The sequence below is a fragment of the Uloborus diversus genome, chromosome 1 (genome assembly GCF_026930045.1).
Source record: "Uloborus diversus isolate 005 chromosome 1, Udiv.v.3.1, whole genome shotgun sequence".
Lineage (NCBI taxonomy): Eukaryota > Metazoa > Arthropoda > Arachnida > Araneae > Uloboridae > Uloborus > Uloborus diversus.
In genome coordinates, this window is record NC_072731.1 from 63,308,288 (window position 1) to 63,513,518 (window position 205,231).

At 33.2% G+C, this 205,231-nt stretch overlaps 4 protein-coding genes across 4 annotated transcripts in view; 2 read left to right on the forward strand and 2 right to left on the reverse strand.

Annotated features, from left to right (window-relative positions):
- LOC129229992 (glutamate receptor ionotropic, kainate 2-like) overlaps positions 1-9,098 on the forward strand; it is a 155,987-nt gene extending 146,889 nt beyond the window's left edge. Inside the window, exons 14-15 of the mRNA XM_054864388.1 lie at positions 7,326-7,597; positions 8,655-9,098. Coding sequence (XP_054720363.1) covers positions 7,326-7,597; positions 8,655-8,804 — 422 coding nt within the window. The 3' untranslated portion in view covers positions 8,805-9,098. The remainder of the gene's footprint in view (positions 1-7,325; positions 7,598-8,654) is intronic.
- Positions 9,099-11,641: 2,543 nt separating this feature from the next.
- LOC129234615 (protein RER1-like) lies at positions 11,642-44,655 on the reverse strand. Its single transcript, XM_054868648.1, has 7 exons — positions 44,518-44,655; positions 33,969-34,052; positions 28,073-28,177; positions 18,239-18,335; positions 14,525-14,603; positions 14,304-14,439; positions 11,642-13,053 (listed from the first exon to the last, which is right to left on the reverse strand). Exons 1-7 carry the CDS (start codon positions 44,530-44,532, stop codon positions 12,964-12,966), a joined length of 606 nt encoding a protein of 201 aa, XP_054724623.1. The 5' UTR covers positions 44,533-44,655; the 3' UTR covers positions 11,642-12,963.
- A 23,965-nt stretch (positions 44,656-68,620) lies between these two features.
- LOC129222733 (dynein axonemal assembly factor 11-like) lies at positions 68,621-109,556 on the forward strand. Its single transcript, XM_054857300.1, has 14 exons — positions 68,621-68,723; positions 70,145-70,238; positions 70,490-70,563; positions 70,697-70,774; positions 76,041-76,137; positions 77,830-77,905; positions 81,073-81,123; positions 89,100-89,182; positions 95,827-95,913; positions 100,405-100,479; positions 101,682-101,747; positions 102,923-103,088; positions 105,903-106,000; positions 109,366-109,556. The coding sequence occupies exons 1-14, from the start codon at positions 68,621-68,623 to the stop codon at positions 109,526-109,528; spliced, it is 1,311 nt and encodes a 436-aa protein (XP_054713275.1). The 3' UTR covers positions 109,529-109,556.
- Positions 109,557-114,138: 4,582 nt separating this feature from the next.
- LOC129230020 (elongation factor G, mitochondrial-like) lies at positions 114,139-191,722 on the reverse strand. The gene is made up of 18 exons (XM_054864408.1): positions 191,587-191,722; positions 175,823-175,852; positions 161,066-161,185; positions 158,985-159,322; positions 151,260-151,376; positions 147,470-147,543; positions 146,783-146,859; positions 145,460-145,614; positions 140,738-140,816; positions 139,000-139,239; positions 133,017-133,163; positions 132,504-132,551; positions 132,266-132,418; positions 131,227-131,319; positions 127,178-127,253; positions 117,860-117,928; positions 115,934-116,094; positions 114,139-114,577 (listed from the first exon to the last, which is right to left on the reverse strand). Exons 1-18 carry the CDS (start codon positions 191,644-191,646, stop codon positions 114,407-114,409), a joined length of 2,208 nt encoding a protein of 735 aa, XP_054720383.1. The 5' UTR covers positions 191,647-191,722; the 3' UTR covers positions 114,139-114,406.
- Between the last annotated feature and the right edge of the window lie 13,509 nt (positions 191,723-205,231).

A 205,231-nucleotide genomic window follows, 5' to 3' on the forward strand; every position in this document is an offset into this window, starting at 1 on the left:
GCATACACGAGTTAATGCGTGTATATACGAGTAAGTACGTGTATATACGAGTATGTGCATGTATACACGTATGTAAACGTGTTAATCCGAGTGATATACGTTTACACACTAATTTTATATTTGCCACGTATATGTACATCAAAGTACGTGCAAACACAAGTAAATACGTGTATATACGAGTATATAAGTGTAACTTGTTATCCCGAGTATATTGGTGTACAGATGTATATTTTTATGTCCAAGTGTATGTCAATTGCAGATACAAAGAGGGGTCATGAAGGTCATGACCCGCTCCCCCCCCCCCCCCGCGGGGAAAATTTCGAACGTTTGCTTGAAAAATACAAAAAAATATCGAAACCATGAGAAAATGTAATAATCTTTTTGATTTTTTTTTTTTGGTGGTGGCGGGGGGGGGGGGGGGGCATTACAGTAGAACCTCGATAATTTGAATTAATTGGAATCCGACCCAATCCGGAATATCGAAAATCCGGAGAATGAAAAAAACAAAACAAAATAAAACATACTCACTGAAAATCACCTTAAAAGGAAACACATAGAATTACAAATAAACAGTAAACATGTCTACTTTGTTATTACAAAGTCTGTAATCTTCTCCTGTGACAGTTCAATTTTTTGCCCTATCGAGTAAAACAAATTGATTCAAAAGTTGCATTGCGAAGAAAATGGAACTCAATCAACGACATAACACGGTCTTGCCGTGAGAGGGTTAAATAAATAATTATTATGGAATTTTTACGATCGCTCTTTAAATGTAAAGGGAAATCGGTCAAATCGATCGAGCCGGATTATCCGGTGATCCAGACTAACGGGGTCCGTGGCGCCGACTTCAAATTTGTAAGGTTTGTTTTTGAAAAATTTTCGTGTTTTAATAGGTTTTTTCAAGGTGGGGGAGCCCCCCAGAATATGAGGGGACTTTCTTATTTAAGGAGGGGTATCCCCTTACGTAAGTTACTCAGAAACAGACCATGCATCAGCCATCTGGATTTAAAAAATTCAAGCATTTTATTCCAATAAAACCAGAAGCAGTCGTGGTCTACGGGGGGGTGGGGGGGGCGTGGTCAGTGGAGAGGTTGGTTCAAACTTAAAATTTTAAGCGCTTGTTTTTGAAAAAAATTTGTACTTATGTTTTTTTTGGGGGGGGGAGCCCCCTTCCCCCGTAATTTTGAGAGGGGTTCAATCTAAGGGGGGTATCCCCTTAAGTAAGTTACTTGAAACAGAACAAGCATCGGCCATCTGGATAAAAAAATTCAAGCATTTTATTCCGAATAAGATCAGAAGTGGTGTGGCCTACAGGGGGAGGGGGGAATTAGTGGGGCGGGTGGCGCAGACTTCAAAATTTTAAGGTTTGTTTTTGGAAAATTTTCGCGTTTTTTAACCACCCCCCATAATTTGAGTGGAGTGAAGTTTCTTTTTGAGAGGGGGGCATCCCTTCATATAAGTAACTGCAATAGGGAATAGGCACCGGCTATCTGGATATGAAAAAAATTAAGCCTTTATTCCAGTACTAGTGGTACCCGCACGGCTTTGCCCGTAATAGAAAATTAAAAGGTCTTTTGGTCCGCCTGTATAGTTTACAAATAATGTATGGTGAATTTTATCGCCATTTGGCTTATGCCCATGTTATGGTTCCACGTTATGGTAATTTCGTCCATCTTATGATAATTTTGTTCCTAAAATCGAAATAGAAAAAGAACTACATCGAATTTTCGAAAAATCGCTTCGAGGTGCACACCCCCATGATACAAACTAACTTTGCCAAATTTCATGAAAATCGGGCCGAACAGTCTAAGCGCTATGCGCGTCACAGAGATTCAGACATCCAGACATCCTCCAGACAGAGAGACTTTCAGCTTTGTTATTAGTAAAAATTCTGTGAAAAAGGGGCTTAAAATTTTAATAGAAAATTAATAAAATCGAATTTTTGAAAAATCGTTTCGAGGTGCACACCCCCATGCTTCAAACTAATTGTGTGTCAAATTTCATTGAAAATCGGGCTGAACGGTCTAGGCGCTATGCGCGTCACAGAGATCCAAACATCCATACAGAGAGACTTTCAGGTTTGTTATTTAAAAAGAAAGGAAAAGGAGAAACATAAAGAAGTAAAGAAAAGAAAGATAAAGAAAGATAATTTTCAGAACAAATTCTTTCCCATTTTATTAAATTTCTGTGAAAAATGGGCTTAAAATTGGAATAGAAAAAGAACAAAATCGAATTTTCGAAAAATCGCTTCAAAGTGCACACCACTATGCAACAACTAACTGTGTGCCAAATTTCATGAAAATCGGCCAAACGGTCTAGGCGCTATGCGCGTCACAAAGATCCAGACATCCAGATATCCTCCGGACAGAGAGAATTTCAGCTTTATTATTATTAAAGATAGTTGAAAAAGGGCTTAAAATTTTAATAGAAAATAAATAAAATTTAATTTTCAAAAAATCGCTTCGAGGTGCACACCCCCATGTTTCAAACTAATTGTGTGTCAAATTTCATGAAAATCGGCTGAACGGTCTAGGCGCTATGCGCGTCACAGAGATCCAAACATCCATACAGAGAGACTTTCAGGTTTGTTATTTAAAAAGAAAAGAAAAGGAGAAAGATAAAGAAAGATAATTTTCAGAACAAATTCTTTCCCATTTTATAAAATTTCTGTGAAAAATGGGCTTAAAATTGGAATAGAAAAAGAACAAAATCGAATTTTCGAAAAATCGCTTCGAGAGTGCACACCACTATGCCAACAAACTAACTTTGTGCCAAATTTCATGAAAATCGGGCCGAACGGTCTAGGCGCTATGCGCGTCACAGAGATCCAGACATCCTACAGACATCCTCCGAACAGAGAGAATTTCAGCTTTATTATTATTAAATCTTATGTGAAAAAGAACTTAAAATTTTAATAGAAAATTCATAAAATCGAATTTTCGAAAAATCGCTTTGAGGTGCACGCCACTATGCAACAAACTAACTTTGTGCCAAATTTCATGAAAATCGGCTCCGAACGGTCTAGGCGCTATGCGCGTCACAGAGATCCAGACATCCTCCCGACAGAGAGACTTTCAGCTTTATTATTAGTAAAGATAAAGAAGATAAAAGATAAAGTAGACCAAAAGCAGTATTGTATACCAAATGGGGGCGGGGGGGGGGGGGGTAGTGTGGGTCATGTTGCAAACTGCGTCACTCCAAAGGGGATGTTATTAAAAATTATTGATTTTTTAAGGTCTTAAATCGGTAAGGGGGGCAGCCCCCCAACCCCCAATGTCCCCCCCCGTAACACATTAGGAGCTACTTAATATTCATTGGGGGGGGGGAGAAGAGAAAGGAACCCCTTAAAGAATCCAAACGCAATCTGTAGTTTTAACAGTGTAGATTTATTTCAATCTGATTAGATTTAGTTTAAATTTTAATCTGACGAAATTTAATCTGATTACTTTAGTTGACTAAATCAATCTGATTAAATTAGTTTGACTAAATTCAATCTGATTAATTTAATCTGAACTAAATCAATCTGAACTAAATTAGTTTTTTTAGTCAACTAACGAGTTAGTTTAAACTAACGTTAATCTTCGTCTGCAATTGAATTAAATTTTTAAAATATTAGTCTGAACTAAATGGGAGTCAGATTACTTTAGTCGATATAGGATTTAGTTGATTAATGCCCAACACTGACTCATTTAATGGGGAAAGTACATGAAATTTACTGTTTTCGATCATAACTTTTTTAAACTAAGTTTTTTAGGAATAAATTGTAGCCTAAGTTGCTCCCTGATAATGTAGTTATCAATGTGGAAAAAATGCTTGAAATTCGTCAGTAGTTTTGAAGTTACCACGGACATCCAGACAGAAGTAGCCTTTTATATATAAAGATAACTGTCATTCTTTCTCCAGAGAGGCCTTGATTCAAAAATTACATTATGATTACATTTGTTGTTGCTGTTGTTAGGCAACGAATTTTCGAAACAATGGGTTTAATCTTAAATCATTTGATGTGGAAATTACATGACATTTACTTTTTCCGATCACGACGTTTTTAAGCTAAGTTTTTTAGGAATAAATTATAGCCGAAGTTGCTCCCTGATAATGTAGCTATCTATGTGGGAAAAATGGTTAAAATCCGTCCAGTAGTTTTAAAGTTTACCCCGGACATCCGGACAGAGATTAGCCCTTTATGTATAAAGATGAGGATACAACTCCTAAGAAAGCAATAAATGTCATGCTTGTCCAGAGAAGCCTTGATTAACAATATTAAGAGTGATTACTTTTAATATTGCTGTTGTTAGGCAACGAATTTTCCTAACAATGGTTTTTATATTTAATCATTGAATAGAGAAATTACATGAAATTTAATGTTTTCCACCATAACTTTTTAAAACTAAGTTCTTTAGCAATAAATTATAGCCTAAGTTGTTCCCCGATTATGTAGCTATCTATGGTAAAAAAAAAATGGTTGAAATTCGGCCTGTAGTTTTGAAGTTTACCCCGGACATCCGGACAGAGATTAGCCCTTTATGTATAAAGATTGTTGCATTGAATGCTTGAACTTGTTGCAAATTTAAACAAGGAAAACATTAGCATGAAAAATGAGCTATCAGTAAAATTTCAAACTTGGGTGTATTTTAAAATAGTGTGTTCGAGACTACATTATACATTAAAATTTCATATTGCAGTCAATAAATATATTTTGACTGAATTTATGAAATGCCACTGAGTCATTCCATGTCAACTGACCTAAACTTTCATATCGCCCCCACTCGACCATCTCCGATTTGGATGAAATTTTATAGAGGTGTAGAGATGCTTTTAAAACTAACCAATGCAAATTTTCAGCTTCCTAGATCCAAATCTTGAGGATCTAAGATCTCCAAAAAATGTGATCCAAAATGGCAGATCAGCTTTTTGTGCCAAATTGCCAATATAAGAGCAAGTTTACAGAAAATTTTATTACACTGGAAGCCTGAAATTTTAGGTGCTCAAAGTACGTTTAGCCGTTAATATATTCAAGTATTTTTGTGAATTTGAGCCCGTTAGATTATGTGTAGCATGCGCGTGAACTAATAGCTCAAGTTTGTCTCCTCGCATCTTCTTTTCGCTAAAACCATTATAAAGAACAGATTTTTTCCATTCAAAATAAGTTTTTTTCTTCGAAGGTGTTCTTTCGTTTAAGGATAAAAAAAGGAGCTTACACACTGGAAGCCTGAAATTTTTTGTGGCTTAAAGTACTTTTAGTTGTCAATACATTCTAGTATTTTTATGAATTTGAGTTCATTAACTTTTATGTAGCACGCGTGCAAAGTCGCAAGAAAAACGCAGTGGAGAAACTTTTCCTGGGTTTTAAAGTGTCATAAATTCTGAACAAAAATCATTCAAAAGCTCGTACTTCGTAATTCTATTGTCAATATAGATGTTTTTAACAATAATAGTTGCAGAACGTAAATATTGATTTTGTAAAACATATTGGCCTCCAAAGTGACTGTCAAACTGGTTCACATGAAAAATAGCCCATTATTAATGCGCTCTAGGTCAAGTTTGTAATCTTGCATCTTCTTTTCCTTGGTACCATTAGAAAGAACATATTTTTTCGAAAAAAAATTGTTTCGCTTTACGGTGGTGCCCTTTCAAATAAACGTAAAAAAAATGAGCTTGAAATACTATTTGTCGTTAGCGAGAAAATCTTGTTCTACAATAAATAAAGAATGGTGAATGCCATAGAAACTAACTAATAGTGTTTTGTTTTTTTTTCAACTGTTATAAATCAGAAATTGTGTTTTTTATTTATCCTTTAAAAAAATACTTTGCAAATGAAATTTGATAGAAAACGAAAATTAGATTGTTCACTCTGATATATCCGTCTGCTTCCAGAACAGGATGTTTTTTCTATTTCTAATACATTTAATTTGCAAAAGAACTTTTAAGATAAGAATTAAAAACCTATTTCTGACTAATAACAATTGCAAACTCCGAAAGAACACCATCGTAAAGAAAAACTATTTTTATAGGAAAAAATATGTTCTTTCTAATGGTGCCAATGAAAGAAGATGCAAGGTGACAAACTTGTTCTACAGTGCATTAAAAATAGGCTTTTTTTTTCATGTGAGCGATTTTGACAGCCACTCTGGATGATCATATCTTTTAGAGAATCAATATTTATGCTCTGCAACTATAAACCATTAAAAACATGCATGATGAACAATAGAATTAAAAAGTACGAGATTTTGAATCATTTTTGTTCAAAATTTTCGGACATTCTAAAATCCAGGGAAAAGTTTCTCCACTGCGTTTTTCTTGCGGCATTTTCATGCGTGCTACATAACAGTTAAGAACTCAAATTCATAAAAAATACTAGAACGTTTTTAACAACTAAAAGTACTTTAAGCCCCGAAAAAGTTCAGGCTTACAGTATGTAACCTCATTTTTTATCCTTAAACGAAAGAACATGTTCCTAGAAAAAACTTATTTTGAATAGAAAAATTCTGTTTTTTTAATGGTTTTAACGAAAAGAAGATGCAAGGTGATAAACTTGAGCTATAGCGCTTTGATAATAGGCTATTTTTCACTTGAACGGGTCTTGATCGCCACTTTGTATATGTCAATATCTTTTAGAAAATAAGATATTTTAGCTCTGCAACTGTAACCCATTGAAAACAAGTATTTTTACAATGGAATCACGAAGCATGAGCTTTTGAATACTTTTTGTTCATATTTTATGACAACTTAAAACATAGTAAAAATTTTCCCCATCGCGCTTTTTCATGCGCATGCTCGACAAAATCTAACGGGCTCAAATTCACAAAAATATTTGAATATATTAACTGCCAAACGTACTTTAAGCGCCTAAAATTTTAGGTTTCCAGTGTAATAAAATTTTCTGTAAACTTACTCTAAACTTGGCTATTTGGCACAAAAAGCTGATCTGCCATTTTGAATCACATTTTTCGGAGATCCTAGATCCTCAGGATTTGGATCAAGGAAGCTGAAAATTTGCTTAGGTTAGTTTCAAAAGCATCTCTACACTTCCATAGAATTTCATCCAAATCGGAGATGGTCGAGTGGAGACCACTAGGTCACTTGAAATGGAATGACTCAAATATGGTGCATAATACATTGGCCGCCGCTAAAATGAATCGCGTTTGTTCTGAACAGTTTTGGTTTTATTCAATAAAGAGGCTAATTCAATAAAGATGAATTTTGATGTGTTTGATGATTTGATTCATTAAAGCGGTTGATTAAATTAACCGGCACCACTGTATTTTGAATTAATAGGTAATTTACAAAAAAAAAAAAAAAAAGTAAGTATAAGATTAATTTTTTAGGAAGTCACAAGCTACGAAACTGGCTGAGCGGTGGTATTTTGCAACTTCAAGAGGAAGGCCTGCTTCATACCTTTAAGGAACGCTGGTGGAAGCAAAAGAAGGGCGGAGGCAGCTGCAGCGAAGCTAGTAAAACTTCTGGCAGCGTCAACGAACTTGGACTTGGTAACGTCGGAGGTGTGTTTGTAGTGATGGTCATCGGAATCTGTTTGTCAGCCTGCGTTGGCGTTTTCGAGTTTCTTTGGTTCCAGAGAAAGCTCACAAGGGATCCAGAGGTACGTTTATCGAAAATATGGAGCATAATGAATTAGTTTGAAATATTGCAGCCACTTTCTTAAAACAGCTCTGCAGTCGAAGTTACTATTTGCCTTTTACTAGATAAATGCTGTTACACACTTCAAGGGACCACAAATTTTGCTCGTATGTAATGTAATCCAAGCAATGTAACTAACTAATGGGGGGGACTAAAAGTTCATTTCGTTGAAAAAGAAATTTTGTTGTGTTGGTATTCGTTGGAAAGGGATTTCACTATTTATTAACAGTCAAATAGTAATATAATTCGCGGATTATCTGCTAAAAAAGTGTACATTTAATGAAATGCGGAAAAAACGCTGCCGCAGATAATCTGTTATTTTTTTCTCAATAATAACACATTGAACTTCAATATTTACAGTAGGAATTACAAAGAGATCGTTACCACTGCCTGTACATTGTTTATTTTACATAGCTTGAGTGTCTTTCGCTGCTTATAGGTTGTTTCTTCTTTTTTTTTTACATAGCTTGAATTCAAGCCAAGTAAAATAAACAACATACAGTTACGAACGAAGCCTTCATTTGCAAAAGATTAGAATGTTTGCTCCTTTGTTTTTAAGTAATTAGGGTACTATAAACACAATTTCAAGAAGAAATCATTATTCTTTAGATAAATTTTGATTATACTTTAAAAGTTATTACTTCTTCACGTTTTTCATTTAGTAGCTAAAATTGTACGCTAAATCAAAATTTCATTTTTTTACATTGTCTTATCCGCGGATTATATGCAGATTTTTTATTCTTCGGGGCGATTTTAGGACCTGCGGATAATAACGCCACCACGGATAACACACAGAAAAACACGTTAATAACAACTCATTCAAAAAAACTAGGGGGGAAGGAGAGATTAGGTATAGATCAGTCCTTCTAGAAAATAGGAATTAGCGAAAGTTTTTTTAAAATAGCATAAAACAAAATGTAAAGTTAAAAATCTGTACAAAGCTCATTTTTACAATATTTTTCTTTCTGTTTTATTGTATTATTCACTGACACTGACTGTAGTTCTGTGCATATTTTCAGATGTCTCTGTTCAAACTACTAATGAGAGAAATCAAATATGCTGTCACATGTGGAAGTTCTTCAAAACCAGCACCGAAACTAAAGACATCCAATGCGAAAGAAAGCGAAGAAAACACTAAAGCACTACCAGGATACAGCTCATTTTACTAACGAAACATACACATGAGCATGGAAGACTGAGAACACATTTTTGAGTCGACAGTTGCCACCTGCTGTGAAAAAAACTTTTATTATTTTCAGTTTTATTGAAAAGTGAACCTTTTTTAATTCATTTTTTCAAAAAAAGTTTGGACGAGTACAGACAGCTCAAAATTGTTCAGACTGCTAATATTTTTTATAATCTTGAGTTTTGACAATGTTCCTGTCCCACAAGCAATGTCTCATTTATTGTATAAAGTTTGTTTGCGGAAGGAAATAAAATATATTCTGATTTACAGAGATGATGTGACATAAATGTTTCTATCAATTTTGAAAAATGTTCCATGTTTTTTTAAATCCTTTCTATAATCATAACACATACACACATAACCTTTAAAAATTATCAAAGAATGTATGCTAGAGATTAAAGACTATGTCACTGCTAATAAAGTATGTCACCTTTTTTAGTAATGGATAATGGAGATGACCTGGAGCTCAGCTCCTAGTCTGGATTTCAAAAAAAAAAAAAAAAAAAATCAAAACATTCTTTAAGGCTTCATTCAACAGGTTTAGTCTTCTATTTAGAGTTCAAGTCTTACTGAACAGACTATCGTGGCCACCTAAGATACAACCGTAGAAATCATACTATCTTACTTAGAGCACCAGAATGGCCACTGTTGTAGAAACACGGCACAACTAACGCCCCAACCTTAGCTTAGATAGCGACATGTCCACCATCTTAGGGATGAACACCACTTTCTTCCTATGTCTGCTATGATCAGGGCAGCACCGTCCCTATGTGCGAGGTGGTATGGCGCACGACGGCGCTCGAGTCAAATAGGTGTGTAGCTCTACCAATCAAAAATGCTCTATCAATGGGGGAAATCTCTCGAAAAATAAATAGATAAACAAAATAAAATTGAACTTAGCATTACATCCATGGCCCAATCAAACCAAAGTAATGCACATGTCCTGGAAAAATTTGGTGTCTCTCTCACATGAAAATTGCATATTTTTCATGTGGAAGTTTTCAAAAAGGGAAGAAATAAAGAAATTCACCCCATTTGGGTGATGCTAAAATTGTGTTGCCCTCCAGGTCCATGTCATCAGGCTCTATGTCTAATGGCGGCAGTGAAATTACACTACTCATTGAAACAAGCAATCCTCTCGCTGCCTATATAAAAGAAAAAATATCGCTTCGTTGAGTCTAAATATACTATTCAAAAGCGAAATCTTTTACAATGAAAAAACGTGATGCTAATTAATGCATGAACTAGTATTTTTCCTCCCAATGTGGAGCCGTGAATGCTATTTCGGTATGTCTAAAGTACACAAGGCCGAGGAGCATGTTGAGGTGCAAGAAATTTTCTATTCCTATTTTTTTCTGAAAGAGCATGGCCAAAAACATGGGGTAAGTTACTTTTTTTCTAAATTCTGTCTTATTTTCTCTCTTAAGAATAATCTTAAATGACATTCAGCCATTGTTTTCATTTTTGCTGCTGATGTCACAAGTGAAGAAATCGCTAGGGATACCAGAATAAAGCTTCAGGACAGTGTCAAACTTTGCTTAATGAATATTTTATTTAAATTACAATTCTCATTCCGATATTAAATTGTTCAGTGAAAACATTATTAAATGGCGATATCTAGTCAGAAAAGACAACCACGCACTCCGATTCAAGACTGCTTTCATAACTTATGACATCACATGATGAATCACTTTAGTTTAAAAATAAGACATTTCAAAACATTAATTAAAAATTAAAGCTTAAATATATAAATAAGAAAATAGAAGTATTCTGGATCTATATTCTTCTTTTTGCTTATTCTACCAGTGACCAAAAGTAATATATTTAACCATGGGCTCACATATGCAAAATTTTAAGGGAGGACTCAGATGATTTTTCCATGGTTAAGCAAGATGTTTTCCCCGTGGAAAACGATTTCAGTACAGATTAGAGTTATTAAAATTAGAAATTTTTAATTATTAAAATTAGACATTTTTAATAATTTATTCATTAATGGCTGGAGAAGAAATCTTTTTACATTTTTGTAAAGAAAAAAAGTACTAAAAGCAAGAAAGTTCTACTTTCTAGGGAAGGGGGGGGGGGGCTTGAGCCCTCACTTGGCCCACTATATGGGCGCCCATGCTTTTGACTGAAGGAAACAACCCCATTAAGATGCAAAACACATTTTTTCACCATAGCAGATACAGGGAAAAAGCATTATTTAGCCCTAAGACGGCAGATGTGTCACAACTCTGTTCTACAATTTGAGGCTTACAAATTACAGACATATCATGAAAAGAAAAGAGTTAATGTAAAGTCAATACTGTGTCTTTCTGCAAAGACAAAATTTAACATTAATTATATACAAAAGGTTAAATTAAAGATCTGCTTCTGTATTTTTTTTAAATTAAAATTCTAAATTCTTTCAAATTCTTTCAACTTGTACCAGGATTAGTAATCTCGGGTACTTACTTCTGCTTGCTTTATTTTCATGCAGTTTTGTTGCTAAGTTAGTTCAGTTTTGAATGAAAACACAATATTTGCTTCACTCACAGAATGTTTGATACTAGAAGAAAAAGTTCAAAATACTTTTTAAATTTGAGGTGAATTTTTTCTCATTTCAACAGGGGAAAACTGGCTAAACAAAACTCAGAAAAGCTCTTTTAAAAAGTTAATATTTCAATTCTCTAATCAAATGAATTTTTCTTACAACACTGAAACCATATATCCTAAAGTTGTGCTTACTCTACAGTACAAAATATCCCCTCCCTCCCCTTCTCTATTTGTCTGTGTTGTGTGAAAGTTGCAGCGAATGTTAAAAGAAAGAAAGAACTGAAGAAATCTGATCACATATTTTATAAACACAAATTAACATCATTACAAAACTGCATGCAAATAGCATGAAATGCAAAAGAAAAATGATTTTACCAACATATTTTAGAATTACATCTTTATGATAAAAGTCAAAGTAACAACATATAATGCTTCACATTATTTTATTTTGCTTTTTTTTTTAATTTCGTCTGATAAAATGTCTGCATTAAGATTTCATAGCAATGGTGGAAAAAAGGTCATACTTAAATAACTAAAGTTACAATACTGCCACTTCTAAGCCAAATTTTTTACAAAATATTTTCACAATAATTTAATATGAACAAATATTAATTTTAAAGTATTCTCATAATTAAAGTTGTGGCAAAAGTTGTGTTTAAAAAAAAGCAGCAACGGAAAGAAGTAATTCCTTTCAAATAAAATGGAGGGATAAATAGCATACAAATAGAATCAACTGAGAAAACATGATGAACTCACGAAATAAACATTGAATAAACCAGTTAGCCTTGTTTTGCAAGAAAAAAAAAAGCACTACATGTAGGACATTCCACAGAAACTTTTCTTTAGATGATAATCATTAGTTCCAAGATGTCATTGAAGAGTTGCAGACAAAAGCTTTTAAGCAATTTGCAGCGTATTCGAATTTGATCATTTATTTCACTTCATGTTTTATTTCTCTTGGGGGGGGGGGACTTTAAAAACACATACAGCTTTAAAATACCTTTTCAAGAAAAATTTTCCTAACATTAATAGACGAAAACAAAACTAATAAATAGAGATATTGCTCAGGCAATTTTTTTAAAAAAATGTAGATTAATATCTACAAATTCCTTTTATTTATTGTTTTTATTTTACTTTAATCACTAGACACCCATATTATGTACAAATGTAACTAAAAGTCTGTAGATGAATAGTACTTAGGTAAAAAATTGAATTGCAACTGCTCAATAAAAATACCTTAAGTAGCTTTATAAAACTTTTAAACTGCAAAGCATTTTACAGAATGTATCTACGTATACAAAAAGAAAATAAATCTGCAGATGAGTTTTAGTTTTAAAACAAGCAATATTCAAGCACCATTTCTCTTTTTCTTTTCAGACAAAATACTTATAGTAATGTGCTTTAAAAACTAAATAAACATTTTTTTAATAAATAAACTAAATTTATGAAAAAAAAATTGAATACTAAAAAAAGTAGTTTTTATTTAATAACTGCTTTTGTAGATAAATTGTTCCAGCAATTAAATAAATTTATAAAGCATCCAAATGTTATTTTATGTTTAATAACACTATCTTAAAATAAGTATGACAAAGCATATAAATGTATTTTGATCATGTGGTGACTATTTTGCCTGAATCTTCTTTTCCCCTGTAAGTTACTTTGCCATGTGTCCATGGTAAGTATCTATATGTGATCATATGCTAAAAAAGAAAATTGAACACACAATTAAGAAAGGCGAAACATAATATACATCATTTGTAGCTAACAAAATACTATTTCAATCAGGGTAAAATTTGCTCTTTTTTCAGCAAATATAGAATTGAGGAAATAAAAACTAGCACTGAAAAAAATAAATAAAATGCAGAAAAAAAAATTCTGGCGATTTGAACCAAGTTTTATTAAGATTTTATTTTGGATTGGCACTTACAAGGCCTGTTGAAAAAATATATAGGCTAAGACTGTTAGGAAGGCACGCGCCAGGTTAATCCCAGTTGAATCTAGCTAAGTTTTAGCAGATCAGCTGATTTAAAGCAGTTTCTTGATTGCAAATTAACTATACGATAGTTTGTATAGTGTGTTTTATTTGCTTAGCGTATTTTAGAATGAGCAATTAGAACAGGCAAAGAGCTACTGTGAAGTTTTGCATTAAATTCAGCAAATCTGCCAGTGAAACTTTTGATATGTTTAAAACCAACATGTCAAGATCAATGTGGAATCAATGACATGCTCATTTTGTCTGTAACAATCACTTTGCTGCTCTCGCAGTGGTGTTGTTTTGTGAAATCTTATGCACACTTTCTGTTTATTGCATGTTTTAAGGCTCAAGGGACTCCACAAGCCAACAGCAATAACGAGAAGACGATATTTTCCTGGGGAAATTCTCTTCCATTTTAACTAATGAATCCATATGTAAAAAAAGCAGTTGAAAACGTTGTACAATGAAATGAGTAAAAATAAAACAACATGTATACATATACGAATAAAAGAAATTAAAAAGGGTTATAAGACTCTGCGAACAGCTGTTTTGGGGTTATAAAATCAAACTCCTTCATCAGTGCATAAAAGAACGATGGAACACAAAGTCAAACGATGGACAAGTGAATGAGAAAAAGTAAGACGAATATGAGTAAATAGACGGGGAAGTGGCTAGAATGGGAAACGTTACCAAATCTATGATTTTATTCCATTTGGCACAGTGGCAAATGCTTAGGGGGGCCCCTGATAAATCAGAAGAAAGTAATAAAACGATTTGAAAATTAAGGGCTGAAATTTTTTCAGGAACAAAATTTAAAAATTAAAATTTGAAAATAAACTGAAACATTTTGTTACATTGATTATAGAAGAATTCATTACAACTTGAAATAAAGAAAATATAGCCATTTTTCTTCTATACAATAAGAAACTAGAAATAGAAAAAACAAAATAGTTAAATAATAATAGTTTTCCTTACCATTATTTGCCTCTTCAATGTAACAAATGTTAAAAGAATGAAATACAGAAGCAAAATTGGCCAAAATACAGGTATGTTGAAAAAGTCAAAAAATGTGCAAAACATGGCCACAAATATAGCTCTGGTTGCAGAATACCTATTCATGAGAAATATTTATAAGTTGCATTTATAAGTACATCAAATAAAAAAAAAAAAACTAAAATTACAAAAGCAATTCTCACCAAAATTTAAATTCTGGAAGTCTGCGTATAAAAGGCTTAAATTCTTTATTTACAGTCATGGGCAATTCAAGACCATCATCTATGAAAGATAATAAATTAAAATACAGTTGGAACTTAAAGCACAAAAACATAATTGAAGTTTATGAACATTAAAGATTTTTCTCACAATTATATGTTATTAAATACAAATAAAACATAAAGGTAAAGTTAAAAATTAATTATGGTCACTCACAGGGGCGTGCACAAGGGGGGAGAAGGGACACCTGTTGGCCTGAGCCTGACCCTGAAAGGGGGCCCAATATTTTTTAAACTGGGGTAAAATATAGGGGTAAACAATATGGAGGGTGGCCCAGAAAAGTTATTCATGACAAGCTCCAAAATTTCTGTGCATGCACCTGGTCACTCATCACTAAGCAATTAAATGTCAACATGTGAGGATGAAAGAATTTGCTGTCAGTCATTACTTTAGTCACCACCCTTTCAGCATTTTTTAACAATATATTTATGGTTCCCAAGTTCTTTTCCCAGCATAATATATCTTTTGCTCCAGATAAAAAAATAAAAAATAAACCTATTAATGTGTGCTTTTCAAAACAGAACTTTATTTATTTATTTATTTCATTTTATTTATTTATTTATTTTTGATAATAAATATTATTTGCTAAATTATACTTATTTTTAGTTTTAATAAACTAAATCATTCAATTTTTATAAAATTCCACTAGTGGATTACCAATGACAATTAAAAAAAAGTGGCCATTAACACCCTTGCGGGTGGCCAGTCCCAGAATTACATGTTAAATGGACGAGATATCTCGTCATTAACTGCAAGGTGGTTAAGAAAATGGGCACTATCTGCAATTGGCAGTAAAACAAGTTTTAACTACAGCTCTTATAAGATAAATACCTTGATGCTGAACAGTAGAGTAAGAAATAAATGTCAGAAAAGCACAAGTTCGCAAATTACTGCAGACACATGTTTCAGCGTTACAGGGAATGCCTTTTTCACTGCAAAAAGTAATGAGCTTATGGATGAAAAGACATCCGACAAAAACCAAGAGCAGATAAGCATACAGCTTAAAAGATAAAAATAGCGGATTAGCCACACATCAATGAAAATTATTATAAACCAGTAAGGAACCAATATGAATGCAAACAGAGGCCAGGAGCTCTCTCTGAGGTACAGTAAGACTGAAAGAAAGAATTCAATTGGACAAAGATTAAGCCAAAGCTTAAACAAAAAGAAAATGTCAGTAACTGTGAACTGCAAGAAAGGAAAAGCAGAATGGAAGGGGGAGGGGGGGAACACCAAGAAATGAAATGAACCAATTTTTTTTCTTTAATCTCTTCTATCGTCTGAAATCGCTGTCCTTTCATCAGGTACTTCAGCTTGGGGAACAGCCAGAAGTCACAGGGGGCCAGATCAGGTGAATAGGGGGGCTAGGGAAGGGTTGTCATGTTGTTTTTGGCCAAAAAATCACGGATGAGGAGGGCGGTGTGACAGGGTGCGTTGTCATGGTGGAGAAACCACTTGCCTGTCGCCCACAATTCAGGCCTCTTCTGCCTAATTTTTTGATGCAAAGTTCTCAGGGTGTCAAGGTAGCGAAATCTGTTGACTGTTTCACCTTGTGCGAGGAATTCATGATGGATCACACCTGTCGAATCAAAGAAAACAGTGATCATCACTTTGACGTTTGATCTCACCTGACGAGCTTTTTTGGGTCTTGGTGAGCCTTTTGACTTCCACTGGGATGACTGCACCTTCGTTTCCATGTCGTAGCCATAAACCCAACTCTCGTCACCTGTGATGATGGTTTTCAAGAAGTTTTCGTCGGAACTGGCCATTTGCAAGAGCTCCTGACAAATCTCCAGGCGGTGCACTTTTTGATCCTCTGTCATCAGACGTGGAACAAATTTGGCTGCAACCCTTCTCATCTCCAATTTTTCGGTCAGGATCTCTTGACATGACCCAAATGAAATGTGGCACTCCTCTGCCATCTCTCGAATTGTTAAACGTTGATTGGAACGCACTAGGGCATTCACTTTGGCCACTTGAGCATTGTCAGTTGAAGTTGAAGGCCTTCCTGAACGAGGGTCATCTGTCGTTGAAGTTCTGCCATCCTTGAACCGTTTGAACCACTCATGACACCGTGAACGACTCATCACTTCATCACCGAAAGCGTCCTGAAGCATTTGGAAAGTTTTCATGAATTATTTGCCCAATTTCACGCAAAATTTGACGCAAACGCGCTGCTCTACTTTCCTGTCCATTACGAAAAAGCTAGAAACAAAGAAGTGGCTTCAGTAAAACAGCTTAACTTCCGTTTGGAGAAGGTTATCAATATTATGAAACAACAGCTGTGCTCGGGAAGACTTACTCTAAACAATGCTGCCAACCGGAAGTCTCTAGCACTCTCTGTTCCCGCGCAATTTCAAAAGTCCTGCAACTTTTCGATCAGACCTCGTATTTCATCACGTATCAAAACAGTCTGAGAACTCTTGCTACTCTATACTTAGAGTAACCTTTAATGCTCGACCTTTCAGAGAATTTTAGGATATATTCAGTTTATTTTACTATCAAGTAAAATTTTCCTATATATTTGCTTTGTTTGACTGAATCAAGTGAATTTAAAATACGAGATAACAACATTTTATTTGCATAAAATTTGCATATTACAAAAAATTTACAGTAATCTGCAAATTTTGTATGACATAATGTTGTTATATCTTATTTTACTTTTCAAGTACAAAGGTATTTATTAAATTCTTACATATGAAATGCTAAAACAACTGACTTAATCAATTTTATTGTTCAACTAATGCTTTTAAAATGCCAAAACTATTTCATGCGATACATACTGTTTTTCGGATAAGGCAATCCCCGGTTAAGACAAATTAAATTTAAAGGTCTCTATAGGTTTGTCTTAACCAGGTTTGACTGTATTAACAATTTCAGGGTTCTTAGTCCTAGCAGATAATGTTCTTAGGGGGGAAAGGGACCTTCATGCCAAAAAATAAAAAGGATTTTAGCTAAACTTTAAAAGGAAAAAACTAGGAATATCCTGATTAACAGGCAGTAATCAGCCGCTTTGATGATTTTCTATAATTGGCAAATTTTCACAGATTAATCCGCTTTAAAAAAAATTTTATGAAAATACTTTTGCCTAGAACAAGAAACGATGTTGAACGAACTTATTGCTTTCAACTAAGCTGTGGTGCCCTATTTGAATCAAAACTTACAATTTATTGTGGCAAAGGTGTGAACAACACAATGTTTTTAGCAAAAAAAAAATGTAAATGAATAAAAGAGATTTCAGGGAAAATTCAAAATAAAATTGAATGTTTCAAAAAAAGCGGGAGGGAGGGGGGGGGGGGGAGGACCAGGTATTGAAAAATGGATTTTTAAAAACCTCAAATTTGGAAAAGGGATTATTATGTGGAAAAGAAAACAGTTTTGAGCCTCAGGAATTTTAATGAAGGCATCATAATAAAACTTACAGTAAGTATTCTAGGCCTAGATTGAAAAGTCTAGGTTACCATTTTTAACATGTTTTTATTTAAGTTACCCCAATGTAGTTGTGAAACTTTAATAACATGCATAATGTTCACTTTACATGAACTTCTAAGCAGACTTGACTAAGCATAAGTCCACATTAAAATAGAAAATTAGACCAGAAAAATTGACTACAATAAATATAAAAATTAAATAATTACCATAACCTTCATGAGCAGGATCAATTTTGGGAGAAAGGAATGCAATGAATAAACTAAGATGATAAATACCCAAGGCATATGTTATAATGAACCACCCCTAAAACATACAAAATAATACGTTATTAAACTTGATTCAAAATATAAGTCATTTATTACAAAAACAAATGTGAGGAAAAAGAATGTTTTTAATAGAGATTTTATTTTTAAAATAATGAAAAAACTTAATCATATGGTTTTACGACATCAAAAACTTCTAACAATAGTACACACATATAATGTAAAAGCATTGCCAAATAAAACCTTGTTATGAACGATATATATGACAAAATAACTGCTCGGAGATCTTCAGTCAATTTAATATTCAAAAAAGAATATTATTCAATAAGAAAAATATGTATGTCTTTCATATTCCCCCCCCCCCCCTCAATAGGCAGTTTATGCACATGTAATTATTTTACATTTAATAATTCTTTTGCATAAAATACAAAATCAGTTTTATGATTATGATCAATACTTCAATATTTCTTGAATTAATAATGATTCTATTATTTTGATAAGGAGACATCTACTTCAATGCATAATGAAAAATTTAACATGGGCTTTCAAGTGGTTTTTCTTCAAAAGAGTTAAATGTTGAAAAGATTATTGCCACATAAAAATTCATAAATCCATCATATCAAAAACTAATTCACAAAAACAGGGGTAGAAGTGACCGACTTGTCACATATAGGACATTTTCCACAAAAAATATAGGACAAATATAGGACACATTATATTAATAATTTTGCTACGAAAAAAGAAATAATACATATCATATATTATTCAGTTATTCTTATTAATGATTTTGTTTAAAAAAATCTCAAACAAAATATTTTACATCTATAACGATTTTTCTGTAGTTGAAAGAAATTTTTTTGAAAAAAGTGTACTTTATAGACTAAATAACTAAACAAAATTTGAAGAAAGATAATTTTTATTTTTTCTTCCTCACTCATGACCCAAGTACTAATTCCACTGCTCTTAGATTTTGTATCTAAACTGAACCCTTTACGACTTGTATTAAGAACAAACAGAGCTTGAGAAGGATCCTTCTGATGTTTTTCAGAGTTTTCTTTATGCTTGAATGTTTTAGCATGCTGCCTCAATTGCGAAAATCCACTATTGCTTGCCCAACTGGCACTGAACAGTTGCAAAAATGGCAAAAAGCGATGAAATCATCTTTTCCTTTAGTGCACCATGCACCAAAATTTGTAGAATTAATGTCCTCCTGGTTCAACAACTCCACACGAAATGTTGTTAAGCGATGCGATTTCGCTATTATAATTCCACTTATTACAACAAACTACGTTTCAACTTCATAAGGAACTAACCATTCCACGATTCCAAAATTCTACAAAAAGAAAAGATTGCAAAAAGAAAATTAGAACATTCCGATCAGAAAAGGCATTGAACGCAAAAATATACCACAGAAAACCATGATGGTAAACAAAACAAACCGGCTGTTGCCTCCCCCCCCCCCCCCAAATGCAAAATTCTAAAACCAACTTCAGCATTAGTTCTCGAAACTCCACCCACTATAGAGTGACGTCACATTGCTGTAGCCAATGAGAGAAGATGCCTGTCGCAGAATTTAGTCAGTTGAGGTTTTTAATTTGAAATTCGTTTGGGCACGTACTTTCAGCGAAAAATCCGATGTCCGAAAGTTTATTTACCGTTCTTTTTAAAAGATATATATGGCATAAAACGGAAATATAGGAAATATAGGACATTTTTGAAAAATATAGGAAATATAGGACGATTTTGATGCTTTTTTTGAAAATATAGGAAATATAGGATATATAGGACTACTTCGACCCCTGCAAAAAAGAAAAAATAAATAAAGAAAAGAGAAAAAAAAAACATATTGAAGCAAATTTAATATTTTTTGAAACATTAACTTTTCAAATTGAGGAATTTTAAGCAGAAAACTAATTTTTTCAAGCAATTTTGAAAAGATTGTATTAAACATAATGCAAAAAAGAAAATTTTCCACAATGCCAATCATTTTACAAAAATATTTTTAATGAGTTTTTTGCCTGAAAAATTGACATATTTATGTAAACCTGACAAAGGACCCATATTTACATTGGTGTTGTTATAGGTACTTAAGGTGGTATTCTGGCCTAGACACTCAAAAAACTAAATTTTTTCCCCCTGCATGTTCCCAAACTTTAGACCTTTAAGAATAAGTTTTAAGAGGATTTATGGAAATTCAAATTATTTATGGAGATACAGTTAATTTTATTAAAATAAACTCTTTTGCTGAAATGAGACTGCAAACTTTAAACGCATTTTTCTCGAAACTAGTTTTTTTTAATATGGTTAACAAGATATCTCAAGTTCTAACGCACTGATTTACTTAAAATTTGGTAGACTTTCTTAGTACTATCAAAATTGTCTCCACATAGGGTTTTTGTAATTTTTTATGTTTATTATTTTTAAAAAAATACCAAAGTTTAAAAAAGGAGCCAAAAAATGAACTTTTTTTTTCAAAAAGCCGCCTTTTTGTGGAAAAAAAAATATTTTCAAGTCGGCTACGTCCAGACAATTCTACATCCTTGTTTAGCAAGAATTAACCTTAAATTTATATTTCAGATCACCTGGAGAATTGGAATCACATCAATCAGGGGATTCCCTTTTTTTTTAGAGTCCCCCACCCTGCCAGCCTCAACCAACTATATATTTTGAATTTTTTTTCAACTATTGTGCATTTTTAAACTTTTAAAGTATGAATAAAAAACAGATAGAAATGGATAGTAAATTCAGCTACAGTTTTTTTAGCCTACTTTCCCAGTAAAAGTCAGAAAAAGAAGAAAAAAGCATGAAAGAAGGTTTAATGCATCTTAAAAATATTGCGAAAGACAAAAAAAAGTCATAAATAAATAAAATAATTAAATAAATATCGAAAAATTAAAAATTGGAAAGTAGGGTATTGAGATGGGGGAAAATGTCTGTCGGTCTGTCCCCCCCCCCCCCCCAATAACTTTTTAAATGAACAGTCCGATTCAAAAAAACTTTTTTTTGTTCGAAAGATCTCAGCGAGGACACCTCATTCCCATATTTCACGTTTTGATTTGAACTATTTTTTATTCAATTTTGAACAGTTCAAAAAAAAACTTAACATTAGCGCCTACGGGGAAACTGAAAGTCAATGTAGATTCCGTACTTGAAGGCGGATTTACTTCAAACAAATTTTGTTGGAAATAGCTCTTGACGCCAAACTCCAGACTCCGAGAATTTAGGGGCACCTGACTCCAACTCCCTGACTTCGACTCTGACTTCGTAGCTTTGGCAAAAATTTATACACGGAGGACAAATGACTGACTCTTGGATATTCGACTCCGACTCCTTTATCTCAAAATGAGATTGACTCCGACTCCGAAGCTATGGTCAACTATGAAATACTTATTGTTGATATGACTTGTTTTTATTTTAATGCTAAATTTTTAATTTAGGTACCCAGTTTTCGCAGAATAAACTCGAAGTTATTTATGTTTCTACATAAAGACATGCGCAGACAATTTTTTTTATTTTTTTTTTTTTGATTATGAAAATTATTTAAGTTGACATTTTATTGTTTTTATTTATTTTGGTAACTGCATTAATTCATTTAAAAAATTAGTACCTGGACGACCAAGACTCGCTCGGTTTTAAAAGAATTATTTTTTGTCAGCTCGTGTTTTTCTAAGGTTCAATACTTTTCCAAATATGCTTGAAAAGCTTCACATTAACGAAATATTAAGCACTTGACCTTATAACACTAAAGTACCAAACAAAGAAGATTCTGAATGTAATTAAATCAACATTTTTCTTTTAACTATCTGTCACATTTGTTTCCACAATACAATTTTCTTGTCAGTAATTAAAATATTGTGACCTTGGAGCCAGTTTTGCTGTGGTGAAAACGGTTTTTTAACGGATTACTTCCTTTCATACTATGATGCGTTTCGCTATTTTATCCCAATCGAGATTTTCTTTTTGAATAAGTACTTTTAGTGTAGTTGGTCCAGTGGCACCGACTCCATGGGGCCTGAGGGGGCCCGAGGCCCCTTAAAAAAATTTTTGAGGGGGCAGAGCCCCCCCAATATTTTAAGAAAATTATTAGTTATTTAATAATACTTTCTAAACTCGCAAATTTGTCCCAGTATTTTTTGTTTTCCTTCTTTGAGGATAGTTACCTTGTAAAATACATTCAGTAATGAGTTACAACAAATAATTTTTACGATAAAAAGTATGTCAACTGAAAACGAGTGGTGTGAATAATAATAGTGTTACGGTGCTGCGAGCACTTAGAATTTGTCCCAGTGTGCGAACCTGCGGATAGTCTGTCCGATTAACAATGGGGCAGAAGCGATTGAACAACTGGGCTGTTCTTAACCACCGAGATATTTTGGATGAATTGGATATTCGACCAGTCGTCGACGACTTCAAATTCGGTAATCTAGTCAGGCGGTCGACATTTGACACCTCTAATATTGGTATTTAAAGCAATCTTAAAAATCTCAGTAAAATAGAGAATTAACTACATACAGAATGTTAGATTTAAAATTTCAAAATAGTAGTACTATTTTATTACTGTATTACTATAGTACTGCATTAGTTATTTTCAAATACTTAAATATTTTTAGTGTATAAGACCCTATAAAAACCTGCTATTTACATATTATATTAACTTTATTAAACAAATTAACTGTGGGATATTATTTTTATTTAATGAACTCTGAGCCTTATTAAAAGCAAGTTTAAATTAGCTATTTCACTTATTAATCAAAGTGCGACAGCAATCTTATGCTTTATTTTTTTAATGATCGTTTAAGATTTATTTTAATATAATTTCAATCTTTATATATATATATATATATATATATATATATATATATATATATATATATATATATATATATATATATATATATATATATATATTCACTATTCTGTAATAGTCTAAAAACAAAATTATTATACTATAAATTAAATTAACTTTTTACGAAAATACCGTACATGAGGGGTTTTTTTTTGTGTGTGTGTTTTAAAGTCAAAACATGTGTCGAGTTAGCGAGAGTAGAGTTTTCGGGGTTCTAATGTTGATAATACATTACTCTAAAATGCTTAAAAAACTGTAAAACTTACTTTTTCCATCTCCAATTTAGAAAATTACCCAGGGTTAAACCCGCGGTATGTCCCCCACCCTCCCAATATTTTTTTGCATTTAAGCGCACTGGGAGTGCCCTTCCATGCAAGTCAAGCTCTACCTTATATCAATGCCTAGTCACAGAACTGCACAACTTTCCCCAAAATAGAACTGTAAAAATGTCCCACATTGAAGACAAGTGACATGATCTAATGGAACCAGAAAATTTGTATACAAAATCTAAGATTGACTTTGAAAACGCCATGTCACATATTGTTTGTTTGTATAAATCATATACACCAGAAAATATGTAAATTGGCATTTTCAAGGTTCAAAAAATCTGAATGGATCACCGGTGCAATCTAGCCCCCTCAATAATTTTTGCAAGTCGGCGCCCCTGAGTTGGTCACTTTATGCCAGAAAATGCTACATACAGCATGATATCCATCAAAACTGATGATCCACAAACCATTCCAACAAATGATAACAACTGTCTTAACAAAACATAAACAGTCTCAAGTTATACGTTTCTTCGAAATAAAATTTAGATGCGTGATTTAAAAAACATGTTAAACTATTTGAAGTGTAGAAAGAAAATAAATAAATAAAATAAAGTAGGATGGTCAAGCAATAGTTTCACTTAAAAAAGAAAAAAGCCTTACATCGACTTACAAAATGCTTTTGAATTTGTTTTCAGCCAAGTGTGTTTGAAATTAGCCAAAGTGGCCAATATCAGCCAAGCCTCCCAACCCTAAGCAAGTTTAAAACTTTAAAGCGAGAAGAAACAAATTTTCACTGTTATGGTTGCAAATTGTCTGCCTGATGTGTCAATTCACAGTTTACTTCAAGGCTTAACTCAATTAGACTTTGTATTAAAAAAACCTTTTTTTGTAAAAAATTGCATTTTTACAGAAAAAACACTGATGTAGATCAACTTAGAATGCTAATTTACAATTAAATCCAAAATTTCATCAAAACCGTTAGAACGGTTTTCGAGATACGAAATATATACATACCCACAAGAATTGCTCGTTTAAATATATAAGATTTTTGGCAACAGGGGAAAAAGAAACGATTTTTTTGTTTTTGTTGATATGGTGTATTTATTCAGGGGTCTGGCCAGAGGATATTTGGGTCCGTTAACGGAACCTTTACAAAAATCCAATCAACCAAAACGGACCTATCACAAAATCCCAATCAAACAAAACGGACCTTTCACAAAATCCCGATCAAACAAAACGGACCCTTCACAAAATTCTGATAAACAAGATCGGATCTTTCACAAATTGTTAATTGAAAGAGCAAATCTGAAAGCAAAACAATGCATATTTCTGTGTATTAAACCGATAATTTTTGGAACCTTTTTTGAAGTCATATTAGAGGGATCAGCTTATACAAAATCGGCTAATTTTGAAAGAAAAAAATCGGCACTCTTGCGATGCTCCTGCAAGCGATAAATAATTGCTACCCGCCAAATAAATATAATGGTTGTTTGTTTGTTTTATCACAGCTAATTAGCAGCGGTGTTGTTGTAAACTTTTCTGAAAAGGCATTGGTAAGCACTTTTCTCCCCACTCATGATTTAATAAACAATAATAATATATATCTGCAAAATGAACTTAGAACTGCAAAAGCATAGTAAGGGTGGGGAAAAAATATGATCGCTTCAGATAGGGTTACCAACTTCAAAATTATCACCACTTAGCATCTGGCGTTGAACCTTTATAATGACTTGATTAGAAAATATTCTCATTTTACTAGCTTGTCAATATTTGCGTTTTTACAGTGCAGTGCGATGTTTAATTGTTATTTCGGGAGAAAATTATATGGGTTTTGATTTTTCGATGCTAACAAGGATGATTAATTTTAAATAAACTCTTTTAATTACCGTTTTTTTTCTTTAGATGTCTACATTTTGAAAAATGCAATCCTTTAAATCTGATATAAGAGTCATATTTTGTTCTTTTTTCGAGCTAACTTCGCTTTATTAGGATGCAAATAAATGAAAAGTCTCTTTATTTCTGTTAGAACTCTCATTTAAAGTTTTTAAAGCAAAATTCCATTTTCTGTTGTGAGTCAAAAATTAAAATGCGGAATAGAGGGTTTATTTTATTTCATTTATTTATTTATTTTTTTTTTTTTTTTTGCTTCAACTGGGTCCACAGATGTTAATGAAATGTTTATTATAGGACTCTAAAATGCAATTTTAAAATAATTTTATCAAAAATATTTCTTTTACAAGTCCTTTTTATACTTTTGATGCCTTCACTTTGAGAATTGCGATCTCTTTGCATCCGCTATCGGAATCCGATTTTTCGAATTTTGGATGTTTATTACGCTTTGTTAAGAGGTAAACAATTAAAATGACTTTTTATTTTTGTTAAAATCACGGAATTTATACGTTTTAAACGAAATTCTGTGCTTTTTAAGAGTGTCTTGAGTTACAAAGTTAAATGCTGAACCATATTCTGAATTTTATTTATTAATGTTTTTTTTGTTACAATTATTTCAAATACTGGATAGAAATATTTGTAGTATAATTTAACAAAATGTAGAATGGTAGATAAATATTGATACTTGAGAGAGCGATGACCCCCCCCCCCCCCCGCCAAATATCAGAAAAACACTCCAGAATGATATTCTCGACATAGAAGAGGAAAACACTCAACTTTAAGTTTAATTGATGCAGTTTGTGCCATCTCTAAATTATAAAATTTTGTTTTGACAATTTTTTTTTTTTTTTTTTTTTTTTTTTGCGAAATTAATTATTTTTCACAAAATTTATTCATTTTTCACAAAATTATTTAATTTTTCACAAAAAACGGACCCTGTGAAAAATCTTGGACAGACCCCTGTTATTTTAATAAGCTTATTAATTTTAATTATTATTTTTTCGTTTTTAAATCTGTGAAAGAATTTTTTTTAGTGGAAAAAGTGTATTAGCTGCTTTGTTTAAAAGGTGCTGCTATTTTATTTGTTCGTTTTTTTTTTTTTTTTTTTTTTTAATAGATGAGTGAGGAATATTTTATTCCTAGAAATCAGCTTAAGATATTAAAAAAACATGTTTGAAACAATTTGCGATTTTAGCTATTTTTGAGAATATTGATCAGGTACTGGAAAGTAGTATGGGTATACGGGAAAGTAGGCTCGTTTAGTTCTAGACGGAACTTCTTGTTTTTTATTACGCCCATAAAATCACCTTAAAATCAAGCCTTTAGACTAGAATACAGTCGTTCCTTGCTACTTCGCGCTTCAACTATCGAGGTTTCACTACAATGCAGTTTTTTCTCTTTTTTTTCAATTATAGCAATGAGCCTTTTTTATGCTCTCGTGTAAACTTTTTTTTCAAGAGAATAAAAAATTATGTCTTTTAAGTAAGGTAAGCTCTTCTGAGGGACTGTAGTTGAGGGAGTGGAGGTTTAAAATCACGGAAGAAAGTTTATCTCAATTTAACCTTAAACACTAACTGCAAAGTATAAATCACTGTATTATTACTAGGGGATAAATACATCTGTAAATGGTGTTCAACGACGTACTAGCTTTTTAAACTGTATGAGTAATACCTTTGATGAGGATAAATGTAGAGAAAGAAAGCGGGGTACATACGGTCACTAACTGGAAGTTAATTCATTATTGAACAAGTTGAGCTATTTTCATAGGTTAGTAGTAGCGTGTAAGAACTGCATGTGTGTGTCTGTGTACTTTATTTCCCAATAATCAACAATGTGGTATCGATAATGTATAATATATTTCGTTTTCTAATATTTTGTGCAATAATAGGTTTTTAACATAGTTGGCTCTAACTATGTTAAAATAAAAACCTATTTTAATTGTCGTCAGTAAGTTTTATGCCCTCTAACTAGGAAAATAACCGGTTTATAAATATAGAATCCTACTTCGCGGAAATTCAGTTATTGCGGTGAAGTCTGGAACGAATTAACCGCGATAAATGAGGGTTAACTGTACCCCCTTTAAGGAATTTGCAAACACTGCATCGCTGAGTTGGAGTCTATCTCTCTCAACAGGGCAATCAACACATGGGATGCCTCATGATTTTTGAATGAAATGTTTAGTTTCAATTGGCACTATTAATCAAATGTTTCCTTCAAAAAACGGTACTGCACATCTTTTTTTTTTCCAAAGGTTTATGGTCCAAAAAATATCTGAATGACAGAACTTCAAGTGTGAACAGAAAAATATCCTAAAACTCATTTTTAAGCATTTGATTATAATCTCCCATCTTGCTTACATTGGGAATTTATTTATGGTGTTTCATCTTTTTTGGTTTTGTTTTTCCTTTTTTAATGTGAAAATGCAAAATATAATATTGGCTAAAAAATATGAAACAATACATAAGAATCTGGATATAAAAGACACAAATTTTCAAATCTCTAGAAATAAAGTTTCATAGATGTTTAATGGACATCAATTTCCCCAAGACTGTACACTGAAAAATATGAAAAAAAAATTCAGAAAAGAATGGAATCAAAATTTATGAACGTTAATTATTAATGATCTTGGCAATGATTTGTGCTTTAGGAATCTTACAACCAGCTTTATAGAAGAAATATCTACCATAATCTAGGAATACTTCATAATGTAAAATGTAATGTGGGTTTTTTTCCCTGTATTTTTATAACTTGTATCTTGAAATTAAAATTTACCTTTAAATAAAAAACTCTTATCAAGTAGATAATTAACACCAGAGCAGTAGTTGTCCACCTTGAAAATATAAACGGCGTCCAAGTATCCAGCATATGCTGATGTAGCTGAAAGGATAGAAGATAAGTATAATAACTGCTTTTCTGATGAAAAACAGCAAGTAGTACATTAGTACTATTAAAAAGTTAAAAAAATTAATGAAATACTTTTTTCCTAACTATTTAATGGTTAATACTTTAGATAAGAGATGTAGACTGCCTCCTTGCGGTGCACCCTGAAAACGCTTCCGTGGCTGAAGGGTCAAGGTTCCAGCTTGCTCTGTCCAAAATGCTATCAAGATACATTCTGCATTCCTACAACAGCTGAGCTAATGTGAGAAAAATACTCTTTCGAAGTTTTTTAACATGGTTTGGAACTCTGACAATGATTCCTCCCTACAGAGAAGAGTTACTGTTGTTGAAGATTTTATAATAAAGCTACAGACCCATCTCTAACTAACACAATGGGAAAAATCAGGGAATGAATTCTTACAAAAAAAACTCAACTGGAACTATAAAATTAACAATTGCCTTGCAGAAGAACAGACTGGTTTCAAGCAATACAGATCTACCAATCAACAGGTTAGTCATTCCACATCAACTGACCTAAATTTTTCATATCGTCCCTACTCGACCATCTCCAATTTCGATGAAATTGTATAGAGGCATAGAGATGCCTTTGAATCTAACCTATGCTAGTTTTCAGCTCCCTAGTCCAAACCCTGAGGATCTAGGATCTCCAGAAAATGTAATCCAAAATGGCAGATCAGCTTTTTGTGCCACATTGCCATATTTAGACAAAGCTTACAAAAAATTTTATTACACTGGAAGCCTGAAATTTAAGGTGCTCAAAGTACGTTTAGTATGTTTGTATAAGTATGTTTGGTTGTTAGTGGATAAACTTTTTCCTGGATTTTAGAATGTCATAAATTCTGAACAAAATGAATCAAAAGCTCGTATTTTGAAAATTCTATTGTCAATATACATGGTTTTAATAGATTATAGTTGCAGAGCGTAAATATTGATTTTCTAAAAGATATTGGCAACCAAAGTGGCTGTGAAAATCATTCACAAGAAAAATAGCCTATTTTCGATGCGCTGTAGGTCACGTTTGTCACTTTGCATCTCCTTTTCATTGGCATCATTAGAGAAAAACATATTTTTTCCTATAAAAATGGGTTTTTTTATTACGATGGTGTTCTTTCAGATAAGCGTAAAAAAATGAGCTTGAAATACTTTTTGTCGTTTGCAAGAAAGTCTCGCTCTACAATAAATAAAAACAATGGTGAATGCCCTGAACGCAGACTAATAGGGATTTTGGGGAACTGTTATTAGTCAGAAATAGGTTTTTAATTATCTTTTAAAAAGTTATTTTGCAAATTAAATATGATAAAAAAAGAAAAGTATCTTGTTCTGTCTGATATATCAGTCTGCTTGCAGAACAGAATATTTTTCTGTTGGCATTTTCTTGCCTGTTGGCACAAAAAGCTAATCCACCTTTTTGGATCATATTTTTCGGAGATCCTAGTTACTCAGGTTTTGGATCTAGGAAGCTGAAAATTTGCATAGGTTAGTTTCAAAGGCATCTCTATGGCTCTATAAAATTTCATTCAAATCAGAGATGGTCGAGTGGGGACTTTTAGGTCACTTGACATGAAATAACTCAGGTAACACTTTGTCAGGCTATCAAATATGTCTTCGATAAAAGCCATGTATCGACTGTGGATTTCATTAATTTGAAATCCGCATATGACACTGTCTGGGTGGATAATCTATTACTAAAACTTAACAAACTTGGCACTGAGGATAACCTGCTCCAAATGTTCAGTGATTTTCTCTGTCAATGTATCTGTAAGGTTAGGTACGGAAATGACTTTTCTAAATCGATTTAAGACTTGATTGCCTCCGGGTTCAGTATCTACCTACAAACCTTTTCATATCTAGATTAACTTGCATCTCAGTTTAAATTAATCTCTGGGGTAAAGTGTCAATATGCAGATGGTCTAGTGATTTGGACCAAATCCCCAACAGACAAGCAGTACAAAATATCAGACTTGCCCTGAATCTAACTTTGAGCTAATTTTAGAGTTTGAAGAAATGGTGTGATTCCAATTGAGAGTTAATCTGGATGAAGCTGTTTTAGTTTCCTTCTCCCTCGGACACCAACTTTTCATTTGGAAGACAGTCCATGGAACTGGTAGGTTTGTCTATCTCGGTGTGTAACCTTTAATAGGAATTTATGCTGAAAGTCTCACTTAGAGAACATTTTAGAACATGCATCTAGCAGAATGTCTTTTCTAAAACAATTGGCTGGCTCAAGATTAGCCTGTTTTAATCTCTCTAATTTTGTGATGCAACAAATATTTAGGCTAGTCGCAGAATACATGGATTACTATTTAGCCTCGGCCGAATACTGTGCAAACAATGTATTCTATTTTCATGCATTGAAAGTTTTACACAATAATACTTATCTTGTTTGATGGGTATTTTAACTGTAATCTTATTAAACCATAGTGCATTGACATTTTTAAGGTTATTCACTAATCATGAATGGAAACTAAAAACGTCTGAGTTGAAAATCTCGACCATTTATTTATACATAAAATAAACTTATGATATGACATTATATTTTAAATAATATTTTTCAATGTTAACATTTCATCTAGTGATGTGCCGGATCGTTAAAAATGTAGATCCGCAGATCCGGATCATTAGTGTCAAGATCCGCGGATATGGATACGGATCTCAAAATTTTTTTTTACCCAATTCAATTATCAAAGTAAAATTTGTTACGGAAGGTATTCCCGTCAGAATAATTGCAGTTTCTTCAAAAAATGTCAACTGCGGCAAAAATATAATCAAGACTATGATTTACTCTTTAAAGAAATCTCTGTTAAAATTGAGGGAGAGTTGAAAGAAACGAGTCACCGCTGCATTAATGCTTAGATGGAATGTGAAAAATTATCTCTACTCGGTAGATATAGGATACAGGAGCAAGAGTGTAAAGCTGCTACTGGATAGGCTAGAAATACTTTTTCCCAATTTATTTCAGCATAAATGTAGCGCTGACCCGTTCCACCGAACTTCTCCGACCGACGAAATACAGAGCCCGGAACATTTTTACAAACGGTAAATAGATAATTAGTCTCACTTTTAATAACAGAAACCCCAAATCAATAACAAAAACTAATATTAAATTAAAAATTAAAAAACAAAACATGTCCCAGAGAGCCAGGGTTGGCCGAATTGGACCCAATGGGTTTTTTTGAAAAAACCCATTTAAAAAAAACCATTATTTAGCCCACTTTTGGGTTTTTTTAAATTTTCTGAGAAGTTTAAAAAAAATTAATTTAAATACTTTCATAATTTAAATTTCTTTTTTATTTGTTCTTCATCACAGACAATGAACACAAAAAATGACTTTTGAACTTTAATAGTATTTCTTAACACTTAACAGCATTTAAAAAATACTTCAAAGATTTTAAATAAATATTTTTAACTTTTTTCTTTAACTGGTCAATAAATAACTCAAATTATCTTGACTGAGTCCTGTCTCGTCTGATTTTCTCAATATTTGTAGATTGTACAGAGGAAACTACTCTAGTTAAAAGGCTTTCAGGTGAATTATTTTCTGCAAACCAACATGTCACAAATCTCGAATAAACACAAGGTATATTTTTAGAAATTAACAGGTTTTTTAAACGGTCAACAGAAAACAGAACAGGATGTACAGTATTTTCATTATCTTCGAAAAAGTTTAATATTTCTTACTCTGTACACAGAACACAGAAGTAGAAAAACAGGCAACATTAAATTCAAAGAAATGTGTTGATTAAGCTGGAATTCAGTAAAAACTGATTTAAACTACTTGAGGTTCTACAGTAGTTTTGCATAACAAAATTATATACAATGAAGTAAACTGCGAAAAAAAAATGTAGTAATTAAAAACGAACAATAGATTTTATCACTCGAGAAGTAACTTTGCCTTAACTGTTGGTAATAATGAAAACTAAAAAAAATCTGAAACTTCACCATTCTTGGGTTTTGTAGTCTTTTATACTTTTCTTCAGAATATGCTGAATTTTAACTAGTTTTCCAGCTTTTTTTACCCGAAGACAATTTTTGCACTTACCGAAGACAATCTATACACTTAGGCTACAATATGCTACAAGTACCCCCACATTTTCCTTAAAAAAAGACAAAAAAAACCCACATTTCTTTTAAAAAACCCAACTTTAGTTGGGTTTTTTTTTTGGGTTTTATTTAAAAAAACCCAAAAAAACCCTGGGTCCATGGGCTTTTTTAAAAAAACCCAGGTTTTTGCCAACCCTGCAGAGAGCCGACCTCATATTAAGATGAATTTCGTGGGTCAGAACACACATTTTTTAACAAATATGAACTGACAGCAGGTAAAAATTTTAAATCATTGAGCTTTTTCTCCTTATCTTCCGACTATGAAATCGCTACTAATCACGCGTATAAAGGCTTAGAATTGCATTTAAAATTTACTTAACATGGTAATAGCTCCTACTGTATATAAGTTGGAAGTTTCAAATAAATATCAAACGCAGAAAACTTCGTTCTTTCAATTAGGGTCAATATTTTTAACGTATGGGTAAATTTTTACTACCATAACTGTGAAAAATGTTAAATCGGTTTTTAATTAATATCTCCGGTAATTAAAGTTCCACAAAAACGAGGCCAAGCTAAGAACACTTTCGATCAAGTCACCTTTTGAACGAAAATGAACTATCAAAATCGGTTCATCTGTTTAGGAGCTACGAAGCTACGATGCCACAAAAAGACACAAAGATACACACTTTTAAAACTTATTTCCCCTTCCTTTTTGCAACAGGGGGGGGGGAGTATAAATTGGCTTCTGAAATACCTTATAATTTAAATAGGGAATAAAACCTATTTAAATGGAATTTAAGAATCTTTTATTCAAATATTTAAAATCTTTTAGAATAGAAATGATCCGTTTAAGATCCGTAAAAAAAGTAACGGACACGGATACAGATCTTTATTTTCCCTCAGATATCCGCGGATACAGATACGGATATCCGGAACATCACTAATTTCATCCCATTGCCCAATAAAGTTACTACAAAAATTATGACAATCATATCAAGTACCAAATACCATTAAATGTGAAAGCAGACTTAGACCCATTTTAATACATTTCCAATTCAAAGCCTACATAAAAGCTCAAATTATTATCATTGTTTCTAAGAAAGATTGATAGTATTCTCCATGTTAAGTTTTTTTACATTGTTAAAAATTGCAATTGAAAATTAAAATGCAAGATAAACTCTATTTTAAGATTGATACTTGCTCTATTCTACTACGTGTTCATTTTGCATTCTATATATTGTACATACAACATTTATTCTGCCCATATATAGTACAATATTCATTTTGCCCATAATATTTCTGAGAGATTCTAATGATTTGCAGTGTAAAAAGTTTAGAAATAAAAAATGTTAACTAGATATAGGGATCATCTGTAGATATAGGATAAGGAGAAAATATTTAGATTTTGTTAGGTATGTGAGTAAAATCCTGTCAATATATCTGGTAAAAACAGGGCTGCAGAGCGGGAGGGAAAATGACTTACTCCGATTCCTGGAGTTTTAGAGCTTTTGACTCTAATCCTTCACCCCAAAATTAATCTGACTCCTACTCTACCACTCCAATTCTTACTCAGTAGCCCTGGCCGAGTTGCCGACGAAATGACCGACTTAGACTCTTGAAATTTAAAGCAGTTATCCCCCGACTCCTTTATTCCAAAATCAGTCTCACCTCCACGATTCTGACTCTGCAACCCTAGGTAAGACAATTGTCTATTTGCTTAGCATACCTGGGAAAGCCATTGACAAAACTTTATAATTGATGATTTGTCTGAAGTTTCTTCAACTGAAATATCTTCAGTTTTAATTTCAATCTGAAAAGAATACCTCTCATTAATGCCAAAGATACAATGTCCAGAAATTTATAGCAAAGAAACTTCAAAGAGCAGGATTTAATAGGGAAAACTCAAACTTTCAACAAAAGAGGAATAGTAAAAGGCACAATAGGGTTATGACTTTTTAAAAAATGTTTAGCCTGCAGTAAAATGCAATGAACTTTTTGATACAATAAAAAAATAAAAATCCTTTTGTTCAACTACTAAAAAATATTACCCACCAATGACATTGAAAATTCTTAAAATTTAACATTTCAAGCAGTCAAAATATTACTAGTTGAAATAAGCTTAAGATTCAAATATTTATATATTTCTGATACACAGTTCTCTTTTTTTTTTTTTTTTTTTTTTTTCACACTTCACACAAGAAAAGTACTAGGCCTTTATCTATTAAAACAATTGTAATAATACATCTTAAAAATAGAGTTCATGGTTGTAATTTCAAAATACCATCCATCAAAATCAGGCTTCCTGCCGTGTTTGAGATGAAAGCACACAGTATTTACAGTAGGTACTATTGTACATTTAGGAATGAAGGTGTACAAAATGAGATCATATACAGCATGGGAATTCCATTAAACATTGCAAAAGATAAAATATTTCCCAATTTTGTAATGGAGTATGCTCACTCAGGTTTCTTGAAGAAAATCTAATGTTGAACATAGCTTGTACAAGAATATAAACTAATCTCACCAATAGCATCTTAACCCATTCATAATAATATCCTATTATATGAACTAGCATTGCTTAGACACTTATCTTTAATCGAATTTTGACATCTTTAATTCAAATTTTGTTCTTTTGCATGAGTTCTGATAGGACGGTACGCCATACTTGTTGGGTTTCTTGCTCTTACAAATGGAACCTATCCGTCTGAATCAACATTATTTACATCAGACTTTCTTGACTCTACACAATCCTTTTCAGATAGAAACAATATCCAGCACACAACATACCGTGAGCAATTATTCCAGAGTATGTACCTTAGGGTGGGTCGAAAAACACATTTTTTTTTCTAATCAACTTCTAATAGCGTGGAAAACTTGCACATTAGCATCCTAACAATGGGGAAAATAATTTAAGAATTATTTTTAAAAAATTGAAACCGCACAAGAGCCCTTAAGTTGAGAGAGAATTGAAAAGAAAAAAAACAGCAATTTTTAAAGACGTATATATTTTTCAAATAATTTACTTCATCTTTAATAGTATAAAAAATTACTTTATAGTTACCGAAATGTATAGAAAAAAACTTGGGGGCACATTGTTGATCATTTGAATTTGTGCAGAAAGCCTTAAAATACCATTTATTATTAGTTCTATTATTTCAAAAACTCTTAAGCTGATAAAAAGCTATAACAACAAACTACTAAACATCCATTTTAATGTCTTACATACATCTCTCTTATGCTGAAATGGCTCCTCGGGACATGCAGGATCGTCAAATTCAAACTTTTCCGGGTTGGGGTGTAAGGGGGTCAGGGGATGCAAATTCAATGGAAGTTGCAACAGCAAAGCAGCAAAAATCACGCCCTCCCTAATGTAAATACAGATTTATTTCTCAGAGCCATGGGGGGGGGACCCCCCTCCACCTCTTCTTGACCCTTTAAATGACGGACCTGATCAGAGTGGGATAGCAGCAAGTGGTGTCCAGTTCACTACCCTACCAAATCAATCAACATCAAATACTCAATATCAAATATTCAAGTTATGGCAAGGGCAATTCCATGAAAAGTGAAACCAGTAGGTCAAAATTTCATATTGCAGTTATTTTGCTATATTATACATCATTGTAAAGCTTGAAATGTGTATTTTCAGAATATTGCATTGCTTTTTTAATAAAAATTAAATAATAAATTTTTTTCCTAGTTGGAAGTATGATAGTCGGGTCTTCAAAACAATCAGAAAAAAATACCCCATTTTCAAACGCTTATTTCTAATAGCAAAATAAAAATAAACAAAATTAATTGCAGTACAGCTTAAACTATTAACATAATACTATAATAACATGCATTTATTTTTTTTTTTTTTTACAAAATAAAATTAGGCAATTTAAATTTTAAAAAAATGAAGTTTAATGTTACGTCCGTAACAAAAATTTAGCAAAAGTTGTTACTTCTTAAAAAATCAAAATTAAAAGAAATCCTTTTTTGTCCTTTTAGCATTTCATCAGAGTAATTGCTTACCATAGTTTAAAACATTAGAATTTCTTTGGTTTTTAAAAAAATGGCGTTTCAGACGTAACATTTTATGTTACGGTCGTAACAAAAAGCAGTACGTTACGTCCATAACACATGTATATTTCCAATTAAAAAGAAAAAAAGTACACGATGGGCAATGAAAATATAGGGTATGACATGTAATATGATATAACAAAACTTCTGATACTGTGATTTTCAAAATTTTATAAATATTAGTGGATATTTAATTTCATTTTTTAAAATTATTGAAATATACACATCGTTGCCTCAGAGCAACATTAAGACATCTAATCCTAGGAATAACACTAAGATATCCTACTGTTGCTCTGAGGTGTTCCTCTCAATGTAAGATTTTTTGTCCTCCAAATCATGCAATAAATTCAATTGGTGTTAATAATTCTAGATTAGCAATTAACGCTTAATAACCTGCATAAAAATATTCTAGAGGGTTCCTTAATTTCTCAAACTTTGCTTCATCAATGCACTATGACACAAAAAATTAGTTTTCCAAGTAGATTTTTTGTGAAAATTACTTGATCATTTAACGAGATGAAATCTGAAGCATTTTGTGTGTAATTTTCAAATAGTTTTTTTTTTTTTTCAAAAACATTTATATTACAGATATTAATTATAGGTTTTTCTCTTCAAACTTCTATGATTCTGAAAGCATACCAAATTGATTTTACTTTTTATTTGAAAACTAACTTAGAGACAAAAATTTGTCCTGTTTAATAGTTTAAAACCAAAGTTACTGAGTTACTTTTTATTGCTTTTTAGGCTCTACAAAAAAAATAAAACTTAGATTGCTGTTTCATTCATGCGTTGAATATTTTATAGTTTTAAAAATTAAATTAAAAAGCATAATTAGATTAGAGTTAAAAGTACTAAATATTAAACTAGCTACATCTGATCCTCAGATAAAGCACATTTAGTTTTGAAGCAAGATTTAGGTTACTTAGGCAAATGTTGGCCAAAATGCATTTTTCCGAAGTCAGTTTCGAACACTTTTTTCCACCTTTGGCAAAAACGTGCCAATTCTATTAAAAAACGATCAAAAACAAAGGTTAACTTTAAAAGAAATTTGGCAGTTAATATGTTTGTTGAGAGATAGAGAAAATCATAAAAAATTCTCAAACTGTTAAAGTACACCCTTGTAGAAGCCCCCCCCCCCCCTCTCCCTCCATGTTAAAAAATTTAACTGAATAATTCCACTTTTGTTTTGCTTAATTTCCCCTTGGATAATTTTACTTTTTATGACGCACCAATTTATATTTTATATTTGTTTACATGGCGGCATATGCACGAGGGCTGCTCATTACTTCCCCAAATCTTTAAAAACTATTAAAGTATAACTTAAAGGGTCAAAACAATGTGTTAATCTAGACCATTACACTTTCTTAACGAAAATTATTAGTATACATAAGCTTTTATTTACTTTGTGCAATTAGCATATCAGACATGTTACGTCCGTAACAAATATATAAATTTCTATCATAAATTTTACAAACAATATCCATGAAAACTTTATGGTTTTAGAAAGCTTGAAATCTCTAAAACAAGTATTTCAAAGAAAATTTTAGAAATCTATGAATAATTCACAGGAATATTGGCAATTGTATGACAATGTATACATTTTGCTGTTTTCTGAGTTACGTCCATAACAGGCAGTTTTTAATTTTTGTTACATTTTGTTATAAAGCAATCTGCACCCAAATTTTTGATAGCATTAATAACACCAAACTATGCAACAGAAAAAGAAATTGTAGCTTTTTATGAAACCAAATTGAAATTATAAGTGTTTTAAGTCTGTGATTGTTACGTCCGTAACGGTGGAATTGCCCTATCAAGTTATGGCAAGGCTTTGACTTTCAATAACGTCCAAAGTCTTTTATTGCCATATTTGACAGCAATGGTAGCGATATCAGCTTACGCTTGAGTCGGTCAATAAGTTCAGGATAATCAGGGCTTGAAAATTAATCGAAGAAAGCTTGAAAAATCTAACGTGACGTACTACTGGTGGCTCATTTCACTTTCAGTATTCTCCTGTTGCCTAATTCTCCAATGTGCTGTGCATAGTCCAATATCATGCCCACATCATATTCGCTGGATGAAAAAAGAGTGAATTTCTATGAATGACGGGATCAAGGATTTTTTTTTATGTTATTCGGAAAATGTCTTATTGTTTGAATGACCTTTAGTATATGCTTCGGACCATCTTTCACGGTGTAATGCATCTTAATACCAAACCAAACAGGAGCTACAGTTTTTCTAGTGTTTGTTTTATGCTTGTCGGACTAATTTGGGAAACATGAAGTCCTATCACCCAGTTAGCACAGTTAACAGTATGGAATAATTGAGAACTCAGGAATTCTTAACAGCTAATTCTGGATCACTTGTTGAAATTTTTCTGTGCTCAAGGTATGGAAGTTTCAACGAAAATATGAAATTTCCTTCAACAGAAAAATCACACACAAATTGGGTAGGCTTTAGAGGGGGAGAGAACTCGACTTGCTGCTACCTACACACAGTGAGTTCTGAGTTTTTTTAACATAATGGAAAAATTGGTAAAGCATTAAAACAGATGTTTAACATGCTTTGAAAGCCAATGTCCAGCCACAACTCGAGTATTTGATATCACACTCAATCGGTAGAGAGATGAGCAAAACTTGTGAGCCGCCAGTAGTATATCACATTAGATTCTTCAAGCTTTCATTAATCAATTTTTCAGTCACAGACTACTATCATTGTCAATTATGCGAAGAGAAGGGATTGAACTTCATTGAAAGTCAAAGCTCTGCCATAATTTGAATATTTGATACCACACTCAATCGGTAAAGAAATGTGGAAAACTTGTGACAGAGGCTGCAAGAAACTATTGCCAGCATGAAAACTCAGAAGGTTTTCATAGCAAAAACAATCAGATCAAGAATATTTGATATAAAGTCAGAATTTAAAGACCTTCAGCATAATGAATCACACCCAAATTGGTTCGTTGATTGGGTAGAGTGGTGAGTTGTACTCGATTTGCTGCCACTGCCGCCTGACTTGGCCCGTCATTTAGGGGGTCAGGGTGGTTCATCCCCCCCCTCCCCATCACGGCTTTGAGAAATAATTGTATTTACATTTAAGGTGGGTCTAATTTGGCTGTTTTCTGTTGAAACTTCCATTGAATTTGCACCCTTTGTCCCCCCCCCCCCAGAGAAACTTGTTTATCCTCAAAATTCCCAATGTTTCTCCAAGTTCTGTGGTTCAATCACTGCACTAAGACCCAGCCACACTGAGAAATATTACAGAGAACAGGGGATTGAAGATTTCTTCCCCAGGTTCTCACGCATAATTTTAAGTAAAGATCATCAAATTTGATTTTTCTTTTATCAGGAATGATAATGAGGTCCAACTTTTTTAGCAGCTCCTTGCTACAGCATCTTATAATCTTATCATCTTTTAATGACAAGTACAATATCAGTTTTTTAAGAATCAAGACAAAGGTTCATGAATTGCAACCACAGGAACAAATACTTTTTAAGTCATAACCCTAAGGCGCGAGCACTTACCATAGTAGAATCACACACATAGAAAACTAATTACAATAGAATAGAAATACACTGAAATAAAGAAAGCCCAAGGCAGTACAGGAAAGACACTAAGAAAGATTTTAATTCCAATTTTTATTGGAAATTATATTTTGCATTAAATATAGTTTACACTTTTGAAAATTATTTATTTATTGCTTAGGATAGAGGAGGTAACCTCCTACATCAAATGCAAGTTTTTGGAAAGGTACAAGGCCAAAATAAGGAGAGGGGAAGACAAACGTTTAAACTAAAAAAACCTCGGCCTCTACCAATCCTAAATTAGACAACTATATTAAGAAGAAACATTTTTAGGTGATATTTTTTACTTGAACATATTTTTACTTAATATGCCTGTAATATAATACTTGTTTACGCTATTTGGCAATACTGATTTTAACTAAATTAATTGGCAACAATAGCTTTTGTTCTTTTGTCATTTTATGTTTAAAGAAAGCTTAGTTAATTTATCTAGCTTGGTTTTCAGTAAATAAAAGCTTTATTCTTTAAGCCATACTTACGTTGTAATGATTATTTATAACAATTTTATTTACTGATAACATTTGAGCAAGCAACTAAATGGAGCAATTACTAAAACCGGAAAGGTTTGACGTGGATCCCACAAGCGTTGGCGCAGAGGCAAAGTGGAAGCACTGGTGCCAAACCTTTTCTAACTTCATTTCGCAAATTAAGGACATCCAAGACGGTAACAAGCTTTCCCTATTATGCAATTATGTCTCTGCAACAGTTTATATGTATATCAATGATTGCACAAAGTATACAGATGCCATAGCAGTCTTAGATGCTTTGTACATAACAAAGCGCAATGAAATTTTTGCGAGACACTGCCTGGCATCAAGAGCTCAGCAGAGTGGTGAGTCAGTACAGGAATACCTTCAAGCACTCAAGCAACTTAGCAAGGACTGTAGTTTCAAAGCTGTCAATGCAGAACAGAACAAAAGCGAGTATGTCAGAGATGCCTTCATTCGTGGCCTCAAGAACTCGCGCATTCGCGAAAGACTGCTGGAGAACTCCATTGTCACCCTGGAGAATGCGTTTGATCAAGCCAGAGCTCTGGAGCTGGCTGAGCATCACTCAGCTTCTTACCTCTTACAAAACCCTTGTACAACTGGGGCAACTACGGAGAGCTCTAAAGATGACGATGCTCATCAGCTTGCAGCAGTTACCCCAAATCGCTCAAAGAGGTGTTATTTCTGTGGGAATGACTATCACCCTCGGAGTGCTTGCCCAGCAAAGGATTCGATATGTCGAAATTGTGGAAAAAAAGGACATTTCCAGAGATCATGTAAGTCCTCCCCATTTCAACAAGGCAAATCACCACAATCCAGTGCTTCGTCCTACCTCCTCGCTTCTGCTTCTGTCTTCCCCCATTGCCTTCAAAAATCGGTCACTCAAGTGGAAATTAATGGAGTGAAGCTAAATGCACTGATAGACACTGGGAGCTCTTTAAGTTTTATCAATGCGTTGCATGTTCAGAGATGCCGCGCAGAAGTGAATCCTTACTATGGAAAAATAACCATGGCGAATTCGTCGTTGACCACGGAAGTTTCTGGTTGTTGTACTGTTTCAGTCAAAATGCAAGGTCATAAATACAACAATGTGGAGGCATTAGTCATGCGAAACTTGTGTGTAGACTTTTTAGTAGGTCACAACGTATTAAGTGATCATTCGTCGGTAGAGATTGACTTTAGAGGAGAGAGACCTCCTTTACGTATATGCTCCCTGGCCGTAGCCTTAGTCCCACCTGTTTCGTTGTTTTCAAACCTTACACCCGACTGTAAACCTATCGCTACTAAGCCCAGGAGGCAAACCAATGAAGACAAGCAGTTCATTGCTTCTGAAATAATTAAGCTCATGAGCGAAGGCGTTATAGAACCCAGTAACTCCCCTTGGCGAGCTCAAGCATTTGTTGTCAAAGGAGACACTCATAAGAATCGCATGGTAATAGACTACTCACAAACCATAAATAAGTTTACCCTTCTGGACGCTTACCCTCTCCCAAGGATTGAAGAATTAATTTCCGAAATCTCTAAATATGAAATCTTCAGCACAATAGATCTGAGGAGCGCCTACCATCAGGTACCAATCAAGGACTCTGAGAAGCAGTATACTGCCTTCGAAGCGAGTGGGAAACTCTATCAATTCTTGCGTGTTCCTTTTGGGGTCACTAATGGTGTAGCCAGTTTTCAGAGGACAATTGATATGATTATCGCAAATGAAAAACTAGACGGTGTTTACCCCTATTTAGATGATGTAACGGTCTGTGGTAAAACTCAAACTGAACATGATAACAACCTACAGAGATTTTTAGCTGCAGTAAAGAAGTACAACTTAACCCTAAATGAAGAAAAGTCCCAATACTCGGTGAAATGTATCAAGTTACTAGGTTATACCATTTGCAATAAGGAGATTAAACCTGATCGTGATAGATTGGCTCCCTTAATGGATATGCCTGTGCCCAGAGACACGGCCTCTTTACAGCGAGCTCTAGGGATGTTCGCTCATTACTCTCGCTGGATCGCCAGCTTCTCAGAAAAAATACGCCCTCTCTTGAGCAATGGACCTTTTCCTTTATCCAAGGAAGCTGTGACAGCTTTCAACTCTCTAAAATCTGATATTACCAATGCCTCACTAGCTGCAATCGAGGATAAAATTCCGTTCAGAGTTGAAACAGATGCCTCTGAATTCGCAATCTCGGCTACACTTAGTCAAGCAAATCGACCTATTGCATTCTTCTCCAGAACCCTCAGCCCATCAGAAAGAAAGCATGCCATCATTGAAAAGGAGGCATATGCTATTGTAGAGTCTTTGAGAACATGGCGACATTACCTGATCGGTAGACACTTCGAGATTTTTACTGATCAGAAATCAGTTGCTTTTATTTTTGATCAGCATCATAATAGTAAGATAAAAAATGAAAAGATTATGCGTTGGAGACTGGAACTGGGATGTTTTAAATATGACATCATCTATCGACCTGGTAACAAAAATGCAACAGCCGACGCTCTTTCGCGAGTAAGTGGTGCCTCTGTTCCTCAAGTAGATTTGAATATGTTGCATGACTCTTTGTGCCATCCTGGCATTACGAGAATGTACCATTGGGTGCGAGCAAAGAACTTACCTTTTTCTCTAGAAGACATCAAAAGAGTTATAAACTCATGCAAATGTTGTAATGAAGTAAAGCCTCGTTTTTGCAGGGACGAAGGCAAGTTGATAAAAGCAACTTCTCCTTTTGAAAGGTTAAATATTGATTTCAAAGGACCTTTACCAGCTGTATCAAGGAACCGTTTCCTCCTTACGGTTGTGGATGAGTTCACCAGGTTTCCTTTTGCGTTTCCATGTTCGGATGTATCTGCTGCCACAGTTATTTCACATCTCCAGAACCTTTTCTCGGTTTTCGGAATGCCTGCCTATATACATACGGATAGAGGGTCATCATTTATGTCCAGTGAACTGAAAAGCTTCTTGACCTCGCTTGGTATTGCTACAAGCCGTACTACGGCATACAACCCTCAAGGTAATGGTCAAGTTGAAAGGTACAATGGTATAATTTGGAAAACCATACAACTTGCTGTTAAATCAAAAAAATATTGCAATAGAACGTTGGGAGGAGGTATTGCAGCAAGCACTACATTCAATTCGCTCTCTGCTGTGCACTGCCACCAACTCAACACCTCACGAACGTCTTTTCATTCATGCCCGAAGATCATTCAACGGTCGGTCTTTGCCTACTTGGCTCTCCCGCCCTGGTCCTGTTCTTTTGAAAAACCATGCAAGAGCCAACAAGTATGAGCCAGTTGTGCAAGAAGTCCAGCTTATTGAAGCAAATCCTGAGTACGCTCATGTAAAATATCCTGACGGACGCGAAACCACTGTTTCTTTAAGACACTTAGCTCCAAGAGGGGATGAGGACTCTACTTGCGACGATGAGTCGAATCATCTTTCCCCACTTCGTCAGAATATCAAACCGACTGATGATCTACCAGAAGAGGCGACCCAACATACTACATTGGAAAAATCTTCATTATCGCTCAGCTCTCCAGAATATCATAAAGGAACGCCACACAACAGTTTCGCAGAATCAATGAATGATGAAGTTGTCTTTCGCTCTACCAGAGAAAGGCGCCAACCATCCTATCTGGCCGACTATGTAACAGGCTGAGAGCTACAATCTTGTTACAGACTGTAAAAATTAATTAGGAGGGGGTGAATGTAATATAATACTTGTTTACGCTATTTGGCAATACTGATTTTAACTAAATTAATTGGCAACAATAGCTTTTGTTCTTTTGTCATTTTATGTTTAAAGAAAGCTTAGTTAATTTATCTAGCTTGGTTTTCAGTAAATAAAAGCTTTATTCTTTAAGCCATACTTACGTTGTAATGATTATTTATAACAATGCCGGAAAACGTATGTAAAAAGAATTCATTAAAATAAAAAAAAAATCATGCACTTTACACAAGTCATTTTTTCAAAACGAAGTTAGTAACAAATATCGGTAAAGAAGAAAATGGAGAAACTGTTTTCACAATCAAATGAAAAAAAAAATATTTTTTGAAATAACTAAATATAAGCCACAGGAATCATAAGCAATAATGAAATTTGAAATGATACAACAATAAAGCAATGAAACAACGATTTCTACTACTTACAGGAGGGGCAGCCATTTATTAAAAAATTAGTAATAACTTAAACTACATATTTATCTTAATTTTACCATTATGAACACATTTACGTGTCAAAATATTAGTAGCACGAAATGTAAATAACGAAGCGACATCCACTTTTAGTTACAGTTACAGTTTTGATTACGAGACCGGTTTAAATCGGCTCTGAGTTTTTTATAAGTTGGAGAAGAAACTTTTGGAGGTTTTAAAACAGGCGCGGACTGGCCCGTCTTTTTTCTTTTTTTTTTCTTGCGCCGTCAAACTCGCGTGACTTTGTTTATTTTATTTGCACCGTCGACCCAGTGCGCTTTTTTTTTTTCACATTTGAATGTGTGCGCTTTTGTATTTCTTTTCTTTTCTTTTTCTTTTGTGCTCACAAACCTTTTGGATCGTTGTTTGTCAAAAAAAAAAAGATTTATTTGTTGCGCGCTCAAAACTGTACACCTTCTGTTTTTTTGCAAACCTAGTGGCGCTTCAGTTTTGGAAAGGGGGGGGGGCATCCTGTATGCGTGCGAATTTTCTATTTGTTTCATCACCCCCTCCCCCCACTTGATGCTTCTAATACTTTTGTCGAAAGGAGTTCCATTTCGAGCATTTTCCGCTGAAAAGTCCCATATAGCCTTTTATGTGCGTTCGGCTGTGAGACATAATATGATCATGAACTCGCCCTCATCCCCTTTCATGGATAGTTGTAAATCCCTTCGGGGGCCCTGACGTCGTACGGCCCCCTCGCCATTGCGACATGGTAAATCTGATGCGGAACCCTAGATGCTAAAAAGAAGAGGGTTATAAACTTGACGCGTCTGCAAGGCCCAATTGAAAATTTTTGAAATAATCCCGATCCGATATGTTTGCATATGAGGGGATGAGGGCTTTAATTGTACGAGGGGTTTCAAACTGGGTGCCGCGACATCCTGCAGGATGTCGCGGCACCTGGGGGGGGGGGGATGTCTCCAGAAAGAGGAAAAAAGTTTTTTTTTTTTTTTTAAAGTAATTCACAAAAAAAGAAGAAGAAGAAGAAAAAGCGCCTCCTCGGGGAGCCATAAAACCTCTACAAGGGCGCCGCCAAATTTTTCCAATACTGTCGCAAATAATTGGGTTCTTAAAGAATGAAACCTTTCAATGCTTCGCGGCGGCCCTTGATGGCAAAATCTTGCACCGGAGAATCTTGGCTCCATATCACTGCCTTCAAAAGAATGTTCCCAGGCAAAAGTACTACTGTGACCGCTTGTGGACGCATTAATGTATATTAGGGGCGTATTTTAGTAAGGTTACAGGTAATAATTTCCAGTATGTGCCCCTCTTCGGCAAGCCATGAAGCCTCTACAGGCGACCGCGAAATTTTGCAGTAAGGTCACAATCGCAAATAAATAGGACTTTTACAATAACGTCTCTAATAATTAGGGATTAAATAATAATGTAATGTTTCAATATTTCACGAAATCGTGCCTTAGATAATCGGCTTTGAATCACTATATAAAGAGTGTTCCAATGCGAAACAACAGCTGCTAGCGGTTTTGGGCGTATTATGCATTAGGGACGAATGTTTAAGGTTCCAGGCAAATATTCCCCAAATGTGCACCTCCTAGAGGAGCCATGAAGCCTCTACAGGGGCGCCGAGAAATTTTGAAATAACGTCGCAAATAATCAGGGACTTATTAATAATGAAGCTTTTCAATATTTTGCTGAGCACCAAATGGGAAAATCTCGCATCAAAGAATCGGCTCTAATCACTGTATTTGAAAAAATGTTCAAGAACTTCCCTGGAAAAATTCATCCCATATCTGTGAGCATTTTGGGATACATCATGCGTTAGGGGCGTGATTCAGTAGGGGCCCGGACTCCGGGCAGAAGGTTCAAAACTAAAAGGTCCGCGGATAGAATATCCACGTACGTCCAAAAGCTCCGACGGACATAAAGATCAGCGGACATAAGATGCAGCGGATATAAGTTCCACGGACAGAAGGTCCCGATTTTGGACAGCTGGGACATAACGTCTAGTTTTCTAAGCAGATTGGGCATAAGGTCCGGATTTTGAAGTCCAACTTTTGCCTCTAACTAGTTTTGTTAAATTTTAAATTGAATTAAAATTGATTTAATGAGACCCGAAAGGCAATCTTCCCCAAGATGTTTGCCCCGGAGAGCCATACTTTATCTACAGGGACGCCGCACAGTGGTTCGAAACGACATAAAAGCGGAAAAAATTCAATAACTTTGAATATTCTCAAAAAATGCTTTGGAAAATTGTTAAAATTGTTGCATGGTAATATTTATCTTCACGCTTGCTGATCGTATTCATTGCGAAACCCCGATTTTACGTCCCTCGAATCTACGTTTTCCCCACATTTTACGTTTATTATCATCAGGTCCCAGTTTTTCCGTACACTAATAATATTAATTTAGCCCGGATGGAAAGTTTGTTATTTATGAATTTCCCGCATTTTACGTTTTCCCTTGGACATTAAAAAAAGGAGAAAAAATGTTTTAAAATTAAGAAAAGTGTTCCCCTCTGTGCATTTAAAACATAATCCACTCAGTTGAAAGTTAATCCATGAAAACAGAAACGCTTCTGCTCCATGCGTAGCTGACCTTATGGACTTTTTCGGCCGCCAATGAAGGTGAACAAGAAGAAGAGGAAACACAACTCGTCTCTTCTTTCAATACTGCATTTAAGAGCTTAATAATAGTGAAAAACTATTTTCATTATCATAAAGACCTGGAAAAAACTTTGCAAAGTGTTCCAATCCTGGAAGATGAAGTATTTACTTTGGATTCAATGACTCATTATTACTGACTATTTTCAACCTAAATGCCCGAATTCGTTATTTAATGTGTTAGAATGATCTAAACTGGTGTGTACAATAACGTTCTTTTCGTAAAATATCGCATTTTTACATTTTATAAGCGTCATCGTAGAAACCTTTATTATTATTTTTGTTTCCTTATCTGATTTTTGCTTTTTATACATTTCCCGTATTTTACGTTTTCCCATATTTTATGTTTTTGGATTTGAATTGACGTTTTCCCATAGTTTATGTATTTTATATTTGATTCAGGCCTCTGAGAAACGTGAAATCGGGATTTCTCTGTAGTTCAAATCATTTCCGTTTTTAGTGAAAAATATAAATTAAATCAGTCGCATGCCACGCGAAAGGTTCATTTTTTGCAATTGATAACCTCGAACAATATTTTCTGGCAATGTTGACAAACTGAGAACAGCTTTATACTAGAATGATTTCGAAAAGGAAATCAGAAATTTCAAACGTTTAATGATTTTCTAATTTCATTGTTTTACGAACAGAATGGTAATTTAACTTTTTATACATAATTCCGTTTGAGTTTTAAAAATTTCTTTCTCATATATCTCCTTTAAAGCCAAACGGGGACGTAAATTGTTATTTTCAGGTTACTGCATTGCATGGAGAATAATGCTCCCGCATTAAGCCATAACAACGTAAATCTGTTTTTAAAAAAATCCTCTATATTTATTGATGAATGTTTCAAAAGCCCCAACTTTCGGAAACAGTAAACAAACGTTTTTCGGCTCTCCTGCAAAGTTGTGGAACTGTGACATACGTTAGTCTGGAGCATGTCAAATTTGATGACCAATTTCTTTGATGAAAAAGCAATTTACCCCCGTCATACCGTTATGAGTTATTTTCTAACTTACAATATTGGTATTCGTAAATAGCGAAGATCAAACAAAAACATCTGCCACGACTGCAGTCGCAGGTGGTCGCAGCTAAAATGTTGTTGTTTATTTACAGGAAGAATTAAACTACTGATATATGTAAATTTTAGCCCACCGGAAGCCGCCGATAAAAGTATATCTCACAATACTTTTCATTATATTTTTAAGAAAATAATGTTTTTTTATTTCAGGTAGTTTTCAATCTTGATGATTTTTTAATTTTTAACTACAATGTAATATGCATCCTATAAGTGTGAAAAACCAATCAGAAATGACTTTTATTAAATTTTAGTCCTCCTTATTGAACGAATGAATTAAAACTGAAGTATAAGGCGTACGTTTGAAAAAAGTAAAAACATAATTGTTCAACAATCTCGGCTTATTTTTGTAAAAAACGAATTTTTTTTCAAAAAACTCTTATGGAGTAAGTTACTACAACTCAAGGGCTAAGTAATTATGGCATGAAATATTTTTTTATCTTAAAACTTAAAAATGGCTATTTTTTCCGCCCTTGAACCACTGTGCGCCGTGGGATATTGCAATAGCAAGTTAAAATTATTAACGACGTTTCAAATAACTATACATTTTTTGCGGTTCCGTTTTTGACCTTCTGTGTCTGGACTTGGATCGCGCAGCACTGAATATAACATCTTTTCAAAAACATTCCTATTATTAAAGAGAAGAAATGAACGCTTCTTGGGAAAACGAAGCAATTTAATAGGAAAAAATACAGAATATTGTGAAAAAAAACTCTTTTTTTTTTAACAATCTTTTAAAAAAGAACCTTAAAATTAAATATTTCGATAGTTACAGATTATTGCTCAGTTAATCACGTCCCACTCCTCCTATTTTTCATCCCTCACCCCTCCCACCCGTTTTTTATTTATTTATTTTTTTCCTGAACAGTCGAAAAGTAAGAAAATCCTCAAAATGGTTCGCTTTGGAAGTCAAAATCATTAAGGAGCGTCACAAATCTCGTTTCCAGGGGTTCAATTTTGTAACATTTCCAGGGGAAGAACTACAAACACCTCGCCTCCTAACAACATCGAAAATCGTTTAAGACTGCTTTTTTGGAGCTGCAATTTTGAAAATGGAGTTCTAAATTTTTGAGTCCCGAACGTTACCTTTAAGCCCTCAACCTAATATCACTGAATATCGCTTAAAAATTTGTTTTGGAACTTCAATGTCGTAACATTGGGGTGAGGGTGATCAATTTCACTCTATTTCCAAAAAAAAAAAAAAAAATCAATCGAAGGCAGCGCTGAAGTTCCTTCCCTAACTCTAACGCCTAAACCGTCTAAAACTCCGTTCTTACACTGTAACAAATTTCGGAAACGTTTCTGGGTATATCGGAAACGTTTCCGAAATAATAAGAATCCTTCATCCAATAGCGAATTCCTCATTATTCAGAAAGCTTTTTGTTATTTCAAAAAATCTAGAAGCGGAAGTGAGGCGTAGTGCTTCGAAATGTATTTTATCCTTCCAACACTGCCGCCAGTGAGTCGGAAATAACGAGAGCTTATTTTTTTCCTTATCTATGGTTGCTGCAGTCAGCAACTGTTTAGCATTGAATTGCTTGTTATTTCATGTCTAGAGAATAGTAAATTGTGTCGAAAATAATTTTACGCTTTTGCATTTTGGGCTGCCCTTGATTTTTTAGACGATGTACGCAGCTATTAAGTTAGTTAATAACGATTTGCTTCTTTACAATTTCCGGTGCGACTATGATTACATATATATTGTGTGTTCAAGCGTGAATAGTTTCAACACCTGTTTTTATCAGGGCTGTGGAGTCGGAGTCGGAGTCGGAGTCGAAGAGTCGGAGTCGGACTGATTTTGGGATAAAGGAGTCGGAGTCGGAGTCGTTAGAAAACATGCCGACTCCGACTCCGACTCCGGGCTTCTTTTTTTCTTTCCTTTTCACTGACTCTCCTTGCATTTTTTAAAAACTGATTACCAATTGGTTCGATTACATATATAAAAAGATACTAATGAGAAAATAACTGCCATTATGGCAATTAGCTAGCTTGAATGCTTACCGAACTTTCTGTAGTCGTCCCCTAGTTTGCTTGCTTTTTAACTTAACTAATAGCAACTGTCAGCAAACGGTTTTGTTGCCTAACATTTTCAAGTAATCACTTTCAAATAAAAATGAAATATAGTGTTTTGTTCGATCTCACTTATAAAATAGAAAAATAAACGTAACAAATTAGTAAGTCGACACCCGTAGCTAAGGTTGAAACGTTTAAGTGTGATCGGCAAATTCAAAGAAGTTCTGGCGCGAAAGCACGAATCCAAAAGATTCGATGAAATAATCTAATGTTTTTTTTTATTAAGACTATTTCTGTAAGCTTGATTCTCACTAAAAAGTATGGAACAAAATAAGTAAATGATTTCTTGATTACAACACTCAAGAATTGCAGTTAATCTTAAAATCTTCATATTTAGGTTAATTCTAAAGCAGCCAATAAAATTTAAATTAAAAATTTAGCGAAGAAGAAATATAGGTATAGTAAAAGTTATTCGTACAAATTTGTATACCGCCGCGTTTTATAAAAAATTAGCTCCTGACGTATATGTGCCCTATTTTCGTTGAAATTTTTTTGATGAAATATAATTTAAAATATATTCGTGAAAATTTTCAGAATTAAAGTATTTATATTTTTTTATAAACACTGAAATTAAATTTGGGTGTCATCTACCAGATGGGTGTCACCCGGGGCAAACCACCCCCTCTCAAGAACTTGGATTTAGAAAAAAAAAAGGTTTTTTTTTCTCTCAAGTTATAGCTTTCAAAAATTGAAAGCACACGATTTGATCAATATCTATTTGTTAAACATTAAAGGGGGGGAAATTACAGATAATCCTTTTTAAAATTTTTAAAAGGGATTTTTAAGTCATCTCACTTTTTAACTCGTAACTATTGGAAAGTTTGATTTTTAAATTGAATTTCTAACGTTGTATGGCGTCTTGGGTTTACAATAAAACACAAAATGCGAAATTTTCATAAAAAGGAATTAATATTTCAATCTGTGTTAAGAGGTTTTCCCCCTTCCCTTGAATGGAGAGAGGGAATTGAAAAAATACAATTAAAAAAAATAAAAAAAAATCGGAGTCGGAGTCGGAGTTGGAGTCGGAGTCGGGCGTTTCAAAACCCAGGAGTCGGAGTCGGGGTCGGAGTCGGCCATTTTCTTTCCGACTCCGCAGCCCTGGTTTTTATACTTAATGAAACGAAACCCTTTGGATTACTTATCCAGTTGTAATGGAGGTACTTAGATTTTCTTCCGCTCATGTTCACTTGTAAGTATTAATGAATATTTTAAAACATGTTGTTATATACATTTATATTTTTGTTGATTTGCATTTGATGAGGCTCCAGTTGTAACTGTTTTTGGGTTTATCGAATTAATTTAAAGTTATCCTACATACCTATGTGGGCAGTGTACTATTTGTTGTAATCAATTGAAACTGATTAATTACGCAAAAGAAATAAGATTTATATTTGAAAAGCAATCACAGAAAAGTTATTTCGAAATACTTGGATATGCATACATTGGTTCAAAAAAAAATCAATTGTTTAATTCATTAAAAATATGGTAAATGCAAATGTTTTTTAGTATTGTAATATGCTTCACAAAAAATGTGCCAGTATTATTTATCTTTTTTTATTATAATTTATTCATTTATTTAAAAACATTTATACCATTAGAAAATGGCCCAGTTATCTATTAGTAAGCAACATAGTTATGCAATTAGTTCATGTGCTTATTCATTTTGTTAAATGTGGTTGACAATCAAAAATTCCTTGAAATTAGTTGTTCGGTAAATAACATTTCCTTCGTGGATATACTAGTTTAATATAGGACAGTCAGAAGGAATGAGTCAGTGGCAAAAATGAAACAGCTGCATTTACAAGCCGAAATAAAAAGAAGTATTATTTCATGTCATTGTTTTAAAAGTGATCATTTTTTAAATACTATGTTATTAATGTTACAATGTATGTTTGTAATGTTACTATGTTACAATGTACATATGGGGAGAAGACGAGGGGCGTTCACCACGCAGACTGCCATTGACATTTTCAGGAATTGCTTTTTTTAAAGGGGGAGGGGGAGCTTTATAGCATTTTATGGGTTCACCATAATTCTTATGGTGTGGGGGGGGGGGAATCTCGTATATATGAAATGGAGTAATCATGCAATAGAATTCAACGTTTTAATAAATAAAATATATAATGCATTTTGCGCACATTGTAAAAATAAAATCAGTAACCTATTTTGATTAAGTATTTATATTTGTGATGAACTGGAAAATGGCAAGAACAGAAGAATCAACCCGTAGGGTTCCAACAGGAGGACTTGGTGTCATATTTAACTTCCCCAATTTCTCTGTTGGCACTTTTCGGTACGCTTTGTTCGTCAGAGAAATAGACTTGACGCGAAGGGAAGGTAAGTTCTGTCAAATTTTATCCGAAAATAAAAGCTATCAAGTTTGATACAAGATATGTTTTTAAGTTCTGCATTAAAAATGCAATATGTTGATAATTTTGTCTTGAAAATATTGAGAGAAAAACTGAAGTTTAAGATTGTTTAACAAACAATCCCACTTTTGAGAAAGTACCCCCCTCCCCTCCCCTGACGATTTTGTGATTAGGAATGAAACTACTATATTATTTCATAAATTTTCAAAAATTTATAACTGTGCATATGTTATGCTGTTAACCATGCTATTTGTCATTAGAAATTCAGAAAAAAAAAAAAAAATCCACGAATGATTCTAAAATTGCTTGTTTTATTGCTGTTAGATATGAAAGAACTGAAACTGATATGGTATGCAATACTAGAGTAAAAAATTACATTTTAGAAAAAATCATGGAAAAAGGATTCTGAAATTCTCGGAAACGTTTTTGAAAATTGTTTGGAGAGTTCCAAAATACTCGGAAAGGTTTTCGAAACTTTCATGAACCACAGCTGCACAGAATACTCGGAAACATCTGGAAATTACGGAAAGAGGACCCCGAAATACTCAGAAACGTTTCTGAAAATTACAGAAAAAGTATTCCAAAATACTCAGAAACATTGAAAGAGGATTCCGAAATACTCAGACACGTTTCTGGACAGTACAGAAAGAGAATTCCGAAATACTCGGAAACGTTTTTGAAACTTTCATGAACCGCAGCTGCACGATATACTCAGAAACGTTTCCGGATTTTTTTTTTTTACAGTGTAGGACCACAATTTCAAAAGTTTTACCGGGGGAGATCCCCTGGACCCCCAGCAGGTGGAGAAAATTTTAAACTAAAAATAATAAATAAAAAATGTCTGGTTGCCACTGTCGGACACGGTAGGAAGCTGTAGCCGAACTTAGGACCGATGGATTGACAAATAGGCGAAGACAACGACAAAATAACTGCTTTCAGTAATTGCCTTCGCCCCACATCTAGCAGCTCCAACCAGGCAATTGGAAGAAGATTACAAATTTCCGCTAGGCATAGGAATTGCTTCTTTTTCTATTCCGATGAATGAACAAGACACAATGTTTTTCAAATGCTATGAGCAGTTGTGTTCCCATATACGCCGCATACTCTCAAATATTTTTAGACACATAGCGTATACCCTCAAGCTTCAAAAATTTTCATATTATGACACATTGTGTGTATGATCACATACACATATCATATCATGCGTAATGGGTTCCTGGGAGTATCAGAAAAACTGATGGAAACATCACTAGCTCTGACTTTACTGCAGTTGATGCAATTGTTGAATTTTTATTTCACTAACAAATAAGACAATTGCTTAAAATTCCTTTTTAGCTTGAAAAACAGTTACTTAGTATTCTTTTTTCTACTTCTTTTTTTTCCCTGTATGACATCGATTTTACATTGCGTTTTTTGTACAGTCGGACCTCCATATATCGAAGTAGCAAATTGCCGGGAAAAAATTCGATATATGGAAATTTCGATATATAGAAACAACCTGTTTTTATCATAAAAAATCTCCTAAAACATTAAAATTGAAGCTAGTTTTCTCGTATGAAACCCAATTTCTAATTTATTTGAGCATCGGATTAAACGAAAGTTAAGAATTAAAAAAATAACAGAAATTACACCTTTGCGCCTTCATACATCTTCATTCTTCGGCAATTCAACTTGATCCGCAACATTAGGGTATTTTCGTTTTGACAATGTAATCGACAAAAAAGTAAAAAACCAATCTACTTAACCTGAATGATTTTTACTGAATCTAAAAGACTAATAAAAATGATAATCAAACTTGAAACTGATTTTACAGTGTTACTGGTTACAACTAAGATTTGAAATGAACTTGACGGAATTTAAGAACTCCAGAACGGAACAACGACCTTTCTTCACACCCCTCAATCCCAGATTCCTTATGAGTTTCATAGCAGCCTTAGTGAGCATAATTTTCTCCCTAACCTTCATTTTTCATGAGACAAACAGTCTAAAGTGGAAAAAAAAAATCTACGAATGTCTCAAGAAAAATTTCGATATATAGAGATTTTTTCGATATATAGAAACAAATTTTCTATGTAATGAACATGGAAATGTGCTACGATTTCGATATATAGAAAATTTCGATATATGGAAGTTCGATATATGGAGGTCCGACTGTACTTGAAATTCATTTTAAATTCATGTTCAAAATTCAAATAGAAGTTAACAAAATAAATTCTAATAGATGACTCCTTTTTACTTCCTTTTACAAAAAAGGAAGTATAGTATTCGCGAAAAAAATTTCACTCAAAAATCGATCTTAATTTCCATTTTGCTCTCCCTCGAATTTGCCCCCCCCCCCCCCCCCCCCCCCCCCATCGTTGAGTTTTTTTTTTTTTTTCGACCCGACCACACGTGCATATATATACCTAAGAACGTATAGACACCCGAAATATCCATTTTGACGTTTCCCGTGTTAATTACAACGAGTTTTCTCGTGACGTCTGTATGTATGTGCACGTATGTGCATACGTATGTCGCATAATACAAATACAAATGTGACGACCAGCAACAGGCTCTGGGCCCAGCTAGACTGGTCCTAGTCAATTTACAATCCCCAGTAAAGATCAATGGCCCTCTTAAAACTATCTACTCCCTTGCTCATTACCACCTCTTCCGGTAAACTGTTCCAAGGTTCCACTACCCTGCTAAAATAATAATTTTTCCTAACATCCATGTTAGCCTGAGATCTAAATAGCTTAAAACAATGACCCCTTGTCCTGTTTTCAGTGCTAAACTTCAGCCCCGTAACATCTTTCATTTTAATAAATTTAAACAACTGAATCATGTCCCCTCGGTCTCTCTTTGCTCAAGACTGCACATTTTTAGTTTTCTAAGCCTGAAATCATAGTCTAAGTGAGAAAGTCCATTTATTAGCCTAGTAGCTCGCCTTTGAACCCTTTCCAATACATTAATGTCTTTCTTAAGATAAGGAGACCAAAACTGAACAGCATACTCCAAACTGAACAGCATATAAGGGCAGAAGAACTTCTTTAGATTTGTTTGAAATAGATCTATTGATGAACCCAAGCATCTTATAGACCTTGTTACTAGCAATGCAGCACTGTTTGCTAAACTTTAAATCCTTACTTATTAAGACCCCCAGATCAGTAACTTTGTCTGCCTGACTAATGACTGAACCTTGCAAATAATAACTTGTACACTTATTTCCATGCCTTAAATGTAGCACTTGACATTTCCCAACATTAACAGCCATACCCCATTTATCAGCCCACACCGTAATATGATCAAGATCCTTTTGCAGCTGTTTTGCTTGTTCTTCATTTTCTAGTCCCCATAACTTTGACATCATCAGCAAAACAATTCATGTTCCCAGAAATATTTTTGTGAATATCGTTCATAAAAACAATGAACAAAACAGGCCCTAACACTGATCCTTGAGAAACCCCGCTTAAAACCTCACTCCAATTAGAATAATTTCTCCTTACAACTACCCTTTGTTTCCTTCCGGTCAGCCAGTTTTTTACCCAAATGAAAGTTTTCCCTCCTATTCTTATCAGCTAATTTGCTAAGTAGAGCAACATGCGGTACCTTATCGAAAGCTTTTTGAAAATCAATGTAAACAACATCTACAGGCTTCTTATTGTCCAAAGTCATGGTAACTTTGTCATAGAAATGTAATAAATTAGTTGCACAAGATTTACCTTTCCTAAAACCGTACTGAAAACTAGTCAAGAGATTATTAGTCTCTGAAAATTTACTATCTTAATTTTTATCAATGTTTCAAAAATTTTGCAAACCACCGAAGTTAGACTCACAGGTCTATAATTTCCCGCACTCCCTTTAGACCCTTTCTTGAAGAGCGGTGTAATGTTAGCCAGCTTCCAGTCCTCTGGCACTGTCCCCGAGTTATAAGAAGCATTGAAAATATTTACGATTACATCTGCTAATTCCTCCGCACATTCAACTAAAATTTTTGGATAAATATTATCAGGTCCCGGAGCCTTAGTCTCCTTAATTTTTTTCAAATGAAGTAAAACGTCATCCCTGGAAAATACAAAGTCCTCAAGCTGTACTATAGCTTGTGTCTTGTTGGTGTCAACTGCTGAGATACAGTTATCGTTAAAAACACTCGAAAAAAAGTTATTAAGAACATTAGCAATATCACTATCGTCCTGAATAAAAATTCCGTGCTCATCAACCAGTGGCCCAATATGACTATTTCCAACTTTTCCCGAATTAGCGTATGCAAAAAACCTCTTGGGATTCCTGTTTATGTTATCTGCCAGTCTTTTGCTCCAACTCTCTTTTCTGAATCCGTACCAAATACTTAAATTTACGCCTTGCCTTACAATATTGGAGCCTATGCACTGCGACCAGTTTCTCTAAACCTATGAAAAGCAGCTTGCTTGTAATTTAGAGCGTCTTTAGTTTCCCTGGAGAACCACATTGGCCAAATTTTAGTGTTGACACCCTTTCTCCTAAAAGAAACATGATCCCCAACCGTTTTCGCTAGCTTTTCCTTAAACTCTGCCCACTGAAGATTCACATCGCTACTGTCCAATCCAGAAGAAAAAACTGTTTTCAAACTCTGCTTAAGTTCCACAAAATCAGTATTTCTGAAGTTGGGCACAAACCTAAAATTCTCTACTTTGTGCGTATCAAATTTAATCCCAAACCTAATACTGTTGAGGTCACTGTCTCCAATGTGTTCCCCTACACATAACCCCCTGAACAGAACCTTCCATATCACAGAAAACTAGATCCAAAATCACGTCCTGTCGAGAACCCTGAGTTACAATTTGATCTAAAAAAACAGTCACCAATTACTTTCAAAAATTCCTCTTATCTGCTATTACTATGGTAAAAATTATTCCAATCAATTCCTGGAAAATCAAAATCTCCCATTATAATGACTGACCCCTTGCTTGAAATGTCACTAATAATACTAAACATCTGTTCGTCTTGACCCTGGCTTAAGTTGGGTGCCTATAAATGTTCCCTAAACGTAGTTTATTGCCCTTATTGCTCATCAACTCCAGCCAAATCATATCAATATCATTAGGTTTATCATTAATTACCAATTCATTGCAAGTTAAAGTGTCTGACATAAAATAAAACTCCACCACCTCTTTTACCTACACCTTATCTTGTCTAAACAAATTATACCCAGCAATAGATAATAAATCATCATCACTTTCGGTAGCCCATGTCTCGGTAACTCCAATAATATCCAACCTCTCGTCTATTGTTATGCTTTTCAATTCTTCCATCTTGTTCCTAATACTACGAGCATTTGTATAAAAAACCTTAAGTAAGCCCATCTTACCTTTATTTAATGCTGCGCGATTATTTGAATCCCAACTGCGAAAATCTTTTCAATTATTAGCCACCCTATTTCCGTTTCTACTAAAATCCCAATAGTTAGTACCAATTCGAATTCTGCTCCTTAAAGCATGCCCCCCATTCCAACTTAGTTTTTTGATTCTGAATCCTCTAAAACCAAACCACTAACCATTTTGACCCCCGTCGAGCTCAGATGCAGGCCTCCCTAGCAATCCAATCGCGTTTACATTTACTCCACACATCAATAAACTTGATACTACGCTTAACGCAAATTTCCTTGAGTACCAGGTTCATACACCTAGCCCGTTGGTTTAACCAACTCCTATGCACTCCATATCTGGGAAGCAAACCAACCACTTGGACATTTGCCGAACAGTTGGTTGCTTTGTCCAACAGGGAATCCCGTTTCCTTAGTAAACTCATTGTTGTTACTATGGCCTACATCGTTAGTTCCCACCCACAAGGTAAACTACATCCTCTTTATTAAATATCCCCTTCTTTTCAGCAACCCTATTTACATCTCCCACCCGAGCCCCTGACAAACAACATCTAGCCACATTACGTCTAACTCTGCCTATTGAGTTTCCCACCTCACGCACCATTGAATCTCCCAAAATTATACCCTTTTTTTCCCAGACTGTTGCCTCAGCAATAACTTTCCCCTTTACCTCTGGAATATTCCCACTATCTAACACACAGCTAATGCCCACCTCCTTTTTACTAACTTCCTCCTTTACCTCTGGAATATTCCCACTATCTAACACACAGCTGATGCCCACCTCCTTTTTACTAACTTCCCCCTTTTCCTCTGGAGTGTTTACCCCATCCACACTCCTACAGCCTAATACTAACTCACCCTCCAAAGTAAGCATCCTAACTCTGATTTCTGAGAGTTCAAACCAGTTAGTGCAAATGAAATCCTTCTCAGACTCATCCTTCCCCTTAAACAAGCAGAACATCTGACATAGGTCACAAGAAATCCACTTGTTCCCTTTACCACTTTTAACCTCCTTCATTATGCATATAACCCCCATTCTAGCTCAAAATGATACACTTAAAAGTCAATACAAAAATGCAAAATTGAAGAAATAAAACTAATTATTAGAATTAGAAAGCATTGGAGGTAAAAGGTACAAAAATTACAAAATCCTAAGACAAGCAGTAAATTAAAATAAACAAGTTACACACTTAACCGAGCACTCAGGCTTAACACCAAGAAATCAACACATTTTAGGCTTAGCTACAAAGAATAGAAAAACACTTTAAGAAAGCAAATAAATCAAAAATAAGACTTAAAAGCACAAAAATACTTAATTATATGATAAAATACAATAAAAAAACTGAAATTAAAGCAGTAAAATCAACAATTACAGTAAAAAATCACTTAACTCACATCACTCATCACATAACCTCAAGAACGGTATATCCTAGAAAGTTGAAATTTGTTACATAGACTCCTAGTGGGGTCTAGTTGTGCACCTCCCCTGTTGGTTACATTCGGGTGTTTCTAAAGGGGTCTTTTGCAATTTTTTTGGGGAAGTCATTGTTAATTTCAATGCAAACTGAAGTAGTGTTATAATTTGGCGGACAATTGGCGATATATTGCCAGTCTTTTGGTCGCTAACTTGGCGAGAAATTTGCGGGGGGGGGGGGGTCTGGTTTCAATTTTTACACTATTGGCGATATTTAAAGAGTTAACCATTAAATCTCATCAAAATTACCAATATTGGGAAAATTAATCTGAATGAAGCGGGTTTTTTTTTTTGCTTTGGTTTGCAACAAAACTTGGGGTGAAAATATGTAAAGTGTTGATTTGCTTACTCCAAGTCCAAGGCACTATTACCATTGAGTTAGCATAAAAGGAAGTCATGTGATGCCTACCTCAGCGGTTTTTTTTATCCACTCCAAAAAACGTTTTAAAATTAGATTTTGGTGTAAGCATTTCAAACAATACAAGAACCAACTTGCTACTTGTATTGTCCGAAATGCTTGGTACTACCAAGTTTCGGTGCTTGTTCATCTGCGGCAGAAAGGGGCTCCAGAGTTCTCCATGTGGGACACTAACACCTTATGCTACAGGCGGAAACCATCCCAAAAATGCATATGAAAAAGCTTTTTTTTTAAAAAAAAAATAAAGCTTTATTTTTTTAAAATATATATAAATATAAATATATCCATATATATAAAAATGGAGTTTGGTAAATTTGTTCCCTAAGATCTCAGAAACTACCCGGCAGATTTGGCCTGAAACTTTCACCGTTTGTTCAGTTTGGTACTGGGAAGGTTTATAGACCAGTTCGAAAAAAAACCAATTGATAGTTCCCTTTTTATTCCAATTTTAGTCCCAATTTTCGCATAAATGTCCCAATATGGGGGTGGAAAAAAACGTGCATATATTAATATTATATGTCCATCGAAAGCGCCAATTTTTCTGCTGAAGATAGCATCTGTTCGAAGTTTATAAGTTGTATAAAAAACGAGTTATGAGCTTTTTTGTTCCCTGTTCGATGGCTTTCATCAACCCAAGTCATTATTTAGTGTGTCATCTCAACTCCCAAGAATTGTTGTATTGTTGAATATTTTTGCGTTTCGTCTGACTTTTTGAGACTTTTCTCAAGTCAAATCTTAAAGTAACGTTTTTTCCACAAGATTGGCTAAAAATAAATGGATTTGGCTGATCATTTTACTTTCAAACGGAACTCATGTAATTAATGGTTTATTGTTTATTATTTATGCTGATTGGACACTTGCTCACTATATCTAAACAACCAGTAGAAATATCGCCCGAATTTTTTCACAAAGATTTCAGTAGCTGATGCATTTGGCAGTTTTTTCCACTGTCGCTGTTTTTGAGCCCAAAGACTACGTAATAATGTTTCTCAGCTTTCACCATATAAACAAAATATCGCCAATTGAAGATACTTAAAAAAAAAATACTGTGTAAAAATAATTCAACAACTAAATTAGGCAAATCCATAAACCGCACAAAAACTTCCATTAATTTTTCGTTTTGCACGATTTCAAACAATCGCCAAATTTTACTACTTATTTTGGAAGCATTTCGGATGAAACTGTTTAGCGCCATTTTATTTTTACCAAAAGTATCTCAGCATCTGGCAACAATATTTCTATAATAAAAATTAGTAAGTAGGGGGAGTAATTATCGAAAGTGTCCCAAAATGATTCTCGCAAATTTGGTAAGATTTTAAACCGCACCAAGTGCCCACAAAAATTGAAATTTCCCAAAATAACTAAAGCAAGTGTAAGTGGAACACTGGCGGCTACATATTTTAAAACAGTTCGTACATCAATCCATACAGAGAAGGTTTTTAGATTTAAAAAAAAAAAAAAGTACTAACAGATAAATCTTTTTAAACATGTAAAGTTTAATTTCATGTTTCGGAAATTCTTCAAATTTGTATATGCTTAAATGTTGTGCTTTAATTGAATACTATTTTGTTCTTTATACTTATTGCTATTTTAGTTTAATGAGTAAGGAAGAAGCTCGATTTTTCACGTCAAAAAGGTTTGTTTTAAATTCTTTCGCTTAAAACAGAAAACAAATGCAAGTAACGATTGTTTCTCATAATTATTACTGACCCAGACAACGCGGGTATTTTTGCTAGTATATATATATATATATATATATATTTGGCTTTTTAGAAACGGTGCGCCCTTGGATTGCTTGTCCACCATCCTTTTAGGGGTCCCAGTTCGTCCCTGGTCCTTTAACCGTTTAACCGCCGAACTATTGACGGAAGATCAAATTTGAGTAATTTTTTTGAAATTATATCTATTTATGTCTAGTAAATACAGAAATAAAACAAAATTTTCAGAAAAAAATTTTTTACTATGTTTTTCAGTGTGTTTCCATTTTTGGAACATTGGCGCTTTGCATGAAGTTTTTTTTTTCAGAGATTTTTTTTTTAAAACTGAGAGGTTTGAATACGGTTTTTATCTTAGCATACTTTATTGTGGAAAAAATAATATTTTAAATTGCATTTATGTACATACCAGAATTCAGAAAATCCAATACAGAAATATCTAATGCCCATGATATGAAAGGAAGCATTGCTGGTGAAGTCGTTTGTCGCAATGAAAACATTTCTTAGTCGTATTTTTTTTTGCACACCGCACAACGTCCTTCGGATGCATATACAATATAATGTCCGTCAGACATTCTTGATTGTTTATGTAAATGACAACGAGGCCCTGGAAGACTTTCCACTCGTACTTTTCTTCTTAGGAGGTGAGTTGTTATTTCTCTTCGGAACTCTAAATGCTTTATCTTGACTTTGTGTAACTCACAATGAAGTAACCAACTAGCTACAACTGAAATATTCAGAGCATTACTAAAAAGATTCCACCACCATTTTTTACTCCTCAAATGAGGTCTGTAGTTCCCTAAAAGTTTATCCAAGACGTCCACACCCCCCATTCCTTCATTGTATCTCTTGATAAGATGAGGTTGTGGCACATCTATCTTGCATTTCTGTGCATTTGAGTAACGTTTTTACAGATGCAAGTGGCTCATATGTATAACAATTAGATGCTACTGTAACCACTGCATTGTCATTCCAGCTGCACATGTACACTGATCCATCAGATCGATAGTCAAAATTTCCTCGATCTTCTCTAGAAAGGGCTTTTTTGGATTTCAGTGGACAATGGCCAGTTCGGTTTTCACAAATTGTTCCTGTTGCTCGTACACCTTTTTTTGATAGCTGAGAAATTAAGTCATATGATGTAAAAAAGTTATCAAAGTATACTTCATGCTTAGACATGTCAGTCAAAACTGATAATAGATCATTTACAACTCTGGATCCTAATTGTACATCAGGGGATCCTTCTTTTTTGCCTGAATAAATCTCCATGGAATATGGGTATCCACTTGAAGAGCACAGCATCCAAATTTTGAAGCCGAATCTTATTGGTTTTCCTCTAATAAACATTTTACATGAATGCCGACCGTAGTAGGGAACCATAGATTCATCTATGCTCAATTTTTCATGAAATACACCAAATTGTTGAAGGTTTATACACAATTCTTCGTAAATAGGGTATACTTTTCCAGTTTGTCATTTTGTTTTAATTCATGGTTGTCCGTCAAATGAAAGTTGTTTTTCATTTTTCGAAAACGATTTCGAGGCATAACTGTTGGTACAATTGGCACAGATGTATCTTCTGCACTGCTCCAATACATATCTTCAGAAGGAACGGAATGGTACCCACTCAATAGGCAGCAAACCAAAAAATTGTAGGATTTCATCTCTGTCAAAATCTATTGATTCTCCTTTTTGCAATGCATACAAGTTTGTCATATTTGCTAAGTGTTCAACATACTGCAAAGTTAAAATTTTAAAAAATAAATCAATTGGAGATAAATCAACTATACTTGGAAATGCGTGTCGAAGCGGTTCAATACTTTCTGACGAAATCAGATTCTGAAAATTAGCTTTCTTCTCCCAAGTTAAATCCATTTTCATTTTTTTTTCTACTTTTATTTCCTGAAAATTCCAACTTTTTCATTTTTTCCGTTTTCATTCGCTTTTTACTTTTATTATCTAATGATTTCAGACTTTGTTCTTCCTCGGATTTTTTTTTGTTAAATTTTCACGAGAGTTGGCGGAAAAAATGTCCACCTGTCCACATACATCAATTGGTGTAATAGGTTGTAACTCGTCTTCTAGAATGTCTTCTTCCTCAGTGATATTGCCTGGTTCATCAGGGGGTAATTGGCATATATCTACATCTGACAAATCCAAATCTGACAATGTCTCTAAATAAGCCAAAGCTTGTTCTACAGTAAGAAATCTTGTAGACATTTTGACATTTATGAACAGTTGGTATACGTCAAACAGAATTTCGTTTCGCTCGAAAACAAAGCTAGCGAATTATTGAACTGCATTTAAATATGAAGAATAAAAAGCTCACTAATATTATTTTTTATTATCACGTGACAATGCATCTGTCCGAGCAGGTGTGGATTTGGAGCCATATAGTCCGTCAAACAGTAGACTGTTATTACTTTCTTTGCTAACATCCTTTCAAAATATAAACTTACTTGATTTTGCCAACATCTACATCGGAGTACATTCAAAATGAGAAGAAAAAAGAAACATATATTATGAAAAGAGAAAATTCCCCTTTGAAGTCGAACGATTTACTTCTTGAAATTTGACTCCCTAAAAGCGCCAATGTTCCAAAATTGGAACATGCTATTTTGAAGGGGTACACCTTTTGAAAATATCATTGTACATTTCTACAAACATTTTAAAATCATACATTGAAGTATTTTTCACAACTATAATAAATATCATCACATTTCTGAAAAAGCCAATTTTTGGTAAATTTTATAAGAAAAAGTTGCAAAAAGCTAAAAAAACACTCATCTTTGAAAAATCGCAAAAAATAATTGAAAATATATAAACAATCAAGCAGGAAATCAAAAAATACTTTGAAATAAGACTAAACTGTGTTAAAAAAAACTTGTTCATTTTAACGTTATTTCTTGGGAAAATTTTCAGTTAAATATGATGTTCCATTTTTGGAACATTGGCGGGTAAACGGTTAATAAAGGGCATCCGTGACTAAGCTTCCTTTCTTTCTTTTTCTTTTTTCCATTTCATGTTGTAACATTGAACACTTTAAATGAATCCACTTTCCCGTTACCAACATCAATTTTCCAGCAACTGAATCTCTCGGTTAGCAAAATGTGCGAATTATGATGGAATAAATACGTAAAAATTGATAAACGAACAAATAAAGTAGTAGCACCTTTTAAATAATGTAGTGAACAATTTTTTTTTTCGTGAAAACTTTCTTAAATCGTTTTTAAAATAAATAAATAAATAAATAATGAAAAGAACATTAAAATAAACACGTTTTATCAAAGAAAAAAATATCGCTTGCTGTTCTTTCTTTTGGGTAAAAATAAAGCTCCTCGGTTTTTATTTTCCCCCGTCGCCAAAGTTAGAAAGAAAAAGAACTTCTTAGAAAATAAATAAATTTATACATATAAATAACACGGAGAACATATATATGTATATATATGTATATTCCTTTTTCTGTACTTTTGGGCCCGAGATCCAGAGAAGGGTCGTAGGAGGTTTTCGAAAGACAAAAAAAAAGTACCGAACCGTTCGAATTTTAATTTTAGGGATCAAAAATAGCTTGAAATGGCTCTTTGTACCCGAGATAATTTCCTATCGTCTCTGTTTTAGTTACATTCCTGAGTCCGAGAAAAGTACTCCGTAGAAGATTTTTTCCCTTTGGGTTTGAAACCAACCAGGGCCTAAATTCACCAGGAAGCGATGTATCTCCAAGGGGTCGCCAAATTATAATATCACTTAAGTTTGCATTGAAATTAAAACTTGACCACAGAAAGATGACGAATGACCTTGGAGCAGAAACATAATTTGTATCATTTGTAATTGGTAGAATCAGCCAGAAAGCGCAGAGTAGTAAGAGGCGCGTTCTCGCTGATCCTATCCGTTAGAAAATAATAACAAACAACCTATTACAAATGATACAAATGGTGTTTCCGCTTCAAGGTCATCGGTCATCTCTCCGTGGTCAAGCTTTAGCACATATTTGCATCAACAAACGTGTAAAAGGTCCCTTTTGGAGCGTTCGAATGCAAAGAAAAGGGGAGGAACACAACTAGACCCCACTCAGACTCTGCACACGAAATTTCAACCTTCTACGGAGTGTCGTTTCAAAGTTATGCGAGATGCATACATACATACACGTAAACATATACGCCATTCAGGTGTCACGAAAAAACTCATGATAATTAACTCGGAGATCGTCAAAACGCATATTTCGGGCGTCCATATGTTCTTGGGTACCTTTACACGTGCGGACGGGTCGAGAAAACCATTCAATATTCATTCGGGGATGAGCAAAATGGAAATTTAGGGTAGTATTTGAGAAAATTTTTTTTGTCACAATTACAATACTTCCTTTACTATGCAAAAGAAAGTAAAAGACACATGTACGTAGTTTTTTTTTTCCTTCGAAGTAACGCTTTCCTGCATTTAAGTCTCCTTAATTTGTCTTTGATAGGCAGCAATAGCATTCCATAAGTCATTAAAGCAGCAATCGATGACACCAAAAAGTTTTTTTCTAAGCTGAAATACGCCTAATACCGAAAATGCAAAATGCTTCTTCCTTTTTCAAAATTCGCAAAAGAGTGATATTTTGGGAATTTTCATGACAAAAAGTTTCATTTTCATAGAGGGCAGCAAATACATTTTGCATTGCACGCACTTCCTCTTCTAGCATGACGATGCACGATGTTGTTTCCAACATCGGGAAAAGTTTGATTAGAATTAGAACGAAAAAATACATGAACTATTGCAGACCTAGGTGAGATTTAAGAAGAAACCATCGCATTAAGCCGAAGAAATTTCCCAAGACAAACATTGAAACAATGAAACAAAACTTTGAGAATGAAGAACTGAATAAGTCATAACAATTATAATATTCATCAGGAGATCACATAAAGCTTTTTTATTGTGTTTGCGTGGAATAAGAGTAGAAGTTTGAAGTTGCTGCTTTCCTTCTTCCATGCATTGTGAAATATCATCAACAAGAGAGCTGCAGAAGATGAAAAATGCAAAATTGTACCAATCTGCAAACAACTAAATATTCCAGGCTAAGAGAAATTACCGTGGCAGGCATTGGGAAAGGAGAGCTAAATCCGTACGTACACACCGTACGAACACGTAAATACACACATCCGTACGAACACATAAATCTTCGTTTGGAGGAATCGAGATCGTCAGCACAGATGATCACCATTTTTTTTCTGCTAGTTCTAGTTGATTCTTTTTGAATTCTTGTAACTCGTTAATAATATCTGGAATTTCAGGAGGCCTGAAGATCAATAAAATTCGGATAATTATTGGAAATAAATCTAGAGTTATTATCATTATCATTCCCAGGGTTCGATGGTTTAACAAAATTATAACTCCAACGCAATAGTAGACGGAAAGAATGCAAGAAAATATATGTAAAATTCTAGAGAATCAAATTTTCCAGTTTGAAAATAAAGTGCTTTTTTTCAAGCGCATTCAAATGTTTCAAAATTCTAGTTCCTAGTTGGATTTCAGAATCGCTGGTAATCAATTTCTTTTCTAAAAGCAATTGTTTTCTAGTCAAAGAAAAATGCATTTTTAAATTTCCTTTTTTTTTTCAATTTTTCTTTCTTTAAATTTTTAATACATATGTATTTTGTCATGCAGTTCAAATCAGTCAGTCATCAGTATTTTTTTATAACAAATCTATTTCGTTCTTATGTAGCAGAAAATATCAGGAAAAAAATGGTTGAAATATACGAAGCTTAGACAAAAATGCATTTTGGTTCCAATCAAATATTATTGTTTTGCTACTGTGTGACTCCCATATTATATCATGGAATTGGAATACGAAAAAGTTCTAAAACAGAACTTAATAACTAGAAGCAATAACGAACACAATTGTTACCACAGTAATTGCGGGAAACAGATTAGCTATCTTTAATTGCTGATTATAATGCTATCTGGCTATTTTGCATGAGCTTATTCAGAACCGAACACAGATTTTCTTTTCTTTTCTTTTCTCAAATTGATGGGATAATTGAAACCTTTCATCTGAAAAATTAACCGGAATAAGTTTATACTGCATTAATCGTCTCCTTTATGTATAAAAATTTTAAGAAACTGAAAATAAATTCAAAAGTTTTATTCTTTTTCTTCTTATTAATTCTCATTTCAAGACTGATTCTGACAATGAATAAGTAAAATCTGACTGTGAAAAGTAGGCCCCTTGGCTCCGCCTAGTTTCAGAATTGTAAGAGTTGTGAAGTTTTCGTGAAGAGGTGATAATGAGACGAAAGTTGGAACGAAATTTGCAAGTTTATTACGTTCTAGAGATTGAATACGTCACATCGGAATTTAAGAAATCAGCCAAAGAGGTAAAACATTTCAATTTTGTACTGTCAAAGCAGTTATCTCATTAGACAGGCCACATCCTACGTAAGTGGGTGGGTCTTGGATTTACTTCTTTCAGCAGCCATTGATCAGAGATAACAACGCTTCCTTTAACTATTTTTATTTGAAAATTGACGAGAGTAGGGTTGCAATAAAGAATTCAAAGCTTGTCTTTTTTACTTTTTCGCCAACTTGATGCAGTTATTGCTACAACTTAACCTTTCAGGTCTAAATATTCTCATAATAAAAATATAAGCAAGAGTACATTTTTTTTTCATACCGGCAAAATGTCCCTTTTCTCGAAAATATGGCACGCGTTCTTTCTTCCTTCTCTACCTATTTTAAAGAATGGACTCGTTTTCTCAAATGATTGACAAGGGTCATTTGTTCGCTGTCGGACTATAGTAAGTTTTTGTGTGTTTATAATATCATATTATTTTCAATACCCCAATTTAGAATTTACATTAACAAACTTTTCTCTATTTCACGTACGGTTCTGTATTACTAGTACTTGAATCAAAAGTTGTAATTCAGCTAATTACTTACGAAGAAAATTTTGTTGTAAGTAGATATTAAAAGGGGGAAAAAATCCGGCGTGCTATGCCTAGCAACCAGGAGTCGTCCTTAATTGTCCACAACGACGATTCTTCCATGGCAACCGAGTTTTCAGTAATTCTCGAACGAATGCAAGAAATGGCTACAAGTAAGTTACTGTATTTTAATCTATTGATGTATGGAATATACTTTATCGTCTTTTCATTAAAAACTGCACTTCAATCGTTTGTTACTCGTTCCTCATGCTGAAACTTTTAGAAATATTTTATTTTACGTGAAACTTCCATTCCTTTTTGCAACTTTTCGGTTCTTGCATTCAAAATGTATCATTTTAACTCAGAACATTAGATTCCGTAAGATTCGTTACAATGATTTTTGGTGTATGTAGTTTTAATGAACGAACTAAAAATCAACTTTGAAATTAGTGCAATTCCATAAAAACTCTACATCTTTTATCGAGAAAGAATTCAAATTCGCGGACTGTCGAGCAGCATATGATAGACTTGATATTCTCTACTGTCGGGGAAAACCTAACCTGGCAGTTGGCAGCGTCGAAATGCTGTGATAAGGGTCTGCATAGCCTTTCCAATGCTACCAGGTTATGCCTGCCCTGCCCCAACTGAAGTTCTTTTCTTCTTCAATCTAAGACTTATCACAAATAATTTTTTGAAAAAAAGCTTCTTTATTAATCCCGTTTGGCTTTATTCACAACTCCAGAGCTCGAATACGCTACCTTGCGGTGATTAACAATACTACCGAAAAAGGTAAAACATTCAATTCCACGTGTTTTCTTTGGGGTAAATTACAGGCTTCAGACAGTTTGTGATGTAATGTAATTTCAGAAGAATGGAAAAGAAAGCTTCCCACAAACACGATGAAAAATTACTGTCATTCACTAAGCGTCAAAGCAAGTTAAAAGTTACGGAATGTTCGTTTTACGTTTTTCATCCGCCATTAGGCAATGAATGCAGCACACCTTATAGTTTATTGAAGTTGCGAATAGGTATTGTTAACACAAGTATAAAAAACAAATTAAAAAAAAATAACTATTAAATTTCAAGTATCTTTTTGAAATGGCTCTCCGGCCGTTTAGATAGTTTACCAAATGTAACAAGATAACTTTTAAAAAATAATAATAAAAACTTCGGTTGTAAATCTACAACCGAATACAAAATAATATCTATAGCTATTGTACTTCAACATATCGATCATTGAACCACAATACAAGAAACTGTAATGATTCCTGCCCATGACTGCATTGATGTTCGTAGAAAATTACTTTTTTCCGCTTGTGATAACTAAGTTTGTTAAAAAATAAAAGTATAAATATCTAGTTGCAAAAGCATTAATTATCTAAAAAATGATACAACGTCGGCGTTTTGTAAGTGATCATCATAACTACTTATTTATTAATCAGTTCTACTTTTACATCATTCATATTGCTTTTGAGCTTTAGATGATTGATTTTTCATACTCGTGAGGAATGTGATTAATTTTTGAAAAATATTACAGCTTTTTAAAACATATAGATATAAAAGCTTTTGATAATTTGGTTGTATTTCATTGCAGTTACAGAAGAGCTTGTTCGAAAGTGTGCAGAACACAATGAAAGAGAAATATTTAGCTTAGAAGAGTTATCTTTGCACCAAAGGAATATAATTAAGTAAGGTGCTCTAAATTATTTGAAAAAAAAAAAAAACTTGTCAGTTCTGATCGTCAGACACATTTTGCATTTACTTTAATCTGTATCGATACTGTATTTGCATTTATTCAATCTTAAAAAGATTAGTATTTCATTAAAATAATTATTTTGATGGATAAATGTGTATATGAGGCACTTCTGTTTTTAGTTTTGAAAGTATGCAACACTTAAATATCAGTTTTAAATTCGAATATAAATTTACACTTTTACAGAATACAAAACATCGATAGATGGTGTCGGGACCTGAAAATCCTTTACTTGCACAGTAACTTAATATCGAAAATTGGTAAGCTGCATTTTTAAAACGAAATGATAAATGCAAATAAATAAAAGAAAAGAAAATAACGAGTAATAGTTTCACATTTTTAATGCATATCTCTTTCAGATAAGTAATATTTTCTTCTGTATTTTCCTTACAGAAAATCTCAGTCGATTGAAGAAATTAGAATATGCGAATTTTACTCTGAACAATATTACAAAGATTGAAAACTTGGAAGGTAAGACTTAGTAAAAAGGTAAATTTTTAGGGCTCTGAAGTGGCTATGTAAGAAAAAAAGATTGAAAGCAACTTGCCTTCTACTAACTTTTCTCCAACACTTAGCACATTGGAAAGAATTCAAAGATTTTTTTCTGAAAAATAGCCTTGAATTTAACTAACTCTTTGAGGCATGAAGGTTTTTTTGAACCCCGACAATTTTTATTATTTATTTATTTATTTTCAGCCAACTGATACAGTGGATTCAAGAATGTTGTTGTTTCCTTCAGTTAAAAGTAGTACTTTTAGACACTGAAATTGATAGAATAGCAAAAAAATAAAAATGACATGGACCCAGAAAATTCTTTCAATTCCCAACAGTTATTTTTTAATTAATTTTTTTAAATGTCCGATTTTTCAAACTAGGCGTGGTCTTGATGACGTCACAAATGATGCGTTTTGGCGCATCTTTGTACCGCGTTTCCACGTTATGATAATCAAGAAGCGAATTAAAATTGCGCTCTGAGCTTGCTGTCCACCATATCGTTGCCAATACACGTGAGTAAAGATGTGAATTAAATATTTTGCTCTGTGAATGGCAACACAGAATGGCATTTCATCATTTGTGATGTCATCGGCAAGAAATGTAAACAATGAAAGATCACCGATTTAAGTCATTTTTTAAAAATATTAAACAAAAACAAATTATTTAAAAAATGGTTAGATCCTATATTTTTAAGAATGTTCTTTCAGAAAAAAAAATACTTTTAAAAGATTGGAAACGAGCTCATTAGCTAGAAAAAAATGGTGCCTTCAAATGAAGACGCTGTACATCAAAGGGTTGATCGGAACTTCGGAACGAACTTGGTGTGTGTCTAAACGATTCGAAGCGATTGACAAGAGGAGCTTGGAGGCGTAAACCTCCCCAAACATTATATTTTAAGCCATATTTCCAATCTCAGTATTGTAATGTGTGCGAACTTAACAGCTGTTATGATTGTCATGACTGCCCCTCCTCCTCCCGGCATAAGAGAATTCTGGCTGCTCTATAGTTGGGGCAAACCTATCCTGACAGCGTCGTAATGCTGTTATTTCGATCTGCGTAGCATTCACAATGCTGCCAGGTTTGGTTAGCCCTAAGTGTAGCTCTACAGTCGAAGCATAGATAAGAGGCAACGTTTGGGCGTCAACATGAAAGCCTTTCATTCAGACCCTAACAACTTGACTGTTTGTCGAGCTGAACACCAAACGTTCATCAATGGCGTCAATCACACATACAGTTGAACACAAGCAATTAAATCCCAGCGTGTGTGTGTGTGTGTGTGTGAGAGAGAGAGAGAGAGAGATGTGGATTTTTTTTTTTAAAGCAACAGTAAAACACTTAGCAAATTTTTTGACCATATTTTTTCTTTATCGTCCTGAGTTAGTCGGTGTTTTACTTTGCGTTTAACTTGTCGCACAGTCTATTTTAATGTTTGATCTGAGTACTTTTTACGGTTGTCGTTAGTCAAAACATTACGGCCACAAAAAGGTTTTCTTGGAACTTCGCCACAACGTTGACAAAATAGTGGATTGATATTTTGCTCCAAGCCTCCGAGGGATTAGTATAACTTCCTAAGATCAAGCGTGGATATGATCAACACAATATCCCTTGTGACCATTGGCGCTCATATGCAAAATTGTAAGGAGGGGCCCAGATATTTTCCTCATAGTTTGGCAGGATATTTTCCCCATGGAAACCGATTTCGGTGCAGATTAGAGTTATCAAAATTTGACATTTTTAACAACTTTTTCATTAATGGCTGGAGAAGAAATATTTTAGCTTTTTGCAAAGAAAAAGAAACTAAAAGCAAGGAAATTCTCATTTCTAAGAGGGCGGGGGGCTTTAGGCCCACTTACCCCCCTATATTCTGCCCATACTTTCGAGAATAGGAAGATATAAAACAGTTGCGTGAGCCTGCGGCACCCGGAACATAAATTTTTGGAGAGGGGAAATTCTGAATCAGTTTTGCCGAATGATAAAATCTGTACTTCAGAGCCAGACTTGTCGTAAGTCGTATTATCACTACTTTATAGGAGAGAGGGAAACGTTTGCCATGTGCATATGAAGGATGAGGCTCGTGCTCTTTTAACACTGGTAAATAGATAAGATAAGATAAGATTTTATTAACAAAACACACATACATAACAGTAAGCAAAATAAAATAAAGTTAAAACATACAAATTATAAAACATAAATTACAAACATCATAACAAAACATTAATAAAATTTTGACTATAGTTCAACATAAGTTAGTAGTAAATTCAGCACTAAAGAGCGCCAAAGGCACTGTCCGCAGTGTTATTTAATTGGTTTAATATGGAGTACAAACACAAATATGTATTAAAGAGTATAATATTTACAAATTAATTTTACACAAGTAATAAATATTTCACACAGAAGAATAATTCGACTGCTTGACTCCAGAAAAAAAAAAAAAAAAAAAAAACACAATAACTCGTATTGAAACATTCTATAGTATAAAAAATACAATACAAAATCCCCCCAATCCCCGGCTGGCAAGTCAGTATATATTATCAGCTAAAAGTTAATTATTGATAGAATGTCGTTATTTTGTATATATTCATTGACCCATTGTTTATATTTTTTGAAATTCTTCTCATTCCTAACATCTTCCGTTAGTTCATTAAACAGCCGCGGTGCCAAGAAAAAGAATTGCTTTTTAATAATCGTTTCATTTGGTTTTATAACTTTACATTGTTTACCTGAAATTTGAGTGTTATATTGTTTTTCATTAATTTCAAACCAGTTGTTGTTGTTATGTAAAAAATACAATATTCTCTGTGCATATATTTCTCTGATATTATAGATTTTCCCTGACTCTTGTAAAATAGTATCGTTTTTATTAAATTCTTGTTTAGATCCATAAATTATTTTCAAAATTTTTGCATAAGTTCTATTTAAATTGGTAAGATTTGTTTCATAATCACCTCCCCATGCACAAATACCATACGTAATTATTGAGTTTATCCAAGCATAAAATAAACATCTAAGAAACTTTTTCCCAACTATATTTCTCAATAGATAAAGCCAATGTATTCTACCTCTTAATTTATTCACAAGTTTATCAGTATGACATTTCCATTTTTAATTTTCACTAAAAGTTATACCCAAATAATTCATATTTTCGACTCTTTCTAGATAGGGCAGTTACAGTTATTTCTGCAGTTACATGTTGGTTCGTGATATTTTATGCCTAAATCAATTTTATTAATTTCTTTCATTTTTAAATCAAACTTTATATATTTTGTTTTATTTATATTAAGAGATAACATATTGTCAGTTAACTATTTATTTATGTCAGTTAAATCAAGCTCTATTTGGTTTTTTATATTATCAATGCTCCTTGCACAATATGTTAATGCTGTATCATCTGCATATAGAGTAATTGTACCGTATAATTTAATGTGTGACATGTCATTAATATATATTTAAAAAAGTAACGGACCTAAAATTACTCCCTGAGGGACTCCCATTTTTGTTTTATATTTGCTTATAAAGTTATTTAGTTTTGTTGCTTGTTTTCTATCCCTGAGATAGGATAATATCCATTTGTAAGGTATTCCTCTTATTCCAACATTGTATAACTTTTTTACCAAATTCTGTATGCTCACACTGTCAAATGCATTGCGTAAGTCCAAGAATATTGCTGAAGTTTCATAGTTTTCGTTAATGCCCGCATAAATTTCACCTGCTAATTTTAATACAGCTTTTTCAGTATTTCTGTTTTGCCTAAATCCGTATTGTGCGTTATGGAAAAAGTCATATTTTTCTAAGAAATTCATCAACTGAGGGCTATAACATTTTTCCAATAATTTTGAAAAAAATTAGCTACAAAGGAATTAATTTTTTCGAATTACGTTCACGTGACTGGATGAGGAGACCTTGGCAATGTCTATTTCTTTTTCGGGTAGTACAGACCATGAACTAATAATAAGGCTCTTATTATTAGTCTATGGTAAAGACGGGAAATTGGCGCTGATTTGAGCAGGGTTACTTTCGTAGTAGTTTTGCTAAAGTATACCTACTCAAATCCGCTCCAATAACACTTTTCTTTTTCACTGAACTCCCCAAAAGTAGGTAAACATTATCAAGGTAATAACTCAAATAACCAGAGCTACACTATACTTTGGCGCATCAAACTATTTTAATGTGATTATAACTGTACAAACATGCTCATGCGCTCCTACTACTGTCCAACCACGAATTGCATGGAATTTTCATGACAATAGATAAGACGAATCAATGTGAATAAAGGGGAAAAATAAAAATTTGATTCGCGTATTCCGTTCATTTGAATGAGACTCTGCTTTTGCTAAAGCTGACATCGGTAAAAAATAATAGATTCATCCATTTCCGGCTGTGAAATGGATGTTTGTCTTTCCATACAATCCGGACAGTACTTTTGTAGCTTAAAATTTTGTAGTTTTTATTTTGCAAAGCAACTGTAGTTGGGGCAAACCTAATCTGGCAACGTTGTGATAAGGATCTGCATAGCCTTCACAATGCTGCCAGGTAAGATTTGCCCCAAGTACAGAATATTTTTATAAATATGAGACATTCTACGGAAAAACGGAACTTTTTTCCCGCTCGTGATAGTTCATATACTTCATTAAAAATAATAACTTAAAAGGGTAATGCAAAACTTTGTTGCTTAAAGAATCCCAAACGTGTGAGTAACTTCCAAACGTGATCCCAAATGTGTGAGCAAAAATTTTCTTCATTACCTGTTTAAAATTATCACTTTTGAAAGAAGCATATGAGCTGTCACGCTTTTGACAAAACGGCGGGTTTTCCTTGGAATGGAACCGATATTCGTATACGTACACTTGGATGAATGAAGAGTTTTTCTTTTGAGTAGAAGAAAATGTCATATAATGAGCCGATACCAGCATACGCTGTTAAAGCTGCAAGTTGAATACGCGGCACCTTTTAGGATGAAACGTTGTAGCACCAGAGGCACTAACATAAGGGTGACATTTTCCCACCTGCCTCACCCTTAAAGGTACCAGTGGTAGCCAAATGACGCCCTGTGAGGTACAATAGGGTACCATACGAAACCGAACCAAATGGCACCTTTAGGGGTGCCATTGGGGTGTAATAGGGAGCCAAATGGCATTCCTAAGGGGTACTGCTTGTGTTACAGAGTTTCACCCTAAGAAGTACCATACGCAACCTGCAGTTTTTCCGTGTAGGTTGATGAACTAATACTTCTTCATATTTCCAGGTTGTGAATCGTTAAGGAAGTTGGATTTTACTGCTAATTTTATTGGGGAACTCACATCAGTAGAAGGTTTGAGTGACAATTTTAATTTGGAAGAACTGTAAGTATAATATATTGAAAAAAAAATCCAAAATAAGATTCAGACCTTCATTAATATATGAGAGAGCCCATGAAAAATCTTCCAGTCATGTTAAATTCGTTCCAATACTGTTGTAGTCCAGTAACCATATACATCGGACCCTGCGTCAAATCGAGTAGTTCTGATTTCTTTGCTTTTGATATTGGTCTTTCCATTAAATAATCCAAGGTTATGACCTCGAGCGTCGAACGCAACCTAGTTGAAAATCGAAAAAACCGTGAAATTTCGAACTTAACTGTAGTTTTTTGACAATTTTAACCCTAAACGACTAGTTTTTCAGCAATATCTTCTGCAAACGTTTTTTAAGTAGACTAAATTTGCTGCAATATGAATCCAGAGCCATCTTTTTAGACCAAATAGTTTTCGAGATATTGCTTCTAAAAGTTTATTATTGTTTTCGAACCTTGCAATTTTTTGCAATATTTCTCAGAATTTTTCGCAATCTTTCACAACATTTCTTGCGGATGATTTCTTACGGCGGCCAGAAAGGTTGTAGGAATGATTGCAGCTGCAGGAAAGCGGGGATGAAATGCTCATTCGTTTGCAGGTATTGCAGTGGAGCACCCCGTGACAACGTAAAAGAAATTGAAATAGAAACAGATTTCGATTCCTCAGAAAGCGACGAGCTTCCGGTTTTCAGCATGGAAAATGTCTTGCGGGCACAAAACATCGACGATAGATCGCCAATTCTCGAGAAGGATATGCCATTGCAATATGACGAGTCAGATACGGACGAATCTGAATTGAAGTCTTCCAAGCGGGCTAAATTAACTTAATGATTACATTGAATAACTCAACTGAATAATTGATTAAAAAATTATATCGCCAATACCTCTCCCCCTCACCATCTGCGGTGGCTCAATGCCGCCTTCGACGGGTGAAAAATGAATGTTTTTGACGCCTGAATGTCCTCGGGACATCCTGGATGTCCGGCCCCTTAACTTTTAGAGGAGTGAGGCAGAGTGGAATGGCTTCCCCTGGATGTCTTGTATCCAGCGGTACCAGTATAGACTTGGTAGACATTGGCAGTCTAGAGGATATGGGATTACAAATGCACAGATAGCCGCACATGTTTTAATAGCATAGATATCTAACACCTAGTTAGCTTCTTTTGAGTAATCTCAGGCTGCAAATGTGTCTTTCTGTGAACTTTCTTTTATACAATTTCTGAATTTCTTGTAACATATACTATATACTGTACCGTAGCTAAAGGTAAGGACAAGTCGCTGCCCAAACTTTATTAAGTCTGCTGTCTTCAAATCGTTTTAAAACTTGTTCTTCAAAGGTAAGGTCGAACCGCAGTTAAGCAATGAATGCTGGTTGATGATTTTTAAGCAATAAAGCATCATTAAGAAATAAGAAGTCTTTCTCTGAACACGCTAAAGATATACTATATATGTTAATGTATGAGTTGCAAATCAAAGTTATTATCTTTCCTAAAAAATTTCTGAGGAAAAATAGCTTCTCTAATTTTTTAGTTTTTTAGGTCAAATGCCACCAACCTTTTTGACTCGCAGTTTAAAAACGCATTAATATTTTTTTACATATACAAATTGAGAGGGCAGCAAGTATTGCTTTGACCCTAAATTTTGCAGTGCTTATTAAACTTTTTTAAAACCAGATTTAGTGATTTATACGATCTCGTATCTTTAGATATCTTACCGGAAATCCTTGTACAGAGTTTGAAGGGTACCGACAGTATGTTATAGCAGCGTTACCACAACTCACGGTAAGCAACTTTTTGATCCATCCATAAGTTCTTATTTATGCTATCATACTCAAAGAAAAGCTTTTAGATTTTGCTGATGAAAAATAACAGAAAATAAACATAGGAGGGCCTACATGAGCAGAGCAGTGCTATATGCACTAGGGATGGACCAATAAGCAAATTGGCCGATTATGATTAAAGTGAAAAACCAACGTAAATAAACCACAAATTTTGAAGAAAATACAGCATATAGCAATTTCAAGACTACAATGGAGCCTCTTCGTCAGTGCAAAAAGCTCACCAACGCAACTGAAAGTCGCGAGAGAACTAACAACAACCAAGTAGACACCGGTATTTATACCAAAGAGGGCCAACCAATAGGAATTCAGGACACAAGACAGCAAATAACCAATCAGAGAACAGCATTTTCAGAGCGAGGGGGAGAGACAACCAATCAGAAGCCTGGAGACAAAAAGAATGAGAGACAACGAAGAAACAGAAAAGGCAATTATAGAAATTGCTTCCAAATATCATGAAAAAATGGAGTGCTGGAGAAATCATTGACAAGAGAATGAGAATTTTTCCAAATATAGTAAGCTTCCCAGAAATCGAGGTCATAAACCGAAGAACATTTACAAATAATCTTTGCAGATGAAAAATCAAAACAGTGACCAGAAGTCCAACAATGCTGAGCGATTGAAGAACGATGTTTTCTTTATGTTTAACATAATTTTCGTGCTCTTTCAGACGGTGCTCAAGAGCACGTTTAGTCTGTCAAACGTAACCAAGTCCACACTTTCAGGAGATGCTATAAATACCCCAGTTGCTATGACAATCAATGGGGTCCTTTAAGTTTGTAAATTTTATCTTATTAACTGGAGAAAAAGCTAAATCGGAACCAAATTTCTTCAAAATCTGTGAAAACTTGATGACTAACTTTTGGAAAATAAGGCAAAAAAATATTATGGGAATCATTAGAAGCAGAAACCTTATCAGAATGAGAGGAGTTAATTAACTTACTATAAATTGAATCAATAAAATGCTAGGAGAATAACCACGATCGAAAGCCACTGCTTTAAGATAAGAAAGCTCAGCATTTAAAGAATAGGAGGAAGAACAGATGTTCAAAGCACGAAACACAAAAGAATTGAATGAGGCCAACTTTTGGTTTGAAGGATGAGAAGAACATTTGTGAGGAGGTAGTGTGACAGCAAAAGGCTTATACGAAACACCGAAGACAGAAATTCATCATTACTTTTAGCAATATAGACGTCCAAAAAAGAAAGAGAACTATCGGTTTCCATTTCAATAGTGAATTGGATGCAAGGATCAATATAATTTAGAGTAGAAAGTAAAAGTTCATTTTTGACATGGTTTTGACCAAGAAAAACAAAGCAATCATCAACGTAACGAACATAGAACGGAAACGTTATGGTTTCAAAAAGTTTAGCCACAAAGTAGTGCATATAAATGTCACTTAAAATAGGACTCAAAGGATTACCCATTGCTAAACCTTCAGACATGCGAAAGTAAGTACCATTGAACACAAAAGTATTCTGCTCAAGACAAACACGAGTAAGGGAAACAAGTTCATCAATCTCAAAACTAGAAAAATGATGCTCTTGGAGTCTCAATTTAAGACAATCCAACGCCCCAATAACCGGTACTTTAGTGAAAAGGGATTTCACGTCAAACGAAGCCATCGTTAAACCATGAGGCTTAAAATAACGTAACTTCTGAACAAAATTTCTGACAGTAAATGAGTTGCTAATCAAAAGAGAAGAGAAGATGGAAACTAAATACTTACCTAGTTTATATGAAGCGGTACCAATGTTTGGGGGTTTTTCATCTCGCAAAAACCAATGGGCAGCTAGAGATGCGGACTGGCCAACCGGCCCATCGGTGAGCCCACACCTGTGCACCTTCGGGTTTGTTTGTTTTTTTTCGTTTTCGAACCTGTGTGACTTCATGTTTTTTGAGCAATTACATTGCTTATTGTTCTCATTTGACTGTTTTGAATTCCTATGATTTTATTTTCCTCCCGCCTCCTTCTGCAGCACCACCGTCGACCAGCCGTCTAATGCTGCTCCTCTAGTGAAAACCGTCTCTAGGTTGCGTGCATATCCTACACACACACGCATACATACACACCTACACACACACACACACACACATGCACACATATACACCTACACATACACACACATTCCCACACAATCATGCCTGCACACAGGCACACACACACTCGTGATTGCGGAAAAATATCATTTGAATTCCAGATGTCAAAATTCAATTTTTTTTTTGAGCAATCACATTGCTTATTGTTCTCACTGACTGTTTTGAACTCCTATGATTTTATTTCCCCCCTGCCTCCCTCTGCAGAACTACCGTCGACCAGCCTCCCGATGCTACTCCTCTAACGAAAACCGTCTTCAGGTTGCGTCCATGTCCTACACACACGCACATACATGCATATACACACACAACTACACACACCTACACACACACACCTACACACACACACACCATTACACACACCTACATACACACAAATACCCACACACTCGTGCCTGCACCCAGACACAAACACACAGGCCTACATACGCACGCACACTCGTGATTGCGAAAAACATAATTTGAATTCCAGATGTCAAAATTAAAATTAATTTTTATTTTATTTATTTGTTTATTTTTATTTTATTTTATTATTCATTTATTTATTTTTTTCGCCCTCGAATCTGTGCAGCTTCTGTTCCCCCCCCCCCAATTGTGCCGTCAAATCTGTGCGCCTGCGTAGGTTTTTTTTTAAATTTATTTATTTGCTTCCACCCACGAACCTGTGCACTTTCGGATTTTTTTATTTTGCTCCCTCAAACCTGTGCGCCTTCGCTTTCTTTCTTTTTGGCCCATGAACATGTGCCCCTCCGGGTTTTTTATTTCCGCTCTCGAACTTATGCGCTCTTTGGGAATCATGATTGGCGCCCTCTAAGGCTGCTTTGTTCAGTTCAAAACTTGTCAAATCTTTAGAAATCATGAAAAACACGTTGATTAATTTCTTAAATTTCCTACAGTTAAACAAGTATCAATAGAGTGAAATCTTTTAGTATTTAGCTATGGGGATTTCTACGTATTAATTGAATACGATCATACACACATAAAATTTAATATTTTCCTTTTTCCTTTTTCAGAGGTTGGATGGACAAAAAATAAAGAAATCAGAAAGAATCCTAGCAATGCAGGTAACCCCTTTTTCTAAATTTAAAAATAAAGACATTACAAATCCTCACTTTTTTTTTAAAAAAGAAATTACTAAAGAAATATTTAACCTTCTTTAAAAGTATTCATTTAACTTCTTAAAATGAATGAATAAACTTTCTATTTTCTTTCATACTTTTTGGTATTTTTTAAGGCGTCGTTAATTATTTTATACTTGTTATCTTAAATGTAAAAAAAAAACCTATGTTTTTCTCCATTAATATTTGTAGAAGTACAACAGAATACGATCTGAAATCCTAGAACAACAGAAGCAGTACATGCAAAAAGTAAGAAATTTTTTCGCTTTTTATGAACTCGTTCATCAAAATGAACATCTGGATTAATGTTGATAATATTTGATGAAATATATTGAATTTCTAATTATTTTTTCCCTCTAAACCACCGTTTCTCAACCGGTGGTTCGCGAACCCCTTGGGGTTCGCGAGCGATGTTAAGGAGGTTCGCGAAAATAATATTCTAATGGCGTAATTTTATAATTCAAGCGTTTTTTTTGTTCATCATTTATTCATTTGTCTCTTGCAAGGCGTGAATTTTTATCTCTTCATAGAGTGCCGAAGAAGTTCAACTTTTGGATACCAAGTAGATGAAAATGAAGGTTTTCTCAATAGCTTTTGATCGGAAAATTCTATTAAACTTGATGGAAACATTACATGGAGTATATGCAAACGCCTGTTTTACCATTAAAATGCGACAAAGAGCAACAGCGCTCTTATGGTGTGCCACAAAGGAATGGTTGAAAAACCAAAAATACTTTCGGGTTTGTGAAAAAATATTTTTACTTAAGAAAATTTCCCTGGGTGAAGTTTGCTACAGTGTGAATCAGGGGCGCCGACTTGGAAAAATTATTGAGGGGGCCGGATGTCACTGGGGTTTAAGGAGTATGTTAAAGCACGGAGCCCCCCCCCCCCCCAAAAAAATTCAGATTTTTGTGCCTTGAAAATACCAACTTACATATTTTCTGGTGTGTATAATTTATACAAACAAACCTATGTGACAGGGCGTTTTCAAAGTAAAACAATCTAAAAATTGGTGCACAAATTTTCTGCTTCAATTAGATCATGTCACTTGCCTTAAGTGAGGGATAATTTTACAGTTCCATTTTGTGGGGAGACGTGCAGTACCATAGCTAGGCTACGGCACTATACAAGGTAGTGCACTTGTTGCATGGAAAGGCACTCCCAGTGGCACCGATTCAAAGCAACTATTGGGGAGAGGGTACCATAACGGGGGCCTTGCCAGTTGAAATTTTCTAAATTTGAGATAAAAAATAGTGAGTTTTATAGTTTTTTAAGCATTTTAGAGTCACATGATCAACATTAGAACCCCAAAAACTCGACTCTCGGTAAATCGACATTCTGAGAAAATCGACAAGACGACACATTTTTTGGCTTTGAAAAAAAAAAGAAAAAATGGTATTTTTATGAAAAGCTAATTTAATTTACAGTAATAATTATACTTTTAGTCTATTAGCAGTGAATATATAGCTCTGAAAAGATTGAAATGATATTTAAATAAATCTAAACTATCATTAAAAGAATAAAGCATAAAAGATTGATGTCGCACTTTGATTACTAAAAGTGAAATAACTAATTTAAGCTTGCTTTGAATAAGGCTCAGAGTTCATTAAATAAAAATAATGTCTCAAAATTAATGCTTTAATAGAGTTAAAAAAGTTAATAAACAGATAACTTCATTAACTCTAATAATTGAAGAAAACTATCACGCCTTCCATTAAATGTACAAATCAAACCCTGATATATTTTTTCCAGATCAGCAACACTTATTTAGATGGGATAGCCGCCGACGACAGACTTCATCCGAAGGTTTGCGCACTGGGACAAATTCTATGAGTGCTCTCAGCACCGTAACACTATCCTTATTCACACCACTCGTTTTCAATTAACCTGCTTACTACAGCAATAGTTATTTGTTTTAATTCATTACTGAATGTATTTTACAATGTAACTATCTTCAAACAAGGAAAGTAAAAAATACCAACATAATTTTGTGATTTTAGAAACCACAATATGACAAATAATATTCTTAAATTATTGAGGGGGCTCTGCCCCCCAAAACAAACTATTGAGGGGGCTCGGGCCCCCTCAAGCCCCATGGAGTCGGCGCCACTGGTGTGAATTAAAAAGAGTTAAATAAATCAAAAAAATTAAACCAGTGGTTCCCAACCTTTTTCACGTCGCGACCCCCTTTTCACCAACTAAATAACCCGCGACCCCTCTAAGTGCCCCGTGTTAAGATCGGAAAAATTTGCGGAATTCTTATTTTGCGGTAAAATCAGAATCTCCTGCTTTAAGCATCGTTTTTTGAACTATGGTGCAGAAATTAAAGCGAGTTTATCCTGTGATTATTACAAAGTAAGTTCATGACTTTTTTGAACATCCATAAAGGCGATCGTTCAGTCTTTTTCATGCGCAATGTAAAAATTTTCGGCAGCGATCAGAAATTCGGCAAAGTCCGTGGTTGTTGGATTTAGGGTAATTAACTATCAATAAGTAGTTAAGATTTTATTTTATTATTATTTTTCTTTTTGAAGTATTTAATCTGTTTAAATTGCGTTCCAGATATCTTCAAAAAAAAAAAAAAAAAAGCTAACAGAAACTACTTTTCTTTCACATTGTTTGTTAAACTGAATGCGCGGCGCTTACGCCGGGTGCGGTGCAAACTTCCGCACGGCAAGTGCGAATAGGTGGAAAACTAGAACATTACTCACGATTATGGCGGGATGCGCATCTCCGCAATGAATATATCCGCAAAGCAGCAGATATTTTCTTACAGCAGCGAATGTATCTGCGTCCGTCTATATTATCTAGCTATAGTTACTTTAGAAGTAAAGAAGGAGAACCTGAATGATTGTCGCGAGATACGCGTGCTCGCAACGAACGTATCTCCACAGCAGTGAATATATTTGTATTCGAGATTGCAGGATGATATTTAGCGGGATTAATCCCGCGGTATCGAGAGCAAAATCCCGCGGGATTTCCGATCCTGCAAAAATTTTGCATGCAAGCGTTTCAAAATTTTTGTCTTCCATAAAACGAATATTTTTACAAGTTCGTCCGAAATTGTAATCATCTTCCTGTCTATTTGCAAGAAGAGCAATTAAAACTGTATGTCTTATTATGATGAAAAGTAGATTTACCATTCAAGATAACATTAAAAATAAAGTATATTTTTTCTGAGAATAAATTGGTATTCGCATTCAGAGGCTTCAGTGTTCATGCGTTCAGCATTCGCGAAAATGCGCAAAAATTATCAGCTTTTTCGAAAACCATCACTAAATACTGAAACCCAGAAAATTGAGCTTCAAAAGAAATTGAGAAAATGTATTACAGAATGCAAACTCCGCTGGAGTAGCCTGAATACAATGTTGGAACACTTCTGTAAGCTTAGGAATGCACTCGAAACCTTTAACTAAAAGTACTTTTTTCCGAAGAAGAAATCAATGAAAAAAACCTGACATTTTTTACTTATGCTCTCTAACCTGCAGAATATGTCTGTCTATGTCTTTGTTATCGAGAAACTAATAATATAAATGTGGGTGGTACCTGGAAAAAATTATGCTAGATGGCTTAGCTGTGCAATCTTCAGCATTCGGCACGACTCTAAAAGAGGTGACAAGAAGCAGTTCAGTACGTTAAGCTGCTCAAGTTTTTGATAGTCTCTTTAAAGTGAGAGGTAAAATTAGCGAAATTACTCAAAGACTTTTATTGAAATTGAGAATCCAGTCAGCGTTCACCCTCTGCAGTAACGAATCAAATGCACTGATGTAATAACCAACGTTAATGAAGCAACAAGGCAAGGTAAATTAGATAGAGTAATACATAAATCAAGTAAATATCGTTTTGGTCCGAAATTTTGAAGTTCATAAGCAAAATGCTTAACATGACCTCCTACAAGAAAAGAAAAGTATATTTTAGAAGGTGGTGAAGCTTATGGGGATCTTTAGTTAAATGTCTACAATTACTTGATCTCAGTAAACGAACTGCAGGGAGCCACATCACCCGTTTTCATCAAGCCCGTTATTTTTTTTGAAAAAATCTTTTCCCACCCCATACGAGCGATGCTTTGTTAAAACTCATTGGACTTTTTTCAAGTACACTTTTGCGTACTAAACGATAGTCGCTATTTGAGATGTCACAGCACTCTACAAGTGGTGTACGGAATTCGAGATAAAGACTAATTCATGTAACAAAAGCAGTCCTTCCTAAAAAGCACAACTTTTTCTTTTTGACATAAAAATTTAAATTTTTGAAGAATTAAGTCAATCTCGCGGGATCCCGCGGGATTGCCTCCACACAGGGACGCGCCGTCCCTATGTGCAAGGTCGTGCGGAGCACGACGGCGCCAGAGCCCAAAGGACGTCGAGCTCTACCGATCAAAAATGCTTCAAAGTAAAGGAAAATGAACTCTTACCAAAAAGTAAAATGGAATTCTTCATAATATCTAATGGAGGCAGTGAAATTATACTGTTCATTGAAACAATTAATCCGTCTCAATGAGACCCTAAAAGGAAAAATTGACTTGTTGTCTCTAAGCATACTATTCAAAAGCGCTATCTTTTACACTGAAAACAAGTAACTTTAATTAATGCATACATTAGCATTTTCCTTCTTAATGTGGAGCCATGAATGCTATTTCAGTATGTCTTTATTACACAAGGTTGAGCATACGAGGAGCAAGAAATTTACTTATCCCCATTTCGGTTCTTGAGATGAATATCTTGTATTATAATTTGTGCAAACATAGTATTTTTGTGCTTTTTAATTAGTTGTAATTCCACTGCTTCATGTTATACATTGAAAGAAAAAAAACGGTAAGCACTTGCATATTACTTAGAAGTGTGTAATATTTATACATTGTAGACAATAATTTAGGTAAGTTTTTAGTTCCGAAAAATGTTGACCATAATTACTTGATTCTCCTTCCCCCTTTATCTTTTTAACTATTTGCGCATCAAATTAAAAAAAAAAAAAAAAAAAAAAAAAAAAACTTTGGAGAGACTATGTATTTGTTTTGGATCTTATGTTTTGGATTCAATGCCTTTTGTAACGGTTCCGTATTTTAAAATTTTTTGATTTTTACCGGAAATGATTTGAATTTCAGCAGAGCAACAGTAAAACATCTAATCCCAGTAATAACACTAAATATCCTACTGTTGCTCTGAGGCGACGATATGCTGTACTTCAATTTGAAATCTATTCAGTAATTTGTTGACATATTTTGACCGGCATAACACTTTCAATATTTATTAATTGGAGAGATATATTAGAGCGGTGTTAACTTTCATGTTTAAAATATTTTCTTTTCCCAAAAACGGGTTTGTCAAACCGGGTCCAGCCTGACAAAAAAAAAAAAAAAAAAAAAAAACACGCTATCTCGGTAAAGTATGTTTTTCAGAATTTTCTATCTTTGGAAATTCTCTTCAGAAACAAACTAAATACCGATAAAGTCCAGAAATAGACATCTTGCTTTCTGGACAGTATATCAAATATTAGAAATTTAAGCTGCATACTAGCAAGCATATTATCTCGATCACATTCTAAGATTTTTTCTTTAATTGTTGGAGCAAAATGCTTTGATTAACTGAAACTGGCCATCTCTTTTTTAACGGCAGCTCAATGCAAGGTTTCCAAAAGGAATAGTGAATTTCAATCGCTCGTCCCTTACATCCGCCCAACTCGAAATAACTTAGAGATATGAAGTAAACACTTGTTCCAAAATTGAAAATTTACAGATTGTTTTTATTTTAATAAATTAAATGCCAAAGGTAATTTTCTCTATATTGCATTTGTCTACAAAACCTGACACCAGGTGTTAACTATATTTTGCTCGAACGTCACTGCATAAAGGCGTTCAAAAGACATTTGCACGACGGCGCCGATCAGGCTTGGCGCGGCCCTGGCTCCACACAATCCCGAAATCCTGCGGGACTGAGATTGGCGCGGGATTGGACACCCTACAATGTTTCCACCTTACGCGCTTCCGTATATACTATCTATTTATAACTTTTACAAATTTAATTAAATAATATCAGTTTAAACCAAATTAAAAGTAAGCAGTAAGAATTTGAACGATTATCGCGAGATGCACGTGCCCGCAGCGAATGTATCCGCACAGCAGCGAAAACGCGCGCGGGTGTATATACTATCTTGTAATTATTTTTACAATCAAAATAAATAATATCAATATCAATTTAAAATGAATTAGAAGTAAAGATACTATCTTTACTTCTTATTCGTTTCAAATTGATCTTCAATTGATCTTCTCTCTATCCTTTATTTAAGAACTTTTACGATTATCGGACGACATGCAACTCCGCGGCGAATGTGTCCGCACGTCAGTGGATGTATCCGCGCACGGCGTACGCACGTGCGTCTACATTATCTAGCTCTGGTGACATTACGAATGAATGAATAAGAATTTTAAGTCCTCAGAAAAAATAACTCGTTAAAATAAAATAATTTCCTGATGGGATAATTAATTTTTGGGTATCCAACTAACAATAATACCATTAATTAATTATGTTAACCTTTATTTTACCTTCTACTTTTTATGTGTCAATAGCAATTCAAAAGTTAATTTGTTGTTCAGATACTTTTTTCGGTTTGCAAAAAAAAAAAAAAAAAAGTGGCTCCTAGGGAGAAAAAAAAAGAATGACGATAAAAACGTTTGCTTCTACTTGCTACTGAGATCAAAAAAAAAATTCTGATGTTGATCTTTTAATCAAAAGCAGTTTTATACCGTAGAAAAAATACTAGATTATTCAAGTTAAAAAAATTATTCCATATTAAAAAAGCAATAAAACGCCATGTTTCATTTTAGGTCGCAAAAATTAGATCCAACAAACTAGAAAATAAAAGAGTGGCATCCTCATGCTACAGAAATAATTTTGTTTCTGTTACAACTTCCATTAATAGCAGTGTAGAGTGAAGATGAGCAAGGAAAAGCAACGATGTGTACGCGAGGGGTGTTTTTCAGATTCATACAGCTCCTTAAAGACGAAACAGCTACATTGACATAGATATAAAGAAGAATTAATTTAATCACAAAATTATTATGAATTGCATAAAGTCGAACACTGTGAATGGGGTCGTTTCCGAAATTTTAAATTTTTTTTTTCTGTAAGCGCATGCTTGAAAACACAGGATTTGACCATTTTTAAAATAGTTTGACAAAGTTTAGTATTTTTTAACAATTATTTTAATCGGGGTGCACAGATTCAATTTCCTTTTTTACTCTTCTGCATATGACATCACAAGTGATGTCATATGCCATTCACTGATGTCATTAGCGCAGAGCAAAATATTTAATTCGCTTCTTTACTCACATGTACTGGCAACGAGATGGTTGATAGCAAACGTAGAGCGCAATATTTAATTCGCTTCTGAATTATTATAAGCTGGAAACGCGGTAGACAGCAAGCGTAAACATTCAACGCACCAGTGGAATGCGCGCCAAAGTACATCACTTGTAATGTCATAAAGACCACGCATTGTTTAAAAAATTGGACGTTTAAAAAAATTAATGAAAAATTAAATGTTAGGAAAATGAAAGTATTTTCTGAGTCCACATTATTTCTTTTTTTTCTTCTTCTTTTTTTGCTCATTCTATCGAATTCAGTGACTAAAAGTAGTACTTTTGACTGAAGGAAACAACCCCATTCCTTTAATATGAACAAACACAGCGGCTTTGTGCAAGAGTTACGTTTTCATATTTGTAATTTTCAAATACATTTGAAATCGACTTTTCAAATTTCTTCGTCCCTCCAAATATTGCGAATGGTAAGATTGCAAATGAAAAACAGGACGGAAGGATATTTTGTGTCGGCAAAACGGCGGGTGCACCATTCACAACTTCTTTTCTAAAAGTAATGCATAATAAATTTAAGTTTACCGTGAACAGAATTATTTTTCATGTTTAGGTAGGGATAAATATCGAAACTTCAAGTCATTTTAGTGAAGATTCTGCAGATGAAGAAGTACTAAACTTAGAAAATGAAAAGAGGTATTGTTTTTCTGTTTTCTATATTGTTAGTTACAATGTTTCTTTCTTTAATTTTTTTCTTTTTCTTTTTAATGTTTTTCCAGGTTTACAAATCAACAAATATTAAACTTATATAAAGTGCACTAGATATACCTTGAACTGAAAACATTATTTTTGGCAAAAAAGACATTGTTTATTCAGTCATTCCGCTGATGGGCGATTCCACGAAAAGTGTTCCTGACACACTGAAATACACTCTACACTCTAAAAGAAATTTCACCGTTAGAATACGGTCAGTGACCGGCAGAAAGTGGTCCGGTCACTGCCCGTAAAAATAATATTCTGCCCGTAATCTTTAAAACTTTCGGTTTGATTGCGATTCAGATTACCTTTCAACAACTTTAAAAAATGCCTCGCCGAATGGTTCGTGCTCATTACGTGCAACTGTCAGAGTTTAAACGAGGTCATATCATTGGATTGAAAGAGGCCGGTCGGTCAAATTTGAGAATCGCTCGTTATTTGAGTCGAAGCAATGCGGCGATTCGAAGATGTTGGCAAGGATGGGTGGAAAATGGCAGAGTTCAGCGTCAGGATGGTAGGGGTCACAACAGATCGTGATAACAGAGTGATTGTCCGATCAGCTGTCACAGCGCTTTCTTCATCTCTATGAACCAACAGACGTTCAACCCAAACATTACTGTCCATAATGAACATTTACAGACGGTTGGGACAACGAAATCTACGCTCGCGCCGACCGTTACGCCACCTGCCACTGACGCCTACACACTGCAGAGCCAGATTACAGTGGTGCATGGCTCGAGCAGGTTGAAATGGTGCCAACTGGGGATGTATAGTCTTTAGCGACGAATCCCGCTTTCAACTGTGTCATGACGATCATCGAAGACGTGTTTGGAGACACCCAGGGCAAAGGAGGGATCCTGGTTTCACTTTTGCACACCACACTGGCCCTCCACAAGGCATGGTCGGGGGTGCCATTTCCTTTGATAACTGGACCCCTTTGGTCATAATTAGAGGAACACTTACTGCACAGTGATACGTCGACGACATCCTAAGACTGTTTTGTTGCCGTTCCTTTTGCAGTAACCTCGGCTGGTTTTCAGCAGGACAATGCCAGATAACATACGGCACGTGTTGCTATGAACTGTCTGCAAGCTTGTCAAACTCTTCCGTGTCCTGCCAGATCACCGGATCTCTCTTCCATCGAGTATGTCTGGGATATGATGGGATGGCGATTGCATCTGGCAAGGAATGTTGATAACCTCGTCCGACATTTGGAGTGAATTTGGCCAGAAATACCACAGGACACCCTCCGGGAGCTTTATCGGTGTTTCCCACGTCGTGCTTCAGCTTGTATCTAGGCTAGAGGCGGGTCAATACCTTATTAAACTTGTTACTGTAACTCTGACATAAATTGTTCCATTGTTCTGAGAATTTTATCGTTTACTATTCTGTACATTGTCTTCCTATCCACCAATTTTTGTCTCAATCGGATCACTCCTTCTTGGTACGTCGATTTTTTTTGTTATACAGTGTTTTTTTTTCACATAAATTGAAAACAAATCTTTTTTTAGATAAAAAAAAAATCTACTGAATAAAAATATTGAATAAAAATACGATTAGGATGCACAAAAGCAACGGGAGAGAATGGCATAAAATGAAACAGTACGTACGTTACCTATAGTATGTAGCAATAATAAAATGCAGCACAACAATAGTACTATTGTACAGTAGATACAGTAATTTTATTCTACAAAGCACATCGAAACTCTGTGCATTTTTACTTTCTTCTATATGTAATATATAGAAGAAAGTATTGGATTCGTGCAAATTTTCGAATTTCGAATTTTGACGGATTCGAACGTTTTGAGGTGTGCTGAATCCATTTCGACTATTTTTGGAAAATGTCTGTCTGTCTGTGTGTATGTGTGTGTGTATGTGTGTGTGTGTATGTGTGTGTGTGTATGTGTGTGTGTATGTGTGTGTGTGTATGTGTGTGTGTGTGTGTGTGTGTGTGTGCTGTGTGTCACGTCTGTGTGTGACCAGTTTTTTGTGGCTGCTCTACAGCAAAAACTACCGCATGAAATCGAACGAAACTTGGTACACATATGTGCCCCTATGTGAACTTGTGCCCATTGGTTTTTGGCGCGAATTCCTCCAAGGGGGGTGGAGCAATGGGACGTTTTTTGAGTTACGCGTGATTGCTATTCCTCAGGAAGTAACTGGCGGAATCAAAAAAATTTGGTCCATATGTTGCCATTAACAGGAACAGGTGCTGATTCAATTTTGGTGTCAATAACTCAAACGGGGGTTGAGCTATAGAACGCTTTTTGTCGTCAATTGTGACTGCTGTATCTCAAGAAATAATGAACGGAATGAAAGAAAAATTTATCGGCAAGTAGCCCTTAGTAGGTATAAGAGCTGATTTTGTTTTGGTGTTAACAGCTAAAAAGGGGGTAGCGCAATCGCCCGTTCTTTTTTTCCATTGTGAGTGCCCTATCTCAAGAAGTAATGCTACGTTCTGGTTGAAATTTGGAATATATGTGAATCCATATGTAAACAGGCTTTGGTTCAATTTTGGCGCCAATCGCGCCAAGAGGTGCTGATTTATTTTTATTATCATTATTTTTTAGCGAATAAAAATAGTTTTATTAATGCAACAATAAGAAAGATAAATCGTAATAGATTGTCGTCTGCGTATTTCTCGTGATTTTAATTGTATGGAAATGATCGGAAATATTATCTCAGTGATTTAAAACTTTTAACTGTTGCCATCTTATGTTTGTTAACAAATAAAATATTTGTAATTAATTAAAGCAAGGCTTTTAAAATAACTTTCAATTTTCGCTCTTTGCTTTGCTTTTCATTCAGACATTGGGATGGTGGTCAAGTTTTTGCATGTGTAATTTCGTTTTTGTTGGGAATATTGCTTCCTCGTCAAGCATGGGGAGGGATCAGAAAAAAAAAGAAAAATATAGAAGAAAGTTTCGTGATGGCCACAACATACTAGTTTCTTTTGTCAGAAATTTTTTGTTTTCCACTCCATTTTCAAACTTTAGATAAACAGCACGCTTATGTGAAATTATGTTTCATCAACTTCATATTTAGAACGAAAAAGATGCGGGGCGGCGATTTGTACGTAAACAATCCGTATCCGATGTTTCTACTAGTACGGTGCAGGGAATTTTGGCTGTCAATGATGCTAAAGGGAAATTCCATTCACGAAACTAACATTTAGTACCCAAGAAAGAAGGTGATATAAGCCCTGCGCTTCCGCTAAGAAAACTTTCGTGTTGCGGGTGAAGAATTCGCGTCAGCTGCAAAATTCGTTTCTTGAGTAAAACTCGCTATAGCCATTTCGCGTTAGTCGAATTGCTTTGTATCCCGAGTCCACTGTTGTTAAAAATTGCACCTTGAAGTAAAATAAGCACTTTTAGCAATGTTTCATGTTTCGGATAGTTAGTAGTACAGTTTGGGATATTTTTCCTATTTGTTTATTTTTTCTCTTTTACTGATTGAGTGTTGATATACACTGGTGTGCAAAAATTAAGGACGAAGTCGAAAAATTAGCATATCAGCTGAACGAAGAGGCAGAGCGGACAGAAAGACCAATCAGGAGATTAAGTAAGGTGATGTACGGTAGCACATGCGCAGATATGCAGGCAGACGTAATGGGGGAGTGTCTGAGTAGTATAAAGCATGTTGTCGGTGTAAGATCAGTGTTTCTGGCAAAGAGATTGCACGCCGTATAACAGTTAAAATCACACCGAGTTGCTGCCTCAGCGAGAAATGGCGAATAATCAATCTGTTAGGCGACATCTGGATGCTTTTACCCGAGGTCGAATCATTGAGAAGTTGGAGGAAGGCCGCAGTGTGACAAGTGTGACTGCAGAGTTCGGAATTGCTCACAGCATCGTTTCACGACTTTGGAGACAATTTCAAACTACGGGAACAGCAACCCGGGGGTTCAGTAGTGGTCGTCCACGAGGAACCACACCCGTAGATGACCGGTATATTGTCTTAAGGCCAGAAGAAACAGGCGGCAGACAGCGGGAGACACACGACACAGGCGACTGTACGACCGATATCGCGTTTTACCGTGGCCAGAAGACTGCACGGTGGTGGTCTGTTTGCAAGAAGCCCTATACGTGTGTACCTCTAACGCCTGCCCATCGGAGAAGGCGTTCTCTGTGGTGCCGGGAACACCGGAATTGGAGAGACAATGAATGGGGACGAGTACTTTTTACAGATGAGAGCAGATTCAGTCTGAGTAGCGATTCTCATCGCATACTCATCTGGAGAGAGCGGGGAAGCCGCAATCATCCCTCGAACATCATTGAAAGGGACAGGTATGGAGGTCGCGGTGTTCTTGTTTGGGGAGGCATCATGCTTGGTAGTCGTACAGACCTTCACATCTTCGACGCAGGTTCAGCCAACGGGACCCGTTATTGTAACGAGATTCTTCTTCCATATGTGCGTCTTTTTAGAGGCGCTATGGGTCCGCAGTTCCTTTTCGTGGACGACAATGCACCATGTCATCGCACAGTAGCTGCCGAACAGCTCTTAGAGAGTGAGGATATTGAACATATGGATTGGCCGGCACGATCTCCGGATCTCAATCCCATCGAGCATGTATGGGATTTTCTAGGCAGACACTTGGCAGCTCGTACCTTACCACCAGTAACGATTCGGGAGCTTCGATTGGCGCTGCAAGACGAATGGGCAGCAATGCCTCAACAACTCATTGACACCCTCATTCTCAGCATGGGCAGACGCTGTGAAACCTGCCTAGCAGTCGGGGTAGATCATATTCCCTACTAAAGACCGGATGTTTCTTGCTGGACACCCGTCACAGGGATGTTTCGGCCTTCAGTCGCATTGCGCTCCATGCTACTTTTTCAATAAAGCTTCTTTTTATCCCTCTGATTTCTCTTTTAGTAAGTGTTGCTTACATTACACATGTCCTTACGTATTGGGGATCTTACGGTATTAAATGTGTTGATTTGGAAAGCTTTTGTACAAAGTTATATTGAAAAAACAGTCTCGTCCTTAATTTTTCCACACCAGTGTATCAACATATTAAACGTCAATTATTAAATGTTTTGAGTTTTTAAAGTTATTCAGTAAAATTGAAAAATGCTTTTATTTCATTTTATCAGAGCCGTAAGAAAAGAGATGGCGTCCAGGTCCACCCCCCCCCCCCCCCCCAGCTTGAGGCTCAAAAGCAATTAATTCCTACGAAATATAAGTTCCTTTAAAATTAACTCATATAATGAAAATTAAAGTTTTTCTCTTTTGTTTAAAAGATGCTTTTCATCATCTAAATCAATTTTATGTATATGTATGTCTATGTAAAATTTAAATGAAATTATGACTGGATTTATCTCAGTTTCAAGTAGCCGAGTTACACTTCTTGAATAGAATATTTTCTACCTGGAAAAGATTAAAAATTTGAAGGTTGAATTCCTTCCACTTTTAAACCCTTTCTTGCAGGAAATATTCTTGCAAATCGTAAAAAATGTTTGGATTGACGAATCGTTTCAATGAAGGAAAGAAAAAATAAATAATTTATAGTAATATTCTATATCTAAAAAAGCCTATATATCAATCTAAACAATTTTTTAAAGTTTTGTTATTCGTTTGAATTTTATTATTTATTTATTTTTTAAAAAGTAGCGAAGTAGCGACTACATTTCAAAAGTAGTTTGTAGTTGCTACAGCTTGAAAAAAGTAGTTGTAGTTGTAATTAACTACATTTGTGCTAAAGTAGTTGTAGTTGTAGTTCGCTACAAAAAAAAATGTAGTTTTTCCAACTACTGCTATCAACCATATCGTTGGCAATACATGTGAGTGAAGATGCGAATTAAATATTTTGGATCGTGAAAATGGCAACACTGAATGGCATTCGGGGTGTCATCGGCAGAAGCGTTAAACGAAGAAACAGCCCCGATTTCACTTTTTTTTTTTAATATTAAACTTAAAGAAATTATTTAAAAAATGGTCTAATTCTATGTTTTTAAACATGCTCTTTCAGAAAAAAATACTTTTAAAATTTTGGAAACGACCCATTGCCATTATCAAAACATATTATACTACATTTGAATAAATATGATTAAAGTGAAAAACCAATGTAAATAAAGCACAAATTCTCAAGAAAAAAGTTCTTGAGATTCTTCTTTTTTAGTTTTCAGTTTAATAAAGACTAGTGGCATCCGCACGGCTTTGCCCGTAGTAGAAAATTAAAAGGTCTTTTGGTTCGGATGAATTTCTCGCCAATTGTTTTTTGCCCATGTTACGGTTCCACGTTATGATAACTTGGTAATTTACTCGTCCATCTTATGATAATTTTGCTTGGGAAAATGTTCTTAAAATTGGAATAGAAAATGAACAAATAGAACTTTCGAAAAATCGCTTCGAGACGCACACCCCCATGCTACAAACTAATTCTGTACCAAATTTCATGAAAATCGGCCGAACGGTCTAGGTGCTATGCGCGTCACTGCGATCCTGACAGACAGAGAGATTTTCAGCTTTGTTATTAGTAAAAAGAAAAGAAAAGCAGAAAGCGTTTTTCTTTCATGTCAATCAACTCATTTTTATCCGTTTCAAATACTCTTGTCGAGAACATTTTTGTTGTCATCATACAGGTTCTGGAAAGAGAAAACCAGCCACACACCGCAGACCCGCATAGATATATACAAGCAAATAGAAAAGTCAAAAAGAAAAGACAGCGTGTAAGTAAATTTTATTCATTGCTTGAGTAAGACATTTTCTGTAAAATCTTTGAACCTATTTTTCCTTTGAATTCTACTGCATTAACTTAATTGGATATACTGAACATGATTTCTAAGCAAGAAAAAAAAAAACGCATGTCATTTAAGAATTCATTGATCTCTGCATGCTGTTAAACATTTTGTATATTTTTATGTTTTATATGCTTAGTTTGTTGTAGAGACTTGATAAGTTTCGCAATTTTTACACAAGTACCTTGATACTCTCTTCGTATGTGGGTTTTTCCTGCTTTGCACCATTTAGTATCGTGTCAATGAGTTTGGTGAGAAATTAAAGGGATATCGCCAAGTTAGTGAATTGTACAAAAATGCAAAGCTTTCGTAATGTAACTACTGTTAATCCAATTGAATAGAAACGCTTTTTTTTTTTTTTTTTTTGAAAGCGTAAAATACTTCTTTTTAACTGTGCCGTGATCCAATGCAGAAAAGACAGTTTTACAGAGATTGTCAGGAGAAATTTCGACATTCACATTAGGGTGGGCCGAAAAAACTTTTTTTGGAAATCTGTTTTTGGATAATGCGGAAAAGTTGCTATATGGACCATTATTACCCATAAAAAATTTCGCTAAATTTGTTTAATATTTAGCCGGCGCTATTTGACCTTGAAAAACTGAAAAAAAGGACAAAAATGCACTTTTTTCAAAAAAAAAAAAAAAAAAAAGAGGGGGGGGGGGGCAAAAATAAAAGTTTTAAGCTAGTTTCAACAAACATTAGAAGTATCTGTCTGTGCATTAGTTGAAATCCTCAAAGATTTTTATACATTTCGTAGAATATTTAGCTACGCTCCTTTAAGACTGAAACATTGGAAAAATGAAAAAAAAAAAAAAATTAAAAGTAGTTTTGAAATAAGTACTGAAATGTTACGCAATACGTTACCTAGAAAAAACAGTGAAAATTCAATCAATTTTATGCGACATTTGTACGCCAATTTTAAAAAATGCACACACTCAAATAAAAAATAGTTACATAAGATGCTAATTTTTTAATCTTTGGTTCCAGTAGTTTTTTCGGGATAATAAACGGCGCTCAACTACTTCTATTATTCCTAAGATTATTTTATAACTATTTTATATATATTTGACAAATAGAGCCCTTGAGTATTAAAAAAATGTGAATCCTCTGAAGTCCTTTAAACTGGTTAATGAATTGAACGCAAGTATTCTTCTTTAAGAAATGCTGTAATTCTACACCTCCACAGCTGGGAGTTAAGCCATTAAAGGGGTCCTCTCTTGCGTCCAATGTCCACAATGAGTTGCCACTGAGGCATCTTATACTGGAATTGGACGGTTGCACAAAGTGGCCACATTCATATTCTGAAGCTATCGAACAACTTCTTAGAGATTGTAAAAAAATCCGGTGGTCAAATTTGATAAAATTGACTGCAATCTTCTGGTTTTGGATATGGAAGATATAAAAAATTTAAATATTGAACAACAATATTTGTATAGAATCTGTCTTGCCGTAAAAGATGGTCAGTTGTCCTTCAAGCGTGGCTGACAGTAGCCCAGGCAAACTCAGTCATGCACAATGGCTGACAACAGCAAACCATTTGTTACGCTTGTATATAGACACTCCAACTCCATCAGAAAATCTTACAATACTTGTAAAGTATGTAATGTTAGTTTATGCTCCAATGTGGTTTGAAATAAAAATAAAACCGAACTGCCAGTACGGCGCCCAACGTTTTTGGAAAATGATTTCTCTTGGAAGGCAGTTTCCAGACAACGTTAAGGAGATAATTTTCAAAGTTCTCTCAAGTAATGCATATTTCGCTCATCCTGAACAGCTACTGTTGACAATGTTGTTTGACTCAAGAAAATACATTCGGGAGTTAGCTGTTAGGCGCATTCTGAACTCTAGAAATAAGAAGACGAAGAGCTCGGATGGTGTACGATTTTTTGAGCGTCCTAAACTCAATTTTGAAGCCGTTGATTATGTTGATTTAGTTGATTGGGCAAACTGTGTTGTAACAGAGCCAACTCTTACAATGCATCTAAAAGACCAACAATGGAAAGAAATGTGCAAAGAACATTCTATAGAGTTTGCTTTCGAGAAATTTCCCTAACACATGCAAGCTCTGAAACGTTGTGTGAAACTAATAACCGAAGCTGAAATAAAAGTTCGTGGTGAAACTGCACGAGATGGATACATTCGTGCAAAACTTCATGCAAGGAAAGAACTTCCATCATTTGATAACAAGGGACAATATTATTCCAAAAAATAATATTCATTATGCATGAGGTTATTATGAATCAAATTTGAAGATTTCTTTTTTAAAATTTTATTATCTATACATGTAATTCTAGAAAATGTATGATACTATTGCGTGATAATAATAACTATGATTAATAGTGCTATTTAATTAATTAGTCTATGATTTAATTTTGAAAAATAATTTTCACACTGGTTTTTAAAGAAATTCAATATTTTTTCATTTTTCTCCAATTTTTGATGTCGGAAAGGAGCGGTTAAATGCTCATTAAAATCAATGAAACATTTTATGGGCTCAAACTGGCTCATTATATAACATTTTCGGTGCATTCCAGCAAAATATTTGGAATTTAGTTTTTTAAAAAAAATTTCGACAAAAATTCATTTTTCTCTTTTTTTACTGTTTTTCAATGTCAAATAGCGCCGGCTAGATATTGTTTAATATCCAAGAAATTTTTTGTGAGTGCTAACTAGCTCACTACGCAACTTTTGCGCGCTATCCAAAAATTGATTTCGAAAAAAAAAAAAAAATTCGGCTCATTTCGGCGCACCCTAATTCACATGAGATGTATGCAGGGGGCCGCAGAGAGCCAAGGCGGGACCTTAGTCAGTTTCGTATCCACGGGGGCCCTCAATACAATCCCCCCCCCCAAAAAAAAAGAAAAAGAGGAAAGAAAAAAAAAAGAAGAAGAAAGGAAAAAAAGAGGGGGGATCGAAACTGCTTTCTAGGAAACAATTAACTCTATTTTAAGTGCCGCAACAATAAATACCACCAAGAGTAAATTCTACAGACAATCATAATTTTAATTCAGGGATATTGCTTGCTAGTTAATTAAAAAAGAAAAAGAAAATATGACACAGAAATTCACATCAAAACCAAATTTTCATACATTGAAACTATGCACATGCACAATATTGAACTTATTTCAAAGCAACGTTCCTTGCTTTTTTATTTGCGATGAACGAAGATTCATAACTTCGTAGTTTGTTCTTCAGTGCTAAAACTCCGATACTAGTTGCCCGTTGCAATGTGCTTTAGAAGCGCTATTTGACAATCAATCTCAAAATAAGAGTTTAATGAACAGGTAGTAGTTTAGTAGTTTATCAATAATAAATCTTCGTTCATCATGTCAGATGAAAAACTAAGCTTTAAAATAAGATGTCTTTTTACAATGGTATCTATGGCTAACGTCTGCGAAAACAATCCTTTGGAGAATCTTCGATCTTGCTTTCTTTTATTAACGATATAAGTTATGAAAAGTTCATTTTTAAAAGTACTGCTGTTTGTTTTAGAGTGATAGACCGGGAGATGAGCAAAAATACATTAATAGGTTCCCCAATTAGTGTAAACATGCCCCTGACGTCAGTAGTACTATTCGTAATTCTCAATTCAACACGCTCTCATGATTTCTTATGATCGTTCAATTTTGGCGAGGGTTGGGGGAAGGGGGCGAATCTATCTAAACATGTAATACAAAAGGTTTTAATACACGGAACGATCGGCGTTTATTTCACCACACACTTTCACCCTCTCTATCATTAGTGAGAACAGAACATTTGTTTATTCGCGAACACTCAGGCAAAAGGAAAATTTTATTATTTTCTTTTTCACTCATTCAGAAGTTATTATTGTTATTATTATTATTTTTTTATTTGCTTGTTTCCTCCCCCTCCCCTTTTTCTTCTTTTTTTTTGTGTGTGTGTCGGCGTCGCCGGGCCCCTAGTTTCCGACTGGGCTGGCATGGCCTCTCGTCGGGTCTGGCTGTATGGGAAACTTGCCAAATGTATCCAATATCTCGGAACTGACACTTTAATGTGTGTTCTAAAGTCAAATAAATAGCCAGCTTTATTTGCGTCACCAATCATCTTATTGGTGATAAGTATCTCCAAAGTAATGATGCTTTTTAGTTGTCACCAGTTTGTAAAAGTACTATTACATTGGTGAAAATCACCAGCGCAAAAAGATGGTTTCAACTAAATTTTGCGAAATTTAAACCAATTTCTTGGTGAATCATTGAATTTATTTTTAACAGTGTAATTCGTGCAAGTATAAACATTACTTAGTATAAAGACAAATTATAAAATTTGTGAAAATACTGATTTTAGTCAAATCAAAGTACAAATACTTGAAATATTTTTCTCTTTAAAAAAATGTTTTGAACAAGTGAAAAGCGATATCTTTGCCAATTACTGTTATCTTTTGCTAATATTTCTCTTTTCTAGAAAGGAGAAAAATGAGAAGCCCTCTACAAGGTTTACGACAGATGATGGTCGTATTTTAAATATGAATGAACCAAAGTAAGTTTCTACATGATCATTATTCTTTAGATTAAGAACATAACTGCCTCTACTTATACCAGTAAAAGAGTTCGGTAGTTGAAGACACGTAAAAGATAAGATTTCATTTTGTCATTTTTCTTGGCTGAATATTTGAAAAATAGCATAAATGCACAATATCTTTATCAATAAGAAAAACCGCTCTTCTCACTTCCATTTTACAAATACAATCGTTTTTGAGCCTCAGCTGACCAGAAGTCAACTCATTAGAGCCAGACAAAAGCTGGCGTTACATGATGAAGAATTTGCAACAAGATCTAAAAAATTTTATTAAATGACCCTGATGGCCAAACTCATATTAAGATGAATCTCGCGTGTCAGAATACATATAAAACTTAAATACATACATTAAAATGTTTTGATAGCGTGTGAAAACACGTAAAAGGAATTACAACTACTAAACTTTGCTGGTCGCAAAAGAAAAACCAAATTGAACTTTCTTTCTTTGTCTGGCAATAATTAAATCGTTAGCAATAGCGTGAGTAAACTTTCAGAAATGTATTTAAAAATTTACTAAAAAAGGGTTATAATCCCAGTTTTTACTACATTGGAAGTTTTAAACAAATTCCATCTGACGAAGAAAAATTTGTTGTTTTGATTTTTTTTTTTTTTTTTTTTTGGCCACTAAAGGGCGCTTGTGATGCAGGGAGTTTTATTGCTGCAAATTAGATGCGCAATTCAACTCTCAGACTTAAGACTTCAGATGGCCACAACATACTAGTTTCTATGTGAAAAGAAATGTGCTTTTACAAAAATTCGCTAAAATTAACTTCACGATACTATAGGGAAGAGTTTTTTTTTTCCCAACTAAAACACTTTTTACTTTTATTTATTTTAATATTGAAAAATATATTGGGAACACTTGTGTATTTTTATTACTATGTCATCGGTATATTCATTAAAAAAAAAAGAAAGAAAGAAAACCCTTTCCAAGTTGTCTTTTCAAGCACATACGTTTCAGTCTGTGTAGGAAATTAAATTCTCTTTTCTTTATTCTGTAATAAAATTGCTAATTGCTTAAAAAGAGAAAAAATATTTCTTACCAATAAACTTAATATTATCAAATTTCAAATAGCACATCTGTTAACTTATTCCAATTTTCTGTACCTATTTATTTTACAACTAGCTCATCCTTTACTTATACCGATGCTTAATTTAAATAGGATTGATTTTGATTTCATCGATGATGAAGAAAACAATTGCTATAGGCTGGATCTAGCAATTTACAGGTAATGCAAAATATGTTTCGTTGTTTCATAAAAATGCATTTAAATAATAAGAACTAGTCTTCTCAAATAGTTAAGAAGTTAAGATCAGAATGGTTCTGGGCAAAAATATAAGCTTTTATTAGCAAACAAGCAAATACATTGAAAGCAAAATATTTATGCTTCGCAGAATGAGTAGACAATGTATAAAGGGGTAAAAATACTAAAATGTTGAAGCGATGTGCTTGAACATTTTCACAAGGCATAAAAATTAAATGGGAGAAAAGAGACTTTTCAAAAAAATAAATAGTAATAAAATAACTAAAATATGCATTGAATTCATGAGATATAAAATAAGTTTTGTTCTTCGTGCCTTGTCTCGTCACAAAGAGGTATCAAACAAAGAGATATGATGGAAAATAAATTTAAAGTACGCTCTTAGACGCACCGTTTGAATTCATATGTGTTTTTAATTCAACTGTTGCCCATTGCGTTTAAGTCAATGACTTATTAACATTTTGGAAGAGTTAGGTTTCTTCCACCCAGACTCTTCCAATCACTTCAAGCATTGGTATTTCCTCTAACAAAATAAAAATATATCTTATCCATTTTATCTCCGTTTATAAGATAAACTTAGATAATTTAAAACAAATGATTTGTTTTAGTCAAAAATAATAATAGTAATAACATATGAACTCCATGGCAAAACTTCCTGATTACGCCCTTCATTATGTGCTCTAAGAAAAAAAGGTTTGAAAACAGGCCTAGTTTCAACAGGGGGCAAATGCAGGGAGTGGAACAAAATCTGTAGAGACCCTCCCAGCCAGTGTATATTTGCAACATTAAGTCCTTGCGAGTTTTATTTTTGTTCGGCACTTAAGGAGGTGCCCCCCCCCCTATTGCGGGAACGCAGAACCTTGCCTGCTTAAAAGTCACATTTTTTTTAAAGAGAATTTTTCTCTTACCTTCCATTTGCTTGCAAAATAATAATAATAATAATAATAATAATAATAATAATAATAATAATAAATAAATAAATTTTACCTTAGTTGAAAATTTCTGTTCCTCGTTACACAGGTTTTACTTCTGGTTCGAATGCAGATCAATTCTTTTAAAAATTATTAATGTAATGACTTCAATTTCTATCCTTTAACTATGCGAGTCAAGCCAACATATGAAGCAGTTTTCACACATTGTAGGTACTTGGATACATCTTTACTAGAAGTTGATGTCCAACCCAATTACGTTCGTGTTAAAGTTAAAGGCAAATACTTCCAATTACTGTTGCCGCAAGAGGTTCATCCAGATATCAGCACTTCTTTGAGGTCCCAGACAACAGGCCACTTACTCATCACCATGCCCAAAGTAAATATTGAAGAATGTTTTCAATAAGTATTGAACATGACTTCTCATACGAAACTAAATTTTGACAGTTCCAAGCGGAAATATTTTATACGTAAAACCAAATGGAACTATGACGTTTCATTGAACGTATATATCAGTATAAAAGGCTCAAATTTTAAGCGAGCGCCAAGCTCAGACTTAATGACTCAGGCCGCCCTGAACTAAGGCTTAATTTGCATGGGAGCTCACAAAGCTCAGCTCCTGCACTTCTTTCTTTGCAGTGACTTTTTACAGACTAGCTGACACGTATGAAGCGTTCGCGCTCGATAGCAAGAATTCAAAAATCTTTTTTTTTTCGGAGTGTACTTTTTTAAATAACAGCCAAAAAAAAAAAAACTTGTTAGTTCATTTTTTGCTGATAGCAAAGAAAAAAAAACCTTTAAAATGATGTTTTACTTGTAAAGTGTTTTGGAAGTTATGGCATACTGGCATGGGCATACCCACAAAAAAAAGTCTTTCACGAACGACATTTTCAGGCATATGTGGGGATCGAATTTACCAACTTTGAGTTATTAACACGACGTTCTAATCAATTGAACTATAAGAACAAACTCAAACTCCCCAGAAATGTATTAAAAGGAAGTTTTAAGTACTACATTTTATTTTGTAGTAAGTTACCGCCCTAAAGCCAGGGCTTAGGCAGAAATACTTAAAATGCACCGCCAGTTCAGTTATTCCATCCGAGGACTGCAGTTTCGTGCTTTTTAGCACTCATCAGCCCGGAATAGGAAATTTATGGAATATTCTGTATAATATATTCTGCATTAGCTACCAGTTTGTTTGGCTCTCTTAAGAGATTTTTCGCCTCCAGCTCATGTGATTCCTATTCCGGGCTGATGAGTGCTAAAAAGCACGAAACTGCAGTCCTCGATGGAATAACTGAGCTGGCGGGGTATTTTAAGTACTACATTTTAGTTGAGGGAAATGGATTTAGTAATCTGTCTCGAAAATGTTTCATAATTGAAATTTTTGAAAATCAGGGTACTCAAAATGCATTTCAGGCAATTTTTGATGATGTAAGAAGAAAGTTCAGGGTTCGGATGCTGACCCAAAATACTTTCTAAAAGTGAAGCTTAGAAACCAAAATACTCTGCCATTATATGTTGAGAAATTGGGAGAAAACGTGGGTTTTCTCTCCCACACGCTCTTCTACTGTCAAGCTTAAAAATGCCCCTTTAGGCAATGTTTGCTGACATTAAAGGGAGAGTGAGAGTGCTTGGAATTTCCCCCCTTCTTGGAAATATTTTGGAGGCTCTAAACATCTAATTTTAAGCTACTTTTAGACATTAAAAAAAGGAATGGAGGAAAACCTCATTTTTAAGCTGTCATTACGATATTAACCTCAATGTGTCCCATCAAAAAATTGTTTATAATTAACCCTCTCCCCCAAACAGGTCATTTAAGCAATTTTTTGGCAAGTTAACGGATAAGAGGGCTGGATAAACTAATTTCTGATGAAATAAGTTTTCCCTAATTGAAGTCCTAAAGGCAATTTTTGGGTACCTTTAGGAGCATTTGTGAAGGAGCATGAGAAAAGGGGGTTCTTTCCCAGTTTCGAAATAGAGGCCATAAAAACGCAAATTTAGGCTCTCTTTGGTCTTGTCAGCAATAGGTGCACTCTGAGGACAGCAGCATTAAGAGATCGTCCAAGAGTCTGAATTTGGATCACAAAATTATATAAACAGTGGAGGAAGTTTTAGGAAACTGAAGTTATGTTTTGAGGAGAGGGATATAATTTCTCTCCCAATTAAGACCTAAATTTCATTTAAAATAAAACATATGAGTTAAATTTTGTTACCTTCTCATAATATTTTCATTCTTTTTTTTTTCTTAAAAAAATTCCTACAATCACAAAGTTTTGGGAGGGGCCGTGGTCCCGCCCCTGTCCTAAATCACGGGTTGCTGTACATTAATGCCACATCAATGCACATTTGAAAACAGATGCATGTACACCAATGCATATTTAAAAACAAAATAAGTTTTTTTTTTAGTTTTTTGTGAAAAACGGCGACAATGTGAGTTGTAACAAATAACAAAGGTGTTCTTTGTAACACCAAAACACGTGTCTGCTGTAATTGGCATTTTTTGTGCTTCAAAACGTTGGATAACTAATTACTTTAATGTGAGTTGTGTATATTTTTCGCCGAAAGCAACGAAAAAAAAATCTTTAAATCAAAATTATGTCTTACTTATGCAGTTTGATAAATTATTAAGGGATTAATGGCGTTCCAAAAAAGGTGGCCTACAAAGAAGCACCTTTGTGAATTAATGTATCCATGGGAAGTATTCGTGCTCGACAGAAGAAATCCAAAAATCCGCGTTTTTTAAGCGTAATTTTTTGAATTACGGAAAAAATTTGACTAGTTTATTTTTCGCTGATAGCGGTGTTTTTTTTTTTTTTTAATTTGAAGTTTGATGAAATATTAAGGAAGTTACGGCGTATGTACAAAAAAAAAAAAAAAAAAAAAAATCACTATTTAAAACTACTTAATGTAACAGATTAAGTTCCAAGACTAGGGAATGAAACCAACAGTGCAGAATATTAATTTTCATAAAACAAAATTATCGAAATATATAAATTTGGGACATTTAATATGTTATTTCATTCATTTCTCAATTCTTAAGATTCTAACATGTCCTCCGATTTTATTTATTTATTACATCGGAGCAGTCATGCTTCCTATGTCAAGCACTTTAGCATCTCACTTTTAAAGATTTCGAAATTTTAAGCCTTGAACACTCTCAACATTTGTACTTAAAGATGTTCTTTTGCAGGCAAATAAAGTTTTGAAAAAGAGAGAAAACAAAGAACGTTCAAAATGTTTTCCAAATAAACTTGATTCTGAACTTGAGGTTAAAAAAGAGGAAGGAAAGTAAGTAGATATTAAACAGGTTTTTATTTAAATTTTGAAAATGTAGTTTTAATGAAAAAATATTGATGCGTCAGAAAGGTAAACAATGTCTCCGCAATTAAAATGTTGTTTTGACACCATAACATTATGAACATGCAATGTACAACAACAAAGTACATATTATGAGAATTAGCAAACCATATGTAGTTCACTGTTTTGATTGAATTTGTGCTGCTTTTCAAATACAGTAGAACCTTGTCAATTCGAACTCCGCTTGCACGAAATTCCGGCTAATCCAAACCGAATAGCCATCTAGCGAATGTAAGCACCGTTATCAACAAATTTTTGCTATCTGATGTGCAACTTTTAATCCTGGGTCTGTAAAAATATTTTGCTGGTGTGCCAGTGGCGGATCCACAGGGGGGGGGGCGATTGCGGCAATCGCCCCCCCCCACAGACTTCGTGGGGTTTTTTTTTTTTTTTTTTACTATTAGGTTGCATACCAAAATAAATCGTTTTTGTTTGAACACTTTCTGAAGAATAATCTAATTTTTTTCAAATTCAAAATTTATACATTAAATTTTTTTCATTTATGCTCAAAATTTAAATGATAAATGTTAAAAATTGAAAGCGTATTTCCTTCTCAGCGTTTGTTTTATATCGTTCGAAGGTGTAATCATTCCTGCATATTTATAACTGGTACCATACATACGTTTTATTTTTGCTCCAGGGGGGGGGGGGTATTACATATTCCCTTAATTTGCGGTTTTTTAGTTGATTGATATGAAAATACGGGGTTTTTTTCTCCTTTATCTATTTGATAAATTTAATTATTTTATATATAAATGTGAGTTGATGAAGTCAGTAGCATTGCTACGGTGGCGCGGATGGGTTTGCCCCAGGTGGCACCCGAAATTGATCTTCAACTTTTTTTGAAAAATTTAAATGCTTCAATTCTAAAAAAAAAATTCCCCAACATTTCAATTTATATTAAAAATTATTTTGCAGGGCGGGGCTAAGCCGGGTGACACCCCCTAGAGTGTGACACTAAAATGAATATGAGAAATTTCGATGTTTCAATTCTGAATTTTATTTCCAACATGAAAAAAAAAAAAAAAATTCTATCAAACATATTGGTCTCACTGAAGGACATTTCAGGCGGCTGGTACTCATATGGAGTGGGGCGGGGGGGGGGGGGCGGAGACACCCAAAACGCATGTAAGAGTTCCGGAAAAATGTAAATACCAACAGAAATTCGCATATGTTTTATAATCTCTCAAATGCATTGGTATCAATACGAGGGAAACGTTTATTTCGGATGATATCCCTCTCGGGGGGGGGGGGGGGACACAATTTCGTTTTGTTTATGAATATTGTATGGACTTCGTTTCTTTCATCGAACATTGAATAAGGTTTTTTTTTCGCCTTCGGTTGATGGGGAGGGGTGAAGGGTGATAGCCCAGATTACCACCCCGGTTGACATTCAAGTTTGCTACGCCACTGATTAAGTGTAATTTAACAATGTTGTAACAGAATATGGTTTTTTAACAGATCAATTTTTTTTAATTGTTAAAAGATCTTTTCTGTCTCTTGTATTTCGCATTTCCTAGTAAAATCTTATTCAAACAAAAGTAAACTACACTTAAAACGTTTTATTTTGATCCTAAATTTATTTTAATACTGGTTAAATAGTGGAAAATTATGTTTTGTATAACGAAAATTAACCGCTTTAATTGCTTCTGGTTCTATCATAAAAGCAATTTTTGTTACAAGATTTATTTCGATATATCTTTATTTAAACTTTTGTTTCGCGTTTTTTACTGCCACTATTTGTAGTTATAGTGAACTTTGGTAGTTGCTTGTTTTCATTTTTTCTGCAATCATTAGACATTATTTTTATTCAAAAATGTATTACCGAGGAGATTCATAGAAATGCTTCATAAATCCATGTCATATCGATCTCTGAAAATCCCACGTTACATTAGAATGGTATTTTTTTTCATTCCTAATAGGATGAGAGAAAATATATAAAAAATGGCGATATAAGGGAATGTATTTCCTTTATTTGTAAGACTCAATTTAAAAGCTCATGAATGATCTTCGCAACGAAATAGCTTTTGTGCGTCCGATACTTTTGAGCGCATGTGAGAACGGATGGAATCATAGGCGGCTCGTGGGGGCAACTGTTCCTCCTTTTCAAAAACAAAGGGGCACTGCCCCTCCGTTTTTCTAACTTCAAAGTTATAGATCGACTGGAAAATGCTGGTGCTGATCGATTCACGTGTTTAAAGAAAGAAGAATTGACTTAATAAGGGTACTTTAAATGTTTGTCACGTTTTTTGATGAAGATTAAATTGGAGCTTTGAATCGAAAGAAGGAAGTCTACTGTTGATATTTGTCTCGAGATTTCAGGTCGTGTCCCTAGGTTTTTTTTTTTTTTTTTTTTTTTTGAGACGATCATTTAACCAACAACAAAAATACCATAGCCCAATTTTATAAAATTTAAAATAAAATAATAAATAAATAAATAAGGGCGCTGCCCACATCCCCCCTCCCGTGACTTCTCTGACCCCCCCCCCCCAAAAAAAAAATTTATGGACCAGTCGCCAATGGATAAAATCGCCCCCCCCCCCCCCCAAAACAGGCCTCTGGATCCGCCACTGTGGTGTGCTAAACTAACTTTAGCAACCAGTTTGTTGGTAATCTCAGCTTCAATAAGCATGTGTCTCCAACTCGGTTATTATCTGTTAAATAACAAGGACGAAATTCCAGTCCTAGGCTGAAGGGCAGGAGCTTACAGCTTAAAAATTGCTTGGTTTTGGAGATAAATATCTGGAGACAGCATTTTAAATTCAGCAAAATCTTTCAATTTTTTTTGTCCTATAAAATTTGCTCTATAGATCGGGGAAAATGGAAATCAGATGATGCATGTGAGCGAGTACTTTCCAGTAATTGTCAACCAAAAAGAAGTCAGTCTGAAATATGATTATTCAAGACTAAACTGCTTAAAAAGCTGCACTGTAAAAAAACAGGAATTACGAAGAATTGTCCCAACCACCTTGCTTGCCTGACGTTGCACCAGCTGATTTCTCTTTATTCTTATCACTATGAGATAAAATAATTTTAAAATTTGGTTGATATCCAAAATGACATTTCAGATATTTTGCACCCAAAAAAATTGCAAAAAGGTTTTGACAACAAGAGTAATTAAGTCATTCGATTAAAACTGAAAACTTGGTTAAATTATTTGCTGGAAAAAATGACAATACTCACCTCCCCCCCTATATGCATGTAAAATTAAAAAAAAAAAAAAAAATCAGGAAAAATATTCCCTCAGTGCTTTTTTTTTGTAAATTCAAATTAATAATTTGATGCTTTCATTTCAGCAATACCTTGGAAGTCACCCCAACCATAATCGACACAATTCATGAAATAGCTCATCATACTAGCGATAAGAATGACAAAACCTCTTGTGTTTCTGAAACAGAACCATTACCAAACGAGGACAAAGAATTCATTGACAACCCTGATGTACCACCTTTAATATGACTGACCATCTTCAATGCACGACTCTCAATGTACCACCTTTAATTTGGCTCTGACACTGGAATCATTCTGAAGTGAATTCTATGTATCAATTACCATACTAGTCTTTGAAATAATGATAAAGAAACAATGATTTAATTACAGCACTGTATCTACAATTTTTCCAAACCGGTGCAAATCTTGAAACTAACGTCCTTACCCATTTTTTTCAAGTTTTCATATTGAGTTTCAACGAAAAGAACATCAAAGTAGGGTGAATTTGGCGACCCTCAGAAGCTGCCATCCAGGGAGAAGGACTTCAGTTTGCTAACCCTAGATCCGGCAACTTAATTAAGAGTCATTTTTTTTAAAAGCTGGACAAAGTGAATGGGGACCTGATAGTTGACACCTTCAATTTTCCTGAAACTTTCAGGATATTTTGCTAGTATTGTGGTAAGAAAAAGTGAAGCTTCTTTCCTCTCTCATTTGACTTGTTCAAAGTTTAGGGCCGTGAGAAAAAAGAGCTAAATGTATGATTGTTTTGCTTCAAAAGCAATGAGTGAACCGATCCAATTCTTTTAAATAAGGATACTACTTGGTACTAGGTACATTCTAGTATAAATATTTTGGTGACTCACTCATGGATTTGAGGGCAAAGGTCAATTGAAAATGCAATTTTTAAAACTTTTTTTGCCTTGTTTGGGCCCGGATATCTGCTAAAGCCGTCAGTAACCATCGGAAATAAGTATATGATTAATTTCTCACCACAGTATAGTACTGAGAAAAATATTAAAGAGATTTCATTTCTCTTGGCTTTAGTAGTTAAACGGTATCAAAGTCGATGATTTTTTAAAAATGAACTTTGATCGCGACAGGTCAACAACTTTGGGACACAGCTGTAGTTATAGTCTGAGTGATGAAGATTAAGGTCCAGGCTAGAAACCCATGGCAACTAATCAACTTTTTTAATTACACGGTCTCAAAGTTGATAATTTGAAACAACAAGAATCAAAGTTTTGGGTCAGTTTCTCTATAAAGCCTGAGTCAATTACTTTGAGCAGGAGCTGTAATTATGCTCTACGTGGTGTAGTTTAATACTCATGTCAGAAAACCATGAGATCTAATCAGCTTACTTAATTAAACGGCCTCAAAAATGATGATTTCAGTATAAAAGGGCGTTTTTTCATGAGTTTATATGAGTGTTACTCAAAATCTTATGAGCTCTAACTTGCATAAATACTAGAGCGAATCAACAGTCAAATGTACTTTAAGCTCCCAGAATTTCATGCTTCCAGTGTAATAAAATTTTCTGCAACCTTGACCACAACATGGCAGTTCTTCTCACAAAGCTGATCCGCCATTTTAGAGATCCTAGATCCACAGGATTCTAATCTCGGAAGCTGAAAATTTGCATAGGTTAGTTTCAAAGACTACACCTCTCAAAATCTCTACACCTCTATAAAATTTCAACCTATTCGAGGATGATAGAGCAGGGACAATTTAAAAAATTTAGGTCAGTTGACATGGAATCACTCTGATATAACATTGTGACAATTCACATGCATCTTTGGTTATTTTTGAATTTATAATGATCCCAAATCAATGCTATATTTCAGGAAGAGGATTTCAATTGGGTAAGAGCTTGAGTTCATAATTACAGTGGAATTTGCATATACGGTACTTAGTAATAAACTTTTATAAATAAACAAATTTATTAAATATGGCTCAAAAGTAAAAACATAAATATCAAGTCAAAAAAAAAAAAAAAAAACACAGGTTTGTTAGACAATAATAAAAGCTGCAGGTGAAATGTGTGTAATGTTTATATCAGTGATCCCACGTCAACTGACCTGATTTTTCAAAATATCCCCGCTCGATCATCTCGAATGGGATGAAATTTTATAGGGGGCGTAGTGATGTCTTTGAAGCTAATCTGATGCTAATTTTCAGCTTTTGAGATCCGAATCAGGAGGATCTAAGATCTCCAAAAAATAGTGCTCCAAAATGGCGGATCAGCTTTGTGAGAAGAATTGCCATTTTGTGTTCAAGGTTACAGAAAACTTGATTACACTGGAAGCATGAAATTTTCGGAGCTTAAAGTACATTTGGCTGTTGATTCGTTCTAGTATTTATGTGAGTTTGAGTTCATAAGATTTTGAGTTGCACGCATATAAACTCATGAAAAAACGCTCTTTTATACTGAAATCATCATTTTTAAGACCGTTTAATTAAGTAAGATGATTAGATCTCATGGTTTTCTGAGATGAGTCTGAAACTACACCACGTAGAGCATAATTACAGCTCCTGCTCAAAGGTATCGACTCAAGCTTTATAGAGAAATTGACCTAAAACTTTGATTCTTGTTGTTTCAAATTATGAACTTTGAGACCGCGCAATTAAAAAAGTTGATTAGTTGCCATGGGTTTCTAGCCTGGCCCTTAACCTTCACCACTCAGACTATAACTACAGCTGTGTCCCAAAGTTGTTGACCTCTCGGGATCAAAGTTATTGACTTCTAAACTTGGCCATTTTAAAAAAATCATCGACTTAGAGACCATTTAACTACTAAAGTCAAGAGAAATGAAAGCTATTTTATATTTTCCTTACTACTATACTGTGGTGAGAAGTTAATCATATACTTATTTCCTAGAGTTACTCACGGCTTTAGCAGATATCCAGGCCCAAACAAGGCAAAAAAAATTTTTTTAAATGCATTTTCAATTGACCTTTGCCCTCAAAACTATGATTGAATCACTAATATATTTATACTAGAATCTACCTTTCATCAAGTAGAATCCTTATTTAAAATAATTGGCTTGGTTCACTCATTGCTTTTGAAGCAAAGCAATCATATATTTAGCTTTTTTTCTTACATGACCTTAAACTTTGAACCCTACTCAAGGACAAACAAATCAGTTTTTAAAAAAAAGAAACTTCACTTTTTCTTATCATAGTACCACCAACACATCCTGACATTTTTACGAAAATTGAAGACATCAACTATTAAAAGTGTCTAGCTTTAAAAAAAAATGACTCTTAAGCAATAAGTTACCAGTCTAAGCGAAGGCTAAGGCAGAACTAAAGGCATTAGACCGACAGCTCACTGGATGTCATAATCAAGCTGTCAGTATATTGCACATAATGATTTAATTATTTCATCAAATATTAAATTCCTTGTTTCATGAGTGTCTGCAGAAAATTCGACTTTATTTTTGGAAAGAAAAATAGTAAGCATATTTAATCTAAGAATTAAATGTAGATGAAATATAGTCTCTTTCTATACCAAAATATTCCCAAGTACAACCCCCCCCCCAACTTGTCTATTGTAAAATCAAATATTTGCCAATACCTTTTAACTGCTATGAATGACTTCATAATTCAATGAAAGAAATTATTACATATTTAGCGGAGAGAAATAGCAGAAATATTATTAATACGAGATTTAATGGCAAAAGAACTCAGAATTTCCAGGTAACATAGAGAAGCATCAGAATTTCAGTTTACATTGTTTCCTCATTTTTCATTTTACAAGTTAAATTTCAAACTGGGTTGGGAGCAAAAAAGAAAAAAATGTACACATACTAATGCACACCAGCCACTATTTTTAAACATTATTATAAATCAGGGGTTTACAACCTGCGGGACGAATGATACTACTTTTTCTCGTGTTGGGGAAAAAGTAGAATCATTTTAGAGTAGCATCAATACTTGACGGCAGTGTCCAATCCAAGAGGAGGGCTATGGGGTTGCAGCAGCCCCCCCCCTCTCCTCATACCAGAAACCAGAGAACCTGATCCCTCAAAGTCCTTCAAGATTATTTTGAATTCTCGTTTAGGCACTTCCATCCCTACAAATTTCCGCCAAAGAGTCCCGAATTCACCTTCCACTAACATCATTTAAAATTGTCTAAAATATTGTTATTGGAACTTTGATTTCGAAGTCAGATTCTCTAAAGTCTAAACCCCATTTCTTATCCTGAAAGATGTCCTGTAATTGCGTTTTTAGGCCTTAATTTTAGAAATATTCCCAGAAAGAGTCCTGAAATCCATCCCGTCCTCTAACTTCATCAAAAATAGCCAAGAAATGAGTTTTTTGGATTTTAATTTCAGAGAACTTACTGTCCCATTCATATAGTAAAAGATGGTATGAATTTTCGTTTTTAAAACTTAAATGTCGGAAAAGTTCCGGATAAGTCTCCAAACATTTCGCCTTGTCATCAAAGATTATCTACCTTTTTTTTGGGGGGGGGGGAGGTGGGATTTTAATTTCCAAAAATTTTCTTGGGAGTACCCCAGTCCTATCTCCTCCCACATCATTAAAACTCGTCTAAAATTTCGTTTTTGGAACTTCAATTCGAAAACAATTCCAGGGGAGAGGGTTCCGAGTTCAAAATGTTTGCAAAGAGGGCTTATTGCGTTTTTAGGACTTCAAATTCAAAACTTCTCCTGGGATGGTGAAGTCAGAAAGAGAGAACACAGAAAAAGGCAGAAAATATGCAAGAGAAACAGCTTTTCAAATATTCCTCTTACACTTTTACTAGTACTTATAACTACATTATGTTACTTAACTTCTCATATTTTAGTAAAAAGTATTCAAAGATTGTTACAAACATTTTATTTTGTGTAACTTACTTCTCAAGCTTCTTGTTATTGGATGCAGTACATGTGGAGTTTCATTTTGTTTAAGTAAAAAACATCTCTACTCAAACATAATGTTTAATAAAACCATCTACAACTTTGATTTAAAACTTTTTTTAAATGATACTGATTTATATACAAAAACTTTTGTACAAGTATTTTAATGAGAAATGTCAATTATTGGTAATAAATAGAGATTTTATCTCTACGTATTACAACCAATAATGCTGAATTCTTTGGATTGATGTAAAAGTGCCATAAAGTTTTAATTTTTCTTTCTTTCTTTCCCTCTTTCTTCTTCATACTGTTGAATAAGCTCTTCTTGGACGGTACCTGCAGCAGGAGAGTAACGAGAATATTCCATGGTATACTCTCCTTTGCCTTGCGTACTAGACCGTAGCTCTGACGAATAGCCAAACATATTATTCAATGGAACCTGTTAAAAAAGTAAATTGATATTTGAAATGAAATAAAAAATATTCAGATGCATATTATTATTTCAGAACAAACCAATGTCTACAGTAGTGCTGAAAATGATGTTGTTTTTATAAAGTACATTTTGTCGGTTCTCTTTGAATTCTTGAATTCATGCTATTGTTCATTTCAATTTGATTATTCAGATAGACTTTTGTTATGATAAAAGGTACCTGGATTTGGTTATTTTTGGCTTACTTTTTGCATTCGAGAAATTATGTATTCTAATTAATATCTAAATTTGTCTGCTTCTAATTACTTATTCAATCTGATACTTATTACTTACTCAGTCAACAACCTGTGGGATCGCCATTGCTCAGTTTTAGTTGTTCATTTGTAAGTAGTGTTTGAATGTTTTTTCTTGTGTAACGTGTAAATGTTTGAAGTGTGACTTTGAAGCATCACTTCCAAACAGGTAAGAATTATTATGCATTAACTAGCATGTCATCCCCTCAGAGCAACATTAAGGTATCTAATCATAGAAATGACACTAAGATACCTTACTGTTGCTATGAGGCGACGATGTAGTCGATAAAAAGAATTGACTGATTATGTGCTTCAAAAACAGTTTGTAACACTTCATAACTGATGAAACCAAGTTATCAATGCATTTGTCCCTGTGCATTCCTTCCTTTTAATGAGCTCTCTGTATTATCCAGCCATATATTTGTAAAAAACATATAATTACATAATGAAAATGAGCATGCATCATTTTAGTGGCAGAGAAGTATCTTTTGTCTGTACAATTTTCAAAACCACAGTAAAAAGACTATGTTTGGATGAACAACCCTTCACAACAGACAGAAAGAAAATAAAATTCCTCAACATATCTTCATTTTCTAGTTCTTCGATGCATAAACATAAATAAACAAAATGTCTGCCATAATTTTGTTTTACTTTTTACATTGCTGACGAAAAATGTTCCGTAAACGAAGGAGTCTTAATTAGGTGCACTTAAAAAAAAACATCATTTTCTCCCTTTTTACTGAAGTAAAAAAAATGACAAATTTTTTACATAGCACTAAGGGGGATCTCCAATTTGAAGAAGAATGTTATCATTGGACAAAATTTTTAAAAATATAAAAATTTGGAAAAAAAAAAAATTGGAGGGGGGGGGGTTACTTATCTATTTATGTTAAAAATCTTAGCTCTTTAATCTCTATAAGTCCCAAAAATAACATTGCAAAAAAAAAAAAAAAAAAAAAAACTTTTAAGAAATTTAGCGCAATTAATGTCTCATGAAGCACATGAAAAAAGCATTTGAAAATGAATTGAGCAGAAACATCAAACTTTGAATTAAAGTATGTATAAGTGATACCTCTGCTGTAACTATGGTCCAACTGTCCATTCCATCCATACTAATTACAACTCCAGATCGCCTGTTAAGTTGGTTAATTACAGTTCCTTGATACTCAGCTGGAGCAATAACCTCAACATGCATTACAGGCTCTAATATGTGCCAACTTCCAAAGTCAAACACTGGAAGGAAAGAGAACAGATAACTAATTACATACATGCAATCTTTCCAGAAAATACTGAAAGTTGATAAAAACAAATGCAGAAGCAATAGGTAAAAGTGTTGAATATTTTACAACAAAGCATTCTGTAACAATAAAACTAAAACAATTATGTAACTAATGAAATGAATTTTAAAAGTACTATTTATACTTATTTCTTGAGCATGAATTGTATGCACAACAAACCATCAAAATATAAATGCAAATATGCACTGACATTCCTAAAAAATGCTAGGAGCTAAAAAAACTGTTGTTACAAAGTTAAATATAATATACACAACTTGAAGGGAATTAAAGGTATTACGCTATAACCACAAATTTGCTATATACGGCTTTACTATAAACATGAGCGACTGCATACATACATACAGGGTGCCCACAAATAAATGACGGCAAAATTCATTTGTGCATAATTGGCGTTCAAGATGTTCTTTAGTTTTGGCAACACTTAATAGTTTCAGTTTAATTCTATGAGCAATAGCACAGACGATTTTTTGAATTAAAATCTGTTTCATTCTCTGCATTATCAAGATAAAGGCTAAACAACGTTTAATTCTCAAATTACATTTAAAAGGTAAGCGGAATTGTGAAATTTTTAAAAAATTGAAGAATTAAAATGTGTCAAAGAGATTAATTGAAGTAACTTCCAAAGGATTTAAAGAAACAGGTAGTGAATAAGTAAGGCATAGTGGTGGAAGAAAACACAGTGTACAAACAAAAAATAATAAAATGTATCCGTGAAAAGATTCGAAGAAATTCTGCACAATCTGCCAGAAAATGTCATGAGACCAAAATTTATCAAAAATATGGCTGGAATCATCACAATACAGGATTTAAAATTAAAAGCTTACAAGAAAATAGCAGTCCGTGGATTAACAGAGAAAAATTAAGTTGAAAGACTAAGAAAGTGCTGCTAAAAAGACATGCTGCTAATGAGATAATCTTTTCGGATGAGAAATTATTTTTGCAACATGCATTTTATAATGGTCAAAATAACAAGATTTATGCAACATCAATGCAGAATATCAGTTCAACTAAAAGAATTGTTCAGAGGTTCCAGAAAACCATTTTCAGTAATGGTTTGAGGTGCTATAAGCAAGAGAGGAAAACTACCTCTTATTTTTATTGAAAAAGGTATGAAAACTGACAAAAATTATTTACAAAAAGGATTGAAATCTCACATGATTAAAGAAGCTCAAAAATTATTTAAAAATGATTCATTTACATTTCAGCAAGATTCGGCACCCGCCCATAAAGCAAGGATTGTGCAACAATGGTGCAAACAGAATTGTTTATCCATTATTTCCACAGAAGAATGGCCAGCATCCAGTCATGATCTCAATCCACTGGACTATTGCATATGGGGATATAAGGAGAATAAATTGAAAAATCTAAAACCAATGTTCACAATTAAATTTTAAAATTTATCACTAAAGGTATGGAATGAAATTCCATTCTCTGTAGTGCATGCCGCAGCAGAAGCTTTTCCAAAAAGATTATCATCTTGTGGTTACATTTAAAGGCGCAAAAATAGAAGCCATTGCTTAAACATTGATCAACAATGATGTTACTTTCAGTTAACATTTATTTTATCATTATAGAAAAACTTGCATTATAGTAATAAAATTTTTTTGAACCGTCAGTTATTTGTAGGCACCCTGTTTAGTTAAATCAACTCACTAATGAAACACAGAAAATGAGCACGAAATAAAAATGATTCATATCACCTTGTCTTACAGCACCACAAGCAGCCATAATAAATGCAATTTCATTAGAATCAACAATGTGATGAGATCCTAAAATAGAAAACAACTTTATATAAACAAAACAAACTGTATGTATGTTCCACACATATCAAACAGTTTGTAAATAAGTGCACATTTAAATTTACAAATCACAAAAATTAATCTATGTGTTTGCCACGAAATCGTAAAGACTACTGAACCAATTTTCTTGAAACCGAGAGAGTATTCAACAAAATTTATTATTAGTAGCATAAAGTGGGTACTAATACTTAAAAAAAAAGGGTGACTTAAAACTGTCAATTGGGCACTGGGGCTCCTGAATAAAATTTGAACTTTCAGGTCTACCACTTGGTCCTGCCCCTACCATCTCTTACACTATGATCCTGGTGGCAAACCCACTGTATTGACATGAACAGTCTGACAGGGAATTGGAGATGTGAACAAGACTTCATAGCACTAATTTAAATCAAATTAAATGGAATTCTTTTTTTTAAATAAAAATGGCATAAAATAATCTGTGTTTCAGGATATTTAGGAAAAAGTTCAAAATGTTAGGATCTTTTAGGAGAGTCTTAAAAAGATTAGGATCTTTAGGAAAGTTTGGACAACAACCGCTGTGAGTGTACGAAAAAACTTTTGACAGTTTCTCAAAACTCTTGAAATACCAAATACTCCACAATGAATAAAATAAAATGAGATCTGTAGACAGTATTTTTTAAACTTCACTATAAAGCATTCCAAAAAAGTTAATTTATAATTCACAAAAAATCAAAAAAAAAAAAAAAAAAAAAGAAAAGAAAAGAAAAGCCTGAACTTGTTACTTACAAATTCAAGTCAGAATTTTTTGAAATCAAGGCCTTGAAATACCTTTCAAGGCCTTGATTTCATATATGATAGAAACCTTTCAAAACCTTTCAAAGAAACAAAAACAACCTCTTAAGGAATAGTAAAAATATGCACTATGATATTACCCTCACTCTAAATGCACTTAAATAAATATAGCAAAAAAGCATAACTAAGGTTTTGAAAATAAGGAAAATGAAATAAAATACCATCAGAATAAGGACAGAAATGTACAAAAATTGCAGTGGGTAATAACATATGCAAAAGACAAAAAGAATCACAGTCTTACTGAAAGTACAAAAAAAAAAATAATTAATTTTAACTTTCTATATGTTCCAATGCAAAATCCATTAATAATAATAATTTTTAAAAAATAATAAAAAACAAAGGGGGAGTGATAGGAAAAATTAGTGCAAAAGATTTATTATCAGTAAAAGAAAATAACACTGGTCAACAAAGTTTCTGTTCCTCATTAAGTGGTGACTTTTATATTTTAGGGGCTGCTGTAAAAGAATATGACAATAAAAATATTTCATCACCCACAGATTCTTGAAAAATCCAAAATCTTTAAAATCTCAATTCAATGACATTTATTCAATACATATACAGTCGGACCTCCATATATCGAAATAGCAAATTGCCGGGAAAAAATTCGATATATGGAAATTTCGATATATAGAAACAACCTGTTTTTATCATAAAAAATCTCCTAAAACATTAAAATTAAAGCTAATTTTCTTGTATGAAACCCAATTTCTAATTTATTTGAGCATCGGATTAAACGAAAGTTAAGAATTAAAAAAATAACAGAAATTACACCTTTGCGCCTTCATACATCTTCATTCTTCGGCAATTCAACTTGATCCGCAACATTAGGGTATTTTCGTTTTGACAATGTAATCGACAAAAAAGTAAAAAACCAATCTACTTAACCTGAATGATTTTTACTGAAGCTAAAAGACTAATAAAAATGATAATCAAACTTGAAACTGATTTTACAGTGTTACTGGTTACAACTAAGATTTGAAATGAACTTGACGGAATTTAAGAACTCCAGAACGGAACAACGACCTTTCTTCACACCCCTCAACCCCAGATTCCTTATGAGTTTCATAGCAACCTTAGTGAGCATAATTTTTTCCCTAACCTTCATTTTTCATGAGACAAACAGTCTAAAGTGGAAAAAAAAATCTACGAATGTCTCAAGAAAAATTTCGATATATAGAGATTTTTTCGATATATAGAAACAAATTTTCTATGTAATGAACATGGAAATGTGCTAGGATTTCGATATATAGAAAATTTCGATATATGGAAGTTCGATATATGGAGGTCCGACTGTACAATATTTTTGCCATTTACCATTATATAAACAATTGCAACTAGTATAAAACACAAAAAATATATAGTGTTTAAAAAGTTGTAGAATAATGGAAGAGATTTTTGATGAAAAAAATAATAATACTTGTAAAAAAAATCCTAAATTTCATACTTTATGTAGCTGTAAATGCCTTAACTAGCGATGCTTTATTATTGGCACTAACAGAAACTTAAATAAGATATAACATTCTAATAAGATTTCAACAGTAATTCCGAGCATATTAGGAGTAAACCATCTGTGATATCCCGCTTAAACTGCAGAAATATCCTGGTGCAAGCTCCTCCCATGCTCGTCGCTCACATCTCCCATTCTTTCAGCGGAAAAAATTCAGTGACATTGAACATCCTAATTTTCCGTAACTTTTTAAGTCTTAAATTAATTTTTCATAATTACGACTTTTATTATTGCCTAAGAACTGTGTGACAACATTTTTTAAATCAATCTATGCTGTTTTCCTAAATCACTTAAATTAGCTTCAAAATATTGGCCCTTCATAAGCTTTTTTATCTGTGGTTCAGTAAAAATACCCTCCTTAATTTTGCATAAGTGAGTGATGGGAACTGTTCCTAGAAATATTGAAATCCAAATCCTTTTTATCCCTTGGTTTAACAAAATTCTTCATCAATCATAACTTAATGGGTAAAGATGGGGGGAATATTTTTTAAATTGATTAGAGGAACGTTTTGCTTTTTTTTTTTTTCACCAGCAATATATTGGTTGTGCTCTGGCCATTTCTTTTTCGATATAATGTTCTGCTGATCCACTCACACAGAAAATAGCATTATATTATATAATAAAGTTACAGACCAATGAAAACGGTAAATACTTTAAAACAAACTACCCATATGCTCCAATTAAGATGTGAATAGTCAATTTCATGAATCAATATCTTCATATTTTGGCAGGATTCTTTCACTATGCAAGAATAAGCTATGGGAACCAATGACAGTGCATTTCCACATGCCGAAAAACAACTTTAACTACCGTGCTCTTGCGTGAAACTGAAATGATACGGAGAGCCTAGCTCCATCTGCTCAAGGTCGCATATATAAAACTTAACACAGTGAATTTGGTTTCTACTCTCTTGTTACATGTTCTATCGCTGTAATGAGTTAAAAAATATGTGTCTATGGATCAAATGCATCTAAAAGAAAAATATAGTAAACTTCAAATTTCTATAAGAGAGCATATATAATCCAAAACTCATAAATGAAATTTCTTAAAATTGAAGGGTAATAGAAAATTTTTGCAAATATATTCTTTTTCAGCACCTTGAAATACATAAGAAACACCTAAAATACATTGAGGAACAGAAAATTCGTTAAAATTTATTTTTAGGTGTAATTAATAAATGAATAAATAAATAGGAAATCCGCAAGTTCTGAATAAAAAGAAAAAAAAAAGAATATAAGTAAAAAAGCAATGATTCACTATACACTGACAATGTAAACCAGGGGTTCCCAACCTGTGGGTGCGACCCCCAAGGGGGTTGCGAAGCATTTCTTAGGGGTCCCGACATTATCCCTATCATATTGCATAGTTGAAAAATTGAAACACATAGGGGGGAAATAGCATCATTTTAGAGTAGCATCAGTCCTTGAGTTCAATGGTGAATCCAAAAAAGGCTATGGGGCTACAGCTACCCCCTCCCCACACTTGAGAACCTGATCCTCTAACATCCTCTAAGATTATCTTAAGCTTTGGTTTGGGACAATCTCCACAAATTTCTGCGAAAAGAGTTCCGAAGTCACTCTTTGGAACTCTTTAACATCATCCAAAATCGTTTTTGGAACTTCAATTTCAAATAATTTCTGTGAGAGATTCTCTAAACCCTAATCCTTATCCTGAAAGATGTTCTGTAGTTTCCTTTTTAAAACTTGACTTTTGATATACAGTAAACGCCATTAATAAAAACACTGGATTATAAAATGAGTCGATTTTTAAAATAAAATCTGGAAGAACAGAATCATTGCAATACCAAAACATGTTAAGACCATCTTTTAATAAAATCACTATCACAGTTTTATAAAATCAAACTTTTGGACATCATCCGTAAAATGTTTTTAAAGAAGCAGCAAGAAGTGAAGGAATCTGTTTTAAAAGATGAGGAAATCTCAGAGTCAAATTTGCCTCTTTATTTTCAACTAGTGGTACCCGTACGGCTTTGCCCGTAATAGAAAAATTAAAAGGTCTTTTGGTTCACCTGTATATTTACAAATAATGTATAGTGAATTTTCTCACCAATTGGCATGTACCTATGTTACGGTTCTACGTTATGATACTTTCGTAATTTACTCATCCATCTTATGATAATTTTGTTCTTAAAATTGGAACAAGAAAAGAACCACATCGAATTTTCGAAAAATCGCCTTGAGGTGCACACCCCTATGCTACAAACTAACTTTGTGCCAAATTTCATGAAAATCGACCGAACGGTCTAGGCGCTATGCGCGTCACAGAGATCCAGACAGAGAGACTTTCAGCTTTATTATTAGTGAAGATAGATGTCAGAAAAGCATTGTAAACTCACAAACTATATTGAATCTTGGCTCTCCCAATTCTGCTAAGTAAACAACAATACAGCTACATTTTAAGACCCTTCTGCAAATAATTGTAAAAAAATGTACCTCATGTTTAGTTAAAATAACTGTATTTTGAAATACTTAAAACAGGAATAAGTAAAATAATTCAATTCATTTTCAGAGTATTTAAATTTCATTTTTTTGAATGCCAGATAAAAAAATCAGCCGCTTTATGAAATCAAATGTCCCCTGAACGAATGTGATTTTAATAAGCGGCAGGCACAAAGAACAGTTTTGAACCCTATCCTCTCTCTTGACTTCATCAAAAAAAGCATTTTAACTTTGAAAAAAATTCCAGGAGAGTGCATGCTGTTCCCCTTCACATAAAAAGTCATATAAAATTTCAAAAAAAAAAAAAAAACAGGAAGAGGGTCTCCGAACATATCCACTTCTCATAAAAGATAACCCACTATTCAATTTATTTGGACTTAAATTTAGAAAAATTTCCTTGTGAGAACACGAAATCCTCTCTGCCCCCACATTATTAAACTCGTCTAAAATTTTGTTTTTGGAACTTGAATTTCAAAAAAAAACCCCGGGGAGGGGAGGATCTAAATCCAAACCTTTTCCTTACTGATTACAAATATGGCCTATAATTGCATTTTTAGAATCGCAAATTCAAAGTTTTTCCGGAGGATAGGTGGCCCAAACTCCTTTTCTTCTCTTAACTGTAACAAAGGTAGCAAAAAACTAAGTTTATTCAGGACATATAATTTTCATAGCATCTCCAATCCATCTACCCTCTTCCTCGTCGTTAAAAAGTCTAAAACTTCATTTTTAGGACTTCAACTTCAAGAAATTTCAAAGACCGTCTTTGAGCTACGACCGTTCATAAAAACCTCTGAACCTCTCTTCCTCCAATATCACCAGAGATAATGTAAACTGCAATTTTAGCACTACAATTTCAAACAATTTTCGAGGGAGGACCACTGCGAATGTTACACATACTGTAGATTCTTATTGTAAATTCTCTTTCTCTGCTTAAATAATGCAATTCTCTTAATTTGATTACTCATATGCTACTAATGACACCTCCCCCTCTCCACCTTCAAGATCCGTTAATAAATCTGGACTCTCTCGCAATATATCCGTTTGAAAGAAAAATGAGAGTCTTCCAAACACCCTCCTCTCAATTTTTTGGTCTTGCTCAGGGGCGGCAAATAGGGGGGTCAAGAGGGGGCGGTCGCACCCCCAAATTTTCTGAGCAGAATGATAGAAAATTATTGAATTCAATTTTTGTAAGTCGGAAATCAATGTTAATTTTTTTTAAAAAATCTCGCTGGTTCTCAGTAACTATTTGATAAAACTGGACATGTTCCTCATATAGGCTAAATATTTTATACTTGTGTGCCAAGTATAACGATGGTATGTTTAATATAAGATGCCCGTGCAAAGTGGTGTGGCAGCATGGTTTTCACAAGAAAATTCCTTGATATTTTACATTCACTTTTACACTCTTTTTTAAGTGTATGTTTATTTAATAAGTGTTCATCACTTTCTTCTGCTGGAAACACGTTTCAACTGCTCAATGCATTATTTGCTTTCATAGAAAATTCTTAAAAATGCATGTGATTATTGAATGTTTAAAAACATAACAAATACCTTCTATGGGGCTCTAAAATTATGCAACCTCGGAGTGACACAAGATGTTCTTCAAGAGTTAAAACCATAAAATTATTTCTCTATCTTCAAAGCAGTGATTTGACAAGTGGAAGAATTATTGCCAAACGATTCTTTCAATGTTGAAAAAGCTCATGCCCTTTAGCGTATATGCCTTCGTTTGAATTTTTATTCAATTTGTTTTTACTAAGGAAAGTTTTTGAAAAATGAAATTCTTACTCAATCAAAACATCTTCGATCCGCTACCCTTAATTTTGATACTATCCAAGCCACAAATCAATCTACAATTGATCTGTGCACCATACTACAATAGTTCAATCAACAATTGAAACTGAAAATAGATTTTACATAGATGTATATTTCAATCACTCGGGAAACTTGTCGAAAAAATTCTTCCTTCGAGATAATTTAAAAAAAACGCAAAAAAAAAAAAAAAGTGACAAAAATCCACCTGATGATGTGTAGTCAAACATCGATTTTTTAATATTTTGTATGAAGTACTAATAGATTCAGTTTCGAATGAAATTAACACAATATTTGATGATAATTATTCTTCTGTATGGTTGGCTCTATATTATCTGGATTGAATTTTGAAAAGGAAAAATAAAATGTTTCAATGATGAGTAAAAATTTTTAGCATGAGACAAGAAAAATTACAAGCAATATACCAACAGACTAGTTATCACCTCAAGAGACTGCAGTTTCGTCCTTGTTATGGACTCATCAGTCTAGAATAGTGAATAACAGAGCTGGAGGCTGATGCCATCTCATTGAAACTGAGAGGTTCGACGAGACTAGATTATTCAATGATGAAAAATTTTGAAGTTGCCTGGGTGATTTTGAAGAGTAATATATAAAAAGTGTTTTCATACATAACTTGGGAACTTCAATTATGTTTTACCTATTCCAATTAGCTTAGGTAGAAGAGAAAGATTTTTTTATGTCTCAGGAGGTTAGATAATTATTTTCGAAGCACAATGGACAAAAAAAAAAACTTTTATTCTTAGCTGTAGTGAGAAAACAGCACCACACTCGGCACTGATAGATTAGTAACACGATTCCCTGCTCTTCCGAATTCCAAAAATCATGCATTAAAACTTTTCCAAAGGGCATAAAAACTTTAGTATCAAGACATTTTGTATGATAACTTATTAGAAAATAAATCAAAATTTTAATTGCTTCCAAACACTACTTTTTATTCATATTAAATCGATTTTATGTCCACTTCCTATTACCTAATATGTGTTTGGTACCGCAGTGTGGTAATTAATACATATTTAAGAAACTCGACCCCCCAAATGAAATACCGAAATGCCGCCCCTGGTCTTGCTATGGCCTTGTTAAAAGAAAATGCATTAATTCTCTTCAATGAAAGTAGGAGAAAAAACAAATCCTGCATTTGCCACTGCTAGGACGAATGAATTTTGAAAGCACAAAAATATATTTTCCACTATCGAGATTGTATTTTTTTTTTCTGCAATTATGGTTGAAATTTTTAAAAAAAAAAAAACATTAAGCTTAAATAAAATATATCAAGCCCCTTGAGCTTTTATGTTAAACTAGCTGCATTGCCAGGCTTTTCCCGATCTACCGTGAAAATAAAAATTGTGTCAAGTGACGTATATTCAACAATCCGGCGTAAAAAATAAATTAAAAAAACATCATGATTTTCCTTCCAAACAATGACGACAGATATTAAAATACTTTTAAGAAATTAAATCCAGAAAGATGGATTTAAAATGCGTAACCATGGAAACAAAATAAAATAAGTTTAAGGAATTAAAATGCGAAAGAAAATGGTTCACAATTTGAATGGAATCGAGATTTCTTAAACTTGATTTAAAAATTTCTGTAACTTTTTTCCCTTTCGAGATAAAAGATTATTTTTTCGACCATAGGTCGAGTTAGATCTGGAGTAAAAAAGGTCGCTTTTTCCAATGGCGTCAAAAAGAAAGCTGTGGGACAATTCCTTCACTTTTTATTGATTTATTTAATGAAGAAAGTAGTGCCTAAATTTCAGCTAAGCCTAAAATAATTCGAGCTAAAAACGCAAATAACTCCCGCCGTAATAAAGTTAGAGCATTAAAACAAATTGCGTAGAACGCGGAAAATTCTACCCTTTCTAATGATATGTAATGTTAATATGTGCAAGTAATTTTTCACCATCATATTTGAGAATTTATATGTAAATTGGACGTAAATTGGAATAAAAAAAGAACTATTCATTGAATTTTATTCGAACTGGTCTGTAAACCTTTTCAGGACTTAAAGGAACAAATTGTGAAAAATTCAGCGCAATTAGGCGGGTAGTTCTTGAGTTTTGCGAGTTCAAACACACAGACGCTTTTTGGGGACTTCATATTGTACTATGTAGAGATATGCTCAATGTCTGTGCAGAAGCAGAAACACACACACACACACATATATATATATATATATATATATATTATATATATATATATAGGGTAATATATATATATATATATATATATATATAGGGGATACAAAGAGGGGTCGCAGGATGTTTAGTTATTGAAAAGGAAGTCGCGAAGTGAAAAAGGTTGGGAGCCACTGATGTAGACCATCAGAAAGAAGGAGACATCAAGTCACAGAAAAGTAAAATTAATAAAGATTGCTCCACAAAACAAAAAAAAAGAAAAAAAAAACTACACACATAACAAATTGCTTTAAAAAAGTGTTTCTGTATTTTAAATACTACCTTTGCTTCAAATATTTACATCATACACATTACCCAGAAATCGCTCTATTTCATAGAAATCAGCAATTTATATCTTGTGTAAATACAAAATCTTGGAATCCCCTTTTCTTTTAAGGCATATAATACAATAAAGTTTAAGCTTTCTTTTAACATACCATCCATAAGAATGAATTCAACTCCAGCAACTCTGTGACCTGTCAGCCCACCTCTCTCGCATGTCATTCTAAATCCCTAAAACAACAAGTTAAAGAATGTAGGTACATGATACATTCTTCATGAAGTTTTGAAGCAAACAGAAATAAATATCTTTATTACTATTCACACATTTATGTACACCCAAGCTATTAGAATTTCAATTACAGTGAAATCTGCGTCTTTTGACTTTTAGTGGTGTTGTAATTTAGTAGTCAACTTATAAAGGGCGAAAAAAAGAAATTTTGTTTGTTTGTTACAAAAGCAGTCAACTTTGACAGGTGGTCAACTTACAGGATGTAGTTCCAAATTACTGGTTAAATGATGTATATATATGTCAGGTCCAATGTAGGAAATTTGACAATCTATAGAATGTCTAAAATGAGATCTCATTTTATAGAATGTCTGGCTCAGGTATAATATAGACAGGGCGAACGAGAGGCTATGTCAACCTAGTCGAAAATTAGGGGCCAGTCTCTTGAGGAAGTCTGGCTTGGAATCAGTGTAGTAGGAAGTTGAAAAGTTTTATGGGGATTGGGGCTCCGGGGCTAAACTGACAAAGGGCACGTCTTGGTTCTCAGCAGCCCTGAGTATAGAATGTCAAGTTTCATAGATTGTGGGCAACATATGCACTAAATTTCAGTAAAAAGTCATACCTCAATCATTATTTTTTTTTTTTTTTTGCTTTTTCTCTCTTTAAAACCAAATTTAAATGAGAGGTCATTATTATTCTTTATTATTTTTTTTTGCTACATCATGTTCTTACACATTCTTAAAACAGAATCACAAGATTAATTTAACTGTGTGCCTAAATAGTTTCAGTCTAACTGCAGCAAATTTAACATTGATATCAGGTTTAAACTGCTGGATTTCTTTACTCATAACTCAGATATCAAGCCAGTAAATCATTTTCATACATTTTATGCAGATTTCATTTATTCTAGCTATACAGGGGCAGCAACTGGATTACTTTTCTTTCAGGGTTATCCCACTGCCCTTAAGTCATTTTGCTAATTTCAGTATGTCAATATGTATACATGTATATACATAGAATTAATCAGAAGGGGGCACGGAGGGGGAGAGGTCGAGCCAGGATTTGCTCAGACTCGAGAAAAATGGTAGATGCGGCAGTTTCTTAATGACCCCATTTCCTCATGCATCATTGTCAACAATCAAAGAAATTTTATGAAAGTCAAAATTTGAAGAAGCAAAATAGATCACTGATTGGACACTGAAAGGAACATTCAATTAATTTCAAACAACAAATATAGTAGTCTTACATCCAAGCAGAAATTTTTACAAAACACTGAAACCTTCCCTAAACCCCAAAAAATTGTATACATGTTAATTGCCCCAATGTAACATTTCTTATTGGATTCTTTTAAACTTTAAATATTTATACTTAGATATTTATACAGGGTGGCGACAGGAACTGTGAAAAAAAGTTCCCTGACTTTTCCCTGATTTCCCTGATTAAGTTTACCAAATTTCCCTGATTTACGTTACCAGTGATAATGGTTTTCTTTCTTTGCTTTACTTGAAATCCATTGTATGTTTGTATAAAATGCAGTATTTTAAACGTTCTAAGTTATGTATAGTTGTTGAATTAAAGATATGTTTTAAAAAGATGCTACTTTTTTTAATAAAATGGTTAAAAAAAACAAGACTATTCTTTGGGGGGGAGGGGAATAACCTACAAAACAGTATATTAAATTTTTATACAATGGAAAGATTATAGAAAATTAAAAAAAAAAAAAAAAAACTTTACATCCAGAAACCACTTAGCATAAGAATTTTAAGAAACTATTAAAATTACTTTTAAAAACATATGTATTTATGATAGAACTAAAAAGTAATTGAAATTATTTTGACCTAAGTTTTCAAACAGTATAGTAATTGTTGCAAGATTAACAAGTAATAGTGAAAGAATAGAAGTAATGCAGTTATTCTTATATAACTAATTGACATATTTATGCAAAACAAATGAAACCATTTGACAAACATTCATAGGGAGCTTTTCTCTAATCAAGAACATAGGTTTTTTAAAGGACGAATACAGCATTTTAACAATAAAAAAAAATAAAGATATTTACTTAAGTACACAAGTTAACTCTATTTCAAATGATTTCAGTATGTAACGAGAAAAAATCTTCGATTGCTTTTGTAACAAACAACTTTGAAATGCAAGGGGGAAAAAATGAAAAAAAAAGCAATTAGTTAATTTCAAAATATATAAAAGAAGAATACAACTTGGTTATAAAGTTAAAGAATCACTAAAGTCTGAAGAAAAGAAAACCTTTATAATCTGCGGTGACAACAAATAGTATAACGGCAAAAACAAAGTTTTTTAATTGAAAGTTCAATTTTAGCAATTAAATTAAAAACGCGAAAAAGTAATAACTTTCAAGCTTTTATCAGTATTAATTCAAAAACCAAAGATTTCTTTTTGAAATCGTGATTACAGTAAACTAATTACTTCGAGACAATGGAATAAAGGCAAACGAGCAAAGGCATAATTGAAGGCTTCCTCTTTGCCTGTATGGTTGTTTATTTTACGTAGCATTGAAAGCGTAAAAGGAAATTTCAAGCTATGTAAAATAAACAACCTAACAGACACAAAGGCAATCTTAGGAAGTTCATCCTGTGGTTAATAAGTAAGATTCAATACTGTGACGTTGAGGAAAAAAGATGCACAAATATGCGGCAATATAATCGCACCTCATTAATTTTACTTTTTTTTTTTTGAACAGATAATTGGCGGAAAATGCGTAGGGAATTAAGAGTACTTAACTTTGTAAAGCAAAAAACAAAAAATTTTTCTTCAAAAAATCAATTTTCCCTGATTTTTTGTTATTTTTTCAAAATTCCCTGATATTTCCCTGACTTTTCCCTGATTAATAAAGTTCCCTGACTTTTCCCTGATCTCCCTGATTTCCCTGATCTGTCGCCACCCTGTTATACCTGAAATTCAAACTTCTTTTAAATTTTGACATAAAAATTACAATTTGCAAATATTTAAAATAAAATTGCAATTGTTCCCCTATGTTTAGTACTGACCTGTGTGAAGCAATTGTCCTCGACAGCGGTAATTCAAAAGTCTGAATTTTATTAAAGGAGATCAATCAAAAAACATGATTTTTTTTTTTGGTGATGGCAATGAAAAAAAAAAGGAGAGTTTTAAAAATTGCCTTATTTTTGTACTTTTATGAAGTGTTACAGAAGCACCCCACAGGGGAAAAAAAGTCAAAGAAATATTATTTATGATACTGTGATTTACCATGTTGCAATATAAGTTTTCTTTTTGGATTTTAATGCAACAGGACAACAGCGGTTCAAAATTCTGGAATAAGTTTAGATTATATATTGATGGAAATTTAAAACAGAATTCACTGGTGAAAAAAATAGTCTAACAAAAATAGCATTTACTGACCCCTAAGAGGATCAAACCCACAACCTTTGACTAATTAGAACTATGCTTTAACCAACTGAGCTAATAAGACCTCCTTCACAGAGTGGTATAAGTTAAAACAATGATTAATTTAAAAAAAAAAAAAATGATTTTTTTTTTTTTTTTTGAAAATCCACCACAACGTGGATTTTTATTAAAAGCAGTGAAAAACAACTTTTAAATAAAGCCTTACTTCTGAAGTTAAAGGAATTATTGAGGAAGTTACGGCATTCCCACAAAAAACACTTCTGAGAAATAATATGTATGATGATATTAATAAACATTACCAGAGTTTCAGAAAATACTTACTCCAAAATAATAATTTTTAAAACACAAAATAGCATAACGCAGTTACAATACTGTACAAAATCAAAATAGACAGTTTTAATTTTACTTCAACTACTTCAGACAAAACTAAAACTAAGCATATAATTAAAAGCTTAAATTTTTAAGTGTAGTGAAAGATTGCATTTTTTTATTTGAAAAATTGCTAACACTAATTAATATTAAAATTCTAGATTTTTTTTTCTGATTTAAGAGAAAAGCAATGAATAAAGATCAAACCTTTTCAATTGCAGGTAGAAATTGCCTAGGAACATTTGGACCACTGGTAGCGTCTGTGAAGATTATCTGCGTGTTTTTCTCAGGTGGTAAAGGCTATGCATTAAAAAGAAAATTTCGTGAGACAAATTGCTTAAGAATAAACTCAACACGCCATTTTTCAGCATTTTTTGCTGTTTATTATATAAATTTTTAATAACACTCTTACAACAAATTAAATTTGTAAAAATTATGCAATGTTTAAATAAGCCAAATACAGTGCTAATGTATTTGTAAATTTGTTGATCTCAAAAACATCTTTCCATTTAAATATTAAACTCCAAAAGCTGTTCTATATTTTATTAGTGTAATTACAACTTTTAAACAGTATACAAAATATAATCAAGGAGATTTTTTTTCTTTTCTTGTTTCCCCTTGATTTTTTTTTTTTTTGTGATTTTCAAATATTTGATGTATTTTAAAATTTACAGCTTTTTTTTGACATAAGGTTTTTAACAACACAGATGATAAATTATTGGTTTTGAAACAAACTTAAATCCCTGATAAAAACTCTGTAGCTATAAAGGCCTAGACTACATGTAATTCTTTTTGAAAAGCATTATAACTTGCCTCATGCACATAATCTATTTTGTTTTTCATAAAAAGGCTTTAGAACTTTAAAAGATATAAATACATAGCTCAATAAAAATTCTGTAAGCACATTTAAAAAATTTGGGAAATTTGCAATTTAATTCTATGGTGTAAATTTGTTTTTGCTCAGTTAAAAAAGCACTTCATTTGTCTAAGCAATTGAAATTTGGCTTCAACTCAAACAGATCCTTTATTAGATGAATTCAAAAGTGTTGTTAAAGAGACAAAAATTAGTTTTTATGCCACAGCCTGCGTAATATAGGTGGAATGACTAGTTTAGGAACATCACCAGTAGCCCACCAAAAGCAATATTGACCTGTTATCATATTAGTTACTTTAGCTAATGAATTGTTTTATTTCTTGTTTTATCTATCATTTCATCAAAATATATGCCACTGCTACAACAACTTACTCGCATTTTCCCTATGACACCACCATACTGACCAGCTCCTCCTGATTGTTTTTTATGCAAGTAGTTGAAATCACAAGGTTCAATTAAACATTCACGGAATGAAACTTTTGGCTTTCCCATCACAACGGGACAGTTGTATTCTCTTTCCATCCTCTAAAAGTAGAGACAATCTGAATTTATCAAAAATTGAAACATAGCTAAGTCAACCAGGAAAAAATTAATAGTGAATGATTCTTACTTGAGCATAGATTTCCAAATGCAGCTCACCCATACCAGAAACTACACTCTGTAAAACAGATACAATACAGTAAGATAAAATATGTAACATTTTTGTATATTGTCATGAAAAACAAACAGCTCATTGTCAAAGACTTTGTTCATTAACACCTTGATATTTCTCTCTCTCCTCCCCCCCCCCCGACTTTCCCTTATGGATTCGGCATAACTAACTGCTGCATTACAAAACAATAAAATTAAAACAAGATAAAAAATAAAAGAAAAAATAATAATTTCTGTAGAAAAGAAATTTCTTGTCAATTTTCATAAAGTATTGATGCCATTGGTAGGGTACATAGGTAACTATTAAGTACAACATTTTTAATGTTTTTATTATTGAGCAAATGATATGTTCTGCTGAAATTATGATAACCATAAGGAGAAGCGCAGAAAATATATTCTTGATTTTTATTATTTTATACAAATGACAATCTATTATCTAAAATTACCAATATTTTGTTTATAAAATACTTACCTCTCTACTTTCAGTGTCAAACCGCATATGAAATGTTGGGTCTTCTCTCGTGAATCGGTTCATAGCTTTAGCAAAATTTTCTAAGGACTTTCTATCCTTTGGCTTAATAGACATGGAAATGACAGGATCAGGAATATACATAGATTCCTGTAAAATGAATGAAAAATTAATTTTAAAGCTAAAAGGAGGAAAACAGGTATTCTAATAAAATAAGATATATTTTCACAAGAAACATTTCTTAACTTACAAACACAAAATCAGGAAAAACATTCTTAAGCAAAGAAAATTTTTCCTATGACATGTTTGAGTATATGGTTTATATGAGCTAATTCACTTTTCTACTTTAGCTGAGTCACAAATTTAAAACAGAGTTGACAGATCAGGGCCGGGTTTGAAAGTGTGGAGGCCCCTAATCAGGGTTCGAAACGATCATCATATTTTCGAAAATATCTTGATACTTTGATATATATCCGAATATTTTGATATATATGTATATATCCGATATTTTCAACCCATGAAAGTTTCGATATTTTTTAAAAATTTTATTGTGGGGGGCCCCTTTGTTGTGGAGGCCCCGGGGCAGTAGCCCTGCCTACCCTCCCCTAAATCTGGCCCTGGATTTGATGTACAGAAACATTGACTTTACTAAAAAAAAAAGTTCCAAAACTCATTTTCTTTGGGCATAAATACATTAATGATTATTATTGTTTAAACCTCAAAACAATTAATAAGAGCAAAGAAAAAAAATGTCCTAGCATTTATTAGCCATAGAGAACATAAATAGGACAATTACAGCAATCAACTTATAATGAGCTGATACCTTAATCTATAATTCTCAGCTCATCATCATGGTGATTGCTTAACACCTGTACTAACTTACTTAGCATTATTTTCTGAAGAAAAAACACACCTGTTGTCACACTAACATAAATCATAAATAATATTCTACTATCTGTATATATAAGACAGACATCTTTCTTTTCAGACTTATTTTTGTTTCTTTCTTTCCTTGTTTCTTGGCCAGAAAACCCCATAGCACCTACAGCTCTGAAACTTGGCCCAAAAATCAAACGTACCTCCAGAGCGTGCACCTTGGAGCCGAAATTTTAAATTCCTAATTAGTTTTTTCTTAATTAAATGTTTTATGTTATTTATAGCCCTTTTTTGTGTTCAATTCATCACAGATCCCCAACCCAGGGTTCATACACTTGTAGTTAAAAAAAATTCCCTGACTTTTCCAGGTTTTCCAGGTTGTTTTTTAGAAAATATTCCAGGTTACTCGCTTTATTAAAAATTAAGTTTAAAAAGCAATATTTTAAAAACAACTAAAACTGTTTAAAGTAGCCAATGATGAAGAACTTAAACTTTTCCCCCTTAGATTTAAAAAAAAAACCTAGATTTTCTTTTTCTTTTTTTTCTCTAAATTTTAAGTTTTTTTTTATCTAACACTTCGTTTAAAATTGTTTCAATTGGTTTACTGCTTGTAGAAAACAAAGCACTTTCAACTTATTTTAGCGTTTCTTTGATGTCACGTGTCATGCGTAATATTAGCGTTTAGCTGTAGTCGCACAGCAATCTTTTAGCATCCACATTTTTAAAATACTTGGCTTACAATACTTCATTTTATTTTCTTATTAGAAAAAACACAAAAAATATTCCGCAAAATACAAATCATTTTTTCAGTATAAATATGATTAATTTGTTGCATTGATTGGCATACCATATAATGCAAAATAACAAAAATCAACATCCGCCAATCATCTTTTTTTTTCTTTTGCATATTAAAGGATGGTTAAATTAAAAATTAAAAATTTTCTTCTTTAGAAAATAGTCAATTTTTAAAAATTCATAATTTGTTACACATTTTATGTTACTTTCAATTGTTTACATTGAGATAAACATCCAATTGTTTTTGGAAGTTTACGTCTACTTCCATCGTGCAAACGACCAAGTATGGCGACTAAGTGAAAAATTTAAGATAATAAGTAGATTTTTGAATTTGTAGCATAAAAGTAGTTATAAAAAATAAAAAACCCTTAAAAAATTACAATTAAAAAAATAATCAGTTTTTAGCACAATGCGTCTAAATCAATTAGAATAAAAAATGTTCTGAAGATAAAATTTTGCATTTTTCCAGAAAATAATTATGAACTATCCGGAAAAAGAGGCAAATTGTGGGGTTTTTTTTCAATAGTTTGCACTGCAATAAACATCCAATGCCCTTTTGGGAAATTAGGCACTTAAAAAGTCTTGTGTACTTTTATCTTGGAAATGACCAAATATGAGGGCTACGCCCAAAAATAAGAAATATTTTTTTTAAAAAATAGATAGCATGAAAACAAACTTTTCAAAAAAATAAATCTTCATGAAACTACAATTCAATTGAAGAGATTTTAGCGCATTTGCGTCCCAAGCAATAAGGGTAAGATTAAGTTTTGAGAACAAAATTTTTCATTTCTCAAGAAAATTATTTAAAATAATAATAATAAAATTAGTTTTAAAAAAAAAAACAAATTTTAGCACATCTTACGTTATTTTCATTAGTTTGCAATTAAAAAAACATCCCATTATTCTTTGATTTTGGAAACTTAGGCATTTAAGGATCGTGTCTACTTCCATCTTGTGAATGACCAAAGATGGCGACTACGTTTCACACGCAGCCTTTCCGATTAAAAAAAAACGATTTTCCCCCGATAGACGCTACCATCTTTACTATCTTCAGGCTTGTGCTCCCGAAGCATTAAATTATCTTTTTCCCTATTGAGTTTGTGCATAATTCCTGTTCACCCGAGGAATAGTTTTCGTGAGAACTATTGAGAGTCGAAAATGGCGGCTGCGGAAGTTTTTTAGGGTAGCTACTTTTTTTATTGCTAGCGTCATTTTGCTTCAAAATTTTTACCATTTTTTTGGAACCATCGATAAAATTGAAGATTAGATCTCATGAAACAAAATTCCCTAGGAAAATAATGGAAAATTCCCTGACTTTTCCCTGACATTTTGACCTGTGTCATTTTCCCTGACAATTCCAGGTTTTCCCTGTTTTCCCGGAGCGTACGAACCCTGCCAACCAATTGCGCCAGGAAAATATTTTTTGTACTAAAATGTAGGGAATTTAATTTCAAATATGATGACCGAAAAACTTTTTAAAATTGACCAATTTTTGAATATTGAATGAATTTTTGAAAAAACCTTTATTTTGCATTTTTTCCTGGGTTTAACTTTTTTCTAAACCTATCTCACCAAAAGTATGAGAAATTTCTTCCTGAAACTTTAGTATGCAGTAGGCAAAACATTTCACTCTTCAGATTTTTTTTTTTATTTTTCAAAAATATGCAATTTAATTTTTTTACAATTTTTTAAATTCAGAGTGGCACATTTTATCTATGGTTTTTCCGATCAGGGGGGAAAAGCTTTCTTCATTTGAATGTCATGAAAAGGCGTTCCCAACTGTTGCGACATCATACCTGGATTTTTTCGTCATGGATGACGTCAAGCCTGTAAAAATTTGCTTCTTTTTTTTTTGGCTATTGCTAACAGTAGCACTTGCTTTTTTCTTTATTTTTTTATTTAGGAATTCTTTCTTCTTTCAATCCCCCCTCCCCTGCTGGACCTTTCGCTGTATCTATTTTACGTTACATATTTGCGTACTTAATTTAACTAAAATAGCGAGTTTTTTTTTTTTGCAAACACTACTTTTTGCAAACTACGGGGAACAAGGAGAGAGCTTTTTTTTTTTTTTTTGCTGTTTAATTTGATGAACAAAGAGCAGTTTTTTGAATGATCTTCGTTTAGATTAGAAAATGGCCGAGGAGGTGAAAATAAATAGAGATGGACAAAAAATAAAAATTAGAGATAGATTGTATAGGTAGATAGCTCCCAAAGGCGGCAATTTATGGTGTAAAAAGGTGAATGACATAAAACACAAATGAAAATAGGTACAGAAAATACGAAAAAGATAGATAGACATTAATTAATACCAAACTTATTTAAACAGCCGCTGTAGGCGGTGAACTTGGCATAAAAACAAGGAGCTACTTTTTGCACACTACGGGGAACAAGGAGAGAGCGTTTTTTTTTTTTTTTTTTTGAGCTACTTAATTAAAAGAATAAAGGGCACAGTGTTTTGAAAACTGGAGATAGACCTAGAAAATATTTTATTCAAATTAAGTATAGATTGTTTAATAATGCAGCCAAATTTATTTAAGCAGCCGCCAAAGGTGGCAATCTTGCCATAAAAAGGTGAATGATAATATCAATATAGAAATATATAGATTCATTTATACCCTCACCAAATTTATTCAAGCCTAACACGCAAGCTTAACTCCTTGTAACTCTAAAAAATAGAGCACACTCAACAGGTTAGCAGATGCCTTTGTTTCATGTCTGAAAGTTTCTTCGAAGATTGTAGTAACAGAAGTCACTTAAAACTAACTTCAATTTATTGAACTACATAATAAATAACAACTGTAAATCATATATAACTTCTGTAAATAGTAAAATAATCATAACATGTTTCAACAGCATTCGACTAACTATAAAGTTTCCTTAACATGTTTCAAAAGTAATTTAATTCCCTAGCACTCATGTTCTAATTATGTTTCAAAAAATTTTAAGTCCCTAACACTCATGGAGAAAAACTAACAGCTATCTCCTATGCCGAGTTTAGGACGCCGCTTCAATAAGCGAGCGATCCTCAAAAGAACGATTATCCTCAGCCGAAGGTATGAGAAATGGGAGCAGAAGTGATTTCCCTCTCAATTACTTCTGCTTACATCCTACCCCGCACGATGCAGCACGTCATGCCGGAAATGCGTACCTAAGAACCGCCTGGAAGCCTCTGGAACATTCTATCTACCACGAGTCATCGGGAGATTATGTCATCCATCCGCTCATGCACTTACCTCACATCCTTTGAATCATTCATTCTCCGATGTGTACACATCGTAGCTTTCTGATCCGCAATTCGTAACAAGCGTCCGTAACGGGACAAGAAAAACTGCTCATTCATTAATGAAGAAACAAGTAAGTAAATACATTTTACACTTAGCTTTTAAAATGAATTGGTGAGAATAAATCCTGAAACGACATTTTGTGGCTATCAAGCCGCAGAAGGCGGCAACCTTGGCATACAAAGGCGAACCAGCTGGTCGCCGCAGACGGCTAGTTACTAACAAAAGGCAAAATCTGCAGAATTGGAGGTACATGAAATAAAATTGCTGAACACCACTATTGCATTCACATCAGGGTTTAAGCTGGGTTCAAAAGTTCTTTAGCATAAAAGCTAAAATTGTGGAAAAAGTTTTAGCAAAATACTAAAATGTAACGTATTCACATATTTCTAAATGTCTCAATGTGTTTCATCTTCAGTTGAAAATAAAATTCATATTTCATCTCTATGGCATCCTTAAAGAAATAAGCACAGCAGCTGTTTTTTTAACGTAAAATGAAAAAAAAAAACCTTCATATTTGGTTTTTAGAATGTTGCACTCTCTTCCTCCTAATAATGCAGTTTTTGAGCGTTAATTACTATCTATGCTATTGATAAGGGCATAATGTGAGAAGACTAAGTATTGGTGACTTAATAGTAATTTTAAAATCTTACGTTAGCTTAAGATTTAAAAAGGTTTAAGTTGACTATCGTCATGCTTGCTTCCTCTCTTGGATTATACATTGTTTCTTTTTTTTTTAAATAATTTCTTTTTTGCTTGAGCAAAAAAAAACAAAAATGCTTTCCTTTGTTTGCGCAATTGAGATAGTGTTTTCGCATTTTGCGAAAAATGCGACCGTAGCGGAAACCCTGATTCACATTTGTTTCACTGAAGGTGGTGAAATTATTCACTTTAAAACATGCAAATGTAGAACGCAAGAAAGTAAAAGTAAAACATACATTTGATTGGGTTACATCTATTACTTTTTTAACTTAAACAATTTTAAAATAAAAAATCAGTTATTCAGTCTAATTTCAAAATAGCATGGAACTTACCATAGAAAGCCTTAAATTTTTATCGGTAACAAATGAATCACCACTGGCACAATCTAAGCCAAATGCACCAACAATGTCCCCGGCAAAAGCTTCTTCTACATCTTCTATTTCATCAGAATGCATACGAACTATACGAGAAGCTTTATGTCTTTTTCCAGTTCTAGAATTGTAAAGATATTCACCTTTTTTAACAGAGCCTTGGTAAATTCTCAAGTACGTTACTTGTCCAAATTTTCCAGCCTAAGAATTAAAAAAAAAAAAAGGAATATTCAGTTAGGATGCATTAGTACGGAGAAATTGTTAACCAATTAAAGATTAAGTGGATGGAAGTTGAAAACCTTATTATTAGATTTTAAATACTGCTTTCAAATATACTTTGGTCATAATCAAGAAAATCCTATTCCCCATTTAATGTTCTTGCTGCAAAACTATTGTTTTGAGTAATTACTGTAAATGAATAATAATTTACTAGTTGAACTGTGCAAAGCATTCCCACTTGAAATTTGTAGTACAGACACCATGTAAAAATACACCATGAAAAAATTAACATACTCACCAGGTAGAAAATTACCAGACTCAATTACTCCAGAAATATCCAAGATAATGACTTGAAAGTACGCAATCTTTCGAAGTTCCGAGTGTTTAATGGGTGTATTAAGTTTCAAAAAGTTATCTGCATTCATTTATATACAATATTAAATACAATATAATGCTGACATTTTTTCTCTTTTGAAAGAAACCATCTTTAGATACAAAGTAACAACAATAATAATAATTTAAGAAAGATATCAAAAGACATAACAACATTAAATATAACTACTTGTACATTAGCAGCAAGCAGAGGTGAGAACGGTCAACATCTTAAGTACGGAAACTTCATGCTTGTCACCCATCTTCTGAGAATTGTGCCACTTATAATACTAAATTTTTGACTCGATTAAAAAAAAAAAAACTACCGCCTTTAAAAGTCAATCACGGTACAGTAGAATTTATCAAAGCAGTAAACTTTTTGAGTCTCTTCATCAGCACATAAGAGGCCATTCATTAATTAGGTAAGGATGATTTTGGCAATTTTTAACCCCTCCCTTCCCACATTTAAGGGTAAGTAAGATTTTTCAACTCTCCCCTCTCCTATCTTATGTAAGATTCCATTTTGTTTTTCAAAATAATAAAATAATGAATTTTACATCGCTGGAACCGTTATTAAAATCATTATTATTAATTCTGTTATTAAACCTTTTTGTGTAACAAAACATTTACTAAAAAGAATCTAGACTCAATGTTTGTTCAACAAATATTTTTTGTATATGATGCGATACTAATTAAAAATAAGACATGCATACACAATGTGATTCTTTTATTATATTTTACACAATTCGTTCTTTGAAAAAAAAACTAAAAAACAGCTCATCCTAATACGTTTTTACCTTCCAGAAACAAATGAAATAGGATCCCTACCAAATCACTTGACTGCGCGATTTCTAACTCGGAAAATATTACTTAAGAATGGGTATGACCCCCCACCGATTGATGATTGACCATATGTGCAGACTGTTCCAAGCCCCCCTCTCCTTCAGGACGCTTATGTAATTAATGAACGGCCCCTAAACACATGACCTTATTATGTAAAAACACACAAACAGGAAGGGGGAAAGTTTGAAAATTCTCAAAAGGGTAAAAAATTTTAGAGAGGATTCTCACCTCTGACTATAAATAATAATGTATTTTAAAATATTACCTCAATCTTGAAGGCTAAACATATGAATGGCTTCAAACCATCTCTAGCTGGATCCATAAGTAATTTATTAGGATTTTCACTACAACATAAACATAAAGAAAAAAACATGAACATAATCATATACTTTACAAATTTTGTTCTGTTCCATATAAAATCATTTGTCTACTTTAATAAAGGTGAAAATAGTTGTCTGCCACTCTCCACGTGTTGAATAAATGTCAATATGTGGGAATTAAAAAAAATACAAGCAAAATGCAGTAAAATATATACAGTCGAAACCTTGTTATCAAGTCACCCAAGGGACTGTTTACAAAGTGTCATCATAGCCATAGTGACATCTTAACTGGAGTGGTTTAAAACACCTTATTACACCATGTTTTCACAAAATTACAAAAATAATAAATTAATTAAGAGTTTGGTGTTAATAATTAGTTGTAACCAACATAATTTTGAATAATCAAGGGACAAGGCAAAAATCATAAGAAAAAAATTTAAAAAAAAAATTCATTTACTTTTTATATTTCACTTTAAAATACTTTCCAAAAAGGGTTTATTTACTTTTTGAATAGCACTGCAAACAATCGTACTAACTACAAAGTTGGTGTTTAAGTGGGAAAAAAAGGGTTTCCTGTTGTTAGCAAGGAGAAGGAGAAACCACACAATTGAAGAACTCTTCACTTTAAACAGACCACACCCAACCTGGTTAGATCTTCACTGCTAATTCCTACCTTTCAAACAAGGAAGAAAGCTTTCTAGTCTTTTTTCTACATTTCAAGGTTATGTGTTCCTTATCAATCTAATAAAGGGTTTAATAATGTTATCTTTCTAATGTGGAAGAAGCTTGCTAGTACTAACTTCAACTGTAGGTAGCTATGGTCTTTCTCTTATCTTGCTATTTCCTTAATACAATTCTAAAATACATCTGCTTTACATTCTTTTCTATAGTCCTTCATGTCAAAGGTTAAAATCTATCTGTTTGAAAACCTATGTACACTCCCCGCCGTTCTTTGGGTGGCATATGTATTCACTATGATAACCATGGGCAGATACAGATTGCCATTTCAAGTGGGGGGGGGGGGGGGCATGCTGAAAAATATAGTGTTTTGAATATGAAAAGTTTCTAGAATTACTTGGGTGTCAATAAAATGCACCAAATTGGTCAGAAATAAGGCCCCTAGAAGGGCAGAAGGGCATAAACATTAATACAATCCATTAGCAATGAAAGGAAGTACTATTATAAATATTTACTTTTTGAAAAAATAAATGAATTTAAAAAAAAATACTGCAATTGTTTACATTTATAAAGTACTAGCAAAAATACCCGGCGTTGCCTGGGTCAGTAATAATTATGAGCAACAATCGTTACTTGCCCTTGTTTTCTGTTTTAAGCGAAAGAATTTAAAACAAACCTTTTTGAAGTAATTAAAAATCGAGCTTCTTCCTTACTCATTAAACTAAAATAGCAATAAGTATAAAGAACAAAATAGTATTCTATTAGAAACGAAAGCACGACATTTAAGCATATACAAATTTGAAGAATTTCCGAAATATGAAGTTAAACTTTACATGTTTAAAAAGATTTATCTGTCAGTACTTTTTTTTTTTAATCTAAAACCTTCTCTGTATGGCTATTGATGTACGAACTGTTTTAAAAAATGTAGCCTCCCGTGTTCCCCTTACACTTGCTTTAGTTATTTTGGGAAATTTCAATTTTTGTGAGCACTTGATGTGGTTTAAAATCTTACAAAATTTGCGAGAATCATTTTGGGACACTTTCGATAATACTCCCCCTCCTTACTAATTTTTATTATAGAAATATTGTTGCCAGATGCTGAGATACTTTTTGTCAAAAAAAAAAAAAAAAAAAGGCGCTAAACGGTTTCATCCGAAATGTTTCAAAAATAAGAAGTAAAATTTGGCGATTGTTTGAAATCGTGCAAAAAGAAAAATTAATGGAAGTTTTTGTGCGGCTTATGGATTTGCCTAATTTAGTTGTTGAATTATTTTACACAGTATTTTTTTTTTTAAGTATCTTTGATTGGCGATATTTTGTTTATATGGTGAAAGCTGAGAAACATTATTACGTAGTCTTTGGGCTCAAAAACTGCGACAGTGGAAAAAACTGCCAAATGCATCAGCTGCTGAAATCTTTCTGAAAAAATTCTGGCGATATTTCTGCTGGTTGGTTGGATATAGTGAGCAAGTGTCGAATCAGCATAAATAATAATAATAAACCATAAGCTACATAAGTTCCGTTTAAAAGTAAAATGATCAGCCAAATCCATTTATTTTTAGCCAATCATGTGGAAAAACGTTTCTTTAAGATTTGACTTGAGAAAAGCCTCAAAAAGTCAGACGAAACGCAAAAATATTCAACAATACAACAATGCTTGGGAGTTGAGATGACACACTAAATAATGACTTGGGTTGATGAAAGCCTTCGAACAGGGAACAAAAAAGCTCATAACTCGTTTTTTATACAACTTAGAAACTTCGAACAGATGCTATCTTCAGCAGAAAAATTGGCGCTTTCGATGGACATATAATGTTAATATGTGCACGTTTTTTTCCACCCCCATATTGGGGCATTTATGCGAAAATTGGGACTAAAATTGGAATAAAAAGGGAACTATCAATCCGATTTTTTTCGAACTGGTCTATAAACCTTCCCAGTACCAAACTGAACAAATGGTGAAAGTTTCAGCCAAATCTGCCGGGTAGTTTCTGAGATCTTAGGGAACAAATTTACCAAACTCCATTTTTATATATTAAGATTTGAGCACAATGGATGGACAATATTATCAACAGTGTGGGGGGGATCATGACACCCATGACTCTCCCCCTGCATCTGCCCCTGATAGTAACACAGGTTTCTTATTGCTTGTCAGAAGTTCCAGGAATAAACTTTTCCAGATATTTTCATTTCACTAAAAATATTTCTGTTGTAAAGAAAAATTTGATACGATCTAAGTGCCACAAAAAACCGTAGTTTTACAATAAAACTGTCATGAAATTCAAAGCCTTAAACTTAAGGGTTTCATGCCATAAGTTCTGGACCTATTAATAAGTGACGTAACGTCTGGAGTATTGTGAAATCCAGATGTCGCGATAAGGAAGTTTGACTGTAGTTCCTTACACACAAAATTATATTAATAACAAAATATGTTTAATAGTTTACCATAAATCTTCATTTCATTTGTAACTACAGTACATTTTATTATCGTCTTAATATATATATTTCTTCTGTGCAGGCATTTGTCACCATAAGGCTTTTAAACGGCTGGACCGATTTTGATCAAATTTTTTTGTGTAATTAAGTTGTATCAAGCGTGGTTTATATATAGAGGTGCGATGGATGGAATTGGAAACGTTTTTGTTAATTAATTTAAACATTGGATGGTTATGTATCCCAAATGATTAATATTTCATTTTAACCTATTGTTGAGAAAGAACTGAAATATTTTACCCATTGCCTAAGGACAATAATAAAGCCAGCTCTCCTTTTTTTAATGAAATTTCTGACAGTGATATGTCAATTGAGAATAGATAAAACGTAAAGAGAGAGAGAGTGAAGTCTTCATTTCTTGAAATTAATGATTTTTGGTCCTGTGATATATTTTAAAGTAAAGTACTGGAAGGTTAACGCAAAACGTGTGTTCTGTCATCATAGTTAAACCATGTGACCATTAGGTTTTCCTAACCAAATGAACAGAAAGTACTGTACCTAGCAACATTTGTTTCTCAGCTCAAATCCATCTGAGTTTTGACACCAATGTCAAGAATACTTTAAGGATTATCAAACTAATCAGTACATTATTAAAGGAAAAGATGATGGAATTTAAAGACGAAAGAGTTTTTATTTTCGTCCAACAAGGTAGTTCTGTACACAAAAGATCAGTGCAGCGGAAGATCTTTATCTTTGGTGGAAAGAGTAAATTAGGCAATATATGCAGTTATAAAAGTTTTCGTTCAAAAGATCGGACCGCTAATCGGTCGGAGTTGGCTTCGCTCACTGATGGGCTGGATTACAGTAACTTGGTGGCTTGGCGACTTTGGCTATAAACAATAAAGATGCGTTATTTACATTTTAAAGCTACACTGTTAATGTAATTTACTGTATTTTTTGGTTATTTGGCAAAATATTTCAAATTGCAAAGAATTGTTTTTCATTTTTAAAGAGTTTTCAGTCATTTTAGTTGAAGAATGTGTTTATTTTACATCGGAAATGGAAGGATGAGTGATTTTCGTTAATTCAAAGAACTGTTTTTACATTTATCATTTTTTTAATGCGATATCCTTTTGATTGTTTTATTCTTTTTCATATGGGGGGCTGTTGCAGCAGGATTTCCCATTTGTTCTAAATGGGTAGTTAGTTTTTTACACTTAATATCTGAGGACGCTTTTTATCCTTTGAGTATGGCTGAAGGAACAAACCATCAAGTATGGAAGAAAAAATAGTTAATAAAACAACTGCTCAGTGGGCATTATATAAATCAAGTTGTAATAAATATAAGCATTTTGACACCAAGCAGCTTAAAATATTTTCTTTTTACTTATGTTTTTCAATAAAACGGTTCGATCACTTGGTAGTTTATTGAAAATTTTTAACTTTTCAATTTACAAAGTTTGAACAGAACGTCTGTCGGGTCCTCTAGTTATTAAAATATCTATATGTGAGCTTATGAAAACTGTAAGTGAATATAAGTGTCATAAAAAGCTTACCCTTCCCCTTCGAGAGCATAGTTTTTTACTTCAGAGGGATTTGGCAGATATGAAACAACTGCATCCAGCAAAGGTTGTACACCTTTGTTTTTCAGAGCAGAGCCAAGAAACACTGGTGTAAATTTCCTTTCTAGGCAAGATCTTCTCATTGCAGCCTATAAAGAAATTAATGCTTGATTAAGTTCAAAAGCATAAAATACTTTTTAATATGGTAAATTATAGCTAGTTTCCAAATGAAAGAGAATGAAACAAAGTTGATAGGCACAAGATTTAAAGAAAATTTACATAAACCAAAAAGCCTTTTGTCAGACGTCTTTTCATCCCCCTCACTTTTTGCTTTGAAAAAGGGACTCCATGTAAATCTGAAATACATATTGCAATTTCCTCTAAATTTATGCCTATTAAAGTTGTTTGGTTTTTAGGGAATAATTAGGAACAATTAGGTTTCTATAAGTTGCAATTAAAGTTGGCAATATATTTCATTAGGAAATGTTAAAAAAAAAAAAAAAAAACGTCAAAGGGCGGTACTATTCAAGCAAAGGGTTTTAATTTATTAACCTAAGTTAGCAAATATAATAAACTATAGTACTTCAATAAAATGTGTTAGTTCTAAAATATGAAATTTTATTTCATTAGATTTTAATTGCTATTGAGTAAGTTTTTGAACTTATTTTTCTTCTCTTATATTTTTACTAATTTCTGGAACTTTTGTAGAGGAATATAGGGGAGTCATTCCATGTCAACTAACCTAATTTTTCACATCGTCCCGACTCGACCATCTCCAATTTCAATGAAATTTTATAGAGGTGTAGAGATGTTTTTGAAACTAACCTATGCAAAATTTCAGCTTCCTAGATCCAAATCCTGAGGATCTAGGATCTCCAAAAAATGTGATCCAAAATGGCGCATCAGCTTATTGTGCCAAATTACCATATTTGGACTAAGTTTACAGAAAATTTTATTACACTAGTAGTCTGAAATTTTAGGAGCATAAAGTATGTTTGGTCGTTAATATATTCAAGCATTTTTGTGAATTTGAGCTCATTAGAATTCGTGTAGCATGAGCGTAAACTTCTGAAAGATCCTGATGGGGAAAATTTTTCCTGAATTTTAAACTAATTCATTAAAAAGGGATGTTTATATTGCTAATTGAAATAACTTTAGCATCAAATACAGCCAAAAAAATTCAAATTGAATTTTACATACTTGTATACTTTAAATTTTAAATGCAGTGATGCATTAATACATTTAAAAATACTACTGCCAATAATGATAATAACATTTGTATTGTAAAAACTTCCACAAATATAATATTGTACTCACATATATATCATCTTCGCTAATGGGCTTTTCTTCTAAAAATAATTCGCCAAAAATATCATCAGCATTTGATAGATGCTCTGGGAATATAAAACATAAAATGAATTGCTTAAAATCTTTTCTATAAGATTTATTGAACTGAAGAAGAAAAACTCATTTTAAGAAACTTTAAAAGTAATTTAATGATAATGATTAAAAACATAAACGTTTACAAGGAAATTGATAATTGAGAAGATATAAGATAAAAATCATAAACTCTAAAGACATAAAATTAACATTAAGAAATAAACCATCAAGAAGCTACTGTAGATAGATATAGTGTTAAAAAGATTCTTGATTTGAAAACTTTTATGTAGCACAGGTAGTGGTGGTGCAGTTATTTTTAATTTTAAACATAAAGAGTTTTGAGAAATATCTAAAACTTATTCACTGTCTTGTGTAAAGCGTTTCTTTTCTCTTCACTTATATCATCTCACAATGATTATTAGTTACCTTGCTGTTGTAAAAAATGCTCTTTTAATTTATTTGGGAAAAAAAAATACAATTTTACCAAGAATTCCTTAGGGTGTTCAAAACTAAATACTTTCAATAAATAGGCCTTCGAAGATATAAGCACTACAAATGAATTTGAATATTTTCTACCATAACAAAAATACATGGACAAGACAAGATATAAAACCGTAAATTTACCGATAAGTTCTTGTCGTCGTGCTGTAATTTCTCCCTCTAAGTTTGAAGGTGGATCTGCTTCTCTTACTGTTTCACTAAGAGAATTAGAAGAGAAATGTTGCATTTAGTCTCAATTTTTTTGTTTAGGTAGAATTCTAAAGTAGTATGTCAAAATAATAAAATTCTAAGGAGAACACTATTCAAAAAAAAAAAAAAAAAAATTATAATAAATAAATATATAATTCAAAGAAATGTCACTTTGCTAAAAAGTAGCAGTTTTCTAACATACACCACATTTTAAAATGAAAAACGAAAGAATAAATTCTGGGCAGAAAACAATTTATACTTGCTTTTGCCTAGGGATTGCAATACGGGTATACCAGTATACTGAATACCGGTATTTCGAGCAATTTTGTAATACCGATATTTGCAGTGGATAATACCGGTATTTTCGGTATTAGCTAAAAATAATAAATAGTTTTAATTCAAGAATTTTCAATTTAACTTAAATATCTACTTATATTTTAAATGTACATTTATTTTCCCCATGATACAGAACCGAAATCAATCTATTGATGAAAAAATTTAGCTTCAAAAGCATCAACAAATAGAATATCATTAAACAAAAGTATATTGTGCCACTATGCATTTATTTTTACCATTTCCCTGACCGCTCATTTTCCCTTTTGGAAAAGTTAATTTTGAGTGTAATTTTGAATGCCCCGCCCCTTTTGCCCGATGAACAATTTATTCAAATTATCAATTGCAGGAATACTTTATGATTTTTTTCCTGAAATATTTGTCTCAACTGTACTAAATTTTGACAAAAACTGTTTCTTGTTAGCATTACAAATGGCAATTTGTTGGCATCAGTATTGATTTGTTGTGCTGTCTCGCTATTTAGTTTCATACTTGGCAAAATAATATTTAAAAGTTATACATTGCTTTGAAAATTTGCATAGAGGAAAAGCATTAATATGTTCCACGAATTCAAAGATATTTTCAGGTATTTACATAATTAATTGCAAAGAATTTTGAAAAGAAAGCTAAAACGAATAAGAGAAACCAACAAGATCAAATTTAGTCAAGTTTATTGTAAATTTCAAACCAAAGGGTTAATAAAAAGGAAACACAAACCCCTCCTGTTCAAGAGAAAATGATGTTAATATGGGAAAAGTATCGTCTTTCAGGAAAGAAATTTCCACTAGCTTTAAATTTAAAAAATAATGGAAATACAAACAATATGAAAGAAACAAACACACACACATACACAAAAGGGTTTATCGAAAAATAACATGCAACAGATTGAATTTTTTTGGAGATAGAATACTTTTAGGCAATTAAATTAGAGGAGGTGTATCATGCATTGTTAACAGTACCACTGACCTGCGTGAACTCAGAAAGAGTAGTTTCAACTGTAGGAAAGTTGTGTACTAAAATGAGTTCCAGGCTTAGAGACAATTCAATAGAAGCATTATGTTTTTTACTAGTATTGATTTTTTTTATGACATTTGTTCCTTCATTTTATATTTGTTCACAATACGCTTTTGTAATAATGCAATTTTCGTACAAAATTATGAAATGTGGCAACTAAACAATATATTTTCAAGCAATTTTCGAGAAATTTCAAATACCGGTATTCCGGTATCACATTTTCAAAATACCAAACACTGGTATTAAATTTTTGGTCCAGTATTGCAATCCCTACTTTTGACTTATTTTGAAGCCCAATGGCTTAGTGGTAGCGCTTCGTGCTTTCTCCCCTCAGACTTGGGTTTGATCCTCAGGTTTGGCACGGTCGACAAAGCCTTTCAACCCTTTAGTGGGTCAATAAAATATGTACCAAGTGTGCTTGGGAACAAGACACTGGGGGGGTTCATGTTCCACTGACCGGAAAACGGGAACATCTGCCCTTGCCCCCAGAGCCCTCATTCACGAAAACTCAGATGGGCACAGTAGGCGTCGGTCCTTATGAGCTGTTCCCCCAACGAGTTTTTGACTGCTTTCCATATGGATGTTAAAAATATTACATTATTTCAGTAATTTTAAAAATATTATTTCAGACTGTTAAATAATTTCAGTAATAAAAAAGCAAATGGGCAATTCCAAGCCAATATTATTTTTCCAGTCATTTTCTTTTTTACTTTATGCAAGTTGAATTTTTTTTTTCTCTGACGTTAATAAAACTATACTTAGAATGTATGGATTTATAAGAATTGAAGTTGTAATCATTTAAGTTGTGGTCTTAACTTGATTGTACTTGTGTGCTTCATAAAGCAAGTTTTCAAACAGCCTTATGAAATAATTCATCAGCTACTGAAAAAAAGTAAACAAGTTTTTCCTGAGTTAAGTCACCATTTTTCCAAAACTCTTCAATCTGAAAGGAACTCTGGACTATTTAACAACACTGAGGGTTTTTAATCCAAGAAGGAAAGACCAAGAAAAGTTGAAGGCTATTGGTTAGCATTACTGGGTTGCTCTAAACCACTTATTGTTCAACCCTCTCAAAAAAAAAAAAAAAAAAAAAGAAAGAAAGAAAAGAAAAAAAATAAAGAAAAAACCCATAAAGAATTAAGTTTTTTTGGGAGGAAAAAAAAGTTACATATGTCAATAATATTGTTTCTCATCCCATGTATGAAATAGAGGAGTCCAGGATTAGTTGTGTCAGAGCCAACTGTGCCATTTAGCATCCTGACTCAGTCGACAGTTTACAGCACCTGTTGCAGCCGCGTCTTTTGAGTGAACAGGTTGATTGTTTCAGTGTACCATGTATGTTTGAAAGTAAAGCATTGGTCTGTTTTCAAGATAAAAATATTTATCTTGTTTTGTGTTGCACTACAAAAGTAAACTTTGTGACATACATTGGAATTGTCATCACCACCAAAGATATTGAGTTACATAAATTTTTCTAAGGTTTTTTAAATATTTAAAGCTGTTATTCTATATATTTCATGTGTTAATCACGACAACATTTCAAAAACTAAGGAATAAAATTTAAAATGGCGTAATGCGGTACTAGTGATGAAATCACAGAGACACATTGTGAGTGTCACTACTTGCACAGGCATAATTTTTAACAGAGGTTTTTACATTTCAGGGAATAAGGTGCACAATTACAAGAGGCATACTGAAAGAGCAAAAACTACTTTAGCTGACTATGAGAGGGCAGCAGTAGAAGTAAATTCCAGAAGGTGCGACTTGAGGAAGTCCCAAGAACTGTTCAACGTAAACCTAATATCCCTTCCTATGTATATGAGTATTAAGAAGAGAACTAATATGGAAGGAAGTATAGAAATGAAATCTAAAAAAACATGTAGGATATTCACACCTAAACAGGTTATGGAGTTGTAGAACATGCTAAACAATCAGCAAATATGTTTTATGGAATTAGTCCTACCGAACTGCAAATTTAGAAAAGTTTGAATCATCAACATTAAAAAGTACCTACTTTCAAGAAAACAAGAAAAACGTGAAATTTATTTTTCAAGTATGGGTTTCAATCTGTGTTTTTATGTATATCTGAACACTGTATCGTAAAACACTTAAAATGACATAGCGATATTAGTTTAATGACAAGAAAGAACTAGATTAGCTACTATATCCTTGTCATGCTTGTAAGAATTTTGGTACATTTCAGAAAAATGTTATGTAAATACCCTTCAAAAGCCTTTTAAACATGTCATAATTATGAAAGAGAAAACAATGAAAAGAACTAAATTGCATGCATAGTAATCTTATTATTTTGTACAAATTTAAAAATTTTAAGAACATTTCTTTTTTTTTTTTGAATCTTAACATAAATCAAACATACCCACATTCACCTTCAAAATAAAGTGCTTTACGTTTGATAATATCCACAACACCAGAAAATTCACTTTCTAAACCAATTGGTATATGTATTAGAGCACAGTGTTTATCAAGTTTTGATCTGAAATGTAACAAATATATAAAAGTAAAAATTGTTGAATACTAGTTAAAATAAAAAATTCATAGAACAACAATGTCATAGTAAAACTTTCCATTTCTTGCTTTATTTTATCTTTGTAGAATAGTGCATTCTTTGTATCATCTTTTTGTCACCATATCAGGTGTTTGGGACAATGACGACGCTTCATTATTGTTTTATCTCTATTTACAAAAATTACCGGTAAACTGTATTTGCTTTATACAGTTATATTACAATATATAGAATTCATTTCAGCTTAGCCATTTCTGGCTCGTAAACTCCCAGAGTACCAGCTTTTTAAAACCACTTTAGGTGAAGTCTCATGCTAGAATGTCTCTGGAATGTTCTCCCAGTTACCGTGCATCCAGCACTTCCTGTCCATTAACAGGTTACACATGCTGTGCACCTGTAACATCTGTTTTTAGTTTGGTCAAGTTCAACCATCACTACCTACAAGAAGACCGCTTCAGTGGTTACCTTAAATGATCAATGACGTAGTAGAAACCCGCTGACTCAAAAATCCTTATTTGGCGGTTTAACGCTCTCAGCACTAGCCAACGCAAATGCCAATTTCAAACTAAGTTTCGAATTCTAAGCCATTTTTTTTCCCACTGACAGTAGAGTTCACTCTGGATTTAGTAAAACTCCTTTCTATAATAAAATTAATTATGCAAACATAAAACCATTTTTGAACTTTTACACTGTAATGAAGAATAAAAAAGAAATGAAAATCTTAGAACTTCAATAATCTATAATGGATATAATTTACAACATAAAAACAGGTAAGATATTTTGTTTTCTTTTTCAAGCCATCAATGGCTCGGTCTTTCTCACAAATTGCATTTTTGCAATCAAAGAAATATTTAAAGAACTTTAACATTTCAGATTTCTTTTTACATTTTGCATAAAAGAAATTCTGATCGCTAAATTTTTTGTCATCATTTCAATAATTTTAATAGAATGCAGCTACCAGCTTCACAAAAATTTGTAAGAATTCATTTGATTACTTTATGTTATAGATAGTGATGCATGACTTACATAATTCCCATGCATATTTTCATATTTATGCAGAATGCATTTCATATTCAATTATACATCTTTTTAGAATACTTTATTGTGATAGTGATTGCATTACTAAATACGTGAATGTTTCTAAGATAGTGGACGGGAAAATTAAAAATATGTCATTCTTGTCTAAATATGAGTCTATGATAATGTTAAAATTTAAATTTTTCATTTATGTTTACTTTGTTATGATATTGATAATTCAGACATTATTTTTTGAACCTAATACGAGTCTTTAAAATTCATGTGGATATGATACAATGTATTGAAAATTTTGGTTACTGTAATCTTGTTATTCCTTACGTTCTCTCTTATATATTCGCTCGATTTGAAGGGAAAAAAAGCGTTAACTTGGAAAATAAACTTTTGATTTATTCTTTTACCAATGTTAATATGTTTGGTGAACTACTGTTATCAAAATAATAGCTTTAGTACGCTAAGAGACATAAATTAAAACGATTTTCATAGGGAAATTTCCTCTGAGTCAGCCTTTTTCGGTCAAGTGATGAAACCAGTGATTGGGCTTTCTATGTAGGAGATGGTGGTTCAACCCGGAGGTTGACAGTCATTGAATTAGAAAGTGATTTTTTTTTCAAGAATGAAAAAAAGCAAAAAAAAAAAAAAAAAGTCTCAAGTACAGAGGCACATTAATGGGGATAATCAGCCCTGTGAAACTTTGGTTTTAAGTTTGTTTATAAAAAACATTCATATTGCCAAAATGTTGCCAAGCTCATAAATATGGCATACGTCCTTTCTTCCTTCTCTACCTCTTTTAAGGAATTTATTGGCTTTTTCAAATCACTGACAGGTGCTTTATGTTTGCGGTGATCGGAAAATATCAGCTGCGTACACACAACAGGGGGTAGTTTGCTGGACCAACAGCTAGAATCCTTGTGTTAGAGAACATGAGATATTCAATTGTTACAGTACAGTGCAGCAACAGTATTGGTATATTAAGGGCACTTTTTAAAAAATATAAGATTTATTAACAAAACAAAATACACATACATAACAGTAAGCAAAATAAAATAAAGTAAAGTTAAAAAACTTACAAATTATAAAACATAAATTACAAACGTCATAATAAAACATTAAGAAAATCTTGACTATAGTTCAACATGAGTTAGTAGTAAATTAAACACTAAAGAGCGCCAAAGGCACTGTCCGGAGTGTTTTTTAATTGGTTTAGTATGGAGTACAAACACAAATATGTATTAACAGTAATATTTACAAATTAATTTTACACAAGTAGTAAAAATTTTACACAGAACAATTATTGGACTGTTTGACTCCAGAAAAAAAAAACACACACAATAACTCGCATTGAAACATTCAATAGTATAAAAAATACAATACAAAATCCCCCCCCCCCCAGTTGGCAAGTTAGTATATTTTATCAGCTAAAAGTTAATTATTGTGATAGAATGTCGTTATTTTGTATATATTCATTGACCCCTTGTTTATATTTTTTGAAGTTCTTCTCATTCCTAACATCTTCCGTTACTTCATTAAACAGCCGCGGTGCCATGTAAAAGAATTGCTTTTTAATAATCGTTTTATTTGGTTTTATAACTTTATATTGTTTACCTGAAATTTGAGTATTATATTGTTTTTCATTAATTTCAAACCAGTTATTGTTGTTATGCAAAAAATACAATATTCTCTGTGCATATATTTCTCTGATATTATAGATTTTCTCTGACTTTTGTAAAATAGTATCGTTTTTATTAAGTTCTTGTTTAGATTCATAAATTATTTTTCAAAATTTTTGCATAAGTTCTATTTAAATTGGTAAGATTTGTTTCATAATCACCTCCCCATGCACAAATACCATACGTAATTATTGAGTTTATCCAAGCATAAAATAAACATCTAAGAAACTTTTTCCCAACTATATTTCTCAATAAATAAGACCAATGTATTCTACCTCTTAATTTCTTCACAAGTTTATCAGTGTGGCATTTCCATTTTAAATTTTCACTAAAAGTTATACCTAAATAATTTATATTTTCGACTCTTTCTATTGTAGGGCAGTTACAGTTATTTGTGCAGTCACATGTTGGTTCGTGATATTTTATGCCTAAATCAATTTTATTAATTCCTTTCTTTTTTAAATCAAACTTTATATATTTTGTGTTATTTATATTAAGAGATAACATATTGTCAGTTAACCATTTATTTATAGCAGTTAAATCAAGTTCTATTTGGTTTTTTATACCATTAATGCTCCTTGCAGAATATGTTAATGCTGTATCATCTGCGTATAGAGTAATTGTACCATATAATTTAATGTATGACATGTCATTAATATATATTAAAAAAAGTAAAGGACCTAAAATTGATCCCTGAGGGACTCCCGTTTTTGTTGTTTTATATTTGCTTATACAGTTATCATAGGCGGATTTAAGACTGAGTTCCTGGGGGGCAGGGTTTTTTTTAGCAACATTTTTATTACCCCCCACGCTCATGTTTTTGTCTGTTTCCTGTGATGCATAAGTCCATGCTTTACTTTTTTGTGTGTCGTTTTCATTAATGCATGTTTTCATGCTGTCCTTTTTGAATTGACCTTAAAAGAGGGAGCTGGTATCAAGAGAGTGACGCGGGGCTCCAATTTTAGGGAACCGGGGGTTTCTCCCCCGGAGGAAATTTTGTAAAATGGATATAAAATTTTGCATTTTGAAGCCTTATAAAGGTTAATTGTACAGACATAGAAATTGATAACCAGATTATACAGTATTGTTCAAATTTTGTAAGAAACAGCCATTTTAAGCTTGAAAGAAAAAATAAACTATAGATTTCTCATTACAGCACCTTTTTTTAATTTTAAGTAGTGCAAAAAACTAAAAGGAATAGAGGTAGTGTCTATTTTTTTTCTTGGCTAAACAGATTAACAATATGCAGTAGAAGTAATTGGAGCTTACTTTGCTTAGGATTTTCAAAGACTTATCTAATTATTTTCAAGGACTGTAGAATAAATAAAATTATTTAACGCACTTCATTTGTACTCTCCAGTCTCTGATATTTTAATATTTGAGTGTAAATTTTTACAGTCCTCTTCTAACTTTGTGAGAAATAGCTATTTTAAAATTAAAAGAAAAAAAACTATAGATTTCTCATTACAACAACTTCTATTCAGTTGCAAGTGGGACAGAAAACAAAGAGGAATAGAAGTAGAGTGTAATTTTATTTTTGTGCTAAACAGATTGACAATATGCATAAGTTAGATAAAAGCAAGCAACACCAAAAGAATTTCCAAAATTTTGCATTTGGGATTGAATAAATAGCAAGATATGAAACATGCGAGTCACAAAAATTTATTTCAAATAATGTTACAAACGTGAGAACCATGATTTTTACATTTTTGATACAGGATGTGGCAAGGAGCTGAGTTTGACACATTTCGGCATTCCTTCCCCTCTACCATTTGTTCGAAATTTTAAAATTTAAGGTTTATAGCCACACTTTTCCAAATGTTCAAGGTTTTCAAGCACTTAAAAATGAAATTAAATTTTTCAAGCAATTTCCATTTTTTAAGGAACAAATCATGAATTTTTTTGGGGGGAGTTAGGGACCCACTTCAAAGCAGGGGCCCTAAGCAATAGGTTGTTTACCTTATAGGCAAATTCGGCCCTGTTTGTAATTTTTACGAAAATTCGTCAGTTTTTACGGTTGAAAGATTTTTACGATTTTACTAATCTTTGTTAGGTTTTTATAGACTTTTATAAAATTTCAGTAAAGTTTTTCCAAAACTTTTGATGACTCAATTATTTAGATTTCAATAATGACAAGGTCTGAATCAATTAGACTTAGATGATTATGACTTACCTTACTTTTTAAACAGTATTTATAAAGTAAGTAAAATTGTACTCAGTAAAATTGTACTCTCCCTCTAAGTAAAAAGATTCATTTAATCAGAACACTCAGGTAACTAAAATTTATTCAGTTTGCGGTAACATTTATTTTCTCTCTCTCTTTTTAAGAGGAAAAAACTTTTTTGTTTTTTAGACTTTCTCAAACGGCCAATTAATCAACTAAGAACATAAATATTATGCATAAATATGCTTGAAATGTGGACACAAATCATAACGAGTAGATCGTTCTGTTAGGGCTAATGGGGGGGGGGAGTTTTTCCCCCTTTGCTTTAGGTTCTAATTTGTTAAAATAATCGTCAATTATTATAAGTGTTGCAGCTTAATGTATAGCTCTTTTAGCCTATATTTTCATTCATATACTTGCCCAAAAGGTTTTTCAGTTCAAAATAGTGAATTTGACACATTTTCAGTACCCCAGCGACAGCTGTACTATTTTTATTTAATGTTTGTTCCACCCCCCCCCCCCTTTTCTCTTATCAGAAAAAGGACATTCGCTTTTCTCTTCATTTTCATTGAACTATTCAAAAAAAGAAAAAGTCATGATTTTTTTGTTTTAAGATTTTGGAAGATGTGTTGTTACTATATAAAGTTCTCCCAAAACTGGGGGGCAATGCCCCTATGCCCCCCTCTAAATCCACCCATGCCCCTCTGAACGATTCAAAAAAGAAAAAATAATTTTTTTTTTAAACATTTGGAAGATGTGTTGTTACTACATAAAGTCCTCCCAAAACTAGGGGGGGCATTGCCCCCCTCTGCCCCCCCCCCATAAATCCGCCCATGACAGTTATTTAGTTTTATTGCTTGTTTTCTGTCCGTGAGATAGGATAACATCCATTTGTAAGGTATTCCTCTTATTCCAACATTGTATAACTTTTTTATCAAAATCTTGATGCTTACACTGTCAAATGCTTTGCATAAATCCAAGAATACTGCTGAAGTTTCACAGTTTTCGTTATTGTTCGCATAAATGCTAATTTTAATACAGCTTTTTCAGTATTTCTGTTTTGCCTAAATCCGTATTGTGCGTTATGGAAAAAATCATATTTTTCTAATAATTTTGAGAATATTGGTAGAACTGAGATAGGTTTGAAATCATTACAGTCATCTTTAGCACCTGATTTGGGTATCGGTGTAATTATTGCTTTTTTTTAGATCTTCTATGAACTCGCCTCTTTGTAGACTAATATTGATGATTTTTTTCACAATTTCTATATGATAATTAGCAATTATCTTAAGTGCATTACTTGTAATTCCGTCATGTCCCGGTGTTTTGTCATTTTGCATATTATCAATAATATTTTTAACCTTACTTATTTCCATTGGGTAAATATAAATAGAATTTGTTTGGTGTGTTATGTTATTATCATAGTTTGATGCTTTATCGCCGTTTATTTCCACACAACAATTTATAAAAAAAAGTCATTAAATTTTTCAACTAGTTCATTGCTATTATCTACATCGATGGAATTCTTATTCTTAACCCCTGTAATATCTTTAATAATATTCCATTGTTTTCTTCCATCTTTTCAGCATGGACAAATTTTTTATGAAAAAAATCCTCTTTTTCTTTTTTAATCACCTTTTTCAATTGTTTATTGTATTATTTATAATTATTTTTATATTCCTTATTATAAGGAAATTGTTTTGTTTTTTTATATAATTTTTCTTTTTTATTGATCATATTTACTAACTCTTGTGCGATCCATTGTTTTTTTAATTTATTAGCTTTTTTTTATCTTCTTGTTTCTTTCCATGAATTCCTTAATTTTACTGATTTTTCTATAATTTTCTTCCCTAATATTTATACATTTCGGTGAAATAAATTTTTACATTTACTGCAACAAAACACCTCACTTTTATCAAAAATCTCAGAAACACAAATTTCGCACTTGTCAGACATCTTACGTAGTTAATTTTTTAATGAATTCTTGTTAATCTCAACACTCAGAAGATGGCGCCACTCCTTTAAGAAGAACATAACGTTGAAAAAACTGCCAAGTTATCAAAATATGTATTTTTTTCCATTTTGAGAAATGAATAAAGAATCATGTGTATATACCGTCAATTGCAAGAATTCGTCAGCAGCAAAGAGAATGTACAAAAACACCAGCAAGAGACAATTCAGAGGATAATGCTACAAAATGCATTGAAGGGATTTATCTACTATGCTCAGTTACGGCACAAACTTGGTTTATAACATATTTTATTCATGCACCAATCATACTTTCACAAGTAATTTGTCTCCCAAATAAAATAAATTGCATATATACAAGTAAAAGCCTTATATTTATCCACTTTCAAGTGTAAATAAAACATGCTTGCGATGGATTATGTTCGAATAATGTTAGCTTATTAAAATTGAATATCATGTCCTTAAACAATATAAAATAGCAACTAAAATTTTAATATGAACACAATCTCAATTTAGCAATTACTTTTAAACATTTTCTCATTCTTTTGAAAATTTTACTACTGTTGCCAAAAAACTTTAAAAGAAAGAAAAGAAAAGAAATAGAATGGTTATTTTTAAATCTTGATTTGAATCATTAGCTCTTGAAGTTGTACCTAGTAAACCTAGGAGCTAAGAGCTAACTCAAGATTTAGTTAAGATATTTTCTAATACTTAAGTGAAATTCTTAGAACTTAATCTTACCTCATCTGATTGAGAACTCTACTAGGATCAGCCCCCATACGATCGAGTTTGTTGATAAAAGCAATGCATGGAACATCATATCGCTTCATTTGTCGAACAACTGTCATAGTTTGAGATTGAACACCTCCGACACTACATAAAACAAGAACAGCACCATCCAATACTCTTAAGGCACGTTCCACTTCAACAGTAAAATCCACATGGCCAGGGGTGTCTATTATGTTTATGTTTACTCCCTTCCATGTGACATAAGTTGCAGCAGATTTTATAGTTATACCTCTTTGTCTCTCAAGTTCCATGGAATCCATTTTTGCCCCAACTTTATCTTTTCCTCTAACCTAGAAAAATATAAATAGGTCAAAAAAAAAAAAAAAAAAAACATCAGAAATTATTTAATATCATTAAAAAATATTGCATGCTAATTGCAACCCATCCTCTACTTAGAAAGCGTTTAAAAGAACTATTTGGTCAAGCACCATAAAAATGAATATTCCAGGAAGAGCATTAGAAATAGCACAATAATTACTTTTAGTATTCACTTAAAAAATGACCGATGCTCTCAGAAAAAAATGTAAAAACTCAAAGCCCTTTAGCATCACTCAAAAGCATTTTCGTCTTTTAATGGATGCACTAGTTATGATATTGAATGAAATAAACACACAAAGAATGTAACTAAACTTAACAAAAAAAAATATATATATAAAACACCAATAGACATTTTGTGAGTCATGCTTTATTCTCATTTTAGATGTTTGCCAATAATGAAATGATGGTGTAAAAGAAATTTTTTTAATAGTAATAGATCATACTTGAACACAGGTATATAACCAAGGTTCAGCTTTTGTCAAGGTTGTCCAAAGCCAGGTTGGCTTTGGGGGCTTGAGCCCCCCCTCCCCCCCCCCCCCCCGCTTCTTTTGCTAACTTGGGGTTAAAGAGGCTTAAGGCAAAAAAAAAGAATTTCCCACACGGTCGGAAAGGATAATTCAATATACAGGGTGTGATAGACACAAATGACCCCAAAAATGCATTCAAACTGGTCATAAACGTGTAAATCAACCACTGTATTCCACTCTTCAGGATCCTCCAAACTATTATGGGAATAGGACCTCCCTTTGAGTTAGTCCTGCCCTGCTGGTCACTTGTTACTAACTAAAATTTTGATTTTTCAAGTCTACATTTACATATCATACAGTGATTGAAGAGCAATCATATTTTCAAATTAATTTTAAAACTTGTTAAAACACAAAAATAGAAGCTCTCCTTTTCAGAGACTGTATATATAAATAATATTGATTAAAAAGTTTTAAAAAAAAATCCAAAACTTAAAAATTGATTGAATTTTTTACAAGAAAAAAGATTGAATTTTTTACTGTTGCAAGAAAAATTGAACTCATATTTCCAAATGGTGCATATAGTTTTAAAGAGATAATCATTATATTTCAAGTTAAAAAAAAAAGGATAAAATATCATGCTTTGTTCTAGAATTAACACTGCTTCAAATTTTTGTGGACAACTGTAAGTGAGTAATGGCACCCAGGTTGTTGTTTTTGGCCGGCCAGGATTCTTTTTGGGAAAAACAAAAATGTACCTCTAACTTACTTTTTCAAAAATTTGACATAGATTAAATCTGAAAATTTCCTAGACTATGAAGGGTAACTCCTTTGCCTGGATTGATACGGACTGTACTTATATTTATTAAACTTTTAAAATGCACTAAGTTTGCTTGCTGTGATAGTTCCCATGACCATTTGATAGCCAAATTTACTTTTCGGCTGAATTCTTTGCATTTTTACGGAACTTGTAGGGAACTTATCATAACTTAATAAGCATACCATGGTGGCGGATACCATTAGTGTCATTCATTTTCACCAATTTCTCACAATTGCTGCAGCATTATCGTGTCATACCAAAACAAAGCAAATCCCAACACCTATCATATCTTTCCCCTTTCAAAACAAATTCAGAGAAATTCAAAACATTTATGAGTAAACATTACCGTTTCCCTTTAAAAACATCTAATCATAAAATTCTTAAAAGACAATGCATTGATCAGTTTATACATCAAATATCTTAATATTTACTTCATGCATTTCCTCTATTCTTCCCGTGTAATACAGAAGCCTTTCTGTCAGTGTCGTTTTACCAGAATCAATATGAGCAGAAATACCAATGTTGCGTATTTTCTCAACAGGTTTGTGTACCTAAAGTAAAATATCAATCATAAGAAAGATAACAAAAACATTTTTAGCAGTAAAAGTAAAATTACAAAACATTAGGGAATCACATTCATTCACTAGCGTTTTTCCAGAAAGTTTTCCACAAAGGATTTTATATGAGATAACTTTTAAAAGATGCTTGATCAACACTTGATATCAATCAATGGAATAACCAGAAGTTTTTCAAGGAAAATAGGGTTTCATCTCAAGGATTTTTAATTTTTTAGTAACATGAGAAAACTAATATGCAGTTAGTCCTCTATAAGGGAATAGCATAGTTATGGATGAGAAGTTGGATGTTATTGGAATCACAGAGACATGGGCTACCGAATCTGATGCAGATTTATTACATATTGCTGGATATAATTTGTTCAGACAGGATAGAGTAGGTAAAAGAGGTGGTGGGGTTTTATTTTATGTTAGAGACAATTTTATTTGCAATGAATTGGTCATAAATGATAAGCCTACTGATATTGATATGGTTTGGCTGGAGTTGATGAGCAGTAAGGGCAAAAAGCTATGCTTTGGAAACATTTATAGGCCACTAATTCAAACCAGGGACAAGATGAACAGATGTACCGTATTATTAGTGACATGCCCAGTAAGGGATCCGTCATCATAATGGGGGATTTCAATTTTCCGGGTATGGATTGGAATAATTTTTATCCTGGTAATGGCAAAGAAGAGGAATTTTTAAAAGTAATTGGTGACTGTTTCTTAGATCAAGTTGTAACTCAGGGAACTCGAGAGGAGGCGATTTTGGATCTAGTTTTTTGTGACATAGGTAGTTTTGTTCAGGGGTTGTGTGTAGGGGAGCATATTGGAGATAGTGATCATAACAGCATTAGGTTCCGGGTTAAATTTGAAGTGTGCAAAGATGATAATTTTAGGTTTGTGCCCAATTTCAGAAACACTGATTTTGTTGCACTTAGGCAGAGCTTGAAAGAGGTTTTTTCGTCAGGATTGGAAAATAGCAACGTAGCTCAGCAGTGGACGGAATTTAATGATAAACTTGCTAAAACGGTTGGGGACTATGTTCCATTTAGGACAAAAGGTGTTAGTACCAAAATTTAGCCCATGTGGTTCTCCAGGGAGACTAAAGAAGCTCTTAATTATAAGCAAGCCACTTTTTGTAAGTTTAAAGAAACTGGTCAGAGTGCGAAGAGGCTCCAGTATGGTAAGGCAAGGCGAAATTTTAAGTATTTGGTACGGATTCAGAAAAGGGAATTGGAGCAAAGGCTGGCAGATGACATTGATGGGAACCCTAAGAGGTTTTTTGCTTACGCTAATTCTGGGAAAGCTCGAAACAGTCAAATTGGGCCTTTGGTTGATGAGTATGGAAATTTAATCCAAAACGAAGGGATGTTGCAAATGTTCTAAATAACTTTTTTTCCAGTGTGTTTAACGATAACTGTATCTCAACAGTTGACACTAACAAGACACAAGCTATTATACAGCTTGAGGATTTTGTATTTTCCAGGGAGGAGGTTTTATTTCATTTGAAAAAGATTAAAGCAACTAAAGCTCCGGGACCAGATAATATTTATCCAAAAATTTTAGTTGAATGTGCAGAGGAATTAGTGGATGTTATTTTGAATATTTTCAATGCTTCTTATAACTCAGGGACGGTGCCAGAGGACTAGAAGCTGGCTAACATTACGCCACTCTTCAAGAAGGGGTCTAAAGGTATTGCTGGGAATTATAGACCTGTAAGTTTGACTTCGGTGATTTGTAAGATTTTCGAAACTTTGATCAAAATTAAGATCATGAAGTTCTTAGAGACTAATGGTCTGTTGACTAGTTTGCAGTATGGTTTCAGGAAAGGTAAATCCTGTACTACTAACTTATTGCATTTCTACGACAAGGTTACCTCAGCTTTAGATAACAAAAAAATGTGCGGATGTTGTTTATATTGATTTTCAAAAAGCTTTTGACAAGGTACCACATGTTGCTCTTCTCAGCAAGTTAGCTGACATTGGAATAGGAGGAAAAACTTTATTTTGGGTTAGAAATTGGCTTACTGGTAGGAAGCAAAGAGTAGTTGTGAGAGGAAATCATTCTAATTGGAGTCATGTTTTAAGTGGGGTTCCTCAGGGATCAGTTTTAGGGCCTCTTTTGTTTATTATATTTATGAATGACATCAATGAAAATATTTCTGGAAGCATGAATTGTTTTGCTGATGATGTAAAAGTTATGGGGATTGTCGAAAATGAAGAACAAGTAAAACAGCTGCAAGAGGATTTAGATCATATTACTAAGTGGGCAGATAAATGGGGTATGGCAGTTAATGTAGGGAAATTTCAAGTGCTACACTTTGTCATGGAAATAAGCGCATGAGATATCGTTTACAGGGTTCAGTCATAAATCAGACAGAAAATGTTATGGATCTGGGTATGTTTATAAATCAGGACTTCAAGTTTAGTCAACAGTGCAGTATTGCTAGTAACAAAGCCAACAAAATGCTTGGGTTCATCAATAGATCTATTTCAAACAAATCTAAGAAAGTTCTTCTGCCTTTATATAGGAGTTTAGTAAGACCTCATTTGGAGTATGCTGTTCAGTTTTGGTCGCCTTATCTGAAGAAAGATATTTTTGTATTGGAAAGGGTTCAAAGAAGGATAACTAAATTAGTAAGGGGACTCTCAGATTTAGATTATGATACCAGACTTAATAGGCTTAACATGTATAGCCTGGAGCAAAGGAGAGTCAGAGGGGACATGATTCAGTTATTTAAATTTATCAAAATGAAAGATGTAAATGGATTAAATTTTTGCGGGGAAAGCAGGACAAGGGGTCATTGTTTTAAGCTATTTAAATCTCAGGCTAACTTGGAAATCAGGAAAAACTACTACTTTAGCAGGGTCGTGGGCACTTGGAATAGCTTACCGGAAGAGGCGGTAATGAGCAAGGGAGTGGAAAGCTTTAAGAGGGCCATTGATCTTCATTGGGGACTAATTAATTGACTGGGACCAGCCTAGCTGGGCCCAGAGCCTGTTGCTGGTCGTCACATTTGTATTTCTTGAATAGAGCTTCATATTTTACATTTTAAATTTTTAAAACTAAATTTTACATTCTTAAAACATTATATATCATGTAAAATATAATTAATTTTTGTTTTGCCTTTTATTATAAAATACATCACTAATATTTGCTCTGTAATTAGTGCTATTATTATCTTAGTCAAACTCCAATCTTGTTGCGACTTCTGGATAAACACAACGACTCTGAAATCGACACCCTCTTTTCGTCTTCACTTACTATTCTACGCTGATCAATTACCATTATTGAAGAACACATTTGATTTTTATAAGATTTGTTAAAGTAATCATTATTAAATTACAAGAAAAAATTGTGTCAGAGAAAAATGAAAGAATGCTAATATTTTGCCTTCAAGAATAAAAAATTCGTTAAAAAAATGTGTGATTAAAGCAAAATTTGCCTCCCCTGAAAACTTTGCTGCCCTGGGCAGCTGCCTACTCAGCCTATTGGGAAATTGGGCCCTGAGATGATTAATGGTAGACAGAGATGACAGTTTAACAATTGATCAAATGAAATATAAAGGATAAACATTAGATTAATATTAGAAATCCTTTTTCAAACTTATTATTATTTGTTAGAAAAACATATGTTAATCCAACCATACTTTTAAGAAAGTGAAAACGTAAACCAGAAAGAGAGTTCAGATAATATTAAAATATGATTTTTTTTTAAATTTATTAAAAATTTTTTTATTATTCTTTTAATTTTTTGTGCCATTGAAATTTTTAGGCTGTGTGTGTTTTGAGGGGTGTTTTTCTCATTTGGGGGGGGGGCTCTTGCTTTTGGGGGGTAGGATCTTTGAGATATTTTTTTGGGAGGGGGGAGGTGCGCCTTGCTCTTTAGAGGGGGTGGGCACTCTGCTCTGGGTGCTATTTAAGCACATTAATCAGAAAGTTGTGGTTGACTCGTAATAATTGAATGCATATTAATGAAGTATAAATTATAGAACTCAATCCTTATATATTATTTCTGTAACCTGTTTTTAGTTTCTACGCGAGATCTTCCTCAATTCTTGATCGATTTCTTTGATTTACACCTTATTTTAAAGCTTATAGTGCTGGCTACTGACGAAAAATAGACCCATGGTCTAAAAATTGTTTTTTTTTCCGTCAAAAAAACTTTTTTAAAGAACCAGAATGAGGTATTCGTTTAAACTTATAACTTTAACTTGCACGGTGACCGACAGAGCTGAATAGCTTGATCGGCAGAGCGTTCGACTGGTAACCAGGGGAATGCAAGTTCGGGCCCCCGTCCGGACAATCTGCATAAAAAAATTAGAGAAATACCGCGCATTACTTGAAAACATCGAATAACAAACATGAGGGAATAGATGAGGTGGAAACGCTCCGTGCTGTTGTGAAAACTTGATTCAACATGGAGCTGAATTGATTCTTAATTGCAAGGCTTTTTTTTTAAAAAAAGCTTTGGCTCCGGTAAGAAATTTAAAGCATTATGTAAGCGAAAATATAAGTATCAGGTTTAAGATTTCAGACTACAATGAAATTGTTTTTCAGAAAAAATAATAAATCGTATATTGAAATATAGATTCTTCTAATGAGTTTTTGACTCTTTGTACAAATAAAAAAATTACTAGCTCAATTTGAAGGGTAAAGTATATATTTTTTCTTCTTTTTGCAAAAAAAAACAAATAGCTTATCACATTTTTACTACATTCGAAAATCTACGCTTAAATAAGAACTTAGTTCTAATTATTTTGTATTTTAACCGTGCTGTTAAATGATGAACACGTCTATCATCTAAGCCATAATGGTTCAAGCAGCCTGCTATAACAAATTGTAAAAATTTTCAAAAATAAAAACACTTCTCTTCAATATCTTACCTTATATATTATTTATGTGGATTATTTTTCTGTCAGTATGCGAGATCTTTCTTATCTCTTGAAGAAATTCTCCCCTCTTTTTAAAACTTATCAGGCCGGCTAATTATCACAGCGTTGTATTTAACAAGGTTTTGTTACTGATGTCTTCAAATTACATGCCATCTCTTGTGCGCTTACTTTTTTCGGTTCTTCTTCATAATGTTCTTTCTTTGAAATTTTTAAACAGCGAAATGTCTTCTGAAACAATTCGAAGCAAAGTGCGGAATACCGCATGGGTCGACTAGTATATCTATAATGGAACTCACAGCGGGAAATTTGAACACAAAAATCATAACACAAGGATTTTAAATGAGATTTTTCATTAAAATAAATTACAAACCTGAAAATACTCAAAAAGACCGTCAGTGCTTTTTATTTTGCGTTTACAGCCTAATTGCTAATGCATAATAAATATCTCTTTTGAAATAGAATTGCTAAGAATTTTACCCTTTTAAACAATGAAAATGAACATTGCTTGACACAATATTTGAAAATTTCCATAACTTAAAAAGTTCCTATAATTACATTTTCGGCATATAACAGAAAATATCCTTGTTTTACGCGCTTTTGATTATACGTACTTTAATATTTGACACCTTTATTTTACTTTACATGGATGAGTTTCAGTTTTACACGAATGCGGCAATGCAAACAGATAAAAATTTTCCCCTATTTTAAAATCCAAATTCAAAAAGATTTCAGATTACATATAATAAACTGCATTTTGGAGTGTTAATAATCAAGCCAAATTTATTTCAACCAAAAGTTTTAAAATACTGACCAATACTGACTAAATACTGACCATATATTGACTAATATTTAAAAAATTAACAAATTTTGGTGTAACAAAAAAGAGTTATCATACTTAGAGAAACAGATACTAGCTTTGTTTGTAATATGCAGCAAATTTGGTACAAATTTTGACTGAAAGTTTAGTTTGATTCATATATTTATTGCATTAAGAATAAAACTTTTCTGAAACTAGGAAAATAAATTAAAAGGTCTTGCAACTGTTTAAAACATTACTAAGTGATCGAAAGCAGTTTTTCATTCACTTTTTTTTTTCTTTGAAAACACAGTGGAAAACAATGTTAAAAAAAATTCAGAAATTAGGAAATACAAAACAGAAAAATTATATAAATTAATATTGTTAATTTTTAGTTAAAAACATCTTTTAATAAAACTTAGAACACATTTAGAAGATAGTTTTAATTACTAATAAGCAAATATTTTTGCATGTACAAAAACTACACCCTGTCCCAAAAATATAGACACAAGAACAAAATACAATTCACAGTAAAAATACAAAAAGATGGATTTATATCACATATGCGTATAATGATAATCAGTATGTGAAACACAAGATAGAGTGATTAAATTTTAAAAACACCATGCGTTGAATTTATTAAAAAAAAAAGAAAATAGGGGTCCTCTAATTACAAACACTTTTTAATTTATGATTTTTTTTTTAAGTTGAGAAACACAATTACAAATGAAAATATGAAATTGTGTTTCTCTTATCTCTAGTTACTTCAAAGATATGGTTTTCCATCGTAAGCATCAAGTTATTCCTGTGTCGAAAAATATCGACTTCAAGTTTCATATAATTTTGGTGCCCGATGTTGCCCAAGGGCAGATCCAGAAATTTATCAAGGAGCGGGCGATTTTTTTTTTTTTTTAGCATTAGCTCTCCAACATATCTGATCTACATTACTCTAAAATTGTGTTTTTTAATTCAATTTCGTTTTAATTCTGGGGAAATGTTTCGGATCCCCCTCCTTCTAACATCATTAAAGGTCATCTAAAATTGTGCCTTTTGGAACTTCAGATTTGCAAAACTACCAGAGAAAGTCACTGAAACCATTCCTTCCTCTAACACTACTCGAGATATATAGAATCCCATCTTTCAAGACTTAAATTTTGAGAAATTCTTGGCGGAAGGCTTTCAAACATCACCAAAGATCGAGAAATAACCCTGTACTGAGAAATAACTGGAAAAACCAATAAAAATTATAGCACAGATAGACAATCTGTATATTTTTCAATAACCATGTTGGTTTTCTCCAGATATCACCAAAGACTTAAAATCGGACTTTTGAAATTTTTCTTCCAAAAAAGTTCCCAGGAGCTAGACTTGAACCATGTTCCTTACCTTAAAATCATATCAAAGATAACCTACACTATTGTTTTTGGACCTCCATTCGGAGAAATTACCAGTGCATGTCCTTGATGTTGCCACACATTTAACATTGGATTTAAATTTGGACTAACCAATGGCCATTCCATGATATTGATATTATTCATATTGATATTTAACTTTTTTTCCAGTGTGTTTAACGATAACTGTATCTCAACAGTTGACACTAACAAGACACAAGCTATTATACAGCTTGAGGATTTTGTATTTTCCAGGGAGGAGGTTTTATTTCATTTGAAAAAGATTAAAGCAACTAAAGCTCCGGGACCAGATAATATTTATCCAAAAATTTTAGTTGAATGTGCAGAGGAATTAGCGGATGATATTTTGAATATTTTCAATGCTTCTTATAACTCGGGGACGGTGCCAGAGGACTGGAAGCTGGCTAACATAACGCCACTCTTCAAGAAGGGGTCTAAAGGTATTGCTGGGAATTATAAACCTGTAAGTTTGACTTCGGTGATTTGTAAGATTTTCGAAACTTTGATCAAAATTAAGATCATGATGTTCTTAGAGACTAATAGTCTGTTGACTAGTTTGCAGTATGGTTTCAGGAAAGGTAAATCCTGTACTACTAATTTATTGCATTTCTACGACAAGGTTACCTCAGCTTTAGATAACAAAAAATGTGTGGATGTTGTTTATATTGATTTTCAAAAAGCTTTTGACAAGGTACCGCATGTTGCTCTTCTCAGCAAGTTAGCTGACATTGGAATAGGAGGAAAAACTTTACTTTGGGTTAGAAATTGGCTTACTGGTAGGAAGCAAAGAGTAGTTGTGAGAGGAAATCATTCTAATTGGAGTGATGTTTTAAGTGGGGTTCCTCAGGGATCAGTTTTAGGGCCTCTTTTGTTTATTATATTTATGAATGACATCAATGAAAATATTTCTGGAAGCATGAATTGTTTTGCTGACGATGTAAAAGTTATGGGGATTGTCGAAAATGAAGAACAAGTAAAACAGCTGCAAGAGGATTTAGATCATATTACTAAGTGGGCAGATAAATGGGGTATGGCAGTTAATGTAGGGAAATGTCAAGTGCTACACTTAGGTCATGGAAATAAGCGTATGAGTTATCGTTTACAGGGTTCAGTCATAAATCAGGCAGAAAATGTTACGGATCTGGGTGTCTTTATAAATCAGGACTTCAAGTTTAGTCAACAGTGCAGTATTGCTAGTAACAAAGCCAACAAAATGCTTGGGTTCATCAATAGATCTATTTCAAACAAATCTAAGAAAGTTCTTCTGCCTTTATATACTAGTTTAGTAAGACCTCATTTGGAGTATGCTGTTCAGTTTTGGTCGCCTTATCTGAAGAAAGATATTTTTGTATTGGAAAGGGTTCAAAGAAGGGTAACTAAATTAGTAAGGGGACTCTCAGATTTAGATTATGATACCAGACTTAATAGGCTTAACATGTATAGCCTGGAGCAAAGGAGAGTCAGAGGGGACATGATTCAGTTATTTAAATTTATCAAAACGAAAGATGTAAATGGATTAAATTTTTGCGGGGAAAGCAGGACAAGGGGTCATTGTTTTAAGCTATTTAAATCTCAGGCTAACTTGGAAATCAGGAAAAACTTTAGCAGGGTCGTGGGCACTTGGAATAGCTTACCGGAAGAGGCGGTAATGAGCAAGGGAGTGGATAGCTTTAAGAGGGCCATTGATCTTCATTGGGGACTAATTAATTGACTAGGACCAGCCTAGCTGGGCCCAGTGCCTGTTGCTGGTCGTCACATTTGTATTTGTATTTGAACTACAGATTTGTTGAGTTGGATGTATCAGTAGGTGCTTTGTCTTGCTGAAATACAGTTTGGTTCGCCCAGAAAATCCTGTATTGGAATAAGATGGTCCCTCTAATACTCACTAATAGTTGAGAAAGCACATTTTCTTGTTACTAATTGCCAAATAAATGTACTTCTCTTAAGATAATTCATAAGAATGCAACTTTGAATTGTTAAGGAGAAGTTTACGGTTTCCATCAGTCCTGATTTTTGAGGCCACGTTCCATACTTTTATATTTTAATCAATAAAGGAACGCTAATATCTAATAAATTATTAAATAAAAACAAAAAACCCGACTGTTAGAACCAAAAAAAAAAACCTAAAAAGAAAAATGTATAAGCCAGTAGTTTAGAATGTATTCAGGGCCGGATTTAAAGGAGGGCAGGCGGGGCTACTGCCCCAGGGCCTCCACAACAAAGGGGCCCCCCACAATAAAATTTTTACAAAATATCCTAACTTTCACGGCTTAGCAAATTTTACTTTTTTCTCTCCTCTATAAATATAATAATAATATAAAAAAAGTAAATAGAAGTAACTTCAGGATGTATTTACTATTAAATTGCTGATCGAAAATATCGGATAGATACATATTAGGGTGGTCCAAAAAAGGCCCTTTTTTAAAAATTTCTGATTTTTACTGGTCTTACCCTCCTATTTGATTCCACTTATGTAAACAATAATTATTGTGAAGTTTCAGCTCATAATTTTAACTTTTAAAGGTAGCTCAACATCCTGTAAGTTCGGTTGATAGTAGATTTTACGCAATAAATGCAAATGAGAAGAAAAATGCTGAAAAAAGCCAATGCAACAATATTTCATTTAAACCTTTACAATTTTGTGCGTTGAAAATTGTGCAACAATACAACAATTATATTTAAATGATTATGGATGTGGTTGTGCAAGTACCTACCAAACTATTTTTTGCTATTGGTATAAGCGCGGCAATTTTTTTTGACAACCTGCAACAAGAACTGAAATTGATCTTTAATGGTTGTTTTTTATTCATTAAAATCTTTTTAATATATATTAATTCTTTTCAGCAAGATTATTAATAACTGGCTTCCTCGAATAAATTTTAGTAAACTATCCCAAAACTCGCAGATTGTTTGATCTCCCAAGTCTTGCATGATAAAATGCATCGGGTAAATTCTTTTTTTCAGTTAATGAAGCTGATCATAAATTAGGAAGTCCTCAGATTTCATGAGATTGGGCATAATCTCAGATACTTAGCAGCAATATTGTTACAAATTCTGTAAATAGTAATTATTTTTGTGATTAATTTGTGTAATCTATCTAAATTAGGCGTTTGTTCCATTATTTTGCAACTAAAATTATCTTTGTAACGTAACCTGTAAATAGCTTCTTGTAATGTACATACAACTCCCTAACATTCGGCTGAAGCATACGGTCCCCTCATTTCTGAATGATAAAATTTGAGTGGAAAGAAATGAGAAAGTGGTAGAACGGCGTAGGATTTTCTGAAATATTTGAGAAGCTCTCTTTCGATGTTTATAAATAGCTGTGACGCGTGATTAAAAAGTCAGTCTTGACTGAACCGTTGCGCTGAGAGTGTATTGGCTCTGTTTTGTGAAGCCTTTTGGGTTGTGTTTTTTGTACATTTTGATGTGAATATGTGTGTTACTGTTGAGTTTACTGTGTTGATTGATATTTGCCTAATTGCTATGGTTAATTTAGCAGTTGTTAACGATATTTCTTGTAAATAGTTGTAAATAAATCTCCAGTGTTTTTCTCAAGAACTGTATCGTCATTTGAAGAAAGTTGAAGCTGCACCGAACGCATGACAATATTTTTTCACTGAGTTCTTGAACAGCTTTACCAATTGTCTTATATTCCAGTGTATCGCTTGATTGATGAAAAGAGCCATGCAATTTTATTTACTTCTTCATCAATATTTTTTTATTGCAATTATGAAATTTACATTTCATTAAATTGAAATCATTACGTAGTACATTCTGAAGTATAGAAACTGTCACCCTAGGTTTTAAATAAACCCATTGCGCAAATATACCTAATCTTTTGAAATACAATATCTTCTGCTGAAGTGATGGCGAACTAGTTATTAAACACTTGTATTTCAAAACAGTACAAGATTTTTAACATTCATTAAGCATAGTGCTTAGCTCTAGGTACAATAATTCTGATTCTAGGAAAGGGGTTTTATGCTGAACTATTTAAATCAGTTCAAGAAATTTTCGATAATCATCTCTTGAGTCATACAGCAATTTTTTAACAGATTGTATTCTATAATCTGTACATCAGCCACTTTTCTTAATTATTGAGTCTTGTAACGCATTTATCCTAATGAATAAACTCCCAGCAGGCCTTGAATCTGTTACAGAGAAGTAATTTTGATGCAGAAGTATAGAAACTGCATTTATTTAAAATGGCACCAATAATGAATTCTATATATGGTGTTGACATTCCAGAATCATTTTTTTCTTAATTATTTTGTACTAGTAAGATAGGTGCTATTGCTTTTGCCAGTATTGATGCTTCTTGGGTCGACGTACAAAGAATTGGGCAGAATTGCATTAACTTCTACATCTTACAAAAAACATTTGTGTATTTAGAGAATATATTTCATGGCTAGCTAATGTAATGTTGAAACTGTGTACATAAAAGTAGCAGTTTTATAATGTAATTAATATATGTTAATGGAAAAGCAATCATGTTTGTGATTTGTTTGGCTCTTTGTCAATTAACGTATATTCGACAATGGCTTTGAGCTACCTCTAAATATTATTCAAATGTTATAAAATTTTGTCCCACTCATTTTCTAATGTATTGAAACCAAATGGGAGGGTAAGATTCAAAAAATTTTCACCTTCGAAATTTTGAACCACCCTAATACATATATATCAAAATATTCGGATATATATCATAGTATCAGATATTTTCGAAAATATGATGATCTTCTCGAACCCTGATTAGAGGCCTCCACTCCTTCGTTTCCCCCAGGCTTTCACACTTCCAAATCCGGTCCTGAATGTATTAAGTATTACTGAATAACTACACTGTTGAAATAGTTTTATAACCGTACACAGATAAGACAAATTATAAATTAAAAAGCAGAATAGAAGGATCAACAGTCGAGGCCCATTTCTTTCTGATTCAGGGAACCCCGTAAAATTTGAATGGACCCCGACTGTTGATCCTTCTATTCTGCTTTTGAATTTATGATTTGTCTTATCTGTGTACGGCTATAAAACTATTTCAACAGTGTAGTTATTCAGTAATACTTAATAACATTCTAAACTACTGGGCTTATACATTTTTCTTTTTAGTTTTTATGCAGTCGGGTTTTTGTTTTTCATTTTTATTTAATATCTTTTTATTTTACTCTTTTTAGTTAATTTTCATCGATTTAGTTATTATGATTATAAGACGGTACATTTCACAAACTTGTCACTTCATTGAGACAGTTTGTTTGTATTGTGAGTTTTATTTAGTAACTTGCGGTGGTCTAAACTACTGATAATTTGTCCCTCTAGGGACCTAACTCGGCTTAAAGCTACATGTGCTTGACCTTCGGCAAAAATGCGCGAACTTAAGTCAACCGCAGCACAGGTATATAAACAGCTTGTGTAACTCATGATGACACGAAATTGGAAATGTTCCATCAGTCAAATCTTTCTTGCAAAACTAAAAAATCCTCTCAAGAAAGTACACATCACGAAACTCAGTCCCTTGAATCAAGGCAAGAACAAATGCAACATATGTTAGAGATGAAAATTGAATCAGTAGACTTTTTTCCTTTTGGGGCTTATTGCCCGGATTGATTTTGACGAGAACTACAATCTGAGTATCTTGCCTTCATTACGCATAATATATATTTATTTCACTACAGAATACATATAAAGAACACATGAAAGAGTTTACATCAGAAAGAGGAGAAGTGCATACGGAGCGAGGTTATCTTGACCCACCACCTCAAATGGGAGAAGCAATCGCTTAGACTACTTGGATATTGAGACCCTAATTAGTAGACTTGGTGAACAAAAAAATTGAGGCAGCAAAAACTATCGGCATTTGTCACACGCAGGTAGTGTGTGGCACAGTGTGCAACACGCAACGTGCGCCAATCCAAAACTGACAAAATACGGCAACTGATTGTTGATATGGTGAATTTCGATTACTCTCATGTGTTTAGTGACACTCCCAAGGTTAAAACAAATCGATTGACGTAAGAATTACTAAAATTGGGCAAGGCGTTTAGCCTGTAGAAGGCCACATAGGAACAAACATACATAGACTTATAAACACACTACCCTCCTTTGCGTCCCACAAGCGCAGTCAGGTAAAAATTCAGGCAGCGAAAACTACATGCATTTGTTGTACACAGCTAGAATGCGACACCCAGCGTGCGCCGATCCCAAACTGACAAAATGGTAACTGATTTTTGAAATGGTACTTTTGATTACTGTCATGCGTTTAGTGACACTCCCAAGGTTAACACAAATCGATTGACATAAGAATTACTAAAATTGGCCAAGGCGTTTGGCCTGTAGAACGCCACGTAGGAACAGACATACATACATAGACTGATAAACACATTACCCTCCTTTGCGTCGCATATACGCAGTCGGGTAAAAAGGAGAGATGTACGGAATCCCCTTTAGAGACACACGGAATGGTGCAATCCTTTGTTCAACTTTCGGGACACTCAAAACTCATTTGAAAACGTTCAGTAACTTTGGTAATCCAAATCTTTGATAAATTTAGTTGTGGTGGTAAATCACTACATTTTGCTACTTCACTAGGGCATTCTTTTTTATTATTCTTCTTTCTCAATTATTTTTGGCTCATTTTAAAAATTAAAATTTTTGTTATTGTATTAAGACTTTTTTTCAACTATCATTACATGTTTCCACTTATTTTTAACTATTGTGACTAATTTTTAAAATTTACCTTCTTATCCTAGAAACTCTAATTTTTTTACCCTGCCTTCGACTTTGTGATATCAAGAGTATACTGTATAATATGGCCTGAAAAATTGGGACAGATGGCCACCATAGACTTTCCTCTTTCGATTCGAAGTTCCATTTTTATGAAATAAGATGAGAAAAGTCCATTTATTTGGAATTTTTAGTCTTTACTTTTGTGAAATAAATCAATCTGCCCTATAAAAACTATTTTTCAATTGATCATTAATTTTCAACTCTGAAAAGTGAGGGGGCAACGTTCCTTTACTTTTGAAAGTGAGGGAGCAGTTGCCCCCCTTACGAGGTGCCTATGCAAAGAAAGATTACTCTTTACAAATCTACAGCATTTACACAGTACCAAGTGAAATTCACAAATATTGAAATTGAAGAGAGTAATCTAAAATTCACTTTTGATAACAATACAGCTCAGAATCATGAAAAATGTTTGTGAGCACATGCCTAATAACAAAAAAGGTACACTCGACACTCAAAATACAACATATTTAGTCTAGTTTTTGTTGCAATGTTCTAATACAAAAATTATAAAAAAAGAAAGAGAAAGAAAAGAAAAAAGTTAAACCACATTGAAGGAGATACCAGCTTTAAAATAGCTATGATCCTCAGCTGCTACATACAAAAAGTTACAGCACTTATAAAATCTTACAGTTTTCCCACCTCTGTTCAGTTCAATTGTTAAATGCTCACACAAAGAAAGTATGAAGCATTTATAAATAAATATAAAAGTTTCAACAAAAATAAACAACAAAAAATTAACTTACTTTCACAGATGCAAACCTCCATGAAGTTTTCTAAAAAATAAAATGTTTAAAACCATTATTAGCGATCATCAGAGTTTTATTAACGAAATAAAGATAATTTAAAGTAGAATGCCATTTAATAATGTTAGTGATGTAGTTGAGGGGACACAGAAGTGTGTTCCCGTCTTTTTATTATTTTTACACTTAGTAAACCCACTTTTTAAGATTTTAACACAAGTCCTTCGATTTAATTACCTTATACTTAGATCTGTAAGCTGTCCCCAACTTTTTTTCCATGACAACAGCACTGACAGGGACGGCTCCAGGCCTGTGCGGCCGCACAGGGCCCCGCGCCAACTTGTATTTAAAACCTTTGTTTACGTCTTTTAAAAAGAAGTTTGACCTAGTTGAAAGCTCTGTTGAACGTGCAGTCCCACTGTAAATGCAAAACAAAGGCGAATAGGGTTCGTTGAAAGCCGTCAAATTCCCTTCAACTAAGCACTAACACTGCTCCAATGTGAATCCCCGCCCACCAAGGGTCAGGGACCAAATTTGTAGCTATAGGCTGACGCGGCCTCTGGTTGGCCTTTAAGATTAATCCCAGATGTTGTTTTTGGGGCAGGTGGGGAGGGGAGTATTTTTATTTTAGCTTTGAAGTATGAGTTAGATGAAGAGATGAAAACAGTCGGAAAAAAAACGGAAATTTTCCGGAAAAACGGGAAAAAAACCGTTTTTTCCCGAAGGGTTTTTTTTTACTTTTCGGGAAGTTTTAATTGAACTTTTCAGCAAAAAGTGATTAGAAATGTCTCATACTTCAATTCTGATGTAATTTCCTCCCCCCCCCACCCCTCCTTGTATGTTCAAATACTGTTTGACTTTGATAATGCAAGTTGCTGTATGATATTATAATTTGTAGGGATGCACCAGATATCCGGTAACTATCCGGTATCCGGCCTATCCGGCTGATTTTTTAAATATCCGGAACTATGAGGTATCCGATCTGGCAAGCCACTCCGGATCCGGATATCCGACAGATTTTTTCAGGATATCCGGAAAAAATGTGAGATATCCGGGGTTGATGTGGGGTTATTCGGCACGAAATGAGGGTTTAATTTTGAATTTACTTTTGCAAAAATTCCAGTTAAAGCTTTCACTGTTTCATAAACTTTTCGATGATGCTTTCTCTTTTAATTGCTGCTTCAAAAACGACCATTCCTCTTCAAACCTAGCTTCTGGCATTCCCCCGCGTCTTCCCCCCCCTCTCCTTCGCGAATCTGCTGACGGTATGTAGCCAATAATTTCTCCCTCCCTCTCTCACTCTCTCTGCTTTAACACGCTGAAGTGAAAAGTCGACCTTGAAATGGTTCATATCAAAGTGCTTGAAGTTGGACGAGCGGCCGTGTTGAAAATTAAAATACAGTCAAGTTCCGACTTGCGGGAGGAATGCATTCCACTACTCTTCTCGCGTAAGTTGAAATTTAGCGTAGTAAAAAAATGTATAAATTCGGATTTTTAGAAACACACTAAAAAATTTTAGGCATTTGTAAACACCTTTCACACTATTTCGAACCATTTCTTAACTATATATTACCGTTTCTTGCATAAAAAGGCTGTATTATTCAACATAAAACTCTGTTACGATGTACAAAATTAATGGTCAATGGGAGAGAGACATGTAAATAAAACAATAATATAGTTACAGTGTATCAATAATTTAATAATGCACGCTTTGGTGCCATTATATCTCACGAACATTAAAACGAAGAATGAAAGAAACTAATGAAAAATGCGGAATAGTTGCACTGAAACAAAGCAATGTTTAGAGTAGTACGGTGTGGAAACTTCCGTTTTCAGTGATACTAAAAGGATGAAGAACCATCAAGAAACCAATATGTAGTAACCAATGACGTAGTGATTGCTTGCACCCAGTGCGCGCGGTTGTACAAACGAACTATTTTCGAAATTATATTTGCTTGTATGTTTCTACCCATGCTAAAATCCTTTCATTGCATTCATTTATATCCAAAATTTTGTGTTGCGTTTGTATTTTTTCCATTTTTAGTTATCCGTAAAAGTTTTCTCCCCCTTTTTTAAATTATCCCACTTCCGTAAAAATGAGTTGAAATCTACCTGGAAAAAAAAACATCCAAAAAAAAAAAAAAAAACTCAGAACAAACGTACAATTCATTTTATTGAAAGCAAGACACATTTTAGAGGAAGGAGAAGGGAGGGTGGCAGATCGGGCAAGTGAAATTTGAATTCTCAGGCTTCAAATAATCTCTGCATGAACTTAAAATATAAATAAGAAAAAAACGGAGAGAGCGTTTTTTTTTTTTTTCTTTTTCAGTTTTAATTTCTCATCTTGTCATTTTTTGTAATACTTTTGCTTTGCATTTAGACTTAGCAAAACACAGACCGATTAAGTTTTGGTTTAGATCTTAACTAAAACTGATGACATCATAATTTTGCTTCATGATTTTTGATTATACTATAGGGCTATTTAGATCTGAACTGAAACTAATGACGTGATAGTTTTAGTTCAGACTTTATGCTCATATATACTGAGGCTAGGATTGCTTTCTTCAGATTTAGATGAGATCACTTGCCACTTAAACATTTACCCCTGTATTTAAGATGCTAATTTGCATCTTTAGAGAGAGTGAATCTTTGTTTTCTGGAATTAAAGTAAAATTTTCAGTTGATTATTTTAGCATAAGTTTATTAATTTGTTAACTGGGTTGCCCACCTAGGGGGGGGGGGGTGTTTTAGGGGTATTTTCTCTTTTTTGGGGGGCTTTCTATTTGGAGGGGGGTATTTATGGTTTTTAGGGGGTGAGCCCGTGCTCTTAGGGGGGGGGTACCCCTGTATTTAAGATGCTAATTTGCATCTTTAGAGAAAATGTACCTTTATTTCTGGAATTAAAGTAAAATTTTAAGTTGATTATTTAAGTTTATTTATTTATTTTTTGAGTCAAACTGGCCCGGTTTTATTATTTTCTTTTTCAACTTGTAAGTTTTAAAATTTTTACACGTGTATTATCTGTAATAAAAATGATTTCAAAGCAAAGTTTTATATTTATTATTTCTAAATTGGAAACAAGAAAATGTATTACTTCATGATGAAGTTTAAAAAAATTTCTACACGTCATGCAAATCTAATAACAAATACGACTCATTATACGACCTTTAAGATTTCAACTATGAATAATTAAAAGTTTAAACCATGGTTTAAACTTTTAATTATTCATAGTGATGTGTACATTACATACAGAATTAATTTTTGCCGAAAGTTTGTGTCTTTCGAAAAAAATCTGTAGAAATAAAACAATATTTTAATGTTTCATTTTATCTATAGCACAATTCATAAATTAAAATATAGAGGCTCTAAAAAAGTACATTTGAATGTACTTAACATGTTTTTAAAGAATTGATATTTGGAACAAGTTTGATTTATTGTTTTGAAACGGTGTTGTAGAAAAATATGCGAACATGCAATGCAATCGAAATGCCGGATATCCGAATCCGGCAGGTAAGGGGGCATCGGATATCCGGTATCCGGCAAAATCACTATCCGGTGCATCCCTAATAATTTGCATATAGATCAAAAATCATTTAATACTTTTTGCAACAAAAAAAAATTAAATAAATAAATAAACTAATATCCTTAGTGAAGAATTTATTTTTCTTTTTCATAAACAAAACAAGCATAACTTTAATCACAGAACTTTGTTTCTGCTGACTGTGTGAACGAAATGTACAGGGTATTTTGTCATTTTGAATTATGAAAAGTGCTTAGGATTTTTTTTATAAAATTCTGTTATTTTAAAGTTTTTCGTTTTCAAACAAAATTTTTATGTCCAGAGAAGCTTTGATTTAAAATTTTCATTATGATTATTATTAACATTACTGTCGCAAGGCAACAAAATCTGTAACAATGGGTTTTATTATTTAAACATTTAATGGAGAAATTAAATGAAATTTGTTTTTTCCCTTCCTAACCGAAATAATCATTTTGTTTTATAATTTTAATTTTTCAGCATTAAGTTGTACCTAGTGGCGTAGCTAGGGAGGTGGCAGAGGGGACGGTACGCCCCGGGCGGCACTTTTTGGGGGGCGGCAATTTCACACTTTTGATCCAAAAAATTTTACGCATTTTCCCCAACAAGGAAATCATACTTTTGATCTATTACTGCAGGAAAAAAAGAAAAAAAGTTTTCGAATTGTAAGGTTTTAGAATGACTATGATAATAAAATTGCTCTAATACAAAACATTTCTTATTCTTGTGGACATCTCAGCACTATTGTTTGTTTTTTCTCTTCTTTCGTCTGAAGCTACAGACTGAGGGAGGTGGTAATGTAAAGTCAAGGGACCATGTTTTTTTTCTTTTTGCTGTTAAGGTTAACTATTATGGAATGGAGGAAACAATAAATTTCATAACCTTTCGTTATATGATGAAGCTACCACTTGATTTTTAGTAAATCCCCAGAAAACCACCGTATTAGAAAAAAAAAACTTTAAAGGAAAGTGAGAACAAGAATAAAAGGAGAAAGGTTTCAAATGGTGGACAATTTCTTGTTCATTTTCAGGATAGCATTACCTGTTTCAACAATTGCTTTGATTGGTTATTGGCAACAAAATTTTGATTAAGATAGAATGAATTCTATGTTCATTTTATGAAAAAAAAAGTTCACAACTCTAAAAATAATTGCTTGTACTACTGCACTATATCAACTAATTCCTTTATGAGCAGTTCTCAAAAGGAGGGAACAAAAAAGTTAACTTTGAGCAATTTCAAAAATTTTCGAATTTGATATCAATTTTGCTTTTATTCTATAGTATGCATACCTAGAACACAATATATGAACATGAAAAGACAGCAGGTATTTGTAAAAATTGTTAATTAGCAAATTAAATCAGCAATCTGTAGGTAACAGATTTTGGACATTGTTGTCCTGTAGGTAACGGATTTTGGACATCATCATAATGTAAGTTTCACCATTTTTGACAACTGTTAATCTGATTTTTAACTTTTCCAATGAAAATTTTATTTACTACTTTTTGAATTTTGCAATTTAATGATAAAGAGGATAGTAATGAAGCACTTGAATGGCTATACATACTGCTCTTTACATATAATAAAGTTTTGGAATGATTTTGAAGAAGTTGATGAAAGGTAGAAAAAAGCTTCATGGAAATAATTATACACACTTGTAGTTTGATTTTTTGGGACAAATAAGGAATAAAAATAGAGACAAATAAATACGACATATATATTTTTAAAGGAAAAATAAACAAAATATGCTTTAAGAAGGAATGTAAAAAGTGACATCAGTTTTAATAATGAATATATTTTCTAATGTCATAAGAATTAAAACGATGTCTAAAAAAAATTATTGAAAAAAGAAATTCGTATTTCTATTTGGAGATCGTTAAATTATGTTTCCAAAAGAAAGAAGAGAAAAAAAAATTCTAAAATAATAAAAGCGGCGGGAAAAAAAAAATTTGCTAGTGCAGGTGATAAAGTCGCCAAAACTGGTGCAGCTGACGATTAACTACATTTGTCAAACTGGAATCCCCCTCTGGTAACCTTTAGCTTATCGTATACTGTGTTGTCGCCAACGGAGGTTTGCTTGGCGATTTTCGCGCAAAATGGCTTTTGTTCGATCATAAACAGCCATGTTTCTACTGTAATTTATGTATTGTTCAATGTGTAACGTATTAATTATGCAAAATACCTATGGATTAAAGAAGATAACATCATAATAATCTTTTTTATTGATGTTAGAAGACAGTGGATTATAAAAAAATTATAAATAAACGGACAGAATTATCGGCGTCAAGATCGTAACGCCATTTGGACATCTCACATGTATGTTTAAGAAAAACCATTTTTCTTCTAAGATACTGCATAAAAGCTTATGAAAACACTTTTAAACAATTAAAAATTGATTCTGAGGATCGATAAATACCTTTAAAACGAAAACATCATATACTTAGTTCTCAAATAATAGCATTTTAAAGATCGCAACTTTTGGACATACATCAAATTTCAAAGTTACGTTTTTTTTAAATCGTTTACAAAGTAAATAATCTATCTTTACTTTTGTTATCCGTGTAAAATATTAACAAAAAGTTATTCAGTGTAAGATTCATACCTTTAATTTTTTTTTTGAAACGTATGGAAATAATTAAAAAAAAAAATTTTTTTTAATAGTACATTTGCTCAGTTAACGTTTTGGTATGTCCAAAATTGTGCCTTTTAGCAAAGAAAATATTTTTTTAAGGGCATTTGAAGAGCATTTTTTCCATAATTTATGTCAATTCTTGTCTCTATACAGTATTATAGTTTAACTCAAAAATTTTTGAGTTAATTAAAATGAAAGTTATTTGGTGTTGAAGCTTCAAAGTTGAGGTCTGTGTTTGTTCCCACCTTTTGAGAACTGCCCTTATACAATAAGTTTCATTTAGTCATTCATTTTAAGGAAAGGTTTTTAATTAGTAAAATGATCTCTAGGCAAAATCTTTTGCATTTTGACCTCTATTAGTGAAAAGGAGAATCATCCAAATTTGGTCTCGAAACATTTCCAAGGAATAAACGCCCATCTCATCTTTTTAGCCAGATATTGATTATTGAGTTTTAATAACTTCAATACGAAGAAATTCCTGAGGGCAGTTAAGCCCTGACCCTTCCTGTATAATGACTAAAGATAATCTAAAGTGGGTATTTAGGACATCAACTTCGAACTTTATAATCCCAATCTCATCCAATGTCTCCAAAAATAGCTTAAAGTTGGGTTTTTGAAACTTAAAATTCAGAAAAATTCTAAAGTAAAGATCCCAGATGTGCACGAAATCATATAACGTCATAACAGTTGGCTAAAAATTTCGTTTTTAGAAATTTCCGAGGGAAGACCGCAAATCCTTTTCTTCTCAGTAGTGAAGAGCTTAAAATGAGCAACAGTTTCGAAAAAGATTTCGGGTGGGAAACCCCCCTCCGAACTCTTTCTCATAACGTTGTCCGTCAAACAAGGGCTGAAGTCACCTTTTTAGGACATTATTTTCAAAAAGTTTCCTAGGGGAGACGGAAAAACCATCTGACTTCCCAACATTTTTGGAAATATTTGAAAACTTATGCCATCAAAGATAGCCTACAATTGCGTTTTTGAAACTTCCGCATCGAAAAATTCCCACAGAGATCCTGAACGTTCTCTACTCTCTCTAATGTCATCAAAGGTAATACTAAAATTGATTTCAAGTCTGAAATTATTTCATGTGTAAAATCTAGTCTTTGTTGGAGTTAGGGGAGACCCTTACATCACTAGATACAGCCTACATTTACATGTTTTTCAATTTTGTTGAAAAGTTTTCTGGAAAGCATCCCCAACCTTCCTCAATATCTACATGTATCCAAAAATTGCCTAAAATTGCTTTTTAAACACTTCAGTTTTGAAAAATTAACTTGAGAAGTCCCGACCCCCCTAAGATCACCAAAAAATGCATTAAACTAATTTTAATTTTTGAAAAAAAAAAATGTAGGGAGCTCCAAGCATCTTTTCTATAAGCGTTACTAAAAATTAGTTAAAATTCTGATTTGACTTAACTTTTGGAATGTTTCAGTGGGGCTCTGTAAAAAATTATTATTATTATTTTTTTTTTTGTGAGAAAAACAAGTTAAGGAAAAAAAATAATAAGTTTCAATACTTGTTTATTAAAACCTTATCAAAATGCTTTTGACTATTTTATGTGTCAACTGTTTCCCATCAAAAAGGGCGGCAATTGAGGAACAGCCCCGAGCGGCAAAAAGCGTAGCAACGCCGCTGGTTGTACCTTATGATAAAGCAAATCATTTAGGGAAATCCCGAAGTCTCTAAGTGGTCTAGTTGCTGAGATATAAGCAAAACCAGGCCTCAGATAACTCCATGACAATCACGCCAAGTATAATAAAAGTGCTTAGAAAAACTTAAAACAGAAGTTTCTTACAATTTTAGAAAAATTCGGTAAAACGATACAAGGGCAGTTCTCAAAAGGTGGGAGCAAACACAGACCTCAACTTTGAAGCTTCAACACCAAATAACTGTCATTTTAATTAACTCAAAAATTTTTGAGTTAAATTATAATACTGTATAGAGACAAGAATTGACATAAATTATGGAAAAAATGCTCTTTAAATGCCCTTAAAAAATATTTTCTTTGCTAAAAGGCGCAATTTTGGATATACCAAAACGCTAACTGAGCAAATGTACCATTAAAGAAAATTTTTTTTTAATTATTTCCATATGTTTGAAAAAAAATTTAAAGGTATGAATCTTACACTGAATAATTTTTTGTTAATATTTTACACAAATAACAAAAGTAAAGACAGATTATTCACTTTGTAAACGATTTTAGAAAATAGTAAGTTTGAAATTTGATGCATGTCCAAAATTTACGATCTTTACAATGCTATTTTTTGAGAACTAAGTATATGATGTTTTCATTTTAAAGGTGTTTATCGAGCCTCGGAATCAATTTTTAATTGTTTAAAAGTGTTTTCATAAGCTTTTATGCAGTATCTTAGAAGAAAAATAATTTTTTTTAAACGTACATGTGAGATGTCCAAATGGCGTTACGATCTTGAGGCCGATAATTCTGTCCATTTATTCATAATTTTTGATGATCTACTGTCTTCTAACCGCAATACAAAACGTTATTATAATGTTATCTTCTTTAATCCATCGGTATTCTGCATAATTAATATGTTACACATCGAACAATACATAAATTACAGTAGAAACATGGCTGCTTATGATGGAACCGAAAGCCATTTTGCGCTAAAATCGCCAAGCAAACCTCCGTTGGCGACAACACAGTATACGATAAGCTAAAGGTTACCAGAGGGGAATTCCAATTTGACAAATGTAGTTTATCGTCAGCTGTACCAGTTTTGGCGACTTTATCACCTGCGCTAGCAAATATTTTTTTTTTTCCCCTCTTTTATTATTTTAGAATTCTTTTTCTCTTCTTTCTTTTGGAAACATAATTTAACGATCTCCAAATAGAAATACGAATTTCTTTCTTCAATAATTTTTTTTGACATCATTTTAATTCTTATGACATTAGAAAAAATATTCATTATTAAAACTGATGTCACTTTTTACAATTGTATTATTTTTAATTTGAAGCTTTTTTTTAACCTTGCATCAATTTCTTCAAAATCATTCCAAAACTTTATTATATGTAAGGAGCAGCATGTATAGCCATTCAAGTATTTCATTAATATCCTCTTTATTATTAAATTGCAAAATTTAAAAAGTAGTAAATAAAATTTTCATTGGAAAACTTAAAAATCAGATTAACAATTGTCAAAAATGGTGAAACTTACGTTATGATGATGTCCAAAATCCGTTACCTACAGGAAAATAATGTCCAAAATCTGTTACCTACAGATTGCTGATTTAATTTGCTAATTAACAATTTTTACAAATACCTGCTGTCTTTTCATGTTCATATATTGTGTTCTAGGTATGCATACTATAGAATAAAATCAAAATTGATGTCAAATTCGAAAATGTTTGAAATTGCTCAAAGTTAACTTTTTTGTTCCCACCTTTTGAGAACTGCCCACAATAAAACTCTGGGGAAGATTTTAAACTCTTGGAAAAACACAGCACATCTGCCTCATACCAACACTCCCCTATTATCTTGCCCCAATCCCCTTGTTCACAAAATTTCCAAGAAAAGGGATGGAAAAAGTCAAGCAATTGTCCCTGAAACTGGTTTTACTACAAAAATTGGCAAAGAAAAACGACAACTGAAACTTGCTTCTGTGCAAAAATTTCGAAGATAACAATGGAAAATACATAGGGGTTTTTAGAGAAAATGCTGGGGATTTTTTTTTTTTTTTTTAAACATCAAGGGTTTTGAGATAAGGAAATTCGAGATATCAAGGTTTGACTGTATTAAAATGTTAGACTGGAAAGTGCAAATGAAATGCTTTAAATAAATTTAATTGTTCTAGGTCCTTGAAAATAATTAAATAAGTCTTTGAGTATAATTAGTGCTTCAATTTTATTTCTTATCTAGTGTAAACTGTCAATTGTTTGAATGACAGGGATGTTACTCTTTTGAACCAATCTACTACATATCCACACTGTTTCTTTTAAAAGTTTGATACATTTCTTACTCGCAATCATTTTGCTTGTCTCTGGGTTTGGGAGATGATCAAAAATCAACTTTACCAAAAGCCGATGTGAGCAAGTGACGATGCGTTGTCTTTTCCCATCTCTCTTTTTTTGAGGGGTCTCATTCATAATGGGGGGGGGGGGAGAGCTGACATTACTCCCTATAATAACATGGACATCCCTATAATGAAATGGTCATTAATATTTTTTAATTGGGGGCCCCGCAAAAAGTCGACGCCCAGCGCCCAGCAAAATCTAAGGCCGCCACTGAGCAATGATTAGGGTCTGTTGGGTAATTTCAGTATAAAAATGGCACTTTTGAACTTTCAAGTCCGGAAATAAATTTACTTAAAACTTGTTTTTCTTTATCTTGTTACAGCTTAGATTGTGACTTTCTAGAAGATTTTAACAAATTCCATATTAATTGACTTATTTGCATAAAAATGACAAACACAAGTCTCATTCTACCCAAATCACCACACGAATGGGCGACTTTTGGTGTAGTAAAGGTCAGAACATGGTTTGAATATACACTAGTGTTGTTCTCTAACCAATTTGGGATCCGTGAAATTTGCTTATCCTGAATTGCCATGCTACCCATCCCGCGGATAATTAGGATTTTACTGTATTAAGATAACTTTAAAATTAAAAATGATACAAAACACAAAAAAAAATCACAGCTGGAAGCGGCGGACTTACCATGTTGTAAGTGTCACAATTGAGACTCGATCATGGGCATTGAAAATGCACATTATGATCCAAACCCAACATTTGAACTTAGAGCTTGTGGACTGTTACAAACTGCCACCAAGACTATGTCCAGAGGGGAGTCATCAACCTCTTCCCCCCCTCCTCTTTAGAGCAGCATTTTCACAAAAATTTGCACATTATTTGATGTTTTTTTCATTTTAATCTTACCTAATCACACAAAAGATATAAGGTGACAAAGATTGTATTCCACTTTGCAGAATGGAAATATCGCCCCAGGGTCATTCCATGTCAGTTCAACCACACCCCAACACCCACCATCTCAGATTCCAATGAAACTTTGTATACTTCTACTTTTCATAGTCCTAAGTAACCTCCTAAAGTATTTCTTCTCTATTAAAAACAGTTTTTATTTTTTGGCCCTTCAAAGTTTTGCGATTTTGCGTTAGTTGTCATTTACAGTTCTCTGAGAATGAACAGCAGCTGTTTGCAAAAAAAATTATTTCTCAATAACTAAAGATAAAAAAAATTGCAAATTTTTTATATTAAATATTAAGATTTCAAGTATTTCAGAAAAAAATATGTCAAAAATCTAAATTTATATTCAGCAATTAAAAAAAATTAACAAACTGAAAATTTCTTAATTTTTTCAATAAAAAAATGATAGTCAAAATTTTAAAATTTTGGCATGAGGGTCTAAATTAAAATAATTTATATATTTTTTTTAATGATCATTAACATGTGTGCTAACATATAAAATGAAAATCTTTAGGGGACTTTGAGGGATTCTGCCCCCCTGCCCCTTATTTTGATTAATGAAAAAAAGTTGATCACAATATTACAAGCTAAGTTAATAATTGCATTAAAGAAAATTTCAATATTGAAATACATTGGTGTTTGAACTTAAATGTAAACATTTAAATGCTCAAGATTTTTTGAATTGTAAATAATTTATTAAATTAATTAATAATAAACAATAAAAATAAGATATCGCAAAATTCGAAATTTTCCTACAACAATTTATGCATGCTAAAAATTATTGTTAGACTTAGGGCAACATGGAAATTAAAACTTTTTATTTAATTCTAATTTATAATTAGGCAGTTTATACAAAGTATTAAAAATCCTATAAATACCAGCTCAGAGCTTTTAACTTGATTCATTAATCGAATGCAATATCAAACTGAAACTTGAATTTGGTTTAACATAGCAATTTATTGGGTATAAGTTTAAAATGGTTACCATTGCCCAAAATGTTTATAATTAAGGCTTAGCAACAATCTCATTCAAGGACGCCCATATAGGGGGGCAAGGGGGGGGCTCGAGCCCCCCCTTTTCAAATTAGAACTTTCTTGCTTTTAGTACTTTTTTCTTTGCACAAATGTAAAAATATTTCTTCTCCACCTCTTTTAATGAATAAGTTATTAAAAATGTCTAATTTTAATGACTCTAATCTGTCCTGAAATTGTTTTCTACAGGGAAAATATCCAGCTAAACCACGGGAAAATATTTGAGCCCCCCCCCCCCCTTGCGACTTTGCATATGGGCGCCCATGATCTCATTTGACCCTAAAAGTGTGTTTTGTTATCTTGAGTGTTTCTATGATCATCAATGGATCCTAATAACCTGGCATTTGTACAAATGACAGGTATTTTTATTTTACACTTCACTAGTAATTTTTTTTAGATGTTTTGTTTTCTTTTTAATATATTTATAAACCTTATATATATTCCAGTTTAAATACAGTGAAACTTCAGTAACTGGACAGACTGATAATCCAGGTGACTCAACATTTATTTTTCTTAGGGATGGCCTAATGCTAACTTCAATGGCCGAAAACCTTTCTAACTTGACACACATTTTGCTAGAACCCCTATAAGTCAACATTCAATTGCTATTCTAGTTCAATTCATTCTTTCATATTGACCTTTTCTCAAAATTTTTGAAAAGCACTTTTAGAGAATTCTATCTTTTATCCAGAAGAGTCAGCAACCACTCTGTGCTGTTAGTGCAATTCTGATAGGGTAGGATAAAATGTACTCCATGGGAGGGGTGTAGAGAAAGAAGGCACCATTATTTGTTTTCTAAACAAGTGTGAGCAGGACTTGTTTTTTTTTTAGCAGACCTCACTAACAAGAAGCTTTTATCTCTTTTCAACAATTATGTATTTATTCCTCACAAGATATTCAAATCTATTATTGTTTTTAAAAAGAAAGAAAACAAAAATAATAGAAAATTCACTACGGGAATTAATTTTTATAATGTGAATGTTAAGCATTAATAAGCATAAGTGATACAAAATTTTGGAACCCCAGTAAGTTGAGGAAAAGTTGAGAGTTATGTCATTAAACTGGGGGGGGGGGGGATCTGGACTAAAAAAATTCCATGCAAATAATTTGTTTTCCAATTGTCATTAAAAAATATAAAAATCCATTGAATACGAGAGGTGCATAAATACTAATTTATTTCTTCATTTGCTTTGAGGGGAGGGGGAAAGGTAATTTACTTTATTTAATCATATTATTACTAAACAATCATGCCATTATTTTTTAAGGGGTGTTAAATGTAATTTCAAGAAATTAAAAGGATGAATTTGTCATTGTATAGCAGTAAAACTATAATGGAAAAGCAGTTCCACGATAGCAATTTTTCTCAAACGTGGGGGGGGGGGATCCTGAAAGTACTAGAAAATGCATGATCATGAATTGGTGTTAAGACTTTACTTTTGTTTTAGCTTGTCTGGTCTAAAATGCAGTAATCCATATGCAGATATTGTTGTTTGCAACTTTTGAATTTCATGATATCTTATTTTCAGAATGTCTATATTTAATATAATTGTAATAATTTTTAACTATTTCAAATAAAAAAATAGCTTGAATATTAAATTTATATGTTTGAGTTCAATATTTAACACACTTCATATTTAAATTTTTTAAATAATTGCTGGGAACTCTTGTTTCAAAAACATGGAAAAACTTTTCTCTATGATGCTTTTGTTGTTTCTAGGGCGGAGGGGACAGAATCCCTAAAAGACCCATAACTTTTTTCATAGGAAAAGTTAAAGCATATACTCATGATCATTTTTTCTTTAAATCATGATTTTTAAAACTGACCCTGATGTTAAAAATTTAGAATTTCAACAATGGTTTTTTTCACCAAAAAAAAAATCGAAATGTTTAACTTTCTGATTTTTAAAAAATTCTTTGTATAAACTAAGATTATTATAATATTTTTTATAAAAATATCTAAAGTCTTAACATTTTTTTATGAAAATTTTCAAGAAGGTAATATCATTAGTTGCTGAGAAACATTTTTTCCCCCATTAACAATAGCTCAGTTAGTGTCTTTGAAAATGACAAAAAAATGCAAAATCGAAAAATTTCAATAAAATTAAAATACATTGAGATTGAAACAAAAGAAACTAAGGGGTTGCTTTTAACCACAAAATAAGAAAGTATACCAAGTTTCATCAAAATCTAGATGGTAGGTGTTGAAATCCATTTTTGTGGTTGATTTGACAAATTTTAAACTATTTCAAATAAAATAGAAGCTTAAGTATATTTTTTTTATATTTGAATTCCATATTCAACACATTATATTTGAATTTTTGTCATAATTGTTGACAATTCTGTTTTTAAGAATATGGAAGAGATTGTATGATGTTTTATGCTTTTTTTCCAGAATGGGGAGGGGGGCAGAATCCCTTAAAGTCCCCTAATGTTTTTCATTGGATAAGTTAGAGTACATATTCATGATCATTTTTTAAAAAAAAATCATGATTTTTAAAACTGACCCTTTTGTTGAAATTCAGTTTTTTGCCAACATCTTTTTTTGAAAAAAAAATTCAAAATTTTCAATTTTCTCATTTTTAAAAAAAAAATTTGTGCTAACTAAGATTATTGAAATATTTTTTATCAACATGTTCAAAGTCTTCCTATTTTGTGTAAAAATTTTCAAAAAGATTATAGCATTAGTTACCAAGAAATAATTTTTTTCGTAAACAACAACATCTCAGTTTGAGTGTCTGGAAAATGACAAAAAACGTAAAATCGCCAATTTTCAAAAGGCTGTAAAATCAAAACGCATTGATACTGAAAGAAAAAAAATTAGGGGGTTGCTTGTAACCATAAAGGGATAAAGTATACCAAGTTTGATCAAATTCCGAGACGGTGGGTGTTAAAATCCCATTTTTGTGGTTGATTTGACGTGGAACGACCCCCCAACAACAGTTACTTTTCAAATGCTGCTAATCTGTGAGCTTTTTTTTTTTTTTTTTTTTTTTGATCCAATCTTGTGGACATATATCAGGGGCTAAAACTAAAAAAGGGTACTTTTAGCTTTTGGAGAGGATACTCCTCTCCAAGCTTTATTTAATCTTGTCGGGCTAATTTTCAAGGAAGGGAATTCTCGGCGAGAATCCAGCCTACCAGCTCTGAATTTTAAACTTTGATCAGAAAAGAAAAAGGGTCTCAGAAGAATGTTTTGAAATTTATGTCAATAAATCAAGGAAATAGTGTATTATAAATTATTGTAAATATTAAAATATAATTTTAGACTATGTCTCTGAAAAAAACTACAAATTTCGGGTAAATACTATAGTATACATATCAAAATTGAAAAAGATGCACATTAAAGTAAGTTTGAGTATGGTTTTTATGCAAAACCTGTCGAACTTTCAAATATTTCATGAAAAATACAAGCAGAGAGATGTATTTCATTTTTTAAAAGCATTAACAGATAATAAGAGAACAGTTTGAAAAATGCTCCAAAAATCAAGTCTTTCTGATTTCCCAAATAACATAACACATTTCGAAATTTGATACAAAAGAAAACAATAATCTTATGTAATATATTTCAGCACCGGGATTTACAATGCATTCAAATTCAAAAAGTCAATGCAAACCATAAATAGCTCACCCATTGAATGGATTTCTTTCCCAAGGTTTGAAAATAACATTTGTAATATCGCCAAACCATCTTCAAGCTAGAATAAAAATTAAAATAATTGAAATTTTTGCTTTCACAGCAGACGACTTTTCATCCTTGAAATCGATTCGCAGTTCCAAATAAAGTTACAGGCACGTTCAACCTTTAAGTGATACCGTTTGCATTCTGTCCGAGAATTCTCGTAAAATGAACTATTATATTTTTCTTTCAGAAAAATTCCCAAACAATAAACAGAAAAAAGAATTCAAGTGCTAACAATATGCATAAAAATTATAGTTAAACACCTGTGCCATGTGCCATCGTGGTTGCGTTTGACGAACCTCACCGGTCAACCGGTAAGTAACCAGTTACTAACCGCGGCGTTCTATGATCAACCGGTTACCTCAGCGGTTACCATTCTAAGCAATTCATTGGTTGATTGGAGCACGTGATCATTAACTGTCACGTGATTATCTAACCGGTCGCTCTCGGTCGTTTTCATCGAACGCACTCCGTGTAGTTATGAATCAACTCAACTCATCATTTTGACCACGCTACACGCTGTTGTTCGTCTCGTCTCCTCGCGGATTGAGAAATAAAAGATCCGTTGAAATATAGATTTAAAGTAAGTATTTAATATTATGTACCAGTATTTTCACAATATGATTCCCCCAAAAAGTTAAATATGTAATGAGAAGCATGTTAAAAATCATAATGTACAAATATCCATTATCTTAAAAAGTAATTCGCATCTTATGTTCGGTGTGTTACTGGTTTAAATTATTTTTAAGGACCATATCATTATTACTATTTTCAAACATGTATCATTACTTTACTGTACATCATGCACTCCATGTTGGTTTAATCAAGTGATACAGTACAAAGCTGAAGAATGAATCTAAAATCTGTAGTTATGTAGGCTATAGCAAGGCTTAGTGCCTTTGAGCTACAGTTTGAAAAATTACATGATTGAAGTCAAATTTATTTTATAATATAAGTTATTGGAAATGTAATCAATTTATTTATTTTGATCAGGTTCAAACATGGCGAAGTCGAAGAATCACACCAATCATAATCAAAGTAAGTAGTGGTCTTTTGTTTTACTCTCAAACATCTAAAATGGGATATTTTATAAACTAGCTAAACACCATGCCAAGTGTTATTTTTTTTTTCAGAGCTCTAAACAGCGATTGCACCGTAACAAATAAGGGTTCGCCAGCGCCAGAATTGTTTGGTTTTTTTAAAAAATGTTCTTTTTTTTTGAAAATTTCATTGCGTTTCCCTAAATGTTTTCTTAAATTTTACAGTACACCCTTGTTTTACATGGGTTTATTTTATGCGATTTTGATTATACACGGTTTAAGATTTAACATCTTTATTTTATTTTACGCGGATGCGGCAATGCAAACAGATAAAATTTTCCCCTCTTTCAAAATCCATTCCTAAAGATTGCAGATTATGCTAAATCAACTGCATTTTGGCGTGCTAATAATCGAGCTTGGGCCACTGGAGAAATTTTAAGCAATTGGTTCCTAAACTGTTTCCAGAAGTAAAGTTATTAAACTCACACAGTTCAGAACTCACTGGAAGAAGAGCTTTTAGAAGTGACAAAGGCGACCAAAACCAGCGAGGATACTAACATTGGTAACACTCAAACAAAAACGTTCACGTTGAAATTTTTAAGCCATTCCTTGACAATAGAAGTGATCTTTCTGATTTGTTACTAAAGAAAGATTCTATCATGGAAATGACGCAAAAGGTAATGGATGCTCTTCAAAGAATTACAGAGAAAAATTCTTAATGACTGCCAAAAGAAAAATCATTGCTAGCTCCTTTATAAACGAAGCATTAAATTTGTTTTCTTTATGCATGTTGTGCATAGAAATCGATATAAGTACACATTAAACTCATTATATGATTAGTCATCACTGTAGTGAAGCAATTTTATCTACGGAACCTAACCTCTATTTTAACATTACAATTAGGTCTCAATTTACGTGGCATTTCCATGGAACGTAACCCCTCGTAAAACAAAGATTTATACAGTATTTTGCTAAGAGTAGAATCCAATTAATGCAAAGTAACTATTAAATCTTTATGGATAACAGATTTAATATATTTAGAAACTTATATTTTCAAGGTTATGCAAGTTAGTAAAATAGTTTTTTTTTTTCTTATTTTAAATCTATGCAGCTTTTCTATTAGTTACATAAATATACAAGGCTAACTAAGTTTTTCTAAAATGACATGGAAAAGAAACCGAAGTAGCTCTTTTACAATTCAACCAAATATATATTATCAACGAAAACTTCATATACTACCTAATTTGCTTGATTACTTAAAATTTGAGAGATTATGGACCATTAAAGCGATGCATTGTGTAAAAATATCTTTACACTAGAATATTTAAATGACACACTTTTTGCATCCCTGATAAACAATGCAGTTAGAGTATGAAAAAAAAGTGTATAAACTTATGAAAACAGAAAACATTCATGTAACTCTGTGCTCTTATTTTAAAAAAAAGTCAAATTTTCATGTTTCAAACACTCACCTTTTCACTCTTTGGGTGATTTCTGGAGTCGCCCACTTACGTACCAAATGGCGATAGTGCGCTAAATCTGGTGATCCCTCTATTTCTTTCCTAAATTATGGCAGAGTAGAGCTGTTTTGGATTCTGCCATCTGTGACGTGTGATTGGTTGAAATTTTTCTGTTGCGCAAACGAACTTGTTGAAATTCGCCTGGCCAGTTTGTCTGCTGTGTTAGCATGTTAGCACCAATTTGAAGTAGTTTTTTCGGGTCTGGTTTCTCCGAGTTGATTTTGATTTTTTCATATTGAATAGATACAATAGCATCTAATGTAAGCATTGATTATAAGAACATTTTGAGGGATGCTTTAGAGAGGGAAATAAAATATTCGAACGGCTATTTTACGTTGTTGAATACATTACAAGAAAGGAATGTTAGAATGGTGTATGAATAAAGGTTTAATTGTTTCACAGTATGAATGTCCTAGATATGAAAAAGATATGAAATTGTCAGCGCAACCGAAGTGTGTAAATGATGGATATGAATGGAGATGTCGATTGCAAGGTAAAGATAATAAGCATGATTGTTATCACAATATAAGGAAAAGTACGTGGTTCGATAAAAGTAATCTGAGTATTTGCAAAATTCTATGGTTAACACATGAATGGTTAGGCCAATGCATGCAGAAGCATTTTCAGGCTGATTTGAACGTGTGCCATCAGACAACAGCTGACTGGTTTAGTTTTTGCAGAGAGGTATGTCAGACTGTTTTGTTAGAAAAGGGTGTAAAGATTGGTGGTGTAGGTAAAATTGTGGAAATTGATGCAAAAGTAAATTCGGCAAAATGAAATATGAAAAGGGAAGGTTTGTGAGAGAAGAGTAGGTGTTTGGCGATATTGAAAGGGAGTCGAAAAGATGTTTTTTTAAGATTATTTCAAACAGGTCAGTTGCAGAGCTACTCGCCGTGATTGAGGAATGGGTTTTGCCTGGTGCAACCATTTATTCCGACTGATGGAAAACATATAATTGTTTGGAATCTGAGGGTTTTAAACATCAAAAGGTTAACCAGAACTTCGTTAATCCATACAACAGCACGCTTATGAATAGAATTGAGGGTACCTGGTCCACGATTAAAAAAGGGCGCTGAAGAATATCTCACACAAAGCCAAGTATTTTGATTCGTATCCTATTCGAATATGTTTGGAGAAAGAATCAAAGTCACTCGGCAGGACCCGATGCATTTAAACAATTAGTCGCCGACGTTAAAATCTATACCCCATAGGAAAAGATAATCCAATCTATCACGAAAACCGCTGGCATAGCTAAAAACCTATTTATTTTCTGTATATTGGTTTTTAAAATTTCTATTTATTTACTGGTAAGTTTCCTCCCTATGTTTAATACTATACTAGCTTGCAAGTTAACTTGTCAGTGACGTCATTACGGGCGGAGGAAAAACACTGAGTGAAAAGACCGCCTGTAGGTTTGTAAGGACGATCTCTGATAAGACACCGCACTCGCAGTTGCCTGCTTGGCGAATTAATCCGCTTTGGCATACTTCACACGGAACTGATTTTTATGTTAGAGTCGGGCCCGTACATGGAATCGCAGTTTTACGGGATAAAAATGAGAAATTAAAATGTTTGGTATGCTCGGCAGAAGAGGGGGGGGGGGGACTTATTAAGCAGGATCTACTTTCAGTCAAGAAACCAATGAGCGGTATGACAGAATAGCAATTGATTTTCATTTGATTGAATAAGAAATGCTCCCCCCCCCCCCCACCACTTTATAAAAAACGGTATTTAATTCAAGTATTTTGTTCTAAAAATTATTTCCTCTTCTCAGAAATATAAAAGTCGTTACTGGTAGAAATTATTACTTTTTTTTTATTTCAAAAAAAGCCTGACAAATTTTCTCAAAAACAATCGTAATGCATTAAAATTTACTCAAAAAAAGAAACCTAGGTAAGTAATGTGATTAATGTTCTTACGCTATAAGAAAAACTTGCAAAATGTACTTCATAAACTTTCTACATAAATTTATTATGTGATCAAGTATGTTACACTACAGAGAATGAATAATGATTACTTTTTCTTTTTTTTTTCAAGGAGGAGGGGGGGCATCCACTCGGTCTCGTGGGTCAGTAGCGCAGCCAGAAAAATTTACTGGGGAATCTTCAAAATCGAAAATTATTGATTTTTATTTTTATTCACTTCTAATGTAAAAATATCATTCAATATATTCAACCAAAGTTTCTATGACTTAATAACTGTTCATTAATACATCACTATAGTTAGGGCAAACCTAACTTGGCAGCAATATAAATTCTACGCAGATCCTAATCACAGCATTAGACACTGCCAGGTTAGGTTAGCCTCAACTGCAGGAAAGTATTTTTTGTATTGATATATAAAAAGGACTTTGAAACAAAGAAAAGCAGAAGGGGGATGGGTAAAAAAACACAATATATTTATAATTCCCACTGGTAAGTTTTTGATAACCTCGAAATTCCTTTAAAATGCCCTTGAAATGATAAATATTCAAGCAATGCAATGCAATTAAAATATTCAAGAAACTTTTTTAAAAATTACTTTTGGGGTTGTTTGGGGAAAGTGGGTCACCCCTTTAAAACTGAAATATGGATATAGCTTTTTAGCTTAAAAATTTTTAATTTAAATTTTATTGGCTGCTTTAGAGTTACCCTTAATATGAATATTTTAAGATTAGTAACTAATTATTGAGTGTTGTAACCAAGAAATCATTTACACTTATTTTGTTCCATACTTTTTAGTGAGAACTAAGCTTATAGAAATATTCTTAATAATAATTTTTAAAAAACATTAGATTGTTTCATCGGATCTTTTGGATTCGTGCTTTCGCGCCAGAACTTATTTGAATTTGCCGAACACCCTCAAAAGTTTAAACCCGACATACGGGTCTCCGCTTACTAAATTGTTACATTCCTTTTACTATTTTATAACTGAGATCGAACAAAACACTATACTTCTATTTTTATTTGAAAGTGATTACTTGGGAATGCTAGGCAACAAAACCGTTTGATGACAGTTGCTATTAGTTAAGTTAAAAAGCAAGCAAACTAGGGGACGGCTACAGAATGTTCGGTAAGCGCTCATGCTAGCTGATTGCCATAACGGCAGTTATTTTCTCATTTGTAGCTTTTTATACATGTAATCGAACCAATTAGTGGTCAGTTTTCAAAAAATGTAAGGAGAGTCAGTGAAAATGAAAGAAAAAAAATCCTGGAGTCGGAGTCGGCATGTTTTTTAACGACTCCGACTCCTTTACCCCCAAAATCAGTCCAACTCCGACTCCACAGCCCTGGATTTAACGCTGTAATATTTTCTTTTCTGCAGCACCAGCCGCTAATAAAAATCACATTCGTTCTGATATTTGATTTTATAACAGTGTTATATTTTTAATGCGAAATTTTTCTGCTTTTTATTGTAATGTATTTTTTAGGTTTATTTTCTGCTATTTCATTTTTTTGAGCAATCACGATTGCTTATTGCTTTCACTTGACTGTTGAATGATGTTAGATGATTTTTCCCCCGCCATCACCCTCTGCAGCACCACCTTCGACCTGCCTCTCCCATGCTGCCCCTCTAGCGAGCACCGTCTCTAGGTTGCGTTCATATCCCTCACACACACGCACGCACGCATACACGCGCACACACACACTTACAAAGGCCTGCACACACACATACCTTCACACACACACATGCCTGCACACAGACACAAACACACACTCGTGATTGCGAAAAACATAATTTGAATTCAAGATGTCAAAATTCAAATCAATTTTTTAATTTTTTTTAATGTCTTGCCTAATTATAATATGTTATTTTTCATGTCAGTTGTTTCCGCGCTGGAAAAAACTGCCCCAGACAAAATATCAATTTTATGCCAATGTTTTTTTTTTTGGGGGGGGGGGATGTAAACGCATTTCCATTTTACATTGCAAATTTATCCACATTAAGTGTAAGTGTTAATCTATATATATATAAAGTTTAAAATAAATCCGAACAAAACCCAGCTTTGTTGAATTAGCTGCTTTACAGTTTAGAACAAACATGATTCATATAAACACTGTATATGATTTGAGAACTCATAATCATGGCAACCTGTTATGTCATAAATAAGGAATCTTGCATTTATCTTACATACAAATAGAAACCAAAGTTGTTTAAATTATCATTACAAATTACAATTTTTTCAACTGATTTTGTGGTATGTTATTCTCTTTGGTAACTGATAAATTGTATGATCATCATTAAAATTAAGAAAGTCCAACATTGCCAGATATTTTTGATTTCTCTATAAGTGCAAAGGGTTATTAAATTTTAATAACATGATAATAAATAATGATTAAGAATTAAGAAAACATTGAAAAGCAACACAATTTAAATTTAACAAGAGAGTTTTTTTCTTTCTCTCATTAAAATTATTATAATATGATAAAATTGTTAAGTAACAGTTTCAATTAATTTTGAATTATACTATACTGTAACTTTCATTCAATATATGACAAAAAAAGTTTGATTTCTAATTATCAAACATTTGAATTTGTTTCCTATTAGTTGCTGAACATTGAAGTATTCGATAGAACCCAATATACGTTTTATCCACCAAAAACGCAGCATGAATATTCGGTGCATCTCTATAAATGAATATGTTGATTCTTTTCATTTAAGGAACAATTTATAAAACAAAATAGCACATTTAAATTGCTCATTACATACAATTGTGTGTGAAATACTTGAAGTGAAAATAGAGCTTTTTTTACGACGAGATGTTTATTCGGAGATTGATAATTGAAATCAAATTAAAATACATTAAATAACAATTAATAAAACATGTGTATTTGCTGTAAATTTTAAAATATTAGTCTCTGTCACATGGTAATTTCATCTTCGATAATGCATGTAAACAACTAAAACAAGAAAAAATGTCTGAAGTTTTTTGAATCTAGAATTAAAAGTCATATAGGATGAATTAACTAGTCGATGTTGATAAAGAAAATGTTCTAGTCCAACCAAAGCGTTATTTGCATTTCCTTTGGGAATGTAAAAGATTATGATTCATATACAATCGTTTTATTTCTATTAGTTGATCAATTTAAAAATATTTTACGAAACATTATAAAATATTTGATATTGCAATAAAGTTTTAATTGAATTGAATTATGTAATAGTTCTATTGCATCATAGCCATAATTTTACTCATTAACATAGATCTGGATTTTCATTTTGTCCAATATCTTTTGCTGTTCTAGACCTTTTACAAAAAACTCGACAAAATACCACCCGCAATTACAGAAGCCTTAATTTTTAGGATGACATGACTTCTTCTGTACTAAGCATTCCTTCAGAAGCAGTGTCGGTCGAATCGGGATCAAAATGAATTATCAAGTTATCAACAGCAGTATCGCACATTCCATCAAGTTCCCACATTAGTTCTTCTTCTTTAATAATGTGACCAACGCAGTTCTTCCACGTTTCATCTGAGACATTATCAATAGCTTTTTTTGTCAGCTCTTCCACTTCTTTTTCTTTAAATGTTCTGTTTTCTGCTGCCACCTTCCCTTTGACAACACTCCATATGTTTTCAATGGGATTCAGCTCACAGTGATAAGGGGGAAGCCGCAGAACAGTATGACCATGAAGAGCCGCTATCCTATCAACCCGGTACTCCTCATACTTGCTGCGGACATTTTGTACAAGATTCAAAAGTTCAGCTTTCAGCATATCCGAGTTCCAAGCGATATTTTTTGATGTCAGCCATCGTCGAATGTCATCTTTTTTGGTGGAAGTGTTGGGAATGTTTTCCACAAAAACACTGTGGTATGAAGCATTGTCGATAACTATAATACTGTTGGGGTCAAGGTTTGGCAGCAATTTATTTTTAAACCATTGTTCATAGTAATCTCCATTCATTTCTTCATGATAATCTCCTTTGCTTTTTTTTGCCTTGAATACATCAGCAGCTCCTTTCACAAAGCCTTTCTCACTTCCAGCATGAGTAATTATTAACCTGGATCCTTTTCCTGTAGGAGCTTTTAATCCCATTGAGAGGCCAGACATAAATGCTTCTTTCGGCCTCTTGATGAAAGTGTCCTGCCACACTGTTTGCTTTGTGTGGCCAAAATTCACCCAGGTTTCATCTGTATAGTACACAGTCCTTCCTTCATTTCGGTAGTGGCGAATTTGCCTCAAATATTTTCGTCTCCAGACTTGGATGTCTTCCCTCTCTATCAGCATAGAATTCCTTGATCTCTTCTTGTACACAAACCCTAAATCTTGCATCAATCTTCTTGTTGTGGCGATTGTCAAATTTGGTAGGTCAGTGTCCTCGTTAATAGTCTTCATGACTTTCGCCACCGTTGGTATTTCGTTTCTTTTAAAAAACAAATGCACTTTCCTTCGAATGGCAGACAGGACGAAGTCGTCGAACTTTTGCATTCGCGTTGCTTTGCCTTTTCTTGCGGGCCTTTTTCTCCCAGGTGTAGAAAAAGAGCCTTGGATCTTAAATTCATTTTGCATTCGTAAGATGCTGCGGGTTGAAACACCTGTCAAGTCCGAAGTTTTGTCCAAAATTTCAGTGACAGAATCGTTGGGATTCCTTACTTGCAATTTATGAAACACATTCATAACTATAGTCTTTGCAGAGCTCTTCAAAGCGCTGCCTTGCTTGTGTGGCTGAAACACATAGCTCAATTTTGGCGTCGTAGATTCCATTATCAATGATACAAAAATAGAAAAACGAGCAAGTGAGATAGAAAATAAAACGAGCGAAAATAGTGAACTACAGCGGACGACGAGCGAACGAGAGTGGAGCACTTGAGCAAAATCGCGCCAAACGCAGAATATCCGGAGATCGCCAACTGTTTGTGAGCTCTGATTGGCTGGTTCGTTCAGTTGCAAATGAATGTATGGATCCGCGCTGCACCGCTCTTAAAATTGAAAATATTTAACGATTCACAGAAATTATGACAAAAAAATGTCCCTTTTGCGTCGGTTTAACTAACTAATCCGATTTCGAAAGCAAAGTGCGTAATTTCCCCCGATTATCTGGCAAAGCGCAAGGAACTATTTCCTTCACTTGGCCGCAGCTCATTTCTCCATAGCCAAGAAAACTTGCAATCGAGTATAGAAAAATCAAAATCAAAATATACGATAAATATCAAAATATTGGATATTTTTGAAAATATATTTTTGAAACCTAATGGTTTGACACCTAGATTCGAATCTTTATAAAGCTTTCTGTCTTTTCGCTTTCTTTCCATTTTAGAAAGCATATAAAATATTTTTGGAGAATCTCAATCGGATTAGGTTCTACAGAAATGCCTAGCAACAGTGAAGTTTCAAAAATTAAAAAAAAAATTATATACAATGTTTGAAGTACTTGCAGAACAATTTTCATCAAATGGTTTTACGTTGCAGAACATCGTCACATATTCTGCTTTGGGGCCACAATTTCTTTTGACATTTTTGGTGCACCAGCCGCCTATGAGCGCAGGCCTTGCATTTGTATATTATTTTTTCTTATTCATTAGCTCAGCATCAAAAATCATCAAGTTAGCAATATCTTGTTTAACACCCGCATCCCTCTTCAATGTTTTTGTTTTACCCTACTGTAATTATTCTCAGTTTTTATAATTAAAAAATATGTTTTGTGTGATAAGTTTTTTGTTAGTAAAAATGAGAATAGTTATATGCTGCATGTAATTGTTCTACAAGGATGAAAATAAAAAAGCTTTTTTTATGCCAAGCTAATAAAAAAGAACTTTAGAAAAAAAAGGGTAAAAATGTCGCACCTTGTGGTGAAATTGCTCTATATTAGGCATTTAGTATTAAAGCCAGCTTATCCCTTTGCACTTTTTCTTGCATAATTTAGTCAGATTTCTCAAAACCGGGTAGCGGTTTTATTTTTCGAGAATTTACTCTTTGAGAACTTTTAGTTAAAGTAATAAAACTTTTCTACTGTATAAGGGTAAACAGCAGTTTCTGCAAAATCCAATCGGGAGAAAAGTTATTTAGGGGAAAAAACCGCAAGCTTATACAAACAATAAATCTAAAATGAAATAAATGACAGAAATGAACGATTAAAACTTTGCAGTTACTGCCCTTTCCCTGCTAGCAGCGGTGTCTTGTTCAATACAAAGTCCAAAAATTGCCAATTTTTTTTCCTGGACTTTATTATGGGTTAGAAATTAATTGCTAGAGATTCCATACTTAAATTTGAAAAATACTTAATAGTCTTAATGAATTTAAAAAAAAAATCTATTAACCCCAACTTGAAAATTGCTACATTTTGCTGAGGAGCGCCTCAAATCGATTGTACAAGAGGAACTATGCAGTTTATGCAGTCAATATGCATCACAGCTTACGAGATGAATATATACATATCATACAAAGCGGAAAATGTTTCACTCAACTGGAATTGGTAATTAAATAATTCTCAAAATTCATTCTCTTAGAAACGGTTCATTGGATATAAAGTAAATATAAAATCAGAAACATAATTCACTTATTATTGGCAATTTTTTACATGCAATTTGATGACTAATGATAATGAATAAAGTTGCGGTGATTATAAATAAACATTCATATTCGAAATAAATTGCTACATTTTGCTGAGGAGCGCCTCAAATCGATTGTACACGAGGGACTGTGCAGTTTATGCAGTCAATATGCATCACAGCTTACGAGATGAATATATACATATCATACAAATCGGAAAATGTTTCACTCAACTGGAATTGGTAATTAAATAATTCTCAAAATTCATTCTCTTAGAAACGGTTCATTGGATATAAAGTAGAGACGTACCGAGTAGCACTTTGGCCGAGTACTCGGCCTTTCACTACTTGGCCGAGTTACCGAGTACTCGGCCGAGTTACCAAGTACCAATTATGTTTTAACAAGAACCACCGACACACATGAGATGAATTTTGAACTTATTGGAATAGTAGTGTAGACCTCCTTGTCCATATAATAGTTTTTAAAACTAAATTCCTGGTGAAATTTAATTACGCATTGTCAAAAATTTTACCAAAAAAATGATTTTTAAAATTAAAAATAAATAAATAAAAGGTATGATTAATCAAGTTGGAATTAAAACAAATTACAGTAAAATCCCTCTAATGCGGACACTAACAGGACAATTTTTTTTTTTGTCCGCAATAGAGAGGTGTCTGCAGGACAGGGGTTTAATAATGTTATTTGCATTGGAACTGGGGAATTAAAAATTGTCCGCATAAAGAGGGGTGTCCGTTAGGAGGGGTTTCACTGTATACCAATCAATTATAGTTCTAGTCCGCCAAACATAAATATTTTTTTAAAGCAGATAAAACAAATGTGTAAGAACACTGCAGACACATGTTTCCGCCCCCCCCCCCCCTACAAGGAATGTCTTTTTCAGTGCATAACATGTGAGCTAAAGAAGGTAAAGACATTCAACAAAAAAAATCCAACTTTTGTCGGATGCCTTTAAATCCACGAGCTCCCATTTTGTGCATAGAAAAAGGAATTCCTTGTAACTTCCAAAACACGTATCTGCAGTGTTCCTACACTGTGCTTTTAACATTGTTTTATTTCCTTTCATTTTTTAAGCAAAGGTATTTTTATATTTTTTATAACTAATTTTTGTTTGTATCAAATATCCATTTTTAATATAAAAATTCCATATTTTCTATACTTGACTTATAAATTTTAATTGTAAATTATTGCAGAATATAATGCTTGCTTTTTTTTTAAATATAAATTTTGGTATCTGTCTTGGACAATATTCAATTTTTTGCAACTACTCGGTATTGGCCGAGTATCTGATCAGAATTTGGCCAAGTACCGAGTACTCGGCAAAGTGGCCGAGTATGTCGAGTATCGAGTAATTACCGAGTACTCTGTACGTCTCTAATATAAAGTAAATATAAAATCAGAAACTTAATTCACTTATTATTGGCAATTTTTTACATGCAATTTGATAACTAATGATATAATGAAAAATGTGGCGGTGACTATAAATAAACGTTCATAGACGAAATAAACGGCTACATTTTGTTGATGAGCGCCTCAGAGGGATTCTACACGAGGAACTCTGCAGTTTATGCAGCAAGTTACCTTTTTGAATCTTCGATTTCGGAAAATTTCGGAGCAAAGTTCCAAACCCTTTCATCTCTTGCCTTAACAGCATAGAAAGTGGTGCATAAATGCGTTTTTACAGTGTTATATAAAGGGAAGAGGGTGAAAGATAAGACTTCAAAATTTTTTTTTGGCATCGAAGCTCTCAAAACGCAATTTTAGATGATCTTGGATTTTAAAGAAACGGGTGTTCGAAGGCTCTCCCCGGAAATTTTTCAAAATTGAGCGCCTGAAATTGAATTGCCTTCGATGACTGGACAAGAAAAATAAGGTTCCGGGGCTTTCCCGGGATTTTTTTTAAATCAAAGTTTTAAAGCCCCAAATTTTAGGCGGTTTTTGATGATATTGGGATGACGAAAGATACGAGCCCTAGTGGTTTATAGCCCCAACACCAATATAAGCTTTTCAAACCAAATTTCATTTATGGAAAAATTTTCGGTCTCAAAACTTTTCCAGCCCTTGCCGACTCCCCCCCCCCCCATTCCAGATCCTACACAAAAAACTTCTCTTGACTCTTTTTCAGGATTCCCTACGGTCAGGACTTTTTCTTTCTTCTCCCTTTCTTTTCGGGGATTTTCCCTTTTCTCCACTTTTTGCTCAGTGCCGTCCCAAGGTTTGGTATTCGCACAATGGAAGTTGGGCCGTGGGCCCCCTTTTTTCCACTTATAGGCCGATTACTGAATTGGCCATGACCTAGGACCCCTGCTATTTAGGAGCCCCAATGGGCTAAAACTGGTTTAGCAAATGGCAGAATTTGAAATGTTTGCCTACAAGAGGACCCCGAAAAAATATCTGGAATGGTGCCCCCGATATCTTAAACGGGGGTTCCATGTCTATAGTTTCTGGGGTTCTGGGGGGGTGCAGAACCAATATAATGTTTACCAATTACATACCTGCCAAGCCTTCGGGATTTCCCGGAAGTTTTACGGATTTTTATGTCTTTTT

What these genes read in the sequence shown, in the direction of transcription:
- LOC129230020 (XM_054864408.1), bottom strand. Translation starts at nt 191,646, where the DNA reads ATGGTTTGGCGATATTACAAATGTTATTTTCAAACCTTGGGAAAGAAA. An exon ending in GAAAGAAATCCATTCAATGG is followed by an intron (nt 175,853 to 191,586) that starts GTGAGCTATTTA and finishes TTTATTTTTTAG; the next exon opens with AAAACTTCATGGAGGTTTGC. An exon ending in TATGCTCTCGAAGGGGAAGG is followed by an intron (nt 140,817 to 145,459) that starts GTAAGCTTTTTA and finishes TTTATGTTGTAG; the next exon opens with TGAAAATCCTAATAAATTAC.
- LOC129234615 (XM_054868648.1), bottom strand. An exon ending in CTTCCAGAATTTAAATTTTG is followed by an intron (nt 14,440 to 14,524) that starts GTGAGAATTGCT and finishes TCTCATGAATAG; the next exon opens with GTATTCTGCAACCAGAGCTA. An exon ending in CATTGAAGAGGCAAATAATG is followed by an intron (nt 13,054 to 14,303) that starts GTAAGGAAAACT and finishes TTTCTTTTTTAG; the next exon opens with CATATGATCACATATAGATA.
- LOC129222733 (XM_054857300.1), top strand. Translation starts at nt 68,621, where the DNA reads ATGCCTAGCAACCAGGAGTCGTCCTTAATTGTCCACAACGACGATTCT. An exon ending in AAAGAATCCTAGCAATGCAG is followed by an intron (nt 81,124 to 89,099) that starts GTAACCCCTTTT and finishes TTTCATGTTTAG; the next exon opens with GTAGGGATAAATATCGAAAC. An exon ending in TACTCATCACCATGCCCAAA is followed by an intron (nt 103,089 to 105,902) that starts GTAAATATTGAA and finishes GTTCTTTTGCAG; the next exon opens with GCAAATAAAGTTTTGAAAAA.